Below are 254396 nucleotides of genomic sequence, written 5' to 3' on the forward strand. Positions count from 1 at the left end.
CTACCTCTCTATCTGCCAAGACTAAACTTTGTCATTTTAATAGAAAGAAAACCAAATTCTACTTTAATTAATATTTGGCAGGAAATGAGTAACAAGCTCTTTTAAAAATTTTGTTTATGGATAAGTACATCAAAACTGAGCAAACTTTGCAGAACTTAAAAAAAAAATTTATTTTATTTATTTATTTATACAGAAGGTTCTTATTAGTCATCAATTTTACACACATCAGTGTATACATGTCAATCCCAATTGCCCAATTCATCCCACCCCCACCCCCACCCCCTGCCACTTCCCCCCCTTGGTGTCCATACGTTTGTTCTCTACATCTGTGTCTCAATTTCTGCCCTGCAAACTGGTTCATCTGTACCATTTTTCTAGGTTCCACATATATGCGTTAATATACGATATTTGTTTTTCTCTTTCTGACTTATTCACTCTGTAAGACAGTCTCTAGTTCCATCCACGTCTCAAAAAACAACCCAACTTCATTCCTTTTTATGGCTGAGTAATATTCCACTGTATATATGTACCACATCTTCTTTATCCATTCGTCTGTCAATGGGCATTTAGGTTGCTTCCATGACCTGGCTATTGTAAATAGTGCTGCAATGAACATTGGGGTGCATGTGTCTTTTTGAATTTGGGTACATGCCCAGTAGAGGGATTGCTGGATCATATGGTAATTCTATTTTTAGTTTTTTAAGGAACCTCCATACTGTTCTCCATCGTGGCTGTATCAATTTACATTCCCACCAACAGTGCAAGAGTGTTCCCTTTTCTCCACACCCTCTCCAGTATTTGTTGTTTGTAGATTTTCTGATGATGCCCATTCTTACTGATGTGAGGTGATACCTCATTGTAGTTTTGATTTGCATTTCTCTAATAATCAGTGATGTTGAGCAGCTTTTCATGTGCTTCTTGGCCATCTGTATGTCTTCTTTGGAGAAATGTCTACTTAGGTCTTCTGCCCATTTTTGGATTGGGTTGTTTGCTTTTTTAATATTGAGCTGCATGATCTGTTTATATATTTTGGAGATTAATCCTTTGTCCGTTGATTCGTTTGGAAATATTTTCTCCCATTCTGAGGGTTGTCTTTTCGTCTTGTTTATGGTTTCCTTTGCTGTGCAAAAGTTTTGAAGTTTCATTAGGTCCCATTTGTTTATTTTTGTTTTTGTTTCCATTACTCTAGGAGGTGGATCAAAAAAGATCTTGCTGTGATTTAATGTCAAAGAGTGTTCTTCCTATGTTTTCCTCTAAGAGTTTTATAATGTCCGGTCTTACATTTAGGTCTCTAATCCATTTTGAATTTATTTTTGTGTATGGTGTTAGGGAGTGTTCTAATTTCATTCTTTTACATGTAGCTGTCCAGTTTTCCCAGCACCACTTATTGAAGAGACTGTCTTTTCTCCATTGTATATCCTTGCCTCCTTTGTCATACATTAGTTGACCATAGGTGCATGGTTTTATCTCTGGGCTTTCTATCCTGTTCCATTGATCTATGTTTCTGTTTTTGTGCCAGTACCATATTGTCTTGATTACTGTAGCTTTATAGTATAGTCTGAAGTCAGGGAGTCTGATTCCTCCAGCTCCGTTTTTTTTCCCTCAAGACTCCTTTGGCTATTCGGGGTCTTTTGTGTTTCCATACAAATTTTAAGATTTTTTGTTCTAGTTCCGTAAAAAGTGCCATTGGTAATTTGATAGGGATTGCATTGAATCTGTAGATTGCTTTGGGTAGTATAGTTATTTTCACAATATTGATTCTTCCAATCCAAGAACATAGTATATCTCTCCATCTGTTGGTATCATCTTTAATTTCTTTCATCAGTGTCTTATAGTTTTCTGCATACAGGTCTTTTGTATCCCTAGGTAGGTTTATTCCTAGGTATTTTATTACTTTTTGTTGCAGTGGTAAATGGGAGTGTTTCCTTAATTTATGTTTCAGATTTTTCATCATTATTGTATAGGAATGAAAGAGATTTCTGTGCATTAATTGTGTATCCTGCAACTTTACCAAATTCATTGATTAGCTCTAGTAGTTTTCTGGTGGCATCTTTAGGATTCTCTATGTATAGTATCATGTCATCTGCAAACAGTAACAGTTTTACTTTTTCTTTTCCAATTTGTATTCCTTTTATTTCTTTTTCTTCTCTGATTGTCATGGCTTGGACTTCCAAAACTATGTTGAATAACAGTGGCCAGAGTGGACAACCTTGTCTTGTTCCTGATCTTAGAGGAAATGCTTTCAGTTTTTCACTATGGAGAATGATGTTTGCTGTGAGTTTGTTGTATATGGCCTTTATTATGTTGAGGTAGGTTCCCTCTGTGCCCACTTTCTGGAGAGTTTTTATCATAAATGGGTGTTGAACTTTGTCAAAAGCTTTTTCTGTATCTATTGAGATGATCATATGGTTTTTATTCTTCAGTTTGTTAATATGGTGTATCACATTGATTGATTTGCATAAATTGAAGAATGCTTGCAACCCTGGGATAAATCCCACTTGATCATGGTGTATGATCCTGCTAATGTGTTGTTGGATTCTGTTTGCTAGTATTTTGTTGAGGATTTTTGCATCTATGTTCATCAGTGATATCGGTCTGTAATTTTCTTTTTTTGTAGTATCTTTTTCTGGTTTTGGTATCAGGGTGATGGTGGCCTCACAGAATGAGTTTGGGAGTGTTCCTTCCTCTGCAATTTTTTGGAAGAGTTTCAGAAGGATGGGTGTTAGCTCTTCTCTAAATGTTTGATAGAATTCACCTTTGAAGCCATCTGGTCCTGGACTTTTGTTTGTTGGAAGATTTTTTTGTTTGTTTGTTTGTTTTTGTTTTTTTCAGTACGCGGGCCTCTCACTCTTGTGGCCTCTCCCACTGCGGAGCACAGGCTCTGGATGCACAGGCTCAGCGGCCATGGCTCACGGGCCCAGCCGCTCTGCGGCACATGGGATCTTCCCAGACCAGGGCATGAACTCGTGTCCCCTGCATCAGCAGGCAGACTCCCAACAACTGCGCCACCAGGGAAGCCCATGTTGGAAGATTTTTAATCATAGTTTCAATTTCATTACTTGTGATTGATCTGTTCATATTTTCTATTTCTTCCTGGTTCAGTCTTGGAAGGTTATACCTTTCTAAGAATTTGTCCATTTCTTCCAGGTTGTCCATTTTATTGGCATAGAGTTGTAGTATTCTTTTATGATGCTTTGTATTTCTGCAGTCTCTGTTGTAACTTCTCCTTTTTCATTTCTAATTTTATTGATTTGAGTCCTCTCCCTCTTTTTTTTGATGAGTCTGGCTAATGTTTTATCAATTTTGTTTACCTTCTCAAAGAAGCAGCTTTTAGTTTTATTGATCGTTGTTATTGTTTTCTTTGTTTCTGTTTCATTTATTTCTGCTCTGATCTTTATGATTTCTTTCCTTCTACTAACTTTGGGTTTTGTTTGTTCTTCTTTCTTTAGTTCCTTTAGGTGTAAGGTTAGATTGTTTATTTGCGATTTTTCTTGTTTCTTGAGGTAGGCTTGTATAGCTATAAACTTCCCTCTTAGAACTGATTTTGCTGCATCCCATAGGTTTTGGATCATCGTGTTTTCATTGTCATTTGTCTCTAGGTATTTTTTGATTTCCTCTTTGATTTCTTCAGTGATCTCTTGGTTATTTAGTAATGTATTGTTTAGCCTCCATGTGTTTTTTTTCATGTTTTTTCCCTGTATTTTAAAAAACATATTCATTACTGTTTTTCAGAGTCATTCCTTCTTTTCAGATATTGCAGGCATTAGAAGCCACAGCAAATAAAGTCCACATTCTGCATATCATTTACAATTTTCTATAATCATTTAAGTTTCATCATTAGCTCTCTTTTTACAGTCTCAATCAACCAGGGACATTAGCCCAAAACTATTTGCAATTTCCCTTGATAAATAAAATACAACCCATTACCTTGCATACCTGGTTATATTTCTCTCCCACTATTGCCTCTAGAATCGTGCACCAGTTATTAAGTTACTGTCTTCTAGCTCCAAACCCACTGTTCCATATTTTGCACTGTGACAGTAAAGCTAAGATTCTTCAAACAACGTATCTCTTTGCCAGATGGCTCCATTTTATGCTCTCTCCGTAGACGATGTTAGAGGGAGACTGCAAGGCTAGAGGACTGCGTCCTGTCTGCGTCCTGTCTCCTTGTGGTTCCTATAAGCATCGCCCTGACAGTGCTTCTTCCCTGTGGCAGCAGCAGTTCCTTCTTGTAGCAGCAGTTGAATATAGTTTGCAGTTTTTCCACCAGTGGCCAAATGAACTTTAGTGTGCCTCCAATACCCTTAGAGACACCAGCAGTGACTGATGCCCCCTCAGGACCTATTCTATTCCTCAGAAGTCTAGATTTTAGCATCACGGGAACTTTCCTCTATATTTCTAAGTTATAATCATTCCAACTGCTTCCCTTTGTTGCTTTAGTACTAAGGAAGGGTGTTAGCTGCTTATTGCAAATTGCTACTTCCATGATATGCACAGTCGTCAGTCACTGACAGACCTTGGAAAAAGTGACATCATTCGCTGACCATATTTACATAGTGATTTTTGTGTTAAAACATGAACTGAATCATATTAAACATTTTAAGAGTTTTTTGAGCAAAAACTGATTTGAATCAGGCAGCGTGCAATTTAGCAGGTAAAAAGGAGCTCCGAGGACCTGTATTTGATGAAAGACTTTATAAGCAGAAGGGAGCAGAAGCAAGGAAGTTATACTTGGCAAAAAAGCAAGTTGGTTATGGCAAAGTTGCTTTCCTTTAGAGGATCACAGGGGTCTATCAGGCAGATTACTAACGAGTGCTGACGAGGTAATTCCTAATTAACTAGTTTAAGATTCTATTTCTGGGGTTTTTTAGCATAAGCAACTCCATTTGGGGCCTACTGTCTTGTTTTTTAATAAGACCTATAGCAAAGTTTTTACTTTATGCCATTACTTACAATTAATATACCATGATAATTGAAATTTGAAACATGTTATTGGGGGATTGGTGTTATTTAACTAAATGATGGTGTTATAAGTTGAATGATGATCCTAAAAAATAATTTGAAGTCATAACCCCTTGTATTTTAGAATGTGACCTTATTTGGAAATAAGAGGTTTTGCAGATGTAATTGATTAAGATGAGGTCATACTGGAATTAGTCCAGTATGACTGGTGTTCTTATAAGAAGATGACGTGAAGATAGGAGGGAAGAAAATCATGTGAAGATGGAGGCAGAGGTTGGAGTTATGCAGCTGTAAACAAAGGAACACCTGGGGCTACCAGAAGTGGAAGAGGCAAGGAATGACGGCTCTGCCAACATCAGACTTGTGGCTTCCAGAATAAATTTCTGTTGTTTTAAGCCACCCAGTTTATAGTATTTTGTTACAGCAGCCCTAGGAAACTAATACACATTGTAACTATATTGGAAAACCTACATTTCTCCTCCTGGGTCTTTCTCCTTTACTTTCACACAGAACACGTCATTTCTGACACTTCTGGTCACCAAATGTTTTGGTTTTTGTTTTTTGTTTTTCTTTTTTCCCCACACCAAGCAATTCTGCAACACCAGCTGGGTGTTGTCCTGCATTTTAGCTTAATTCTGACACTATGTCCCTGGAGATAGTATCACATCCCATAGGTTCATCACATAGGCATGATCGATCATTGACTCCGTTTTCAGCCTTTCTGTGTTCTCAAGAGAATGAGGTGGGGTGGGACAGAGCTGACAATTCCAAGCTTCTAATCATGGCTTGGTCTTTCCAGTGACCAGCCCTCACCTGGGAGTCATCACATTAGAAAAAAAGACACTTATTACCCAGGAAATTACAAGGGTTTCAGGAGCCCTGTGCCAGGAACTGGGGGGCAGAGACCAATACATATTTTCTACTCTCTTACAGTAACTAAAATTATAAAATGATACACATGGTAAAATAAAATGTGGTAACTAAAATTCATGCATGTCAGAACTGTGCAAAGTGGGGACTACCTGTAGTCTTAATTATCCATATTGCATATACATTTTAAACAAATTAACTAACTGCTATTTCACAAAGAGATCCAGGAGATAGGATATTGATACTTGTCATATGTAAGCAGTTTAGCACGTCATTGGAGCGTATCTATGATGACCCTCATAACCACATACACACATCACTTAAACACTTTCTTAAGGTTGCAAAAATGAACATTTACAGCTGTTTAATAATGTATAAACATAAGAAGGAAAAGTATATATGAAAATACATGTATACTTTATATATACACACATACTTAATATAATATATATATTTTATATAATGACCAATTTTTAGTATTCTATCATATTTAGAAATTTTCCAGGTAGTCAAAGATGAACCTTTAACTAGCCCATATTAGCATCTTAAAATTAACTAGGGATCTTGGAGATTTTGTTTAAGTTGACATGTTATGGAACATAATTATTATTGATATGAAGAACTTTATTAGAGCTATAATTCAATTTAATTGAATATACAATTTTACATATTTCATAATCTTAAATTCTTATATTATACTCTCTATTGATTAAATCAAGAAGACAGTTTTTTTTTAAACCAAAACTATCAAACTAGTCCCATTTGTCCAAGGATTCACCATAGTTCTGTGAACTTGGATTTTTATATATAAATGCATCTGAGTTAGAAGCTTTCAGTGAGAAGATTTGTTTCTTCTTGAAAGGCCAACACATTTAGAGTCTTAGAAATTCAGGGGTTTTCCCCTGGAATTCTTATGCTCTTCATAGGTTGTAAGATTTTTTTAGTCTCTATAAACCAACAAAATTGGAGCTCCTTTAACTCTAGAGGCTTTATAATCTAATTTGTGAACATATTCCAAAAGTAATATATTACCTTGTACTCATGCAATGGGATGTATATGCTATTTTTAATAACAGTCACAAAGACACACTGAGAGCCTGAAGATTCTCTTCTACAACCTTACCCATGGGCAAAAAGTAAACCCAGAACACAAAAACTCACCAGTCCAGATAGCCAAAGGCAATTCTTCTTTCCAGTGGACACAAAACATTTGCTTAATTCATTTGGATTCACAAATCATCAAATAAGTGAGCAAAATGACGAATAAGCCAAAATTCTCTGCCATATCCCATTAAACAAAGAATAGATTCCCGCCAAATCAATAGAGATCACCAAAGACTCAGATCATAAAACCAGATTTCCAACCCTTGCTGCTACCAATGGGAAACAATTTATCAGCTATGTGCACACCAAAACTGGAACCAAACCTGGCCAAGAACCAAAACTAAAAACAAAACAGAGTCACACAAAAAAGGAGATACAGGAGAGTCAATGAAAGTAAAATTATATTGCTGCCTAGAATTTACTCCAAAGGCCAAAAAGAGAAATGCCTTAAGTATTCCATGTGGTATACTTCCTCAGTTTCACTGGCTCTAGTTGGGTGAGTCCAGGTTGGCATCTAGGTGGAATAACTTCCATAACTGTGAAAGTATAATTTTATTTCTAAAACATTTAAAATGACTCAACCACACATAGAATGACACCATCAACAATTTATTTATTTCATTAATGAGGGGACTAGCAGGATTGTAAAGTTGATTTAAAGGAGAAGTAGAGAAATTAAGGACTATTAAAACCTTCAAGAAAGACATACTGAAAAAAATTTGTTACGTTTGGGACAAAAGTGATTAAAACCCGACTGGTCCATAATACTATAACCTATGATGATATCTTTTTATACAACATTTATTACTTATATATCTGCCACAAAAAAAAATCTGCAAGGTGATATGTACCTCTACAGTCCTAAACCATAGTACTTAATCTTAGAACTAGAGACAACCTGTTAACAGGATGAAGTATAGCATTGAAAGGACATACATTAACCTTTTGCTTTAGTTCCAAGTGTTGGATAAATTTTCTTAACAAGAATGAGAGTAAAGTGTGAAAAAAAATAGTCCAAATTTACTTCTTCTCTAGACTTTCATTTATTTCTTAGTTACTTCTGCCACATTTTTTCATTTTGCTGCGATCCCAAGCCAGGGGGCCCTGCAGGTCACTTAAACTGCTTTCACTGAGAATTTTTCCCTAATTTATTAGCAAAAGCAAGAATTCTAATACCTTTACTTTCCTTTTAAGCAAATAAATGCTAACATTTCTTTAATAGGAACACTTTTAGCTGAATTTCTAAAAATGGAGAAATGGAGTTTGAAGCAGATCAAGTTCTAATATAACTTCCACATTCCAGGCCGCCCCACAAATAATTATGAATAATTTTTTTACATTTATTTATGCCTGTATAATATGCAGAACTTACTTTTGGCTCTTCCACTCAATTACGACTTAGTTATATGTTTTGAAGTATTTATTCTGTGGTCTACTCCAAGACCTTATGTCTGTTGCATAGAACAGGGGTTTAAGAAAGCAGCATAACTCCTTCTATCTTGTGATCTTAGTAAATACATTAACTCTTTTTGCCTCACTTTCTTTATCTGGTTTTATGTTGAAAGGAAATATAAATTCTTTCCCAAGAAGGAATATTTTACTGGTTCTTCACTGCCCCAACCAATTCATCAGTCAAGATTCATTTATCCACCCACCTCTCTATCCATTAGGATTCAATTGATAAGACAAGGCCAACCAGGCAATGGTTCTTATTGTACATAAGACTTACCTAAGAAGCTTGTTAAAATGAAGATTCCTGACCTTGTACTCAGATATTCTGATTCTGTAGAACTGAGATCAGCTCAGGAGTCTGAATTTTTACTCAAGACCTCCCAGGGAATTATTAAGCATAAGGTCCTTAGAACACATTTTGAAAATAGGCTTTGAAAGCTAATTTTCCATACCAACTGATATGGAGGCAAAACCCAAAATACAATTGGTAACTACAGTGTTAGGAGAAATTGGGGTTGACCTAGACCAAGTGGCAACTATTAAGAAAATAAAACGGGTGTAGTGGTCCAGGCACAGCAATCGCAGAAGCTAAAAGAAAAGCAGTGGGTAATTAGACAGTGTAATATGAGTCCTCCCGAAAGATGCCTCACTCCAGATATCAGTGGTTTTAACTTTAGAGCTATGGGATTTGCAAGAAAAATCTGACAACCAGCTTACTAAGAGGTTGCTTAATGTGTACTTCAGAAAAACACTAGACATAACAAAGAATGGTTTAAACCACAATAATAGAATTACAGGCAGTTCTCTGACAAGTTTAAAAGTGAAATATCTGAATATATGTGAGATGAGAAACCCCACAGAAAAGATGATATAACATCACACAGCGGGAGAGGGCAAATAGCAAAACTTTTTGATATTGGTTGTGACCTAACATACCAAGTTCTTAGGACCCAGGACATCACTAATTCCACTTGTCAGAATATGGGCTTAGAGATATGAGAGTTGGCAATGAATTTGTTGCCCAATTGGCTCAGTCAGATTCTGAACTCATTCTTGCTTAAAACATGATGGCTAATTATTTAGTTGGATGATATGACCCATGTTGTGATTGTCAATCATCCTTGGCCTTGTTCTTGCTCCATGGGCCCATGAGCAAAGCAGCAATGGTGGCAGTGAAGGAGGCCATCATGCGTTTATCACCTGGACTTCACTTCACCAAGGCTAATTCATCTGCTAGCATTGCTCAGGCTTTAATTGGCAAGCCACAGTGATCAGTGAACAATTAAGAGGAAAACAGAAGGAGAGCCCATCTATGCTTTAAGGGGAAGCAGTCTACCTGATTATAAGTCAACTTCATCAAGCTCTCCTGACAAGTAGAGGACAATGTCTTGTTCTCACCTAGACTTACTCTGGTTGTGTATTCAGTTCCATAGTTATAGTGACATCATATATAAAGTTATTGGATGCATTATGCATCATTAGGACACTCCATCCACATTGCCTCAGACAGTTCTTCACAGCAAAAGAAATGAGGCTGAAGCCCAGAGTATTTATTGTTATCATACTTTGTTGTGCCCACAAGTTGGCTTTAGAAGAAAGTAGAATATTTTATTGAAAATCCAACCAGGGTATCAAATTGGGAACCTCATTTTGCAAAGTTAGAGTCCTGTCTTGTAGAATGTGATAAATGTTCTGAACCAGTGACCAACAAAGATACTTTCTCTCCTATAATGAAGAATGAATCTAGGAAACAAGCAGTGTACTTGAGAGTGGCACTGCTCATGATGGCATCTAATAATTGTTTCAGAATTTTTGTTTCCTGAACTTGAAACAATGGACTTCTCAGCTCTCAAGCCTCAGTAACCAAGAAGATGGGATGTAGTAATAGTGGAAACAAGTTTGAAGAAGAAGCTACCATCTGGCTAATTCAGGCTCCTTATGACACCAAAGCAAGAGGCAGAAAAGGAGGTAATGACTTTAGCTGGTTGATGGATCATGATTATAAAGGAGAAATGAAGAGTACAGCAAGAATACTAGGGAACTCCTGGGGACATCTCCTCTTACTGTTATCTAGTGGTACCAGAGTACCAGAGACATGCACAGGCAGGATCACAAATGATTCATCGCTCTCAGAATTAAAGCTTTGAATCACTCAACTGTGGGTTGAGTGAGTAGGCGAGGGAGGAGAGGGAAAGGAGGAGTAGAATCCTACAAGCTGAAGTGCTGCCAGAAGGCAAAGCACACACAGTCTAGGTAAAGGGAGAGGTCAGTTACTAAGCGTCAGTACTAGCTAGTGCCTCATGACCAGTTGCAGACATGACAGCTTTAGCCGTAGTCTCTACATCATATTTATTATTATTGCTACTTTGTCTTTTTACTAATTGTAATGGAAATCACAAATTTTCCTTCATTATTCCTTTCTTTGTAACAGAACATTCAGTTTTTATTTAGGTACACGACTACTCAAAATAAAGACTGCTTTTCCTCATCCCTCTTTAAGCTAGGTATGTGCACATGACCCAGTTCTCACCAGTGGAATATAAGGAGAAATGCTGTTTGTGAAAGTCCTTAAGTTGGGGTAGTAGGGACATACCATTTTCACTTCCTTCTTTTTCCTGCTGACTGAAAGGATGTATGTGTGCCGTCTTATTTGAGAATATTCAATTCTTACATTCAGGATAAGACAAATAAATGAGATATTTGAAACTCCTAAGAAGTACTAAGCCTAAACACCAGGTAAGTTAGTAGCCTATGAAATACAGGTGAAACTTGTGGAGGGTGTTAACTACAGATAATGTGTAAGCACGTAGCTTGTGAGACATAGGTAGAATTTATAAAATGTGTTAAATACAGATTTTAAGTAAGTTAGTAACTTGTAAAACATGTTGAAGTTACATATAATAAATGGAGTATAGGGACTTCCCTGGCGGTCCAGTGCTTAAGACTCCACGCTTCCACTGCAGGGGGAGCGGGTTCCATCCCTGGTAGGGGAACTAAGATCCCACATGCCGCATGGTGTGGCCAAAATAAAAAATGGAGTGTATGACAGGACAAACAAGAAGGCTAGTCACAGGTAGAAAGGGGTAAAAAGGTCAAGTCACAAGGTATAGATACATCTCTAGGCTAACAGCTAGGCCATCCTTCAGGTGGCTGCTGTGCTAGGCAGAATTGTAAAATGGCCCCCCAAATTTCTGGCCCCTGGTTATCTACACATCTTCACTTAGTTATTCATTAAACATTGATTTAGGTGTTGTTGTGAAGGGATTTTGCTGACGTATTTGAGATCCTCAATCAGTTGACCTTGAGATAGGGGGACTATCCAGGTGGGCCTGACCTAACTACTAGAGCCCTTTAAACACAGGCCTAGAGATCAGAGACGGAAAGCCAGAGATTCAAAGCAAGAGGACCTGATGCACCATTCCTGCCTTGAAGATGGAAGGGGGACATGTCGCAAAGAATGTCAGCAGCCTGCAGGAGCCAAGAGCAGCCCCCAGCTCACAGCCACTGAGGAAAGGGGACCCCAGTTCTGCAACTTCAGGAACTGAATTCTGTCAACAGGAAGAATGAGCTTGGAAGTGGTTTTGTCCACAGAGCCTCGGACAAGAACTCAGCCCAGCTGAACCTTGACTTCAGCCTTGTGATGCTTTGAGCAGAGAACCTAGTCATGCAGTGCCAGACCTCTAAACTACAGAGCTGTGACTACTAAATGGGTATTGTTTTAAGCTGCCAAATTGGTGGTGATTTGAGACATAGCAATAGGAAAGGAATACAGCTACTCATTAGTGATATTCATGATGGTATCATTCTGGCCTCACATGTGCTCTACCCTACAAACATAGATAGCACGCATAATTGTTCAGCAGGCTAATTAGGGAGCTACACTGGAAGCCAGGCATACTCACCCGTTTCTTGCTGATAGAACACATGAGTGTGTTGGTTCCAGACACCTCCTGTCTGCCAAGCTCCCTTGCTCAAATCCTAGCTCTGCTCGTCAAAATCACACCATCAAAGGGGAAGACTGATGTGGTAGAGAGAAAAAGAGAATATATGAACATTATGTAACCCAGGGTTCAGATAATGTGGTCCTTCCATCCCACTTGCATCCTATCTTAAGTGTGCAAAACTGTTATCCCATTTCATTTTCTTTGTTTCTCATTCTGTTTTAAATTGATTTAATAAACCATATAATTTGAGCATCTTTACTTGGTCTGCAGACCTTTTTGTTTCATGACTTCTGTGATAGCTTTCACGGTAGTGTACTTAGAGTCTACTGTTGCATCAAGGTAATTTCCCACAGGACAAATGTGGACATAATGACTGGCACTCAAGCAGCCATTTTGGTCCCATGAGGCAAAAGGTCCATGCTGAGGATGGTATTGCTGTCAGATACAAGGAGAAACAATTTAGAAGAAGACTGAACTTCTTATATAATGGAGGGCTGTGACAGCCCTGAATTGCCTACCTCTGACTATTTTTTATGTGTGAGAGAAATAAACTTCTATTTTTTAAAAGTCAGTATTATTGATTTTCCCTCACTCACAGCTGAGCCTGCCTTTACTTTATGTAGTAATGTTTCATGTTTCCTCCACTATTTCAAATAATTGGTTTTTTAAATGTGGTCTGGGCTTCCGTGGTGGTCCAGTGGTTAAGACTCTACACTTCCATTGCAGGGGGCATGGGTCTGATCCCTGGTCAGGGAAGTTCCGCATGCCACGAGGTGTGGCAAAAAATAAAAATAAAAATAAAGTGTGGTCCAAGGCCTATCAAAATGATCTGTGCTACTTGTCAAAAAATTTAGTTTCTTAGATGCTTAGGTTCTTAGATTCTAAAGACTATGGCAGAGTCCAAGAATCTGCATAAGTGATGAGTGCAGATTGGGTATTCCTATGCCACCAGTATTTGTAAACCACTGATCAACAGGGAATGTTTGTGGTATTTACATTTAGAATTTAGTCCAAAGACTAAAGAATAGCAAGGAGTAAAACTTGGAGAGGTCCGCAAAGGAATCAGAGGGCTAATATAAAATGCCTGGAGATTTTGAACTGAAGGGGAAAAACCAACTTTGAAAATTACCCCTTGTATAGTTTAGTGTGGCTGCCATAAAAAAATCACCAAAAATTTGGTGGCTTAAAACAAACACACCTTTATTCTCTCATAGTTCTGGGGTTCAGAAGTGCAAAATCAAAGTGTTAGCAGGGTCACACTCCCTCCAGAGGCTCTGGGGGAGACTTGATTCCTTGCCTCATTTTGCTACTCGTGGTTGCCTGCCATTCCTTGGCATTCCTTGGCCCTTGGCCACATCACTCTGAACTCTGCCTCTGTTTTCACATTGCCTTCTCCTCTGTGTGTCTTTCTAATATCCCTCTACCTCTCTCTTATAAGGATACATTTGATTGTATTTCAGGCCCACCCAGATAATACAGGATAAACTCTTCCTTTGAAGACCCTTAACTTAATCACATCTTTTGCCATACATGGTAATATTCATTCTTTGGTCATATAAGGTAGTATTAACAGGTTCTGGGGGTTAGGAAGTAAATACACCTTTTAGGGGAGGGGACATTTTTTCTCCTACTATTCGTCTTAATATCACTTTTTTAAAAAAAATTATTTATTTATTTATTTTTGGCTGTGTTGGGTCTTTGCTGCTGCGTGTGGGTTTTCTCTAGTTTCTCTAGTGGCCAGTGGGGGCCACTCTTCATTGTGGTGCACGGGTTTCTCTTCGCGGTGGCTTCTCTTGTTGTGGAGTGCTGGCTCTAGGTGTGCGGGCTTCAGTAGTTGTAGCATGCTGGCTCAGTAGTTGTGGCTCACAGGCTCTAGAGCGCAGGCTCAGTAGTTGTGGCACACGGGCTTAGTTGCTCCACAGCATCTGGGATCTTCCCAGACCAGGGCTCTAACCTGTGTCCCCTGCACTGGCAGGTGGATTCTTAACCACTGTGCCACCAGGGAAGTCCAATATCACTTTTTGATAGAGCAGTTAAACCTTGTATTAACAAAAATTTGAATACATTTATAGTTTTTCACATAATAGATCATGGAGACATTTCATGCATTACACCCAAAAAGTGAAATATACTGGACATAAAGTCATACTAGCTACCACATCCACTGTCCTCTTTTAACTCAAGCCCTACTCAGGGAAGCCACCTTGAATTGCATTCCAGGATTAATGATTAGATCAGGGTAGGTACATGATTGGAGGGAAGCTAGTTTATAACCTATGAGATACCTGTTAAACATGTGATTGTAAACATCTAAGACAAATACCCTAGCTTCCTCTGTAATTTTGACTAAGGAGTTTGAAATGTGGCGAAGATTACCAGTTAGCAGAGAGATTTGGACTTAATAGTCTAGTGGGGGGCCTGAGATTTTTTTCTCTCTCTTTTTTAAATCAGCTTTCTACTAGTTCCTATGTACTTCATAATTGGAGATCTCAGTTGTAGGATAAGATTATGGTGTATTGAGTGAAGTATTTAAATTTTGTCCCTACCACTTACTAGCTCTGTGGTTGTCACTTAATCTCTCTGATCCCTAATTTCCTCCACTATGAAGGTTATGTCTACCTATCATGGTTGTAAAGACTGCATGACACAAAATATTTAAAATATCTGGCACAGTACTAGGCACACTGGAAACCCTCAGTAAATGGAATATACTAAGGGTTTTATGGCAGTAAAGAAACAGATAAGGTGACTTGGGGCTTCCCTGGTGGCGCAGTGGTTGAGAATCCGCCTGCCAATGCAGGACACACGGGTTCGAGCCCTGGTCTGGGAAGATCCCACATGCCAGGGAGCAGCTGGCCCCGTGAGCCACAATTACTGAGCCTGTACATCTGGAGCCTGTGCTCCACAACAAGGGAGGCCGCGATAGTGAGAGGCCCGCGCACCGCGATGAGGAGTGGCCCCCACTTGCCACAACTGGAGAAAGCCCTTGCACAGAAACGAAGACCCAACACAGCCATAAATAAATAAATAGAAATTAAAAAAAAAAAGAAACAGATAAGGTGACTAAAACTACAAACATGGTCAAGTCACAAATTTTAAGGAATTTGACAAAGTTCTCATGGTCTTTTGCACCTCTCTATATGAAATGTTATCAGGAGCCCACTGGATACCTGTACACCAGATTCAGTCTAGCTTAACATATGTAATTTTGTTAAAATTTCTCTTCTTACCATATGTGATTATATTATGATAATAAGGGATAATTAACTTTTGTTCAGAAATCTCTTTATCTCTGGTTAGAAATTTGCATTTCTGACCATCTGTAGATTGCAGGCCCCATGAGACTCTATCCTGGTCCTACTGGAGCATTTCTTGTTTATATATGGTAATGATGTTATATTTCAACACTAATTGACATTAACAAGACTATTTTCATATAGTGGGAAGGTATATTCACATGAATTTGGCAAAATGGAAGTCTTCAAAGACAGGCAGAGTTCAACATCACTAATTATCAGAGAAATGCAAATCAAAACTACAATGAGTTATAGCCTCATACCTGCTAGAATAGCTATTATCAAAAAGACAAGAAATAGTAAGTGTTGGTGAGGATGTGGAGAAAAGGGAATCTTTATGCACTGTTGCTGGAAATGTGAGTTGGTACAGCCAATATGGAAAACAGTATGGAAATTCCTCAAAAAATTAAAAATAGAACTACCATATGATCCAGCAATTCCACTTCTGGGTATTTATCTGAAGAAAACCAAAACACTTGAAAAGATATATGCACCCCCATGTTCACTGTAGAATTATTTACAATAGCCAAGATATGCAAACAACCTAAGTGTCCATCCACAGATGAACGATAGAGAAAATTTGGTATGTACAAACAATGGAAAATTATTCGGCCATAACAAAGAATGAAATCTAGCTATTTGTGACAACATGAATGGACCTCAAGGGCGTTATGCTAAGTGAAATAAGTCAGACAGAGAAAGACAAATACCATATGATCTCTCCTATATGTAGAAGCTAAAAAACAACAAGAAAATGAAACTTATAGATACAGGGAACAGATTGCTGGGTGCCAGAGACAGGGGGGTGGAGAGGGTGGGCTAAATGGGTGAAGGGAGTCAAAAAGTACAAACTTCCAGTTTAAAAAAAAAAATCGATAATCCCTGCCTCCCTTTTCCTCCTTTTGCCATTTGTTTGCTTAAAAAGCTGGTTTATTTGTCATGTAGAATTTCCCATTTTATAGATTTTGCTAATTTCAAACATGTTCTTCTATTCCTTGTATTTCCTGTAAACTTGTTAAATCTAGAAATTTTATTAGATTAGCGTTCAATATTTTTTGGCAAGCATGTGTCAGAGATGATGCTGTATACTTCATATTGTATTGCATCATGAGTCAAATAATGTCCTTTTTTGTGTGGACAAGACTGGCTTTGAGTTCAGGTATTGTTAGCCTAATTCATTCATCATCAAGTTTCCTAACAATATTTCAGCTAATGCCATAGTTTTCAAATTGTAGTCCATAACCTCTGGGGATCTCTGAAATTCTTCCAGGGAGTCTGAAAGGTCAAAAATATCTCAAAATAATAATAGATATTATTTGCTTTTCCTCTTTATATTCTCACAAGTGTACAGCAGAGTTTTTCAGACACTACATGACATTCTTGTGTTTTAAATTTTTCTCAGTTTTAATTTCTAGTGTAATTAATATTGAGATATATAACTTTCAAAAAGAAAACCTCCTTGTGGTGTCCAAAAATTTTTTAAAGTGTGAGGCATCCCTGAGAAAAAGTTGGAGAACAACTGAGCCTATGAATTTAGTAGCCATTGATGATTATTCCCTGAATTTATTATTTCATTAGAGGTTGTAAAATATTAATATTAAAATGTAAATCTGATCTTCTCCCTCTTCTGCTTAAATAGCTTTCTATTGTTCTTCAGTTAAAGTGAAACATCTGAGAGACATGATAGAGTATCCTATTATAGATTGATGATGTCTATTGGTGATTTTGCACTGAGGAAGTTTCTATTTCTGGACACAAAGCAAGAGATTGATATTCCAGGATTTACCCAGAGAGCCAATACTGGAGAACAGAGAAATTAACAGAGCTTTGTCATAGTTTTTGCCAGAGAAACACAATTGAAGGCATGAGGAGCTAAGATGCCAGTAAGAAGAGAGGAATGGAGAATTGAGGTTGACATGCAGAGTTTCCCCTTGTCGTTTGCTAAATTCTTTTTTTTTAAAATTTTTATCACAATTTTTATGTCTTCAGAAGGATATTGGTTCAAATTATGCTGTATGTATGTTTCTCTGTTATTATTTTTTTTGGGGGGGATGATTCATTTTCTTTTCTTTTTTTTTTTTTTGCTTTATAACAAATTTAATCAGTTATACATATACATATGTTCCCATATCCCCTCCCTTTTGGGTCTCCCTCCCACCCTCCCTATCCCACCCCTCCAGGCGATCACAAAGCACCGAGCTGATCTCCCTGTGCTATGCGGCTGCTTACCACTAGCTTTCTACCTTACGTTTGGTAGTGTATATATGTCCATGCCGCTCTTTCACTTTGTCACAGCTTACCCTTCCCCCTCCCCATATCCTCAAGTCCATTCTCTAGTAGGTCTGTGTCTTTATTCCTGTCTTACCCCTATGTTCTTCATGACATTTTTTTTTCTTAAATTCCATATATAAGTGTCAGCATACAGTATTTGTCTTTCTCTTTCTGACTTACTTCACTCTGTATGACAGGCTCTAGGTCCATCCGCCTCATTACAAATAGCTCAATTTCATTTCTTTTTATGGCTGAGTAATATTCCATTGTATATATGTGCCACATCTTCTTTATCCATTCATCCGATGATGGACACTTAGGTTGTTTCCATCTCCGGGCTATTGTAAATAGGGGTGCTATGAACATTTTGGTACATGTCTCTTTTTGAATTATGGTTTTCTCAGGGTATATGCCTACTAGTGGGATTGCTGGGTCATATGGTAGTTCTATTTGTAGTTTTTTAAGGAACCTCCATACCGTTCTCCATAGTGGCTGTACCAATTCACATTCCCACCAGCAGTGCAAGAGTGTTCCCTTTTTTCCACACCCTCTCCAGCATTTATTGTTTCTAGATTTTTTGATGATGGCCATTCTGACTGGTGTGAGATGATATCTCATTGTAGTTTTGATTTGCATTTCTCTAATGAGTAAAGATGTTGAGCATCCTTTCATGTGTTTGTTGGCAGTCTGTATATCTTCTGTGGAGAAATGTCTATTTAGGTCTTCTGCCCATTTTTGGCTTGGGTTGTTTGTTTTTTTGTTATTGAGCTGCCTGAGCTGCTTATAAATTTTGGAGATTAATCCTTCGTCAGTTGCTTCATTTGCAAATATTTTCTCCCATTCTGAGGGTTGTCTTTTGGTCTTGTTTATGGTTTCCTTTGCTGTGCAAAAGCTTTGAAGTTTCATTAGGTCCCATGTGTTTATTTTTGTTTTTATTTCCATTTCTCTAGGAGGTGGGTCAAAAAGGATCTTGCTGTGATTGATGTCATAGAGTGTTCTGCCTATGTTTTCCTCTAAGAGTTTGATAGTGTCTGGCCTTACATTTAGGTCTTTAATCCATTTTGAGCTTATTTTTGTGTATGGTGTTAGGGAGTGATCTAATCTCATACTTTTACATGTCCCTATCCAGTTTTCCCAGCACCACTTATTGAAGAGACTGTCCTTTCTCCACTGTACATTCCTGCCTCCTTTATCAAAGATAAGGTGACCATATGTCCGTGGGTTTATCTCTGGGCTTTCTATCCTGTTCCATTGATCTATCTTTCTGTTTTTGTGCCAATACCATACTGCCTTGATTACTGTAGCTTTGTAGTATAGTCTGAAGTCAGGGAGCCTGATTCCTCCAGCTCCATTTTTCGTTCTCAAGATTGCTTTGGCTATTCGGGGTCTTTTGTGTTTCCATACAAATTGTGAATTTTTTTGTTCTAGTTCTGTAAAAAATGCCAGTGGTAGTTTGATAGGGATTGCATTGAATCTGTAGATTGCTTTGGGTAGTAGAGTCATTTTCACAATGTAGATTTTTCCAATCCAAGAACATGGTACATCCCTCCATCTATTTGTATCATCTTTAATTTCTTTCATCAGTGTCTTATAATTTTCTGCATACAGGTCTTTTGTCTCCTTAGGTAGGTTTATTCCTAGATATTCTATTCTTTTTGTTGCAATGGTAAATGGGAGTGTTTCCTTGATTTCACTTTCAGATTTTTCATCATTAGTATATAGGAATGCCAGAGATTTCTGTGCATTAATTTTGTATCCTGCAACTTTACCAAATTCATTGATTAGCTCTAGTAGTTTTCTGGTAGCATCTTTAGGATTCTCTATGTATAGTATCATGTCATCTGCAAACAGTGACAGCTTTACTTCTTCTTTTCCGATTTGGATTCCTTTTATTTCCTTTTCTTCTCTGATTGCTGTGGCTAAAACTTCCAAAACTCTGTTGAATAAGAGTGGTGAGAGTGGGCAGCCTTGTCTTGTTCCTGATCTTAGTGGAAATGATTTCAGTTTTTCACCATTGAGGATGATGCTGGCTGTGGGTTTGTCATATATGGCCTTTATTATGTTGAGGAAAGTTCCCTCTATGGCTACTTTCTGCAGGGTTTTTATCACAAATGGGTGTTGAATTTTGTCGAAAGCTTTCTCTGCATCTATTGAGATGATCATATGGTTTTTCTCCTTCAATTTGTTAATATGGTGTATCACGTGGATTGATTTGCGTATATTGAAGAATCCTTGCATTCCTGGAATAAACCCACTTGATCATGGTGTATGATCCTTTTAATGTGCTGTTGGATTCTGTTTGCTAGTATTTTGTTGAGGATTTCTGCATCTATGTTCATCAGTGATATTGGCCTGTAGTTTTCTTTCTTGGTGACATCCTTGTCTGGTTTTGGTATCAAGGTGATGGTGGCCTCGTAGAATGAGTTTGGGAGTGTTCCTCCCTCTGCTGTATTTTGGAAGAGTTTGAGAAGGATAGGTGTTAGCTCTTCTCTAAATGCTTGATAGAATTCGCCTGTGAAGCCATCTGGTCCTGGGCTTTTGTTTGTTGGAAGATTTTTTATCACAGTTTCAGTTTCAGTGTTTGTGATTGGTCTGTTCATATTTTCTATTTCTTCCTGATTCAGTCGTGGCAGGTTGTGCATTTCTAAGAATTTGTCCATTTCTTCCAGGTTGTCCATTTTATTGGCATAGAGTTGCTTATAGTAATCTCTCATGATCTTTTGTATTTCTGCAGTGTCAGTTGTTACTTCTCCTTTTTCATTTCTAATTCTATTGATTTGAGCCTTCTCCCTTTTTTTCTTGATGAGTCTGGCTAATGATTTATCAATTTTGTTTATCTTCTCAAAGAACCAGTTTTTAGTTTTATTGATCTTGGCTATCATTTCCTTCATTTCTTTTTCATTTATTTCTGATCTGATTTTTATGATTTCTTTCCTTCTGCTAACTTTGGGATATTTTTGTTCTTCTTTATCTAATTGCTTTAGGTGCAAGGTTAGGTTGTTTATTCGAGATGTTTCCTGTTTCTTAAGGTGGGATTGTATTGCTATAATCTTCCCTCTTAGAACTGCTTTTGCTGCATCCCATAGGTTTTGGGTCGTCGTGTCTCCATTGTCATTTGTTTCTAGGTATTTTTTAATTTCCTCTTTGATTTCTTCAGTGATCACTTCGTTATTAAGTAGTGTATTGTTTAGCCTCCATGTGTTTGTATTTTTTACAGCTCTTTTCCTGTAATTGATATCTAGTCTCATAGCACTGTGGTCAGAAAAGATACTTGATACAATTTCAATTTTCTTAAATTTACCAAGGCTTGATTTGTGACCCAAGATATGATCTATCCTGGAGAATGTTCCATGAGCACTTGAGAAAAATGTGTATTCTGTTGTTTTTGGATGGAATGTCCTATAAATATCAATTAAGTCCATCTTGTTTAATGTGTCATTTAAAGCTTGTGTTTCCTTATTTATTTTCATTTTGGATGATCTGTCCATTGGTGAAAGTGGGGTGTTAAAGTCCCCTAGTATGATTGTGTTACTGTCGATTTCTCCTTTTATGGCTGTTAGTATTTGCCTTATGTATTGAGGTGCTCCTATGTTGGGTGCATAAATATTTACAATTGTTATATCTTCTTCTTGGATCGATCCCTTGATCATTATGTAGTGTCCTTCTTTGTCTCTTCTAGTAGTCTTTATTTTAAAGTCTATTTTGTCTGATATGAGAATTGCTACTCCAGCTTTCTTTTGGTTTCCATTTGCATGGAATATCTTTGTCCATCCCCTTACTTTCAGTCTGTATGTGTCTCTAGGTCTGAAGTGGGTCTCTTGTAGACAGCATATATATGGGTCTTGTTTTTGTATCCATTCAGCCAATCTGTGTCTTTTGGTGGGAGCATTTAGTCCATTTACATTTAAGGTAATCATCGATATGTATGTTCCTATTCCCATTTTCTTAATTGTTTTGGGTTCGGTATTGTAGGTCTTTTCCTTCTGTTGTGTTTCTCGCCTAGAGAAGTTCCTTTAGCATTTGTTGTAAAGCTGGTTTGGTGGTGCTGAACTCTCTCAGCTTTTGCTTGTCTGTAAACGTCTTAATTTCTCCATCAAATCTGAATGAGATCCTTGCTGGGTAGAGTAATCTTGGTTGCAGGTTTTTCTCCTTCATCACTTTAATTATGTCCTGCCACTCCCTTCTGGCTTGTAGAGTTTCTGCTGAGAGATCAGCTGTTATCCTGATGGGGATTCCCTTGTGTGTTATTTGTTGTTTTTGCCTTGCTGCTTTTTTTTTTTTTTTTTTTGCTGTACGCGGGCCTCTCACTGTTGTGGCCTCTCCTGTTGCGGAGCACAGGCTCCGGACACGCAGGCTCAGCGGCCATGGCTCATGGGCCTAGCCACTCCGCGGCATGTGGGATCTTCCCGGACCGGGGCACGAACCCGTGTCCCCTGCATCGGCAGGCAGACTCTTAACCACTGCGCCACCAGGGAAGCCCAGCCTTGCTGCTTTTAATATGATTTCTTTGTGTTTAATTTTTGACAGTTTGATTAATATGTGTCTTGGCGTATTTTTCCTTGGATTTATTCTGTATGGGACTCTCTGTGCCTCCTGGACTTGATTAACTATTTCCTTTCCCATATTAGGGAAGTTTTCAACTATAATCTCTTCAAATATTTTCTCAGTCCCTTTCTTTTTCTCTTCTTCTTCTGGAACCCCTATAATTCGAATGTTGGTGTGTTTAATGTTATCCCAGAGGTCTCTGAGACTGTCCTCTGTTCTTTTCATTCTTTTTTCTTTATTTTGCTCTGCATCAGTTATTTCCACTATTTTATCTTCCACCTCACATATCCGTTCTTCTGCCTCAGTTATTCTGCTATTGATCCCATCTAGAGTATTTTTTATTTCATTTATTGTGTTTTTAATCGATGCTTGATTCATCTTTAGTTCTTCTAGGTCCTTGTTAGCTGTTTCTTGCATTTTGTCTATTCTATTTCCAAGATTTTGGATCTTGGAAATAGAATCTTGGATCATCTTTACCATCATTATTCTGAATTCTTTTTCAGGTAGACTGCCTATTACCTCTTCATTTGTTAGGTCTGGTGGGTTTTTATCTTGCTCCTTCTCCTGCTGTGTGTTTTTCTGTCTTCTCATTTTGCTTATGTTACTGTGTTTGGGGTCTCCTTTTTGCAGGCTGCAGGTTCGTAGTTCCCATTGTTTTTGGTGTCTGTCCCCAGTGGCTAAGGTTGGTTTAGTGGGTTGTGTAGGCTTCCTGGTGGAGGGGACTAGTGCCTGTGTTCTGGTGGATGAGGCTGGATCTTGTCTTTCTGGTGGGCAGGTCTGGTGCTGTGTTTTGGGGTGTCCGCGGACTTTTTATGATTTTCGGCCACCTCTCTGCTAATGGGTGGCATTGTGTTCCTGTCTTGCTAGTTGTTTGGCATAGGGTGTCCAGCACTGTAGCTTGCTGGTCGTTGAGTGAAGCTGGGTGCTGGTGTTGAGATGGAGATCTCTGGAAGATTTTCGCCGTTTGATATTATGTGGAGCTGGGAGGTCTCTTGTGGACCAGTGTCCTGAAGTTGGCTCTCCCACCTCAGAGGCACAGCACTGACTCCTGGCTCCTCAATTTGGGATGTTTTGTTGTCTATTCATGTATTCCACAGATGCAGGGTACATCAAGTTGATTGTGGAGCTTTAATCCACTGCTTCTGAGGCTGCTGGGAGAGGTTTCCCTTTCTCTTCTTTGTTCTCACAGCTCCTGGGTCTCAGCTTTGGATTTGGCCCCGCCTCTGCATGTAGGTCGCCGGAGGGCGTCTGTTCTTTGCTCAGACAGGACAGGGTTAAAGGAGCAGCCTCTTCGGGGACTCTGGCTCACTCAGGCCGGGCGGGAGGGAGGGGCACGGAGTGCGGGGCGAGCCTTCAGCGGCAGAGGCCGGTGTGATGTTGCACCAGCCCGAGGCGCTCAGTGCGTTCTCCCAGGGAAGCCGCCCCTGGATCCCGGGACCCCGGCAGTGGCGGGCTGCACAGGCTCCCCGAAGGGCGGTGTGGACAGTGACCTGCGCTCTCACACAGCCTTCTTGGCTGTGGCAGCGGCAGCAGCATCCCTAGCATCACACGCCCGTCACTGGGCTCCGCGCTTTCAGCCGCAACTCGCGCCCGTCTCGCTAAATTCTTAAGTTGTACAATTCTTAAGCTAAGAAACAAAGTAGAGTGCTTCCAAAAATTAGAGTGGAGAGTTTTGCAATCTCAAGGTACTAAGGAGGTAAAGATTAGAATTTAGAACTTTCTGGGGAAGGGCTCAGGTTAACATATCGGGCATTTCGTTGAAAGCCCTGGAGAAGTATACCATAAGCACAGGGGAAAAAACAAAGGCAGACAAAAATCCTTACCCAAATGATGGCCCCTTGATTAAAGGAGCACCTATTGTCTTCAAAGAAAAAGGGAGGGTAAATCTTCTCTGAAGGAAACAGTATCATCTGGAGACTTTACAACTTCTATACATGATATCTAGCATCCAGTCAAAAATTACTAGGTATGCCAAGAGACAAGAACATAAAATAGATAAATGAAGACATAATAGAGGACAGAAATAGATCCACAGCTGATCCAGATATTGAAAACAGCAGACAAGTACTTTAATGTGTTCCAGAAAGTCACAGTAGAGATGGACAAAACTGATGAAAGAATGGAGAATTTAATCAGAAAACTGGAATCGATATAAGGGAATCAAATGGAATTTCTAATTCTAAACTGTAAAATCTCACCTCAGTGGTAACTGAACTTAACAACTTAATGGAAGTGTCCCACAGTAGATTAGCACAAAAGAGATCATTAGTGAAATGAAAACAGAAAAATTTTCTGAAGCACAGAAAGAAAAAAAGAATGAAAAATACAGAAAAGAGCATAAGAGAAATGCTAGCACAATGAAAAAGTCTAATATGAATCTACATGGTGTTTCAGAAGGAGAGGAGAAGTGTCTGAAGAAATATTTGAAGAGATAACAGCAGAGAATTTTCCAAAATTCTTCCAGTTGTTCTCTTTTCCTTTACTTCTTCCCACACTCTTGTCTCTTTTTTCTTCTTCTTTTCCCTGTGTTTTAGTTTGGATAATATATATTGATTTTCTTCAAGTTCACTGATCCTTTATCCTACATCCAGTATGCTGTTAAGCCTACAATGAATTCTTAATTTCAATTATTGTATCTTTCAGTTCTAGAATATATACTTGCTTGTTTTTTAGAGATTTATTTTTATTAAGTTCTCTATATTTTAACTGTTTTTTTTTTGTTTTGTTTTGTTTTTTGCGGTACGTGGGTCTCTCACTGTTGTGGCCTCTCCCGCGGATGCACAGGCTCAGCGGCCATGGCTCACGGGCCCAGCCACTCCACAGCATGTGGGATCTTCCCAGACTGGGGTACGAACCTATGTCCCCTGCATCGGCAGGCAGACTCTCAACCACTGTGCCACCAGGGAGGCCCTATTTTAACTGTTTTATATGTCTTTTCCTCTGTTTTCCTTAACACATTCCTAATAGTAATTTAAAAGTTCTTGTTTGCCAATTCCAACATCTGGGTAATCTATGGTTCTGCTTTTAATGGCTATGTTTTCCCTGTTGACAAGTCACATTTTCCTTCATATCTGCATGTCTCATTTCTTTTTTTTATTGTATGCTGAACATTATATATCTAAAAATTTATGGGAACTGAAATATTATTTTGTCCCAGAGACTGCATGTCTTTTCCACTGTCAGGAAGCTAAACCGAGAAACATTACTTTGATCCAATCAGGATTATGCTCTGTTGGATTTAGATTACAAGTTTATTTTGTTTGAGTTTACCTCAGGTTTCAAACATCTTGAGGGTGAAATTTGGAGTTCTCTGTGTGTATAACATATGCATTCCTCTGGCAGGACTTTTAGACTAGGCATTGTGAGACTGGCTACATCTTACCTGGAAGCATAACTCCTGCAATTAACAAATTTATTATTGCTTATGAAAGACAATTTGGAAAATAATTCCAAATAGAAAGACAAAACTCAGTCAAAATGCCATCACTTCAATAAAGCTACATCATTATTTTGATGTATTTTCTTACAGAAATTATCCTCAGGCTAGATAGTTTGTAATTGTTTCATTATTTAATTGAAACTCTAAAAGTAAGTATATACTTTAATTGAGGTGAGGTTACCTAAAAAATATATTTTTTGCCAAATCCTAAAGGAAAATAATATTTATAATGAGACTGCTTGCTTTTAAATTTTGTCAAATTTTCTTTGAGAAGGAGGCATCCACACTTTTGCATTCTTGCAAGATCATTAGGATGGTAAAGTCAATTCATTGTGGCTTCTTAAATTATTATTCTCAGAATTTTTGTTGGGAGTTGTGTGCTGTGCCTATAAATAGTTCTTTTAAACAAATCTTTTAAACTAATACCTGAACCTTCTAATTCTGGAGGTATTAATTTTGGTGACTCTCTTAGATAAATAAGTCTATAACTGTCAGTAGCTTTTCTAAAAGGGTAGATAGGTCATATATTTTCTGAACCTTCGTGTATCAAAGAATAAAATTTGTTACTTTTCTACATGAAAGACAATTTAAACATAATTTCTAATGGCCCATCCTTTCCCTCCTAAAACTCTTACGATATTGCTCAATTAAGTATTTGGTATTTACTTATTTATTTATTTATTTTTATTAGTTTCTGCTTTATAACAAAGTGAATCAGTCATACATATACATCTGTTCCCACATCCCTTCCTTAAGTATTTGGTATTTAATATAACAGAGGAGAAGTCTGATGTCAATTTGATTTTTGTTCTTTGAAATATAGCATATTGTGTCTCCATTTTTCACCCACCCACCACGGCATATACACCCTCTTAAGCCCATACCAAGCTGAAGTGAAGCACTGGCCATTGCTCTCTGAAGGTCATCTTAGTCAAATGTGGTGATGAACAAAGAGGTCATATATTGACCTTGACAAGTTCCAGATGGTCCTCACTCTCCTTCACTTCACCTCCAACTTGTCTTCCTATCTGCCAAACTTGTTGATGAGCAACAGACACTTGGTTTAAACACAGAGGCAATAACTAACTATGCAGAGGCAATAGCTTTTCCTTTGCAGTCCCACTTAGGCAGCTATATATGCTTTACTTTCCTGATTAGTTAGTTGGTGACTCCTTCTCTGTTCCTTCAACTAGCCTTCTCTGGCTGTTACTTCCCAAGCTCCTACTACAGGTGTAGAAGGTTTAAATCCTATAGTAAATCTCTTATTCTATAAGACTTATTAAGATCTCTGCTTCTCTTACTAAACCCAGCTGATATTGTTATTGGTACTGAAAATTGTTCCAGGGGAACAGAAACATGATGATGGGACTTTAGAATTGATTCTCTGATCTACCTAAATTTGGGATTAATGACCCTGTTGCCAGTAATAAAATGGTAGCCTATTGCATGAAGTGGCAAAATAGTTACTTAAATTATAACACATGGTCATGAGAAATCAACTACCTATAGAAATAGCTGATACCATCGATTATCTTAGAGGAAAAACAATAGCATTGGTTGATTGCTTCCAGATGCACTATAGAACTTGAAGAAAGAAAATGATGAGTTCAGAACTTTAAGTTCCCAGTTTTAGATCCAGGTAAGGAACAAGATGGCTTCTATGACTGCCCTAAAATAAACCTTTATTTCTTTTAGCTGCAGAGTGTCAAGGTTTCTGACCAAGCCCAAAGTCTAGTCATGTGGATGGCTAGGTTACAATGAAAATTAAAATTATAACATCAAATGGTCTCTTATATTAATGTTAGACCATTGATTGGAAGGAGTGAGAGAACTGGGGTGGGAACATAGAGGAGACTCCATTTAGGCTAAGAACCCAAATTCTGTCAAGCATCTTTCGCATCAGAAATAGCCTTTTGTATTCTGTCTCTGTAAATTAGTCTCCTTTGTCTGAAGAAACAGTAATGACCTTTCCTGAATTGGTTGCTTTATAGGGTCCAGTGATGCAGGGTATGGACTTGGAAGGTACCCCTTCCAAGATAAAGTACAAGTTGTTTCATCTGGTTCTTCCTACCAGTAAGGATGCCTATTGGGCCTCTCTGGATTTTAGAGACAACATACTCTGATCCACTTACTGGATAACCCAAAAGGCTGCTTGGTTTGGTGTGGATCCTGGAAGAATCTCAGCATCAGATTGAGGCTTCTGCACAATCTGCTCTGTCATTTGGGCCATATAACTCAGCAGATATGATTGTGCTTGTGCTTTCTTTGGTATTGATAGGGATACGTATGAAGCCTTTGGCAGGCTCCTATAAGACTTTGAGACAGAGCTATGCCATCTTCTGCAGATGACTACTGTCCTTTGAGAAATAGCTCTGTCCTGCTATTGGCCCTAATACAGACTGACAGCTTGACCACAAGCCACTAAGTTACCATGTGACCTCAGCTGCCCATCATGAACTGAGTATTGTATGACACATAAAACCATAAAATTAAGTATGCACAGCAGCACTCTATCATCAATCTAGATTGGTCTTGAGAAACTCCTACAGAAAGTAGTAAGTTTTATGAGTCTGGTTCCATCTCCTGCTATATTGCCTCTTCTCTCTCTTGCACCTGTGAATGCATTGAAAATTCCTATAACTAAGAAAAATTTGGGCCAGGTTTAAAGACGGTTCTGAATTATATGCTGGCACCACCTGAAATTGGATGGCTGCAGTCCCACAGCCACACCCTGGGGTGGACCTGAAGAATACTGGTGAAGGAAAAACCTCATTGGGCAGGATTTCAAGTGGTACATTTAGCTGTCTACTGTATCTGGACCAAAGAGTTGGTCAGAAGTATGGATCTACATTCATGGGCATTTGTCGACATCTGGCTGGATGGTCAGGGACAATACAGAATTGGAAGACTGATGACACAGCGTCTGGGGTAGAGGTGTGCGAATGGACCTCTCCAAATGAGCACAGGGTATGGAGATATTTGTGTCCCATGTGAATATCACCAAAGGGCAACCTCAAAAAAGAGGATATTTATAATAAGGTAGAAAAGATGACCCATTCTGCAGATGTCAGGCATCATTTTTCCTCAGACATCCCTGTCCTTGTTAAATGGGCTTTTGCACAAAGTGGTCATGTGGTCAGGGATGGAGGTTATGCATAGACTTAGCAACATGAATTTCCACTGACCAAAACAATTGCAGTGAGCCCGAGCTACAACAGTAGAGATCAACAATGACCCTCCTGCTTTAGAACCATTCCTGGAGGATAAGCCAACCTTGGTAGGAGGATGATTACAGTAGATTAATTTCATCATTCAAAGGGTACACACTGTTCTCATTGAAACAGACTATTTCAGACTAATATAATTTGGAAGGATATTTACCTTCCCTGCCTACAGTACTTCTGCAAAATCACTACAACCTGGGGATTTACAGAATGCCTTCATCATAGTATTCCAAAGAATAGCATTTCCAACCAAGGAACTCATTTTACAGCAAATGAAGTATGGTGATATGCTCATCTCATAGAATTCACTAGTCTTACCACGTCCCCATCACCTAAAACAATTGTCCTAATAGAATGGCAGAATGGCCTTTTGCTTTAAAGACTAAGTTGTCTTTTAGAGTAATTGAAAATATTTTCTTTTACCTTCATTTATTGATTTCTGATACTCTTTTTTTTTTTTTTTTTTTTTTTTTGCAGTACGTGGGTCTCTCACTGTTGTGGCCTCTCCCGTTGCGGAGCACAGGCTCCGGACGCGCAGGCTCAGCGGCCATGGCTCATGGGCCCAGCCGCTCCGCGGCATGTGGGATCTTCCCGGACTGGGGCACGAACCCGTGTCCCCTGCAGCGGCATGCGGACTCTCAACCACTGCGCCACCAAGGAAGCCCCTCTGTTACTCTTTATTGCTTTATGTTGATCCATGTTTCTCACCTATCTAATATTCTTTCTCCCTGAGAACTTCTTTAACACTTCTTTTAGAGTAGTTCTATTGACAGTGAATTCCCTCAGTTCTGATTTGTCTGAGAACATTTTTATTTCCTCTTCATTTTTAGGGATACTTTTGCCAGGTATAGAATTATGGGTTGATTTTTTTTTTCTTTCAGCACTTGAAAGATGTCAATTTATTGTCTTCTTGCTTGCATAGTTTTTGATGAGACATATGTTATAATTCTAAGCCTTGCCCCTCTTTAAGTAATATATCTTTTTCTCTGGATGCCTTCAAGATTTTTGTTTGTCTGGTTTGCAGCTCTTTCAATATGATATGTCTAAGTTGTGGGGTTTTGGTATTTATCCTACTTGGTTCTCTGAGGTTTTTAGATATATGACTTATTGTCTATCATTAATTTTGGAAAAAATGTGCCCATTATTTAGTCAAATATTCTGCCTTGTTCTTTCTTCTCCTTCTGGGATTATAATTATGTATATATCACACCATTTGATACTATCTCACATCTCTTGGATATTCTGTTCTGTTTGTTCATTCATTCTTGTTTTTCTTTTTGCATTTTACTTTTGGTAATTTCTGTTGATTTATCTTCAAGTTTATTGGTTCTTTGCTATCTATGTTGAGTCTAGTGATAAGCTCATTTACGGCATTCTTCACCTCCATTACTGTGGGTTTTTTTAGCTCTCCCAGCCATATTGTACTGTTATTTTAAAAGTCAAATCATTTTAGCATGAGGTGGTGGGGAAGGGTGGGGGATATAATGTGGAGATTAAGTCATAGCTTTAAGCAGGCACTGTCAACTTGGGTCTTGGGGTATGGATTTCATAAGTGTTCTGTGTCTCTTGCAGATATATACTAGGCCTAGCATGTCTTCCTGCTCCTCCTATAGGGGTAGAGCATTCTTTTTTTCCTACAGTTAGTTTTTGTTGCTTTTTTCACTGCAAATTAAGGTTTTTGTTCCACAGAGGAGATAGGAGAGACAGATTTCAGCAGTGGCTGTGTTCCCCTCTCCCAGCTGGCACTGTGAAGCAATCTTTCTCAGGATTCCCCCACTCTTCCTCATGGGAGCCTGGTTGGATTCCTGGAGGAAAAGCCTGAAAGAGTGTGCAATTCCCTGCATTTCTATGTTCCTCAGGATCCTCACACTCATTTTAGCCCATACCTGGTCTTTAGCAATTTGGTAAAAAATTGCTAGCTGCATCTTCTTACTGGCTTAAATGGTATCTGGAAGCATCTGCCAAGGTAAAAAAGTGCTCAGACCTTGTTTTTCTCTGTCTCTCTCCAGATTTCAGGTTAGTTGTTTGCCCTATAACTGCAGTTCTCAAACGGGTTCAAGAAAAGTCATTAATTTGCACAGCTAATTTATTTTGCTGTAAGGGTGACACTCTTTTCAGCTTTCTGAGCTAAATCTGGAAGCCAAGAATGGCCTTTTGAAGGCTTAGTTATGATGTCAACTGGGTGGCAACACTTTGTGGGGCTGAGATAATGTTCAACAGTTTGTGACATATACTCTGATTCAGTGACAAAAGTAGGATTCATGAGTCTCAAAATCAAGGGCTGGATATGCGAGTGCCTCCTTTTGCAATTACACTTAATGTTCCACTAGTGAATTCTTTGCTTCCTATCCCACAACTTTAGGCTCTGCTGATCTGGAGGTATTGGTTCTCAAGTGAAGACTGTTCCACTAGCGAATACATTGATTTTATTAAACTAGAAATTACCTGGTTTGGGGGCAACTCATGCCAGTGAATGATACTGTACTGGTTTGGGGTAATTAATACTATTAAGGAGAAATTAGGTTGTTGCTACATAATGGACATAAAGAGAAGTATGTCTGGAACACAGGAGACACTCTGAGGGTGTCTCTTAGTACACCCATATCCTGTGATAAAATTAATGGGAACACTACAACAAACCAGTAAAATCAGGACCATTAATGGAACAAACCCTTCAGAAACAAAAGTTTGGATCATCACAGGTAGGGAAACAGAACCATTTGAGGGGAATAGCAACATGTAATGAGTAGTAGAAGAATTCAGTTATAAATACCACTTACAACCATGTGATCAGCTGTTATCACTTGCAAGCATGTGACCAATTGTTATCCTATTCTAACACTTATTAGTGATTCTTCTCCCTTCACTGAACCCAGAATGATGTATTTCTCTTACCAGAAGGAGGAGAGATGTCTGTGGACAGACAAAAACAACTACTGTGAACTTTAGGAACTTTCATTAGAAGGGATATGGACTGGCTGGCTTTGTGCTTAATATCTCTAATTCAACCTTACAGTCATACAGATTCAAATTACCACATTAATGCTTAGGTTATTTTACCTTGGAAACTAAATGTTTTTTATTTTAAATTAGGATAATATCTATTATGTATAAGTTGTTATAATTTTAAAAGCACCCAATATAGGGCCCAGCATATAGTATATTATTTTCTTCATTGCTTCCCCTTTCTAAAAATACTTCTTTGGGCTTCCCTGGTGGCACAGTGGTTAAGAATCTGCCTGCCAATGCAGGGTACACGGGTTTGAGCCCTGGTCCAGGAAGATCCCACGTGCCATGGAGCAACTAAGTCCGTGCGCCACAACTACTGAGACTGCGTGCCACAACTACTGAAGCCCACGCGCCTAGAGCCCATGCTCCGCGACAAGAGAAGTCATGGCAATGAGAAGCCCACGCACCGCAACAAAGAGTAGCCCCGCTCCCCACAGCTAGAGAAAGCCTGTGCACAGCAACAAAGACCCAACGCAGACAAAAATAAAATAAAAATTAAAAAAGAAATAAATTAAAAATACTTCCTTGCTGAATATATGTATTACCCTCTTTAACATCCCAAAAAACCTTCTTTTTCCCCCTCTAGTTTCCTTTCTTCTCCAATAAACTTTAAATACAGGTCTTCCTCTTCTTAGAAAAAAATATTAATTTGGGTCTTGTAGACTAGAGCTTCCTAACTGATGTACCAAGGTACAATGATGTGCTAAGGTTCATTGATGTGCCATGTGTGGGTTACAGATGTATAGATGCACTGATCCTCTCAGCTATCAGTACAGTCAGCTTGGGTCTGGGGCAGCTGGAACCCCAGTTATCTTTGTTCTTCACAGATCATAAGCAGCTTCTTTCATTTATCACAGTGTTCCTTCCATACAAAAGCAGTACTGTCATTTTAAAATTTATACTGTGACTGAAAACACTATAATTCTACAAAGGGGGATTACGGAGATTGATTTCCGCAATTAATTTTCTAAAAGTGATTTTATCAGTACAGATTGAATGAGACCTGGGATATGAAAATTAGGGACAAGATGCTTTGATAGTTATTCTATATTCTTCAGCTTAATATAATTAAGCAAGAATACTGCTTAGCATGTATAAAAGGAAAGAACTAGAAAGATTCTGCTTTAAGAAATTCTTCCCACCAAAGGGTAACTGCTGCATATATAATTTACTGCAGTGCTGTCATTTTACTAGTGATTGTAGAAGCTCTATATTTGTTGACAGCTGAACATTTAATAGTTTTATTCTTTTTATCCTATTACCAGATTTATCCTTTTATTTGATGAAGTTATTATTAACATATTCATTTTTATTTTTACCAAATACAGGTCTATAGTTTAAAAAATCAAATACTGTTAAAAGTCTTATAGTAAAAAAAGCACTCTACTATTCCTCCTTTCCCTACTCTAACCCTTTCTCCAAAAACAACCACTTACAATTTTGATGCTCTATTCTTCTGTTTTTTTTGGCCACATGTTTCTAAGTGACATTCATATATCACTATCTCTTTGTTCACCCATTGACTTATAACCTACTGGTATGGTAGATTAGGAGTAACCTCACTTATACCCCATTCCTCCAAACTACCCTTCCCTTTATTCTCTCAATATAGCTAAAGCATTATGAATTGAACATCCAGTATTTACATAATTAAGACCAGGTAAATATTATTTGTTGTTGAACCAAATAGTACCCTATGATTATATATCCTTGTCTAAGTTAATTTTTCTTATGAATAGTAATTGCCCTGCTTTTCATTTGTTTGGTGAGCAGTTTTTTATCAAGGATTATCTTACCCCACCTTTAAACATCCTCTAAAGATAATTTTTCACATGGTTCAATGTATCAGATTATCTAATATTTCCAGTATTTCTCTCTCGAGACCTCTCTCAAGCAGTCTCCTGTCCTGCTCCAATCATGACTTCTTTTCCTTTTTAATTCATCCTCTGAATTTTCTTTGTCTCTCTACTATATTGGGATCTCTTTCCTGGAACCTACTCACTTCTTTTTGGTTAATGTCCTCTTTTTGGTAGATGGCATCCTTGATTAAGATTCCTGTGTAACTGCATATGAGAGGTAAAGTTTTGACATTTTGCATGTCTGAAAATGTCTCTATCCTAGCTTCATATTTGATTGATAGCTTAGTTATAAAATTAAATGTTGAGAAGCAGTTTCACTCAGAAATTTTAAGATAATACTTCAAAATTTTCGCTGGCTTCCAATACAGAAGAAGACTAATGTCACTTTTATTTATTTTAATATGTGGCCTATTATCCTCCTACACACACCCTGACATAAGCTTTTACGATCTTTCCTCTCTTCCCAAGATCTTGACATTTCAAAGTGAAGGGCCTAGGTACATGTTTTATGTTTTGTACTGAATTGCAATGAACACTATGAATTAGGACTCTTGTATCCTTTAGTTCTGGGAAATTCTTTCTTCATATATTTTGAAAATTTCCTCCCCTCTCTTGGATCTTTTCTCTCTTTTTTGAACTATTAGTTAGATGCTGGACCTTCTGGAGCAATCTTTTTTAAAGAATTCTTTTTCTCCTATTTTCCACTGTTTTTCTTTCTTGAACTTGACAACTTATTCCAAAAACACTTTAATTTTTAAAAATTTGGTGATGATATTTATAATATCCAAGATCATGTTTTGTCCTCTGTTCTTTCTTTTTTCTATCATGGGAAAATATACATAACGTAAAATTTACAATTTTAACCATTTTTAAGTATACAATTCAGTGGCACTAAATAAATCCACAATTTTGTGCAACCATCACCACTATCAATTTCCAGAACATTTATCATCATCCCCAAAGAGAAACTCTGACCTCATTAAATAGTAACTCTCCATTCCCCACTTCCCCAAGTCCCTGGTAACCCTTTATTCTACTTTCTATCTCCATGAATTTGCCAAGTTTAGGTACTTCATATAGGTGGAATTATACAGTATTTGTCCTTTGGTGTCTGGCTTATTTGACTTAGCATAAAGTTTTCAAGGCTTACCTATATTGTAGCATGTATCAGAGTTTCCTTCCTTTTTATGGGTGAATACTATTTCACTGTATGTATATACCATGTCTTGTTTACCTGTTAACCTGTTGATGGACACTTTTTTTCCCCACCATTCATCTATTGTGACAAATGCTACTATGAACATGGGTGTACAAACATCTGTTTGATTCCCTCTATCCATTCTTTTGGGTTTATATCCCAGGAATGGAATTGCTGGATCCTATGGTAATTCTACGTTTAACTTTTTGAGGAAATGTCAACTGGTTTTCCACAGAGGATATACTATTTTACATTCCCACCAGCAATGCATGAGAGTTCCAATTTCTTCACATTCTTGTCAACCCTTGTTATTATTATTTGTTTGCTTTTGGTGATAGCCCTCCTAATTGCTATAATGTGGTATGTCACTGTGATTTTAATTTGCATTTTCCTAATGACTAATGGTGTTGAGCATCTTTTCACGTGCTTATTGGCTATTTGTATATCTTTTTGGAGATGTGTCTATTCAAGTCTGTTGCCTATTTTTGAATTGGGTATGGTTGTTGTCATTGTTGTGAGTTATAGGAATTCTTTATAAATTCTAGATTTTCATTCAGATTTTCAAAGATTTTGTCCCATCAGGTGGGTTGTCTTCCTATTCTCTTGATATTGTTCTTTGATGCAAAAAAGTTTTAATTTAAAAACATTGAGAAATAATTGACATATAATATTTTATTAGTTTCAGATATACAACATAATTCAATATTTGTATATCTTGCAAAATGAACACCACAATAAGTCTAGTTAACATCCATCACCACACATAGTTACAAATATCATCTTATGGTGAGAACTTTTAAGATTTCACTATTATCAACTTTCAAATACATAATACAGTGTTTTAAACCATAGTCACAAAGCCGTACACTACATACACATGACTTATTTATAACTGGAAGTTTGTACCTTTTGACCCCTTTCACTCACCTCCTTACCCCATACCTTTGGCAATTACCTGTTTTCTGTATCTATGAGTTTAGTTTCTACTTTGCTTTTTTTTTTTTTTGTGGTACGCGGGCCTCTCACTGTTGTGGCCTCTCCCGTTGCAGAGCACAGGCTCCGGACGCGCAGGCTCAGCGGCCATGGCTCACGGGCCCAGCCACTCCACGGCATGTGGGATCTTCCTGGACCGGGGCACAAACCTGTGTCCCCTGCATCGGCAGGTGGACTCTCAACCACTGCACCACCAGGGAAGCCCTACTTTGCTTTTTTGTTGTTTTTTAGATTCCACATGTAAGCGAGATCATATGGTATTTGTCTTTCTCTGACTTATTTCACTTAGCCAAATGCTCTCAGGATCCATCCATGTTGTTGCAAATGGCAGGATATCATTCTCTTTTTTTTATGGCTGAATAATATTTTGTTCTCTCTATATATACCACATCTTCTTTATTCATTCAGCCATTGATGGGCACTTAGGGTTGCTTCCATGTCTTGGCTATTGTAAATAACGCTATAAGGAACATGGGGGTGCATATATCTTCTTGAGTTAGTATTTGAATTTCCTTTGAATGAATACCTAAAAGTGTAATTTCTGGATCATGTGGTAGTTCTATTTTTAATTTTTTGAGAAATCTCCATACTGTTTTTCATGGTGGCTGCACCAATTTACATTCCCAGCAACAGTGCACAAGGGTTCCCTTTTTCTCCACAACCTCATCAACAATTATTATCTATTGTTGTTTTGGTGATAGTCATTCTAATAAAAGTGAGGTGATATCTCATTGTGGTCTTGCTTTGCATTTCCCTGATGATTAGTGATTTGATCACCTTTTCATGTACCGTTGGCCATTTGTATGTCTTCGTGGAAAAATGTCTATTTAGATATTGTGCCCATTTTTCAATTGGATTTTTTTTTGCTATCGAGTGTATGAATTCTTTATATATTTTGAATATTAGCTCATTATCAATTATGAAATTGCATATATTTTCTCCCATTCTGTTGGCTGCCTTTTCATTTGGTTGATGGTTTCCTTTGCTGTGCAGAAGCTTTTTAGTTTGATATACTCCCACTTATTTATTTTTGCTTTTGTTGCCTTTGCTTTTGGTGCCAAGTCCAAAATAATCATCATTAAGACTAATGTCAATGAGTTAAAAACCTATGTTTTTTTCTAGGAGTTTTATGATTTCAGTTCTTACACTTAAGTTTTTAATCTGAGTTAATTTTTATATATGGTATAAGGCAGTGGTCCAGCTTCATTCCTTTGCATGTGGCTATCCAGATTTCCCAACACCATGTATTGAAGAGACTTTCCTTTCCCCATTGTATATTCCTGGCTCCTTTGTTGTAAATTAATTTACTCTATATTTATGGATTTATTTCTGGGATCTCTATTCTGTTCCACTGACCTATATGTCTGTTTATATGCCAGTTCCATACTATTTTGATTACTATAGCTTTGTAATATAGTTTGAAATCGGGGACGATGATGCTTCCAGATTTGTTCTTTCTCAAGGTTGCTTTGGCTATTCAGGTGTGTGTGTGTGTGTGTGTGTGTGTGTGTGTGTGTGTGTGTGTGTGTGTGTGATTCTTTGTGACTCTTTAGAGTTTTCTGTATATCATATCATGTCATCTACATAAAACTGTCATAATGACAGTTTTACTGTTTTCTTTCTGATCTGTATGACTTTTCTTTCTTTTTGTTGTCTAATTGCTCTGGTTAGGGCTTCCAATACAGTGTTAATAAAAGTGTCCAGAGTGGGCATTCTTGTATTGTTCTTGATCTTAGAGGAAAAGCTTTTAGCTTTTTACCCTTGAGGGTGATAGTAATTGTGGGCTTGTCGTATACGGCCTTTATTATGTTGAGGTATGTTCCCTCTACACCTACTTTGTTGAGAGTTTTTATCATAAATAGATGTTGAATTTTGTCAAACATTTTTTCTGCATCTGTTGAGCTGATCATATGATTTTTATCCTTAATTTTTTAAATGTGGTGTATCACATTGATTGATTTGCAGATGTTGAGCCATCTTTGCATACCTGAAATAAGTTCCACTTTATCATGGTCTATGATTCTTTTAATGTATTGTTTGCTAATTGAATTCAGTTTGTTAATATCTTGTTAAAGATTTTGCATCTATGTTCATCAGGGATATTAGTCTGTTATTTTCTTTGCTGGTGGCATCCTTTTCTGGTTTTGGTATCAGGGTAATGCTGTCCTCCTAAAATGAATTTGAAAGTGTTCCTTCCTCTTCTATTTTTTTGGAAGATTTTGAAGAGAACTGGAATTAGTTTGCCTTTAAATGTTTGGTAGAATTCACCAGTGAAACTATCTGGTCCTGGACTTTTGTTGTTGGAAAATTTTTGATTACTAATTCAACCTCCTTACTAGTTAATTGGTGTGCTCAGATTTTCTATTTCTTCATGCTTCAGTCTTGGTAGGTTGTATGTTTCTAGGAATTTATCCATTTCTTCTAGGTTGTCCAATTTATCGGTGTATAATTGTTCACAGTAGTGTCTTGTGAGCCTTTGTATTTCTAGGGTATCAGTTATAATTTCTCCTCTTTCATTTCTGATTTTACTTGTTTGAGTCTTTTCTCTTGGTGAGTCTAGCTAAAGCTTTGTCAATTTTTTTATCTTTTCAAAAAACCACCTCTTTTTATTTTTTATTTTTTTTGCAGTATGTGGGCCTCTCACTGTTGTGGCCTCTCCCATTGCGGAGCATAGGCTCCGGACGCGCAGGTTCAACGGCCATGGCTCACGGGCCCAGCCGCTCCGTGGCATGTGGGATCTTCCCGGACTGGGGCACAAACCCGTGTCCCCTGCATCGGCAGGCGGACTCTCAACCACTGCGCGACCAGGGAAGCCCAAAACCACCTCTTAGTTTCAGTGATCTTTAAAATTTTTTTTTTTTAGCCTCTATTTTAATTATTTTTGCTCTGATCTCTGTTATTCCCTCCCTTCTACAAACTTTGGGCTTCATTTATTCTTGTTTTTCTAGTTCCTTGTGGTATAAAGTTAGGTTGTATGAAATTTTTCTTGTTTCTTTTTATTTATTTATTTTTAACATATTTATTGGAGTATAATTGCTTTACAATGTTGTGTTAGTTTCTTGTTTCTTGATGTAGGCATTTATAACTATGAATTTACCTCTTAGAAAATCCTTTTGTTGCATTCCATAAGTTTTGGTATGTTGTGTTCCTTTTTCATTTGTCTCAATGTATTTTTTGATTTCTCTTTGAATTCTTTTTTGACCCATTGCTCAGAAATGAAGTATTTTTATGAAAATAGAATTACTTATAATTCTAGAACTCAGAGTAATTTAGTTGCTAATTTAAAAACTGAATATCATGTTTCATTTATGTTCCATCAACATCTACGTGTATGGTATACAAATATAATAATAACATGGATTATTTAATATTAATTTTTTTCCCCAAATGTTAGGAATACTGCAATAAATTCTGAGTATCTACAGAACCACAAACTGGAACATTCAAAAAAGCAAGAAAATGGAGGTTTGACACTATTGGCAAGTGAATTCACTGTGCAAAAATCTATTAAGTCTGAACTAATAGCAGAGAAGCATCTGAGAAGTTAAAGTTTTTTTCTTACCTATCTTGCTGCTCAAATATTTGCATACTCTAAAGCTGTGTGTGTCTCTACTCCCTAACCTTCACAACATTCTGATAGTTTCCTTTTGTTTTTGAGGACATAGAGCAAGAAATGTGGGGAATCATTCCCCTGAGGCCTTGAAAAGTATTAGGAGAGCAGATATTTAAGATCACAGTTCCCCATGTGGTACTGCTGACTGTCATATTCTGAGTGACAAAGGCATTCATATGTTCTTTTAAATGTGTGTGTGTATGTTTATTATATGTAGGGGCCTTCTAAAATATGAGGACCCAAACACAGGTCCCTCTTGCCCAGCTATAATTACAGTACTAATTCTAGCCTTTTTACGAATGCCAGGCAATATCTTTTACTTAGGACCCATTTTATCCATTTAGGTCACCTATCTACCTTCAAAGATTTTAAGGTATCCCTTCCCTTCTTTGATGACTTCCTGTATTAGTTTTCTATTGCCAAGTAACAAATTACCACAAATTCAGTAACTTAAAATAATGGCATTTATTATCTCAGTTTGTGTGGGTCAGGAGTTTGAGTCTGACTTAGATGGATCCTCTGCTCAGAGTCTCATAAGGCTATAATCAAGGTGTTATTTGGGCTGAATTTTCATCTGAGAGCTTGACTGGTAAAGAATCTACTTCCAGGGCTTCCTTGGTGGCGCAGTGGTTGAGAGTCCGCCTGCCGATGCAGGGAACACGGGTTCGTGCCCCGGTCTGGGAAGATCCCACATGCCGCGGAGCGGCTGGGCCTGTGAGCCATGGCCACTGAGCCTGCACGTCCGGAGCCTGTGCTCCGCAACGGGAGAGGCCACAACAGTGAGAGGCCCGTGTACTGCAAAAAAAAAAAAAAAAAAAAAAAAAGAATCTACTTCCAAATTCATTTGGTTTGTTGGTAGAATTCATTTCCTTATGGCTATATGATTGAGAGTCTTGGCTTTTTTGCTCACTGTTGGCTAATGCCCACCCTGAGGTTCTAGAGACTACCCAAAGATTCTATAGGCCACTTGTAGTAACTTTCTATGTGGGCTTCTTCAACATGGCTGCTTACTTCATCAAACCATTAAAGAGAACCTCTCTCCTCAGGGAAGGCCCAGTTCCTTTTTATTTTTATTTGATTTTATTTATTTATTTATTTTGCAGCACATGGGCCTCTCACTGTTGTGGCCTCTCCCGATGCGGAGCACAGGCTCTGGAGGCGCAGGCTCAGCGGCCATGGCTCACGGGCCCAGCCGCTCCGCGGCATGTGGGATCTTCCCGGACCGGGGCATGAACCCATGTCCCTGCATCGGCAGGCAGACTCTCAACCACTGCGCCACCAGGGAAGCCCACCAGTTCCTTTTTAAAGGGCTTTTTCCAGATTAAGTCAGGCCTATCCAAGATAATCTCTCTTTTAGTTATTCATAATCAATTTTTATGAGACCTTAATTACATCTGAAAAATTCATTCACCTTTGCCATATTCTATTGGTTAGAAGTAAGTCATGGGTTCTGTCCACAGTCAAGGGGAGAGGATTATACAGGGTGTGAACGCAAAGGGGTGGAGATCATCTTAGAATTCTTTTTATCACACTTCCTATTCCAGGAAGTTATTTCGTAAGTTTTCCCAGGTTTGCCTACTTAACACCTCAGTAAACTTCTCTGAGAAATGGAGGATAATAATAAGAATTATCAGGTTATGGTTAATTCATATTCTTTCTTAATGGTAGTATAGGATGTACAGAAAGAAACTGCTCAAGCTGATCTATGCCTGTACCATTACTACTCTGACAAGTACTACTAGTACTACTACTACTATTACTACTATGATTACTATTAGCTAACACTTATCAAAGTATTACTATATACCCAGTATTCCTTGTAGTGTTTTACCAGAATTTAATCTTTGTAAAAACCTTACCAGATAAGGGCTATTTTTTTCATGTCCATTTGACATTTCTGGAACCATTTGGTTAGAGAAGTTTAGAACAGGCAGTAATTAAGAAGTAGAGAAAAAATTTTAGTTCAGGTAGTAAATCTTCAGAGTCCATTTTTAAAATCACTAAATTAGACTGTCTCATATTATAGTACTTAGAAACTTCAGTTTTCCTCTTCAGTTGTTCCTTTTTCAAGTTTATACTGTTTTTCAAAAGTTCAGTTTTCCTTGCTCAATTGCTGCTCAATTGCTACAACTGAAATTTATTTAAAAATGTTTATTATTTTAGGGTTTTTTGCTTTTTGTTTTTGGATTTTTTTTTTCTGTGATATTGCTTTACTTCAGCACTTTTTTTCTAGAAGTCTTTTCAGCCTGTATATATACATAAGCCCACAATGGTGGGTAAAATATGGATATCCTTCAGTACTGATTGGTAAGTAGCCACCCTACCCTGAATACCCCTCCTACCAGCCAGTCTGTCTTGGTGCCCAGCTGAAGAACCTCTGGACCTCTCCACAATCCTACAACTAGAGGATTAACATTTGACAAAGTAGGGGGTCTTCCAACCTTCTTGTATTCTAATGGACCAGCGCCTGGTACCACAAGGATTGATAAACATTCTGAATATCATCCCACCTATAAATTGAAGCCACACCTTTTTCTTTTTTCAGTGTCTTTGCATTTCTCTTTTACCTAATTTGAATTCTCCTTTTTTTGTACCTATTCTGACAGCCACTTTAAGTTCTACATTGTAAGTCAGATCAAGCATCACCTGTTCTGTGAAATTTTCCTATATTCCATGAGGAAGTTTTAGGTTCTTTTGTTTTACATTTCTTTTATACTTAGTATATACCTCCATGATAGTAATGATCTCATAATGTGTATCTGTATATATGACTCTTTCCCTACCAGAGGCAGTGTCATTTCCTCTGGGCATCCCCAATGTTTAGAACAGTGTGTGAATAAATAATAAAGGCTGTACTTGTTGAATGAAACAATGAATGATTGGTTGCATTAACCAGCAGGTAGACAGCTAAAGAGACTGTAAACATGTGGTTGAGGATATTTGAGGAGATTCAAACACAATAAAACTGTCTAACTGGAGTTTTAGGGAGGCAAGTCTAGAATATGAGCAAGAAAGAAAATTGATCAATTGGTGAGTTCATGTTCAATTACTTTCCCTTTGCCATTAGCCAAGACAATTGAGAGTGAGCTATTATAAAAATGATTCCTTTCTATTTGCTTATAGAAGACAAAGAGAAACCTAATGAACTCTGTTATTCCTATCCCATTTCTCTTTTTATAGAATGGAACTTTAAATATTGATATTATTTATAATTTGCTGAGCATCTATTTTATAATTGAGCACTAGGTACTAAATAAATTACAATACATAATTTGTTATAACTGAGCCTCTATTTGTAATTTATTGAGCACCCATGTACTATGTTCTGTGCTAAGGACTTTACAAAGCTTAGCAATTAAGCAATGCAAATCTAATTGTGTTATTTCCTAACTTAAAACCTTTTAAGTGATTCCTCATTGTTTTCACAATAAAGTTCAGCTTTTAGGCAAGAAATCTATTAAATCAGTTCTCATGTTAGAGATTACTTCTTCTAGGAAGGCATTACTGATTCTCCAAGTCTAGATTAGGTGATCCTCCCAAAAGCCATGCAGTATTTCAACTAAGTTGAAAGCCCCAAATTATAGAAATAAGTATTAACCACCCTGCACTAATTTCTTATTACTTACAAAATTTCCTGTTTACTTTTCTGTCTCCTTCACTGTAGTAGAGATTTCTTGAGGACAGGCACCTAATATAGGTCTGGAACACCGGCATTGCTAAATAAATATTGAACGAATAGATTAATTTAAGGGAGAGATGATGTTAAAAAACGACACCAAACCTCACCATATATTTGCTAGGCTGCTCTTGCTTTGCAAAACACACTTATATTTATCCTATTATTTAGCCCTCTCAACTGATTTGAATTAGAGCCATTATCACCATTTTAGAGAAGAGAAAACTGAGTAACGCACTTATTTCAAGGAACAGGCACGTAAGCAGGAGTACTTGGACATGAGCCCAGATATCCCAACAAATACAGAGGCACCTTTTTCATTACACTCTGTGGCCTTCATGAAGGGTTGGCTCCCAAAATAAAACTGAATAACAGGGATACAACAGGTGGAAGGGTATGACTGGAAGCGCTTGCTCTGGCACAGGACTGAAAGAAAAGATGTGTTTGCGCCACTCCCTCGTGATTTACACAGTGTGGAGTATATTTTCTGACTTTTTAATATAAACGATAAACAACCTAACATACTTCAGCCTTTTTCGAAAATCTTTCCCTCAGCTCTTTAACTTTCACCTACCTATTTCCTTCCTTCCTTCCTTCCTCCCTTCCTCCCTTCCTTCCTTCCTGAGGCTCATAGAGGGCGCTCACAAAGCGCTACTCACTGGTTGGCCAAGGCTCCACTCAAAAAACACACCTCACTGCAACTGAAAGGCGCAGCGCCACCACCTCAGACTTCCTTCTCTTTTCCACGGCAGGAGGCGGGGCCAATTTTTCTCATTCAAATAAAAAACCAGAAGATTTGCATGGGGAACGGCCAGTCCGTGAGCCCATTGGCTAAAAGCATGGTGGGCGTGACCAATATTACGACCGCCGAGCCCCGCCTACGATAATTTGCATAACGGCCCCGGCGCGTGCAAGGGAGAAGCGGGTTTGTTTTTGAATCTGCGGAGGCGGCGGCGGCGGCGGCAGCGGCGGCGGTGGCGCGGAGACTGAAGCGCGCGAGACTGAGGCTGCAGCGGTGGGGACGGCTGCGCGGGACGGCTCTGTAGGAAGGAACTTGGTTCCGCCTCCCTCATCTCCCACCTCGAAAGGTATATGTGAGTCCCAGGGGCTATTATAACCACATTTTGTTAAATTATTATTGTATTTCTTTAGAGTGAAGACCGCATTATGGCGGCTGCAGGAGCTGTGTTTGCGCCTGCGCGGTTGCGGAGCTGCGGGCGGGCGCTGCATGGGAGCACGTGATCTTGCGGGGTCGGGCTCTAGCTGCAGTTGTGCAGCTGGCGGGGCGGTGGCTGCGCAAGCGCAATATTCATTTTCAAGATCTAATGTTCTTGTTGGACGCCATTCGGGTTCTAGATTTAATTTTACTCATTCTTGAGGGGTTTCGTTTTGTTACGCTCGAATTCCTATATTTTAAAAGGAAAACATTTCTGTTATGTTGTATTCCTGTACCGACCCCAAACTCCTTTCTTGTATTTCTCCGATTCTCTGAGAAGCTGTGGACTTAATTTTGTGTAAAAATGATTGTCCCCTTGTGGTTCTCGATTTTTATTTCACTTTAAGGGTATTGCTGGATTCAAGTTTATATTTAGGGAGCGGAAGATCAGCACCTAGTGGTGTTCTCACGGGAAGTGCAATTATTTGAACTGCATATTTGCAAATACATTTTTAACCCTATCTTTACCAGTTCTTTTATGGAATGTTTTCGAAATAGAAACAATTTGAGTTTTGGAAAAATGAGGGGGAGGGGGCATTGGAAGAATCTGTATAATGTTTAAAAAGAAATCTCAATCTCCTTGGATATTTATTTTTTTTAAAAAATTTGATACTCAGTCGGTGAAGTTTTAATTTAATCAGTGTGTGCCTCTGATCTTGCTTGCATTTGAGTTTTACATTTTTTCTGTCTCTGATCACTTGTCCATTACTGTTTCAGTTAGATTATTTTTGGTACCTTGACTTTTAAAATTAATCATTTCCTTAGCATTTTGTTTGTAATGATATATAAAATATAGTACTTAAACTTGGTAAATTTTTCTGATAAAGAATTCTACAAAGAACTCCCAACTACACTGAGGCCTTTATGAGGAAATTGTGAATCAATGATAAATCAGTTGATTAAAAAAAACAAACTACCATATATACATGTGTGTAAGATACAATTGTGTTAGATTTTTAAAAATTGTATGTTCCTGGTTTTAGTTTCTTAAAGTAGTTATAAGTATGTTACTGATTATTTTACTTTAAAATGGTAGTGTCACTATATTTAAATCTTATATAAACCTCTGGGAGAAGTTTTATACTATTTGATATAATTCTACCATTGTGTAAATTATTTCTTACTGGGCTGAAAACTTGTAAATGGTTGTCATAAATTTCATTTGTGGTTTGTATATACAACAGTTGTTTTCTTGGTTGGTTATGTAACTCTGAGTTTAAGTCAGTCACTTGTCAGATGAAGAAGTGGCTGTTGCTTTATAATCTTGGTTGGTTTAGGGACTTTATTGCCTACAAGAACGGTTAAGTATTAAATAGATGTAATTGAAGGGAATACTTTTGGATGGTGGAGTTTTAAAAAATGACATCACAAAGGAGATAGAATGCAGTGATGGGAATAATTCTTTTTTTCTCAACAGAAAATTTGTTGATATAATTTTTGAACCCCTGAAGTCTTCTACAGAGAAATATATTTAGAGGGCAGTTGTGTAATCTTTTCCCTTTTATGCTTCCAGGGTAATTACCCAGCACACCGCCTCCACCCTCCAGACATTATTTCAGGTGTTTTAGAGTTGGAAATACATTGTATTTTCTGTATCTATGTCTATGTCTGTGTGTATGTGTTAGGTTAAGAAAACAACTTTGATCATAGGGCATGGTTCATTCTGCACTTCCAAAAAAGTGAAATATTTTGGTTTATATATTTAAGCTTATGTTTTCATTTGCATATACAAATGATTGCCTCTTAGGTTAATGTGGAAGATCATAAGAGGCACTTGAAACACTGAAGAACATAATGTACTATGTAAATATGTATTGGCAGGACAGTTTTGCTGTTACATTTATTAGAAAGGCAAATATAGTTCTATAAATTTAAAACTAAGATTAATGAATTGTCTGAACATCTACTGTTTGTTCATTGGTACTCTATCAATAACAAGCATGCTGTGGAATTTCAGTTACTATTAAGACTAGGTTACTGAATGAATACCAAGTTACTGGGAGTCATTTAAAATCTTTTTCACTATAGCACATTTGGAAAGTATTGAAAATTAATTAGAAATAAACACTATTTTTTGGTGATTTTTGTGACGTTTCCATTTATTGATTGATCAATTAGTTTATCATTTGGATCATAATTTCATTCCTGCCCTTTTAACTTAGTATTTTATTGTGGATATTTATCCATTTCATTATTCTTTTGAAATTTTTTTTAATGATTACATAATAGTTATTTTGTGAAAATATCCCAAATTATCAAATGTTCTTGAAATATATTTTTAAATGGCTACGTAATATTGGTGTCTTTAATAAGAATGTACTGTGACTTACTAAATGTTTCTTTCCTTATTGAACATTTTGTTGCCCATTTCTCTATTATAAATAAAGCTGCAGTGAACATCCTTGTACATGAGTCATGATCTACATCACATAATATTTTTTTGAAATTACTGTTACAAAGGGCTTTTAAAGTAATTTACAAAACTGATAAAAACTTAGTTTTATTGAAAAGCATTTCCTATACCACCATCAATTTGGTGGTTAGCATTTTTTCTGATAACTAGTGAAATTGAACTTTTAAATATTTAATATATATGCAACTTTCTCATTTTTTGTGACTTTACTGTTTGAGGTTATTTTATGTATCTTTTTCTGTGGTAAATGTTAATATGTTCCTTATGTATAAGTTATTTATGGATATTAGCCCTTTGCTTTTCATATTTTTTGAAGTTTTTTTTTTTTTTTTTTTTTTTTTTTGCGGTACACGGGCCTCTCACTGTTGTGGCCTCTCCCGTTGTGGAGCACAGGCTCTGGACGCGCAGGCTCAGCGGCCATGGCTCATGGGCCTAGCCGCTCTGCAGCATGTGGGACCTTCCCGGACCGGGGCACGAACCTGTGTCCCCTGCATCGGCAGGCGGACTCTCAACCACTGTGCCACCAGGGAAGCCCTGAAGTTTTTTTTTAGTTAAGATTTTTTTTTTAATTGCTATGGTTTTACATATTTAGAATTGTTACATTTTTATGAAGTCACATGCACTGCTTTTTCATGTGTTATTTCTTCAAGGACTTCTCTGCATAAAAAATACTGTAAGATGAACTAAATGTTCGTCTGTTCTGTTTATTTTTTCTGGATGTTTTAATTACCTTAAAAAATACCTTTTAGCCTATATGCAGTTTATTTTGACATTGCGTAAAGATGGGTTGCTAGTTTCCATCTTTTCCTAATTTTCTTAGAATTTTATGTTGATGATACATTTCTTTTGATCATAACTTACTAAGTTTGAGCTATCAATTCTGCTTCATTTACTAGGGATATTTAACTTCAGGTCCATTGGCCTTTGGGGGTTCTAGAGATACTTAAAAAACTTCTGTGGATTCCATGATATACGCAATTTTGTGTGAGTGTACATATGTGCTTTTTTCTTTCTGGGGAAAGAGTTACAGTTTTATCAGCTTCTCACAGGAATATGTAATGTAAAATCTAAAAGCAGGTTAACAACCCTGGAACTGGGTCTTGTTTATATAGCAGTACTGCATTGTCTTATTTTCTGTAGTGCTATAAACTATATAAATATATGAAGGGGCAGTAGATATCATTCCTTTTCACAATTTTCTAAGCTAATTTTCCCTCCTTTTGTACATACATTTGGCAAAGTTTAAAAACCAACTATTTGAAGTTTTGTTTAGAATTGCATAAAACCTAAATTAGGGTAAGTTTACATCTTTATACTGTTAGGTTTTTTTAAAATTCATGAATATGATGCATTTCCTGTAGATCCCACAAAAATGTATTGTTTTTAGGAACTCAGAAAAATTTTTATTAAGGTGTTATCTTACTGGTTTCCTATAATGGTATAATGTTAATAGGGATGACATGGTAGAGGGTATAGGACAACATTTCCAGTTTTAATCTGCTTTAGAATATAGCATCATGAAAATAGTTCAAGTATGAAGTTAGAAATGAGAAAAATAGGCTACCAAGATAGTATTCTACAGTATTTGAAAACAGAATTTTTCTTCTGTGTTTAATGTAGACCTTTTCTTTTTCAAATTTATTTATTTAATTTATTTTTGGCTGTGTTGGGTCTTCTTTGCTGTGTGTGGCCTTTCTCTAGTTGTGGCGAGTGGGGGTGCAGGCTTTGTGGTGCGCAGACTTCTCATTGTGGTGGCTTCTCTTGTTGCGGAGCATGGGCTCTAGGCGCACGGGCTTCAGTAGCTGTAGCGTGCAGGCTCGGTAGTTGTGGCTTGCTGGCTTTAGAGTGCAGGCTCAGTAGTTGTGGCGCATGGGCTTAGTTGCTCCGTGCAATGTGGGATCTTCCCGGAGCAGGGCTCGAACCCGTGTCCCTTGCATTGGCAGGTGGATTCTTTTTTTTTAACATCTTTATTGGAGTATAATTGCTTTACAATGGTGTGTTGGTTTCTGCTTTATAACAAAGTGAATCAGCTACACATATACATATATCCCCATATCTCCTCCCTCTTGTGTCTCCCTCCCACCCTCCCTATCCCACCCCTCTAGGTGGTCACAAAGCACTGAGTTGATCTCCGTGTGCTATGTGGCTGCTTCCCACTAGCTATCTATTTTACATTTGGTAGTATACATAAGTCCATGCCACTCTCTCACTTCGTCCCAGCTTACCCTTCCCCCTCCCCACGTCCTCAAGTCCATTCTCTATGTCTGCGTCTTTATTCCTGTCCTGCCCCTAGGTTCTTCAGAACCATTTTTTTTTTTAGACTCAATATATGTGTGTTAGCATACGGTATTTGTTTTTCTCATTCTGACTTACTTCACTCTGTATGACAGTCTCTAGGTCCATCCACCCCACTACAAATAACTCAACTGCATTTATTTTGATGGCTGAGTAATATTCCACTGTATATATGTGCCACATTTTCTTTATCCATGCATCTGTCAATGGACACTTAGGTTGATTCCATGTCCTGACAATTGTAAATAGAGCTGCTGAACATTTTGGTACATGACTCTTTTTGAATTATGGTTTTCTCAGGGTATATGCCCAGTAGTGGGATTGCTGGGTCATATGGTAGTTCTATTTTTAGTTTTTTAAGGAACCTCCGTACTGTTCTCCATAGTGGCTGTATCAATTTACATTCCCACCAACAGTGTGCAAGAGGGTCCCCTTTTCTCCACACCCTCTCTAGCGTTTATTGTTTGTAGATTTTTTGATGATGGCCATTCTGACCGGTGTGAGGTGATACCTCATTGTAGTTTTGATTTGCATTTCTCTAATGATTAGTGATGTTGAGCATTCTTTCATGTGTTTGTTGGCAATCTGTATATCTTTGGAGAAATGTCTATTTAGGCCTTCTGGCAGGTGGATTCTTAACCACTGTGCCACTAGGGAAGCCCAACCTTTTTTTTTTTTAAACAGAGAAATTTTGAAAAGTTATCTGATTCATTTTTGGCCAGTGTGGAACCTAATAAATAATATATAATTAAGGTAAAAAATTTTCTTTTTAGTCTCTTTGGTAACATTAAATATTCCTCTCATAAGGATGTTTCCCTAAGTATTAGTATACATTCATTCTCTATTAAATCTATTCTTTGTGCTGATTGCAGTGAAAAGTATAATCTTGATTGATAGTGTATTTCAGTTGTAAACCTACTTTTAAAAAATTATTTTTATATTAGATACAGGAAAGAATGTCAGATTATTGTAAAAATATTTTTGTTGAATATAGTTAAACTTGAAAAATTGGTGGTTGCATGTAAAGGAGAAATCAAGGAAGTTAAAGATAAAAATCAAATGGTAAAATATTATTGGCTTTATAAAAATAAATCTAAGAAATAGGTAGAAATTGTGTTAAGATATTATTGGCTTTTCTTCAGCATTTTCTTTCTAATGAAAAAATTTTGTCTTTGGATATTTTTCAAGCAAATCCACTTATAGAAGTTTGCATATTTTTATTTTTTTGTGTATGACCTTTGCCCTTACCTGAGAACTTTTCATAGTTCTGATGTATTGTGATATTTGTGTTTTCCGACTATAATAGATAATTAGGGACAGGAGAAATGCTACTAGAAAAATGCATATGGATAGGGGCAAGAAGAGATGGCTGGCAACTTGATAGTGAAAAGCGGTCAGATTTCAAGTGTTAGAACAAGAATTTAAAAACTTAGTTTTGAGGTTATTTAATTTGGGAATTGTTATTCTTAAAGACAAATTAGTATTTATAGCGCGTTCGTTATGGTAATAGATGATCTTATTATGATTCTGAATTATAGGAATATTTAATTATGCTGAATTTGTTCAAGAAGACAAAGAGGTGTATGATTTGGTTTAGAAAGATTTCTATTATACTTTTTGTTTTTAAGTTTTGAGGTATATGGAAAATTCATACATTGTCATACCAAGTTTTTCAAAGGAGTCACATGTAGAAAGAAGTTTGAGAGTAAAGTTCTTGCTTTTGAGTTCCTGACAGCTGTAGGGCATTATAAATAAAAATAAGGTGATATTTTAACAGTAGATTACAAAAATATCAAGTAGCTCTGGGGAGCATTGTCCTTGTTAGTTTCCTAGAGTATCTAAAAACTACCTATCCATTAGTGGAGCTTCTTTTTTTAAAATCCTTGCCCATTTGATCTTGTTATGTTCTTTAGAGAGTCCAAGACTAAAAATTACTTCTCAGTGTTCTTAGATTGTCATGCAATCTGCAGAGGAAATCAGTGTTTTTTTTCTGTTATTTTACTTTTTTCAAAACAGAGAAGTGAATTCCACAAAATTAAACTGTTCATATATGCTTCAAGTTGTATGGTGGAATCCATCTTGTATTGGAGACACTATGATTGCTGGGCAGCATTTCCAGTTTTTTAAGTGCTGCAAAGTGAGAAAACCAGGGCGCTAGTGTTTATTTATACAATGTGAACGTTTTCAGTTTTGAATTTTGATCTTTGGGTTTTTGAGTTTTTAAGAGAATGACACGGGCATCTCCTTGGTCACCTTCCAAAAAATGTGGCAGGCCTAAGGGTACAGTTGATATTATCTTCCTGAGAGTCGTTATAATTGGACCTATGTAAACATGAATGTCTGGGAAATGAAGATGACCTTTACCATCAGAAATATTAACTTTACCATCAGAAATATTCACTTATTCATCTCTGCAGTTTTTCATTGTTTAGAATATTATTAAGAATTTTGTGTTATTTTTTGTTATACAGAATAACAGAATTATCAGTTAACAGTTCTGATAACTAGGAACAACTAGATATATTCCCTTTAGTTTGGGAGAGAGACCCCCCCCCTTTTTTCTTTTTTTTTTTTTTTGCGGTACGCGGGCCTCTCATTGTTGTGGCCTCTCCCGTTGCGGAGCACAGGCTCCAGACACGCAGGCTCAGCAGCCATGGCTCACGGGCCCAGCCGCTCCGTGGCATGTGGGATCCTCCCAGACCGGGGCACACACCCGCGTCCCCTGCATCGGCAGGTGGACTCTCAACCACCACGCCACCAGGGAAGCCCCGAGAGACCCCTTTTGACGATGATGATGTGAGGTAGTAGTGTTATTATGTCAAACTGTATAATCCTTTCTCCCTTTCTTTGTTGTTTGTGTAGCCTTGTGCTACTCTGGGAACTATTGTCTTGGTAGGTACCCAGGAATTATGTGTATGGCACTTTTACATTCTAATAAGGAACTTGAATTGTATGTTGGAATAGTGGTTCTCAGAACTGACAGGGCTGTAAAAGGATCTCTCCTTGGGCCAGTAATTGTCCAAGGTGATGTCTTCCATTTTGTGGAAAGGTAAACTTAGAAGGTAGGAAGAGTTTCTGCTGTTTTGAGGACCAGGAGCAAAAGAAAAAGAGATTGGTGAAACAATAATGAATGACTTGACTGCTTCAGCTCATTTTCAACTAAGACTTTCCAGCTTAGGAGTGTACCTGCCCTGTTACCATTATTAGATTAAATGTCTCAAGAAAAGGAAGAAATGGGGAGGAGTATGGAAAAGAGACTGTTTTTGAACTTCTTTTATTTCCTTTTAGGTAGTCAATGTCAGGAGCTGATTGGATTACAGTAAAGGCTAAACTGCTCTGAGACACTGTTACTATTAAGGATGATGTTTATTTCTCTTGTGTAATAATACAGAGGAAAAGTCTTCAGGTTTGTAAGTGGCTTTGGCTTAATGTATGGTTTCCATATGTTGAACATGGTTTCTGGCTTGAACATGGCTGCTTTCACCAGCCAGGGGCAAGGGAGAAAGAACAATGGGAGTACACACTCATTGTTTTGAGAGCCTCATCTGGAAGTAGTACTGTCATTTAGATTCATGTGTTATGGGTGATAATTTAATCACTGGAACATACTTAGCTGGGAAAGGTAGGCTGGGAAATGTAGTATCTGGCTGGACAACCAGCTAAAATTAAAAAATTTTATAAAACAAGGAGAGAAATGGGTATTAGAGAACAGTTAGCCTTTTCTGCTACTAAAGGCAGCTGGAGAAGTGGTCTCTAATTAATTCATAATTTGATATTGAAAACTGGTTTTCTGTTTTAAGAATTAGATCCAGTTGTAACTATATATCTTCCTTTGAAATGGAATTTTGAGAGCTTTGTAGTCATGATTCCTGACAGATTGTAGTTACTATAAATATTTACCTTATTAGGCAGAGTTTTTCCTCTTTCTGCTTGCTTTTGAAAACATTAAATCATGATTAGTTTTGCAAGAATTCAGTGTACTATCTTTGAATCTTGCCAGTTAACTTACTTTAAAAGGATGAAGGACTGTAGGTAAACTCTGACAATTGTTTGAACTGCTTCTTTTAGTTTCAAAGTTGAGTTTGTGATTTCTCAAGATGGAAAATGCGATTTTTGAGGGCCTTGTAATATACACAGGTAAAAAATAACTGTGGTCATAAATTCTTTGCTTACAAGTAAAATTTATCTGATAAGTAAGTAATAAGTAAGTAATTAAAAAAAAGCTCTCTTGTAGATGATAAGTGTAACACAATAGATATCTGTGTAAGACACAGAAAGTGGGACTCTGTTGGGGGGATATCAAGGAAACCTTAGAAGAGTTGTATTTAAAAAAAATTTTTTTTAAAATATTTATTTGGCTGCACCGAGTCTCAGTTGCAGCACGTGGGATCTTTAGTTGTGGCATGCGGGATCTAGTTCCCTGACCAGGGATCGAACATGGACCCCCGGCATTGGGAGCATAGAGTCTTACCACTGGACCACCAGGGAAATCCTAGAAGAGTTGTATTTTAAAAGAAGAATTAGAAGGATATTCTTAGTAAAGAGAATAAAGAGGGTATTCAAAATCTCAGAGGTGGGAAAGAAAGTATTACTTTTAGGAGAACATATTCTGATATAAATCCTTGATTTTTATAAATAAAAAATCATTGATGCCATGGTGCCTACATAATGTACCTAATAAAGGATATTGTTATCCTCAGCTGGAAGTTCTCTAATTTCTCTTTTTACTTTGTATCTCTTTTAAAGGCATTTATTCCTTTCAACTTTTATGTTTATAGTTATTTATGTAGTACTTTATAAGCTTCCTGCGGTTAGGAATTTTATCTTACTGATGTATCTGGCAAATGTCGCATTTTAAAGACAAACCCTTTCTAATTAGGTATAATAAGACTGCTAATAAAAGTATAAAATTGCCTTCCACAATACGTACCTTAATATTCAGTAAATATTTTCTATTGAAAGAATAGAACCCCTTTGTTTTAGGTGCCAAAAAAAAAAGAAAAGAGTAAGATGTTCTAGCTCCTTTCATTTGATGTATGATAATCTACATGTCAGAACTTTTAGTTGTTGTTGTTTTTAAATAACTAACCATGAAGTTTACTTAGCCAAGCATCCACTGGGTAAATTGTCAAAAGATTTGACAGGCACTTTGCATCTGGAAAATTATAAATAGTAAAATAACTTTTGGAAAAAATTCGTCAATCCCATTCATTAAGAAATAGAAAAAAATTAAAAAACACCATTGCTTACCTATTAATAAGTTTCTAAAATACAATTCTGAAGGACATATGTATGAAATTAATAAGGGTTTGATGAAAAGATGGAACGACATAATTATTTTGTGTTGTGTAATTCTCTTCTCCATCAAACATATTTTAAGTGATATAATAGTTGGAAGATTAAAAATATGCAAGCAAATTGACAGAAGAAAAAGAAAGAACAACAGAAAAGACAAAGAATTTTCCTAAAACCAGTTAGTAATATCGTGAAGTGGAAAGTATAGTAATTTTGTATTGGAACCTGGCCAATTTGTGTTTCCCAGCAGTATTTCTTACATATAAAATGGTGATACCACCTACCTGGTAGGCTTATTTTGAGAGATTAATTGAGATTAATTATATAAAATGTTAGCATTTGTTCCTGACACACTTTTCATCTCTGGCTTCAACCAATTGATGAATCTATTAGTAAGACATGAATATTTACTAAGAGGCAGCTACGTGAAGCTTTAGGGAGCCCTGCAGTACAAGGAGATATATGGAAAATGACAGTATTCTTCCTTACTGGAGCTAGAACTTATATACATTTAAAAAGCAACTTAGAAAAGTAGGTTTGATCATGCCCCTTACTAGTAGGAAAAATATGCATTTAGAAACGTAGTTTATTTGCAAAGGTTTGTGAGAGAGTCCAGCTTTAGGACTTATTCATTAAATTAAACCAAAACCAAAACCAAAACACACCACCAGAGTATTTAAAGAATAAAAACCCCTCAAAGATTACTAAATCTCTGAGCCTCATCGTGGTGAAAAAGCAGCCATTTTCTCACATTAATTATTTACCTTCAAGGTTTGTCATAATTCTTCAGACTGTCATTATTGCCAAAGTTAGAGATGAAGTCATTTATTTTGGGAGCTAGATCCACATAGAATTATCCTGTTTTCTTTTTTTAATTTTAGGGTGCAGGGTGATCCCTCACCCCTTATTTACCCTTCAGCTATGGAACTTGCTGGGCATGCTCACTTAAAGTTGAGGCAAAACAAAGTGTCAGTTTTCTTCCATAACCCTTCCTGTGGCCAAGTTTCTGCCCCTTAAGGTACAGATTTGATCATATAAGTTTGTTTAATAATTTTCTGATTCTTTATTTCGATGTTTTGTTTGACTAGTTTATTGAACTAATGACGTATTGATAAGTATAGAAAGACTTCTCTTTGTCTGCTTAACAAAACTGTGTCCATTTGATGTGAGTTAAGAGTTAAGTTCTGTCTAGTTTTATAAAGCATAATAATTTACTTATTTATTTGCTTGATTACAAGATTAGGAACCAAGAGCCATTTAATTTATCTCAATGAGATTTTGCCTGCATTACTTAAAACTGTATGGTATCATGGTTCTCTAAGAGTCCCACATTTGTCAGTGTTCCTTGTCTGTCAGGAAGTGATATTCTTTATTCCTCTTCAAGCTGGGAATCCATAAGTTATGAAAGAGATACTATATTGATATCCTGTGAAGACCTAGAAGGCATCATTTCTACATTTGAAATGCAGTCCTTGTTCCCTGTCATAGCTAATTAAAAGAGATTTGTTTTTAAACGTTGCATTTTTCTGTGGTCATGGTTACAAATTTGATTTATCCATTTTATTCTGAAAGGAAGGAAAACAGATTCTCATTGAAACTATGTAAGTGGGTTCATAAAAAGTAGAGAGACTCAGTTATTATACTTTATACAAGATTTAATCATTCTTCTAAGTAGTTTTTAAGCAAGGCCAATCAATATATTCAGTATTTTTCTATAGAATTGTTCTTAAAATATTCTCATAGTTTATTAACTTAAAACATGTATTAAGGTCTTTCATAGGATATTCTGCCCCCTGGAATTCTGAGGGTATTGGATCAAGATACTATTTAAATGACTATTTATACAAAATATATCTTAAATTGAGGGTTAAAGGTAGATTAAGAAGAAAGTATTTTTCTTATATGACCATTAAAAATAAAATGTTAACCACAATTAAATCATTTCATTTAGTCCTAAATAATTCTTATTCTCCTGATCTAGAGTTAAGTAATCTATTTACACAAAGTTGTATGCCCTGAACTAACAGAATTATGGAAATCATGACTCATTCTCTTGATACAGTTATGACAGAGGTCCATCCATGAAGGTAATTTTATACCAGGATGCCTGTATCCATGAATCACATCCATGTAATAGTAATAGCTGAGATGATTTGGTACAATCCTTTACTAAGGATTTTTTAATGTTTATTTAGAAGACACTTCTTTTCCCCCTCAGGTACAGTGGCAGCAAGGATCGTGACTCATTTTTGTTTCTTGATTTTCATTTTTCCAGGCTAGCCTACTTGCTTTCTATATCTGGTATACCGCTTTCATCCTTAGAATTTTATTCACCATTGTGGGGATTTCTCTCACCCCTCTTCTTCTGTGTAGGACCTTTGTTTTCCATGTGCCATGTCTTTTTATTGACTTATTCTGTCATTAGAGGGAGTGGACCACATTCTCCAGTAGCTTTTTGAGAAAGAATATATAGGAGATATGTTCTTTGAGACTTATGTGTGTCTGAAAATTGTCATTTTATATTTTTAATGCTTGATTGATAGTTTGGCTAGGTATACAAGGCTAGGTTGGAAATCATTTTTCTTTAGAATTTTAAAGGCACTGCTCCATTATCTTTTTGCTTCTGTTACTACTGAGAAATCTGAAGTGGTTCTTATTTTTGATTTTTTCCCTCAATGGAAGCATGTAGAATCTGTTATTAGTTTCCAGGTGTTCTGAAATTTCACTTTAATTCCTTGATATGGATCTATTTATTATTGTTTGCTGGAATTCATCAGGCCCTTTCAATTTAGCAGCTGTTGCCTTTCAGTCCTGGAATTTTTCTTAAATGATTTCATTGGTGATATTTTCTGCCATTCTGTCATTCCAATGTGAATTTTTGAATGGATACTCAAATTTTCTTCTCTCTCTTGTTTACAGTTTTGTCATTTTGCTCAGGTAGATTTCTTATCATCAGGTCCTTTTATTGAGTTTTTCATTTTTTTTCTATCGTTTCTTAATTTCTGTTTTGTAATCCTTGCCTGTAGTATTCTATTCTTGACAAATGAATGCAGCATCTTTTGATATATATAGATATTAATTTATTTTTGAAGTTTTCTCCCTGTGTAGTCTGTTGCTTTGTGTTTTATTGTTTTTTTTTTAATCTCTGTCTTCCATCTTAGACTCTTAGACTTTTCTTAGTTGCCTTTCTCTTCGTTGCCTGACTGTATATAATATGTTGTGGAAGAGTGAAAAGTTGATTAGCATATCTAAATTTGTCAGTTTTGGACTTCATTATAGAGGCTGATCTGGGTGGGCTGTTTTTGGAGAGCTCCCAAGACCTTAAGGCCTTGTGTCTTGTGCTTGTTGACTACCCTCAGAGAGTAGTCTTACATTTTCACACATAGAGAGTAAGGATCGGATTGCCAGCATTCTGGGAGATTAATGGAGGAAGAGGATTGGGTTCTCTTCAGTGAGCACTCAGTCCCTCTTTTTGGTGTGCTACTCTCATTTTTAACTGTGGGTATTGTTTTCAGACCTCTGCTAGGATTGGGGAGAGCAGGCATTCAGTGGAATGGGATGAGGGACATCTAGGGTATCTTACTGCTTCACAAACAGCTTTCACTAGTTTTCTCTTTTTTAGTCATACCATCCTACTATTTGCTCCCTTCACCCCAATTTCCAAAGTGCTTAGTTCTTCTAGTTTCTATGTCTTTTGAAGTTTCTGCCACGTAAATCAAATTGGTTCTTAATTTATCCCCAATGCAGCTTAGAATACAGTGTTTTGGGAACTGCTGACTTCGTTACCAGTGGTTCTGCTTATTTTCCAGCTCCCAAAATCATGTAGCTATTGTCCCTTTTACTTTTCTCTTTGTTCCTGAGGATTTATGCCTTCAAAAAATACCTCCACTGTAGTTTTAATGGGACTTGAGGGAGTGAAGTTAGGTGTTTTCAGTTTATCATCTTAGTAACCTTCTAATGTTCCTTTTCTCTTTTAATATATATATATAATGTTGATAGTAACTTGTGTAATTAAAGTGTATTAACTAAATTAATGAAAAGTATATTTACTTTCTACTTAATACACTGAAACCATTTATTTAGGTTCCATGGAATTTTCAATATTCTGCATGTGCAAAGTTTTTTTTTCCTCTTTTAAAAAAATATTTATTTATTTATTTTTGGCTGCATTGGGTCTTCATTGCTGAGTGCAGGCTTTCTCAAGTTGCACCAAGTGGGGTCTACTCTTTGTTGTGCGCGGACTTCTTACTGTGGTGGTTTCTCTCCTTGCAGAGCGCGAGCTCTAGGGCACGTGGACTTCAGTAGTTGTGGCTTGCGGGCTCTAGAGCACAGGCTCAGAAGTTGTGGTGCAAGGCCTTAGTTGCTCTGTGGCATGTGGGATCTTCCCGGACCAGGGCTCGAACCTATGTCCTCTGCATTGGCAGGCAGATTTTTAACCACTGCGCCACCAGGGAAGCCCCAGAGTTTTCTAATAGTGTGATATATGATATATAGAAAGTGTAGTAGTTGACTAAACTTAATTCTCCTATAGTTCTTTTTCATTACTACTTGTGTGACCCCTGGCAAATGATTACATTCTCTGGTCATGAAAAATTTGAGATTATAGCACTATTATTTTACATGGTCATTGTAAGAGTGAAATGAAAAAATTATATGAAAAGGGCTAGTTTTATTTAGGAAGAGGTAAAACACTGAGTAATCATGGAGATGTTTACCTTACATTAGAAATGCCTTCCATATGTGTTTGCTTTCACAAATAAGCAATGATTGGGTTTATTGACTAACCCTTCCAAAAACAAATTTCCTGTAATCTATGACATTATATAATCAAGCTGTACTCTTTCTTAGTAATGTTAAAAACTTTTTAAAGTAAATAGTATATTTATTTCTATAATTTTTATAGACTTTTTTCAGACTTTATTCTAACACATATTAGCTCCTATGTAGTGCCTCTAAAAACACTTTAAAAACTGAAAAATGCCCTGCAAAAGGTATTTTTTTCCACCTTGGGTTTTGAAGTACAGAGCTGTTTAGGTCAAGACTAAAAACCTAGCTGACTTCTTCTTCTTCCTAGAAAGTAAGAGTTGAGATCCTAAAAATGAAGTTTCCTAAGGATGTAGAATTTTCAGAGATTTTTGTGGTAGAAATGAAAACACAGGGAATTACTTTCAACTCACCATCTATTGAGCACATAAATACTATTTCACACTATGGAAGTGAGTGGAAAGTGAATTAAATTGTTTCTGTCCTTTAAGAACTCATATATAAAGATATAAATAATGAAATATGCTAAGTATAATGATGGTATATATAAAAGACCTTGAGAGAGCAATTACACCTGGTTTGGGGGTTGGGCATAGTCAGGGGAAAGGAGAGCAAGGAAAGGATTGTCAGTGGTAAGATAATTTAGGTGGAATCATGCATAGGGTTTATTGGGTGAACCGGGATAGTCTCTTTGGGATAAAGAGTGAATGAAACATGGGCAGTGACACCACTTACCTGAAGAACAGCCTAACCGTTATTCTTTCCTCAGTTGTTTCCGTGATGCACAGAAACAGAACCAGTGTGGGAAGGGACAGACACAGCTCCAGTAGGCTTGGGCTGAGTGTAGTCTAGGATGCGTCTTAGCTGTTCGCACTTTCGTGAAGTTATTTAATTTCTGAGCATGTTTCCTCAGTCACAAATTGGAGATAAAACCTATCTTGTAGGGTTAATGTGAGAATTGGTTTAAACAATGTAAATAAAACTTATATGAAGGCTTGATTGATATTAATGGACTTCCCTACTCCTTTGTCTTCTAAAGCCCCTTGCATGAAATAGGCAATCATTATATTGATTTGACTTACGTGCCTTGGGATAATAGAGAGGATATAGTCAATTAGTAGTAAAATGTAGTCGCTGAAGGAGGATTGGTATAAGGAGGGGACTTAGATTATGTCTCTTATTTTGAAATCTAAATTGGGTGAAAAGGTAGATCTTATAGCCAATAGCCAGCATCTTAGCTTGCTCGGGAAAGCTTAGACTGAGAAAAAAGTATTTAGTATTTACATTGGAAGGTGCCTGGCGAGACGGGGGAGGCTGAGGGGGGTGTGGGGAGCACCGCATGTTTGAAGGTATATTACATAATTTAAACCTTTGGGAACAGGCTTCCGAAAGAATCTGCTTCTTGAATATCAGCTGCTCTTCATCAGGCAGCTCTAAATGTTTTGGTTGGTTGTCTCTCCGTTAACCTTAGCCACATTCTAGTGCTCCAGTGATGTCTATCCTGTTTGAATCTTTCCCAGCTACCTCTTGCTTTTAACAAATAGATTTGAGCCACCCTCAGAGAATCCATTATATTTTTGAAGAATTAATGTGGCTTAGATCAACTATAAACTTTTTTTCCCCTCATACAGTACTTAAAGCAGTTTACGTTATCTGGTTTACCTCAGGGAGAATAAATAAGGACTTTTTAAAAGCTGAGTATGTTTTAACTTTTATTATGGAAAAATTTCAAATATATACAGAAATAGAATGAAATAATGCGCTCCATGTGCCCATCACTCAGCTTGAACGATCATCAATTTATGGGGCCAATCTCCTTTTTGCTATACCCCTACCACCCCCTTACACCCTTAACGTGTTTTAATAAATACCTACATCTAGTGGTGGATAGAGACAAAATAGCACAAGGCAGCTAAATTTTAGGATGGTAAACCAAGTAAGACAAAAGGAAAAGATGGATTTCCTAGCTGATATGAGCTATCAAGCAAACAGGTTCTTTCTGTGCTTTTGTCCTTCTCTTGATGGTTGGTTACTGTTAAAACAAATTTGTCTTCTTAATACACCCACTTTCAGACTGAATTTTACCCTTCTGTTCTTCCTATTTGTTTTTTTCCCCGGGGGTGTCTACATTCTTTATTTTATTTGCTTTTCACCCATGTCAGAATGTTGGGAGGTCTGAGCCATGGCATGAAATTTAATTTGCCCTGGGACCAACCACTCACCTGGAGATGTCTTTGTGACCATCTGGACTACAGAAGAGAAGAAATTGTTTTTATCTTTATGGCAGATGACTCAAAATAAGCTTTGTTGCCACTGTAGCGCTAATGTCTCTAGTCCTCCCCAGCAGTTATTTAAAATAATTGTCAAGATTCAATAATTTGATTGCAAGCTTTAACCATTCGGCTAGATTTGAGCACTTTGGGGCTTAGATTCTGTGGGAAAAACCTTTAATTAGCCTTCTATAAATGGAAATTGATTATCAGGATTTAAACAACTTAACTTTCTAGAAATTATAAAAATTGGCACTCTTTTCATGTAAAAAGTACTATAAAAGAGTAAAAAAAAAAAGGACCTTGAGCATAGTTTGACTTTTTTTTTTTTTTCTGGACTGAAATGGAGGCTTTCTTTCAAGCAAATTCCCTGATGTTTGCTGTGTGTGATTTGGCTCTATCTCTGTAACTGCTAATATGTGGCATGGACTTCAAGCTGTCTGGGATCAGGATGTGCCCAAACTCTGTATTGCAAGTCGGGATTCACAGGCATTATGTTACAAAACTGGCTTGCTGCCTTCTCTGTTTGCTGTGTTGTGAGTAGCTGCATTGTTTGTTGCAGTATATGCATTAGCTGTTGTCAGTGTTCAGTTTCCTGCAGGCTGACAAAGTGGGAGGGGCTTTGTTTGATACATAGCTGAGTTTCCACTGTGTGAGTTCTTGAGTGCACACTGGAGCCATCTTAATTACACTTTAGTGCAACTGAGACAGTGCAGCTGTTTCAAAATGGCTGCTAACCTAGTCTTTGTAGCTGCTTAGGCAGCCACTATGCCACTGAGGAGACTTGTCACATGCATCAGGACCAGAGGTAAGAACCACATTACTCTTTATCTCTGAACATTTTAATTAAAAACATTTGAATTTTACTAAGTTTATATAGGAAGGCGAGCTTAGAGCTTGCTGGCTAAGAAGTTGAAATGTTTGCTGATAGAACATTGAAGCCTCTGTTATGGAAACAGTACATAGGATGGTGAGGTCAAAGGTTAAATTCCTGTAATTTCTCACCGTCTTATGTGCTGACATTGCCAGAACAATTGATCACCACAGTAGTGCTTTTCTGGCCCTGATTAACTTAATGTTCCTTTTATGTTGGATATTTTAGTTTGCTTGATATTTATTTGTAGAAATTAAAAACAATATATTATCTCATAGATTTTTTTAAAAGAAGCCATAAGTAAGCCGTGTTTTGCATGAAGATTGTGATTTTTCTGGGTTTGTGTGTGTGTGTATGTGTGTGTGTGTGTGTGTGTGTTTTGGAGGTATTGTTTGGTAGCTTTTTGGGAAGAATGTTAATTCTCTGGATGTAAATCACGGTTACAAAAATAAACAGATTTTTAACACTGTTAGATTGTTTTTTTTTTTTCACTATGGGTTTCAGTTCTTTCTCATTATGCTGCCTCTTCCTAGCCATCCAATTCTTTCACATTTTTGATGGGGCTAACTTTTCATCCTAATTATTTTTTGGTTAAATTGGCAGTCAGATTCAGATTCTGAATTTAGAAATAGTTCACATCTTCTAGGTCTGGATACCCTTTTTCTTTGTATCTAACGTATGCTTATACAACAGGGCTGAAGTAAATCTCGGTTTTTTAGTTAAGTGATATTAACTGTTGATGTCCACCTTATCTTAGTTAAAATCTGTGATATATTTAAAAGTAATGACTCAATAATTTTGTAAATTTAGTTTCAAAATTTTCAAAAAGCTTTCTTAACATTGTTCTGAAGTATCAATAGAAAAGTTTATTGAGATATTGTAAGTCCATAGTGACCCAGAAAGTAGGAGAATGAAATTTTTATTCACATATTATTTCAGATAGCAGAACAGTTAGTTATAATTAAAGCACTGATGTTTGAATCGCAGTACTTAATAAAATTTTTTCTAAATGGTATTGTGCATTCCTCTAGCTTTGTCAATAGAGTATTATGAATATATCCCTGACTAATATGACATAGAACAGTAAGTTTTGATCTTTCTAAATACAGAAACTTTTAAAAGACAGCAACTTTTTGCACCTTAAATTCTTATGAAGGACCCCAGTATATTAAAGGGATATATGTATGGTATTTTATTATTGTGTAATTATTTTATAATGTAAATTTATAACATTTACTATTAATTTTCTTAATAAAATGTGAACAGTTAGGCTGTTATGATGAAAATAAAGGTTTGAAAGCAGATCATGTATGACAATTATGATCTTATTATTAGTGTCAGGATCTAGGTCACTTAATTGTAGACATCCAGGCGCTAAGGGACTATGGAATTCAGTTTGAGAAGTATTCTAGAACATATATTCCTCATGTTCTTTTTTGACTTACAAATTTTCATGAAGGTAGTATATAAGTTCTGTATTTACATGATTTAACAGCTTAAAATTGCTGCCTTGCCCTGAAATTGTGTTTTTACTTGTTCTTATTTAAAATTATTTTAAGCAACATTATTGTTTTTCCTAAGTTAATCAGTATTTATTTGTTCGGTGGCCTAAAATGTTTTTGGAATAATTAGCTCAGTTTTATCAACAGCTGTAGTATGCTTCTTTTACTTCCATTAACTTATTATTACTTTGTAACATTGTTAGGACTATTTTGTGTGATATAATGGATCCTCATAATCTGAACATTTCTTTATGTAAATGTATATAGGAGCTTGCTCCTGAAAGGGAAAAAGAATAACAAATCCAATATGTGTGACAAATCCAATATATGTGAGAGGTTCTATCCATCATGCATTTCACTTCAGTAAGGTTGTGCCCTAGAGTGAGTATGACATAGGAAAGTGAATGTGCTGTGACTCTAATCACTATTATTTTTTTTGCCTCTCATAGTATGAACAGCTCACTGGATTTCAAAAATTGCATACCATGTAAACCAGATACTTGGTTTGATATTCTTCATTGCTGGAGAGAAACTGGCCAGGTTGAAATTATTGATCAGTTTATGTTAACCTTCAGAGTAGGACCTCAGGGAAATTTTAATGATCCATTCTTCTTGCCTTCTATCATGGACTGTAATATTTACACCCACCCCCCCTCCACAAGATGAATCCACTGATTATTACTTATACATGGGGAAACACCAACACTCTGTGGTTACTCAGGATGTTATTGCTAATTCTTTCAGTGCCATGTTGCATTTTTGCAACTATAAACATAAACTAGACCTCACTGGGATTATTACTTTTGGGGTTGGTGACAGTTTTCAAATTTTCTATGCTGAATTCTAGATTAGCTATTACGCTGAATAATTGAGGGCATAATAAATCTGGGTGCTGGGTAATTGAGGTGTTATGTTATTATTTTGTCACTTCTTGTCCTCCCCATTTGTTTACCCTTTTTCACAAGCCATTTCACTAGCATAAACCTTTAAGAGAAATGTTGAGGTAGTGGAAAGAACACTGACCAAGAGTTCAAATCAAAATTTGAATTCCAGTTTTGCTACCCTTTTCTTATATCGGCCAACTCATTCCATTTTCTGACTCTCATTTCCTTATGTACAAAATGGAGGAAAAAAAATCCTATTTGGCAAGGATATGTTGAAGATTAGTTTATATAATGTTTCTGAATAGTACCAGGAAATACTCTACAAATATCTGGCACGTTAATTTTCCAGTAGTATTTGAATGCTCTTCAGTTTCTTTGCTTCTCAGATGTCATACACTTTATCAAATGTGATTGGATCAGGGAATATGGTATGTTCAGAAAGAATGGGAAATTTCTCATAGAACTCATGCTCAGAAGCAAGAAGTAGCAAGAAGCAGAGCTGCTTAGAAGCAAGAAGTAATTACCAAGCATCCACTTGGTAATTGATATATTCATGTTTGCACTCCTGGGTTCTACTCTGTTAAATAAATTAGCCATCCTTTGCTGTATGTGGGTAGTGGCAGATGTGTATATTAAGTAAAGCCAATATAGAATGTTGTCATTACAGAATCAGAGTAGGAGAAATGTTTCAGTTCTAGTCTGGCTGAGTAGTCCAAATATGCAGTGAGAAAATAACTTCTCTAAAGAGATGATGTGAATTCAGGGCCTAGAGTTTTATATGTTTCAGTACAAATGAGAATCTTTACAGTATAGTTCTCTTTCAGTGGCCACAAACTGGCAGCCAGCAGACTTCTTTGGTCCTTTAACCACTGACGCATTTCTCTAGTTAACATTTAAAGTTGTCAGATTTTACACAAAAATCTGCATGTCTCATCTTTCAGAAAATAGAATATTGGGCAGTGCTAGAAATGTATTTTTTCTTGAGAAAAATAACCTACAGTTGAGTAGCTACTGTCTCCTTCAGATAGGGCCTACTCCACACAGCTGGTCCTCTTCATTGATTCACATTACCTTCTGGGCCCCTGAGAGCTGTTCCTTTTAAATCCCTACCCTACTTACTTGACAGATTGTTGGCAACCTTTAATGTCTAAAATACAGCTTCTCATCCAGAAGAAAGTAAACATAAGTAAAATCTAACCTACTTCACTTGGTAGGAGAGATAGCATATGTAAAGTCAGCTTACTCTTTAGAAGATATGGCACATTGCTAACGTTTTTCTTGTCCTGATTTTTATATTAGAGTACCATTGGTGGCTGACTGAAGGAGATCCAGTGACATCAGGAAAAACTGACAATTGGTTGAAAGTGAGGCGATTAAAAAAATACAAACTAGAAACATACAAGTTCCTTGAGGTCTTTTAATGTGATAATAAATTCTCTTTTCTTTACACGTTATAACTATTAAAGACATCACTATTTATTGACTTGATGTTCTTAATGATGATATTGAATAAAAAAATGTTAAATTATATTCAAGATGTGCAGTTTCCTGAACAGGTAAATGAAATGAACTTTATAAAAGATTTTTGCCTAAATTGATTGAGCTAAGAAATTTTAGCACTTAAAATGAGTAAGTTCCTAAAAGAAAGTGTTCTTAACTGCACTAGACTAGATAATTTCAGAGACTGTTAGTTTTGTTAAAATTTCACTTCTGTTTACAAAACATTGACCATCTCAACTATGTGAAGACTACCTTGATGATCCGTGAAACGTTGGCGGTGTATAATAATGATCTGATTTAAATTTGAATTCCACATTTTCCAGAGTAAAAGCCAGCTTCTTAGCATTCATGTAATACCATGACATAGGTAACTCTAGGGAAGTGCTAAAAGAAATTTACTCATTTTTGGAAAATGGCTTTCAAATTAGAGAGAAAGCTTTAGCGAAGATTGAAAAACCAGTTAACTTGCACAGGAAACACTGATGGGCTTCCCTGTTTTCCACTTCTTACACTCCCGAAAGAGAAAGTGATTTGGGAGAAAGCTTAAAGTTTATTCAAAGAAGGGATTTCTAATAAATTGCTCAGGTTAGAACTTTGACTAAGTGTTCTCATTAGTAATTTGTAACAGTCTGTTATTGGACATTAATGTGTGAATATGGAAATGATGAAAATAGTGCTTATTGACTCAATGAATCTTTGAGTTTAATGAAGGAGGGAGTTTAACACCAGAGAAAAGAGTTGCTTCTGCATCTTCCTGAGGGCTTCTACCTTCCCTGCTGAAGTAAACCAGGCACTGCTGCCCAGTGGAGTCATCTGACTGGTGTTTCTTTTGCTGACATACAAGTATCATGGCATGCAAAGTGAAAAGTATTAGTATAGAAGTCAGGAAATGATAATTCTGGTGCTGCTAGTGAGTAGTTGTATAGTTTGGATAAATTATTTAAGCTCTTAATGCCATTCTGTGACCATTAAACAAGGGAGGTGGTTAGACTACAGGGAAGAAGACAAACTTTGGAGTCAAGGTGAATTCATGTTCTTCCACTCACTAGTTAGAAGTTTATATGAAAAGTGTATAATAGTGCTCAAAGTATAATGGCTATTTATAGTAAGTGCTCAATAGGTCTTATGCATTATTTTTTATGGGATGAGGCTAGTTGCTTATTTTCAGAACTTTAGTTTTCTTATCTTTAAAATGGGGATAAAGTACCATACAGAGTTGATACTGGGATTTAAATGGGCATAACAAAGTACCTAGTGTATGTGTGATACAAATTAAGTGTGAGTAAGATTGGTTATTTTTTCCTCACAAGGTTTCCTCCAGCACAGATTTTTTTTTTATCTCTGTTTCTTTTTTCAATCATTATGAAATTGGGGGGAAATCTGGGGTACTGGATACTTTAGAAAAGGATCTTTAGGGAAGAGGGGATTGTTAGGGACCTGGCTGATAATACAGTAAAAATGCCCGAGAGCAAGGTGTTTAAATCTCAAATTGAAGACTTTAAAGAACCTAAAGGGGACAAAACAAGAATTCTTATTTGTGCTAGGGCAGCATGATAGAGTGAGAACAAAAATGGACTGTGAATTGATCAATTGATTCAACAAATTTAACAAATATTTATTATGCCCCTGTTATTTGCCAGGCACTGTTTTGATGGCAGGCACACAATATCCCTTGCCCTCAAGGAATTTACATTGGGGCAGGGAAAAAAGGAAGAGAGAAGTAAATACGAGATGCTTAAAATGCTGAGAGATTGAGAATGCCGGGGGTAGGATGGGATAAGTAGTGCCTAGGTGAGCCCTATTCTGAATGTGTTCTGTGGATCAGTTCAAGGTCAGTTCTCATCAGTTCATCTGTTCCTGGTTCTCCATTAGATAACTGAAATTAAGAGTGTCTAGAAAAAAAAAAGTGTCTAGAAATTTTACATCAGTCTAATAAAATAACTTTATATCAGATCAAATAAGAAAAAGGCTTAATTTATATGCCTTTTTTTCCAAATAATTCATTTTCATTGTATTTTACAAGAATATTGGTATGTAATGGATTGGAAATAAAACATTGGGTCTTTACCATTGTTAGTTTGAGAAACACTCAGCTAGTTGGTAACTTCCATTGTTGGCACTTAAGCAGGCTGTAGAGAATTTGAGCTTCTTATGATTAATTCATTGTGAGGGGATTGTGTAACTTATTTGACTTTCAAAAACAGTATCTAAATACTTGTTATTAACATATTTTCTGATGGAGCAAAGGATTTTAGGTCCTTTGCTTTTAAAGTACTTTTATTCAAATAGTGTATGAAGTAGAAAGAGAGAAGAAGGAAGCAAAATTAAAAATGGAAGGAATACAATACTTAGGTGATTTCCAACTCTGAGATTTTATGATCAATTGTTGTTTCGGTATAAGACCTTTCCTCCCACAAAGTGTTGCTTATACAGGGTCTACTATATGAAGTTACACCATCTTATTATGCATTCATCTCTGTCCCGTCATCTGCTGTTGGTGGGGCACAGATCCTAAGAAGAGAGTATAGTTGTTTGAGGAAATCTACTACTGCTTATCAAAGATAATGTGGGTAACATTTAGGATTATCCACATATTAGAAGTCTGCCAATTCCTGTTGATATGTAACTTTATCATTCCCCTACTATTTAGGGCCTTATTATCCTTATTGTGTAATAGGGATAATTTAAGACCTATGTTTTAAGACAGCTGAAAATAAAATTAAAAAATAAGGAACATATTTTGGATAACCCCTAGTTAGCGTATTAAATACTTTTCATTTTATTACCATTTTAGATGTGGCACTAAACTAGTTTCGCATTTATTATTTGAAAGTGAAATTTAATATATTTAAACTCAATAAAGTAGTGGAAATATAGAAGTGGAGGTATAGAACTATTTATTAGTAGGTCATAAAGTAACTATAAAAAAAATTTTAAACAGAGGACTTTCATAGATAATGATTCAACTCTTGCCCAGTCAGATCTGGCCAGTTAAAACAATACACAAATGATTTAGGTTCAAAAAAGAATATGCCACACAAAATATGTTCTTGTGTAGATATTTGTAATATAACATGCCTGAGTTCTGATATTCAGTGCATGCTTTAGTAGTATTAACTAGTGGTAAATATGTTGAATTATTTAAACATCACAAAGTGATACCTGAAGATGTATTGTCTTGTTATGTTTGGTGAAACATAAAGCAATTTGGTTCTAAGAACACATCTATTTAATGATCATTTACTATTTAAGTGATTAGTTAAATTTGAAAGGCAGCTGTAGAGTAGAATGAGGACAGCTTTTAGCTAATATGAATTATAGTTTATATTTTTAATGATTGTTAAAAATAGTGGTCATTGGATTTATGTAATTATATTGGCCCATGCCACAAATAAACTAAGGCTTTTGAATATCTCTGGGGGTTAAAAATATTTTTGGTGGGGTGGAGGTGGGATTTCAGTTATATAAGAACTACAAGTTGATTTTTTCTTATTACCTGGATTTTAATCATATTAGTAAATAGATAACTAGATATATTCTAGAACCAGTCAGGGGAACGAATGGGGGGAGGGTTTACTCAGCAGTATTCTTCTTTAGTTTGGTCATGAAATGAGGACTGCTTTATGTAAATTGTTCTTTCTGGCGCCAGCTAGCTGTAACTGCAGTCTGGCTGTACCAGGGCAGCAAATAATATGTGTCATGGATTTTCTGTTTGGAATGTATAAGAATGCAGCCTTTTGGACTGAAAGAACAGAGTTGATGCATTAGAATAGGAATACTGAGACCTGAACAATTGCCAGTGAATATGTGGAATAGTAAGAAGCTATAAGCCTTTTAAGTTTCTATTCTGCTTTTATAGATTCATGCCTATTGATACTATTGGGTAATATGTGGGAGGTACCTAACTGCACACAGTTGCTGCAGACCTAATAGTTGGCAGCATAGAAAGCCATACAAAAGAATTCTGATTCTAGGCATCTTCACTTGCAACAGTCCTTTGGAAGATGTATGTTGAGTGTTCTGTGAGCTTCATTGACATGCTGTCTGATGTCTTCTGGCTTTTGTGGCTGATGGGATGTTTGCTGCACAAACTACACAACAGATGTGAACCACTGTTTGAAAGGAATTTTAATATGTAGCCAATCTACTGTATTCCTATTATTATTATTTTTTTAAATGAATATGTACCAAACGAGGAATTCAAGCTCAAAAAGGCTGATCTAGAAATCTGCATTAGCTTTTAATGCTTATACAGATGAACTGAGTAGCAGTGATTAACAGAAGAGGAAGTCTTTTTCACAGTATCAAGCTGCCCACAGGTAAGAGATTCAGGTCCTTTTTCTGTGATAACCCTTCTGCCTCCCCTCCTTCCTCAGGCCTTACATCTGTCTCTCACCTTTGGGAAGTTTTTCTTTGTTTGTTTTAGTTTTAGTAATACCAGGATTACTAGATTGTTTAATGTTAATTTTCAGGTGATTCTGAATGTCATATTTGGATTTGATTGTTTAAAAAATATTCTTTTCACCTTCTCTAATTTTCCTCAGGTTCGAATTGAAATTAACAGTGGGTGTCATGTGAACATTACTCATGCATACAGTATATTCACATTACATAGAAATCAGTTTTAGGTCTCTCTTCATTATACTCGTGTTACTGTGTTCTCCGTTGTAGTGACACCAACTGGTACATACGGAGCGATGACATTTTGTAACCTTACTAAACTGTAAAGTTTTAGTTTAAATGTACCCCTTTGACTTCATCAAAATCAGAATGCTTATGTTTTTACAAGGGGCTCATTGGCATACATTAGATAATGTATATTTATACATATATATATATATATATATATATATATATATATATATAAAACATGGTCAAGTTTTCCCTACCACCCTCATCATTTCCATTTCCACATATTTAAATGTATCACCATTTTACAAAGTGAATTTAAGAATTTAAAACTAACATGAGTGTATTAATTAGAAATTCCATTGAATCTAATATTTTATTTCTTAAGGTAGGTGAAAGATACACAGGCATTTGTTATATTATTCTTTTTTTGTATGTCTGAAAAATTGCATACAAAAAAATCTCATTGAAATAAAAATAAAGAACTATATAAAATAAAGAATATATAATCAATACTGTAAAGATATGAAGATTTATGTTTATAAAGAAATGCATACTGATATCAGTATGGCCAATGATAAAATATTACTGATTGATCTAATAATAATTTTAGGGGGATGAGAGTGGGGAGGTGAGGAAGTTGGATGAAATGAAGGATGGTAGTTTAGAGGCTACCACTCTAGTGGTAGTTTAGAGAGGCTAGTTTAGAGAAGTGGAGGAAATGAATTAGATTAGGCAGTTCTCTGCCTTTGCCTTCTTCTCTGGGAGTTAAATAGCAGGTTCTTTCTGCGAACTGAAAGTGTTAGTTTTAGGTGGGACTTCAGTTCTCTAGATTCTGAAAGGTAGCTCGTCATTTGTTACTACTGTGTAGTTGAGTACTTAAAAAAAACTAGAGGCCAGCTGCGATAGAAGGCACACTCATGTTTCAGGGACATGAACTATTTCCTGTTGCCTTTTGACAATATTGCTTGGGATTTTTAAAATGATTGTTTTAATGTATGTTCTGTTGAAGTATAAAAATGTATGTTTGTGGGTGTATTTCCTCTAAGTAAACAAATTCACTAGGATTGGAGAAATGCTGATAGTAGAAATATATCAATTTTGATTAATGTGCTTGAGGTTGGATGGAAGAATGAGGTTGGATGTGTTCTCCTGGTGTGGAGAGCATGGTTGGGAAATATTTTCAGACTTTTCTTGAGCCATTGTTTGGGAGAATATTGGGCTGGGAAGACGGTGGAAATAGACTGACTGGTTTGTATCTATAAGTAAAGAGGCAAGGAGTTGTTAGACCAAAAAACAGAGGAATTTATCGATTGGTATTAGAGTTGGGGGTCATGGAAGAGAAAGATGATGGAAAGTAAGACAGAGGAGTATTCCGTCTATAGCGAAATAAACCTAAAAGGAAGCAGGTAAGACAAAAAAATAACGGCCATGAGCATAAAGATGTGTAATCTTTGAGACTGCTGAGGTTGAGTGTGCGTGATCCAAAAATCTGGGGGATAAAATTTGAATTTTTAGTTTTTGTGTTCCTCTTAGGCAACAAACTTTATTTAGCAAGCAGTGTAGACTTATGAAATCTTCAAAGTGAAATGGACCTAAGTGATCTAGGAGTTCTAACATCACACTTTGCATGGGTGTCTACTGTTTGGTATTTATGACAGGTAATTATCTAGTTTCTGCGTCAATCTTTCTAATGACAGAAGAGAGAGGCTCTAATTTCTTAAGGCAGTTCCTTCTTTGGTTGGACATCTGAAAAAAATTAACATTTGCAGATTTTGAGACAAAATTGGCCTTTCATTGTTTTGTTCCTGCCCTCTACCTTGTGTTTATCTTTTTCTCTGTGTATCTATCTTTTTTACATGACAGATCTGCACTATTTAAAGAAAGCCATTAAAATTCCCTTGTGTTTTCTAGGCTAAATGTCCTCTGTTGTCCAACGTTTCCTCATGCACTACATTGTTCTAGGTCCTTCTTTAGCCTGGTCATCCTCTTGTTTATCCTGCTGTTCTTAAAAGTCTCTCTTTGTCTGTGATGCTCATAAGTAAATATATTACTAAAAAATGTCCCTTTCCTCTGATTGTGTACTTCTGTTCTGCAGTTTAACTTTGCATTGACATTTTTGGCAGCCACCTCCCACTGTTGAATTTTACTGAGTTTGTGGTAAGTTAAAATCCCTCAGTCTTTTTCATGTATTCCATTGATAACATTTAATATACTTAAATATTTGAACCAAGAGTATTACCTTATATTTGTAGTTATATTTTCTTCATGATTTCTAGTATTGTTTATTATGCTTTCTTTAGATTCTCCTTGCTATATTTTTCCCCTTTTAGTAGTCTTTTCAAAGAACTGGATTTTGGTTTCATTGATTGCTTGCTGTTTTATTGAGTTCCCCATGATAATTTTCCATTTTTATTGTAATTACTTGCTTTGGGTTTATAACTTTTACAAGCATTTTTGAATTTGTGCTTTTTTATTAATACATGCATTTAAGGTTTTCTCCAGAGTATCATTTTAGTTGAATTCCCTGGGTTGTATTTTGTTAATACTTTGTCATTTTTATTATTTTTACCACTGATTTCCTCCTTAATCCAAAGTTGTTTTGTTTTTCTTCGTTTTTTTTTTTAATTTATAAGGAGATAACTTTCCCTCTCATTTCATTATTGTTTATCTAAATGTATTATGTTATGGCCAGAGAATGTGGCCTTGTGGGAATTTTTTGGGGAGGGTGGTCTTGGAATTTATGATTTCCTTGTCACCACATGCACAGTCAATATTAATGTATGTTGTTTTTGTTCATAAAAAATTCGTATTCTGGGTTTTTTGGATATACAATTCTATTTATTTTTCTGTTTTTCTAGCATGTTAATTGAGAAATGCATTTTTTTATATTACTTCTGTTTTTATCTGTAGATTTTAGAAAAAGATGTGTCTTTGTGGATTTATTAGTCTTTTCCTGAATTTTTAAAAACGTGTTTTTTCTTTATGTGATTTGAAGCGATATTATTTAGATACATCAAAGATAATGTTTCTAGTGGATTGTACCGTTTATTAATTAGAAATATCTTTTTTGTCCCATTACTTGATTTTCAATTTGAATTTTTTTTTTAATATGTTACATATAGGCTTTATATGTATACTTAACTTTTTTTTTTTGTATTTTTGGTTAGCATTTGCCTCATGTATCATTTTTCACTTCTTAGTTCTCAACCTTTTATGCTATTTTAAGGTATGTCTCTTTTTTATAGCACATATTTGATGATATTTATATTTTACCCAGCTTGAAACCTAAGTTATTTTTAGATGATAGTTTTTTTTTTTTATTTTTGTGCCATATTCCACAATCTCTAAGTCCATTAACTCCCATTTTGTAATTATCTTGGATTTTGATTCCAGAATATTTGTTTTAAAGATGGTGGGTCCTCAGTTATTTCAGTCTGCCCATGAGTTTTACTTGTTTTATGGAGCATTGCTGTTTCCCTTACCTGAGTTTCTTCCTAGGGCCTTTTGCTGTCTTGTGTCTGTAGTATATCTTTATATAATTATGTTAGCAATAATCTGTTTCCTTAGTCTTTGCTCAGAAGTAATACCTTTAGTTTTTCTATCCTTGTTGATTTTCTGGCAATAGGATTCTAGGCTAAAAATAACTTTTCCCCTGAACTTTGAGGATATTGTGGTTTATTTTAGCATTCAGTATTGCTGATGACAAGTCTGATGTCAGTTTAATTCTTATTCCTTTGTAGTTAAAAATGAGTTTTTAAAAAACTCTCTCTAAGATATTAGTATTTACTCATATTGGTTTTCTGAAATCTTAACACAGTATGTCTAAGTGTTAAAAACTTTTTTTTTCTTATTTTAATTTAGTCTGTTTTTGTAATTAGTAGGCCTTTTCTATGGAAAACTTTTTTTGGGGCGGGGTCTGTGAATTTTTTTCTTCTCTCCTTTTTTTCTCAGTTCTTTTTTTCTATAACTCCTCTTTGGTGAAAGTTGTTGCTTCTGGGTGTATCCCCTATGCCTCCTTTCTTTCTGTTTTCCTTTGTATAATCCCTACCCACCCCCCACCCCGAATTTTCAATTGATTTTACTCATTTTTGTGTTTGAGTTTTCCTATTTTATGTTGGGTAGATGCTGACTCGAGTGATTGTGAAGGAGGTGGTACTTGCTGCTCATGGCATATGCTGGGAATTTGTGTTTTGAATGGTAGCCTTCCTTCCCTGTCTCTTCTGGAGCTTAGTGTTTGTGTGGGTCACTACCCTCTCCACATTCATAAATGTCACTGCTGCCCTGGTTTAGCATTAGCATGAAAGAGATTGGGGGAAGTGGAATGACCTTAACTGTTAAGATAAAAATCACATGAATGTGTTTTCATTTTAAAATTGAAACTGATGTAGCAAGTCTAAGTGAAAGTCTATATATTTTACTGTCTTCTCCCTAAGTCAACTGCTGTAACTAGTTTGGCATTTATCCTTCCAGACTTTGAAATATCACTTGAGATATTTCAGAGATTATATATTGAGATATATAAATGTTTAGAAATATATTATTTTGCATTTTAAAACATAATTGCATAAAAACTGGAAACACTTATTGACTACTTATATGTCTGAGAACTTTCTACTTACGTTCTCATTTAATCCCCATAACATTTTTATGAGGACAGGCATTATAATAGTCTCAATTTCGTAGATGAGGGTACTGAGGCAAGGAGAGAATAAGTATCTTGGACAGGTAACTTAACAAGGAAGTGATCATACCAGTATTCAGAGGTATGTCTGGCTTCAGTGTTTGTACTGTTAAGTACTGTGAATTCTGTAGCTGCTTGTACACTTAATATTCATGCCTTTAAAAGAGATCTACCACATTCTTTACTTTTCTTAATGTTCTTTATTCTTTACTGTGGATGCTGAAGTTTTTTTTTTTTTAACTATTAGTGATGGCTGTTAAATTTGATTGTTTGCTAGTACAGTGCAGAAGTAGGTATCCTGATACATTACCTTTTTAAAACATTTATGTATTTAAGATACATCTCAAAGTGTCTTTGGTGTGTCAAAGTGATGCACAGTTCCTGCTTATTTGCCCCTGAAAATAGTTATGACAGTGAAGTCTTCTACCAGCAGTGTATGATGCTACTCATTGCTGTACATTATTGCTAACAATAAGTAGTTGCCAATCTGATGAAAAAAAAAATGTATTTTCTCTTTGTTTTGTCTTTCCCTGATTATTTTGAAGTTGAACATTTTTTCTAACTTTTTTTTAATGAGTTACTTGTTTGATTCTTTTTTTACTTTTCTTTTGAATTTTTTGTCCTTTTTATTCACTAATAGATGTTCTTTTTTATTCTGGGAACTAATTCTATATCACTATGCTTTTTTTTTTTTTTTTTTAACTGGGAGCAGCTCCTCTGCCACTGCGGCTGCGCAGTAGGTCCGCCTCCCAACCCTGGGCCGTGAGCCCCGCCTGTTCGGTGGTGCAGCCCGGAGCTGGCTGCCTGCTGCCCGCCAGCACGTGCGAGGCACCCTGACTGAGTGCAGCGTCCGGTGTGCATGGAAGATCTGAAGATCTGAAGATCAGCAGATCAGCACTCACAGAAGACAGGGCGAGCGGAGGAGGGAAGGAAGGTCCAGCTGGGAAGGGCTGGAGTGCAACCCCACTATGTTTTTTATCTTTCACGTATTTCTCAAAACGTGTGGTTACTTGTAGTACTTTTCTGTGCCTTTGATATTTTTCTACATTGAGTCATATACCCAACATAGTTCTAATATTTCACATATTTTCATAGCTTCGTGAGTCTTTTTCTTATATGCTAATGTTTCTAGATACCTTTTTTTTCTTGCTGTCCTGAATTAAATGTTTTCTTCTTTATATGTTTTTTGTTTGAGCTCTTACTGCTTTGGTCAGGATTTCTAGAACAATAAATGTGTGAATATAGTATTACACTTTTGTTTTTGCCTTTAGTGGAAATGCCTATGGTGTTTTACTACTAAATGTGAAGTTTCCTGTTGGTTTGAAGTAGCCACTATCAGCTAAAGGAGCAATCTTTATGTTCTTAATTTTCATTTTTATCAGTAAATGAGTCTTGAAACATATTCAATGCCTTTTCAGGTTCTGTTGAAAAATGACACTTATTTTTTAGGTTGTTAATACATTTCTGAATATGCTTAATTTTTTAATTATTAGAGGTGTTTAAAATGGATAAACAGTGCAGTTTGGGGTAGAAAATTTCTAATTTAGTATTTTACCAGGCCTACAGGGATAGAGTACTTTGATGAGAATGTATAGTTTTTTGTCTCTGGGCCTTCAAGATCTAGCGTAGGAAGTCCCAGTCATTTTCCTACAGACTGGGGCTATTCTTTGCACAGTATATTATTGAGTCAGTTGTTATGCCATTAACAGTGACGTGGCTAATCACATGTCTTCTGTTCTCCAGTAGAATAGCTTCAGACTCTTTATTCTAACATTTAAAAGATGATAAAAAATTTCCTAGAGAAATATAACAAATATTTGAAAATACCAAAATAAGGTCTTTGATTCTGAATTTGTGAACCCTTGAAAAGAGCTTGGTGGCATGTTGCATTTATCATTGTATTTCTTTGGGCTTTTTTTTTTTTTTTATCCCCCATCCCCTTTTCTTTCCCTTTCTTTCCTTTCTTCTTTTTTAAATTCTGGAGGCTCTAGGCTCAGCTAAATATTTTAATGTGGCAGACAGCCAGATTTCCAGTAGCCCTGAACTCAGCATGTTACTGTTTCTTAGCAACTACTTGTGAAGTCTTGTGGATGTAACTAACTGAATTATAAATAGGGTTATGAGCAGAAGTGCAATTGAAATTGAGATTGGTAAGAAAGGCATACTCTTTTTTTCCCTCCCATTTAAATTTGAGTTATTCTTCATGCAGAGTCAGTTTTTAGAAACCTGGCTCATAAAACTTGGGTGTACTAACCCTATCAGGAAGACAGTAAGGGCTCTGTAGGGGTCTTATTTGTAATCACACATCTGAAAGCCTTTTTTTGATTATTAGGATTAAATAGTCTATGTTGGAGAGATGGCAGTTAATGGAAAATAGAGTACTTCTCCTAAGTTTCATGGTCATTCATGTGGAAAGATTACCACACATAGTATTACTGCCTATATTTTTTCCCCACATTTATGTTAAAATCTACATGTTGTAACACTTAAATTTTGGCTATATTTTTAATACTTTTAATCACATTGTTTCTTTAGTGTCTTAAAAATTGTCCTATAATAGTGACCATGTAGACATTTGATAAATGCATGAATACACCAAGCTATCTTAGCCATTTCTCAGTAGAGCAGTGGATTTTAGAGTTGAATTTATTAAAATTTTATTTAAGAATCAAAATATAAGTATTCTCTCAGGTCTTCTAATTTGTTTTCCATTTATTCCAGGTGGAAAACTTTAGACCTAAAGATTTTAAATGATTTGCCTAACCCAAATATCTCCAATCTGTGTTTTTTCTGCATTATTCTCTTACTGATAACAGATCTAACAGCTTTTTTTGTTTGTTTTTGCATTTATGTTTCATCAGTTTATATGAAGTGGAATTGTATTCTGTAATTTAAATTAGAAACATACAACTGAATTCAGTAACAAGCACAACTAATATGAACAGATTTAGATGAGAGTAGAAGAACATGAGATCTCAGTATGCTTGTGGTTATCAATTGTATGTTCATAGAATGTGTGGAAAACATCAGCTCATTTGGTCTGATGGTTAAGAGGAGAGAGGCTAAGAGAGTTTCCAAAGTATAGTGTTTTTTGGTCAGATCTGCAGATTTTTTTAGGTTCTGAAAGAGGAAACAGTGATAGTCCTTGGTTTTGGGTAAAGGAACTCTGTATTTTCTTAAAATACATCACAAACTTTTGATAGTAGCTTCTGATAGCCCAACCTGTATTAACTCAGCTTTTTAGGAACATTTGCCTGAAGCAAGTAGATTATATTCTCATGCATTGTTTGCCAGAAAGATTTCAGACTGGGAACGTAATTTTTCTTTTTTTGCTCCCGGGAGGGGTGCTGGTCCATTCTGAGATGTATGCCCAGGAGAGATCTTGTTATCAAAAGCATAACTTTTTTTTTCTTAAATTCTAACTGAAGAAAGATACGGATTTGCAGATAAGATCAGCTCAAAAAGTTGTGGTAAATAGAATTTTAGTTAGAACTGCAAAGGGATAACATACTAGCAATATTGCTTTGCTACAGAAGAGAAAAATTATAGGTACAAAGAAGAATTTGAATTTCCTCTGGGATATGAAAGAAGATTAGGTTTCTTCTTTTAGTTTAGTTATATTTGTTATTAAAGTTAGACTTCTGTACCCATAGGCTAGGGCCACAAGAACATCTGGTTCTCAGCTGACATTTTAAATTCCTGTGGGCTGTTGGAGGGGAGGGTCTACAGATGGGGAAGAGAATGGAGAGATGGAGGGTGATGTTTCTGGAACGTATCTAAACTTGTCCAGGGCATTTTAGTTGCAGTACTAATTTTTAACACTAAGATGCCATTGATTATTCAATCCCCCCAAAATTCCTGTTGGTGTGTGATAAAATGTTTACTTTGAATAATATTCTGCAAACCTCATGCTTTTTCTGTTCTCTTGAAATGAAACTGGCTAGTATAAGTAAAACTAAAAAGTATTATAACTGCTTTAAATAATACCTAAGAAAATATGAAGTGCTGAGATGTATATCTAAAGGGATATTTGACTTACATATCTGGAATTATAAAATACTTTTTCCCACTTTTTGTGCCTTGTTATCAAATTTTGACCCACTTGTTATATTCTCCCCCACTAATTGTAACTCATAGGTTAATTCATACTGCTTTCCTTTGTGATGAGGATCATAGTTTATTTGTTCAGATAAGTAAACAAGATCTATGTACATATAATACTTAAGTTATCTTAAAGATACGAATACAGTTGTAGTTAGATCTGTATATCCAAGTCACGTGAATACAACGTTAAGAAAAGTGAAGACAATAAGCTGTTACTTTTCATTCAGACCAATGTTTAAAATAATAGTATTTATGTTTTTAAAGGCGTGGTTAAACTTAATTTTAAAATCTAGCTATCCTTAAATGTCTAGATTAAAAGGATATACTACTCAATAGATTGCTCATTTGATGTTTCTTCATCCTTCACAGGAGCTCTTTTTGTTACTTAAAACTGTTCTGCATTCTTATATGTTTTAGAGACATTGTTTCTAAGGTTTATTAAAATAAGTGTTTTACATGTAATTTTCATAATGAACTTCTTAAGACTTTCCTAGTATCAAATATATGAATTCATTTTTTGACCAAAGAAAACTTTTTAAAGTTAATTTACCACATCACTAAAACATACTGATGGAGGGTTTGATGTAAGAAATGTATAGAACATGAAATTTGATAAATAGCATTTGTTTTAATATGGTTTGATTGTCTAACCAGCCTTGCATTTCAGCAGCTATAATTTAAATTTTTGAAATTAAAAAGCTTTTTGTCCTTTCTTTTTCTCTTTCCTTTCTTTTATTTATTTATTTTAAATTTGGTCATTCCTCAGTAGCCCATAATCTTCATAGTTATTACATTAGACTGCACATTGTTTGCCATCTTTAGGAATTAAAATTTCTCCAGAGTAAATCTGTTATGTACAAGGAAACATGCATACTAAGCATAATTAGGTTGGAAAGTTAGAATGATGAAAAACATTCTTTTATTTGGGTGACAGAATAAGAAAAGTCAAGTGTTGTCAACTTTAATATCCCACATAAGACAAAATTGAAAAGCCAAAGATAGCAGTATTTTACAGATTATATATTTACATGTTTAACTTTTACTTGACATATACAATAAGATGGTTTGTTTTCCTCACTGACAGGAATTGTTTTAGTTTGATTGAGGAAACAATTATTGAATGTCTACCATGTGGAAGACACTACTGTATGTTGGAACAAGTTTGTGTCAAAAATAAGGCATAATCCCCACCGTATCTAGAGATCTGCTTTGATAAATTATTTAATCTTTGTATTTTTAATACACAGTAAATAGTCTTTTACCCTTAAGTAAGATTCTCAAATGATTGCAGGGGAAAAGTGTTAGAAAAAAATACAGTGGTGTTCAGATTTGAGAGATTTTTAGAGGTTTAAAGATGTAAGAACTATGATTAAAGTGCTTAATTTTTCTCCTGAAAAAAGAACACTTAAATATATATGTACATGCACACACATATGTATATAAGTAAAATAATATGGATAATGGCATGTAACTTGAAAGTGGCCCATTAATTTAGCTTCACATTCATTTGTCTTTACTTGTGACTTAGTAAGAAAAAGTTGCAAGTTTAACATTTTAGATGATGAAATGCAAGGTGCATCTTTTTTCCCCAAGAAAGTAAAGTGTTTTTGCTGGTGGTTTTGCTCTTATAGTCACATCTATTCTGGGATTCATACTAGCATATTGTTTCTATTTTTAGGCTGTCGCCAGGCAGATTAAAAATTTCTCCCCTTATGATTGCCCAATTTCTAGCTTTCTGATTGGTTACATGAACCTGCTTTCTTTAGCCAACCACAGTGACTATGCAAATTGTATTTCAGTTTCTGTTGCAGTGAGAGAACTGATAAGATGGCTGCAGGGGTTTTCCTTTGGGGTATGTTTATTATTTTAGAGGATTTTCATCATTATGTAGTAATAAGCAAAAGTAGATTTCTTTCAAAATGGTATTTTAGTTTTTGAAATGTAAAATCAACTATCTAAGCAAGATTTATGAGCCTTGAAAAATGTCTCTCATGTCAGATTAGATTAATTTTAATGGTGCTATGTATTGCACCCTGTCAGAGGCAGCATTTTATGTAAGTAGGCATATGTTACTTTTTGTTAGTAAATAAGCATTCTGACTCCTCAAAGGAAGGTTGACCTCTGTATATAAACCTGCTGTATTTGAACATGCCACATGTTAGTTTGCAATTCTGTCAGAAATATTCTAGATTACTACCTTTGCTTTATAAAGAATAATTTAGTTTTTTCGCTTAAGAATTATTTTTGATTTTAGTTGTATGTATATAGCCTATTATTCTTTAAGTCAGTATTTACTAAGTGTATACTATATGCCAGACACTGTGTAGCTCATAAATATTATTCCAGGTTACTTACTTTATTTTTTGTTCTTTTGTTAAATGACCTCTGAAGTGCGTCATAATGATACCAGCATATTTTAAGATGTTTTCTGACAACGAAGCTTGGGCACTTAAAATGTATTAATCTTATACTAAATACATGATGAGATGTGCCAAAGTGTTTCATTAAACGTAGGTATTTCAGTCAATTTATCAATTTATACTAATTATTTCTTTTTTTAAAAAATTGAAGTATAGTTGACTTACAATTTTATATATTTCAGGTGTAAAACATATGATTCAGTATTATTATATGTTGCACACCAAAGTTATTACAATATTATTGACTATATTCTCTGTGCTGTGACATTACTTCCCTGTGACTTATTTATTTTATAACTTGTAGTTTGTACCTCTTGATCCCTTTCACCTGTTTCACCCATTCCCCCATTACCTCCCCTAATAATTATTTCTAGAAAGATGCATGTAAAGTACTGGTAAATACAGTGGCAAGACACTTCATATTGAATAAATACAGTATTGATAAAATGTGACAAAGCTTTATGTAACTCCAGAAAGTTCAGTAAGTATACCTCATTTATAAATATTATCATTAATTACGTGTAAGTCCTTTTGGCTATAGTGCCAGTTTATAATAAAAGGGAATGTTCCTGCTTCACTTAAGACTTCCTAGTCCTTTTGGTAAAGATGGTTAATTGTATTTTCCATGTGTAGAAGACTTTATTCATATATGTACCTGGAGTGTTCATTTACACCATGCTCAGTACTGTTTTTGTTGATAAAATTTGTTTTGTTCTTTTATCTTATATGAGTATCTCATGCCCATTATTACCATCCTGTGAGATAAACATATCATAGAATTATGTCCCATTTAGGAAAGGGAAAAAAAGTAATTGGCTTATCTAAGATGAACACATGGAGAACAAGATTGCTGTTATTTTCTGTATATTGCCTTTTATCACTAGTATAATTACACGTATACTTGTTGGCCTAGACATGTAAATTCCCTAAAGTAGGAACCGGTACTCAGTTCTTTTGGTATAGTTGTTTTGTCCATCATGAAAGTGTGACTCAGTAAAAGTCATAGGTTAAAAATAAATGAAAAAATACTCAACTCTAGTTTTGCTATTTTTAAAAAAATAACAGGTTTATTGAGATGTAATTCACATACCATACAATTCACCCGTTTAAAGTATATAACTCAGTGGTTTTTGAAATATTCACACAGTTGTGCAACCATCACCACGATTAATTTTAGAACATTTTTTGTTACATTATAAAGAAATCCTGTACGCTTTAGCAGCCATTCCTCATTTCTTCCCCAATCCTCAACCCTAGCCAAGGCTTTGCCTTGAATCAGTAGATCAGTTTCGAGAGTAGTGACATGTTAATATTAAGACTTTTGATTCAAGATGTTAAGTTATCTTTCTGTTTATTTAGGTGTTCTTAATTTCTTCAATGTTTTGTAGTTTTTTAGAGTATTAAGTTTTGTACTTTTTATTAAATTTGTTGTTGATGCTATTGTAAATGGAATTGTTTTCTTAATTTCATTCTTAAATTGTTCATTGCAAGTATATACAAAAACAACAGATTTTTTTAATATCTTGATCTTATATCTTGCAACCTTCTAGACTCATTTACTGGTTCTAATACAATTTTTAGTGGATTCCTTAGGATTTTCTATGTACAGGATTTTATCATCTGCAAGTTGAGGTAGTTTCACTTTTTTGTTTTCAAGGTGCATGACCTTTATTTTGTTTTCTTGCCTAATTGTCCTGGCTAGAACCTCTAGTCAGTGCCAAATAGAAGCGGTAAGAGCAGACACCTTGTCTTGTTTTTGATCCTTGGGTGAAAGCTTTCTGTCTTTCACTATCAAGTGTGATGTTAGCTGTGGGTTTTTCTTAGATGCTCTGTATCAGATTGAGGAAACTCTCTCTGGTTTGTTGAGTGAGTTCTGTTGTTGTTTGCTTGGATGACTTAATGAAAAGTTACTTTTAAAAAGATGCTTGAATGTTTAAGAACCTCATGGTAATACTGCTGGAGCTAATACATGAACCAGTCTGCAGGGTGGTGAAATTGAGTGTGTACTGTCAGAACTCATTTACTGTGTGGATGGGCCTTAGCAATTATATTAAATGACTCTTCCATTTTCAAAGAGATAGAGAAGAAAATTGTGGCAAATACAGTATAGTTTATCGCTTAGCATTTTGAACGCTAGAACACTCCCTGGTTGCAAAATTTAAAGGATGAAATGCATAAGAAAGGTTCATATGCAATGAAGACAACTCCATGCTGAAATTGGGAGTCTGTTGACCTTGCTAAGTTAATTATTATCTGTGTAATGGAATGAATGATAGCAGCATGGTTATTGATGTATTAATTCAGAAGTAAAGTTGAATTTGTATAACTTGTCACTTAAATAAATGGGAAAAGAATATGCCTTGGTTTAGGGCCTGACATATAATTACCCCTTGATAAATGTCAGTTCCTTTTATCCCTTTAAGGTGTGTTGTTTCATTAATGAAAGGGGGAATTTATAATATAGAAAAAGTATAAGGTATGCCTGGGAATAATAAACATCAAATTCAAGATTATGCTTATCTTTGTGTTAAGGAGTTGGGGATGGGGAAGGAGGAGCATGCTATCTGGTAGTGTTATACAGAGGGCTTTGTTTTTAATTTATCTGGATAATGGGTACACATATGTTCATTATATCAGATTTTATATCTTGCATATTCACTGTATTTCATAATGAAAAATTAATTATAAAAGAGCATCAGTATAGCTAGACATTAGTAAAATAATACAAAATTTGAGCTAGAATCAAACTTAACAACCATCTGGTCTAACCTCAGTTTTACAATTGAGCGACATGAAATCTAGAGAGTTTGGGTGATTTATCCTATGACAACTGTTATGGTAATGCTGGAACATGGAGTAGATTCAGTTTTGTTAGTTGAGAAATCTTTGTTGTGCTAAGCTTTTATAATTATGTATTTTTGAGGTGTGGTAGATTATATAGTTCACTGTTATTCTTTTTCTGGTAAGATTATATATCCCTGCCTTTTGCCATGTGACATGAAGTCTTTCCCCATGAGAACTTTTTTCTTCTCTACCCTCTTAATGTCTAACTTGGCTTTAGCCAATGGAATGTGAGTGAAAGTAGTGCGTACTATGTCTAAGAAAAAGCTTTAAAACCATTGTATACTGTATGGTTCTGTCATTGTAGATTTTCTCTCTGCCACAAGACCTGGAATTGCAGGGGGTGGGGGAACAGTTGCTGCTCCTTCAGCCTATGACTTAGAATGAAGAAGAATCTTAGTTATTAGCCAATAAAAAATTTTTTTTCATACTGCATTATCACCTAGTGAAAGCTGACTGACACAGAAAGTAAGCTCTCCCTTCTTTCTCCTTAGGTTAGGTCAATAAGAAAAGTGAAAGCTATTTCCTGGCATGTGAAGGATTTACATCTTTCAACTTGTCCTAAATCATTCTGGGTGTTGTAATTCACCCAGGTAAAGTGTGAAAAATTTTGGACAAGTGGTTCTTAAATTCCTGAGGAAATAAAATACATGGCCTTCTGTAACTTTACTCATTGCTGGTGGAATTTGGTGAGTGGGATAAGCTAGTGGGTAGGGCTCTGATGGATAACTGGCTAATTTTCTAAGGGGGTGTAATTTGGTAAGTGTGTTCTAAAATTGCATTTGTTGGATCAGGTCAATTAATTTGAGTTTGCCTATATAACAGAATGATCCCCAGAATGCACTTGGAGAAGTGATTTTAAGGTATCTTGCATTTTTTCATGTAGACTACCTTAGAATTTCTCAAAAGATCAGTATCAATGAATGCAACAAGTTAGACTATAGTGACCATTCTGGTTTGATGTGCATAACCAATATTGATTTGCTCCTGCTTTGTCCAAGGAATTGTTGGTAAAGCAAACTCCCTGTTTCCTAGGGGATATTCCATTACATATTTTTATATCATTAGCTTGATGACAGGCAGAAGGGGTTATTTGTTGTGTCAAATATTATGAACATTCAATACTTTACTGAATTTGTGAGTATTAGGTAAGGAACAGATTTCACCAATTAATGTTTTTTAAAGTGTGGTAGGACAGCTATTGACAGTGTTTTTATGCATGTGAGAGAAGAACCATAGCATAGTAGAAATGAATTGTGAACTATAAGGGACTCTGGATCCTCAAGTAAATATTGCTAGTGCTTTGTGAGTGGCTGGGAGAGAGAAGTTTGGAAACAAGATGAAAATCATTGTGGGATTTTTAACAGAAGTAGTGATTTTGTTTTACTACAGTTTTAGAAAAATAATTATTGACAGAGATGACAAGATATCCAGTATTTAAGAGAAAAATTTGGCAAGTCTGTATACTAAATTTGAGCAGATAAGTATCAAGAGGATGAATCACTGCACTAGCAGTTTCACCAGTCTTCATTAATGGGCAGTAAACAGTACGCAGATTATTAACATTTACTGTGCAACACACTGATTATTCTTTGTGGTTTTATTGCCAGGACTATTGCAGAATTCTCAAGTAAAATTTAGGAGTGCAAAGTAAAAAATCACACAGTTCTCAACTGACAATGGGATTCTTAAAGAACTCAGTAGCAGAGCCTCTACAGAGGCTAGGAATCCTCAGCATAAAGTGATTCTTTAGGAGTAAGCCATTATTAGTCAAGCCTATTGACTAATATTTATTTAAGCCATTTGACAAACTCAGACCTGAATAAAAATTATTTTCAGCATCCCGTTATTCAGAATAATGTTATACTAATGTCAGTTAACAGCATGAATTTAATTGGAGTAACTGTGTCAAAGATAGAAGTGTCAAGTCCACTTAAGTAGCTTTGCTTAACATTTTGCAAATTTTTGCTAAAGTTTTATTTTTAAATACACGGCATCAAGTATCCATACTTTCAATTAACATAGTGTTTATGTGTGTGCGCGCGTTTTGACCCAACAGTCCTGGTACTTACTATTGTTTTGTTAGTTAAGGCAGTTCTTGGAAAGCAGTAGTATAGATCCATGTTTATTTACTCAGAAAAACCCGACCATAGACCTGTTATTGAAGCAAAGAATTTGGGGGTATATTACGAATATGTGTCAATTTCATCATTCACCTTTAATTTCACACCGTTTGGATTCTTGGTAGAGCACTTGCCCTCATCTGCTTCCCTTGTTGCCGGGCAAGGTACGTGATGCTGATGTCTGATTGGTTTAGGCAACTACGGCTTTGAGCCAATCAGACAGTGAATTTCAGTTCTCTCACAGGACTGAAGCATTCAAGCAGCTGCTGATTTATTTTTCCTATGGGGAGGAGATTATATAAACTAAGAGTATGGCTGCAGCAAGCTACCTCTTGGGTGTGTTTGAAAAATTATAGGGTTTATCTGTAACTGAAGGAGAAAAACATGAGGTTTATTTAAAAAACTTGTTTATTATTAAGACAATTTTTTAGGTAGTAAATTTGACAAAAAATTCTGATGACAGATTTCCTATTTTTATTTTATAATTTTACATTTAAAGGACTGTAGAATGATATAATATAGGAAAAATTTCCCTTTAGTTTACATGAGTATTTACTATGTAATATACACATTTGCTTTATTTCTTCAAAAGGGGAGAGCTCATAATCTTTTTGTAACCTGCTGCCAAGGGCAGTTTAGGAGAAAAGAATGGAGTAATTGTACTTACAACACTTAATACAGGTTCTCAAGAATTACATTTTAATTTCATTAGGTGAATCAAACTAAATCAGTTCAGTGCAGTAGACAACAAAACACTTTATAATGCTATCATCCATAGTAAACCTTTTTAGGGTCCAGAACACAATTAATTTTTGGAATTGGAAATCTGTAACAATAGAGGTAGGTGAGTATGAAAATAATCTTGTTGTTTGGATTTAAGGTTTTGCTGGATTTTTAGTATAAATGTTTTATAAACATTAAGGACTATGGAATTTTAAAAAGAAATTTACATTTGAATTTTGCAGATTCTAACCCATTGTGTAGAAAAGTATGTTCTTGTTATGCATTGTCCATGTTTGACTCATTCCCCAGGTAGGGAATGGATTTATATTTCTGAAAACATTCTTTAAATGAAAATAAATAAGATTTATACCTTTTATCTTATTTTAATTTATTTATATGGTATATTTAATGTATATTATGGACTTAGAATTCTTTGCAATTATGTTCTAGATTACTTTTATCAGACAAAGAGCCTCACTGAAGTGTTGTGAATCCAGGTTTTAACTATGTTTTTCTGACCTTATTGTCTGTCTCCTGTTGCTGGGCAGGAATCAGAATGCTGGCTACTGATTGGCTGAGTTTGTGACCAGCTCTTGAATAGCCACTTAAATTCTTGAGCTTTTTGAGCAGGCAGATTGTAGGCTAAGACATTGCAGCTTTTGGTAATACTTCCCTTTGTTGTTTCATAGCTATAATCTCTTTGCTAGAAAGAAGAGTGTGAAGGGAGTGGGTGGAGGGGGATGAAGCAGAGAAGAAAATAATGGTTTCACTTAAAGAAGAAGAGGCTCATTGGGCTTTACTTAAAAATAATTTACACAAATTTCAAAAAAAAATTCCAAGCCATAGAGACTTATTTGCAGGTAACACACCCTTCTTGGTTATTTAAATATAAATTCCTTAAGTAAAGGTGAAATCCTTGTTAATGCTATAGAAAAAGATTTTTTTTATAGTGATAGTATTTCCCTAGAGTTCTTGAATCTGAATATATAGAGTAAGTACCTAAAAACACTTTTTTCTTACTGTCTTTCTCATGAAAAAATGTTTTCAGTAGAAAGTAGTTCATCACGTTTTACACATTTACTTCTAGATATGGCAGACATTTTCTGCTGTAAAATACAAATGCTTTTTCCTGTGAAAATAAATTACAGTCTTGTGAGAGCTTCATGATTCTAGTGTTGCCACCTAAAAAAGTAGTATTTCTTTTGTCAAATAGTTTTGTGAATGGCGTCTCAGTTCCAGATGATAGTATTTAAAATGATCTTTAGAAATGTTTTGTTCCGGTAATACAGTCATGAAGACTTGTTTTCAGGTAAACACACCCTTCTCTAATGTGTGTCTTTCTTAAATATACATTGCTCATGCAAAATAGATTTTTAAAAACTTAACTGCTGATTGGTTTGCATAGATATGGCTGAACTAGTTTGAACTGGTTGTTCATGCTACGGTTGTTCATGCTACTTCCTTATTGCTTTGTCTGTTATTCATTATACTTAGAACCCATAAAAAATCTTGTAAATGGCTGTAGTGTGCACCCTTGTGGGTATAGATGGTAGTTATTCTGTAATTCTTTGTATAGGTAGTCCTTTAGTGTACTGAATTGAATGGCAGTTTTGTTGATAAAACCAGCTTGCTTCGATAACATTTATTTTTATTAAATGTTACTTGGTGGTGGCTATTAACATTGAACGTGATGTTTGCGTGTTGGATTTTCTAATTCATATACAAAATCCCAGAAGTATTTAAGAGAAATTTGTTTCAGATTCTCTAGTTTATGCCTAAAACCATTCTGAATATACATAGACAATTATGATAATAACATTTATTGAGTGCTTACTACCTTCTAGGTGCTTAATGTATAGAATTTCATTTAATCATTATTACAAACTCTGTGTCAGGTACTGATATTCCCTTTATAAGGTGGCTGAAACTAAACATTGAAATGCCACGTAACTTGCCGTCTGTCACATAGTATATCGGAGAGCTAGAATTCAAATCCATGTTTCTGTTTGCAGAGTTCGTGTTCTTAACGGGATTACTAAAAATTATGAAAATATACTTTTTTTTAAAGAAAGAGGAATGTTTGCTTTTAATGCAACTGGCAATAACTGCCACTTATGCATAATAGTTGAGAAATGTGGCTGTTATGAGGTCAAAGTCCAAAAGAATTGCAGTTCAGTATTTGAAAATATTTAAAGGGTAACCATACTCCTTGTACTGTAAATTTAATCCTTTTGTATGTTTGGAGTCAGCAAGGAAAAGTGACTACAAAATTTGCATTGTATCTTTGCAGAAAATTTTTCAGTTAGTGTGAGTTTCAAATGGATGGTAGGTGGGAAAAAATTTGAAGTTTAAAATTTAGCTGCAGTTAATAACCCTTAAAATAGTGCCTATGATAATTTTGCATTGACGTTTCTTCTCAATTTTAAGGTAATTTCTGTAAATAGTTTCACTCAGCTCCATAATTTAAATTAAAAACGTAGAAAGACCAAGAAATATAAGTAATGGCTTAAAGTAAGAGAATGAATGCAGATTTTATACCAGTCTAGAAGTACTGTGACAACATGGTTGGTTCTCAGGCTTTATTGGCCTCCAGCAAATAGGCTGGGCCTTAGTTTTATGGCTTTCAGCTAGAGGAACAGTGGAACACCAAGAACACACCTGTAATTGAACAATTGGGTTTATTATTTGTTGCAGTGAGAGAGATTGTGCACCATGGGGAAACAGCGAGGCATATCAGTAGGAGGATGTTAGAGAAAAACCTGGTAAAGGATTCAGTTATAGTATAGTTGGGTTTTTTTTGGGGGGGCGGGCGGTTGTGGCATAGAGCCTTACTCTGTATTAGGTGCTGTCAGAAAGCAGGGGCAGTTCTATGCTTGTGTATCTCAGCAACTGTCATCTATAGGGAGGACAAACTACAGTGAGTATAAAGCTGCAATTGATCAAAAAGTGTAGCTATCACTTAGTCAGAGAGGGAGATATTTAGTATTTTACGGGATGCTGGGTTGCACAGGGACCTTGTCTAATATGAATGGTGAGGTCGTTTTATGTCCAACATGATTTAGCTATAAGCATCAAGTCAGTTTATAACAACACTGAGCTTTGAGCCTTAAATAAGTTCCCAGACTTCCGAGGCTGCTTTTTTCCCTTCTCCAACCAAAGCAAGTATATCCTAACATCATTCCTACTGGTAATGGTGATGTTAAGTGAATATCCAATGTAAAATTAATATTCTTGATTCTGTATATCTTAGTCCTTAAAGGACGTTTGTTTTATTCCACTATGGACTGGCAACATTGTCTTTCTCTAGGACCAAATCTTTTGTTTGCCTTACTGCACTGACCAGATGTTAACACAGAAACAATGATAGAGAAGATCCTTATCAGTTCTGATCTTATTTTACCATTAAGTATGATATCTGCAGTTTTCTTTGTAGATAATCTTTATTAGATTTGAGTTGTTTCCTTCTGTTAGATTTCTGAGAGTTTAACTATGCAGTGTTGAATTTTGTCAAATGAATGGATATTCTGTGTCTGTTGAGATGATCTGTTGTTTATTTTCATCCTCTATTCTGTTTTTGTGGTAAATCACACTGCTTGAAAAAAATCTTTTTTCTTAAATAACAGAAATGTATTCTCTTACATTTCTGGAAGTTAGAAGTCTGAAATCAAGGTGTTGACCGGGCCATGCCCCGATTGAGGAAGCTAAGGAAGGGTCTGTTCCACACCTCTCTCCCAGCTGTGGCTTGTGGCTAGCTAACTCCATTTTTCACACAGCATTCTCCTGTGTGTGCGTGTGTGTGTGTGTGTGTGTGTGTGTGTGTCCAGATTTTCCCCTTTTTATAAGGCCACTGATCATACAGAATTAGGGCCCACCCTAAAGACCTTATTTTAACTTGATTACCTCTGTAAAGACCCTATTCAAATGAGGTCACAATTTGAGGAATTAGGGCTTAGGGCTCTAATGTATTTTTATCAAGTGGACATCTTGGTTGGGCCTAAAATAAAGCTATAATGCTTCGTGACTCACTCGTAAATCTACATTGCATGATTTTTTAATATGAAATTGACCTTGTATTTTTTTAATGAGCTTCACATGGTCATAGTGTATTACCTTTTAAAGAAACATACTTTTAAGTAACTCACAGATGAAAGAAGAAATCACAATGGAAATTAGAAAATATTTTAATAGAACAACAATGAAAAATATGACACATTAAAATGTAAGATGCAGCTAAAACAGTGCTTAGAGGGAAATTTATAGCTTTACATGCATACACTTACAAAAAGAGGGAAAGATTAAAAATTAATGATTAATGTTTAGCATGTTGAGGAACTGCCAGACTGTTTTCCCAAAGCAGTTGCACCATTTTACAATCCCATTGCCATTGCAGGAGAGTTTCAGTTTGCCCACATTCTTGCCAACATTCATTATTTTCTTTGATACAGCCAACCTGGTGTGTGTGAGCTGTTATCATTTTGGTTTTGATTTCTATTTCTCTGGTGACTAAATGATGTTGAGCATCTTTTCATGTTTCTTGCTTATTGGCTATTTGTGTATCTTTTAGAGAAATGTCTGTTCAAATCGTTTGCCCATTTTTAAATTGGTTTTTCTGTTGTTATTTTTCAACTGCAACAATATTTTATATTCTATATTTTCCAGATGCAAGTCTCTTATCAGGTACATTATTTGCAAATGTATGATTTGTAAATACAGTTGACCCTTGAAAAATGTGGGGGTTAAGGGGGGCCGGCCCTCCGCACAGTTGAAAATCCTCGTATAACTTTATAGTTGTCCCTTCGCATCCACAGATTAAACCAACTGTGGTTCAGGTAGTACTGTAGTATGTATTTATTGAAAAAATTCCAAGTTTAAGAGGACCCATGAAGTTCAAACCTCTGTTGTTCAAGGGTCGACTGTATTTCCTTCTGTTGTGTCTTTTCACTTTCTTGATAGTAACCTCTTATTAATGTGTTTACAGCTGTTAATTTAGATATTCCTGGTTGCAAATGTAATCTTTCCTTATGTTCCTTAATTCTCCCTTCTTTTTTTCCCCTTATATCTATACCTTTCTCCCATTCCCCTACTGCTTTCATTCTCTTATACTTTTATTTTTCCTTTGACAGCTACTTTTTTATTTCATGTATTTTTTTTAATGCTATCTCCTCCGGACTCTGAGAATCCATTAGCTTACTGAGAATGAAAACTAGAAATTAATCACTTTTTTCCTAATACTGCTTAGTAATTGATCTCCTGTGAACTGTATCTATTATCAATTTTATATTATATAAATTCAATAAATATGAAAATTAACACACAGCAAGGATCATTATGCTTTCTATATGTAATTATTTCAAAATTACATAAAGGGCTGCTTGCTTATAAGATCAGTTTGCAGTAAGTCTGTAATTAGGTGGCTTCGGTTTCAATTGTTAAACTCTGTCTTTCTCTTTCTCTTTTTAAAGATTCAAAATGGATAGTATAGAAGAACCTCAGAGAAAAGTCTTTAAGGCTCGAAAAACAATGCGAGTGAGTGATCGTCAACAACTTGAAGCAGTGTACAAGGTCAAAGAAGAACTGTTGAAAACTGATGTCAAGCTGTTAAATGGCAATCATGAAAATGGAGACTTGGACCCAACCTCACCTTTGGAAAATATGGATTATATTAATGACAAGGAAGAGGTGAATGGCATTGAAGAGCTTTGTTTTGACCCTGAAAAAAGTAAATCAGAATGGAAAGAAACACCCTCTACCTTAAATGTTAATGTAAAAAACAAGCAGGATGATGATTTAAAGTGTGAACCTGTGTCTCCTAATAATATAACTCCTGAACTAGCCTCTAAACTGACTGCTGAACCATCTTCTGCTGATACAGCCTCTGGTGCGCTAGCTGCTAGAGGTCTGGTATCTGGAGATTCTGCCTCTGGAGACTTGGCCTCTGAAGCAGTAACCTCTGGTGATCCCACCTCTGGTGATCCCACCTCTGTTGATCCTGCTTCTGGTGATCCTGTCTCTCGTGATCTTGCCTCCGGTGAACTGGTCTCCAGTGAACCGGTCTCCAGTGAGCCAGTCTCTGATGAACTGGTCTCCAATAAACCAGTCCCCGGTGAATCGGTCTCCACTGAACTGGTCTCCAGTGATTCAGCATCTGATGATCCAGCCTCTGGTGATCATGCTTTTGAATCACTGGCCTCTGATGATCCAGGCTCTGGTGATCTGGCTTCTGGTGATCCAGCTTCGGGTGATTCGGCTTCTGGTCATCCAGCCTCTGATGAACCAATTTCTGATGAACCAACTTCTGAGTCAGTCTTTGATCCCACCTTTGAACCAAGTTCTGTACCAGTTTGTGAACCAGTTCCTGAAACTGATAGTACAGAGCCTAGTAGCAATAAAGGTGATGATTTTCTTGAAAAAAATGGAGATGATGAAAAGTTAGATCAAATTTTCCCATTTGATGAGAAAAATAAAGCTGATAGTAATGTTGATGTTGATGCAGAAGCTCTAGAAATAGATGATACAATTATTTGTTCAGATGTGTCTCCTGAAAAGAAGGTAGAAGAAGATGCTACCACAGAATCTGCTCTTGGAGAGGAAGCTATATCTAGCAGTATTGAGATTGACCAAAGTGAAAAGACTGAAGAAGAAAATTCTGCAGACCTTGCAGAAACCATTAGTGAAAATGTTATAAAAGATGACAAAAATGAGAATGTCTTAGAAAATACAGATTCTATGGAGACAGATGAAATCATTCCTATTTTGGAAAAGCTTGCACCTGCTGAAGATGAACTTACTTGCTTTTCTAAAGCTTCTCTCCTTCCAATTGATGAGACAAATCCAGATTTGGAAGAAAAGATGGAAGGTTCTTTTGGTTCACCATCTAAACAAGAAAGTAGTGAGAGTTTGCCAAAAGAAGCCTTTTTGGTCCTCTCTGATGAAGAGGATATTTTGGGTGAAAAGGATGAGTCTGAAGTTGTATCACAAAATGAGACATGCTCTCCAGGTTAGCATATTATTTAAATTCTAAAGATTTTGATTAGCTTTGATAAACTGCTTAGTAAAACATTCTCTTAAAGTTTAAATTTCTTTTAGTTACAGAGAAAGTTGAGAATGATGGTGACTAGAATGATCTCTTAACTTCATAGGTTCTTAACTTCACAGAATTTAGAATTACAGAGAACCACTCTGAGAGCAGCATTGTGTGAAGTGCTGAGAAGGGAGATAAAATAAGTAGAAAATTTTGCACTTGCCCGTAAGGGACTTATAGACTGGGAATAGAGATAAGATGGACCAGTATAACACCATGATATAACAATTTCCAGTACATAATTGATCAGAATCCTAGCAATTGTTCATGCTATCACTTAGCAGCCAAATAACTTTGAATCTAAAAGCCTACAAGTTTAATTTATTTGCTTCAAGTATAACAAATTCCATTTTACAATTAATTTTCCAGTTGAAATCTGATTCTTTTAATATTCTTTGTCCAGGGAATGGCACCACCATTGCTGGAAGCCAAAAACCTAGAGGTCTAATTATATGTTTGATAAAGACTTTATCCATTTGCTTCCTAAGCCTTCTTGATTCTACTCCCTTCATTTTCTGAATGATCTCTCAATAACTTAAATCTCTTTTATTTGATTGTGTTCCTCTCTTTCATTAGATCACTATTACTGGGTTGGCCAGAAAGTTAGTTTGGTTAGTGAATACACTGTTCAATAAAATTCTTGGTGAAAATGAAAAATTTGTCCTTTATTTTTAGTTAGAATTGAACAAACTTTTTAGCCAACCCAATACTTTTAGGGTAATTTCAAACTCCTTATATAAAAGCTATATAAACTTCATGATTTGGTCAATGCCTGTCTTTTCCATCTCTTTTATTAATTACTAGAGAAAAAAGAGCGATTGAGAAAAATCCTACTTTGCTTTCATGGTCAAACTCAAATATCATTCCTTTGTGAAACTTTCTCAGTTACTTTCGGATTGGTGTGAATACCTTTATGTTCCCATCGTGTCACATTCTCTTAGCCTTAGAGCCCTGTGAGTGGAGTGACCTTGTAATAAGAAAAACAACATCTGGTTTTTAGTTTGTTCAAAGAAAAAAAAGCCTAGAAGACACAGAGGATTACCTCCCACCCCCCACCCCCAATATATCATACCCACTTTTGGAGATAGAAACTTTTTCTTATTAAAAAATGACTTCATTTCCAAAGAGCATTCATTCATTTATTAAACCTGTATATATAGAAAGGCCAAGCTCTTCTTGGCTTGGGGATTTAAAGATAAAGTTTATTACTTGCCCTGAGGATTCTGACAAGAATTAAATTGCAAGCCATTAAATACATGGTTGTGAATACAGTAGTAATGTTAAATTGGTATGCTGGGAGTTTAGAGGAGAGTAACTTTATGAGAATATAGATGTATTCAGGGAAGCACTTTCCTTTCACTCTCTGTGTAACATAGGGTTTTAATGAAGATAATCCCTCTTAATTGCAGCTCCATACTACTTGCTCAGGCCAAAAATCTTGGAGCCATTCTTATTTTTTTCATTCATAGTCCATATCCAATCTCTCAGGAAATCCTGTTGGTGCTACTTTCAGAATAGATCTAGAATGCAGTCTCTTCATACCATCTTCACTGCTATCACCCCTGCTTTGAGCCATCATAATCAGGCCAAAATAATGCTTGGGTCACAGTTAGTGCTCAGTAAATGTTTGTAGAATTAATTAATTGGTAATAGAAGAGTGTTATGGAGGACCTTGCTTACAATGCTAAAACATACTAACACTGGGGAGCCATTGAATGATTTCAAGCAGAGAAGAATGACACGATGCAATTTACATTTTGGAAAGATAATAAATAACAATGTTTAAGGAGAACTTCACTCATTTTTCAGTAAGAATATAGAGAGTAATATTGGGGTAAGTCCTTAAAAAAATCTTTTGGTAGTGTGTATAAGAAAGTCATAGCAAATTGAAGCTTAATTATTTAATGAGTTTATACATTTTACCTTTATGTCAGAATCTTGGAGATTGGAGACCATCCCTCCCACCCAGTGGTTAAATGCAGAAAGATGAATATTAAGCCATCCCTATTGTATACTTTGAAAATTCAGAGTTTGGTTTATTTTTGATTACTTTTAGACTTTTATTTGATTGTATGCTGTTAGAGTAGGTTTAGTGATAGATTTAATTTCTTAGCTGGTAACTGAACTTTTATTTTCTGTCCCCTGACCCAGAGGAGATTTTGTGTATTGTAAGTTGAAGTATGGTTTCTTCATTGGTTCTTAAACTGTTCTCTGTTCTGTTTATATGGTAGTAGAATCTGTTACATGTCATATTTGCTGTTGTTCATCTGTTGAGGTATTACTTTCTTCAGCTTCTTTATTCTTGACTAATTTTTAATGTTTTCAGAACAAAGGATTATAAGTCTGGCTTTTCCCTCTAAGTACTAACATTTATGTGCTGTACTAGTAGGAAAACATAAACCTCTATTATTTCAGACACTTTAGCAAATTTGTTTTAAATATAGCAGTTATGGATATGAGCAGCAGCAAAAAATAATGAAAGATATCTGAAAACAAATGGAAAAGCTATTTCAGGTTTACAAAGATAGATGAAAGACCTAAAAAACTATTGCAGATATTCCTTAGTAGGCCTGAGGACACTGTCATATTGTTGCTTAATACTGTATAATACCTGATACTCATTAAATGTTTACAATCATAGTCTGTTTAAGAAGTCTAGGAAAATAAAGGTTTCTCTTTGGGAACATTCGAACAACACCAGAGGAGGTACACATATTAGCTACCTTCCATGTATTCTCCATACCATATACTCTCCTCTACTACTGTTCCATCTTTCCTCTCTTTCAGTGCCATTCTTCACGTTATGTTAACAAAGCTAGCACAGTTTCATCTCCTCTTGTTTACTCTTTAACTTAATTGAATTGTGATTTCCACGTTCCCAGCCTCTTTCCTAATTGTTCTCAGTTGAGTGACATTGATGCTCATGTTGTTAAATCCAGGGGCATCCTTTATTTGTCTTTATTCTCTCATATTTAGATGACCTCTTAATAACAATTCCTCCCTCTTGAGATTCTCCTTAGCTTTCAGGCTACTGCATTCTCTATTTTCTTCCCTTTTGGCCCTTCTCATTTTGTTTCTTATGTAAAAATGAGAGGGAGAGCTCTTTTCTACTCGGCTTTTTAAATTTTTTAAACATTGTTTTTTCTTAATATTTTTGAGGAGAAAAATCTGTTTAAAAGTAAATAAGATTTTACCCTAAGCTCTGACATAATTTTCTTCCAAATATTATTTCAGATTTAAAAAATATCTTGTTATTTTTCCCTTTCATTGGATCCTTAAGATAAATTAGATGAACATAAATGCTAATGAGGATAATTGCATGGGAATAGAATTTAAGGTTTCTGTCTAATTTTGCTTTAGGTTAATAGTGGTAGAATTGCCATGGTTTAGATAATTAAAATTTATTGATATTTTGTTTTCACTATTTAATGTGTTCAGCTAAAATTCTTTATTATCTCAGCCCATTTATATTCAGCTGTGTCTTACGTACTTGGATTTTCTTTATGGAATCTTGTATTCCTGTACATTGTTGTAGAAGTTGCAGATTTTTCTTTTCAGAGTTGAGGGAGATCAAAGATGAAGCAAGTTTTGGAAAGGGGAGTGTGGGAGGAAGATCAGTTTCAAATGACGATTGTTGCCTGAGTTAGATATGTGTCTGGATTTTAGAGCAGAGGCTTGGACTGTCTAGAAAAAATTAGGCGTAGATACCATATAGACATTAGTCGAAGTTGAGTGACGAGGTGAAATCACCTCAGAGTGAGTATAACTCAGTGAGAGGAGATCCAAGAACTGAGGTCTTTGGCAGTCCCGTATTTAGAGGTTGAAGATATGAGGAAGAACCAGCAAAGGAGACCGAGAAAAAACTTCAGCTAGAAAGAAAATTAGGAGATTTTGTTGTCTTAGAAGTCAAGTAAAGAATGTTTTGAGGAGGAAGGATTAACTCTATTTGTGTATTAAACGCAGCTGTTTGTTCAGTTAAGATGGAAGGGAATATTTAATGACCCGGATATCATTTATGACCTTGACAGGGGGCAGTGCAGTTGAAAGCCTAGTTGATAATTGAGTTTCAGGGAGAAGGGGAGGAGAAGAATTAGAGATAATAAAATGTAACTTACCCCCCAAATTTTGCTTCAAAAGGGAGCACAAAAACTTACTGTGGAAGCTACTATTTAGAGATTTGTATTAGTTAAATAAAGCTTTTAAAAATTTTCTGGAAAAGTCACATTGCCAGTAATGCCACATTTTTCTGGTTCCTCTTGTGAGGCTGCGAATCTTACATTTGTATTCCTTATCTATAAATTGCTTGTTCCTCTTCTTTGCCCATTTTTTCTGATGGATATATTGTCTTCAGTTAGTCTGTAGGAATTTTTTGTTTTAAGTGTTCTCGTAGAGCCATTAATCTAAGACAGGGGATTGGCAAACTGTGACCTATAGGCCTTAACTGTTTTTGGTCAATAAAGGTTTGTTGGAACATAGCCACATCTATTTGTTTACATATTGCATATTGTTTATCATCAATTCCCACCATAAGGACAGAATTGTGTAGTTGTGCCAAGAGACCGTAGAGCCCACAAGATCGAAAATGCTTCGTTTTGGCCATTTACTGAAAATGTTTGCCAACCCCTGATCCAGGGCAAGGGTTTTGTCCGTATTTTCTTGGAATAAAGTTCTATGTAATTCTGAAAATGGGAAACCAACCCCTCAGGTAAATTCTGTCTTCTAATCCTCTACAATACAGTTTTTCCACCTTCATTTAATGAATTTTATTAAAGATAACAGTCATTAGAAAGATATTAAATATCTACTTTGTCTCAGCTCTTCCCCAAAGTTTTTAGGGTTACCAAAATTACAAGGTTTGGTACCTGCTCTTAAGGAGCTTACTGTCTAGTCTGGTTGAAAGGAAAGAATACCACAGATAGAACTGTTTGTGAATGTATGCCAATATATGAGGCTATACTCAATATGGGAGGAATTATAGCAGAAACTGTGAATGAAGACAGCTTCTAAAAAAGACATTCTTAACTCAAGTATTTGGATGAGTTTTAGGAGTCCCAGAAACTACTTGAAATTATATATAACACTGTGTACCTGAGCGTCTGATTATTATTCTGAGTTGATGGAGGTTCACTTAGATTCTCTACAGGCTTTGTGAACAACAACAACAAAAAAAATTAAAGAAATATATAGGGCCTTACTCCCTTCTGTAGACTCTGTTAGTACCATTTTTTTAAATCCCAACTTCTTTATTATATAAAACTCGAGCCTAAATTTTAATTCTGTTTGTCTATTTCAAACTCCTAATGAGTGTTTTAAGTATTGAGAATCCAGTCATATCTTCTAAACATACCTGGAAAATGGGAATTTGATGATAAGAGGAGTTGTTTGAATAAAATGAAGGAATTGGGAGCTAAGCTTGACATGTCTGTGCGGGGAGAGGGAGCTAACATATGCATAAAAGAGGCAGACCAAACCAGGCTAGTTTGCTTTGTTGTTTTCTGATCTGGCTTGAAGTAACCCTAATTGGAGCCAGGGCTAATTTTGTTCTTTGGGTGGAAGGATGGTTTGCTAAATAAAGACTAAGTAAACCTTCATCTTAAGCAACCCAATTACTCTGTGTTTCTGGAAACTAGGAAACTATAGTAGTCCCCATCCTCAGTATTAAAGGCAGGAAAACTTGGAAAAGTATATATAGGAAAAAATGCTATGTAATGAGTGTGCAGTCTACAAGGGAGCAAAACAAACTTTCATTTCATTGAACTGGTGTTGAGGGATGAGATCTTAAAAAAAATTTCTTAATGAGCATAGGGTGGTAAATGGAAAGATAATTTTTTAATATTCATTTATGTTAAAGTTTAAAACTAGTCTCAGTAATCTTTATATGTACTATGTAAACGTCCTTCTTTTGCATTACAGTGTTCACGTTTTACAGCTTTATTGTTTATCTTAGTGTGAAAAACATTGCAATAGGTTCATCAATGATCCTAGTCTCTGCCTATTTCCACCTAAAAATTCTTTTAAGTTTTTTTAACCTTGACTTCTACCATCAGGGCTGTTGACATTAAAACCCTGGTGTTTGGAGCAGAGATGCCATATCAAAATCTTTATATAGTTCTATATACCCATGATTGTTTATTTAATTGTGGTTGTAGAATATGATGAACTACGGCATGCTTTATTGAAGCTGCAGGGGAGCCACTTGCAGGGATGTAAGTGGGAAAAGTAGAAACCGAAACATGTTAGTGACTTGTTCTTCTCCCCCGAATGATTAAGTTAGTTGAGGAGCTATAGACTGATTGACCAAAGGTCATTCCTGGAGCCTCTGGAAGTTTATTTGTTGTAACAAAGCAATTGTATGGCTATTTTTAGCAATACTTTTTGGTAACACTCTTTAGTTGTTAGATTTTATGTGCCTGTTGTGAAAGTTACTTAACCTTTCTGAGCGTTACTTTCCTCATCTATATATATGATGGCAAAAATACTGTTTATAGTGTAGGATTTTTTGGGGGGATATGAACTAATATATGTCAAGCACCGAGCTAAGTTAGCTGTTGGCACTGGTATCAAAGTAGCTATTACTTTTAAGTAAAACTTTTATTATCTTTAGGATAGCTTTTCCCTATCCGTAACCGTTAAAATAACCTAATGATTCAACCTGTCTGGTCAAAATATTAGGTTTTCTGAGTTCGCCAGTAATTTATAATTTTTTTTGTAATTGCCACAACCACTGTTTTAGTTTTAATAATTGAATGTAAAGGAATCTGAATGCTTTATAGTAGTTGTTTTCACATTTTATTAATCTATTGATGACAGTAAATTACTAAGATTCTTTGTTTTAAAATCTATATTATTTAATTTTTTTCCATGTTAAGAGTTTATTATGAACTTGCAGAAACATTTAAAACTAGACTTGTCCACTTATTTCCACCAGTTCATGCCCCCTTTTTATTCCCAATATTTTACATTTTGAAAACCTGATTTCCTAAAATATTATCGACTGGATAATTACGGCAAAAGTATAAATTATAATGAACTGTTACAAATTCTGATGGAAGAAAATTTCCTTTTCTATTTTTGTTACAGAAGAAGTAGAAAGTAATGAAAAGGACAGCAAACCTGAGGAAGAGGAGCAAGTAATACATGAAGATGAAAGACCTTCTGAGAAAAGTAAGCATGTACAAACAAACCTGAAATAGTTTTAAAAATTGTTTCTGCTTTTAAGGCTGTGGAAAATACTTTTCTGTCCATGAGATGCTTGTAAAATTTTTCAGTTTAAGTAAGCCACAGTTAAATCGTTTTGTTGATGGCTAACCCAAGGATCTTTGGAAGTATTAATTATTTCATGTATTTTATTGTTTTATTTATTTATTCTTTCCATTGCTCCATAGAAAGATTTAAGCTTACTGTGTAGTAAGGTGCTATCTGAATGTCTTGAGAGAAATTGTTTTAGATTTGCTTTTAGAGCATTGGACCATAGGAATTTTGTCTGGGATGATATAGGCAAATGGAAGTATGTGTCTCAATCTACTTAAAGTTCTTAAGCTGTATGAGAAGGGGAAACGACGTTACTGAATGTCATTAGGTTGGGTTCTGTACCTCTCCCTGTCATATTGCTCTCCATCTGTGACTATGTAAGTTATTATTTTTTTAAACTTTCAGTAATACTACTACTTAATAATAATAAAAGCAACTGTGTTGATAACACTTACCTATGTATCAGACACAGTTCTAAATTTTTTACATCTTCTTTTTTTTAACTTTTTATTTTATATTGGAGTATTTATTACCAATGTTGTGGTAGTTTCAGGTGTACAGCAAAGTGATTCAGTTATACATGTACATGTATCAATTCTTTTTCAAATTTTTTCCCCATTTAGATAGTTACATAATATTGAGCAGAGTTCCCTGTGTTATACAGTAGGTCCTTGTTGGCTATCCATTTTAATTATAGCAGTGTGTACATGTCAATCCCACACTCCCTAACTATCCCTTCCCTCCACGCTTCCCCCACCCCCCAGTAACAATAAGTTCATTCTCTAAGAATGTGAGTCTGTTTCTGTTTTGTAAATAAGTTCATTTGTGTCATTTCTTTTTAGATTATGTATATAAGTGATATCGTACGATATTTCTCTTTCTCTGTTGTGACTTACTTCACTCAGTATGACCATCTCTAGGTCCACCCATGTTGCTGCAAATGGCATTATTTCATTCTTTTTAATGGCTGAGTAATAGTCCATTGTATATATGTACCGCAGCTTAATTATCCATTCCTCTGTCGATGGAAATTTAGGTTGCTTCCATGTCTTGGCTATCGTAAACAGTGCTGCAATGAACATTGGGGTACATGTATCCTTTGGACTATGTTTTTCTCCAGATATATGCCCAGGAGTGGGATTGCAGGATCCTATGGTAGCCCTATGTTTAGTTTTCTAAGGAACCTCCATACTGTTCTCCATAGTGGCTGTACCAATTTACATTCCCACCAACAGTGTAGCAGGGTTCCCTTCTCTCCACACCCTCTCCAGCATTTGTTGTTTGTGGATTTTTTTGGTGATAGCCATTTTGACTGGTGTGAGGTGATATCTCATTGTAGTTTTGATTTACATTTCTCTAATAATTAGCAATGTTGAACATCTTTTCATGTGCTTCTTGGCCATCTGTATGTCTTTGGAGAAATGTCTATTTAGGTCTCCTGCCCATTTTTTGATTGGGTTGTTTGTTTTGATGATATTAAGCCACATGAGCTGTTTGTATATTTTGGAGACTAATCCCTTGTCAGTTACATCATTTGCAAATATTTCTCCCCTTCTGTGGGTTGTCTTTTCATTGTGTTTATGGTTTCCTTTGCTGTGCAAAAGCTTTTGAGTTTAATTAGGTCCCATTTGTTTATTTTTGGTTTTATTTCCATTACTCTGGGAGACAGATTGAAAAAGATATTGCTATGATTTTCATCAGAGTGTTCTGCCTATGTTCTCCCCTAGGAGTTTTATAGTGTCCGGTCTCCCATTTAGGTCTTTAATCCATTTTGAGCTTAGTTTTGTGTATGGTGTTAAAGAATGTACTAATTTCATATTTTTACATGCAGCTGTCCAGTTTTCCCAGCACTTGAAGAGACTGTCTTTCCTCTGTTGTATAGTCTTACCTCCTTTGTCATAGATTAATTGACCATAGGTGTGTGGGTTTATTTCTGGGCTTTCTATCCTGTTCCATTGATCTATGTTTCTGTTTTTGTGCCAGTACCATACTGTTTTGATTACTATATCTTTGTAGTGGAGTCTGAAGTCAGGGAGCCTGATTCCTCCAGCTCTGTTTTTCTTTCTCAAGATTGCTTTGGCTATTGGGTTCTTTTGGGTCTCCATACAAATTTTAAGATTTTTTTGTTCTAGTTCTGTGAAAAATGCCATTGGTAATTTGATAGGGATTGCACTCAATCTCTAGATTGCCTTGGGTAGGTACTATAGTCATTTTGACAATATTGACTTTTCCAATCCAAGAACACGGTGTATCTTCCCATCTGTTTGTGTCATCTTCGATATCTTTCATCAGTGTCTTACAGTTTTTGGAGTACAGGTCTTTTGTCTCCTTAGATAGGTTTATTCCTAGATATTTTATTCTTTTTGATGTGATGGTAAATGGGATAGTTTCTTGAATTTCTCTTTTTGATCTTTTGTTGTTAGTGTATAGAAATGCAACAGATTTCTGTGTATTAATTTTGTAACCTGCAACTTTACCAAATTCATTGATGAGTTCTAATGGTTTTCTGGTAGCATCTTTGGGATTTTCTATGTATAGTGTCATCTGCAAACAGTGGCAGTTTAACTTCTTCTTTTCCAATTTGGATTCCTTTTATTTCTTTTTCTTCTCTGATTGCTGTGGCTAGGACTTCCAAAACTATGTTGAATAAAAGTGGTGAGAGTGGACATCCTTGTCTTGTTCCTGATCTTAGAGGAAATACTTTTAGCTTTTCACCGTTGGGTGAGATGTTAGCTGTAGGTTTGTCGTATATGGCCTTTATTATGTTGAGGTATATTCCCCCTATGCCCACATTCTGGAGAGTTTTTATCATAAATTGGTGTTGAATTTTGTCAAAAGCTTTTTTGCATCTATTGAGATGATATGGTTTTTATTCTTCAGTTTGTTGATGTGGTGTATCACACTGATTGACTTGCGGATATTGAAAAATCCTTGCATCCTTGGATAAACCCCACTTGATCGTGGTGTATGGTCCTTTTAATGTATTGTTGGATTCTGATTGCTAGTATTTGGTTTAGGATTTTTGCATCTATATTCATCAGTGATATTGACCTGTAGTTTTCTTTTCTTGTGGTATCTTTGTCTGGTTTTGGTATCAGGGTGATGGTGGCCTCATAGAATGAGTTTGGGAGTTCTCTTTGCTCTGCAATTTTTTGGAACATTTTCAGAAGGATAGCAGTTAGCTCTTCTCTAAATGTTTGATAGAATTCGCCTGTGAAGCCATCAGTTCCTGACTTTTGTTTGTTGGGAGTTTTAAAATCACAGTTTCAGTTTCAGTGCTTGTGATTGGCCTGTTCATATTTTCTGTTTCTTCCTGGTTCAGTCTTGGGAGACTGTATCTTTCTAAGAATTTGTGCATTTCTTCCAGGTTGTCCATTTTATTGGCATACAGTTGCTTGTAGTAGTCTCTTATGATCCTTTGTATTCCTGTGGTGTCAGTTGTAACTTCTCCTTTTTCATTTCTAATTTGATTAATTTGAGTGATCTCTCTTTTTTTCTTAATGAGTCTGGCTAAAGGTTTATCAATTTTGTTTATCTTTTCAAAGAACCAGCTTTTAGTTTCATTTATCTTTGCTTGTCTCTATATTTCTGCTCTGATCATTATGATTTCTTTTCTTCTACTAACTTTAGGTTTTGTTTGTTCTTTGTCTGGTTGCTTTAGATGTAGGGTTAGGTTGCTTATTTGAGATTTTTCTTGTTTCCTGAGGTAAGATTATATTTCTGTAAACTTCTCTCTTAGAAATGCCTTTGCCATATTCCACAGGTTTTGGGTGGCTGTGCTTTCATTTTCATTTGTCTCTAGGTACTTCTTGATTTCCTCTCTGATTTCTTCAGTGATCCAGTGGTTGTTTAGTAGCATATTGTTTAGCCTCCACACGTTGGTGTTTTTTAGAGTTTTTTTCTTGTAGTTTATTTCTAATCTCATAGCATTGTCATCAGAAAAGATGCTTGATATGGTTTCAATTTTCTTAAATTTACCGAGGCTCCCTTTGTGGCCCAGCGTGTGGTCAATCCTGGAGAATGTTCCATGTGCACTTGAGAATGTGTATTCTGCTGCTTTGGGATAGAAAGTTCTATAAATATCAGTTGAGTCCATCTGGTCTAATGTGTCATTTAAGGCCTGTGTTTCCTTACTGCTTTTCTGCCCCAATGATCTGTCCATTGATGAAAAGTTAAAGTTTTAGTATTATTGTGCTACTGTTGATTTCTCCCTTTATGGCTGTTAGTATTTGCCTTATATATTGAGGTGCTCCTATGTTGGGTGCATATATATGTACAATTGGTATGTCTTCTTAGATTGATCCCTTGACCATTATGTAGTGTCCTTCTTTGTCTCTTTTAACAGTCTTTGTTTTAAAGTTTGTTTTGTCTGAAATGAGTATTGCTACTCCAGCTTTCTTTCGATTTCCATTTGCATGGAATGCCTTCTTCCATCCTCTTACTTTCAGTCTGTATGTGTCACTAGGTCTGAAGTGGGTCTCTTGCAGACAGCATATATACAGGTCTTGTTTTTGTATCCATTCAGCCAGTCTGTGTCTTTTGGTTGGAGCATTTAATCCATTTACATTTAAGGTAATTCTCAATATGTGTGTTCCTATTACCATTTTCTTAATTGTTTTGGGTTTGTTTTTGTAGGTCTTTTTTCTTCCCTTCCTCTTTTGTTCTTTTCTCTTGTGGTTTGATGACCATCCTTTGTGTTGTGTCTGGGTTGCTTTTTCTTTTTCTTTTTCTTTTTTTTTTTTTTTTTGCGGTACGCGGGCCTCTCACTGTTGTGGCCTCTCCCGTTGCGGAGCACAGGCTCCAGACGTGCAGGCTCAGTGGCCACGGCTCACAGGCCCAGCCGCTCTGCGGCATGTGGGATCTTCCCGGACCGGGGCATGAACCCGTGTCCCCTGCATCGGCAGGCGGACTCTCAACCACTGAGCCACCAGGGAAGCCCACTTTTTCTTTTTTGAGTGCGTACCTATTGTAGTTTTTAGGTTTGCCGTTCCCATGAGGTTTTGATATAGCAGTCTATATATGTAGAAGGTTGTTTTATGTTGCTGGTCTCTTACCCACCTAGAGGAGTTCTCTTAGCTTTTGCTTTTCTGTAAAGCTTTTGATTTCTCTGTCAAATCTGAATGAGAGCCTTGCTGGGTAGAGTATTCTTGATTGTAGATTCTTCCCTTTCATCACTTTAAATATATCATGTCACTCACTTCTGGCCTGCAGGGTTTCTGCTGCAAAATCAGCTGATAACCTTATGGGAGTTCCTTTGTATGTTATTTGTTGTTTTTCCCTTGTTACTTTTAATATTTTTCCTTTGTCTTTAATTTTTTCCAATTCGATTACCACGTGTCTTGGTGTGTTCCTCTTTGGGTTTATCCTGCCTTGGACTCTCTGTGCTTCTTGGACTTGGGTGACTCTTTACCATGTTAGGGGAAGTTTTCAATTATAATCTCTTCAAATATTTTCTCAGGTCCTTTCTGTCTCTCTTCTCCTCCTGGAATCCCTATAATGAGAATGTTGGTGCGTTTAATGTTGTCCTAGAGGTCTCTTAGATTGTCTTCATTTCTCTTTATTCTTTTTTCTTTATTCTGTTCCACGGCAGTGATTTCCACCATTCTGTCTTCCAGGTTACTTATCTGTTCTTCTGCCTCAGTTATTCTGCTGTTGATTCCTTCCAGTGTATTTTTCATTTCAGTTATTGTATTGTTCATCTCTGTTTGTTTCTTCTTTAGTTCTTATAGGTCTTTGTTAAACATTTTTTGCATCTTCTCGATCCTTGCCTCCATTCTCTTCCTTAAGTCCTTGATCATCTTCACTATCATTATTCTGAATTCTTTTTCCAGAAGGTTGCCTATCTCCACTTCAGTTAGTTGTTTTTCTGGGGTTTTATCTTGTTCCTTCATCTGGGACATAATCCTCTGCCGTTTCATTTCATCTACCTTTCTGTGATTGTGGTTTTCATTCCACAGGCTGCAGGACTGTGGTTCTTCTTGCTTCTGCTGTCTGCCCTCTGGTAGATGAGGCTATCTTAGAGGCTTGTGCAGGCTTCCTGATGGGAGGGGCTGGTGGTGGGTAGGGCTGGGTTGTGTCTCTCTGGTGGGCAGAGTTCAGTAAAACTTTAATCTGCTTCTCTGCTGATGGGTGGGGCTGTGTTCCTTTCCTGTTGGTTGTTTGGCCTGAGGTGACCCAGCACTGGAGCCTGCAGGCAGTTTGGTGGGGCTAATGGTGCCTCTGAAAGGGCTCATGCCAATGAGTGCTTCCCAAAACTGCTGTTGCCAGTGTGTTTGTCCCTGCAGTGAGCCACTGCCACTCCCCACCTCTGCAGGAGACCCTCCAGTGCTAGCAGGCAGGTCTGGCCCAGTCTCCTGTGGGATCACTGATCTTTTCTCTTGGGTCCTGATGTGCACAAGACCCTCTGTGTGCCCTCCAAGAGTGGAGTTTCTGGTTCCCCCAGTCCTGTGGAGATCCTGCAATTAAATCCTGCTGGCCTTCAAAGCCAGACCCTTTGGGGCCTCCTCTTCCCGTTGCTAGACCCCCAGGTTGGGAAGCTTGACATGGGGCTCAGAACTTTCACTCCAGTGGGAGAACTGTGGTACGGTTGTTCTCCAGTGTGTGGGTCGTCCACCTGGTGGGTATGGGACTTGATTCTATCACGATTGTGTCCCTTCTATTGTCTCGCCACAGCTTCCCCTTTGTCTTTGGATGTAGGTATCTTTTTTTGGTAGGTTCAAGTGTTTCTTTGTCAATCGTTGCTCTGCAGTTAGTTGTGATTCCAGTGTTCTTGTAAGAAGGGATGAGCATACCTCCTTCTACTCTGCCATCTTGACCTTATCTCTCTGTGACTACATAAGTTATGATACAAGGGAAATCGTAGAATAGAATTGGATTTTAATAATAGGCTCATAGATAGTGTGGAGATTTTAATATTTTAATATTTCCCTGTTTCTATATTGAAAAAGACACCATATAAAATATGTTATGATCTCATGAGTGTTACCAGTATTTGAAACAGAAATTTTCTAAGTGAAGGTCTTTGAACATCTATTCTTTACCAAATTTACCTTTATAATGACATTAATTTTATTATTTTTATATAATTGAAATTTATTAGGATTAAGAATAACTAATACTATTTTTCTAAGGCTGGTGATTAAGGAAGAATTTTTCCTAAACTTACTGAGGAAGAAAATTTACTGAGGATGAAGAATTAAATAATTAAAGCTATGCACAGTTAGTAGAAGCATGTGATGTGAGAATAAATACTGAGAAACCTGTGACTTATGAATGAATACTGTATTTTGTCAGAGAATTCATATACACTAGAGAATTTAGTGAAAGGAATGAATTTGAGATGATTTCTTCTCACCCCATATTGTTAGTTGAGCTTCCATCTTAATACGAAGATTTCAAGGAAAAAATGTTCTTTGTTCATGTTGTTTGTACATTTACTTATTTAGTGTTCAGAGTTTCTTATTTAGCATATTGAAAATCATTTCAAGTTTAAGGTAAAAGCTATCTATTTACTTTTCTGATCACAAAAACAATTCATAAAATAATTTATTGAGAGTGCTATTTTTTTTTTTTTTTTTTGCGGTACGCGGGCCTCTCACTGTTGTGGCCTCTCCCGTTGTGGAGCACAGGCTCCGGACGCACAGGCTCAGCGGCCATGGCTCACGGGTCCAGCTGCTCCACGGCATGTGGGATCTTCCCAGACTGGGGCACGAACCCGTGTCCCCTGCATCAGCAGGCGGACTCTCAACCACTGCGCCACCAGGGAAGCCCGAGAGTGCTATTTTGATAGCTAGAAATAATGTTTTCCTGAGGATGGAGAAGAGGCATTAAGGTCTATCTGTAATAAAAACAGCTGACTGGTCATTATGCTTTTTCTTCTCAGGTGAATTTTTTAGAAGAAAACGTTCTAAGTCAGAGGACATGGACAATGTACAATCCAAACGCCGTCGATATATGGAAGACGAATATGAGGCAGAGTTTCAAGTAAAGATTACAGCCAAAGGAGATATAAACCAGAAGCTACAAAAGGTGTTAGAGATTATAAGTTAAAGCCATATTAAACAAAAAACACCACCATCTTTATTCTTCTAGATTTTTGACGTGACTCTGTATTTTACTGACATATGCAGCTTTTTCATAGAAAGAAAGAACTTGAAGAAATTGGTTAAGCTTATTACCCTTAATAATTTAATTCTAAAATTCCTTATGACTCTTTTGAAGCTAAATATTTTTTTTTGTTTTGTTTTTTTAGATATGGTAGTAATTTTCAAAGTGGGAGAGAAATTATGGTTTCTTTTCTTATTTGCTTTAGTAACAAAACTGAATACCAGTTTTCAGCTTTTATTTTTTTTCTATATTGAACTTTATTCTAGTGGAAACATTAGAGTCTTATATGTTAACATTTTAGTTTTTATACTTTTTATCATAAGCTGGTTTCATGGCTGTAAGTCCCTACGTTCTAAAATCTTTGTTATGTACCTTAGGCTTAGTATTAAAAATGGTATGCACAAGGCTTTCGAATGACTAGGGAAAGGGAATATTTAAAGTACAGACTTTGGAAACTTCCCCCTATATGTGTTAGACTAGAGATAGAAATAATGAAAATATAAAGCATTTAATATATTTTTCAAGATGTGTTCACAAATATTGATGACAAATGCCTTTTTAAGAGAAGAATAGAACACTCAGGTGAAAATTTTTCAAGGTCTTTTAGATTTAATGGTAAAATTATAAATCTAGGCCAGTGTTCCTCTACTCAGATAAAGTATAAATATCCCCATTAGAGAAAGGAACAGAGAGGCAGTACAAAAGTGGTTTTTTTTTTCTCCCAGTGTCTTTTTTCTTTTAACCATATGGTGATAATAATGCTTGTTTAGTCTTTCTTATAGAGCTATTAGAAATATGAAGATAGCTATGAGAAAGCATTTTGAAATATACTTCTGTATATACTGAGGGTTTACTCCTCTAGAGCAGTGTAATTCGGGAATGGTCTGTGGGTTGCACCTTGTGTCCTGTTTGTTATGGGTCCATAATGAGATAAATATGGAAATTGTGAGTAGGCATTTAGAAATGTTTTATAGGCATTTCATAGTGCAATGACATTCTTAGTGTCTCACAAAAATATCATCTGAAACAGATTAGAAAATTTAAAACCTGCTCCTTACCTTCAACTGGTTTCTTTTAAATCACAGTAGAGGGTGTGGGAAGAAAATATTAAAACTTCAATTTCAAAATGTTTTAAAAATTTCACCCTCTGGAAATTTTCTATTTTTAGTACACTTTATTGTGTTATAGTAGATATTATATATGTAGAAGTGGAGGATTTCAGCAGATAGCATTGTGTTATGGATGCCAGTATGTTTTTTTAAATTAATATATTAGTACTATCTTATTAGTACTTCAGAATATTTACTGTTTGCTGCTTGCTTGAAATTCTTTTTTTGCTATAACAAAGGAATATGTATTTTTTTAGGTTGTGCAGTGGTTGCTGGAAGAAAAATTGTGTGCGCTACAGTGTGGTGTATTTGATAAGACGTTGGCAGAATTGAAAACACGAGTGGAAAAGATTGAGTGTAACAAGAGGCATAAAACAGTTTTAACTGAACTACAGGTTTGTACACTGACTTGAATTGCATATCTGTGTGTCATCATTTTTATAACTTACTTTCTGGGATATGTTTTTGAAGTTGGCAATAAAGTATATTTAACTTTTAAGTATTAGAAATAAAAGGAGCCTCTATTAGTTTGCTAGGGCTACCATTAACAAAAAGTACCATAAACTGGATGGCTTTAACAACAGAAACATATTGTCTCATAGTTTTGGAGGCTGAAAGTCCAAGATTAAGCTTTCGTCAGGATTGGCTCTGAGGGCTGTGAGGAAGAATCTGTTCCTTACGTCTACTCTAGCTATAGATGGTTTACTGACAGTCTTTGGCATTCCTTGTCTTGTAGAAGTATCACCCTGATTTCTGGCTTCATCTTCACAAAGTGCTGTATCTGTATGTTTGTTTCCAAATTTTCCCTTTTTACAAGGATACTAGTCATATTGGATTAGGACCCACCCTATTCCAGTATGACCTTATCTTAACTACAGTTGACTCTTGAACAATGTGAAGGTTAGAGGTGCTGTCCCCACCCCCTTCAGTTGAAAATCTGTACACTGGTATCTGCTTCAAAAAATGAAGGAATTGATAAATGACTCACCCAAGGCAGTAGCTGAAACACTTCAGATAGAATCGGAACTCAAGCCCTAGTTCTTTTGATTTCACATCTGGTGATCTCTAATTGAACACAAACTTTTCCCCACACTTAACTTAAAGATCTGTACAGTAAAAATATAGGTACTATATTGATTGAAAAAGAAATCCATGTATAATTGGACCCACCCAGCTCAAATCTGTGTTGTTCAAGAGTCAGCTGTAATTACCTCTGTGATGACCCTCTTTCCAAATAAGGTCATGTTCTGAGATACTTGGGGTTCAGACTTTCATATACTTTTGAGATACATAGTTCAACCCAGCAGAGCAGAGCTTCAGAAATAATCTAACTTAGTGCATCTTAAATATTTCTTCATTCAGTGAAGAAAGGCTGGCGTCATCTAAAATGTCATGAGTACTAAATAGTATTTGCTGTGATTCTTTTTATTTTAATCCACTTCTCCCATGAATCGTATTTTTTAAAGATATTAGCTTGTTAATCTATATTAAAAATTACTACTTTTAATTTTTTATTAAATACATCTGTATGTTAACATGTAGTGCTAGAGCTTCTAATCAGTTGAAATGAGCACACGGGAGCATGCTGCAGTAATTCATTTTACTCCAAGACTAAGAAACTGGAAAATTTTATCAGCACATTCATTCCATATAAGCATAGTCTCAGATGCTGACTTGCAAACCACTTATAGAGCCTTTTTTACAAATGAGGGAGAAGTGGTCCGTGAAAATAGTCGCTTCTTCACAGTTAAAAGCAAATTGCAACCAAATATGACTAGAATTTAGGTATTATATTTGACAGCCTACAAGTTACTTTTTTGGTTTCATATTGTTAGTTTTATTTGCAGTGAGACTTTACTACAAAGACTTTATTATTAATAATTTCATAATGTATCATTGAGGACACGACTAGTCCTGTTTCTTACCTTTATCAGGTCCTTATATAGTGATAGCATTGTCTCATCATTAAACTTTATTTTACTAGTACTGTTAAGAATTTTGAATGAGAACTTGAAAATGTCTGAAGATTTAAGAAAGTAATTTCATTCGTTGTTTGTTATCACTCCCATGGCTGCATCTATGGTTTTGTGTTTCTAGAACCTGAGATTTTGACTCTTATAGTCTTACTTAAGATGCAAGTCTGCAGCTAACATTTAATAAACCTTTGCACTTGGATATTTCTTTATAGCCTCAGAATCTGAATCTTTCCAACATCAAACCAGTCATCTTCTCCACAAATAAGTCCCCCTTCACATTGTTCCTCTTACTCACAGTTCTTGAATTCTTAGAAAAATCTTCACAGAATATCTTCCCGTTGTTCCTGTTATTCACAATTTTTTAGTTCTTGGAAACTGATTCCTCTTTATCACTTCACATATGCACAGTGGGTTGCCAAATTACAACTTTTTTTTGTTTCTTATAAAACTCTATCTTTTGCTTCTTCTATCTGCAAGGCCATCATTACCCAATTTCTTGATTATAGTAACAACCTTTTACATGATAACTTTGGTACTGCCTTTTTTTTTTTTTTTTTTTTTTTTCGGTATGCGGGCCTCTCACTGTTGTGGCCTCCCCCGTTGCGGAGCACAGGCTCCGGACGCGCAGGCTCCGGACGCGCAGGCTCAGCGGCCATGGCTCACGGGCCCAGCCGCTCCGCGGCATATGGGATCCTCCCAGACCGGGGCACGAACCCGTATCCCCTGCATCGGCAGGCGGACTCTCAACCACTTGCGCCACCAGGGAGGCCCGGTACTGCTTTTTAAGTCTTTGCTGGTCCTTCTCAAGCATTGTACACATCTTTCTAAAATACTTCTTGTTCACTCTCTTCTGTATAGTCCAATTTGCTCAACTGTGTACCAGTTTAAATCTGTATTCATTCTTCGATTTGTAATTTGGATCTCCTAGATTTTGATCCACTTATCCTAATACCCACCAGTTGCTTCACTGTCCTACAGAGTATTAATGTCCATAGTATTTTTATTTCAGGCCTCTGACTTCATATTGCTTCTCCCATTCATTTATGATCTGCCCTTACCATGCCATTTATTTAAATTTTACTCGGCCCAATTTAGTTCCCATCTCTTTCTTTGTTTATGGAAGTAAAATTCAGATAGCAATCATTTTAAAGTTTACACTTCAGTGGCATTTAGTACATACACACTGTTGTATGATCATCATCTCTATCTGGTTCCAAAACATTTTCATCAATCCAGGAGAAAACCTTCTACCCATTGAACAGTCACTTCTCATTTCCCCCTCCCCTTGTCCCTCTGGAAGCATGAATCTACTCTCTCTCTCCACTGAGTTACCTGTGCTGCATATTTCATATGAACAGAATTATACAATATGTGACTTTTGGTGTCTGGCCTGTTTTTCTTAGCATAATGGTTTTAAGGTTCATATATGTTGTAGCATGTATCAATACTACATTCCTTTTCATAGCTAAGTAATATTTATATTTCTGTACTATTGAAAATAAGTAGGAATTAATTCAAGATGTTAACTTGTGTGTATACACACACACACACACACACATTTTGTTTGTGTATTCTTTGGCTGATGAACATTTGATGGGCATTTGGGTTGTTTCCACCTTTTGGATATTGTAAATAATGCTGCTATGAACATTCATATACAAGTATTTGTTTGAATACCTGTTTTCAAATCTTTTGGGCATATACCTAGGAATGGAATTGTGGGTCATATGGTAATTCTTTGTTTAATTTACTGAAGAACATTCAACTTTTTCCCAGATCAGCTACTCCATTTTATACTTTACTCCCCACCAGCCATGTGAGGGTTCCATTTCTCCACATCCGTGCCAACACTTGTTACTGTCTGTGTATTTTTAAAATTATTATTATAACATCCTAATGGTGTGAAGTGGTATTTTATTGTGGTTTTGGTTTGCATTTTCCTAATGGCTAATGATGTTGAACATCTTTTCCTGTGTTTGTTGAACATGTGCATATCTTCTTTAGAGAAATATTTATTCAAGTTCTTTTTGTTTTGTTTGTTTTGCCTTTCTGTTGTTGAGCTGTAAGAGTTCTTTACATATTTTGGATACTGAACACTTAGAAATACACGATTTATAACGATTGATATTCTCACCCACTGTGTAAGTTTTCTTTGCACTTTCCTTTTTTGATAATCTCCTTTAATTCAAAAAAGTTTCAAATTTTGGTGAAATCTTGTAGACAGCATAGAGTTGGGTCATGATTTATTACCCAGTTTGCCAGTCTCTGCCTTTTAATTGGAGAGTTTTCGTCTGTTTACACTTAAATTAGTTACAGATAAGGAAAGACTTACTCCTGCCATTTTATTTGTCTTCCACCTTTTCCCCCTTAATTCCTACATTACTGCCTTCTTCTGTGATTGATTTTTTTCTAGTGAACCATTTTGATTCTCTTTGTCTTTCTCTTTCTGTAAATTTCTTAGCTTTTTCCTTAGTGATTACTCTGGGGATTACACTTAACATCTTGAATTAATACCTACTTATCTTCAGTAGTATACAAAACTGTTCCTTTACAGCCCTGTCCTGCTCAGATCTGTTGAAACTCTCTGGTGAATTTCTTAATTTCAGTTATTGTACTTTCAGCTCCAGAATTTATATTTGTTTTCTTTTTATAATGTCTGTCTCTTTATTGATATTCTCTATTTGGTGAGACATTATTTTCCTTTTTTTTTTTAAGTTCTTTTTCTTTTGTGTCCTTTAGCTCTTTGAATACATTTAAAACCATCTGTTTAAAGTCTTTGTCTAGTAAGTCCTATGCCTGACCTATATTTCTGTTAATTCTTTTTTTTTCTGTGAATAAACCATACTTATTTCTTTGTATACCTCCTATTTTTTTTGTTGTTACTGTTGAAAACTGGATACTTTGAATATTGTAATGTGGCAGTTCAGAAAATCAGGTTTTCCCCTCCTGTCCAGGGTTTGTTGTTGCTGCTTGTTGTGGTTTGTTGTTTGCTTGCTTAGTGAGTTTTCTCAACTATTTTTAGAAAGTATGTATTCATTATTATGTGTGACCACTAAAGTCTGTGTTTTATTAGCTTAGTGGTCAGCTTGTGTTTTGACAGTTACCTTAAATGCCTGGAGCCTAAAGAAGGAAAAATATTACCCTCCCAACTCTTTGCAGATTGGCTGTGTTGGAGCACTCCTTCCACACTTAATCTAGGCCATTTACAACCTGCTTTATCAGACTTGCCTTATCCTTTCCTTCCTGCTTGCACAGACTCTGAAAGCCAGTCAGAGGTGAAAGCTTAGGGTCTTTTCAGCCCATTTTTGAGCATGCATTCTGCCCTGGGCATTCAGATATTTTTCTCAATTTCCTGACATGGGTGAGAGCTTTTAAAGCCCCCTTTTGCTGTCTGTCTTTTTTCTGCCCTTTTCCATCCCAGGCTTTTCTTTATATTCTTTGTCCAAATTGTTCTATGCCTCAAGCTGCTGTGCCAATACCAGCACCTTTAAATCTTTTTGGGAAAATCTGTCTGGAATGCTGCCCCAGCCTTGGGAATTACTCAGACTTGGGTGAATCAAAGGCCAGGCTTTGTGCTGGTTCTTGAGGGAGTTACTAGAGAAAATAAGGTGCATATTGCTTCCTGTGGCACTCATAACTTGCTCCAGGTATCCCAGCTGTCATCCTTATAGCTGCTGCTGATCTGGGTGTGGGGAATCATAAAGGACAATTTTAAAAGACCCTACAGTGCTGTCATACTGCAAAGTGCAGCTTTATTATTCCCTAAGTCTTCTCTTAGCTATTGTAAGTTTTTGAGTAGATTCCAAAAGTTGATTCTAACAATGCTTGCAAGCTAATTAGTTGCTTTGGGGAAGAGACAACCCTGAAGTTCCTCACTCAGGCATTTTTGGTGATGTCACTTACTCTTTCAATATTTTAATAATTATTGTTTTCAAGTTCTTCAACTTAAAGCCTACTTTATCATATGCGTCAGCAAATAATTATGTATTTTGTTAAATAATTTACTATTTTTTAGGTAGAGCTGACAGTAAACTATTTGAAAATATTGCAGTGTGTATATAGTACTTCTGTATCTCATATCATAGCAGTAGATGAGTACGTCTTCCTGATATGCATATATATTCATTTATTATACCTGACTTCCTTTGGCAGAATCCAGTATGAGTTTTATAGCATTCAAAGTCAAAACACAATTGAAAGCAAATAATCACCAGTGGCTTAGTAGGTATTTTGCTTTAAGGAATAAATAATTTAATAGTATTAATTTTAGTATTAGTGGCTTTTTTTTAACTCTGCAGTTACAAAAAAGTAGACTTTTAAAGGACTTGTGATCCTTTGCCATAAGTATAAAAATTTACCATACGTTAAAAACTGTGGTAAGAGGATAGAATTGAGTAATGTGGACTTTATCTCTAGAAGGAACTCATGAAGGTCTCTATTCTGCTATAATTTTTAATATATAAATTTCTCTATAGATAAAGGAAGTTAGATTTTTGTGGATTTTCAAATTAGTTGCCATTCTTATGTATTTTTTCAGTGGACTAGTTCTTGATTAAAGGTATTTTTAAGTTTTAAATAATAGTTCACTGTGTGTTATGACTTTTGTCCATAAAGCCTGTTTGTAATTATTAGCTTATTTTCTGTGTACTAAACATATTATATAAGAGCTGAAAAAATTGTCAACATTGGAATATATGGAGAATTCATTATATAATTATTTTCTGTGTTAGTTTAGGGATTGTTGCTTTCTGAATCTTGAAAATGTTTTATGTATTTTCACTTTTTCAGAGATGTCAAATTGTAAGGTAAACCCAAACACTTACGTCCACAAATTTTGTTATTTTTTAAGTAGGAAAATATATAATTTTTAGGTTTATATATCTTTAATGCATTGTCACATTAGAAATGTAGTGATTTCTAAGAACATCTTAAAATGCTAACCACCATCATTTGTTGTGGATTCAGTAGTAACTATGTAATAAAATTAGAAATTATCAACAGATATTTAGCTTTTCTCCTCTCCCAGATGGTACCTTCCCCCAAAACATACTTCCAGATAATTACAAAGAGGAATTTAAAAATGGACATTCTCAACTCTTTAGGTCAGAACTATAATAATACATTACATATTAAAACTTGTAAGTTAAAGCTGATGCAGTATTCAAAGGGAAATTTATTACTAACAAACAGAAAAATAAAAAAGCATTATATGTGCATCTCCTTTGCTAGGGAAAATAGCAATAACAAACTAAAACCCAGAGAAGGAGGAAGGAGTTAATAGAAATAGCAAAAAAGCCGACCCTTTTTGAAGATTGAGCAATAAAGACAAAAGCTTATTGAAAAGCCTTAAAAGTAGATACATTTTTGATCTACAAATAGAAGTACAAATAAACTGTATAAGGATTCAAAAAGGCAAGAAATAAAGATCTAGAGGAGATTCTTTAAGTAAGAGAACATTATTATATACAACCTTATACCTATGAAGTTCATTTTATCTAAGAAGAAAGTAGAAAGCTGAAAATTATGAGGAACTCTGTTAAAATTGTAGTCACTTGTAGTGAAAATCTGTTTCAGAATAAATCATTAGGCCCCAAAAGCCTTGCCAGAAAATTCTGACAAACATTTGAGGAACAGGTAATTCACTCCTCATATAAACACTTCCAGAGTATAGGAAAAGATGAGGACTCATTTTATGAAACACACCCAACTGTGGAATTCTGTGGCATAAGAAAAGAACAAATATAGGCCAGTTTTATTTTCCAGCATTGGTTTCTCATGAATGTAACGCTGGTTCAATATTAACCATTATATTTCACTGTACTAACAGAAGAAGGATGTAAATTGTGTGATCATCTCAGTAGATACCAAACAAGGAGGATTTGCTAAAACTGACCAGCTGTTGGAAAAAATAGGAGGGAAGTACCTTAAATCTCATAAAGATTATCAGAAACCTGTTATAAATATCATATTTAATAGTGGATCTTTGGAAATATTTTCATTAGAGTTGAGAATAGGACAAGGATGCCTTATCTGTGCTGCTATTTAGAACTTTGGTGACAGGGCAATAAAATAAAACAGGAAAAAGGAATGAGGAGTAATAATGGTAAATGATAAACTGTAATGCTTAGCAACTAACTGATAAAAGGAAAACATTCTAGTAGCCTTGCTGTACATCAGCAACAACCAGTGGGAAATTGTAATGAGAAAACAGTTTCACATATGGTAGACATTTAAAAATAAGAAAATACTTAAGAATAAACTGAAAAACAAATTTCAAGACCATTATGAAGAAAACGGACAGAAAAAGAAAACATGAGTCAACAGTGATATACCATGTTCCTGGATAGGAAGACTTGATTCCTCTCAAATCACTATGCAAATTCAGGTTACTCAAAATTTCAACTGGATTTTTTATGGAAAAGCTGTCAACACACTCTGGAATCCACTGTTCCACTGGTTATAATTTATAAAATGCCATTTTAAGTAGTTTTAACTGAAAATAGCTTTTTCAGTTTTTTCTTTCAGTCTCTCCTCCCACTCGCCTCCCTCAATGAGTAAATCTGTGGCTGCCTAATCCAAGAGAGAGTTTTGAATAATGAATACCATGTGTCTGTTTATTCACTAGCTTTTTTGAGTGCTAATATTTGTTATTAGGCAAACGATATAGGATTCCTTTTTTTTTCCCACACAGAATTATTTCCTGAGATATTCCTTGGTACATAACAAAGAAATTCTTGGTTTGCATAGTTTGCTAAACAAGGCCCCAGTGTGTCTGAATCCCAACAATTTATGCAACTTTTATTTAAACAGATACCATTGTGCCATTATACAAGAAATGATAGATATGCCTAAGAAATCAAGAGCAAATGAAATAGTAGTAGTAATCAAAGATATAGTAATAGAATATTACCTTCCTTCACTAAAAAAAGACTTGTTTATAGAGTTTTTAAAAGATCTCACAGAATACTTGCCAGAAAAAGAGACCCAATCTTAGACATATTATGACAGATATTTTGAATTATAATTAAAAAATTGTAGTTTCTCTAGATTAAAACAACACAAAAACTCTGCTCTTTGATTTCTTTTTTATAATATTAAATGGCAGAAGAAAGCATGTCTGTGTCTAAATTTTGTTATGTTTTTCCTCTGCCAGTAGTTTAAATTTTGAAGTGATAAAAAATTTTTTTAAAGAAATATTTGAATACTATAGATGTATATGACATGAAATTGAAGCTCTCTTTACACTGCCTGCCAATCATAGCCTCTAGAGGTAACCACCATTAGCTTTGGTGTTTATTCTTCTAGACCTTTCCCCATATATAACATATACAAAATAATGTTTTAAATTTGTTTTCATTTTTAAGGGCAAATAATAATACTATACATATTATGCAATTTATAGAATACCTACCAGATAGCCTGCCAAAAGAAAAAATGAAAGACATTCTTGTATAAGTTGGAGTACAGAAAACACTTTCTCATATACCTTTCTTGAAAAAATTACTTTAAATATTTTAGTTACAGGAAGGTAAATCCATATTAAGAATTTTAAAAATTGTGCTGTACATGTCCTTGGGTATTAATCATATGCATAAATAATTAAGTCCTGAGGAAAATCTTCGCCTTGGGAGTCATAGGTAATTGATTGCCTAGCCCATATCGGTGGACTTGAATACTTTTTAAGTTTTGAGGTCTCCTTTAGAAGTGACTATTTTGGGAAAAAAGGTTTTAAAAGTAAATAATATTTTCTTTTTATGATATGATTGTATTGGCTAATTGAAATTATCTGGAAGAACACTTCCTTAGGCAGGCCTCATGAATGCACTCAGAAGTTTCAAATTCTTAAAAATATATTTATCATAAAATGACAGCAGCAGCCACAAGGAAAACCAATTGAGTATCATAGCCATGCCTTAGTAAAAGACTTAAAGGAAATAAATACAAAGAAAATATTCATGTGGTGATGGGGTAATTTTTCTATTTTTTTCCTTTCTGCCTCTGGTATTAAATTTTTATGAATATGTATGTGGGCAAAATATGTGATCAGGCAGTGTTTAATAAGCAGTACAAATGATTAATAAAATAATCTCACTGACAAATGTTAACACTAAGAAGGTAACATTTTTGTCAGTTTTTTAAAGATTAACACAATATGAAGTTAAATACTTCAAAGGGTAATATCATGTGAACATTTATATACATTGCTATTGAAAGTGTAAATTAACAAAGCCTGTCTGAAAAGCATTTGGATAGGAGCCTTAAAAATATACTCTGTCTCAGGAATTCCACCTCTGTGAATGTAGCTGAAGTAAGTAATCTGAAAGAACAAAATTATTAATTGCATGTTATTTGACTACAGCAGTTAGTTAAGAAACAATTGAACACATCCAGTAGGAAAGAGACTGTATAACTAATGATTCAATATATTATACATATACTCATATGTACTATCAGTAAGGGATTTATAGTTATGCTTACTATACACTTCTCAGTAAGAAAATTAAGTGTGGTTACAACTGTGTTAAAAAATAACAAATGCAAGCACACATTTTCAGAAATATACTGGTTTGTGAGCAAACATCCACAGTTCAAGGAGGAAAAAAGCCAATCTTACAAAATTAAGAGTGTTTACGTTTTTGTTATGATTTTCTGTATTTTTCACATATATGTTTTACAGTCAGCTTGCCTTATTTTCTTTGCTGTTAGCTATCTTCTGAGGATCCTATTACCTGTGGGTTTCTTGTTATGTATGTATGGGTTCCTTTTTAATACTATAATGCCATTTGATTTCCGTCTCGTTTTTGCTCTTTTTAGGCCAAGATAGCCAGGTTAACCAAACGCTTTGGAGCAGCCAAAGAAGATCTTAAGAAAAGACAAGAAGTAAGAATTTCTATTCTTGCATAATTAATATTTAGCCTTAAGTGGTAATATTAGGAAGTGCTGATTTAGGAGGAAACTCTTTATTACAGGTCTGAAATTTGCTTTCATACTGTGCACTTCCTGCATGTTGTTTCCAGAGCTGCTACTCTAGAACTAATTATTAACTGTTTCTAATCCTCACTGTTTTCATACATCAGTACATATTAATCTATTTATATAAGGCATTCTTGAAATTGTATTTTCTATCCATCTTTAAAATTATGTTTTGGGGATTTGCCTTACCATGTTTCTCTTTTTACATACAGGCATGCCTTGGAGATATTGCAGGTTCAGTTCCAGATCACTGCAGTAAAACGATTATTGCAATAAAGCGAGTCACAAATTTGTAGAACATTTTTTCGTTAAAATAAAAGTTATGTTTACACTACACTATAGTCTATTAAGTGAGCAATGGCATTGTGTCTAAAAAAACAATGTACATACCTAATTAAGAAATACAAAACAAAAAACAATGACAGTAACGTCAAAGATCACTGATCACAGATCACCATAGCAATATAATAATAATATAAAATATTGAAGTATTGCAAGAATTACCAAAAAGTGTGACACAGAGATGCAAAGTGAGGAAATACTGTTGGAAAAATGGTACCTGTAGACTTGCTTGACTCACGTTGCCATAAACCTTCAATTTGTAAAAAATGCAGTATCTGCGAAGTGCAATAAAACAAGGTATGCCTGTACTTGCCAGTGTCCTAGTCTAGACTATTATTTCCTCCAAAATGTTTTAGTATACATTGCCTCAAGTAGCCTGGTTCTCCTCTTCCTTTTTTCCCTCATGTGGTTTAGTCCAAGTGTCATAGCATAGCACACAAACTGTAGTCTGTAGTCACACTTTTGCTTTTGTTGTTTCCTTAGTTATTCAGTAATATGTATTTTTAGTATAGCACTTGTACATTGCAGTATTGTTTTTAGTTGAATTTCTTTTCCTCCTCTTCTTTTTTTTTTTTTTTTTTTAATCATTTGAGCAAGTTACATTTCTTTGTGTCTTGATATCTCCATTGCCTGGGACATAGTAATTGCCAATAATAATTATTTCAGTAGTAGTCATTATTACTGTAGGATTTTTCTGTCTTGAATCATTTTCATATCTTCTTTACTTGACTTTTTAAAACAAAATTTATTTTGAAATAATGATAGATACACAGGAAGTTGCAACAATAATACGTAGACTCCTATGAACCCTTCACTCAGCTTCCCCCAATGGTGAAATCTTCTATAATTGTAGTACAATATCAAAACCAAGAAATTGGTACAGTTCTACTAAATAGTTTTGTAGACCATACCAGTTTCCACCAGTTTTTACATGAATTAATTGTGTGTGTGTGTGTTTCTACGCAGTTTGATCTCATGTATAGATTTATATAACCTGCCACCACTGTCAAGATACAGAACTGTTCCCTCACCATAAAGGGACTCCCTCATGCTGTTCTTTTATAGTTTCAACCTTGCTTTAACCCTACCCTCACTCCCTGTACCCTGGCAACTACTAATCTGTTCTGCATCTCTGTATTCTTTTAACCAAACCTTTTAAGCTCTGATTTCTCTCTTTTCTTGAACAACTGATAGTTTTTATCTTTGTTTACACAGGCTAGTCTCATCAAACCCTCATTTGGCCACAGCCAAAGATTTTTTAATTATGGTCCTCTTCAATGATGTAATTAATTCTCTGATTTTATTTTATTTTATTTTATTTTATTTTATTTTATTTTTTTGCTGTACGCGGGCCTCTCACTGCTGTGGCCTCTCCCGTTGCGGAGCACAGGCTCCGGACACACAGGCTCCGCGGCCATGGCTCGCGGGCCCAGCCGCTCCGCGGCATGTGGGATCTTCCGGGATCGGGGCACGAACCCGTGTCCCCTGCATCGGCAGGCGGACTCTCAACCACTGCGCCACCAGGGAAGCCCTAATTCTCTGATTTTAAACTCCACTTTCTCAGCTTTGTTTTTTTGTCACAGTATAAAAACTAAGCTGTTTTATTTCTTATATTAGAAAATTGGTATAAATCTTTGTTTAACCTTTATTTGCTATGCTTCAGCCAAATATAGGGGTTTGAAATTTTTCCATTGTTTTGTGCAATATGAATTTCCATTTTTTCCTTTCATCCTGTGTCTGAACTAAGCAGTGCTGCCCACCGTGTACTTTTCCAGTGTTTGTGCATATCAAATTTGTTCTCAAAACTACTTTCCAAGTCTTGTTTGTTTAGTTAAAGAAGATAGGCAGAGACCTTAAGGAATAAAAATGAAAATATTACAATCCCTGAAAAGTTTGTCTTGAAGGGCTACAACTGGTATGGAAACAAGGACAAATACTGTGTAATTCCTAAAGATTGGAAAAGATTAATTTGGGCAGTTAGTATGTGTGGCACTTGAAGGAAATTTTAAGGTGTAGTATTCCGTTTTTCAAATTTTGTTTCTTCCTTCTTTAGTTTGTGAATAAGGCCAATTTAAAATTTCAAAACTTGGACATCTTTCTAACTCATTCTTGTTAATGTTTTCTTCTTGTGAGAGAGATTTATAGAAATTTCAAAGATTTTGTGCTTTCATGTTTAATTCCCTTTAATTATGGTATCCACTGTACTTTTACATCTGTGTCTTGCTGTTTTAAAAATAAGACATATAGAAAGAATGTTTAGAACTTTATCCCCCTTATGAAAATAACTAAACAAACAATAACACTTCAGATGCTTTTCTTCTATTTAGATTTGTTCCTTGGTCCTTTGATATTAACCAGTTAATAGTGAATCCCACTGTTCAGGTTTGTCTTAAAACATTTTCTGTTAATTTCTGAAAGAATAGAAAATCCTCATAGACAGTTTGCTATTAAGACTACATGCATAATCTAATCCATTTTACTGCTCTATTAGTGATATCTTTAACTTTCATCCTTTCTAGTTTTTTACTGTAAAATAAATATCAAGATATTTCTCATCCTTTATCTATGAAAATCAATGACATAATTGATTCTCAAACAAATTTTAGATTGAATCTAAATCCTACATTTCAATTTTTTTATTAAAAAATATTTTAAATTCTTTTTACTTTAATTATGATAGAAATAGTTAACATAAAATTTACCATTTTTAACTCTACAACTCTGTAGTGTTACCTGTGTTAACATTGTTGTGTAACAGATCTCTAGAAATTTTTCATCTTGCAAAACTGAAACTGTACCCATAGAACAACTCCCATTTCCCCTCCCCTTTAACCCCTGGAAACTATTGTTCTACTTTGTTTCCATGATTTTGACTACTCTAGATATCTCATAAGTGCAGTCATACAGTATTTGTTGTTTTGTGACTACCTTATTTCACAAAACATTATGTCCTCAAGTTTCATCTGTGTTACAGCATGTGACAGGATTTCCTTTTTTAAGGCTGAATAATACTCCATTGTATGTATATACCACATTTTCTTTATCCATTTATTTATTGATGGATATTTGGGCTGCTTTCAACTCCTGGCTCTTATGAATAATGCTGCAATGAACATTGGTGTGACCTCTTTGAGATCAAAGTCTTGGATATATATACCCAGAAGTGCAATTGCTGGATCATATGGTAATTCTGTGATTATTTTTTTGAGGAGCCTCCAGACTTTTCTTTAGCAGCCACACCATTTTACATTCCCATCAGCAGGACACAAGGGTTCCAATTTCTGTATATTCTTGCCAACACTTGTTTTTTTCTGTTTTGTGTTAGTGACCACCCTAATGGATGTGAGGCTGTATCTCAATGTGGTTTTGATTTGCATTTCTCTCATTAGTGATGCTGAGCATCTTTTCATATGCTTGTTGGTCATTTTGCATATTTTCTTTGGAGAAATGTTTATTCAGGGCCTTCGGCCATTTTAAAATCTGGTTACTTGTATCTTAGTTGTTAAGTTGTAGGAGTTCTTTATATGTTCTGGATATTAACGCCTTACCAGATACATGATTCGCAGTTATTTTGTCCCATTCCATAGGTTTCCTTTTCACTCTGTTGATTGTTTCCTTTCATGTGCAGAAAATTTTGTTTGATGTAATCTCCTTTGTCTTTTTATGCTTTTGTTGCCTTTGCTTTGATCCAAGAAATCATTGCCAAATCCACTGTCATGAAGCTTCCCCCTATGCTTTCTCTTAGGAATTTCATAGTCTTAGGTTTTACATTTAGGTCTTTAATCCATTTGGAATAAATTCTTGTGTATGGTTTAATGGTCTGACTTCATTCTTTTGCATTTGGATATCCAGTTTTCACACCATTTGTTAAAAGACTGTCATTTCCCCATTGTGTAACCTTGGCACCCTTGTAGAACATCATTTGAGTGTATACATAAGAGATTATTTCTGGGATCTCTATTCTGTTTCACAGGTCTATGTGTCTGTCTGTGTTCCAGCACCAAACTGTTTTGATTACTGTAGCTTTTAAAATCAGGAGGTATGAAGCCTTCAGCATTGTTCTTTTTTCAGATTGTTTTGGCAATTCAGGGTTTCTTGATTCCATATGAATTTTAGGATGCTTTTTCCTACTTCTGCAAAAAATGACAGGGATTTTGGTTGGGATTGCATTGAAACCTTGGACCGCTTTGGTTAGGATGGACATTTTAACAATATTAAGTCTTTCAGTCCCCATGAATATGTCTTTCCATTTATTTGTGTCTTTTATTTCTTTCAACAGGGTTTTGTAGTTTTCAGTGTAAAGGTCTTTTACTGTCTTGGTTAAGTTTGCTCCTAAATATTTTATTCTTTCTAGTGATATTGTAATGGGATTATTGTCTTAATTTCTTTCTCAGATTGCTCATTGTTTGTATATAGACGTACATTGGATTTCTTTTTTGTTATTGAGGTATAGTTGATTTACAATATTATATAAATCTCAGGTGTACAACATAGTGATTCACAATTTTTAAAAGTTATACTCCCTTTATAGTTGTTATGAAATATTGGCTATATTCCCTGAGCTGTACAATATATCCTTGTAGCTTATTTATTTTATACATAATAGTTTGTGCCTTTTAATCTCCTATCCCTATCTTGCCCCTCTCCCCTTTCCTCTCCTCACTGGTATCCACTAGTTTGTTCTCTATATCTATGAGTCTGTTTCTTTTTTGTTACATTCACTAGTTTGTCTTAGTTTTTAGATTCCACATGTGATTTTTCATGTTGATTTTCTATCCTGTAGCATTGGTGAATTCATTTATTAGTTCAGACTTTTTCCTGTGTGTGTGGCCTCTTTAGGGTTATCTAAATATAAGATGTTGTCTGTGAACAGTGATACTTTTACTCCTTTCGATTTGGCTGCCTTTTATTTACTTTTCTTGCTTAATTGCTCTTGTGAGGCCCTTCCAGTGCCATGTTGAAGAAATTGGTGAGAGCGGGCCAACTTACCTTGGTCCTTATCTTAGGGGGAAAGCTTTCAGTTATTCACCATTGAGTATGATATTAGCTATGGGCTTTTGACATATGGTCTTTTTAATATTGAGGTAGTTTCCTAACTTGTCGAGTGTTTTTATCATGAGAGGTGTTGAATTTTGTCAAATGCTTTTTCTGCAACAATTGAGAAGATCATGTGGGTTTTTTTTTCCCCTTTATTCTTTTAATGTGGCGTATAACGTTGATTGTTTTTCATATGTTGAGCTATCCTTGTATTCCAGGGATAAATCCTACTTGGCCATGTTGTGTAATTCTTTTTAATGTGCTGATGAATTTTATTTGCTAGCATTTTGTTGAGAATTTTTATATATATATGTTTATCAGGGATATTAGCCTGTAATTTTCTTTCATTTTGGTGTCTTTGGCTTTGGTATCTGGATAATGTGGGCCTCATAAATTGAGTTTGGGAGTGTTCCCTCCACTTCAATTTTTTGGAAGAGTTGAGAAGGCCTGTTGATTTTCTTTAAATGTCTGGTAAATTCTCCAGTGAAGCCATCTGGTACTTGACTTTTTTGGTTGTTAGGATGTTTTTGATTACTGATTCAATCTCTTTACTTGTTTAGGTCTGTTAGGTTAATTTCTTCTTGATTCGGTCTTAGTAGGTTGCATATTTCTAGGAATTTATCCATTTTTTCTAGATTATCCAATTTGTTGCCACAGTAGTGTCTTATGATCCTTCTCTTTCCGTGACATCAGTTATAATGCCTCCTGTTTCATATATGATTTTGTTTATTTATGCCTTCTTTCTTTTTTCTTAGGTGATCTAGATAAGGTTTTACCAATTTTAATTTTTTTTCTATTGATTTTGTATTCTCTGTCATTTATTTCTGCTGTAATCTTTATTGTTTCCTTCCTTCTTATAACTTGGAGTTTAGTTTGTTTTTTTCTTTTCTAGTTCCTTGAGGTTTAAAGTGAGGCCGTTGATTTGAGGGTTGGTTTTTTTTTTTTTTTGTAAGCATTTACCACCACAAACTTTTCTCTTAGTACTACTTTTGCTGCATCAATTTTCCCGTAAATTTAGTATGTTGTGTTTTTGTTTATATATATCTCAGATATCCTCTAGTATCTGTTGTGATTTCTTATTTTACTCACTGGATTTTTAAGTTTTCCACGTATTTGTGACTTTTTTCCATTTCCCTTATGATGTTGATTTCAAGTTTTATTCCATTATGATTCACAAAGATATTTGGTATGGTTTTCATCATTTTAAATGTGTTCAGGCTCGTTTTGTGACCTAATATATGATCTATACTGGAGAAAGTTCTGTGTGTGCTTGAGAAGAATGTGTGTTGGGTGAAAATTTCTACATTTGTCTGTTTGATCTTTAGTCTTGTTCATTTCTAGGGATTCCTTACTGATTTTCTGTCTGGAACATCTATCCATTATATAAAATGATGTACTGAAGATTCCTACTATTATGGTGTTTCTGGTTTTCTGTAAAAAAAAAACAATTTTTACATCCTATATTTGGGGGCATAGATGATATGTCCATATGTATTTACAAATGTTATATCTGGTCAGTTGACTTTTCATTATATAGTGTTCTAGTGTTCTTCTTTGTCTCTTGTAATAGTTTTTGATTTCAAATGCATTTTGTCTTAAATACTTATGGTCACCTCTACTTTGGTTTGCTTATCATTTGAATGGAATATCTTTTTCCTTACTTTTACTTTCAGCCTGTTTGTGTCTTTAGACCTAAAGTGTGCCTCTTGTTGACAGCATATAGCAAGACCTTGTTTTTTTTTTTTGTTTTCGTTTTGTTGTTGTTTTTTTATTGAATCCATTAAGCCAGGGTATATCTTTCTATGGAGAGTTTAATCCATTTGGATTTAAAGTAATTATTGTAGGGACAAACTTATTATTGCCATTTTGTTGAATATTTTCTGTTTGTCTTAGAGCTGTTTTGCCTGTCTTCAGTTTTTGCTTACTTCCTGTGGGTTTTGTTTATTTTTTAAATCAGTAGTGTCGGTGCTTTAATTCATTTCTCATTTTTTTGTGTATCTTCTATAGGTATTTTCTCTGTCATTACCATGGGGATTACATAAAATATCTCAAGTTTATGCCTATTTTAAGCTAGTAACAACTTCAGTCACATCTTTCCTTCCACTACTTTATGTTATTGACACCATACATGATATCTTTTTGTATTGTGTATACTTTAACATAAATTTACAATTATATTTTATACTTAAATTCTGTACCAGAATTATGTGATTTTTGCACCAACTTTACAGTAATGCAGGATTCTGCGTTTGTGTATTTACTCTTAACAGAGAATTTCATAATTTCATGTTGCTGTGTAGTGTCCTTTCATTTCTACTTGAAGGACTCCTTTTAGAGTTTCTTGTATGGTGGATTTAGTGGTGATGAATGCCATCAGCTTTTTATTTACTGGGAAAATCTTAATTTTGCCTTCATTTTTGAATGATAGTTTTGCTGGTTATGGTATTCTTGCTTGGCAGTTTTTTTCTTTCAGCACTTTGAATATGTCATTCCACTCCCTTTTGGCCTGCTAGGTTTCTGCTGAGAAAACCATTGATAATCTTATGGGAGCTGCCTTAAATGTGATGGGTCGTTTTTCTCTTGCTGCTTTTAAAATCTTTGTGACTTTTGACAGCTTGACTATAATGTTTCTTAGTGTAGGTCTCTGAGTTAATTCCAGTTGGAATTTTTTCACCTTCTTGAATTTGACAGTTTTTTTCCTCAAATTTGGGAAGTTTCTGGCCATTATTTAAGTAGGCTTTCTGCCCACTTTCTTTCTTCTCCTTCTTGGTCTTCCAAATTTGTATATTGGTCCATTTGATGGTGTCTAATAAATCCCTTAGTCTGTCTTTACTTTTTTTGTTCTTTTTTCTATTTGGTGGTCTAACTCAATAATTTCAAGTGACTTGTCTTCAGGTTTGCTGATTCTTTATTCTACTTGATACAGTCTGGTGTTTTGTTTTGTTTTGTTTTGTTTTGCAGTATGCGGGCCTCTCACTGTTGTGGCCTCTCCCGTTGTGGAGCACAGGCTCCTGATGCGCAGGCTCAGAGGCCATGGCTCACGGGCCCAGCTGCTCCGCGGCATGTGGGATCTTCCCAGACTGGGGCACAAACCTGTGTCCCCTGCATCGGCAGGTGGACTCTCAACCACTGCGCCACCAGGATAGCCCTTGAATTCTCTTTCTATATTCCCTGTTTTGGGGAGCAGAAAAGGGTTAAATAGTTTGTTCTGAAGGTTAGAATTGGGATAACTTTTTATGAAATTTTAAGTCACATAGTGGCAAGTATTTATTTTTTAAACAAAAATTGTAAAAATAATTTTGATTTGTGACCTAGGATACCACTTAATTGGCAATCGATTACTTCTGGGGAAAAATAAATACTTAACCTTGTTTGTTGAGTTTCTGCTTGTAATCGTGCCTGATCTGCCTGATATATAGTAGGCATTCACTAGATATTTATTGAATGAGTGTCTAATTATTCTTTATTTAGATTCATATTAATGTTTACTGAACTGTTAGAACATATAAGCTATTTTCATATTCTCTATTTTATTTACTCATATCAAAAACTGAGGTTTAAGGGCTTCCCTGGTGGTGCAGTGGTTGAGAGTCCGCCTGCCAATGCAGGGGACACAGGTTCGTGGCCCGGTCTGGGAAGATCCCACATGCCGTGGAGCGGCTAGGCCCGTGAGCCATGGCCGCTGAGCCTGCGCATCCAGAGCCTGTGCTCTGCAACGGGAGAGGCCACAACAGTGAGAGGCCTGTGTACCGCAAAAACAAAAAACAAAAAACAAAAAACAAAAACCCTGAGGTTTAAGAATTATTCTATTCACTTTTCATATGATAAGCAGTTGTGTCAATAGACTAAGTAATTTGTGTAAGGGGCTTAACAAGTGGCAATGCCAAGATTTAAATTTTTTTCTCAGTAAGATTTTCCACTATATTAGAGAAATAACAGATAACATATTAACAAGGCATTTAAAGGTCTTATGTGAATTCGGTTTTATATTACCTTGGTATTTTTCTCCCCCAGAATCCACCAAACCCACCTGTATCACCAGGAAAGTCCGTAGTTGATGGTGGCAGCAATAACAGTGTGCCCTACAGGTGAGAATTGTAAACAGTCTATTTATCAAGTTTTTAATTAAGAGAACAAGGTTCTGATTTTCTTTGCAGAAAAATCTTGGAATGTGATTCTGTGTATTTATGTAGAGATAAGTGTTTGGTATACTGGATTAAGTATATTTGCTTCCTTTTTGCTTTTTATAATTGTTCACCTATGGATATTGATTTTGCTAATTTATTATAAGGCTTTCTTTAACCACTTGTGTTAAATAGTATTATCTTAAGTAACTGAGAAATGCTTTCGTCAGGGGTGATAAAATCTAATGTGTGCAGATATTCGGACCTACATTTGGTTCTCAGGTTAAAGTATTGAGGACATAGAATATAGAAGGAAGACTCTCCCCTAATGCCGTAGACCCCAGCATTCCAAAGTTTTTGTGCCAGCTTTGCTTCACTGCATTCCCTCTCAGTTTAATGCTTTAATATCCAAGTCTAGCCACCCTTTTTTCCAAGGGGCCACTGCTTTCTCTATACATAAATAGATATTCCCTAGAATGGCATATCAAGTGACCATTTGTGTGTATATATATTTCATAGAAATGCAAACACAGTGAGACAGATGTTGGAGTCCAAAAGAAATATAAGTGAGAGCACACCGCCATCCTTTCAAACCCCTGTGAATACAGGTAATATTCTTAACACTGAAATACACTTTCTTAGGAATTGAAGGTTTTGGTTCTGTTTTCTTACGTTCTTTTGAGGTTTGAAATGGACTAAGAAACTGAGCACAGTTATGTAAAACTGAGTGCTAAGCACAAAGTTTATTTAAAAATCAGGATTGCAGATATGCATGAAAATACAGAAATTCAGATCTCTACTGTAGTGGTTCTCAAACCTTTGGGTCTTCACATCCCCTTACAATCTTAAAAATTATTAAGAATCCAAAGAGCTTTGTTTATGTGGGTGTATTAATTGATATTTACTATGGTAAAAATTAAAACAAAATTTTTAAATGTTTATTTATTCACTTTAAAATGATTACAAACCTATATTATGAACCATAAGTAACATGTTTTGATGAAAAGTAGCTCTTTTCCAAGCTTCAAAAAAATTAGCAAAAAGAGTGTTATTGTGTTAAATTTTTATAAATCTCTTTTATACCTCACTTAAAACATGAAGATGGCTGAAGATACCTGGATTCTCATATCTGCATCTGCATTCAGTCTGTTGCAATTTGTTGTTATAGTTGAAATATGTGAAGAAAATTCAGCCTCATACAAATATGTAGTTGGAAAAAGCCTAGAGCCCTTTTAGTGAATTGTGGATATTCTTCTTGATACAGCAAGTAGTAGTTTCTTAAAGGTTAGTTGCAAAGTGAAATCAGAAACCACACCAATAAACTTTTCTAAATTTTTCATTAAAATTCATTTGTCTGTCTTGTACTTGGATGGATCTTTTACTAATATCATTGATCATTTGGAAAACATTCAGTTTTCTGAGTCTTCCAAATGTTGATACATTTCATTAATAAATTTTTTTAAAAATCATATTTATTTATTTCACTATCATTTCTTCTCAGACAAGTCTTTAAAGATTTGGGAAGCTGTCATGCCCTCAGTGGCAGGTAGACGTATTTTCCAAAGTTCTAATTTTTGTCTTTTAAAACTCAAATTTTATTATTGCCAATAAATACTGTTGGTCATTTTCTTTGAAGTGACTGCCGTATTTGGTTTATTTTCAAGAAAATATTTGCCAGGTACCCAAATGTGAATAACCACGATATGCTTGTAATTCTTTCAAGTAAAAGTGGTTTTCCATTAAAAAAGCCTGTTAGCTCAGCTTACAACTCAGGCAGTCTTACAAGCACTTTTCCTTGAGCCAGCCATCCTTATTTGGCATGCAGCAGTAATGCTTTATGTGTACTTCCCATTTCTTCACATAAAATATTAAGACGGACTATACTCAAGAATTGAGATTTAATAGAATTAGTAGTTTTTACTACTTCATAATGAACATTCTTAAATGAAACTGATTTTGTTTGGTTTTTACTGTGCCCATGTGGTGTTAATGCAGTGATGGTTTGGTACGACTACCTTGATTTTTATACTGAGACATCAAAAGTTTTACTCACCATTGCTTTTTGCTCCATCACTGTAAATATCTACACAGTGAAAAAGTCAAATAATGTTTTATTATTGTTATGGAAATAGTTTGGACATTTCAAAGTTCCTGAAAGGGTCTCAGTAATCCCCAGGTGTCTCCCTGGACTGTACCTTGAAAATTGCTGCTCTAGCTTGCCGATGATTTTGGAAAGACTACAAATCATTGAGAAGAAACTTGGTCATTGAGTTTAAACCTGTTCAAATGAGAATAAACACAAATGGTTGAACTAAAATGACTATAAAACTACAGTGACAAGCATTTTGACTTTCTCTGCTCTTTGTTATCTGCTCCTTAATTCAGCTCCCATCTTCACCGCGCTATTTTCCATATCACGTAATGTCAATAGAGTGTTAATAGAGACAGCCTCTCCTCACCAGTTCCTCCCCAGGGAATCCAGTAAAATTTTTGATCCACAGATAGAGGTTTCACATTGTCCAAATGACAAAATACCATCACCAGGTTTACGTGTTATTCATTAATGGTACTCTTTCTAGATTTTCTGTTTGAGTTTATGTATTGCCAGTGTTCTAAGGCATTTATAATATTTTTAATGTACTTTCAAAATTGTCTATACAATTTTACCTAGTTTTCAATGTTTTTTAGTTGTTTTTCCAGCTAGTTACTCTGAAGTAAGTATAATAATTTTCAGAGACTGTTTTTATACAGAGATAGCAGTCCTCTGCCTTAATCATGAAACATGTGCTGTTTTCATAATGTACCAAATACAGATGCAAAAATGCTTTTACAGATAATCTAAGAATTCAAGGATTTAACTCTTGAACTAAAAGTTTAATTATGAGAGACTTTACTGTATATACTGCAATACATCAAATTTATATTATATTATCTTAGCTGGTAAAGATAGCTATTTAAACTGAGACTTCTTTTTTCTTTTTATAGTATCTTCAACCAATCTTGTCACTCCTCCAACAGTTGTCAGTAGTCAACCTAAATTGCAGCCTCCAGTGACTTCGGGTTCTCTGACAGCAACGTCAGTTCTTCCTGCACCCAACACAGCTACAGTAGTTGCTTCTACTCAGGTGCCTAGTGGAAATCCCCAACCTACAATCTCTTTACAGTCTTTACCAGTGATTTTGCATGTACCTGTTGCCGTATCCTCCCAACCTCAGCTCCTACAGAGCCATCCAGGGACTTTAGTGACCAATCAACCATCTGGCAACGTTGAATTCATTTCTGTACAAAGCCCACCTACAATGAGTGGTCTTACCAAAAATCCAGTATCTTTGCCATCCTTGCCAAACCCCACTAAACCAAACAACGTTCCTTCTGTGCCCAGTCCTAGTATTCAAAGGAATTCTCCTGCCAGTGCTGCACCATTAGGAACAACACTTGCTGTACAGGCTGTTCCAACAGCGCACTCTATTGTACAAGCCACCAGGACTTCTTTACCCACAGTAGGCCCATCAGGACTATACAGTCCATCAAATAATCGAGGCCCTATACAGATGAAAATTCCAATTTCTGCTTTTAGTACTTCATCTCCTGCAGAACAGAGCAGCACGGCCACCACAAGAATTGGTAAGTCAGTATGGAGGTTTAATAATAGAAATGCAAACATGTTAATAGTCTATAGGTAATTGAACACACGTGTGTGTGTGTGTGTGTGTGTATGTGTGTGTGTAAGTGACTAGCATAATTGGAAGAACAGAGTAAATAGAATTTTCACAGAGATTATTTTTAGTTAAGTTTTTTGTTACCTAAGAGAAATGATGTTGTTACAGTGGGATTTGAGAGAGAGTTTATTTTGAGTGAGAAGTTAGCATTTGTAATTTATCTTTTACTAGTTTTCCTAATCTGTGTGAATTTTTAATTTAGGCTTTGTAGCAAGCATTATGAATTACTTTTCTAATACATTTTTCAGATATATCTGAATAGAGCAAGTATATTTTAAAGTATCTAATTGACATAATATGTGCTAATAAGAAGAAAATAAAAACCACGTATCTTCCCTACACATTTGGAAAAACCCTCTGTGCATTCATCACTCATATCTTGCAAATCTGAGTGGTTTAAAAGTAGGTCTTCCCTCTTTAATTTACTACAGAATGTTTGCTTGCTTTTTGTTTTCTCTTTTATATATTTTCCTGTATGACATATTACATGATTATGTTTGCATATGTATATATACTTTGAAGTATTGCAAAAAGGAGAACTTGATTGCTCCTGTTTTTAAAATCTGTAAAACTCTATGTCTTCCTTGTTCTTCAAAAGCATACATTTTTTATGCATTCTTGAACTTGCTTATTCTTCATTTCTGATTTCATATTTATCCCCACTGCTTTTGGAAAGACAGGAAAGAGAGCCTAGGCATCATGTATATAATGAAATTGCTAATAGTATCTGTCTTACTGATGTAGGAAGTGACCATGGAATATAAGAAACAGATTATAAAGTACAAAATGACTCTTACAAGTGAGATATACAAGCCTTGTTTTTTTTAATTTCTCATGTAGTCTTCTCAAGTAGTGTACTTGCCCTCTGAGTATATTTTCTCATAAAATAGTGATGGTGTTTCATAGAGTTATTGAGAGAATAAATGAATGGCAGCTAAAAATTAATATTGGACTGAAGCTGAACATCATCCTCATACAATTAACATCTGGGATATAAGAGTAAATCTGAAATTTCAAATAGAATTATTAGTAGTATTGAAAATTAAATATTTGCATGGTACAGTAACCATATTTTTTTAGCATTATCTACTTTCACATCCTTATATGCTAAAGATGCTTACTTTTAATTGAGGCAGTGATGAGCAAGATTTTGGGGGGTTACTTCATATTTCTCTAATTTATTTTTCTTCCAGTCATTACTGTTTTTTAATATGTCAGGTGGAAGATGATTATCATGGACATTCTTTTATGAGATTCTGGAGTTTTTCTTCTTTATGAAATTTTGAGCCTAGTTGACATTGTTTTTAATTCATGGTCACAAGATAAGATATATTCTTAAATATAGAACTTTCCCTGAAAGACCATGGCCTGAAAAGAAATAAATAACTTGAAAGATTATTTTGTTTAATGTTATGAATGCAAGTACCCTAAATACTTCTACAATATCAGAATTGTAATTCAGTTTCATTATCGTGTTAACATTGCATGAACATCTATTGACACAAAAGTTATGTTTTTCCCAAAGTTATCTAGCTTAGTGCGCTTTATTAGTTGTAATGAGTGTTAGTCTGTTTTGTATTTATTTAATTACTTGACTGTCCTTGATTATTTTTGTATATAAAATTAATAGTTTTCCCCATTATTATTAATTAGAACATCACTCTACTTTTGTGATAATATACATTTATACTTATACTTAAATTTTATATTTTAACATATATTTAACACATTTATATGTACTTTAATACATAAATTATGTTAAGGAGATCTTCATTTTGAGTTCTATTTAGAATGCTTACCTACTTTTGAAAGTAAATTATTAGATATTAACCAAAAATGTTAATGATAAGCTTTGTTTTTATGTCATTCATAATGTTAATTAGAATGAGATCCTATGAGATGATATGTTCTTTGATCATGCATAATTTTGGGGTGCCATAAATGGCATTAAAGTAGGCATTTAGCTATTGAGGCTTGCCAAAGCCTAAGCTGAAGCCAAATAGCAAATTTTGGCTAAATATGAAGGTTGAAGCCAAACTTTAATACATCCCTAATGTGATAAAGTAATTAATTAGTTTTAAATCCTATGCTTATGTAGGTTTTATTTACTTAATGAGAACATACACTGTATAACTAGACAGCATGCATTTGTATGTATTTTATATACATATATCCCCATAGAGTAAGTCAATATTTTTTTGTAAAATGTAAAGTAAAAATTGTCCTAAGGACTACTTGGATATTTAGAGACCAAATTATAGCTTATATCATTTATTCATAAAATATCAAATGTCTGTATTGTTCTAAAATCCTGCAGATACACAGAAGTGTACAAAATAGTCCCTATTCTAACCAAGCTCATAATCAAATACGGAACTTGGATATTAAATAATTAATTATCAATGTGATGAGTGTAAAGATATGAAGGTTTCTGTGAGAGGATATGGGAGATCTGGGATGGTATGAGAATGGAGTGAATGGAAAGATGGTGGGAAATAAGGTTTTAAAGGATTTTTACAGAGAGGAAGGAGTGTGACATCCATGAACACTGGCTGCAGTGAGGGCAATGGATTAGAGGGGGAAAAACAGAGTTAGGGAGACCAGTTAGGAGGCTCTTAGAGTGATCTGGATGAGAGATGGTGCTGTAAAAATGATTTAAAGGTCTTGCATTGCATTCATTTTCATACCATTATCCAGCACTTACCAGGGTATACTAATTGGCACTCCTGTAAAACCTTTTTATTATTCTGGTAAAAATGCAGTGTTGGTAAAAAGTGAAAATATCTTTTCAAAATAAAGAGATAGAGATGTTTCCCCTATGACAGAAAGAATTTGAGGTACAATTTTTTTTTTCTTTTTTTTTTGCTGTACACGGGCCTCTCACTGTTGTGGCCTCCCATTGTGGAGCACAGGCTCCGGACGCGCAGGCTCAGCGGCCATGGCTCACGGGCCCAGCCGCTCCGCGGCATGTGGGATCTTCCCGGACCGGGGCACGAACCCGTGTCCCCGCATCAGCAGGCGGACCCTCAACCACTGCGCCACCAGGGATGCCCCACCCTGCCAATTTTATTGCTTGATAGATTGATTTGTAACTTCTTACTTTCAGAATTTATCTAAAGTAGATATTATAGTAAAAGAAAACAAAAGATTCAGTGAGACTATAAAATGATTAAGAATCAAGAAAACAAACAATCTGTAATAAAGGGGTAGGGGAAGTTAAGTGAAAATCTAGAATAAGGAATATTATTACAGCTCTATGAATAATTAACTCTTTGTCCTGAGACAGTTATGTCAAAGAATCACTCTGGATAATAAAACTCTCATAGTTATTAGTATTTGTGTGTGTGTGTGTGTGTGTGTGTGTGTGTGTGTGTGTGTGTAAAGAAGTAAAACATTTTATTAAGCAGTCTAAATCTTCTCTGAATCTTGAGGATAATTGTATGAGGATATTTCAACAGAAAATAAAAATGAAGCTCCCTCACCTACTTTGCTTCTGAATTTACCTTTTATTTTCATTTGAAAATGAAAATGTCTTTTAAATCCAATGAATGTATTCTGACATTGTATATATGTATTAAAAAATTGGTAGTAAATTGCTGATGTTTTGGTAATGTCATAAGTGTAATTTAATACTCAACCACGTAGGATCACTACCCTGGAATTTGTTTTTTATTAAGTAGTATTTCAAGAACTTCACAGTCCAGAACAGAAGCTGATTCATTGTAAATGAAGTAATTTTAAGGTATTAAAGATATGTATATATCTTTTTTAAGTTATACACATCTTAAATTATTTCCCTGCGATATTCCTTAGGTTAGAGATATATATATATATATATATATATATATATATATATATATATTCTTCCTACGAAAGGAACTAAGATAATTCAGATAGGGTAGGGAGAAATTGTAAGGGCCTCCCTTTACTTGCCTAGCCTAGAAAACCCTCTTTTTTAATAGGTAGATATTTATCCTGATTTTTTTGACATACAGATTTATATGTAGAAATACATGGTTCTGTCTCCTGTTTTTGTTTTGTTTTTTTTAATATAAATGGTTTACTTTATATGTGTGTTATGAAGATTTACAGATGAAAGGAGTGCCATATTTTGACCAACTTTTTTTTGACAAAAAGCAAGGATGGGATGTTTCAACATTAGAAAATTCCTATTAATATAATTAACCACATTACCAAAGAGAAAAAACTGATTAATCACCTCAGTAGATGCTCAAGACATTTGATATAATTTAATACCTTCTCTTTAGAAATTGAGGCAGAAAAACCTACTTGGTTTCTTTTCTGTGCTGTTTTTTCATTCAGCTATCTTTTTTACAACTATATAGTTATAGTTCTATACATCCAACTTTCATATGTATGTGTGTGCATGTGTGTGTACGTGCATGCACACACATACATATGCCACAAACTCAACACAAGTTAATTGAAAACTGAATAAAGAAAAATCATCTGTGATTGACCTACTGAGATTATCCATGTATATTTCATCAGAATCACTGTTTGTAACTATTTTTCTAGTGAATTTATTACATTTTTGCCATGTTATTAAATTTTTTTTCTCCAAAGGTATATAGTATGGAAGGATTATATTTTATTTAACCATTCATGTTACAGCATTTAAGTTACACACGTCTTAAATTGTTTCCCTGCAATATTCCTTAGGTTAGAGTTAAAATTTCTGGTTAATGAGTATGTGAAGTGTTTTGATCTCTATTATGAATTTGTCCTTCTGAAAGGTTTTGTAGTGGTGGTCTATGAGAGGATCTATTTACATATGTAACATGTTGACAGACAAAAAAAAAATTGGAGAAAATTAACATGAATTGTTGTATGTAAAGCAACCCATCCTTTTACATTTTGTAGGTGCCTTTAAGAATAGCTCTGAGTTTTGCTTTGTTTTGTTTTTTGACTCCTCAGAAAACCAGACAAACAAAACAATAGATGCTTCTGTTAATAAGAAAGCAGCTGATAGCACATCACAGGTAAGATTTTTCCTACTGTTTCAAAGTAAAATTCTAATTACAGTCCATAAGAGAATGAATTTATATCAATATTCTTTGGTAAAATGAAAATTATTCTAAGTCTGTTTTTTACAACTGTCCAAAAATTTTCAAACAGCGTCTCTGTGTTGTTTGACAAGCATTGGGTTTTTTTGCTTAGTAATTCTCTTAGAAATAATATGTTTATTAACTGCTTGGATTATATATAATCGGCAGTCTAGTTGTTTTTCTTCATATATTGTGAAGTTTTAAGTCTCCATGTGTAATTTCTTCCTGGCCCATCTTTTTAAGAAGGTCTCACTGGTTTACCTCCGCTGCGGGGGTCCCCCACCAATCCTCTGTCCTGCCATTGCCAACACACAGAGACATCATTTTAGTTTCTTCAAAGCTGATCAGAGATAGCTTTTAGGGAAAGAAAATCTTGGTCTTTCTGATAGCTTATTAGCACTTTGCCCGTCCTGGTACTTTTTCATGTTAAATTTAAATCACTCAGGAATGGAGTAACTACTTTTTTCCTGTATTAAATTAACAATGTTCATCATACTTCTTTCACTATATGGCTTTAGGTGTAATAGATTTATAGGGAAGTCATTAGGTTGTTGATAGTCTAATTTTATTTTCTTCCCTTCCTCTTAATCATATCAAGAAATGCATATATTTTTCCTAGAAAAATAAAAAATCTTGAATAAGTCAGGCATGAATAAATTACATGAATTTTAAAACAAGGGCATAATGATCTTTAATTTTGACTGCTTCCCTTTAAAATGATGGATTTTTAACCAAAGGTAGGTGTACACCATGCTTTATAGAAAGTTATTAGAAATATTTTATTTCTTACAAATTTTAGCAGTCTTTTATGATATTAAAGATCAGAGTTTTGATTGCTTCTGAGGATGTCTTGTAGTAGCTATGTTTTTAATTAAAAGTATATGGAGTACTTTCTGGAAGACACATGGTATAGGAAATGTTGATATATTCAGTGACTTTTATGTAACATTTATAGGAAGTCTAGCCTTACTTTATAAAGTAAACCTAAAACTAAACAAAGAAATTACAAACAACTTTATTTCCCTCAGTAATTTTTTTTCTTGTTTGTCTGGACACACTAGGTAATGTTTCAAGACACGAAAATGGATATTGTAATGGCTGTGTTTTTATCTTGTTAAAAATGATGATTCTTCTCAAGTTGTACTGTCTAATGTGGTAGCCACTAATCACATGTTGGCCATTTAAATTAAAATTTAATTTAATTTAGCCTTAAAAAATTTACTTCCTATATCACAGTCCCCCATTTCAAGGCTCAATAGCCAAATATAGCTAGTAACTACCATATTGGAAAACAAAGATATAGAACATTTTCATCATTGCAAAAAGTTATACTAGATGGCTGAAATAAAGTATATGTAATATTGTAAATATCTAGGTGAAATTAAAATTGATATAAAAGTTTGCTATACTTTTAAAATTCTTTACTTAAAAATATCCTTTTTAAATTAAAGAAAAACAACAAAACAAAATAATATAAAATCCAGTCACACCCAGCTGCTTATTATGTTCTAGAAATTCTAAAACATCATGTGTTACTCCCCACTTGACAGGTTTTAGAATCTAAAATGTTTTACTTTACATTGTATTGTATAACTTACATTTTGATGAACCAGCTTGTACCAGTCGATCCAAAAGACGCCTGAAATAGTAAGTGACTGCATCAGGTAGCAAAGAGACAGTGCAACCAAATATTAAGTTCTCAGTGGTTATTTTATTTGGCTTACAGGAAGAGTAATTCAATACCATTGTATGAAAAACACATACAAGTAGCATGACTAGGGAGCTAACCTGCCAAAGTCATGCCTGTTCAAAAAAAGCAAGATCTTCAGCGTTGAATGATTTCAGTTATGGATTTAAATAATAAATATGATACGCAAGTTTTATTATATAATAAGAAACCATTTTGGAAATATATAGGTGCTGCCAGTTATAAATTGATGCTTCACTGGCTCTTTTGGGTTACACATAAAATTTCTGTTGTTGTGCTGAATACCTTGATTAAGGTAACACTTGTTTTTTTGGGTTTTTTAATAAATTTATTCATTTTATTTATTTACTTTTGGCTGCGTTGGGTTTTCGTTGCTGCGCGCAGGCCTTCTCTAGTTGCGGTGAGCGGGGGCTACTCTCCCTTGCATGGACTTCTCATTGCTGTGGCCTCTCCCGTTGCGGAGCACGGGCCCTAGGCGTGCAGGCCTCAGTAGTTGTGGCACACGGGCTCAGTAGTTATGGTGCACGGGCTCAGCCGCTCTGCGGCACGTGGGATCCTCAGGGACCAGAGCTCGAACCCGCGTCCCCTGCATTGGCAGGCGGACTACCAACCACTGCGCCACCAAGGAAGCCCCAACACTATTGTTTTTTGAAGATATATTAAGAAATTATTGTTAGGTTTTTCCCCTGTATGTTGCTTAGTAGCAAGTAGAATCTGGTATGAAACAGGTAGCTTGTGATTCTTTAGACTGTTAACTTTCTAAGTATACTCTACCAACTTCTTTTTTCTCTGCCAAATCTTACTTAGTTGTACTTCTGAACACTTTAAGGCTATTATAAATTAGAAGGAATCTGGACGGCTTGTATGGAAATGATCGTTGTTCAGACATAGCTAATTTGAAAATAATTAAATGTGTAAAATATTCTCTGTAGTCCTTGAATGAAGATTTCTCTAATGTCCTCCAAATAAGTATTTATTAACATATTCCATATAATGAGTTATTACTACATATTTTATTCATAGATCTCATTTCATACAGTACATTACTAATATATTTCATATGGTGAAAAAAATTATTTATTCGAAGTATCATCATATGTTGTAAAACAGTATACAAATATTTTTCTGCCGCATCTGTAGTTTTATATTACTTTTTTGAGGGACTCAAGATCAGCCTCAATTTTGTTGATTTGCTATGAGTACTTATAAGACCTGTGACAGGTTATACTCATGGTTATGGTTTATCACAGCAAAAGGTAGAGAGCAAAAACAGCAGGGAAAAAATATGCATCAAGTGGGATTAAGTGCGGTCAGGCTGAGGCTTCCATGTTCTCTCCTATCCAGCACTGCACAGGATGTGCTGTCTCTCTGGTTATTAACTGCGGGGACATGTGCCAATAGTCTTTGCCCAGAGAAGCCTGACTGAGTATCAGGGTCTGAGCTGACTATACAGCTGCATCTTTCTTTGTAACCAGCCATGGCAGTCAAAACTCAGGACCCCAACAATGAAACCAGGTGTGCATCGTCAGACTTGATGTTTGTGCAAGTCAATCCTGATAAGCCAGTATGACGCTGTTTAAGGTGTACATAAGAAAATTATCATTTATTAATGTAAACTTTCTAAGCGTCACATTCCTGGTAGCCAACCAAGCCTGACTGTTAGTTCCCAGGTCCCCTTGGAGAGGTGTGTGGAGTGAACAACCAGGTCTTCTGTATTTATAACTTCCCTTGCAATTGTTGAAGTGCCCTACTCTAGCCTTTCAAATATGTTCTAGTTATTGCCTTTCAAATATGTCTTGTTATTTGTTTCAGTAAAAAAACAAAACAAAACAAAAAAACCCCCAAAACCCTACAAAGCCAGTATCTTTGCTTTCTTGAAATTTTCTTAGTGTTCACTTAATAAGAGTGGTCTCATTTGGGGGAAGGACACATGATTAAGTGACTTTTTTTTTTGTTGTTTTTTTTGCGGTACGTGGGCCTCTCACCGTTGTGGCCCCTCCCGTTGCGGAGCACAGGCTCCGGACGTGCAGGCTCAGCGGCCATGGCTCACGGGCCCAGCCGCTCCACGGCATGTGGGATCTTCCCGGACCGGGGCACGAACCTGCGTCCCCGGCATCGGCAGGCAGACTCTCAACCACTGCGCCACCAGGGAAGCCCTTTTTTTTCCCTTTCTTTCTTTTTTTTTTTTTTTTTTGTGGTACGCGGTCCTCTCACTGTTGTGGCCTCTCCCGTTGCAGAGCACAGGCTCTGGACGTGCAGGCTCAGTGGCCATGGCTCATGGGCCCAGCCGCACCGTGGCATGTGGGATCCTCCCGGACCAGGGCACGAATCCTGTTCCCTGCATCGGCAGGTGGACTCTCAACCACTGTGCCACCAGGAAAGCCCTAAAGTGTTTTTTAATCGTTTCAGATTGAGTAATTCTGTAATGTGTGTAAATGCAGATACAGGCATGTAATGTCTCTGATTACATAAGTTTTCTCAGAATTGATGGCAGAAAAAATGTGAAGATATATAAATTTGCACATAGTGGCATAGAAATAATAAGCTCTAGAGTCAGACAGTGGCTCCTGTCACTTAATAATGTGTAAGCCTTGAATAAGTTATCTAACACCTTGATTTCTTACTTATAAAATACGGCTAATGCTGGTCTCAACCTCAGGATTATTGTAAAGATTAAATTTGTTAATGAATGTATTGATAAAACACTTAGCACAGAGCCTGATGGGAAAAGTGCCAGCTATCATGACTGTCTTATAATTGCTGTTAATAGTTACTGAAATAATTCAATTTTATTTCTCAAGAAGAAAATATAACCAGGAAACTACCTGTAGTATGTGATAATAGATGAATTTTATCAGTCAGGTTATAAATAAATATAATGTAGACTAGATCATTGATTATAGATCTTCTCTTCCTATTAGATTATACATTATAGAAAAATATGCACCTTATAATAGAGCATATTATAATAATAGAGCATCAAAACGTGAGTGAAAACAATAAAAGAAATAGACAAATTGACTTATCGTTATAAGGTTTACCTCTTTATATGTTGTCTAACATTAGTGTGATTACAACAGTTTTTTTATGCTTGCTTTTTTTAGTGTGTTTGTGTATTTGTATTTAAAGTGAGTATCTAGGAGAAGAAAACTAGTTATTTCTTGATTTCTTGATATATTATTTCATCTGACAATCCCTAATTTTGATAGGAAAAATTTCATTCCATTTAGTTAGTATAGTCGTTGATATGGTTGAATTTAGGTCCGCTGTTCTGTAACTTTAAAAATATGTCATCTATTTTTTTGTTTCTGAGTACTTTTTTCCTACATTTATTTTGTGTTGATTTTTTAATACTCTTAATTTTTCTGTTGTCTTCCTGTTTTTTCATATGTTTGCATGTTTGTGTAATAATTTTTGATGAATTTAAAACTTAATTTTAAAAGTGGACCTTATTTTGAAAAGTGGACCTTATAGATCTGTTGTAGCAAGTGGATTCTGTTATATTCTTCAACTTTTCATTTTGGATTTTTCAGATTTGTGATGTTTGTAAACAAGTCATTTTCTATGAAGTCATTATCAAAGAAAGGTTTATAAGTGTAAGATTTAGAATTACATCACTGTGTTTGGATTTGGCCTGAATATCTAACATCAAAGAATTATTTTCTTTAATTTTGCAAAATTGGAGTTTTATAGATGAAAGCCTTAATCATTTGGAGTTGATATATCATAAAATAATTATGATTAGCATTTATTAAGCAGTTACCATGTATCATGCCTGGTGTTAAGCTCTTTGTATGCATATTTGGATTAATCCTTATAACAGACTTCATATCCAAATTTTGGAAGTTGAGGAAATGTCCTTTTAACATAAATTCACATAGTTTGTATGTGTTGGAACTAAAAGATGCACTCAGTCTTTTTGACTTGAAGATCTTGGCTTGTTAGGTCTGTTTTGTACTGCTTTCCTTTTTTGTTGCTATTATATAGTTAAAAAATTTTTAAATTACACTTCTAATGATTTTGGACAGTGGGTGACTTCAGTCAAATTAGATGGCAGTTGATTATAGCATATCATATCCTATCATACGACAGCATTCTTCAGGGAAAAAATATTTTATGTAACCTAATTCTGGCTTTAAAGTTGCCTTCGGTGTTTTTGTGAATTAACGTTGATAATTTAGTATAGGATTGGTCAACATTTAAATGTTAGAAAATGGATTGTATGGGACTTTACTGACAGTCCAGTGGTTGAGACTTCGCCTTCCAGTGCGGGGGGTGTGGTTCAATCCCTCATCGGGGAGATGGGATCCCACATGCCTCGGGGCCAAAAACCAAGGCGTAAAACAGAGGCAATATTGTAACAGACTCAGCAAAGGCTTTAAAAATGATCCACACCAAAAAATAAAAAAGAGAAAAAGTTAAAAAAAAAGAAAATGAATTGTTTACATTTAATCACTTAACGCACTTGATCGTCACCTTAATAGCTCTATGCAATTGACAGTGTAATTTTTTTAAAAAAAGAATTTATTGTGAAAAGATTTCAAAGTTATTTTTTATGTGGCAGATATTTAGCTCATGAGTATCCTTGGGTCATTTATCTGACACACACTCTTTCTTCAGGTAAAGCCATTTAGGTGTCCAGATTGAACCAGGCTATGCATTATCCTTGTTTCCCCTCAGTATTATTTTATTTTCCTTATGTCTGCCAGAGTTTCCTTTGCAAAATGCAGATGTTTTGTTTTTTCAGAGTGGAAAAGCCACAGGCAACGATTCAGGTGGGGTCATTGATCTGACAATGGATGATGAAGAGAGTGGAGCTTCACAAGGTACTTAACTATAAGTAATCATACTAAGGAATGCTTTGATACCATTTTTCTCTCTTAATCCATTATATTCAGTGAATACAGATCTCTACCCCATTATTTGTGTCCTTTTTAGAAAGAGGGTTTTTAAGATTAGAATTAAAAAATAGAAATCAAATCTTGAATGTATATGAACAAGGAATAAAGGAAAACAGAGCAACTAGGAGCATATTTGACTGTGGAACACCTGTCCTTTCTTATCTGTTACTTCACTTGATCCTTACAATAACCCTATATTGATCATTTTAGAGTTGAGGATAGATTCAGAGTGCAAATTAAACCCAAGTCTTTTGACTTTAAATTAAATGCTTTTTCCGTGTGTGTGTGTATTTTAATGTTGATGTTAAATGAAAGTAATGTTAAAAACCATGCACACCCAGAATTCTCAATATTATTCTGAGTTATAATATTTAGAAATTATATTGGTTAGATATTAATCAATATTCCCAGTTGTTCTTCCACAGTGTTAATAGGTGTTCTGTGAATAAAAGTTCATGGTTAAATATGCTTGGAAAATGCTGAGTTAAAATTATATGGATTTTTTCCTTAATACAGATTTCTCTGAGCCTTTGCTATGCTAATTTACAGTGTAAATCTCCAAGAATGATTCAAGCTATAAAGTATTTCTCAAACTTATTTGAGAATAACTGTTCACAGACATATTTGTAAAACTTTGTGGTGGTAATTATATAATACATGTGGAAAATCTAATAGGATCAGGTGCTAATTATTTTACCTTAAAGACATTAAATTTTTTTAAAAACTAAAGATTTTTAAAAATTACATTTTAGGGAATAAGATAGTTAAGTTGGTTTTAGGAAAACAAAATTAAGTAGCTATACAATTCATTATGTGACATTAAAGTCAATTTTTTTTTTTTGGTATAAAACTGATGTAAAATTGGAAGGTTTGTGCCATCATTTGTCAGGGTTGAATTCATGCCCGTCTGATTATTGTTTAAAAGTTTCAGATTTTCTGTATTGCTTTTACTATTTTTTTAATAGAGAAATCTTAATGGAAGGAATTTTCTAGAGCACAAAAATAAATACAGGTTATTTTTGAGAAGACACAGGTAAGGCTGGTTCTAGATAAAAAAGTAAAGTGAGCAAAGTTTGTTATCAGTGCTCTTGCCAGTTGCCTTTCTATCTCCCCTGCCTCTTGGAGTCTCTTTCCATTGCCCCACCACTGAGTGTTACTTAAATTCTCCCATCTAAAGTGCATTGTTCTTCATCAACATTCAAGTATTAAAGTAGCAGTTGCTAAAGCCTTAAATTTGTTGTATTGAGTTAGAAGTAGGATTCTTTCATTAAAAAAAAAAAAAGTAAAACTGTGTTTTCTTTAAATGTGAATTAGAATCTGTGATGGAGCCAACAGTGAATTGTTTAAGGTCCTGACTTGGTTTTCAAATTGGCAAAAGTACACTTAATTAAAATACAAAGAAATTGTTCTCTTAGGGGTAAATGTGACTGAATGGCAAGGATAAACTTGTATTCCTAATTTTTTTCTATCAATAATCATATTGTCTCGCTTTTAATTAACAGACCCTAAAAAGATAAATCACACTCCTGTGTCAGCCATGAGCTCTTCTCAGCCTATATCTCGACCACTGCAACCCATCCAGCCAGCACCACCTCTTCAGCCATCTGGGGTACCAACAAGTGGACCATCTCAGACAACCATACACTTACTACCTACAGGTAAATGTGCTGAATCACTAAGCTGAAACTTTAGTTTTAAAGCCTGCAGTGAAATATGACTATGAAATTGAGTGGAAAGATTAGACAGAAAATTAGCTCATTTAGGTAAATACCAGTGAGCGTGATTGCTGGATTATACGGGAAGAATATGTTTGGTTTTGTGAGACACTGCCAAAGTGTCTTCCAGAGTGGCTGTACCATTTTGCATTTCTGCCAGCAATGAGTGTGAGGAACTGTTGCTCCACATCCAGCATTTGGTATTGTCAGTGTTTTAGATTTTCACCATTCTAATAGATGTATTGGAATCTCATTGGTATTTCATTTGCATCTCCCTAATGACATGTTATGTTGAGTATCTTTTCGTGTGCTTGTTTGTCATCTGTTATCTTCTTTAGTGAGGTGTCTGTTCAGATTCTTTGTCCACTTTTTAATCGTGTTGTTCATTTTCTTATTGTTGATTTTTAGGAGTTCTTTGTATGTTTTGGATAATAGTCCTTTATCAAATATGTCTTTTGCAGATATTTTGTCCCAGTCTGTGGCTTGTCTTCTCATTCCCTTGGATTTTAACCCTAATTATGTTAGTAATAAGTTATAAAAACTATAAACTATTTTTAAAAAAGATCAGACAGAAAATTAAGAATAGTCATTGTTATTTTGAAGGCAATGTATGTTTTTGAATGCAGTATGACTTAATTTCGTGAACAGTCTTAAGTAGCAGCACTGATACAGAATAGTTATAAAGAAGAGTTCAGTTATATATGTCTTTGTCATCTGCCACTGGAAACAGCAGAAATGAATATAGTTTCTCTGGAAGGGATGAGTGTAATGATTCATTCTGATTATAACCAAGAAGTTATAATTGACTGATCAAACAAGAACTTTTAAATGATTCTTAACTAGAAATAGTTTTAACTGGCCTAACACTACTGTTAGAACCACTAATATTTTACCTGCTACCTCTCAAGAAACTATAAATCAGACATTTTCAAGATGTAGCCTGTATCTCCTAATCTGTTCGGAAGCCAATCAAGACAGGTTGTCTTCTTCAAAAAATAGCCTATTGCTTAAGGGATTTATCTGCAAAATGCTTATATAAGCACTCTTCTCATTAAGGTATATATATTGAGCTCACATGGAATTTGATCCAGTGAAATAAATTAAAATGTCAGTCACCTAATTTAGATAATTTAGAAGGAAATGTCATTATGCAAACCCATGAACAATATAGATAGTAAAATGGGGAATAAGGAGATGAAGAGATAAGTATTCCTCCTCGTATACTTTACTTTTTTCCTCTTTCGAAAGACTCACGTTGAAAGTTAGGATATGTAAAGACTAAGCAATCTCTTTATTATATCCAGTGTTTACCTCCAAATTTATTTTATTATACAGCCCACTTTTCCATATGAAAGTATATTTATTATTGATTTTTATTATATAGTTAATATGTGGTCATTTGTAAAATGTAATTCTAATTCAGAGAGTTATTAACAAGAAACTGTTAACTCCTGAAATCATTACTGTACTTCCATGCTGTCAGTGAACATTTAGGACTCATATTTTGATAAATATGTGTTAATATCACTCAAGGCATTAATGCTCTCTGGAACATACATTAGGGGGAATGCCATAGTAGAGAAGGAAGAAGCCTGTATTTTAGTGGGTGTTTTATTGTTTTGAGTAAGAGATGGTTTGGCTCATCTGAAGAAAATGTCAATTATAATAGCCAGTTTTTTTGAACTGTGGGAACACAGAGTTACTCTCTTGGATTTATACCCATCGGTAGAAGGCCTGGAAGGCCGAAAGTTCCACTCTGCTAAGAATAATTTAACACTGAGGAAGGGAAAATGTACTCTTTTAAATCACTCCTATAAGATCATACTCTCAAGGTCTAAACCCTTTCTTCATCTTCACTTGCTTATTTATCTAGTTATACTAGAGTAGGAAGGGCATTGGACCTGGTTGAGGTACTCTTTTCTTCTGAAGCTTGGATTGTAGTAATATTAATTTTGATTGGCCCTATCATTCTTAGCTTTCACGATTACAAAAGGAGACGCTTGTCTCTATTTCTCTTTATTATAGTAAATCAGATTTTGTATAAAGTTAATTATCATTTAATACTGTTTACTTAGCATAGAATTTACTGCATTTTTAATATATTTTTCTGCTTTTCATTAGCTCCAACCACCGTGAATGTAACGCATCGTCCAGTAACTCAGGTGACCACGAGGCTCCCTGTACCAAGAGCTCCTGCAAACCATCAAGTGGTTTATACAGCTCTCCCCGCACCACCAGCTCAGGCTCCCCTGCGAGGAACTGTTATGCAGGCTCCTGCTGTTCGGCAGGTCAATCCCCAAAATAGTAAGAGACTCTTTTCCTGTATATGGCTCCAAGTTACTTGTAGTTCTTTAGCACTTAGCTGGAGTAGCTTATATTGACATTAGATTTAGCAAAAAGTGCTAAATATCATATTAAAACTATTATTAATTCATTTTTCTTCCCTTAGGGGAGTTAACCAGAAAAATTGGACTTGTATATTATATGATATGTGTTCTGGGTGTTGTCTTCAATTTAATTATTTATGGCCTGTACTATCACAGTACCCTATTTGATGTTGGTCTGTACTCTATTAAGAGACACCTTGCCTAGTTAAAGTGGGAATGATCAATTGTGACTTAGCCCAGATGGAGATAATGGTAAAAGATAGCCTCCAATGAGATAGTCTTAAAGGTATGGGAAGTGGCTGAGAAATAAAAGATGGGAAAATGTTAAAGGTAACTTGTAATTTCCATATGTATATGTATGTGTATATAAATGGAAAAAAAAATATATATATATATATTTAAAATAAATATAAAATAAACTCCCCACCAGCCTAAGAAATAGAGCTTTATCGGTATCCCAAAGTCTACTATATGCCCACCCTTAACTGCATCCCTCTCCCTTTCTATCAGAGGTAACCATCATCCTGACTTACCTTCTGTCTTTCTGTATGGTTTTGCAATCTATATATGTATCACTAAAAATATTTAGTTTTGCAAAATTTAATAGCAAGGGCAAATCCAGCTGTTTAAAGAAACTTCAGTAATGCCATTATTAGGTGATGGCTTCTAGGAGAAAATAAACTAAGCAGAGTCTTTGGTTCACATTCTGGCTTCAGCTTTCTCAAGTTTACAAGACCTTTCTCTGGGGAAATCAGTCAACAGTGTCATGAATGAATTCTGGGAAACTGGGCTCACCCCAGTCAGGGTACATGGCGGTACTGAATATATGGCAGGAATATGGTTGAGGCGTAGGTGGCTTCTAAATTTTCTGCTTTTGTTGCCCTGATGTATGTCAGAAGAGTTTTCTGTTGGATGAAATGAGTATCCTCAGCTGATCAGCAGGGCATGGAAAGAAAGAGGAACCTCAGTAACACAAGGCAAGGATAACTGGCTTGTCCTGGAGGCGGCCGAGATCTTTGTGAAGATAGCTTCAAGGTTTCTCTCTTTAGAGTCACACTGCTCCATTCTGACCTGTTTGCCTTGTACATGTCTACCTCCAGTGTTTCAGCGTTCTAGGATTTTTGGTTATAGTCCTTTTGGTAGGGACTGCATTTATTTCTCTCCTGTGCTGGATCTCCTGTTCACTATGTCTCCTGTTTTCCTCTTTCTTGATTTTCTCTCTCATTTGGGAAGTATATATCCTCCAGTGGCTACTTGAGGAGTTCACGGAGGTAGATTTTATTTTGGTAGCTCGCGTATGTGAGGATTTCTTTATCCTCGTGCTCAGATAATACTTTAGCTGAGTATAGACTTATAGGAAAAATAGAAATATTTTTCCTTTTGAATTTTAAAAACATCACTTTACTGATTTTAAATGTTTAATTCAGTGTTCTACCAAATTTGGAATAGAATTCTGATTTTGTCACTGAATTTTCTTTTATAGGTGTTACAGTTCGAGTGCCTCAAGCAACTACATACGTTGTAAACAATGGATTAACCCTGGGATCAACAGGACCTCAGCTCACAGTGCATCACCGACCACCACAAGTGCATACTGTAAGTGTGGATGCTTGGTTTCACAAAATTCTCACCTGTAAAGCCGTCAAATATCATTGCAGTTGGCACTTTTTTCTTTAAACTGGTTATATCAAAAGGAAATGACAGGTCTTCTGTGTCTCCAGAAGTTTATTGAAGAAAGTAGACCTTAGCATTGTGAGCACATGTTGGTAGGGAATGATGGTTGAGGATGATTGAGTTTGCTTGTGGTGGTGAACAGTGTATAAGAAGGGCCCACATCTGGGGCATGCAAAGTGGAACAGACCATTTTAAACTCATGGTTACATTAAAAAGAGCATTTCTGAGTATTAAAAAGGATATTTTAAAAAGTATCTTTTCATGTTCTAACTTTAGTTTTCATTTAATACCTTTATTATAGGTATGGCAGCTCATGTACAGAGGGGTTGAGTAACCAGCCCAAGGTCATACCTCATACATTTTCGTCATCTGGCCTTAACTTACCTTTCCAAATGTGTATGCTCTTCTTCACATACCCGATATCTAAATAAAAGTTAATACTTGTTTTTGCCCATAAATCCTCTCTCTTGCCTATCCCCATGCCCTTGCTCATGCTTTTACCTACTGGCAGAAAGGTCCATGACTATTTCTACATTTCTAAATTCTATCTTTCACAGTCCAATATAAATGTCACCTTTTTCGTGCTGACCGAGAACAAAGTATACATTCAGCGTTAAATGTGCTTACTTATAAGAATACGCTGCTGTCTTTATATGGAAAAGCAGTTTGAAAATGAAAGTAGAGTTGATACTCAAATTTTACATGATAGACTTCCACACGTTATTTAAAAATGTTATATTAAAGTAAGTATCTGTAGTACAGATCATCAAATCATAAATTATTTTGTTAGAAGTAGATGCTTATTTCAGTTTTTATCAAGATGATGTTCCATCAGCAAGGGCTTTTGTTCCCCAAGGAAAACTCAGGATTTTAGACCTCGAACGTAGAGTGGGAGGAACCTTAGCTCTCATCGTGCGGGGCGTTACTGGTTACAGATCATCAACTAGAACTTGCCAGAAATGGCATGGGGTCTGGTGTCTCCCAGGGTCCTTGGTGTAAGGTGAAGCCCCTCTGAATGTTGTCTAGGATGCTGTGCTCTGCCTTCAGCAGTGGCCCTCTTGGTGGCCCTTATAAACTGGCATGCCTCTTCCTCCTCTAGGAGCCCCCCTCACGCCCTGTGCACCCGGCGCCCTTACCAGAAGCCCCGCAGCCACAGCGCCTGCCCCCAGAGGCCGCCAGCACGTCTCCGCCTCAGAAGCCGCACTTGAAGTTAGCCCGGGTGCAGAGTCAAAACGGCATCGTGCTGTCCTGGAGCGTCCTCGAGGTGGACAGAAGCTGTGCCGCCGTCGACAGCTACCACCTGTATGCCTACCATGAGGAGCCCAGTGCCACTGTGCCCTCCCAGTGGAAGAAGATTGGAGAAGTAAAGGCGCTTCCCTTGCCCATGGCATGCACTCTCACCCAGTTTGTATCTGGAAGCAAATACTACTTTGCAGTACGAGCCAAGGATATTTATGGACGTTTTGGACCTTTCTGTGACCCTCAGTCAACGGATGTGATCTCTTCTTCCCAGAGCAGTTAAACCTTGGAGCCTTTATCTCTTCCTCTTTCTTCAAAAGTTCCACTTTTGGGTCTCGCTTTAATCTTGTGCATGAAACCCATTGTAAGATCCACACTGTGCAAGATTTCTTGGACAGATGTGTATATACATTACATTTGTTTATAATCAGAGTAAACTCAGCCCATAAAGCAGAATCTTTTCCTGAACAATTCAAGCTTCAAGGTTTTGAAATGTAAATGTGCACCTTGCTTTATTTAGTTTTGAGGCTGGGGTATATGTGTGGGTGTTTGTGCTTTTCTGTATGTATATGTTTATTGCAGTGGAATCTCCCATTTTCATTCTCAAATTTACCTCTCTTCCAGTGTGAAGTAAGTAGATCAAAGGATTTGAGGTATGTATCTGGCATGATTCTGCTTCTCAGAGATCTGTAGGTTCATAGATAAGTGATTTAAACTGAATCTAAATGGAACCCAAAGAAAAAATAAAAAGCAAAATGGTTAAATAGTTTAAAATAGGTTAATTTGAACACAGGAAAGGATCTGTTCATCTTTTCTTTTGTCTCTTCTGGGTTGTCAGTTAGATGAAAAAGATCTGCAATGGGCCCTCCCTTTTCTAATCTGGTTTTTCCATTTATTTTGTGCCTTAGAGATTAACGACAAAAGTAAACAGGGCCATTTGTCCGTTATTATTTACTCTTCCCTGACAGCCTTTCACCCTCATTTCTCCTTTATCTCCACCAAACGTAGCACATGTCCCTCAAGTAAATTTTAGACCAAGCCTTTTATAAATAGTCTCATCAGTGACATCACTACATTTAACTCCAAAAATTTGACTTGCTCTTTTCTTCCAAGAATATAAATGCTTTTTATTTTTGGACCACGTTGTATAAGAAAATTTTCCTTCAAATATATTTTGGTATCTGTGTTGCACAAGGTTTTAGAGATGATGAAAGCAATTCTAGTTGTACCTTATCACCCAAAGCATAGTATTCTTTCAAAGGAAGTAAACAGTAAAATTCACAAAATACAGTGAGTAAACTATCAAAGGGAAAGCTCCATTTCTTCTTTATTCTCCTATCATTCTTCCTATCTTAATCTTTTAACTTTGTTTTGATGGTGCTAAGTTTTGTCTGATTTACTGTATGTCAGCTTTGGATAAGATTTTAAAGTATATCCTTTGGAGTCATTTTATGTAACAATTAGATATAACTTCTGTGCATCTCTGTTGTTCTTCAAAGTTTTAATCAAGTTCAGCTGAGGTCATGGATTTTCATTGTGAGTGCCAGCTATACGTGGTATCAGGTACGTGTTTGAGCGTAGATAGCTTAAGACAGGAGAGCTGGTGTAATTTGGGGGGTGAGAGTGTGGTTGGCCATACTTGGAAAGGAATTTGTGGCGTTTGTGAAACAAATTTTCAAGTCATCTTCCCATATCATATTTGAATTCATACTCCTACCTTCTTAAATAAGTTAGTCATTCATTTTTCCTGGAATTATAAAGCGGGAGCTATGGCTTCAATATTATTGCTGCTTTGTTTGCAACTTCGGTGGCTTGTAATAAGGAAGCATTCTAGTTGTAAAGAAACTCTTTAGAGACTTTTACTGGTGAGTGTACTGTCATGTTGGGTGTGAAGTTTGATTGATGCTGAAGAAAGCCTACAGATTGCCAAAAGTAAATCCAAAATCTTCCTTTTGCTTTCAGAAAATGAGACCACAATAAGAATTAAAGTTTCCACTAATCGTATTTGCCAACCAACTATGTAGACGTTACTCATTCTAGGACTAATGATGATGGTAAAGAAGTTGCCAATGTCATGCCAATTAAACTTTAAAGGGAGAAACTGATGATCTTCTAGATGTGTGTGAGCACCTATCGTATATCTGCATGTATATATGTTTTTACCTGCAATGGTTGCAGTGTTGATTCTGTGTTCAAGATCATTCCTGTCTACAGAATAGAAAGCCCACGTTCAAAACTGTTCTTTATTGACCGGTTTTGTGGTCACTTGATAATAATTTGCTTACCTAGCCTAGAAAGGTTCCCTTGGTGAACGTTTTTTATTTATATTCACTAATCCCTTTTTTTTTTTTAAGCTTTCATAGCATTATATAATCAGGTGAAGAAAGCCCAGTAGAATGAAAATATAATTTTAGCCTATATTGTGTCATTTCTGTCAGAGAAAAAAAAATACTTAAATAGTAACCCTAAAAATAGATTTTCTACAGTAAAATAAAACTGTTTATTACAGGTGGTGGAGGGAAGGTACAAAGAGAATTTGTGATTATTTGAGGGAAAAGATATTATAAGATGGTCTCCTTCAGTTAGCCTGCCATGGGATTTATAGGCAACAGCTATATTGGAGTTACTTATGGGTGCTAGGCTAGAACTCTAGGCTTTTATTTGGGGCAGGTTTTAATGTTGAGGAGTGCTTTCTTTTTGTTTGGTTTGTTTCTTTGGGGACAGAGAATGGAGGACTCAACTAGAAATAGCTACTGGTTACAGATTTTTTTAATAGCAGTTCACACTCCATGGTACCTTTTTTTAATTTCACAATATCTTTTCACAGAGTGTTATAAATAAGCTTGATAATCCCATTTTGGGAATGCAAGTTTGCTACCTTTTTAGCCTGACAATACTTGTGTAAGTATTGCCTTATTGGAAATCCTGGAAACTTCTGATACTTCAACCTGAAATACAGGATGTTTATATGACATTTAAAGGTAACTGTGATGTTTGTTACTCTCTACTTTGCACTTTGTCAGAGTAATCTTCACCCTGTTTTAAGTGTAAGCCTCACATTTTAAAATTATGTTCTTGCCAGTAAATTTATAAATTACATACAAAGACATCTGTTGTTAACAGGTAACTTTATGAGGTAACTATATCCCTCTTATTTCTCTGGACTCACTTTTTAAAATATGCAGAAAACTATGTGCTGTTTAACACAGTAGAAGTTTATGAGAGAAGTGAAGCGTAGAGCTTTCTTCCTTGATAAGTGAGTGTTGACTGGGATACCATTTGCCTCACAGAAGAGGTGTTCCCCACTCTCCTGACCCCCATTGCCAGATAGTAAGTGAAAGGTTTAATTGAAAAAAATGACCTAAAGCAAGGAGCTTGGAATCTTAGGACCACCTGTCAGTAGAACTCCTTAGGCGGGCCGCACCATACAGTTCTCTTGCTGTATTGGATTAAGTGTTAACGTAGTTTTTTTTTTTTTGTTTGCTCTTTTGCTTACACTTTCAAAATGATCATTTATGCAGCAAGGTGTTAATACTGCATACACTTTTGTCTTGTTCTGCGAATTTTCCAGTACTGTACAAGATTAACAAAATAATGCCTGTGGTATCCTCCTCTCTTTTATACACTGTGATCTTAGCACAGTAGGTTACGGCAAACACTTCCAAGTGTTCTCCGGGACTTTCCTTCTTGGGCTATTTCAGTATCCTATGATTTATTCATTACTTTAGCTTTATCATTGGCCTGTTTTATTTTAATTTCCAGAAAAACCATGTCCCAGTATTAGATTATTGAAAATAACTCTATCTAAAACCAATGTATGATTCTGCCTGCCTTACTATTTACTGGGCAAATGATGCTCCCTCCCCTTTTTAAAAATTTTGGGACACACACACAAAGAAAGAACAATTCCTATAAGGAGTTTTGTTGGTGCGGCAGGTTTTTCCAATTCCTAAAACTTATTCCCCTTGAGCCAGCCAGTGGGGAGGGACAGGATGATACAAATACATGCTTTGTCTTCTGGTCAAATTATTTTATCATGCTAAAAAAGTTTGTCATTTTTTTTTATTTGTAGGGTCAGTTAATACCCATCATTTATATTTAATTGCCATCTTTTAAAAAAATTTTGTTTGTAAATAAGGTAACTGGGCAATCAAACACCTTTTGGGAAATCCTGGCTTTAGTGTTTTATCAACCATTTCAAACTTAAATATAAAAATAATTCCTTTGTAGTAAACTTGCATCCTGATTTTTCTTTATTGCAGTTGAAAGTGTAAATAATAAGACAATGTAAGACCTTCCTAATGTCTAATAGAAACTGGGCTATAGCAAGTTGCCCTATTTTTATTAGGTTTTGAAGGTTTTTGTGGGGTTTTTCTTTTTTAAATGTACAGTAGAATGTTGTCTGTATAAGTGTTAACTGTAGTGGGATTTTGTTCAGCAAGCCTGAAATTTATACTTTGAAATAAACTACTGGGTTTTTAACATCCTGTGTACTCTGATTCATTCTGATTATTCTCAGCCCTTGTGTTTTTTTTTTTTCTTTTGGGAGTCTTTCACCTTGTTAAGAGTCACTGTTACACTGTTCAGTATGGTTCGTTTAACTTAACTTGACAGTACCATGGTACTCAAACCACATACAGTTCTCCAGCTTTGAAAGAAAAGTTTGTTATGCAGAGTTGCTCCCAGATTAGATATGCTGCTTCTAACTAATGGGAGACAACATTAAAGTTTGCTATATTATGTGCCTATCCTGTGCCAGAAAAAGACTCAGCTGTTGCTTCTTAATGACCAGAAAAAGAACACTATTGGAGTATTCCTACTGGAGGTCCCACCACCCCCTAGGGCTTTGTCATCAAGCACATCCAGCTGGGAGAAGGGGAAAGAGCATGAGCAGTACAGGCTGTTAGGGGCCAGGCCTGGGAAGAATCCACGCGCGAGAACTCTGCCATGTGGCACAGCTGCCCAAGGCAGCCTGGGAGGTGTGGTCTGCGGGGCCAGGCTTAAAAGCAGAGAATGGATTTTGGTGAGCGAGGGAGCAGTTTCTGCCATACTTTCTTGTGTATAAGCTTGTGTGCTAAAACGGTATTGTCATCCATCATATGTAATGTTTTCTTCTACAGTGCTCCACCCTATAGTAAATGCTGGTTTTAAAAAATGACAAAATTGGCAGAAAATGAAAGTGATAGACTGGATTGAATATATTTTATTAAGACTAATTCTGAATGGGAAAACGTAGTTAAAATAGTGCCCTTGATATCTCATCTCCCTCCATTTTATGTCAAGTTACAGAATTGGTCTCATGGTAATAAAATCAAAGTTGTAGGCCTCTGGCATGCCCTCATGGAGAGTTTTGTTGAAACGGCTCCAGTGAAAAACAGGGAGGCCACCTTGTACTGTGGGCCCACTAATGGCATAGGCTGTGTACTTGGATGCCAGGTAGATATCTGCCACCTGCAAAGGGAGAAGAGGGGGGCATTTTAGGAAACCATTGGGAAAAAGCTAGACTACCTACCTGTTGTAGTTGTTGTTCCTGCTCTTTGTCCAAAGTCACAATATTAGCTCCCCTTCAAATAAAATCTTACAAGCTTCCACAATAATGCTCTTCTGTATCCATCTGGCATTCAGATGTGCACCTAGTAGAAGTGTGTTAAATTAACCGCCAAAAGTGTGAGATCGGGAATCAGGTTACTCATTTCGGAATTCTAGCTCCAAAACGTATTTTGACTCCGTTTTCTCATTTGTAAAAAACTCTGCTTCATAGAAGAGTTGTCATGAGGATTAATCAGAGCAAATACTTGAAGCAGTGCCTGGAATAGATTAATTCCTCAGTAAAAGTTGTTATTAATCAGGACACTAACAACTATTAAAGTAGAAGGAACTCGATGAAAAGTGAGGTCCGTGGTTCTTAAAAACACTTGAACGTTGGGTAGCTGCAGATCTTAAGCTCAGAGGGGAAAGCAGGAAATGTCTCATAACTTCTGATTTTCCTCATATTCAAAATGGCTCAAGAGAAATGATATTTTTAAAGTATATGCTTCAACAGAGACTTTCTTGATGAAAAATTGGCAGGCTCTTGTCTCCTGAAGAAAGTAAAATTTGGCAGATGGAAGCTTGGCTTGGGTTCTCCCCAGTTCAAGTAATTCTCTTTGTGTGTTCTGGAATGGATATAACACTTTTCACACACTTTACTGAATGTTTGCAAATGCCATTAAAAAGAAATAAATGCAAAAGCATTCACTGGGGCTTCATGTGTGCCAGGCTCGCTACATCCACTAAATTTTTCTTACACAACATTTTGAGAGTCATTAAGGCTAAAGCTTGGCTCAAACTATTCTAAAGCATCTTCTGTTTAGACATTAAGCTGACAGAAAAAATAATGTATGGGGGGGTTTGGCATTCTTACAGTTACCAGAGCTTCAGATAGAACAGTTAATTCGCTTGTAACAGATTTCTTCTAGAATTTAGGACTGGAGATGCAAATGAAAAGATACATGCCCAAGCCAAAAGTGCAAAAGGATGTGGTAGAATGATTTCCTTCCACCAACCAGATGGCTAACTCACAACCTTGGACATCCCAAATCCAGTAGTGTGCTGGTCAATTTTTAACTAACTAGCTCTCTGAGGGAAAAAGACCCCAATTTATAGTGTTTGCTGATTTCCATGATGTAAATATTCCACCACTTCAAGCTATCAACATGGTGTCAACTATTTTAACAACTGGTTCTCACAAGCCTATATGAGTGGGCTTCGGCCCCACTGCAAACTTTTTATTACCTATATTGTGAGACGTATTACAGCACTTAACAATTCGAGCATAGTGAAAACTCTTTATTGCTTGAGCATCTGGTCCAATACTTGTTCCTTCAGCTACATTCAATTCCTGTGTAACGTGAAATCACACTGCTCTCAATATGTTCTTTGGACTTTGGGCTGGTCTGGTAAACCTTAAAGCCTCACAATATCACCATCATCATCATGATTGTGTACATTTACAAACAACCCACTAAGTACCGTTGTCAACATTGTATAGCTATTAAATGTTGATTCTTCACAACAACTCTTGAGGCAAGTACTCTTATTTCCATTTTTCAGATGAGGAAACAGAAGCATAAAAGATTATGTAATTGGGCTTCCCTGGTGGTGCAGTGGTTGAGAGTCTGCCTGCCGATGCAGGGGACACGGGTTCGTGCCCCGGTCCGGGAAGATCCCACATGCCGCGGAGCGGCTGGGCCCGTGAGCCATGGCCGCTGAGCCTGCACGTCCGGAGCCTGTGCTCCGCAACGGGAGAGGCTGCAACAGTGAGAGGCCCGCGTACCGCAAAAAAAAAAAAAAAAAAAAAAAAAAAAGGATTATGTGGTTTACAGCTGAGTGGCCGAGCAGGAACTAGAAGTTAGGCAATAGGACCTACCACCAGAATCTCTGAAAAAGCTGATTCCTGAATTGAGTTTGTGTTTAGAGACATTATTGTATTTTATACCACAAAAACCTCTGCAGCTCTGCCTTTGAAAAGGCCTAGGTACTGGTGGAAATTAAATTCAAAAACCAATAGCGACTGGATGGCAGGGGAGTTTGGGGGAGAATGGATACACGTTATGTATGGCTGAGTCACTCTGCTGTGCGCCTGAAACTATAGCAACACTGTTAACTGGCTACACTCCAGTGTAAGACAGAAAGTTTAAACAGACACAAAACCACCAATGGCGGGTTACCTTGGTGTCATAGCAACCCCCAGGACTTGGATTCAGTGAGTTCAGGTCCTCACGGCAGCAGATGGTATTGCAGGGATCACCTTTACTGTAAGTGTCGTTCTTGTAATCTAGGAAACAGTGATGGGGAAAAGAGTGAGCGCTGACCATTCTGAGATCCACTTATCCACGGTAAACTGGACCTGTTAAAGCCCAGATGATCAGAGCATATACCCCAGAGACCTCCTCGGCCCAGCCTGCTCCCATATACAGAAGTCACCTCCGACGTGTACAGGGAAGAGGCAACCGCAAGTCCCCTGCTCCAGGCTCAGCCTGGTCTCAAGAACCTTGCACAGTGAAGAACGGACGGAAGAGAGGTAACAGAGGACAAATGTACCTACATTTTTTTTAAACAAAATAAATACAAATCTGACTCGATACTGTTCATCAAAAATAAAGTGTTTATGAATAATTGTGGTTTTAGTAGCTGCTTTTCTCCTTGGAAGGAAATCTGTGTTTGGGATGGTAGGGTAAAAAAAGTACCCTACATGGGTTCTTTCTTCTGTGTTTTACATATAACTCTTTCAGTTAAAAAAGTATGTAGACTCTTCTTCCCTATCATTTTTATAAAAGAGGACAAAATTCTATTTGTTGTGTGTATAATATGTGTAGTATCAACTGAATACTAAATAATTCAATAACTTCTTATAATTCCTTTTAGTACAGAGATGATAAAATTACATGGATTCTTTATCCATGGGGAAGCAAAGGAGTTTTGAAGAATGATTCTTGAGAAATGTGCTACGTACTGTTGTATCGCATGATATATTTCATGGATTCCATATCAGTCACTTTCCCTTGGTCACGCCGGAAGATTTTGGCTCGTGAAGCCAGATCATAAGAGTAGTCCAAACCCAGCTTCTTAACCAACATTGGATAGCCACTCCAGTTGTAGATTTTTTCATGGAAAGGAATGTTGTAGGAGGGCCAGTATCCTAATTTGGAATGGAAGGGAGGGAAGGGTGGGATGGACAGGGAGGAAGACGGAAGAGAGAGGAAACAAAATAAATGTCATTCGTGGTACTTTCTTTTGAAAATTGGCACAGCTGTGTAATTACAAAATGATACTACATAGAAAATAATGACTGTGAACCCTGGCAATCAAACAGATCCTTTGAAATTTACAGACTCGGTGTACCTCTAGATTATTCCATTAGGGGAAGAAGAGCATCAGGATTCTTTGGTTTTTCACCCCAAATTCTTAAAGCAATCTATTAAGCAGAAGATAATCTGAATTCTAGGCTCAGGGTTGAATAACTGGACCTTAGGCAGTTAACCTCATTTCCCCCAACCCCTTTTTTTAGCAGGAGGAGGGAAAGGAAGAGTTCTTAATGTGAGGGTAATGTGAGGGAGATGGTCTTTAAGGTTCCAGTAGGCATTTAACTCCTCTGACGCTAAACATTCATAAAGGCTCAGCTTCATTCAAAGCTTCACAGTGTGCCAACGTCACTAGGCGTCCAACATGTGACACACCTTTAGTAAAATCAACATTTCGGGAACAGCTCAGATTAGTGTCCTAAGGTATTGCCTATAGGACAGTCAGTCAACCTTCCCCATTCAGGGATTAATTCCCACTCCCATATTCTCTTAGCCCTTGTCTGCCTTTTTCCCTTCTTACTGTTTTATAGGATTCCCCGACTCGGGGGTGAAGTTATTAAGAGAAAACAAATGACAAGACATTCAACCTTGTTGATTCTGGGGCACAGAGCCAGCCAGCATCAGGAAGAACTGAGATAAAGACAACATTGAAAGTGCAGGCTAAAAGTCACATTTATTATTGCAGTGTACCTAGGTTATACAACTTGGGAGCTAGACTGCCTGGATCTTAAGCCTGGTCCTGCCATTATTAGGTATGTGACCTTATACGAATTTTTTAACCTCTCTGTGCCTCAGTGTCTTCATCTATAAAATGTGAACAAGGATAGTACTTACCTTATAAGGATCACTGTGAGCGTTAAATGAGTTCAAACAGATGGAGTAGCTTATAACAGGGTCTGGTACTTGGTGAGCACTAGATGAATATTAACTTTTATAATTATAGTTCTCTATGTGAATAGCTCAAATGAATAATAAAAATTGCTGCTTTAGGGCTTCCCTGGTGGCGCAGTGGTTGAGAGTCTGCCTGCCGATGCAGGGGACACGGGTTCGTGCCCCGGTCCGGGAAGATCCCACATGCCGCGGAGCAGCTGGGCCCGTGAGCCATGGCCGCTGAGCCTGAGCGTCCGGAGCCTGTGCTCCGTAGCGGGAGAGGCCACAGCAGTGAGAGGCCCGCGTACCGCAAAAAAAAAAAAAAATTGCTGCTTTATACTTCACATTTTCATAAAGCTTCATGACTAAAAAAGGATTTAAAATAGAGTATCTCATATAATATCACAATACCGGCTGATGTATACATATTACATCCCTCCTTCTAAAGGAAGAAACAGAGGTTCAGAGAGGTCGAATGCCTTCCTTCTGACTAAAAACACCCGGGGCTTCTATCGACGTATCACAGCTGCTTCCAAATACTAGGAGGTTTGCGGGACTTTTTTTTTTTTTTTTAATGGCTATATGATATTGCTTAATTATTTAGGAAAATCACGTTTCTTTCTGAGCCTATCTTCCCTTACAGTAAGATGGTAACAATACTACTTATCTGGAAATATGTTATGAAGGTCAAACAAAAGAATATAAGTAAAAGGTATGTCAAGTATACAGTAGACACTCAGTGAATTTAACTCTGTGTTCTTCTTGCCTCTGGGGGAAAACAAAACACAACAAACTATAGACAGATCAGCATCAACTTATTTTAGTCCCAGGGTAGATTTCTTCATGGGATCTAGGAATGGGATTGCAAAGAACCTGAAGCTACCATCATATAATCAGCGGCTTCCTATTATTATTATTATTAGGACCAAGTCAGACAGCTAGGTTCTTAAGTTTGTTCTCAGTTTTGAACTGCCATGCCAACCAACAAGTAACCACCTAATGATTTGACTTCTCAGGTGGATTTTCCAACAAGAGGAGGAGGTAGGTCCGCTACTTGGTAGCATCTGATCTTCTTGGCAATTGAAGTTTCCACCTTAATTAATTGTTTTATGCACATTATATGCATTTCCTGGAGTGAGGCGGTTCCCTCTGGGTGTCGTTACAAAATGGATTCGAGGACCTGGGAAATGAAGGACCAGCCCTGATCCCCAGGATCCATACCTTATCTTGGTTCTGTTCTTTCTCATCTCTCAGCTGATCTATTTCAACAGTTTCCTAATTCTCCTCCTGTCTTCTCTCTGACCTGTCTGTTCTCCCTTTTCAAAGACTCCAGTTTTCTAAAGGATAAAGGCTAATTTTTCATTTTTTAAGGAACCTCCATACTGTTCTCCATAGTGGCTGCACCAATTTACATTCCCACCAACAGTGCAAGAGGGATCCCTTTTGTCCACACCCTCTCCAGCATTTACTGTTTGTAGATTTTTTGATGTTGGACATTCTGACTGGTGTAATAACCTCATTGTAGTTTTGATTTGCATTTCTCTAATAATTAGTGATGTTCAGCATCTTTTCATGTGCTTTTTTTGGCCATCTGTATGTCTTCTTTGGAGAAATGTCTATTTAGGTCTTCTGCCCATTTTTTGATTGGGTTGTTTGCTTTTTTGACATTGAGCTGCATGAGCTGTTTGTATATTTTAGAAATTAATCCCTTGTCGGTTGCTTCGTTTGCAAATATTTTCTCCCATTCTGAGGCTTGTTTTTCTTATGGCTTCCTTTGCTGTGCAAAAGCTTTTAAGTTTAATTAGATCCCATTTTTAAATTTTTGTTTTTATTTCCATTACTCTAGGAGGTGGGTCAAAAAAGATCTTGCTGCGATTTATGTCATAGAGTGTTCTGCCTATGTTTTCCTCTAAGAGTTTTATAGTGTCCAGTCTTACATTTAGGTCTTTAATCCATTTTGAATTTATTTTTGTGTGTGCTGTTAGGGAGTGTTCTAATTTCATTCTTTTACATGTAGCTGCCCAGTTTTCCCAGCACCACTTATTGAAGAGGCTGTCTTTTCTCCATTTTATATTCTTGCCTCCTTTGTCGTAGATTAGGTGACCATAGGTTCACGGGTTTATCTATCTCTGGACTTTCTATAAAGGCTAAACTGACTGCTCAGCAGGATCCAAAGGCTGTATTTTCCCCTGACCACCTATCTTCCGTGTCACAGCCTTCTCTCTAGCTGTCTTGGGCTAATAGTTTCTCCTTCACACCATGGTCTTCATGCCTCTATTTGTTTGACCTTGTCCCCTTATCAAATTGCTGAGCTCCTTTCTAGCCTGTAAACCTCCACGCAGACATCATCTTCTCTTTCATTTATTTAACAAATATTCAGTGAGGACTTCTTATGTGTGCTGAGCCCTATGTTCAATGCAAGATGTTAGGACTTGCTAAGTGTCGGCAATGTGCTCAAGAATTGACAAAAATTGGGCTTCCCTGGTGGCGCAGTGGTTGAGTCCGCCTGCCGATGCAGGGGACACGGGTTCGTGCCCCGGTCTGGGAAGATCCCACATGCCACGGATCGGCTGGGCCCGTGAGCCATGGCCGCTGAGCCTGCGCGTCTGGAGCCTGTGCTCCGCAACGGGAGAGGCCCGCGTACCGCAAAAAAAAAAAAAAAAAAAAAAAAAGAATCGACAAAAATTATCTCAGTGAATTATCATGACAACCCTGTGAAAATTGCAAAGGTCTACACTCCCACATCGCAAAACTCTTGGAGGCCAGATGTGTTTCAGGATTCAGGGTTTTCCAGATTTTACAACAGCAATGGTGTGTAAATTACAGATGATGTTGCAGTCTCTGTGGGGAGCCCCTCATAGTCAAAGACACTGATAACTCTGTAGCCTGATGTATACATTCTCTTCAGAGGAGAGGAAATAAATAGAGACTATAAATAGTTCAAGTTAGTTTTTGCTACCGAGTGAGTTCAGATCAGGTCATATTTTGCTACCACAAGTGAGCTAGGACAAAAAACAAAGGAACAAAGAACTTTTAGTTTTAGAGTTTTGAGATTTTGTAATTACAAATAAGTGACTAGGGACCTGTACCATTACTGTCAGGTTTTACAGATGAAGAAAGTGAGGCTTGGAGAGAGTGGATAAGATTTTGAGGAACCGATAGTCAAATCAAGGCAATGTGACTCCAAACCCAGTACTTCCAACGTCTGGGCTGTGACCTTGCCCTCCAGAACCGCCTTCTCTCATCCCTCCCACTGACAGCGTCACCACCAGGTTTGCTACACCAGAGCTTATCACTGCTGTTTGCTTTCTGGGTTCTAATAGCTTCTTTAGGTGCCTTGCTTCCCTATCAGACTGTGTGTTGGGGATTCTACATCCACACTTTTCCAGTCCCTGGGCTGGAGTAGCACTCCCATAAATAGTTGCTGAACTAAAAGTTTTACTTGGGAACCCAGGAGAGAAGGTAATATTGGAACCATGAGTAGTCATAAGATTGTGAATGCCTGGCTTTGTCCCAGTCTACGCATAAGGGTAGATTATGCTGTCACGTAAGGGTTTGAGGTACAGGTTTTACAGGTCGTGCTGACCCTGGTCATTCTTTCCCTGTGTGACTAGCAACGGCATTCCCCTCCTTCCTTCCCCACCATATACTCCCCGCATCATACATTCACACAGCACATATTACCCATCACTCACACACACACACACACACACACACACACACACACACACACACACACATATCAGACTTCCAGACTTCTAACATGAAGAAAATACCTGTCCGCAGAACGTCGGTTTGTTCAGAATATTCTACATATGTCGGAATTTGCTCCACAATGTACAGAGTGCCTTTATCAAGGCTGTAGTTCAGATTTACCTTCTTCAGGTCCAGGACCATGTACTGATTGTTATACGTGCCTGAAATATCGGGAGACATGAAGACAGGGCATGGGTATGGCTCTACTGTTTAACTCCAGATCTAAACGTACATACATGCCTAAAAGTTATTCTGCAGGGCCACTTACCAGAGTTGTATTTTGAAAAGACCTCTGCCCACTGCTTGCCTCCGTTTGCCATCATATTGGCCACCCGGACTCTTTGCCAGGCCAGGAGAGACTGGGGTACCACGTGCTGCAGTAGGGTTTTATTATACACGCTGTTTGTGGTCTGCAGCAATGCCAAACCACTGCTGAGAAGGTAAAAGTCATCCAGAGACTCCAAAAACCCTACAGGAAACACGAATATACAAATCAGCATAACACATATGCAAAATATTGAGGCATCAGTGTTAGCACAGAGCTTTGTGTACACAATGCATTTTGCAGTGTCCATTATTATTATCCTCTCCCAGCTTTGGTTCCCCTGTGTGGCAGTTACTCAACTGCCGTTTCTAAAGGTGCCAGGGGACCTCCATCCCTGGATTTGCCATTGAAATTTTTTGATTTTATGATTTGGGATGACAAGAATACATTAAATCAGGACTATTCCAAGCTTCCAAAATGACGAACAGAGTAGATCCTCACTTGCTAGGATTTTCCAGGAGAACTTTTAATTAGGGGGAGATATTAGCAGGATTCATTGTTGAATAGTAAGAATACGGATGCCTTCTTTCTTTCTCCTTTTCTGTATTTTCCAAATTTTATGTAATGAGTCTACATAATTTTTTTAAGTAGAAAAAGTATCTACATTTATAAAAGTGAACATGGTTTTGACACTCTGGGTCAATGTGTTTTACAAATGTTGGAAAATCAGCGGAGCCACAAGTCTTCTTTTTAAATAAATTTATTTGTTTGTTTTTATTTTTGGCTGTGTTGGGTTTTTGTTGCTGTGCACGGGCTTTCTCTAGTTGCGGCGAGCGGGGGCTACTCTTCGTTGTGGTGCGTGGGCTTCTCATTGCAGTGGCTTCTCTTGCTGCGGAGCACGGGCTCTCGGCACGCGGGCTCAGTAGTTGTGGCTCACGGGCTCTAGAGCGCAGGCTCAGTAGTTGTGGTGCACGGGCTTAGTTGCTCCGCGGCATGTGGGATCTTCCCGGACCAGGGCTCAAACCCATGTCCCCTGCATTGGCAGGCGGATTCTTAACCACTGTGCCACCGGGGAAGTCCCTCAATGACTGTTCATTCAGCTCTTGGGCTGAGGTTGTTCTGCAGTGTTTGAACTGTACAGCCATACTTGGCAGCCTTGAGCAAACTCTGGTAGCAAATCTCCACAGGAGAGAACTCTGTACTTCTGGCATGATAAACTTGCTAATTCACTCCTTATTGTAGCAGTCTCTATGGACACAAGAGGGCAGGCGTTCTTTAATATGTGTGAGTGACTAATACTAACATGAAAGGAGTAGTCTTTCATTCAAGAGCAAGGCTGTTTGTTGAAGACAAAAAAAATGTAGGCCACCCAGAATTCTGGAACAAAGAAGATAAATTGTCTTATAGAAAACTTTAGTCAAGGAGTTTAATTCTATAGTTTAGAGTTTAAGATTAAAAAAAGGAAAAGGCCCAGAGAGGGGACAAAGTCCTGAAACACGTGCATTATAAGAGAAACAAATGTTCCTTGACTATGTAAAGTTGTATCTTCTTGCTCTTATCTGTCACGAGTAGCTTTGGAAGGCACACTATTTTAGATCAGGGTAAAGTGAAACACTTCAGTATGAAAGTCAGCCAGCAAATAACATGTCATAGTAAGCTTCTTGTTAAATTTAATCAAGAAATAAGAGAACCCTTACAGTTAATAAAGCATCTTTCAGGACTTAAAAAATACGTAACCACTTGAATCGTAAACATTAACAATGACCACTTTCCTCTGATTCCATTTAGATCTATTGCTTAGTACAACACAGAAAAGTTTACCCTTATTATCCTATCAAATGTATTTAAAATGTGCCCATTTGGAAGAGTGACATCAACGTCATGGGGGGTGGGAGACACTCCCTTTGTCTCTCCCCTTCAATCTACGACCAGTAAAATCAGTAAAACATCCATAACTCAACAAAGGTTCCTCGGCCCAACACAGCAGCGTGCTGGAAAGTTCCACACATCTGTCATCTAAGGGTGGGTGGACTGGAACACATAAAGTAGGTGGAACCAGAGGGACAGGGAAGGCAGTGCCTGCCATCTCTGTGCCCCAGGTGGCATTGTCAGCAACACCGGCAGCAGCAAGGAACCAACAACCCTGGAGACAGAAATAGTGACAAGGAGGGCACCAGGCAATGCCTCTGACACAGACAGTGGAGGGTGGAAAGTGCCAGCTCTCAAAAATAACCAGAGGCAGCGTGGGTAAGAGAAACCAAAAACTTGTGCTATAGCACCACCTACTGGGAAACAAAAGAAAGGCATCTAATTACTAACCTATTGAATAGCTACAATCAAGTGAGGGGAAAAAAAAAAAAAGCTTTACCTAAAGAAGAAACATGTTCACCACTTCAAATGCACTGGCAGAGGAGCACTCATCAAGCCCCATGAAGAACCATGGTAACCCAGTACCACAAAAAGAAAATGACAGTCCTCCAGAAACCAAATTTAAAGTCATGGAATGTTGTGATCTGATAGAGAATTCAAAATAGCTGTCATGAAGATACTCAACTAGCTACAAGAAAACTTTGAAAGGCAGTTCAATGACCTCAGGAGTGAAATTAATGAACAGAAGGAATACTTTACCAAAGAGATTGAAATTTTAAAAAAAAGCACCAAATAGGAATTCTGGAGCTGAAGAACTCAATAAATGAGATGAAGGATGCATTAGAAAGCACTGGAAATAGAGCAGACCACATGGAAGAGAGTATTAGTGAGCTGAAAGATTGAAATCTAGGGATGATACAGGGAGAAGAGGAGAGTGAACTAAGATCTAAAAAGTAAAGAAATCCTATAGAACTATCTGACTCTTTTAGGAAGGGCATCATTAGGGTAATGGGTATCCCAGAAGGAAAAGGGAGAAGGAAGAGTGCAGAGGGTTTATTTAAAGAAATAATAGCTGAGGACTTCCCAAACCTGGGGAGGGAACTGGATGGACAAGTCCACGAAGCCAAGAGAACTTCTAATTACCTCAATACAAAAAGACCTTCTTCAAGACACAGTATATTAAAACTTTCAAAAGTCAATGACAAAGAACGAATATTCTAAAGGCAGCCAGGGAAAAAAGGATGGTAACCTACAAAGGAATCCCCATCAGTCTATCAGCAGACTTCTCAGCAGAAGCTCTGCAGGCCAGGAGAGAGTGGAATGACATACTCGAAATACTGAAAGATAACCATCACCCAAGAATACTCTATTTAGCAAAGTTATCCTTCAGATATGAAGGAGAAATAAAGACGTTCCCAGACGAACAAAAGCTGACTGAGCTCATCAACATTAGATGCGCCTTAAAAGAAACGTTGAAAGAAGCTCTTCTACCTGAAATGAAAAGGGAAAAGTACTGTACACAAAACTTTGAGTAAAATGGTAAATGGACAGACAGAATAAAAAAATTGCAACTTATTCTACATCAGAATAGGTTGTTAAAAACTTAATTACAGAATAAAGATTAAAGGGGAAAAAGCAGTAAAAATAATCTAGCTACTTTAATTTAGTAACAAACAACACAAAAAGGAATAATTTAAGACAACAAAAATGTAAAAAGGGAAGAGGAAAAGGAGCAAAACCCATGTAGGCAAATGAAGATAAGATACTAACAGCAGAAAAAGAACAATTTTATCCATGATAGGTTTCATACAAATCTCATGGTAACCACAAAACATAAATCTAGAGCAGAGAGAGGAAACATAAAAACAAGAGGAAATTGGGAAAAACATCATAGAAAACCACCATACTAAAATGGCAGACAGAAACACAAGGAAAAAGGAACAATGGAGGGAAGCAGCCGCATAGCACAGGGAGATCAGCTCGGTACTTTGTGACCACCTAGAGGGGTGGGATAGGGAGGGTGGGAGGGAGATGCAAGAGGGAGGAGATATGGGGATATATGTATACATATAGCTGATTCACTTTGTTATATAGCAGAAACTAACACACCATTGTAAAGCAATTATACTCCAATAAAGATGTTAAAAGAAAAAAAGGAACAATGGAGATACAGAGCGACCAGAAAATAAAAGATAAAATGGCAGTTCTAAGTCCTCATCTATCAACGATCACTGTCAACGATCACCTTAAATGTGAATGGATTGAATTTACCAATCAAAAGACACAGAATAACTGGATGGATTAGAAAATAAGACCCAACTATATGCTGCCTCCAGGAGACATATCTCAGCTTTAAAGAGAAACACAGGCTCAAAGTGAAGGAATGGAAGTTGACACTCCAAGCAAATGACAGCCAAAAGAAAGTGGGTGTAGCCATTCTCACATGGGAAAAAATAGACTTCAAGGCAAAAATGGTAGCAAGAGACAAAGATGAACATTAAGTAATGGTAAAGAGGACAATTCGTCAAGAAGACGTAACAGTTATTAATATATATTGACCTAACATAGGAGCACCAAAATATATAAAGCAATTATTAACATACCTAAAGGGAGACAACAAAATAATAGTAGGTGATTTTTTTTTTTTTTTTTTTTTTTTTTGCGGTATGCGGGCCTCTCACTGTTGTGGCCTCTCCCCTTGCGGAGCACAGGCTCTGGACATGCAGGCTCAGCGGCCATGGCTCACAGGCCCAGCTGCTCCGTGGCATGTGGGATCTTCCCAGACCGGGGCACGAACCCGTGTCCCCTGCATCGGCAGGCGGACTCTCAACCACTGCGCCACCAGGGAAGCCCTAGTAGGTGATTTTAATACCCCACTTACATCAGTGAATAGATCATCTAGACAGAAAGTCAACAAGGAAACAGCAGCCTTAAATGAACCTTAGACCAGATGGATTTGATAAACATATATAAAACATTCTATCCAAATGCAGCCGAATACACATTATTCTCAAGTGCACATGGAACATTCTCAGGGATAGACCATACGTTGGGACAGAAAACAAGTCTCAATAAATTTAGGAAGATTAAAATCATATCAAGCATCTTTTCTAATCAAAATGGTGTGAAACTAGAGATCAACTACAAGAAGAAAGCCAGAAATATCACAAATATGTGGCAACTAGGCAACATGCTACTGAACAATTATTGGGTCAACAAAGATATCAAAGGAGAAATTTTAAAAAATCAGAGACAAATGAAAATGAAAATATGGCTTACCAAAATCTATGGAATGAAGCAAAAGCAGTATCAAGAGGGAAGATTCTAGTAATACTGTAAATGGCAATATTTCTTTTTTATGTCTGAGTAACATTCCATCATGTGTGTGTGTGTGTGTGTGTGTGTGTATGTCCCACATCTTCTTCTTTATCCACTTATCTGTTTATGGACACTTAGGTTGCTTCCATATCTTGACAATTGTAAATAATGCTGCTATGAACATTGGAGTGCATGTATATTTTCAAGTTAGTGTTTTTGTTTTCTTTGATATATACCCAGGAATGGAATTGCTGGGTCATATAGTAGTTCTAAGTTTTTAAGAAACCTCCATCCTGTTTTCCACAGTGGCTGCACCAATTACATTCCCACCAACAATGTACAAGGGTTCCCTTTCTCCACATCCTCAACAACATTTGTCATTTGTGTTCTTTTTGATGATGCCATTCTGACAGGTGTGAGGTAATATCTCATTGTGGTTTTAATTGCATTTCTCTGATGATTGGTGATTTTGAGCATCTTTTCATCTGTCTGTTGGCCATCTGTATGTCTTGTTGGAAAAACGTCTATTCAAGTCTTCTGCGCATTTTAAATCAAGTTGGGTTTTTTTTTAAATGTTGAGTTATATGAGCTGTTTATATATTTTGGATATTAACCCCTTATCAGTCATATCATTTGCAAATATTTTCTCCCATTCAGTAGGTTGTCTTTTTGTTTTGTCAGTGGTTTCCTTTGCTGTGCAAGTTTAATTCAGTTCCATTTGTTTATTTTTGCTTTTGTTTCCCTTCCCTGAGGAGACAGATCCACAAAATATTGCTACAATTTATGTCAAAGAGTGTCCTGCCCGTTTTTTCTAGTACTTTTATGGTTTCCAGTCTTACATTTAGGTCTTTAATCCATTTTGAGTTTATTTTTCTATATGGTGTTAGAGAATGTTCTAATTTCATTCTTTTGCATGTAGCTGTCAAGTTTTTCCAGCACCACTTATTAAAAAGACTGTCTTTTCTCCATTGTATATTCTTGCCTCCTTTGTTGTGGATTAACTGACCATAAGTGTGTGGGTTTATTTCTGGACTCTCTATTCTGTATCACTGATCCATGTATCTGTTTTTTTGTGTGTGCCAATACCATACTGTTTTGATAACTGTAAATTGTAGTATAGTCCGAAGTCAGGGTGCATGATTCCTCCAGCCCTGTTCTTCTTTCTCAAGATTATTTTGGCTATTCAGGGTCTTCTGTGTTTCCATACAAATTTTTAAATTATTTGTTCTGGTTCTGTGAAAAATACCTTTGGTATTTTGATAGGGATTACATTGAATCTGTAGATTGCCTTGGGTAGTATGGTCATTTCAATATTAATTCTTCCAATCCATGAACATGGTATATCTTTCCATGTGTTTGTGTGGTCTTCAATTTCTTTCATCAGTGTCATAGTTTTCTGAGTACAGGTCTTTTTATCTCCTTAGATAGGTTTATTCCTAGGTATTTTATTCTTTTTGATGCTATTGTACATGGAATTGTTCCCTTAATTTCTCTTTCTAACAGTTTGTTGTTAGTGTATAGAAATGCAACAGATTTCTGTATATGAATTTTGCATCCTGCAACTTTATCAAATTCACTGTTGAGCTCTAGTAGTTTTTTAGTAGCATCTTTAGAATTTTCTATGTATAATATCATGCCATCTGCAAACAGTGACAATTTTACTTCTTCCTTTCCAATTTGGATTCCTTTTATTTCTTTTTCTTGTCTGACTGCTGTGGCTAGGACTTCCAATATTATGTTGAATAAAAGTGGTGAGAGTGGGCATCCTTGTCTTGTTCCTGATCTTAGAGAACATGCTTTCAGCTTTTCACCATTGAATATGATGTTAGCTGTGGGTTTGTCATATATGGCCCTTATTATGTTGAGGTATGTTCCCTCTATGCCCACTTTCTGGAGGGTTTTTATCATAATGGATGTTGAATTTTGTCAAAAGCTTTTTCTGCATCCACTCTTGCCACTCTTATTCAACATAATATTGGAAGTCCTAGCCAGATCAATTAAGCAAGAAAAAGAAATAAAAGGCATCCAAAATGGAAAGGAAGAAGTAAAACTGTCACTGTTTGCAGATGACATGATACTATGTATAGAAAACCCTAAAGACATCACCTAAAAACTATTAGAAATAATAAATGAATACAGTCAAGTTTCAGGGTACTAAATCAGTATACAAAAATCTGTTGTGCAGAAAGAGAAATTAAGAAATCAATTCCATTTATAATTGCATCAAAAAGAATAAAATCCCTAAGAATAAATTCAAGCATGGAGATGAAAGACCTGTACACTGAAAACTATAAGACACTGTTGAAAGAAATTGAAGATGACACAAATGGAAAGATATTCTGTGCGCACTGACTGAAAGAATTAACATTATTAAAATGTCCATATTACTTAAAGTAATCTATGGATTCAGTACAATCCTTATCAAAATTCCAATGACATTTTTCACAGAAATGGAACAAAAATCCTAAAATTTATATGGAACTACAAAAGACCCCAGATAGCCAAAACAATCCTGAGAAAAAAGAACAAAACTGGAGGTGTCACACTCCTTGATTTCAAATGATATTACACAGCTATAGTAATCAAGACAGCATGATATTGGCAGAAAAACAAACACAGAGATCAATGGAAAAGAATTGAGAGCCCAGAAATAAACTCACATATACATGGACAATCAATTTATGACAAAGGAACAAACAACATACAATGGAGAAAGTATAGTCTGTTTAACAAATGGTGTTGGGAAAACTGGACAGCCACATGCAAAAGAATGAAACTAGACCACTATCTTACATTATACACAAAAATCAACTCACAATGGATTAAAGACTTGAATGTAAGATCTGAAACCATAAAACTCCTAGAAGAAAACATAGGCAAGATGCTCTTTGATATTGGTTTTAGCAATATCTTTCTGAATATGTCTCCTCAGGAAAGGGGAACAAAAGCAAAAATAAACACATGGGACCTCATCAAACTAAAAATATTCTTCACAGCAGAAGAAACCATTAACAAATTGAAAAGACACCTACCAAATGAGGGAAGATATTTGCAAATCATATATCAAATGACAGGTTAATGTCCAAAATATATAAAGAACTCATACAATTTAACAACAGAAAAACAAACAACCCAATTTTAAAATGGGCAGAGAAGCTAAAAAGACATTTTTCCAAAGAAGACATACAGATGGCCAACAGGCACATACAAAGAAGTTCAACATCACTTTTATTAGGGAAATGCAAATCAAAGTCACAATGAGATATCACCTCATGCCTGTCAGAATGGCTATCATCAAAAAGGTAGAAAAAACAAGTGATGGAGAGAACGTGGAGAAAAGGGAACCCTCATACACTGTTGGTGGGAAGGTAAAGTGGTGCAGCCACAGTGGAAAACAATATGGAAGTTCCTCAAAAAATTAAGAATAGAACTAACATATGACCCAGCTATTCCACTTCTGGGTATTTATTGAAAGAATATGAAAACACTAATTGGAAAAAGATATATGCAGCCCTATGCTCATTGCAGCATTCTTTACAAATAGCTAACATATGGAAACAACTTAAGTGCCCATAGACACATGAATGGATAAAGAAGACGTGGTGTGTGTGTGTGTGTGTGTGTGTGTGTGTGTGTGTGTGTGATGGAATACTATTAAGCCATAAAAAGATGAAATCTTGCCATTTGTGACAGCATGGATGGACCTTGAATGTCTTATGCTAAGTGAAGTTAAGTCAGATGGAGAAAGACAAATATCATATGATTTCACTCATATGTGGAATACAAAAATAAATGAACAAACCAAACAAAAACACACACATAGATACAGTGAACAGAGTAGCAGTTATCAGAGGGGAAGGGTGGCAGGGGGATGGCAAAATGGATAAAGGGGTCAACTGCATGGTGAGGAATGGAAGCTAAACCTTTGGGAATGAGCATGCTATAGTATATACAGAAGTTGAAACATAATATGTAGGTACACAAAAAACTTATATAATGTTATAAACCATTAAAAAATAAAATAAAAAGTTTAAAATGTGCTTATTTGCATATCACATGCATTAGCTGCTCCAAACCTCTGAAGACCACACACATGCCTTCCTTCCAAAAGAGTAGATTCAGTGTTGACAAAGGACATAAATGACATACAACTCAGGGTCAGGAGTGTGGATCATGATTGTAAAAATAGCTGTGCTGCATTTCCTCACCCCTCCCTCTATCCATACTCAGCAATGGAACTTTGCAACATCTCCCAGAAAGAGGCATTGTCTGTTTCCCCATCTCTTAAATCTGAGCTGGATCCGGAACTCGCTTCGGCTAACAAAATGCGCCAGTTCTGAGTCTAGGCCTCAGGAGACCTTGCATACTTCTTCTCACCTCTTGTAACCCTGTTACAGCAGTGTAAACCAGCCCAGTCTAATTTAGTCTCTGGGATGGGAGACCACGTGCAGGAGGGCCAGCCTCTAGCTGGCCAGTCCCCCAAAGTGCTAGAGAGTTCATCCAAGGTCAGCAGAGCGGCCCACCCAACCCCAGCCCACCTCAGACACACGATGTGCCCAGCGGAGACACCAGAAAGAACCATTTAGCTGACGTGTGAACTCAAAAGCAATAATAATCATGTTTCCAGCACAAAATTTGGAGGTTCAGCAGTAGCTAATATAATAGTAATCCAATTATACAGCATATTTTGTTTTGAAATGTCTTACTGCCATTTGATTTTTAAAAATTTTTTATTTTATTTTGATTTTTTTCTCTCTTTAAAAAAATATTATTTATTTATTTATTTCTGGCTGCGCTGGGTCCTCACTGTTGCCTGTGGGCTTTCTCCAGCTGCAGAGAGCAGGAGCTACTTTTCGTTGCGGTGCACAGTCTTCTCACTGCGGCGGCTTCTCTTGTTGCAGAGCACGGGCTCTAGGTTCACAGGTTCAGTAGTTGTGGCATGCACGCTCCGTAGCTGTGGCTCGCGGGCTCTAGAGCACAGGCTCAGTAGTTGTGGCACATGGGCTTAGTTGCTCCACAGCATGTGAGATCTTCCCGGACCAGGGCTCGAACCATATCTCCTGCATTGGCAGGCAGATTCTTAACCACTGCGCCACCAGGGAAGCCCTGCCATTTGATTTTAACACAGATGGATGTGACACTTTGGGAACTCTTTTCTTTCTTTTTTTAAAAATTTTTTTTAATTTTTAAAATTTATTTATTTATTTATTTATTTATTTAGCAGTACACGGGCCTCTCACTGCTGTGGCCTCTCCCGTTGCGAAGCACAGGCTCCGGATGCACAGGCTCAGCGGCCATGGCTCACGGGCCCAGCCGCTCCGCGGCATGTGGGATCTTCCCGGACTGGGCCACGAACCCGCGTCCCCTGCATCGGCAGGCGGACTCTCAACCACTGTGCCACCAGGAAAGCCCCCAACAATTCTTATTCGGCAATTATCCCTCAATGATTCTGGCAAGGACAACAGGAACACTATTACTGCTATATTAATTCAGCAGTCATTTCTGACGTCTTGTTTTCTTCTTGAAGAGGAATATCAATCTTCCATCCGTATATTGACTAACCATCTGCAAAACTTTATGTGGTTTGAGTTGCCTGGATTGTTGCCTCAGGCTTCTGCATGTTCTGTTGGAAGCCTCTCTTGTCCTCCTCTCGTGGGCCAGACATTTTGTAATTCCAAAATGCAAATCTATTAATGTCACTTCCACTTGTCATTTTAATGGTCTTGCATTGCCCTTCATTCCCTCTCCCTGGCCTTCTCCACACTTTCTCTTGCCTATAGGCCTTTACATGTGCTGCTTGTTCCACATGGAACATTCTATCACCCCATTATCCCCACTGGCCTGGGGAATTTACACTTGCCTTTGTGTCTCAACATAAATTTTACTTTCTCTTAAAAGCTATCTCATCATCCCCAAACTAGGCTTCTCTATTATGACACAAATCACACTTGAGTCATTGCTTTTTTATTTGTGTCTATTTTTCACCAGAATGTAAAGTTTGTTAGAATAGGGGCTGCATTTGTCCTGTTTTTCATCACAAATACTCTGCTTAGCACATTTGAATAGAAAATTGTAGATGAATAAATTATATCATGACTTGATCTATTGGTTCTGACTCAATAACTCTTAATATCCTTGTCCGTATCAGGAAGAGCCTCCAGGTCCTGCCCCTTTGAATACAAAACTGACACCATACTCCTAAGCCACTCAATCTATCATGGTACTCCTGCACCAAAGAAAAACAACAAGTCACCTAGCTTATTTCTGGGATCAGCAGCACATACACATGGCATAAAGTTCATGGTAAAGCTTAGTTTTATATCTATGCGATGAATTCTGTGTGGCTGATCCCATGACTAAACAATCCTTTGTAATATAAATAAAATTCTCCATGTTTTTTCATGTTTGCTGTTGAGAACAAAGCAGTCCAGTTAGAGAAATTATGAATGACACTGCTCCACTGGCTCCTGTAAAAACATCTTGGAGTAAAAAAAAAAAAAAAAAAAAGTCTTTTGTTTTCTCTCAGTTTAATTGCTCTAAATATCTCTATTATCTATATATCTACTTCTAAATCTATCTATTCTGGAAGATATATATGCAAATATGAGCAAGGTCAAAAGTTTCATAGGAAATCCCTCCATGTCCTTCTCCATCACTACCTTTGGGTTCAAGACTATTAAGACTATGGAAGAACACCATTCTGCAGAGATTCAAAGCAAAAATTTCAGGTAAGAGCTGAACTTTGCATTTTATCACAAACAAGAGGAAGAGTACGAATATTTGACTGTCTCAGTATCTTGCTGTCGTTAAATTTCAGTCCAAAGGAACACAGAAGAATCAAAGCACAGTCTCACTTGGAGAAAGGAGTTCTCAGTCCCCCTCAGTACTAAAACAATTCAGCAAACTATGACAAAGATGAAATCAAAGTGGTCTCAAAGGAAGGATCAGGTCACAAGGACAGAAAGACATCACTTTATTCCCCTGGTCAGAATTCCCGATAGGATGGCGTTAATATTTTCAAGAACAACAGTGCCAGAAGGGACAATAATACTCTGACCCAAATACTCTTACAAAGCTAGATATGCCAGGTGGTTGGTATAACCCCCCTGTAAGTTGCATATATGTAATTAAAGGTCAGAAGTGTCCACATCACATCTGCATCGGACACTTAGATGCTTGGTAAGCCTTTGCTCATGATGTTTCCTGAAGAGGTTGCAAACCTGCAGTTGAGGGCAATTCCAGCTAGCAGACACACGTTTTGGGGTTCACACGGTGGGTTTTGTTTTTCAAATCCATATTTCTCTCTTGAGAAGCTGGAGGATATGGAAATACTGATCTCCACATGGCTGGGTGACAGTGGTCAGTGGGAACCGACTGGCTCCCTGTCAATGGACCATGTGTTTGCTACAGTTGTTTCCATTTCTATTTTCTTATACCAGCCCCTTTATTCATTTGCATCATCTTCTGTCTCCTTTAGGCATAGGAGTTTGCAATCCCAACTCTCCAAAGACCATCCTTCCCATCCATCTCTACCTGCTCCAATTCTAGTCATCGCTCATGGTTCATCTCGAATGTCCACCTTTTTCCTTTTCCCAACAATCAGATGTGAGTTGTCCCTATTTTGAATACTCACAACATTTCTTACACTTCTTTTGCAGCCTATACAGTATCCAGTAATAATATTGTTCTTATCTGTAGAGTACTTATCTTGTTTGTGTAAGATCTATAAGCTTGTACATTCATTCATCTATCCATTCAGCAAAAATAATGTACTAGGTGCCACATACTAGGTAAACTGCTGTGGATATTGCAAAGAATAAGAGAAATGGATAAATCAACTACACTCCAATTAAAAAAAAAGAAATCATAAGAAAAGAAAAATGGAGACAGGCTCTCAAGGAGATGCTGAGATCAGGATCTACCTCACTCATCTTTGATTCCACTGCAGAGCCTAGGCAAGTGCCTTGTGCTTAATAAATACTCAATTGGCATTTGTTGAAGTGAATTTCTGTCAACTCTATTAACATAGTTTACGACATTCTATTAAATACAAGTATTAGAGCTATATTTCATAGCACTCTAAAAACCAATTTTGATTAATGTATGCTAATCACTAAACATTTCTTCTTCCATTCCAGTTACTCTAAATCGCTAAGGTTTTATCCTGAAATAGTACTCAGAGTACTCAGATGTCTCTCTAAATTTATTTACCTGGGTAACTGCTGAAAGAGAGGCGACTACTGCTGGTGTCTTTATCACTGATGTTGAAGTCCCAGTGTTTATATATCCTGAGCATGGCAGCATACGTGTACCAGCTTGAGTGAGCAAAAAAGATGTTCTCAAATCCAGGAAGAACCTATAGCCAGAATCATAGTGAAGTATACAGATAACTGACTACAAATGTAGGAAGTGTAGAGGGATTATGTCAATTAAGGCGTTTATTGCTGTTTTTGTTACTGGAAAATTAACCTTTAATGTGCACAAAACAGACAGAGTCTGTCCTACCTTCCAAAATGGAAGATTCTGGATGGTGGGAGTGGCAGGTACACAGAGCATGGGAAAAATGATGGAAGAAACGGGTAACATCACATACATCCAATTCCCTCCATCAGTTCCTTCCAGTTCTTAACTTGTATGACAGAGGAACCCATGAGCTGATATATAACTATAGATGGGAGTGATGAGATGTTACCATACTTGCGTGACATATAGAAAAAGTCCATATGGACCAGAAGAAGGACAAAAAGAAAGGCTATCACATGCCTCACCTTAATAAGAGCAGAGCAATGTCCCATGTCCCATCTCTTAAAAAACTCCAGGCCGAAGTTTTTTGTGGGAGAAAGTGAGGGAATCAGGTCCAGCAGATCTCCAACAGCATTCAGGAACTGAATCTGGAACAGGGTTATGGGCTGGGAAAAGACAGAGACTGCACTTAACATTGATTTCAGACAATCAGATGTCATTTTCTATTGTGAGGGCTCCTGTTGTTAGGTATCCATTACATTATTCCTTTGTGAAGGTTCCCTAATGTAACAGATACACTAGATTTTATTGTAGTTTATAAACTGATTTTTATTACTTTATAGTTTGTGAGACATTTTAGCCTGTTAGCCACAGATTTGGGGAGTGGGTCCTATGAGAGTAAAATAAACAGAGCGCTCTGCTTGCATTCCTCTACAGCAGGTTTCTTCAGTCTTGGCACTAGTGATATTTGGGGCCAAATAAGTCTTTCTTGTTGGGCAGGGGGGCTGGGCATTGTAGGAAGTTTAGCAGCATCCCTGGCCTCTACCCACTAGATATCAGTAGCACCCTCCCAATTTTGACAAACCAAAATGTCTCTAGGCATTGCAAAATGTCCTCTGGTGAGAAGTCATCCTTAGCTGAGAAGCACTGCTTTACAGCAAAAATATTCAACTAAGGTGCTTTTGATTTTGATCGTATGTTTAACACAGAACTAAGAGACTTGACAGCATTAAACCTGAAGCAATTATCAGGCTTGAACATGAACTCTGTGCTAACTAGAGAGCACTGCTCCAGCAACATTCAAACCACCAGAGTCGCCCAGGGCTAGGCATCTACAAACAAATTGGTTTTCGGGCAGAGGTGGTGAGAAGACAAATACACGTGACAATTTTAACAAAAGCAAAAGCAAGAAAAAAAAAAACCTGATTATTTATTTATATAAACATTCTCTTTGTTTTGTTTTTGAATAAGTAATCCATTCATTATTCAATATATTTTTAAATTATTAGATCTATAGTGGAAATTCTCTTCACTCCTATCCTCTGTTCACTCAAGACCCACCCTGTCTCCAGCTTACCACTTTTATTGGTTTCTTGTGTATCTCTAGACTTTTAAAAATGTCTTACAAATACATTTTTTAACATAAACGATAGTGTGTTATATGTACTTCTCTTCACCTTGATATTTTTCTCTTAATATCTTTTCATATCTTGGGGACCTTTCCATATTTGATATAAAAATCTTCCTCATTCTTTTAAACAGTATTTCAATGAATGGATGCATTATAATATTTTTAACCAGTATTTTATTGGTAGACTTTCAGGTGATTTCTAGACTTTTGCTAATATAAATAATGTAACAATAGTCAGACTTGGACACATCATTTTGTACGTGTGTGAGTCTGTGTGTAGGACAGACCTCTAGAAATGATTTTGATTTTAATAGATATTGCCAAATTGTCTTCATAGGGCTTATTTCAATTATACCATTACAGCCTAACAACATATTAAACAATTAGTTTATTTCCAGTTTGATAGGTGAAAAACAGTATCTCACTGTAGTTTATACTGGCATTTCTTCTACTATGAGCACTGCTGAGCATATTTTTAAAAATCTTTGGATTTATTTTTTGTGAACTGTGAATGTGCTTTATCTGTTTTTCTACTAGGTTATTCTTGTTTACCTACTTTTAAGAGTTCTTTAAGTATTAGAGAGATTAGTTCATTGTCTCCGAGATGAACTGCAATATATCTTTCAGTTTGTAATTTGCTTTTAAATATTTTGCCTTTATTTTAAAAATTAAGAATGATACCATACATATGAAAGAATAAAGATGTATATGCACAGTTTAAGGAAAAATAATAAACTCCTATTACCCACCTCACAGTTTTTAAAAAATAGAATATTAGCTGTGCCTTAGAAGTCACCAATCTCATTTCCCTTCCCTTGCCTATCAGTAGTAACCACTCTACTAAATTTCATGTTGTTCATTACTTGCTTTTCTATTATTTTATCATCTATGTATAAATCCTTAAACAAGTATTTTTAAAATTCTTCCTGGTTTTGAATATGTACAAATAGAATCATACTGTGTTCATTCTTTTGCTCAAAATTATTTTTTGACATTTATCAATGTTGATCATGTGGAAATAGTTCATTCATTTTCATTCCTATATGGTATCCCATTACATGAATATATAGTGTCACAATATACTTATGAGAAATATCTGGGGTGTTTCCAGTTCACAGCAAAACAATGGTACTGTGAACTTTTACGTACTTGGGCCCCATGTTCAAGAAAGTATGTAACATCTGAGTGGATCTGCCAGGTTGTAGAATATATGTTATCTTCAAATGTTTCAAGTAATGTCCAATCCTTTTCCAAAGTGGCTGTAATAGTTTACTTACTCCAATAGTGCTTGGGATTTCCCAGTTCTGGTGTGTAATAGGATCTCACTGTGGTTTTACTATGCATTTTCTTGAAATAGAGCATTTCTTCACCTGTTTATTGGCCATGTGTATTTCCTCTTCCATGAAATTCCTCTCGATGTTTTTGCCCACTGCCCATTTTTCTACTGAGTATTTTCTTTTTAACAATTTGTCGATGTTCTTTATGCATTTTAGATACGAATCCTTTGTTAGTTAAATGTATTGCAAATATCTTCTCCTGGTTTACATCTTATCTTTTCACTCTCTATACTGTCTTTTGATAAAAAGAAATTCTTATTTTAATTAGCTGAATTTGTCAATCTTTTTCTTCATGGTTAGTGCTTTTGTGTCTTAAGACATTGTTGCCTACCCTATGTCGTATCCTCCTAGTGAAGACTGAATGATACTGGGTCTAGGCTATTGTCATTACTTCCAGGCTTTTTCAAGGGACAAAGCAAGGAAACGTGTACTTTTTATTATTATTATTTTTTTGCCATGCCATGAGGTTTGCAGGATCTTAGGTTTGCAGGATCTTAGTTCCCCAACCAGGGATTGAACCCAGGCCACAGCAGTGAAAGTGCTGAGTCCCAACCACTGGACCACCATGGAATTCCTGGGAAACGTGTATTTTTTTAAAGTAATGATTTTACTACCTATAGTTCAACTTAAAAACAAAAACAAAAACACAGGATCTTTACTTCATTGATTTTTCTTATGCTGAAAATCTTGTTATCTAACATACTTATTTGCTTTTATCTTACTATATCAAGTGAACTCTACCAAATTTCAAAATAGCAATATCAATAGTTTTACTAAAGTAAGGTTACAATTCAAGGTCATTTGTTTTGGTTTGGGTTTTGGTGATTCTTCTTGTCTGTAGCATCTATTCCACTGAGGATGTACAGCAGTAAATGTGTTTTAAGGTCACTTGAAGTAACTGCTGTCCGTATGGTTATGCCACAAACTTGATGCACAATTAGGTATATTTGTGTCAATTTGTTTTCAGATCTTAGGAAACTGCTTTGCTTTTAAAAATTTTTTTATAAGTATGAACAGCATTTACATGGTTCCAAAGTCAATGTAAAAAGCAAGTTACATTCGGAGAAATGTAGCTTTCATTTCTGTTCCCTCCACTCTCTTTTCTTCCTTCTTCTATAGGTAATCATTTATTTTTTAGTTTTTGGCTTATTCTTTTTTTTTTTTTTTTTTTTTTTTTTTGCGGTATGCGGGCCTCTCACTGTTGTGGCCTCTCCCGTTGCAGAGCACAGGCTCCGGACGCACAGGCTCAGCGGCCATGGCTCACGGGCCCAGCCGCTCCGCGGCATGTGGGATCCTCCTGGACCGGGGCACGAACCCGTGTCCCCTGCATCGGCAGGCGGACTCTCAACCACCGCGCCACCAGGGAAGCCCTTGGCTTATTCTTTCACTGTTGTTTCTCCTTGAAAAAATGAGCAAATCTATCTACCTATTATCTATCTATCTATCATCTATCTATCTATCTATCTATTATCTATCTATCTATCTATCTATCTATCTATCTATCTCAGTTTCTTATGCAAAAGGTAGCACATGATATAGACTGGTCTTTCCATTTTTACACTTAATAACAGATTCTGAAGGTCATTCCATAATAGTACATGGAGATCCACCTTATTCCTGTTTACAGCTACATCATTTATGCAGCCAGTCTTCCATGTATTTGGCTGTTTTCGGTCTTTTATAAATTATCTGTGATGAATAGGCTTGCATTGTTGCCAGTGAACCTTTGTGATAATCCTAGAAATGGGATTACTGGGTCAGAGGGTAAATGAGTGTGTGATTTTGGAACTGGGTGCCAAAATTCCTGTCCATAGCAGATACACCATTTTGTATTCCCCCCAGTCTTCTAGGAAAGTATCTTCCCCCCCCATTTTTCCCCCCATTGCCTTGCCAACACAGTATGCTCTCACACTTTGGAATTTTTGCCAAATTGATAAATGAGAAAGTATTTCTCAGTATGATTTTAATTTGTATTTCTAATTTTATTAGCAAGGCCAAGTTCATATGATTAAGAGTATTTTTTGCATCTATTTTCTATAAACTGTCATTTTATATATTTTGTCCAGTGTGAGTGTGTGTGTGTGTGTGTGTGTGTGTGTGTGTGTGTGTGTGTGTGTGGTATATATATTACCCCCAGGAAATAAAATCTTCCTAATTTTTGGAAGTATATTACACGGTACCTTTCAATCCTCAATGCTTCAGTAAACCTTTCAAAAAAATTATGATGCATGGGCATGTTTGTGTGTGTGTGTGCGTACTGTGGAGGATGAAAGCATAGAACTTGTACAATTTATAAAACCTAGGCATTTTTCTTTAACAAACATATTGTCTAAAACACTTGCTTTATTAGGTTAATTAAATAGCCAGCACATTCATATGGGGCTCTTTAACCTACCCCAGAGTATAGCATGAATGAGACTGAAAGAACACAGAAACAAGCTGGTTTATTTGTGAATTAACCTGACACTGAGTCAGGTGCTAGCAGTGAGATACATAAGACAGTTCTTCTGAGCAAGAAATTTATTCTCTAGTCCTAATTTGATCTTCTCCTTAATTGGAATGTATCAATAATTTTAAAGATAATTTTCAATATTCTTGCCATACCATAAATCCTGAGTAGCTTTTAAAAAATCTTACCTTTGTTCCTTCTACTATAGCCCTCTTCGTTGCTCCTACATATAGCCCATCCATTTGTGCCATAACATAGCCTGTGTGTCTCCAAAATGGGTCATCCTTGTAATTTTTGATGTTATCCCGGGCCCACTGATCTTGCTTCCTGGAAGACAAATTAGATTTGTACTAGAGGTCTCCATGGTTGTTCATCCAAAGCTAAATTAAACTCAGGTATTTAGAGATGATATATTCAGATACTTATGCTAGCTAGTATAATTTAAATTCTGGATCTTATAACATTTCAATCACTTTGAAAGGCTCTCAGAGCAAATCCTAAATGATTTTTTTTTTTTTTTTTTTTTGCGGTACGCGGGCCTCTCACTGCTGTGGCCTCTCCCATTGCAGAGCACAGGCTCCAGACGCGCAGGCTCAGCGGCCATGGCTCACGGGCCCAGCTGCTCCGTGGCATGTGGGATCTTCCTGGACCAGGGCACAAACCCGTGTCCCCGCATTGGCAGGCGGACTCTCAACCACTGCGCCACCAGCGAAGCCCCTAAATGATTTTTAATTTCTCCCAAGGACTATGACTCTTCCATTATAACTTCCCCCATGCTCTATCTAGAACTATCTAGAAACACAGGTGTAATATTTACTTATCTGTGATACTGAGACCTAAGAAAGTTGAGGATAGACTGTTCAAATATATCTTATATAAAATCATGTTTCACTAAATCGGTAAGGACAAGTTGATTAACTTTACTTTGTAGATAGAAGTGATAAACAACAGGAAAAAACAAAAGCTCTTAAGGACAGGGTGGTTTGTATTTGTTTGTATTTCTCTCAGATCATTTTCATAGTTTATGGTTTGCCCTATTCCAGTTGTCGCTAATAACAGCCTCAATGTCTCTGTCCTAGGAAAAAGTCTTTTTTTTTTAATAGTCCTTTCATTCTCTCTTCTCTTTTTGTTGTCTGCACTTTATGCAGGATGAGTTGATATAAATTTGTATACTAAAAGCTATTTCTGATGTGTTCCGGCTATCTCTAGATCAATTAAAAAAATACAGTGTCGCTGCTTCATGGGATCTAGCCCACATGCTCTGTAGGACCTTAGCATCCAACGAAGGGGTCCCTTAGTATACAATTTGGAGGGCCAAACCAAGAGCTCCTTCATCCCCAAATTAGTCTCACAGTCTGTCATCCCACAAATATAGAACAAATTTTCTGAATATTGAGAATTATTAGTCTTCAGAAAACTTTACTAAAATGGGAATATTCTCAGAGGATGTTAAGAATTATAACTTTAGATATGAGCTAACTCCCCAGCTAGGATGAGTCACCAGGTCCATGAAATGGAAGCACCTTTCAGAGGGAGGAGGAAGGATTTCTGCAAGGAGAGGAGACCCCAGGTGGAAGGGATCCGGGGGTTTGACTTTGCCTGTCTCGCACTGGTGAGGTCTTCCTCTAGCTGCGTCAGCAACTGATAATGGGACATTCAACCTGACCTCTGAAAGAGCACAAATTAGAAGGCATTTGTCCACAACCAGTTTTCATGCCATCACCAAAAGGTGCTATACTTAACTACAAGAACTACTCCAGAGTCCTGCCTAAGAGGTGGAAAAGAAATTGGTGAAGGAGAAATTGCTGTTTGAAAAGACAGATTCAAGCCCTGAAGCCTCAACAGCAATGAGAAGAGGAAAGCTATTATACTTACGTTAAAAACTCCTGTACTTTATCCACCACAGAACGTTTATTAATCAGCTGTGGGTAGAGGTTTGTGAAGTGGTCATATATATGTCTGAAAGGAGAGATGAAAATTGTTACATTTCCATTTTTCTTCTTGGATTTTCCCATCACAGTAAATTACCCAGTATTTTGGCTAACTGGGATGTTCCCTATGGCAAACCTTCCCTATCTTGTTTTATAAATCAAATGCACAATTTAAAATTGGGAAATACTGGGACTTCCCTGGTGGCGCAATGGTTAAGAATCCCCCTGCCAATGCAGGGAACAAGGGTTTGATCCCTGGTCCGAGAAGATCCCACAGGCCATGGAGCAACTAAGCCCGTGCGCCACAGCTACTGAGACTGTGCTCTAGAGCCGGGGCTCTGCAATAAGAGAAGCCACCGCAATGATAAGCCCGCACACCACAGCAAAGAGTAGGCCCCGCTTGCGGCAACTAGAGAAAGCCCGCGTGCAGCAACGAAGTCCCAGTGCAGCCAAAAATAAATAAATAAATAAATTAATTAATTAATTAAAAAAAAATAAAATTGGGAAATATTCCCAACATATAGAAAAGCATAGAATATAACAAACACCCAAGTATCCACTACCCAACTATATAAAATCATTATATTTTGCCATATTTGCTTCATATTTTTTTAAAAAGATATAAAATATAAGATAGAGTTCAACCGCTGACACTAATTGTCCTCCCTTCTCCCCAGAGGCAACTGCAGCCTTGAATGAGTGATTTATTGTTCTCATGCACATTTTTATACCATCTCTCTCTATATATATATTTAATCATAAATAATGTATATTATTATTAATGTTTCAGAACAAATACAAATAAGATCATACTATCTACCACCCTAACTTGTTTATTTTTCTCCACATGATTTTTTTTTTTTTTTTTGCGGTACGTGGGCCTCTCACTGTTGTGGCCTCTCCCATTGCAGAGCACAGGCTCCGGAAGCGCAGGCTCAATAGCCATGGCTCACGGGCCCAGCCGCTCTGCGGCATGTGGGATCCTCCCGGACCGGGGCACGAACCTATGTCCCCTGCATCAGCAGGCGAACTCTCAACCACTGCGCCACCAGGGAGGCCCTCCACATGATATTTTAAAAGAACTATCTGTTATCATCTGCAGCTTAAACTTATTCTTTTCATGTGTTGATGGTATTCTATGTTATGACTATATAAAAATTCATTTATGCAGTCCTATGATAGACATTTAACTGGTTTTTAATTTTTCGCTATTACACTGCAACTTCAAACGTTGTTGTAGATGTCTCTTTTTACACTTTTGTTTTTCTAGTATGTATGTGTATATATACATATACATATAGAAGTAGAATTTCTGGGGTGAATATTCTATACACCTATAGCTACTAGATACTGCCAAATTGTTCTCCACAGTGATTGTACCAAATTACGTTCTCCCCAACTACATGTTAGATCTCTCCTTGCTCCTTAGCCTCGCCAACACTTGGCACAGTCAGATTTTCAAATTTTCAACAGTCTGTTGTATCTGAAATGATTCTTTGTATTAATTTCCATTCCCCTCAGCATTATTGGCTATTTGAGATTCTTTAAAACTTATTTTAAAAGTTAAATGTCCCTCATATGCTATACAGTAAACATTTTTGGTGAGCTATAATTGACATACAACATTGTATAATGATTTGATACATTTATATATTGCAATGTGATTATCACCATAGCATCAGCTAACACCTCTACCATGTCACGTAATTGTAATTTCTTTTTGGTGGTGAGAACAATTAAGATCTAATCTCTTAGAAACTCTGAAGTTTATAATACAGTATTGTTGACTATAATCACTATGCTTTGCGTTGGCTCTCCAGGACTTATCTACTAGCTGCAAGTCTGTATCCTTGAACAACATCTCCTCAATTAAACGTTTTTGAATTGATGAAAATAATCCATTTACATCTGTTGTGAGTTTAATATATTTGGATTTATTTCTGCAGTTCCTTCTGTTTTCCATTTACCATCCCTTTCTTTGTCCCTCTTTTATGGTTTCCCTGTTTAAATAACATTTTCATTATCCTTCTTTTTACTTCTGCTAATTTAGAAGCTTTATATAAAATGTACAATTGACTCTTGAACAACATGAGTTTGTACAGCAAGGGTCCACTTATACATGGATTTTTTTCAGCAAATACATAGTCTTTGGATATGGAGGGCCGACCGTAAGTCTACATGAGGATTTTTGACTGTGCAGGGTTGGGGGTGAGGACTCAGCGTCTCTAACCCCAGCATTGTTCAAGGGTCAGCTGCACTTCTATTCCATTAGTGATCATCATTAAAAATTGTGAAAACATTCATTATTATGCATTTTATTATAAAATATAAATGGCTTTTTTGAGGGGGGAAGTACCACGTGGCACGCAGGATCTTAATTCCCCGACCAGGGATCAACCCGTGTCCCCTGCAATGGAAGCATGGAGTCCTACCCACCGGACTGCCAGGGAATTCTTATATAAAATCTAAATGAATTTTCTATTTTTCTCCTCCTCCAAACATACATATTTTAGCAAGCTTTACCTACCCATTGACATCACCCATTATGTTATTGTTCGAAGATTTAGTTTTACCTTTTCTATTAAAAAAATTAAAATAATTTTTATTGTTTAACTTTTACAATCAAATTTTATTAACTTCTTTGTTTTTTGTGTTAACTACTGTTCCTTATATCCCAAATGTTCCCTCTTGTTATTTTTGTTAATGTATGTCCTATGATAGTTTAATAGAAGTCTGTGAATGGTAAAATATTTTAACTTATATATATAAAAATATCCTTATTTTGCTCTTGCTCTTGGATAATTTAAACGGTTTTAAAACTCTAGTTAGTTATTCTTCCTCAGTACTTTAAAAATATCATCCTCATATCTTCTGGGTTTATTGTTGCTAATGAGAGGTATGCTGTCAGTCAAGCTGAGATTCCTTTGTAATCAATGTTTTTCTTTCTGATAGCTTTTAAAATTATTCCCTTTATCCTCAAGTTTCTGTAGTTTCATCCTCTGTGTTGTAGCAATTTAATAGGCTGTGTCTTCCAACTAAGGACTCGTGTCTTTCTCAATTTTGATCAGTTCTCACTATTACCCTGTCAACTATTGCTCATCTGCAATTCCCTCCAGTTTCTTTTTCTGGGACTCCTAACAGACATATGTTGGAGTTTCTCAATCGAACTTCTCTGTTTAATAACAGCTTTCTCATTATTTTTACCCCTTTCTCTTTTTGGGCAGTGTACTGTATAAATCCCTCAGTACTAATGTCTGATTCAGAAATTATTTCTCTGAGTTGGTCTAGTCCAGGGTTTGCCCACTTATTGATATGTTAAAAAATTAATTTCCATAATTTTCATTTATGATATTTCAAGCAGGTTCTTTTAAAATATCTACCTGTCTTATTTCTTCCTTTTTGTTCCATAAATTTTTCAAGTTTTCCTTCATATATGCGTGTGTGTGTGTGTGTGTGTGTACATATATTTTGTTGTTGTTGTTGTGACCTGAAGCTTGAGTGATCCTAGTTCCCCAACCAGGGACTGAACCTGCGCCCTCGGCAGTGAAAGCGCAGAATCCTAACCACTGGACCACCAGGGAATTTCCAAGTTTTCCTTCATTTAAAACTTAGAGTACCTTAAGCATATTTAAAGTCTTTGTTAAACCCATCTACAAAATTAATCTGGAGTGTATTAATGACGTTATTGTTGATTTTGCTTTTTCTTAGCATTCAATTTCTTTGTGCTTTTTTGAACTTGGTATTCAGGCATTTTAAGTTATGTGTTTGTTTACATTCTTAAATTTCCCCCCCCACCCCCTTCCTTTCTCCCTCCCTCTTTCTTGCCTCTCATTTTCTTCTGGGTACTTCCATTGGACTCCCTGAGAACCAGGTCTCATAGCGGCTTTGGGGGACTTCTCTCCTATGGAATGCTGCACGAATATGTGTCCTGGAACCAGCCCCGCCTCCCGTCAAGCTCACGGTTTCTTATAAATCTCTACACCAGAGTGCACATCAGCAGAAGTTATTCTGTGGCCTCTTATTTTCCAAACAGTCCAAAGCAGCAAGGTTACTTCTGCTTCCCAGCCTTGATTCAGCTCCCTCAGGTCACAGAGGCCTTCACCCACCAGCCGGGGTGGCTGTCTCTGCCTCCTGCTTCATGCCAAGGGCCCAGCAGATCCATACCCCATCACTTTTCTGCTTCATTTCTGGTTCAAGAGATCTTTAATCTTGTTTGGGGGGGGGGGCAGCTATATTACCATGATGCTCTCTTTCTATACATTTTATCTACTATTTGCTCTATGTTTGGAGCAAAGTCGGTCAAATTGTGCGCCCCTTGCACCCTCCGGACTGGAAGTTTACCTAAAGTCTGAGTTCTGGTTTTTATCTGATGCTTTTTATTGACCTAGAGGTCAGCACTGTGAGCAGGAGGTGACTCAGCCTCCAAAAATGGGAATTTGGCCCCCAGCACTGTGGAACTTTAGATATCTTTATCTAATAGTTTCCAGAACTGAAACTGATGAGATGAGAATAGAGTTTTAGTGCCAGTGAGGCAAAGAACATTAAAATCCTTTGAAATCTTTTATTTTATGGTCCTTGAATTCAACAAACTTCATGAGTGTTTTTCCTTCAAATTATCTGTAAATATTTTTTAAAAATTGAATTATCATATTTAACTTTTGTTTATATACCTTTTATTCTGCCACACCTATTCTTCTATCAAGTTGGTCCCTTTTCTATCATCTCTAAAACTGAGGGAGAGAACAGCAATAAAGCTAGACAGGTATGTGGGTGACAGGGAAGGGACCCTCTGCCCTGGCCTCATGTTTCAGGTGAATGGAATGCACAAACTCCAGGTGAGTGGGATGACTTGATTTAGTTGCTTAGGGAAGCAAAAGCTCTTCAGTTTTCCCTCTGAGGTTGCACGGGGAAGTAGCGGTGGCTGCCAGGACTGTCTGGGCTCATGAGCCTAATGCACCACCCCTGCACCCCTCCATGAGTTTCAGGGAGCAGCCAAAGGCTTTCCAGTCGGGCCTAGGGTGGAACAAGAGGACATTGGGAGTTGATGGACCTCCTGGGGGCAGAGGACATACTTGGGGTGACCACTGCAACCTCGATGACACTGATTTTGCAACTGGAGACCAGGGAGACCATGGAAGCCTCATCAGATGTCAGGTGGGGAAACACCCCAGCTAAAGACTCAATGAGACTGTTCCACTTCAGTAAATGTGCCAGAGAAGGACACAGGACAACCGCTACTTAAACATCTCCCCTCCCTCCAAGATGCCTCAGTAACACCAATCCATTCTGGACAAAAGTGTTTGGAAGAGGAGTGGCACATTCTGGATTGACTCAGTTTCAATGACATTTTGTTCCTGTTGAAATGACTATGGTAACATTTCCTGCCATGAGGAGGAATGGGCTCTTAAAATTAAAATGATTTAAATGGAAATAAAGTTCTCTGTTTTCGGAAAAAATAATTTGTGGGCTATTGACCTACCAATGCGCACTCAGGTAAAGATAGAAAAATTCATACTTTTTACCTAGAGTCTCCATCACTGCACCCTGCCCAGCTCCACCCAGAGTTCCAGATCCTCTCAATTTTTCAGTCTATTTCAATATAGGGCTGTGTTTCTCAACCGAAGTCATTTTTCCCTCCAAGGGGCATCTGGCAATGTCTGAAGACATATTTTGTTGTCACAATAGGGGGATGGAAGGTGCAACTGGCATCTAGTGGGTAGAGGCCAGGGATGCTGCTAAACTTCCTACAATGCACAACAAAGGATAATTCAATCCCAAATGTCAAAAGTGCTGAGGTTGAGAAACCCTGAAACAGAGGAACATTCATCCTGACTTGGGGGTGGTTGCTGTGGAGGTCCATATAATGGTAAAGACAGATGTAGATAAAGGAGGATAACTAGGCCAGAATTACTAAAATTTTTTCTTTCTTTTTTTGGCGGGGGGAGTGATATTCAGAGCTGGGGAAGAGAAACCTGCACCTTGAGATCAGAAGTGGAGGCTTCACCTGATCCTGCCCCACCCAGGGGCCCTGAGGAACATAATCCACTCACAGTCCCCTGAGAAGGTTGAGGCCCTTCTCTGATCTTTGAGCCTGGGGCCCTATACTTTTGTGTGCTGGAGCAACACAGGACAGCAGATAAGAGCAGAGGCTTTGAATTCTGAACTCAAAGCTTGATCCACTCCTTGTAGGCTCTACGACCATAAGCAGGATTCCCAACTTCTCCATGCTTCCGATTTCTCATCAAACAGAGCCAAGACCAGTCTCCATGTCAAGGACGTGTTAGATTTCGTTTCAGCTCCCGTGGTGTGTAAAGTCAGTAAGTTTCCTCCTAAGTTGGCCGAGACTTTGCCCATCTTTCCATCTCTCACACACGCTTTGTGACAATCACAAAGACATATGGACACCTACTTGTCCCTGAGTCTTTTTGCATTCTGTTAATACCATATCATTTAGTGCTTGTCAGGTGACCTCTCCTACTCTTTCCTAGTTGTTTCAACTTCCTACTTCCTGGGTCTGACACCATATCAGCCTCCTTTAGTACTTCCCATTGTGATTAATCCATTTGTGTGTGTATGTGTGTGCATGTGCACGGACTCCGTAGCTGGACAGCTGGTTTCCAATTCTGGCTGCTGCTTACTAGCTTTGTGACTTTCAGCTACTTACTTTAATTCTCTGTGCCCAAGTTTTCTCATCAGTAATATGGGGATAGTAATAATATATACCTCACAGCGTGGCTGTGGATTAAATAATTTAACATATATAAAATGTTTTGAACAATGCCTGGCATATTTTAAATTATACATATATATGTGTGTGTGTATATATATATAAATATAAGTGCTAGTCATCATCATCATCATCATCATATTTTGTGGTTCAGGTTAAGTCCCAAATAATTACCAGTTGATGGGTCATTTGATAATTTTGAGGGTGTGACTGTGTCTTACGTATCTTTGCTTTGGCTACAGCCTTGACCTGGAGCCATATTCAGTTTCTAATATCAAAAGGAGCAAGTTGGGGGGTATGGAGGAGATTCTTGAAGTATCTCTTGATGGTAAGACAAATGCCCAAAAAGGTTCTGCCTTTGACTAGTCTCTCTACTTGTGCCATAATCTTGCTAGAACCTCTTTTCATCATAGTTTTAGCAACTGCTGTGTCAACACGTTACTTTAAAACGAGTGGAGAGAGTACTCAGGAACTCACTCCCCACTGTCTCTCTATCCCCAGAGCCCGGCACAAGGTAGTATAACGAGGGTGTGTCGCATTGAATTGTGGCACCCAAACTGGCTAGGTAATTCCAGAGGAGGTCATTCCTGCATGTGCCTCAGCAACACAAGAGATCAGCCACTTTGTTAAAAACTAGAGCAAACCAGGTCCTCACACCCCCATCACCATTCTTTCCAGAAAGGTTTCCTGACTTATTTTATTAAAAATCAATGACTATTTATCAGCTTTTACATCATTAGTGAGCCATCAGAGACTCTTAATTTGCAACTGTTAGGGAGCCACCCAGTAGAGTTAAAAAAAATGAAGACAGAAATTCCATTTGGCCAAGGCTGCTAGACAATGCATTACATGGAAATACGTAGCTGACACTTCCGATTCATCTCTCATAAAACTGGAACAACAACAGGATTCAATTAAACTTCATAAGCGTGTAGTTAAGTAACCACTGGGGGGGGAGAAGTGCTGTGCCAGGCGTCTGGGGTATATAAAGATGAATAAGATGGGGACCCTGTCCTCAAGGCACTAACAGGTGGTGGAGGGGAGAGATGGGGCTCCGATCCCGTGGAAATGGAATCAGAAAGAGCTTCATCAAGAAGAGAGCATCATATAACTGATTCACTTCGTTGTACAGCAGAAACTAACACAACAACGTAATGCAATTATACTCCAATAAAGATGTATTAAAAAAAGGTCATTTCTAATAGCTATATGATGTAGCATCATATTGACACACAATACAAAATATTGTAATTTAAAAAAAAAGCATAAAACAAAAAGAAGAGAGCATCTGAGATGGGTCTTGGAGGTTGAGCAGGATTTTGATAGGTGGAGACGGAAGAGGCAGCATCTGGCTCTCAGGAATCACAGTTCTAAGAGATGCTAGGGGCTTCCCTGGTGGCGCAGTGGTTGGGAGTCCGCCTGCCGATGCGGGGGACGCGGGTTCGTGCCCCGGTCCAGGAGGATCCTACGTGCCGCGGAGCGGCTGGGCCCGTGAGCCATGGCCGCTGGGCCTGAGCGTCCGGAGCCTGTGCTCCGCGGCGGGAGAGGCCACAACGGTGAGAGGCCCGCTTACCGCAAAAAAAAAAAAAAGAGATGCTAGGAAGGGGCTGTGCGGGAGGCTGAAGGGGCACCACCCCAAGCCTCAGGGGCCCCTCCGGAATGCACGTCTGCGTGGCGTATCACGCAGTGAGGGGCTCCTCAGGGGCCGGGGGTGGGGCAGTGGAAGAAGAGGGAGAAGAGAGTGTGAAGAAGAGCAAGGCAGCGAGAGAAGCTCCTGAAAATTGTGAACGCCTACCTCAAGCTGTGGCCCTGGTGGACCTGCCGCCGCCGCACACGGTGAGACAACCCTGCAGGAGCCGCGCAGGAACACGGCCAGGAGCTTCCGGATACAGGACAGAGGGCGGGCCCGGGGCAGTGTCGTAAAAGTGTTGTAAAAGCTCAAAGAAGCAACAAATTGCTGCGCGCTTCGAAGGCAGTGATGGAGGATTTGAACGTATGTCTTTGTGTTTTGATTTGGTCTCTCGAGTGCTTCATAGGTTGGAAAAAGCAAATTATATTTTCCGAGGCCGTCAAACCAGCGTCCTTATCTGCCTATCTCAGTCGTTCATCCCACGATGTTCGTCCTTTCACACATCTCCCCCCGAGGTGCGGGAGAATATAAGGCACACCACTCCATTTTAAATGTGGTGATGTGGAAAAACGAGGCAGCGCTGTCCTTCCCACTGCTCTTGGCAGCTGCCTGAGCAGCTCTGCAAGATGAGAGGAAAACAAGGCAGTTCTTTCTTTTGGCCTCTGACACACACTCACCTTCTCTGCCCTGGCTCCAAGGCTGTGTCTTGGTAGGTGGAATTGTCCTTTGCAAAACAGTCCCCAGCAGTATATGTTTTAAACTGATAAAATGATGCCTGTGTATGAAGATGCTATTGCTTCTCATACAACTGTCCCTGTGTAGCTGAAAACAAAAAACTAGCCTATGACTTGTACTTTTTCTCCGCCATTGGTTTGTGGCTACAGTCACAGCTTCCAGAGGGTTGACATTTTAAGCTCTTCTGCTTTGCTTCAGAGAATGCTGGATACCTTTGCTCGGAGGGAGCCCCACGGCCTCTCTGCTCAGTTGGGACAGTGCACGGGGTGCCTATTGCTTCAGTCCTTCCTGAGTGGCGCCTCGGGTCTGAGAGTCTCAATCACGTGAATTCTTCCAGCCTCCCCTCGGCCCTATCTCCCTGCCAGAGCTCTTGTCTCTGTGAGCCCTGATTCTTTACTCCGTTTGGCATTTCTCCTTCCTCCAAATTAAACTCTTGGGCAACAGAATGTGTAGTAAGCCTTCACCTCCTAGACCATATCAGAAGAGGAAGGCAGGAAACTGGTAACCACCTGTCTCTTCCCTCTTCCCCAACCCATTGTCAGGGGTCTGTTTTAAGCTTGCCGGGTCACATCCCACTATTCTGAGCTTTGAGTGAAGCACAGAGCAGAGCCTTTGAATGCATGCTGATTCAGAAATTCCCCTACTTATTGGACTTTTCATCAATGCAGTGAAAATGACAGCCTCTGAAAAGGAGCTTCTGGGAAATGCCCCTCTAAAGATGGTTTTGGTTGTATTTCTTTCTTTTTTTTTTTTTTTTACATAGTAGCATTTATTTATTTATTTAGCTGCACAGCTTGTGGTCATGGATAAAGGAACTCAAGGATAGGTCAGTACTTTATATTATGAATAAGGCAGAAATGATAAAGCTACTTCCCAAAGTGAGATGTTAAAACTTAGGTTTTCCTGAGACATAAGAATAACAGAAGGGTCACTTTTTTTTTTTTTTTTTTTTTTTTTTTTTTGCGGTACGCGGGCCTCTCCCTGCAGTGGCCCCTCCCGCTGTGGAGCACAGGCTCCGGACGCGCAGGCCCAGCGGCCACGGCCCACGGGCCCAGCCGCTCCGCGGCATGCGGGATCCTCCCGGACCGGGGCACGAACCCGCGTCCCCTGCATCGGCAGGCGGACCCCCAACCACTGCACCACCAGGGAAGCCCCAGAAGGGTCACTTTTGTCAGAAGTCTCCTCGGTCAAACTCCCTGAGCTCTCTAGTAGTGATGCCAAAGTCCAAGGAAGACAAGCTTAGGCTCCCAAAATTCAATCTATGTTAGCATCTCTAACATAGATTAGAGATGCTCCACTCAAGTTACATAGCTTCCCTTAATAACTCATATGTATCTTATGCATGACTTCATTGAATATACTTATGTTCACACAACTTCAATCTGAATTATTTCTCCAAACTTGCAACTCAATTTAAAGAATGCAATCAGAAACCAGTGGATCCCGAAATAAAGATTTGTAGGGGAAAAGAAAAAGTTCAGATTTTTACATGTTGAATACAGTTTTAAACATGTTTTTAAAATCGTATTTAGTCTATAAAGTTTTCTACATCTCCAAATTGAGAGTCCCCTATTAAGGGGATTGTATGGTAAGGTAACAAAAATTTGGTATAAAAACAAAACCAGGAATTTTTAGTTTAAATTTTAAAAAAGAGCAGCCACAGTCCAGTAGTCATTCAACATTTGATATAATTGCCAGTACTCAGAAACAGATTAATATCAGCACTGCATTTACTATGACTAAGATGGTCATAGTAAGTGCAAAATAAGGTTTGGTTAAACTGCACTCAACAATCTAGGTCACAGAGCGTAAAAGAAGAAAGCCACGTCCTCAAGACATTTTATATCAAAGGAAGAATGAGGCTTGTTGAAATGAGTTGCAACTTTCCTTTCCTCAAAGATCTGTTCTCTAAAAAGGATGAGTCATGACTGCATTATTCTAAGTACATTTTTTGTTATTTCCATAAGACAAGGGAAGAACACGAGAATTAAATAACAATAGAGCTGGAAAGGACATTCATGTTAGACATTAAAATTTCAGTTTAAAATCTTCCCCCACTTGAAAGTATTGTTCTAAGATGGTTGAAAATAAATGCTCTTACATATTTTTATTTTGAATTAATCTTCTCTGTTTGTGGTCCTGAAAGAGCTACTCCACCTCCATTTGCTTTCAACCCGACAATAACTGACTAGAAAGATGAAATGGCTTAGCAGTCTTTTAAAAGAGTTTCATGAGAGGGAAAGATTTTAAAATGTGTCACAATTGGGGGCTTTGCTCCTTCTAGGCAGGTATGACTACTACAGGTTCAAATGTAATTCTGATAATCTTTCTATCATATGAGAAAGACCATGGCAAAGTTTCAATTCTAGTGACAATGCCAGGAAGAAAAAACCACTGTTGGGCAAAGAAAGGGACAGAGGTTGCCTGGCAGTTCTCCACCACGACTGGGTACTTACGGGGCAGTGAGGTAACCCTCCAAAAAGCCGGCTGCAAACATGACGATCTCATTGCTCAGGGATTGAGAACCGTACCCCGCTCTGATCTCCAGGATGCCCCAGCCTGTGGTTTTCACAGAGTTATTGTAAAAGCCATAGGCATCCCCATTCCTGTCTAGGACATTTTTGACTTGTATTCTCTTCTCAGTAGGCATCCAGTATGCAGTTGCATAGTAGACCCCTGGAAAAAAAGAAAAAGGAATAATGATAGGATGTCATTGAACTGAATTGCTGATACATTTTTTTTTCTATGTAACCAACAATTCCAGCACATTTGCTTTTAAAGAGTTCTGTTCTATTACAACAGAATTGGGAAATCTGCCACACTATAGTTTGTCCTTGTTACAAGTGGGAAAAAACCAGAGCCTTGACCAAGGGGGATGAGCCTAGAGCACAAAGAACCAGGTCAAAGGTAGGGGTGTAGTTGGAGCATCAAAGAGGTGGGTTTAAGTGCTTCATCCTTAGAGATGGGATTCTGGGCAAGGCAGGAGCTGGAGCTCTCATCCACCTTGTCATTCAACCAAGAATAGGGTTCATATCCCTGATCTGCAACCCTTTCCATCCCCCTCAATAGTTGGGCCAAAACATCCATATTCTCTCACTTTCTATCCTATCTCTCCAGCTTAATTCTTTTTTTTTCCTTATCAAAAATATCTTATTTACAAAAAAATTCAATTATACTGTACATCCTATACTGGAAATACATTGAATAATTGCTAGAATAAATATAGGCAATTAATTCAATGTTTTATGAGAATGAGAGAATTTGACATTTGAATGTTATCAAAGCTTAACTTAGAACATAAATAGTCAAAAAGGCAAACTCAAATTTTAGTCTCATTTAATGGCATGGTCTGTTTGTTTCTCACAAGCTCTCCAATCAGTAAGAGTCTAAGTTGTAGAACGTTATGTAACTTTTTGTACTCTGAAGGTAGAATGTGCAGTTTTTTCTTAAGCAGGATGGATGGAATATAGGTGTCTGCATAAAAAGGAAGCAGAAAGGCAAGAAACGCATGGTTGAATACTTCTCCACATTTATGCTTCATCACAATCCTTTTTATGCAACTCTTCATGTGTTCAATTGTGTTTTAAAACACAGGTCTACACAGCACCAGCTACAAGGCAAGATGGGTCATGTCAAAAGTCAAACTGGATAACTGAGACCCCAGAGTAGCTAAATTAACAAGGTTGAGGGTACCTGGCCCATCAATTTTTTATGTGCCAATTCTTGATATAACTATTAAGCCTTGATATCATGTCTACTATGTAAACACATTTATGTAGGCCAGGAACAGAAGAGATGAAGCAATTATCTGTGTAATTCAGAAAAAAATCTTCCCTAGAAAGTTAAAGAGGACATGTGGAGCTTGATTCTGCCAATTTTGAATCTGTATGCCTTAGCCTTATTATAATTTATCCCACCCACCCATATAAACCTCATACTAACATGTAAAGTGAACTGACAAGCTGGAAAAAAAAAAGGTAGGTAAAGTATGTTCAATATATAGACAGGATCCAGTGAATACAGGTCACAGAACAAAATGATGAACTGCTTTGTATTTGTCCAAATTGTACAGATAATTTTTCCCACTTTCCTTTTTACTTAGCCTGGGAAAACACTGTGAGAATCTCCAAAGACTATCTTTAATACCCAGATTTTGTCCACTGCTGGATGCCTAGTGTTTTCTTTTGAGAACTAGCATTCCCTTTTATTTCAATCTTATGAAAAAATTGTACTTTTCTACCCCTTTGGCCTTGATTTTCAGTGACTTCTTTTTTGTACACATAAGTATGAATTTCTCCTCCCAAAGTGTGACAGGTATATTGGCCTTTTCTAAAGAAATGAAAAAAAGTTAAAATATTGAAAGTTTACATACTTTTTAACAGAAACAAACTATTCAATTTTAAAGGGAGAGAGAGAGAGAAACATTTTATTCTTTCTATCATGAACAACATCAGTCAACCAAGCTTCACATTTTGGGTAGAAATTTTTTAAGTATGAATTTTTTCAGAACCTATTTTATTTTAAAAGAAAAGGAAGAACAGGTGTACTTTGGCAGAGAAGTAAAATATAAAATATACAAAATGTTTTAAAATTGGCATACAAAATTTTAAAACAGTACAATTATATAAAAATACAGCACAGACAATGGCCTGTAAAATTTCCTTCGGCCTTTCATTTGGTAGAGTTAAACAGAAAACCCTTTCTTAAAAAAAAATTAGCTATCAACACAGTCCATAAGTTAAGTTGTATATGTTGAAAGAACTTTTCCTTGAGTTTCCAAAATCCTCTTCTTTCATGGTTACCCACATAAAGCACGACTAGTGAGGTATATAGGGCAAAACACTGTTAGGTGGATGTACAATAAGGAAAAAGTGCATAAACAAAGAATTCTTGGGCTTCCCTGGTGGCGCAGTGGTTGAGAGTCTGCCTGCCGATGCAGGGGACATGGGTTCGTGCCCCGGTCCGGGAAGATCCCACATGCCATGGAGCGGCTGGGCCCGTGAGCCATGGCCGCTGGGCCTGCATGTCCGGAGCCTGTGCTCCGCAACGGGAGAGGCCACAACAGTGAGAGGCCCGCGTACCGCAAAAAAAAAAAAAAAAAAAAAAAAAAAAAAAAAATTAGCTATCAACACAGTCCATAAGTTAAGTTGTATATGTTGAAAGAACTTTTCCTTGAGTTTCCAAAATCCTCTTCTTTCATGGTTACCCACATAAAGCACGACTAGTGAGGTATATAGGGCAAAACACTGTTAGGTGGATGTACAATAAGGAAAAAGTGCATAAACAAAGAATTCTTGGGCTTCCCTGGTGGCAGTGGTTGAGAGTCTGCCTGCCGATGCAGGGGACACGGGTTCGAGCCCTGGTCCAGGAAGATCCCACATGCCGTGGAGCGGCTGGGCCCATGAGCCATGGCCACTGGGCCTGCGCGTCCGGAGCCTGGGCTCCGCAACGGGAGAGGCCACAACAGTGAGAGGCCCGCCTACCACAAAAAAACAAAAACAAAAACAACAAAAAACACAAAGAATTCTTCCCATTTTCATAGAAGTATCAGATTAAATGTGAGTTCTTCTTCTTCATGTATCATTTTACTTTGGCAGAATTAAAATAAACCCATACAAATGTCTTTGTTCAAGTCCCAGCAGCAGTGATGTGTCTCCTTTGGTGGCGTTATCTGATGCCACAACTGTACAGTCCCTAGAGGAACTAAGGTTTTGTGTGTGTCTGCATCTTAACTACAAACATCAAATGTAAGATCACACATCAAGCACCATGTCATACTGTTGTCCCTTCATCCGCCTGCCACAGTTTTTGATGAGAACCACAGACAGTGTCAAAAACATGACCCAATAGCATGCATGGAGCAATGTTCCCACAATTAAAACTGTCTGTTTGGATTCTGAGAATGGCTTTTTAGATTCCTTATAAATGGTGAAAATCACACCACCCAGGAGGATTGTATACCAAACTTATACTGGAATGAGTCCTATGAAATTAACAATCCTTCCAGATGGGCCCCACCCAGCTTTGCTTATCCTTGCAACTGCAAACATCTTGGTGGGAAGTAAACTTGACGTGTATAACATTGAGTAGAGAGACATGAAGACCATGATGATATTTCCTCTAAGGCAGCTGGCAGAAGATGATTTTATGAGACCCACTAACTGGCCAGTTAACAAGAAAAGGAGGATGTTCCAAATTTTACTCCTGTAGAAGAGCCGGATTACTGTGGCAATGAGAAAGAAAGGGAAGAACCCAGTGATGACTGCTTCATAGGTCATCTGCTAGTGATGTTTATGAAACCACATTGCATTGTACAGACACTCTCGGACGCAGGACTTGCTCCAACAGGTCTGCTGGTTTAACCATCTGAGATCTCCCTTAGGTGTTTCAGTAAGGCATTTGGATCAAGCTGTGTATTTTGTTGCATAGCCCAGGCTCAGCACTCGGTTTGTTAGATGCCTGTCATCTTCAAAACTACAATGGCTGCCCATAAATTTTTTAAAAAAATATTTGTTTATTATTTATTTTTGGCTCACGCCATGTCTTTAGTTGCGGCATGTGGGATCCTTAGTTGCAGATACATGTGGGATCTAGTTCCCCAACCAGAGACAGAACCCGGGCCCCGTGCACTGGGAGCACAGAGTCCTACCCACTGGACCACTGGGAAGTCCCCTGCCCATAAATTTTTGATTGTACCAGTCTTCCACAAATTCATGCAGTAAGGAGTTTCTGTGCATTCCCAGAGGTCCACTGATGCAGTGGACACATCCAAAATAAGACTGACAGGCCCTTTCTATGTTAAAAGCCATCCAGTATCTCACACTGCTGAGGAAGGAGATCCAGGAATCATACCTGTTTAAAATCTGGACATCTCCCCCGACACCTCCAACCATGGGATCTTCTTCTAAAACTTTTACTATCTCCACTGATGAGGCAGGGTCAAGCATGGTGTCTGAATCACAAACCTGTACATAATCCACACTTCGTCCCAGTGCTCTGAAAGCCGTGTACATGACTCCTCTTTTTCCACCCCATTTTTGCATGATGCAAATACTCTTGTTGGATAAGACCAACTGGGTGACATGTTGTGAGCTTTCTGTATGTGATTCATCTGTCTCACCAGGACCCTTCATGTGGAAGTTGTTCTTCCAGATATAAGTGGCTGATTTGTCCCTGCCCATGACAGCACTGAAGATGTCCATCATGTAAAGGTCATCTTCTGAATTTCCATCTATGACCATGACAACTTTAATTCCAGGGTAGGTTGGCCTTTTCACAGATTGCAAACATTTCCATAAGTAGTCTGGATCTTCTTGATATACAGCAATGCAAAGAGCAACAGTTTTGTTCAACTTAATGGGGGCTTCTAGAGATTTTTTCATTTTTCGGTGCTCCAAAAAGGCAAACAGGCTTTGGATGAGGAGGTGTGATGCTAAAAAGGCACCATATATTCCAAAAGAGAAATAGTAATTATCTGTTTGGATAAATTGGTAGCCAAAAATATAAGTAGTTGTGATTCCAAGGAGGAGAGAAACTCCAAAAAGTGTGGTTCCAATTATTCTCAGGATACATAGAAACCTCTTACAATACATCTTGTTCAGCTCTTGGTCAAAAAGTTGTGTTCAGCCTGTCTGTGTTGCCCCAGAGTGTCAGTGGCGGGCAGTTTCCAAAGCTGAGGTAATAGGAGATCAGATGAATTTGAGACAACTGGCCAAAAAAAAATTTTTTTTAAGGATGGGGGAGTCTTAAATATTTAGGTCTCCTCCACTTAAAAAAAATCACTAGTATTTTTTAATATTTCCATTGCACTTCAACTACTAACTCTTAAAAGAAAATGTTATCTGTGCTTTGAAAATAAATTAACTTAATTTTATGCTCTAGTTCCCCTCCTCTAATATCGGAAAGTCTCTTCTCTTTTTTTTTTTTTTTTTTTTTTTGTGGTACACGGGCCTCTCACTGTTGTGGCCTCTCCCGTTGCAAAGCACAGGCTCCAGACGCGCAGGCCCAGCGGCCATGGCTCACGGGCCGAGCCGCTCCGTGGCATGTGGGATCTTCCCAGACCAGGGCACGAACCCGTGTCCCCTGCATCGGCAGGCGGACTCTCAACCACTGCGCCACCAGGGAAGCCCTCTTCTCTTTTTTGTATGAAAACAAACAAACAAACAAAGGCCTGGTGAAAACTTAGCAGAACCCAGGAAGCGTAGAATTGGGAGAAAGTCTTTGGCTGGGGCTTGTTCAAGTCCCTGGTTCCATGGGCTGCTGGAAGCCAGGACTGGGTAATTCTTCCCAGATGGCTTGACTTCTCCTTCTTCATGGTTGTTGCCTTTCTGCCTCCTCCAACTTAAGGGGGGTCTTTTGCTTACTTCTTCACAAATGACATTAGATTCTTATTTTGCAGAAAAGATAGACACTATCACCTGTGAATTCCTCAAATTCTTGATAATTTGGGGAACTGATCCTCACAACTCCTGTGTCCATCTCTCCCTTCTTGGTCTCCTCAATCCCTCTAGCCGTGCTCTGGATCCCACCACTTTCCTTAGGTGGATCTCTCACTTTCATTAGGAACTTTGTTCCATCCTCTATCTTCTTGCTCCTGTACCCTAAAACTCTCTCTCTGCAGTGGCTCATTCCCCTTTAGGATATTAACGTGCTCCATCATCTTGCAGCTCAAAGCAAACCAACCACAGCAGCCCTCTCTGCATCACAAATGGAATCCTTTAATCCTAATGTCACGTGAATTTCTGAAAGCATTTGACCTTGGTGCCCACTTATTCTTAAAGCTCTTTCCTCCCATGGCCTCTGGAACAATCTCTCCTGAATCACCTCCTCCTTTGCTTGCCTTTTCCTATTTCTCCCATGGGTTCCTCTTTATCTTTACACCCAACAGCACAACGGATAACACCTTCCGGATGATTCCATCAGCACTAGAAATTAAAAATATCCAAAACAAAATTCATATTCTCTCCCAATCCATCCTCCATCCTCTGCTTTCTAGCTCTGTGATCTTTCAGCCTGAAACCCAAGTCCATCCAGGTTTCCTCTCTCCTGAATAACTCATGTTTAATCAAAACCTCCTAAATATCTCTACCACTAGTAAGTGCCTCTTTAGCTCTACATTTCTATGCTAGTTTTGGTAACACAACTAGTCTGAACTATGAAGGGGCTTTTTTTCCAGGTCTCTCTGACCTTTAATCCATTCTTCATACTTTGCCAGAGTGACCTTTCTAAAATGCAAAACTGATTTGTTTACTTAATTACCCCAAATCTTCAATGGCTTCTACTTCCTAGAATTAAAATTCTTTGACTTACCCTCTTGACATTCATGACCTGGTTTCTGCCTACCTATCTAGTTTCATCCACCACTCCATGCACTTTGTGATCTTGAAAGCATTGCACACACAGCTCTCCAACCTGTCATGAGCTGGTCCAGCACCTCTGACTTTGCATATGCTGTTTCCTATGTCTGACATTTTCTCCCTTGTTAAATGCCTAGCAATCTCAAAATTGCTATTTAAGACTCAGGAAGCAACACCCCCTTTGTAGGGACTGGCTTGCTCTACAAGCTCCATGTACCTTGAAAGCAGGTCTTCTTCCAGTTTTATCACATTGTAATGTAATTTATGTCTGCCCCTGCTTCTAGCCTATGAACTCGAGGCCAGAGATTGTTTCCTCAGCACTTGATATGGTGTCTGACCCACAACAGGTGCTCAATAAACATCTATGAAAGGAAGGAAGACTTACGAAGAGAGAGAAAAGAAAAAAGAAGAAATGAAGAAAAGAAATGGTATGTAGTGCATTTATTTCTCTGCCTAAGAAACCACTGTACAGCTGCTCAGGTTAAAGACAAACTTATTAAGGTCATCAAAGAGGTGGGAGGAGGCCAGAATGACTCAGATTCTAGGCTGTAACTCAGTGGATGGTTGTTGTATCATCACTGAGAGAGGGAGCAGATGGGAAACAGGTCTGGGAGGGACTATGAGTTTAGTTTTGGACACACGACGTTTTTAGTGGTTAAGATACTATAAAGCTCAGATTAAATATTTATATATGGCTATCTATTTTCCACATTCAAAACTGACTCAGTATTTTATCTTTTTTGATGCAAAGATTGTCTATGAAAGTGAGCACTAAAATTAGAAACTTAATACTAGAGCATCGTGGCACCTTGGCCCAAGAGGTTGATACACTGGGACTTGGTCAAGCTATGCTAATCAGCTAATGCTGATTATGACCCTTAAAGAATGATCTTGAGCAGGAAAGTCAATTTATTCTGAACTGAGTCATGACCATATTGGTGGGCTTTCTTTAAAAACGGTAACATGGAAGTAATGGCATTGATAAACATAGGCAGGCGCAGAATACTTGTCAACAGGCTTCTGGTGATGAATAAGTCTAATTGTTACTAAGTCAATTGACCACAGTTGGACAATTGTGGGCACCATCCATAGATATGTCCTTTCTTCTCCGCCCAAATATAATAAGTATGTTTTCCAAACTGATTTTGGGACACAAATGCCGCAGCCTCAGCCCCTCCCCAGCTTTTCTCATGCATTCTCTCCCACCCTCACCTCCAGTGAGCTTTGTAGGAAATGAAAAAGGGTGGCTGTTTCACTGTTACTGGTACTACCTACTTTTCTGACCACAAATAATAAACTTCTGTAAATCTGTGCTTTTTGACACTCATGTGCCCCCATGCATGGAAAAAAAAAACTTTTACCCAGTCCTCAAGAGAATTCAATGAGAAAAATTTACTGCTAACACACTGACCAATTTAGGAAATGCTTTGAGAATTAAGCCAAAATCTGAGTTTCTCCTGCTACCCCTAATTGATGTCCTCCATTCCTCAATGCTTTCTCCATGTATCAACTCTTCCTGGTTGCCCAGTCCCATGCTTTTTTCTGATTTTCTTAAATCCTCGAATAATTTAAGCCTTATGCTTTTCTATTTAAAAAAAAAAAAATCTCCATGTTGTGAGGCGAATGGTGTGGAAAGGGTAATAGCAAAAAGGTAGAAAAATATCACATAATTCTAATCTCAGTCTAGCTCGATACACGCTCTGTGAAGGCAGGGGCCACTTCTGCTTATGACCCTCTGTCCTGGGAGTGCTGTAGCTGGCACAGTAATGTTTCTTTGATGAATCTAGTTTAATTGTGTGTGTTCTTGACCCAAAAGTGAAATTTATCTGAACATTCACAGAAGTTAATCTAAAATAACTCAAGTCATGTGTCTTCAAGCTTGGCTAAGGAGCCTAGAGGACGTTCAGATGCCCAAGGGGCAAGGGCCACGTGTTGACATTTTCTCTAGAGTCATGAAAATGAGATTTAAACTTTTTTTTTTTTTGGCTGCGTTGGGCCTTCATTGCTGTGTGCGCGCTTTCTCTAGTTGTGGCGAGCGGGAGCTACTCTTCGCTGCGGTGCAAAAGCTTCTTATTGTGGTGGCTTCTCTTGTTGCGGAGCACGGGCTCCAGAGTGCAGGCTCAGTAGTTGTGGTGCACGGGCTTAGCTGCTCCGTGGCATGTGGGATCTTCCCGGACCAGGGATCAAACCTGTGTCCCCTGCATTGGCAGGAGGATTCTTAACCACTGTGCCATCAGGGAAGTCCCAGATTTAAACATTTTTAACATCAACATCCTTAGAATCAATGCACTTGATAAATATTTGTTGAATGAATGGGAATATTACTTTCTAAAAACAGAGTATTTTTCTTCTGTAAATAAAGATGAAAGAGGTCCCATCATTTTCCTATTTCTCTCTAAAAACCAAAACACCCAAATTGAATTTCTTTTATTTACCTGTTTATTCTAATATTTTCTGAGTTTTCAGTTGAAAAATAATTCCTAACCCTGTCTTAGAATTTGTAAAATAATCATAAGTGGCCTAAATCACTCTTTTCCATATTTGGAACCTAAGTTTGCTAGCACCTCATTTATGAAAGAGGAAGTAGTTTTCAACCCTGAGCAATACAATTTTTGCCTGATATAGTCAGTCAGTTAGAGAAAAAAAGAAACATGAGAAAGCAGAGGCAGAATATGTCAGAGAAAAATATAAAAACAATAAAATTGCAACTTAATCTAACCAGATTGGTTTTAGCTAATAGTTTACTGACTGTGATTCTTGAATTGCGTTTCTCTTTTATGCTCAATGAGCATGGTCATTCAGGATCCCTCTGTGTACCTTGGCTTTGCACCTTTCCTTCTTCGAAAGGGCTTTCAGTAAATTGATACCTGGTTTTTAGATTTGCTTTGTCTCTTCATCAGAGTCATTAAGAATATAACTGATTCATGAATAATCAACCTCTAGGCAGCAATCATGAATAATCAACCTCTAGGCAGCAAAACTGTAAGTAGGTATTTTAGCTCTCACTCCCTCCAGAAATCAGAGCCTGGGATTGTTGATGAAAGGAGAATTCTTTGGGGAAGTGCTCCCAGAGAACAGGAGTAGGGGGCCAGGAGAGTGAAACAGGGAGGGAGGGAAAGCAAGAGGGTGCATTTTGAGATGGTCCAAGGAGGTGTGCAGAATAAGCCTCTGAAGATCCCATCCCAGGGATGGAAGAGGGAGCATTTATCCAACTGCTCCCATCCTACATAGGTCAAAGGGAGTGTTAAATGAGGTGTTAAATCCTTCACTCTCAGGTTTGCACATGCTCCAGTGCTAAACAGTTATGATTTTGGAGAAGCTCTGAGGTAGAAGGCAGGGGGCTCCTGCAGTCTGGCTGAGGTGAGGTGCCTCAGCTTATATACGAGAAACTAGAATAAAAGGCAGGTGAGAAGATGTGAGGTGGGATGAATAATGTGCCTGATACACAAGGCAGGTTGAAAGGGATTAGTTTAAAAAAAAAAAAAAGAGCTTCAAGGAAACAAAATACTAATACATAAAAATGCTGGAGATTTGCTTGGCTCTGGAATGATCTCTTTCCTTCATCTCCTAAAAATGTACCTATTCTTCATTGCTGGCTTAACTCAGAGTTCTTGCCAAAAGTCTTATCAACAGAAAGTCAACTTTGCCCCATTCTGATTCAGCACTCAGCTCACCGCTCATCTAGATCACTCTTTAGTTATATGTATTTGGTCCAATAAATTTCATTACAAACTTCTTAAGAATGAGGGGTAGCATCTTAAATCTCATTGTATTGGCTCCTTTGGGCTTAACACAATGCTTTATTATATGGCCACCTAAATCCCCAACTTTCACACTGGCTGGAGGGTCACCACTGGAGACAGATTCACATCACATCTACAGTATATTAATTCTTAATTTCTAATTGCACATTAGAATTTTGATATCTTAGGTCTGGTTTGAGTAACTCGACACTACCTTATGTTGGAATTGTAGCTGTGTGTGCAAGACTGAAGGACAAATTTCAGAGCAAGACTGTCTCTCTCAATCAAGAGACTTTCACAATTTTCCCCAAGAAGATGATAACATATCTGTTGTCTATACAGACAGAGAGTTTCAAATTTTAGACTCAAGTTTCCTCATAATTTCACTACCTCTATTAGTTTCATTTTTTAACCACATTAAGTAAATTCCTGTTTCACAGTAGTACAAAAAAACCTACATAATAACATTATTAATACATTTTCTAGCCACATCTTAAAGCCAAATTATCAAAAGATTGTGAAATATAAGTTGTAGGAGCAACTGGAATCTTCTCTATTAAAAAAAAAAAGGTGGTGGGCTTCCCTGGGGGCGCAGTGGTTGAGAGTCCGCCTGCCGATGCAGGGGACACAGGTTCGTGCCCCGGTCCAGGAAGATCTCACATGCAGCAGAGCGGCTGGGCCCGTGAGCCGTGGCCACTGAGCCTGCGCATCCGGAGCCTGTGCTCCGCAACGGGAAAGGCCACAACAGTGAGAGGCCCGCGTACCGCAAAAAAAAAAAATGGATTAAAGACCTAAATGTGAGACCAAACACTATAAAACTCCTCGAGGAAAACATAGGCAGAACACTCTGTGACATAAATTGCAGCAATAGCTTTTTCGATCCATCTCCCAGAGTAATGGGAATAAAAACAAGAATAAACAAATGAGACCTAATTAAACTCAAAAGCTTTTGCACAGCAAAGAAAACCATAAACACTGTGAAAATACAACCTACAGAATGGGAGAAAATATTTGCAAATGACGTGACCGACAAGGGATTAGTCTCCAAAATATACAAACAGCTCATGTGGCTTAATATCATCAAAACAAACAACCCAATCAAAAAATGGGCAGAAGACCTAAATAGACATTTCTTCAAAGAAGACATACAGATGGCCAAGAGGCACATGAACAGATGTTCAACATCGCGAATTTTTAGAGAAATGCAAATCAAAACGACAGTGAGATATCACCTCACACCAGTCAAAATGCCTATTATCAAAAAGTCCACAAACAATAAATGCTGGAGAGGGTGTGGAGAGAAGGGAACCCTCCTGCACTGTTGGTGGGAATGTAAATTGGTACAGCCGCTATGGAGGTTTCTTAAAAAACTAAAAATAAAGCTACCATATAACCCTGCAATCCCACTCCTGGGCATATATCCAGAGAAAAACATGGTTCGAAAGTATACACGCACTCCAATGTTCATTGCAGCACTGTTTACAATAGCCAAGATATGGAAGCAACCTAACTGTCCATCAACAGAGGAATGGATAAAGAAGATGTGGTACATACATACAATGGAATATTACTCAGCCATTAAAAAGAATGAAATAATGCCATTTGCAGCAACATGGATGGACCTAGAGATTGTCTTACTGAGTGAAGTAAGTCACACAGAGAAAGAGAAATATTGTATGATATCGCTTATATGCAGAATGTAAAAAGAAATGATACAACTGAATTTATTTACAGAGCAGAAACAAACTCACAGACTTAGAGAATGAAGTTATGGTTACCAGGGGGTAAGGGTAGAGGGAAGGGATAGTGAGGGTGTTTGGGATTGACATATACACACAGCTATATTTAAAACCAGTAACCAGCCAGGACCTACCGTATAGCACAGGGAACTCTGCTCAATGTTATGTGGCAGCCCGGATTGGGGGGTGGGTAGTTAGGGGGAGAGTGGATACGTGTATGGTTGAGTCACTTTGCTGTGCATCTGAAACTATCACAACATTGTTAATCAGCTATACTCCAATGTAAAATAAAAAGTTCAAAAAAAAAAGATACCACATTAAAAAAAAAACTAGTATAGAAAGAGCACAAGAAAATGTTTGAGTTCACACAGAGCGCTGTCTTCTTTTGGGTCTAAAACACTAAGACAATGGGGATGAGCTGTAGGAAGACTTAGTGAGTCTCAGAAAGACAGAAAAGTGTTGGGAAATTCTAAAGCAGCCATGGTTAATAAAAATTGCACTGTGGCAAAAATAATCAAGATGATTTCAGACAGTTATAACCCAGGAAAGTGTTTTCTGAAACAGCTGCTTAATGTGCTGGTATGGACCCCAACTCCCTGAAATGTTAGGCCATGATTAAGAAAAAATTCTGTTTTCATAACAATCCTTTTGCAATCCTTTTGCCTTATCAAGAGATCCACGATGCCTTTTCAGAGAAAAGCAACTCCAATGGCTGGTCAATTATATAGCCCCTACTATGTGCCAGGCACTGTTCCTCACAACAAACTTATGATATAGATATTATTATAATACCCATTTTACAGATGAGGAAGTTGAGGCATGGAGAGGTTAGATAATTGACCGAAGGTCATGTGGTTAGTAAGTATTGGAGCCAGGATTCAAACATAGGCAGTCTGGCTCTACAGCTTCTGTCTTGGAATTCCATCATCTCTCTCTAATACTTGACTTCCAAGAATGAAGACCTGCCATAGAAAGAGTGAACATATGGAGCAACTTCCTCAGGGAATCTGGAAATAAGAAAGTTCTCAGAGATAAAGGATCAATCGAGATTGGCCTCAGCCATGGGTCTGCTATATCAGTTAAGGAGACTGAACAACTCCCAGGACTCTAAACTCCTCGACAGCCACATAAAGGGATTAGCCTCTTTAGAGAGGCAATCTGTTAGTCTCATGTGGCACTGGTGAGTCATGGGAGAGTGGAAAAGGAGTTGGTGACCAGGTTTTTGGGCAAGCAGTGTCTGGTAAGGGGGACCCATGGGCTAACTGAAGTGTCCAGTCCTAGTGAGATGCAGATGAATCAGGTCCCCAGCCTAAGAATCCCTGATCTTCTTTTATCCTGTGTAGTTTGATTGCAGTGAGGATGTGCCTGGAGCAGGCTACACAAATAACCAGTCTGATAAAAATGAACAACAATTAGTATTCTGATGAACAGACGTGTGTTTATCCGGACAAATCAGCTTCCTTGTATCTGATCAGCTCTGGAGAACTGGAAAGAATGAATTCCTGGAGTCTAGCCCTGCAAGTCCCAGGGCCAGATCTGGAACCAGTTTTACCAAGGCACATGCCACCTTACGAGTCTCTTGGCAACCAACCCATCTCTTTCCCTGGTGACAACCTGACTGCACTATACATACGACTTAGAAAAACTGGTAATTCCCTGGTGGTCCAGTGGTTAGAACTCCAAGCTTTCACTGCCAAGGGCTCAAGTTCAATCCCTGGTAGGAGCTGCAAGCTATGCGGCAAAAAAAAAAAAAAAAGAAAGAAAAAAAAAGAAAAGAAAAATTATACAAGACATCCTAAAAACACATGTGGGGCTTGAAAGTCTGGAAATATAAAGGCAATGCGATTATATGTCTGAAGTCTAATAGTTTGAAATATATGGCTAGGATGAATTGGTAGTTGTTTGCCGATTTCTAGAATAATGAAACTACAACGTAACTTTCAAAAATTAAAGAAGTTGGTTTTGGATAAAGAGGTGTATGTTAGCAGATATAAAATTCATCCCAGGGGGTTGAAAATACAATCCCTTTAGTGTTTATCGGGCACTCGTTAAATGCTGAGTACTGAGCTGGGCATTTCAGAGAGAACATGGAAAGCAAGGGGTAGCAAAGGCCCCATTTTCTGCCCAAAAGTTGTTGGCAGTCCAGCAGTTGAGGGTAAGACAAAGACCCCAAAAGCTGCACTAGAAAACAGGTTCATATGGGTGGAACAAAGGAAACAGAGACCGCATCTTTTGAGACAGTCGGGGTGGGCATCACCAGTCATTCCTCAATGCCATGATAAGACGTCTTTCTGGATTGCTGGGCACAGTGCCATCAGGATCAGTTGCAGCAGAAGTGCCCTCACTCTTTGCCTTGACTCCCTCCACCTGGCATGGCTTCAGCTTCTTATTTGGGGAACTCAGTTTAAGAAGTTGTTTCTTGTCGGCTGGTATTTTCTTGAATAAACAGTGCCCCATCTTCAGAAAAACAATGTCTCCACCTCACTCCTCAGGCTGCCCCCTCACATCTACAGAAACATTTAAAACAATCCCAAGGGCTTCCCTGGTGGCGCAGTGGTTGGGATTCCGCCTGCTGATGCAGGGGACACGGGTTCCTGCCCCGGTCTGGGAGGATCCCACGTGCCGCGGAGTGGCTGGGCCCGTGAGCCATGGCCACTGAGCCTGCGCGTCCGGAGCCTGTGCTCTGCAACGGGAGAGGCCACAACAGTGACAGGCCCGCGTACCGCACAAAAACAAAAACAAACAAAAACAAAAACAAAAAAACAATTCCAATAATCCAAAAGAAGAACAGAAAAGGGAGAGAAGATTCCGCCAGCACTCCAGACACAGAAGCCATTTCCATTTCCAGGGCGCTCCCTAGCCTGTCCCAGGTGTGTCCTAATGAGCAGTCTCAATGGGCTAAGGGGTGGCACGGGGACTTCACCACTTCCAGAATGTGCAGGCAAATCATGGGTCAGGAGCCTGGGATGGGTCACTTCTGAGCTCAGAAGCCCAGGCAGCTTCAAAGACTGGAAAGATTTAAGAATGGTAAGTGGGCAAGTTGCGAAAGCAAAGGCCTTGAAATCTGGTGACTTCACACACTTGTTGATGGAAGGTGGAGGAACAAGAACCAGTAGGTGCTTTTAGGAAGGGGTTGCTCTCCCGAACCCCACCCTAGTCTTGCACAAGGTCAGCACAGAAAAGGGATTAGGAAATAAAATGAAATGAATCCTCTCTTAATATTACTTTTCAAGTCTTTCAGGTTTTTTCTTACGTAATCTTGGTTTTACTCATTGGGAGTGAAAGTGACAAAGCCCAAACTTTTTTTTTTTTTTTTTTTTTTTTTAGGCAAAGGGTCAGTGTCAATACCTGTAGGAATCAAATCGTTTTAAAACCTGTTTTACTAAGAGGGGAGTAGTCAAGTAAATGGCCTTTTGCATTTCAGCTCTGCCTTCATTGGCTGTGTATCTTTATGCAAATTACTGAAACCTCTCAGTCTCAAACTTTCTCATCTGTATTATGGGGATAATAAGCCTATTTAGGATTGTAGTGAGCATTATATGAAAGAACACAAATCCTTCCGCACGCTGCCTGGCACATATCAAACTGACAATACCAGGCTGCACTTCTCATCATTTTAAACCAAAGTCATTGTCAATTAAGGCAAAAAAAAAAAAAAAAAAAAAAAGAAAGTGGCATTCCTGGATCATACCTCTCTATGGTGCGAATAAATATATTCAGATGTCCTTTGGCTGACGCTTTTAGGACCAGCCAAGGCTTAGCAAAGCCAAGAGTCGTGCAGGAGCGAACCTATTTGCCAAGAATTCTGGCCAGCGCTTCTAAAGTTCGCAGAAGCACACACCCTATGCCCTCGTCTGGGGCCATACCCGAGCTCCAGCAGGGCGGAGCAACCCCGGCAGAAGCGCGTTCCTTGGCGTCCACCCAGAAGCCAGACGGACACACCCGCGGGAAGTAAACTTGACCGGACTCTGGAGCTCACCGAGCGGCGCGGGCGCAGCGGGGAGCGCGCGGGCGTCCAGGGCCCCTCCCGGCGCCCCCCGACCGGGCTGCCCGCGGGACGCGCTGCTCACCTGCCAGGCCCGGCGGCACCACGGCGGCCAGAAGCAGCAGCAGCAGCAGGGCCGGCGGCGAGAGCAGCCCGAGGCTCCCGTCCGGGCTGCGGCGGGACATCGCTCGGCGGCCGCGATCTCCGCTCGGCTGGACCAGGCGGCTGTTGGCAGAGCGGTTCTGCGGCCGGTACCGGGGCGCAGCGATGCAGAGGTTGGGGCGTCCTTAACTTTCCTCTCTCATGAGCCCGGCCTGTTTGGGGCTTTTAGAGGCGAGGAAGGCTCACGTGGCCTTGAGGACAACCTTCTCCCTGTTGGGCCCCAGTCGGGGAAGGGCGGGTCCTTTCTGACCCTCTAGCGCCCTGTGGGCAGGGCTGGGACAGTTCCCCTCCTAAACTTCTGGGACCTGCCGAGGCTACGCGCTGCTTTCTCCTCACTCGTCGGGCGGTTTGGCGGCCCAGGGCTGGAACAAATCAGTTCATGTCCACACGGCTAGCCTCTAGGGCCGGCCACTCGTCTGCAGCAGCTGGGAGGAGACCCCCTGGCCGTGGAGAAATGCATACCCCTGCCTACACGCAGCTCCGATTCTTCGCCATTCTGGAGAGGTCTTCACTGGTCCTTCTAACTCCAGGATTAGTGTCCTTCCATCTCAGGCTGTTTAACCTAAATCCATTGGCTGTTGCTCAATACTTTGGATCGTTTGCTTTTCTCTTCATTGGCTGGATCCACCACTGGCGAGTGATTCAGACGGGTCTGAAACCAGATATATCCCCAAACCCTCTGTGAAGTCCCCATTTCTGTGCAGGATCAGTTGAAAGTGACATTGTGAAGTAGGCAAAACTATGCCTTGGGTAGCATTGTGAAGTTGGCAGAGGGTGCCCTAGGTGACATTGTGAAGTAGGCAAAAGGCATTTTATTTATTCAGTAAGCATCTGTTGAGCCCACCTTTTGTGTCAGGTACCAGTGACATAAAGACCATTAACAGCATGTCTATGACAGGCAAGTAGGGATAAAACTGTATAAATAAACAGGTACTAGAATCTGGCGTTACTGCCGCAATAGAGCTCTGCTTAAGGGTCTGTGAGGGAACCCAGCTGGGGGCCTAGATACCCCCTTCTTCTCCATCTTTCTTCCAAGCTTAACTGAAGTGTTAATGGGAAGGGAGGAAAAGAGGCACATTTCCTAGAAGGGGAAACACATTTGTAATCGCTAGAAAAGATACAGAACAATTACATCAAATCTCTGTGCAAAATGTTAAACACGAGTCCTAAGTCATAATTTTGTTTGGTGACAACACCTATCACAGTACTTGGATGATAATATCATGTAATGAATAGACATGAATGAAGGAACTGAGGACACTGTAGAAATTGCAATGTCCATTTTTCTTCAAGTTAGAAAATAAAAGTGAAGGAAAATTATGCACATTGTGATTGTGCCATGTCGGGAAGAGAGCTACATTAGGACATTCAAGGAAGTCAGAAAGTAAGTCAGAAAGAGGAAAACAAATATCGTATATTAACACATACATGTGGAATCTAGAAAAACGCAAGGCAGAAATAGAGACACAGTTGTAGAGAATAAACATATGGACACCAAGGGGGGAAAGCGGGGTGGTGGTGGTGGGATGAACTGGGAGATTGGGATTGACATATACACACTAATATGTATAAAATAGATAATAAAAATTTTTTTTTTTTTTTTTCTTTTTGCGGTATGTGGGCCTCTCACTGTTGTGGCCTCTCCCGTTGCGGAGCACAGGCTCCGGATGCGCAGGCCCAGCGGCCATGGCTCACGGGCCCAGCCGCTCCGCGGCATATGGGATCCTCCCAGACCGGGGCACGAACCCGTATCCCCTGCATCGGCAGGAGGACTCTTAACCACTGCGCCACCAGGGAGGCCCAATAAAAATTTTTTTAAAGGAAGTTGTGCCACCCCAAATATTTCAGTCATGCTACCCTCCACCACCCTCCTTCACTTTATAACCCTTCCAATCCAAGAAGCAAGTGGTTGGATGCGATCATGTGTAAGATGCCTGATGCATGAGAGACACTCATTCATCTATTATTTAGTCATCAAATATTTGCTGACTTCCACGTTCCAGGCACAGAACAGTAAACAAGACAAAGTCCCTGCCCTCACAGAGCTTGCCTTCTAGTGCAGGAAGCAAGTTATACATGTAAACAAATTAAGTGGATCAGGGTTTATCAGCCTCAGTGCCGTGACTTTTTGGGCCATGCAATTCTTTGTTGTGGGTGTGGTTCTATGCATCCTCTGGTCTTTACCCACTGGAACCTCCCTCTAAGTTGTGACTATCAGAAACATCTTCAGACATTGCCACACATTCCCCTAGGGAACAAAATTGCCCTCAGTTGAGAATCACTGAATTCGAGGATGATAAATCTTGCCTTCTTTAAATTGTCAGTTTACATATCCAGGAGGGAGATGAGCAGCTAAACTCAGCAAAGCTGAGGGGAGGGGGACCAAAGAAGATGTTGACTGTGCAATGTTTTCATCACTTTGGTAGTAGATAGACACGTGTGGTTTGGGCTACTTACCACTCATTACCCAATTCCTATTACTAATTTTTCATGAATCTGGACCCTATTGGTTTTGAAGCTTCAGTGAGCAAGGGAGGAGATATGTTTCTACCAAGAGACACAATAACTGTTTCACTGAATTGGAATTTTAAATTTCTGCCTGGCCTTTATTGGGCTCCTGTGAAAGAAACGGGCAAGAATAGGATTATAGTGCTGGTCAGAGTGACTGAGCCCGACAATTGAATGAATATAGCACTGCTACTCAGCAGGAGGGGGCAGTAGAAGGAGCTCAGGAGAGTCCCTTGTTCCACCATGTCCTCCTGAAAAGGTTAACTAAAGTGCTCTCACCTCGCTTAGGCTGCCCCACCAGTGACTCAGGCCCCTCACTCCGATGGGCAAAGAACGCCAACCAGCTGGGATGCTGGCCCAAAGCAAAGGGAACAGGAAAAGAGAAGTCATGAATAACTAGAGCTGGGGGACCAGTTGTAGAAACAGAGACAGTGGCCTGTGTCTATGTTTCTTCCCTTGCTGTAACATATATGTGGTGGATTCAAAATTTTACAGTTCCAGAATAAAATGTACATCATGTAAATTTGGTTTTTGTCCAAAAGGTATGATTAACTTAGCATTCAAACACTTATCCATCGATGGTAGAAATTTGAGAATACCAAACTTAAGGTTACTCAGTCTCATTTGGGCTAAATTCTAAGCAAACATCACCTCCTCCTTATTCTTTCCCCCTTTCCTGAGGTTGATTGTCATTTCAGGGGCTTATGTATTGACTGGGCATTGAATAGGAGGCATCTATTCTGTGAGTCATCTTCTTGGCTTGGTGGCCTCCAGTGAGATGAAGTTCATCTCTTCCGCCCTCCTTGTGGTACAACAGTGGCAGGAATCCACTGTTGACATCTGAGGCTCTTGGCCTCAGGTCTGGATTCCTATGTGCTCTGTGTATTAGTTAGGTAATGACAAATAAACTCCCAAAGTTCAATGGAGTAATACAACCAAAATGTATTTCTGACTCATATTCCAGACCAATGTGGGAGTTGCTTAGTTGCTGGCTTTCTTTCATGTAGAAATGTAAGAATCCAGTGTCCTTTCACCTGCGGTTCCACCATTCTCTAAGGCAGATGTTCTAATCTTTCCTTGCTCATATAGTGCCCCGAGCATCTCAATAATACATTCTTGGGGCTGCAGGCCCAAAGAAATATCTAACAGTTTCTTTTATTGATTAGTTAGGGCCAAACAATTTAGAAGTAGTAATTTACTCGGTGTCCCAGATGGTACTATGTTTTCCTCAAAGATTTATAATATCTCAAGTGCCCCTTTTAGTTCATTGTGGTACGTCCTACTGATAATATTATTTCCTGTGAATATTTAGTGTATCCTAGGTACCCCTTGTGAATTCATTGTGGTGGTCAAACTGTACGCAGGAACAATCACTCGGGGTCTTGGAATGTTTTCTTCCAGCCAGAGAAGGGGAAAGAATATGGGAAAGTTCTCTGCTTCATTCCACTGGCAATGACTAGACATACTGCCATACCTAGATGCTAAAGGGGCTGGGAAATGCAGCCTCCAGCTGGGATGTCACCTCTCAGTACGGAAATAAAACACACATTTTTTTGGAAGTCAGCCAGCTGTTTTTGGTACTCTTGGCAACCTCTCCAACCAGACTTGGATTCTGCTGGGTCCTCTGGCTCATTATCAGACCCCTCTGAGCCCTGTGGGGCAGTGTGTGGAGTAGGGAGTCAAAGATACTCCAACTTGGTGTGTGTCAGTCAGCCTCCCCAGATGCCACCTTCGGTCATTGCTTGTCTACAACTCAGATGTCACGTAGGAGACATAACTCCTTGCAAGTTCATGAGCTACGTTCTGGAAAGTTTACACATAACCTCCTCTGCTCTGGTAACTCTAGACCTCACTGGAGTTTCTATTACCAAATGTTTCCACATCCTACCCCATCCATCAAATAGGCAACTCAACCGCTAGAGGAAGGATGGTGCTGGTCCTTGTATCAAACTACTGTGTATTTCTCTTAACCACTCTTCAAACTTTTTAGTTGCTTGGATAAGAGTTATTATACATCCTTATAAATTATTACCTTACAAACATTTATTATCTACTAAATACCTTATTATATGTCCTTATTCCAATTTATTGTTCTTGAATATACTTTATGGCCTTTTATTTCAACTGTGTCTTTTAAGTGTCCAAGCCAAGCTTTTGAATATTTCTAAACATTTTTCTTTCTCAGGGGCACAAACCTTACATTTTAATGGCTTTGAAGATTATGGTTTGTGTCTATGCAAGACCACAAATTTTACTCTTTGATCTTTTTGTTTTCTTCTTCCTTGAGCAATAAGCCTCAGCCTCTTAGAATTAACATAGTAGTGCAAAATTTACTAAGTTAAACATGAATTTCTCAGAAGAAAAATGTGTAGGGTAATATTTTAGACTACTATTCAACTTCTCTTCTGTATATTTACTTCTGTAGTTAATTTTCCCTTTCTTTTTTGTTCTTTTCCTCCATTATTTTTGTGTGTAGGTTGTTTTGGTAGTTAAACTGATCATTTGGTACTTGGGGATCAGAATATTGAGTTCAAATTGCTGCAGAACCAAAGAAAAAATGGACATTCCTCAGAAATCCTGGGCTCAAGCCTGACGCCTGCAGAGCTTGTTTTGATGACTTTTTTTTTTATTAATTAATTAATTTATTTTTGGCTGTGTTGGGTCTTCTTTGCTGCACACAGGCTTTCTCTAGTTGCGGCGAGCGGGGTCTGCTGTTTGTTGCCGTGCGTGGGCTTCTCATTGCGGTGGCTTCTCTTTGTTTCGGAGCACAGGCTCTAAGCGCATGGGCTTTAGTAGTTGTAGCACGTGGGCTCAGTAGTTGTTGCTCACGGGCTTTAGAGTGCAGGTTCAGTAGTTGTGGTGCACGGGCTTAGCTGCTCCACGGCATGTGGGATCTTCCCAGACCAGGGATCAGATCCATGTCCCCTGCATTGGCAGGAGGATTCTTAACAACTGCGCCACCAGGGAAGTCCCTTGATGACTTATAATACAATTCTGTACTGTCTGCCTATCCTCTCTTCAACTCATTTGCTCATGCTTTATAAAAGCTGCAATCCATTATAATTTCCAGACTGCAGGTGTCTTGTAAATTGGGTACAGAAAAGTGGGGCTGCCATTGGTCAGTGACTGTAAGTCCAGTAGCATGTCTTGGCTTTGGGACAATGGTATAGGGGTGAGATGTGAATCAAGCATGGGCTGACTGAAGCAGAAGGAGCAAAGGTTAAGAGAGAAGTTTCTGTACAAGTTGAATACTAATTAGATGGTTTATTATTATTATTATTTTTTCTACAGATGACAACTATACACTTTTTACCCTGCTAATAGGCATCTTGGTCTCCATCTTTACTTCCAAAGAGGCTGAGAAAGGCACTCCTGAATACTTTTGGGGCCAAGAACATTTTCTGCATTGTTTAAGGGATGTAATCTTTTTTTGCCTGACAGCTATTTTTTTTCATAATTTCTCTTTTTCTACCTCTTTTCTAAATTAAATGGCTATATCCTGGAGTAGCTGCCACCAAGTTCCTCAATTTACTTTTCTTCTCCCACTCTTAACATCTTAGCATTTTCTCCTCATTCTACAGACAGAAGTACAAATGCCAAATAAAAACAACTAGCAAAACACAACCCTTTCTTAGTGGTGTTTAACCTTGACTACGGATGCAAAATATTCCCGTGTTAAATGTCCCTGATCTTCTTTCAGGTTATAAGGAAGGATTTAAGCCTGAATGGGGTGTAACAATGGATAAATGAAAAGTGCTTGATCAATATTTGGTGAGTCGAGTTTGCTACTGATAATTTTCAAATGAAGACAGTAAGAACACAAATCATATGCAGTTAATTCTTGGCAAGTGGCTACAAATTAACATGTAAATATAACCCGGGGTCAAAACTCAAGATAATGCTACTTGGAAAAGATCCTAATTCAGTCTAGCTGAGTAAATTAGATGAACATCTCCTGGATACAGGGAATTTTGTTATAAGCTGTGCATATCAATCTTTCAGAAAACTGCAGTTTGAGAAGGGAGTTCTGAGGAGTGTTGCCAAGAGAAATTTGAAAACTGTCTCTGTTGAGAAACACACACTGTCTGCTAGCTCTTTCAATTTAAAGATTTCAACTTAAATCAGAAACAAGCACCAGCACAACATGGAGTTTGAAAAATATTGCAGACCGAGGGGAAAGGAACATCATCCTGAAAGCTCAGATTTCTAAAAGCTACCAATTTTAGGAACCCAAAGGAATTTTAGGGAAAAAATTTAGCATATTCTATAGGATATGTGAAAATAGCCCCTCTTTACCAAGAGAAGAATGTTTATAAAGAAAAACAGGTTGAGAAGAAGATGCATGAGATGAAAGGGGAGATGGATAGGATAAGAAAAGGTTGATGGAAAACTAAAAATTTCATAGTAGAATTGATATTTCCATTGGAGGCTAATAGTAAAGAGCAGAAATTGACACTGTTGAAAACTGAGTCAGTAATTTGAAGGAAAAATAGATGAGGCCCTCCAAAAATTAGAAGGAAAAGATGAAAAGGGATGTCAAGGTGAGAGACACAAAAGAATTTAAAGTCCAGCCTAAGAATGATATTCTTAATGAAGATTAAATCAAATTAAATATTGAATAGAATAGAAGCACTGATCAAAACACTATCAAGAAAACTTTCCTGAACTGAATAAACAAACCTTAGTGTTTTTTCCTGATACGATGTGATGGGAGGTGCACAACATCACCTACGTAGTAGTCTTGGCAAAAATGTTTCACCCTAAATCAAATCATGAGGATCACATTTGGCTGGGGCTAGCTTCATGGGCACATGACGTATTCAGTTAAATATACCCCATCTCTCAAGCCTAAACCCGTCAGTCTATGGGCCCCGGTCCTGGAGGTTAAACCTTTAGTTTTAGGCTTATCAAAACCTTTGCTCAACAAAGGTAAGTCTCTCCCTAGGGGTAACTGCATACCAACTATTAAAAAAATAGTAGTCTCTGAATTGGTACATAAGGGGGGAAAAAAAAAGGAACTGTGAACGTTCCAGTGAAGGGAAAATGGAAAATGTTACCTGCAAAATAGTAAAAATCAGATTGACGTGGCCGTTGAAGAATCATCTGCAGACCTTGTTGAGAGAAAAGGTTGTGACCATGAAATTTTATACTGAGTTAATTTTAGTTCATGTGTTATGGTAACAAATGTTTAAGGACTCAGAAAATAGAACTTCTATGAATCATTTTTGAAAGAATTACTTTGATAGACTCCAACAGACTGAATGACAGGTCAAAATTAAGAAGAATAGGGAAGCCATAATGTAAAAATTTAGAGAAGAATCTTTCAGTCAGTTTAATAACTTCAGCACCCCACATTTAGGAATTGAGTGGGTTCTGTATTCTCAGGTGGATTCTTCAACCTAGGCAGCAGCTTGCCCTTGCTAATGATTCCATTAGCAAGACTGTGTTTTTTTCTGCTTCCTCTTCTTGCCCAGTGACACAAGGTGTATTTCTCAAGCTGCATTCTTCACAGTACAACCCAGATTGAGTCCTTGCTGTGGTTGATAACTTGTAGGTGCTTTCCTGTTCAGCACTTGCTACCAAGTAATTTTGTTGAAACAGTATTTCAACAAGAATTACATAACAGAAGCAAAGTTGCATAAAAACCATAATGGCCATTTTCATCGCCAAATAAACTGAGCAATGATTTTCTACATCCTGACAACTCCTCTTGAATGGTGCATCATGTTTTTAAAAATTGGCTATGAAAAGCCAATGACTCAGGGGCAATCTATCAGCAGTCATGGAGCTCATTCTCTTACTGTTCTTCTTCTAGGGAATGATCAATATTTTTAATTATGCTTAGGTAGTGTGGGTCCTTTGGCTGAGCTAAGCTAGGATTCATGTTTGGATGTGTCTGGTGAATGCATGAGTCCACATGTATCCATCTACCTGAATCGGGTCGTACTGAGGAAGGAAACTGGAAAAGTAGGTTTGTGTGTGGGCACCTGGGGGAAAGCAGAGCAGGTGGGGAGAAGGATGAGGGGATGGAGAGAAAAGCATGGTGTCTCTTCCATAATTTGCCTGCTTTGTTAACTTGGTTTCAGCTTTTGAAAGAGAAAGGGGTTTCAGGCAGAAGCAGAAGAAACAGACTTCAAGGAGTTTTTGATACTTGGGGCCATTAGAGCTTTGTTCTGATGCCGGATGACAGCATGGGCCATGAAGTGGAGAAAAAAAGCGCGGCTTCCACTAAGTAAAAACTGCATGGGGAGCCAAACTGCACTGACACTGTTAAGATAAAGTGGATATATATGGAAACCCTACGGTAATGCTATGAAAAGAGTCACACAATGAAATAGTTTAATATCACAGACAGACACCCGTTTGCAAGGTTAATGAAATGAATAATGGTGACTGGGGGGAGGAAGGGAATCAATTGCCAATTGTATCATAACCAAGTTTGTTTTACTGTATGCATATTTATATATACATTGTTATATACCCAAATGGATATTATTTTTAAATGGGGTTGGGGAAGCGAAGCTGGCTAAGCAAAGGAAAGAAGAGGGAGGGGTATGGGGACCTGTGTATGCATATGGCTGTTTGACTTCGCTGTGCAACAGAAACTAACACAGCATTGTGAAGTAACTATACTCCAATAAAGATGTATAAAAAAAATTATGTGAGCATATTTTTTTTTTTTTTTTTTGGCGGAACGCGGGCCTCTCACTGTTGTGGCCTCTCCCGTTGCGGAGCACAGGCTCCGGATGCGCAGGCTCAGCGGCCATGGCTCACGTGCCTAGCCGCTCCATGGCATGTGGGATCTTCCCAGACCGGGGCACGAACCCATGTCCCCTGCATCGGCAGGCGGATTCTCAACCACTGTGCCACCAGAGAAGCCCATGTGTGAGCATATTATAATGGATGTCTCTGTATGGTGGGCTTGGGGGTGATTTTCCCCCCACCTGTCAGTATTTTCCCAAAATTCAATGACAAGAATATGGCAGCTTTCTCATCTAAAATTTTAATTTTGCAATATCCATAGGAAATATCATTTTATATTAAAAAGTATTTGAAGGTGTCTTGACTGAACAAATCCTCTTACTAGATTCTAACTAGAATCAGGAGTTTTCAATTGGCTATTGTACACTTTGAAACATAAGGTATATTTCAGATCAAGCCTTTTCACTTTGAATAAACGCTTTAACAGTTCCATTCATATAATTTTCGTAGTAGTTGTTATGCTTTTTTTTCAAAGCCTTTCAATTGCCAGAAGCATAAGTTGGGTGTATGAATCATCTAGGAAGCATTTTCAGAATAATCATGGTTGCTTAATGTCCTGCTATCAACCTGATCTTCTCTGGGCTGGGATTTCAAAAGCCTCAGAAGACTTGAACTTCCCCTAGCCTATGTTGTTGAAAGTTACCAGCCCATATGAGAAAGTTGAAATTTCATAACTTAGCCTTAGCAATATGACTCTGTATGCCTTTCTATCTCATTTTATCTTTCCTGGGTGAACCCCCTCCTGCTTGACCACTGGATCTGAAATATCTTGCCCTTTCTTTCCATTTTTGATGAGATTGTTCTCCTAGCTTATCCCTTTCCTCTCTTCCTTTCCAAACAATCTATCATTTAAGGGTCAGCTCTAGGCCCAAATCAGACACCTTCAAATAAGCATTTTGGAACCCCTGGTAAAAAGTAAGTTTATGCTAGATACTGTAAGAGTCCCGGTTAGAAAGTTTGTGGCTACTGTCTTGGATTAAGAACTCACTATCTTGTAGTGGGATTTAGGTAAGAACACAAATCACTACAATGCAAGACAGAATAATACTAAGTGCCATGCAAGTAGGAGTTCTATGAGTTTCAGAGAGGGAGGAATGAGCTCTACTCTGAAGCTGCTTTCATCCATGTTGACCTTTACCTTCCCTGAACTATCATTGCACTTATTATTTATACCACTAATTTTGGCCCTTATTCTTTATTTCATGTGTGTTTTATGTGTTTGTACTTTCCTTAAACACCTTGAAATCAAGGGAAAGTCATAAGTGAATTTTGTTTGCCCCCAGAGTAGCCCAAAACAGTAGGGTACCTGGGTTGTATGGAACTGAATTCCAGCTTAGGTGGATTACATAACAGTGTGGATGACAGTCATGCAATCATTCCACTGGAGTAATGACTTTAAATGTCCCAATCTTTAAAAAAGAGACCCCACAAAGTCTCTCCAAATAAACAATAAGCTAGGTAAAAGCAATGAGCTTGCTCTTTGATCTCCAAGATTGGTCCCTGGCTCTTCCTCTCAACCACATTTTGCTTCACTAGCTTCACATATGTATTTACATTCTGAAGCTCTTAAGAGAATGACACTCTGCCTTTTGAGCCATTCTGTTTTCCATCAAGCAACTCTTGTTGACACCAGGATCTGATGGCCTAGGGAAGGACTTGTTTTTGCTTCCCTTCTTATCCTTCTAACCTCCCTTATTCTTTTTTTCTTCTTTTGGCTGCGCCACATGACATACAAGATCTTAGTTCCCCGACCAGAGATCGAACCTGTGCCCCATGCAGTGGAAGTGCAGAGTCTTAACCACTGGACTGCCAGGGAAGTCCCACTTTATATATTTTAGATATAGGACTTTTACTAGATATTAGATCTGCAAATGTTATCTTGCTTGTCTTCATTCTTTTAACAGTGCCTTTGAAAGAGCAGAAAGGCTTAATTTTGGTGAAGCCCAATGTTTTCATCTAGAAGTTTTATACATTTAGGTTTTACATTTAGATCCATAAGGTTTATTCTGAATTAACTCTTGTACACTATGCAAAATTTGGTGAATGTGTTTCTTTTCTTCCTCCTTCCCTCCTTTTTCCCCTCCCCAATCCCTGCTCCCCTGCCTTGTTTGTTCATTTTCTTCCTTGCCAGCTCCTTCATCGTGGTTATGCCATTAAATTGTAATACATCTAAGTTCCTTTATCACTGTTGTCATTACAGCTTTAGTCTGTCCTCCCTCCATAATCCTGGTTTATAAATTATATATATTTTCTGAGTAGATGAAACCTTAACGTGGTTCTAAAGGTCAGGACATAGAACGTTATACTCAGAGAACTGTCACGCCTCCCCTCCCCTCCCTTTTATCTTGCTCCAATTCCCACATGTTTTTTTACACTCCATCCCCATCTACCCCCTGTATATAACCAGTATTATTAGGTTTTGGTTTATCCTTCCTGTTTCTTTTTTTATAAATAAGCTGATATACCCATATTTTCCTTTTTTCTTACTGAAAGATATCATACTAAATACTCTTTTACACTTTGCTTATTTCACTTAAAAATATATCCATGAGATATGGGAACATATGTATATGTATAACTGATTCACTTTGTTAATAAGCAGAATCTAACACACCATTGTAAAGCAATTATACTCCAATAAAGGTGTTAAAAAAAAGAAATGCAAATCAAAAACTACAATGAGATATCATCTCACACCGGTCAGAATGGCCATCATCAAAAAAATCTAGAAACAATAAATGCTGGAGAGGGTGTGGAGAAAAGGGAACACTCTCGTACTGTTAGTGGGAATGTAAATTGATTCAGCCACTATGGAGAACGGTATGGAAGTTCCTTAAAAAGCTAAAAGTAAAATTACCATGTGACCCAGCAATCCCACTACTGGGCATATACCCAGAGAAAACCATATTTCAAAAAGATACATGCACCCCAGTGTTCACTGCAGCATTATTTACAATAGCCAGGTCACGGAAACAACCTAAACGTCCAACGACAGATGAATGGATAAAGATGTGGTACATATATACAATGGAATATTACTCAGCCATAAAAAGGAACAAAATTGGGTCATTTGTAGAGATGTGGATGGACCCAGAGACTGGCATATAAAGTGAAGTAAGTCAGAAAGAGATAAACAAATATTGTATATTAGTGCGTATTTGTGGACTCTAGAAAAATGGTACAATTGAACAGGTTTGCAAGGCAGAAACAGAGACACAGATGTAGAGAACAAACATATGGATACCAAGGGGGGAGAGGGGGGTGGGTGGGATGAACTGGGAGATTGGGACTAACATATATACACTAATATGTATAAAATAGATAACTAATGAGAACCTACTGTATAGCACAGGGAACTCCACCTCGCTGTGCAGTAGAAACTAACACAACATTGTAAAACAACTATACCACAATAAAAAAATAAATATATAAAACAAAGTAAAAAATAAAAAGAAGAAAGAGGAGGCAGACAAGGGAAAGGTTTTGAAGTTCCTCTGTCCACACAGTTTAACTCAAAAGCACGAGAATTCCATGCTTTATTTAGTTGAAAAAATTGTACTACTAAAAAGTTATTTGAAATTCATTGGCCTATCATTCAAATGATATGTAAAGAATAAGGTATTAAGTGATAATACAAGGATGAGGCAAAATTTTTGTTTCGTTGGGAGTGGAATTTAGCAGGAATTGCAGTAGACAGAGTGACACAAGGTATCTCAAGGAACCTCCTGGCTGGGAGCCCAGATAGGCTACTACCAATGATGAAATTGCCTAAGTGATGTCACATGGTCCTCAGCTTTGATGGTGCAGGAAGTTGATTGTCAGCTAATAACAGATGACCAATCTCTTGAGGACTGCTTCAATTTAAAAATAGGAGATGAGGGATTTCCCTGGTGGCGCAGTGGTTAGGAGTCCTCCTGCCAATGCAGGGGACTCGGGTTCGATCCCTCGTCCGGGAAGATCCCACACGCCACGAGCAAATAAGCCCGTGCGCCACAACTACTGAGCCTGCGCTCTAGAGCCCGGGGTCCACAACAAGAGAAGCCACCGCAATGAGAAGCCCGTGCACCGCAACGAAGAGTAGCCCCCGCTTGGCGCAACTAGAGAAAGCCCATGCGCAGCAGTGAAGACCCAACGCAGCCAAAAATAAATTAAAAAATAATTAATAAATAAATAAAATAAAAAGAGGAGATGAAAGTAAAAGCTACAATGCATTCATTTATAATAAGAAATAGGAAATTCGTGCAAACTGAAATACCCATGTTGTCGTGACTGGTACGTATGCTCCATATAGGCAGGCTAAGCAGTTGTCTTGAGATCCTGAAGTCAGAACAAAAAGAATTAGCTAGAGTGGGCAGCTGCCTGGTTCAGAACATGGACTCAATTTCCTGTTCTGATTCTTCAAAACCTCAATCTGTGTGATTTCTTAGGTTTAAAAATTCTCATGATTGCAGTTATTTGAAAGATGAGATCTCGGGAAACAGGGGTAGGTCTTAGGCAGATAAGCATCTAACCAGAATGTATTTTGGAATAGACACAAATACCACCTGCTGAGGCAGCGTCATAAGCAGAGGTGGTGTTGAGACATCAGGGGAAAGAAATTAGCAAGGGAACATACACCTGCCAAATTATTAGTGCCACGTTGGCTGTGAAAGTGGGATATCTCTGAACCTTTGAGAGCTAGATAAATCATATTAATATAAATTCAGAGTACTATGCATAGTATCCATTTACATAAAATAATTAAGTGTGGATGCCTAAGTATGGATGTGTATATAAAATATTAGGAGTGGTTTTCCTATATAAAGAAACCTATGTGAAAACATGGGTGTTCTTTATTTTCTTTTTGCTTTATCTGTGATTTCAAAATTTTCTAGAATAAAAATGTGCTACTCATGCAATAAAGAAATAGAAAGTTAGAAAAAAGTAGCATGAGAGAAAAAAGACTGAATGTCTCCCACATTCACTGGAACAGCTAATAGTAGTATAGCTTGGATGGTGTTGGATGTGAACAGGTTAAGACCATAGGGAACACTAAGAAGGGTAGTGGAAAGGGGTGTGTTTAAAAGCATGTAGAAAGGGCCATGCTGCTGCACAGAAAGGAATTTCTTTTCGGTTTGGACTGAAAAACAGGAAGGGACTATTTTTAGGAGGAGTTTTAAATGCCCCTCCTGTTGGCAGAGCCAGCAACAAAAATATTTATCTTGCGTAAAGAATGCACACATTATTTTTCGAGCACACTAGAGTCATTTATGGAAATCGATCATGTTCTAGGCTATCAAGCAAGTATCCACAACTTACAAAGAATTAGTAGATCACAATAAAATTAAATCAGAATCAATAACACAAAGGTAACAAAAACCTCCCTCAAACATTAAAAAAATTTTAAAATACACATTTAAATAATTCATGGATGACAGAAGAAATCATAAGGGAACTTTGACAATACTTAGAACTCCGTGATACTGAAAATGCTACTTCTCACAACTTGTGGGATGCGGGCTTTTATAACGCATGTTTCTCTCAGCAAAGTTGTGGGGTGGAGCTTCCAATGTGTACTAAGGCATTTAAAGTAGGCCCATCGATTTCATTTTCTATATTATTTATATTTATGTGTGGAATGGAACCTAGTATATATTGCTTTGCCAAATTAAAAATGACTTTTAGGGATGTCCCTGAAGGTGGTTAAGACTCCGCGCTTCCACTGCAGGGGTCACAGGTGCTATCCCTGGTAGGGGAACTAAGATCCTGCATGCCATGGGGCGTGGCCAAAAAAGAAAAAAGGATTTTAATATAAGGATCAATTTACAGACGTTAGTTTGATTTCAATTAGAAGTTATATGACAATTAAGTGACTGTTGAAGTTTTCCACCGGGAGCCAGGGTCGGGGTGAGTGTTCTCTTAGAACTCAGTTCTAAGGAGTGTAGAAGCCTAACAAGGGTGAGTGAGTATGGTTGTATCCCAGATATCTTCCAGACTTTTTCAACAGGATTCCTTGAGAAAATCTAGCCCTAAAGGGCCAAAGACGTCCTTTGTATGTAATGAGTTAACCTGTCTCATGCATCTAGAATGGAGTTAGTTATGTACCATCTTTGGGGGAATTAAGGAAATAGTCACTCAAATAATTTTCTGCATCCTGTGATTTAGACGATGAACCCAAGTCGAAAAGGGCTGTGTGACAGTGGAGTAAATCCTGCTCTGGCCCTTCTGGGCCTTCATACATCGGGTTAGCCCAGAGGATCCTCATCCTGGTTATGAGGCAGGTGACTGGGTAGTCAAGGGGAGCTAGGTGAAAGGGCTAGACCCTGGGCTCATGGCATGCATGCTTGAGAGACGCATCTTTGAGCTCATACCTAAGGTTTTTCCCTTGTCCTCAGGGCCACCCTGTGTCCTCCTTCAAAATCCTCTTCTTGGCTTTGGAGCCAAGTTAAAATAATCCAGTTCCTTGTATAAAAAAATAAAATAAAATAAAAGAGAACTCTACAGGACATAGGAAAGAATGATCACTGTCTAAGATTGAAATTGTAGCAAGAAAACAGAAACTTGGACACAACTCTCAGGGCATCACTTTTTAAAAAATAATAAACATTAGGAAAGTTCTGATTATATCACAAATACCAGTTCTAACAACCACCAGCATCACAATCACCTGAGATCCTTATCAAAAATACAGAGTCCTGGTCTCTATGACATCAGAGTTTCTACAGTGAGGCTTGAGAATCTAATTAAAGGCGAAGAACCACTGACTTAAGTAGATTTGTTAGGCATGTAGCAAAAGCCTTTACCCACAATCCTTGTTAGATCTTAATCAGGAGGCTCCAGAGTGGTTTCCTTTGATATACAGAAGACCTCTGCCATTTGTGGATTCGGTAACCATAGTTTAAATGATCAAAGACAGGTCCCAAATATCCATGACATGTAGTCATTAGGGGTTTCTCTGAGGCACAAAGTCTAGATCAAATGGGAGGAAGTCAGCAGACGGTCCCAAAGACCCAGCATTGCAGCACGACTTTGTAATTCTCTTTGTCAGCATGCATTCTGTAGGAGGAATTATTTGCTAAAATTTAAATTATGATTTTAAGGATACACCAAGGTCCCAGGGCAGGCAGGAGTCTTTTCTGATCTGATAGTGAGGCCTTCACCCATTCTCCAGAAACTTCTTGAAGTTCACAAGTGTATTACTAATTGCCATACCATTGATTTTTTAATTTAAATCTGGATTCTATTTGCCCTCTGCAGTGTTTGGCTCAGGTGACAGGTCCCTATTTTCAAACATCCTCCTTTTTTGGTGTTTATGAGGCCACCTCTTATTTTCTGTCACTCATTTTCATTGACCTTCTGCTTCCTGCCTCTATAGGCAGGGGACCTCAAGTTTCTGTTCTCGTCCTTCATTTTCCACAGAGGTTTCATCTATCTTAGTGACCTTGTTTTGTGCTGGTCTCAGCCTATCAGTAACCAATGTTATTGTTGTGGTTCTTATTATGATCTCAAGATGCCCTTCAGCAATAACCATCAGGAAACTCTGAAAAAAAAATAAAGGCTCACTGCTTACAGGACCTAGAAATTACACAGCACACCTGAGGCTGCACAGTGTGATCACAGGTAGAGAAAGAGAGTTGAGAGCCTGGCATCCTGTTTTTACTGGGGTCTAGGGTAGGGGTCCTAGGGCTTTGCAGGCTCACTATTTATCAGTCACTTTAAAACATAAGAGCAGGAATTTGAAGTGTGGGAAGAGAAAAAACAAGTGGTTCCAATGGTCAGCTACTGAAATCAGTCAAGACCTCTAAGACAAAGGAGCCTCAGTGCAGGGAGGTGTCTGGCTCTTATCCAGTCATGTGGCTGGCGTGTGTTTATTCGGGATATCTGCCTTTGAAATGGTTGCCTCAGCAATCAAAGCGTAAGTCAGGCACTTGCAGTACAAAGAAGAAAAAAAGAAACATCTGTCAGGGTTTACACTACAGACCTCAACTAATACTTTGCAAATATCTTTCTAAGTTTACAGTAAGTGTCTTGTTATCATTTCCATTCTAGCATTAAGTTCCAATCTGTTCCATCATCTCCTAATTTGTTTATTCAATCATTTAAAAATATCTAACAAATAGTTTTGGCTTCCTATCATGCGCTTGGGATGTATTTGGGCGAATAAAACAAGGTCACCACCCTGCAAAAGCTCAAAAGCCATACGCAACATCACGTCTCCGGAGGTAACAGAACTTCTGTGTTCAACCAGGAATGTAGTATCTTCCACTCATACTGGCGCAAAAACTTGGAGTTCCATTTGACTTTTCCCATTTCCTCATCCCCCAGTTCTAATCAGTCACTAAATCCTGTCGATTCTCTATTTGGATTTTCAAATTCTCATTGCTCTCATACCAGGTACATGACTCTGGTAACAATCTGCCCACAGATGCTAAAAATGAAAGAGGCTTTTTGTTCTCTGCCATTTTATTGCATCTTCCTTGATGTAGACTTATCTTCCTTTGCGTCATTCTCTGATCGCCCATTACTTTACAAAAACCAGGCCAAAGCCATGAATGTAAAGTTCAAGGCCCTCTGTGATTTGACCCCATCTTCTTTTCACTCTCAAGCACTGCTACCACCTCTTACTGATTCCTTCAAACTGCTCCTCCCTCAGTCCTCCTCAGCTTAGGAAAGGGCCACTCCTTTCCTACGGTTCCTCAGGACAAATACCTTCAGTTGATTGACCTTCACTCTTTTATCTCCACTTCTAAACTGTCAGCCAATCCTGCTGGATCTGCCTTCAGAATACACCCAGGATCTGACTACTTCTCATCCTCAATGCTGCCATACTAGGCAGATTGGATCTGGAGAACAGAAAGAAGATATCCAGCCCAGATAAATACAGAAGAAACTTATCTCTCTAAACTTCTGTATCTGCGTGACAGAAGAGTGAAGGAGGTGTAAGACAAAGGTCCTGCCTGCGAGAAACTTTTAGACCAATCAATGATGACTGTATATATATATATATCTCCAATATGACTAAAGAATAAATACAAGTGCCAAATGAGTAGTACTGAGAAGAGAGAGCGAATAATAACCCCAAAGTTTCAATTCCGTCATTGGTTTTGGTATCTGGGCAACCTATGTCCCAATACTGGCCTGTGCTTTCAGTACTTGTGTAATGTTAGGCAAATTGCTCATCTTTATTGCTACAGAGTCTGTAAAGCAAGGATAATGGTTACTTAAGAGGTTGTAGTGGATTAAATTAAAGGATATCCCTAGTACCTATGTTTAACAAACATAGGAAAACTGAAGAAAGCTGGGGTTGCAGACAGAAATGGATGAGTTGGGAAAAGGCCTTTCTTTTTTTTTTTAAATAAGTGAATGATCTTTATTTATTTATTTATTTTTGGCTGCATTGGGTCTTTCCTTTCTCTAGTTGCAGCGTGCGGGGGCTACTCTTCGTCGCAGTGGCTTCTCTTGTTGTGGAGTACAGGCTCTAGGCGCGCGGGCTCAGTAGCTGTGGCTTGGGGGCTCTAGAGCGCAGGCTCAGTAGTTGTGGTGTGCAGTCTCCGTACCTGTGGCTTGCGGGCTCTAGAGTGCAGGCTCAGTAGTTATGGTGCATGGGCTTAGTTGCTCTGCAGCATGTGGGATCTTCCCAGACCAGGGATCGAACCTGTGTCCCCTGCATTGGCAGGCAAATTCTTAACCACTGCACCACCAGGGAAGTCCTGGAAAAGGCCTTTCTAATTTTGTAAGATCTCTGGAAAAAGGGAAATGGTTATCCCACAGTTTTAGATATCTTGTGGTTATTAGGAGGTTTTCCCCTTACAACTCCACAGATGGCTACTTCTGCTGAGTATCACCATTCTTCACAGAATGCTATTCAATTTCCCTGCTGGGCTTGACAGATTTAGAGACTTTGCAGACAGGCAGCCTTGGTTTCAAGCCCTGTCTCCACCAATTAGTAGTGGCAAGTTGTTGCTTTAAGTCCCCGGAGCCATAGTTTTCTCAGTTACAAAATGCAGTATTGCCGTGAAGCTTCATGAGATAGTGTTGATAAAGTGCCAGAGAGGCGTTCAAATTTCTATCTGATCTGCCATTCTTATCAGTGGAGCTGGACTTCGGAATCTCAATTTCTTTTACCCTTCTCACCTAAAGCCTAATCGTTTCCTATCTCCAGCAGCCAGCACTGTGGTACTTTTCAATGGATTTTACCCTTGTCCCCTGGGCCTCCCTGGTCACAGAAGTCTGGAGCAAGAGAGTCAAGAGGAGGAAGAAAAGAACAAGGATCTGCATTCATGTCTCCTGCAGGGATGCTCTGGTTCCACACTGGCTTTCATCCAGACTTGTGTCTAAATTTCTCTGCCTTGAGAATGAATAAAGTAAAAGGGGAAGGCTTGTGCCCCCCTTTTGAAATTATATGAGTAGCGCAGGATGTATCTATAGTAGGTCAAATCATGGCCCCCAAGATATGTCCATGTTCTGGGAATGTGACCTTATTTGGCAAAAGAATCTTTGCAGATGTAATTAAATTAAAGATCTTGAGAGGAGGTCATTCTGAGCTATCTGGATGGGCCCTAAATTCAATGACAAGTGTCCTTTTAAGAGAAAAGAGACAACGAGGATAGACTTGGAGAGAAGAGAAGGTCAGGTAAGAACAGAGGCAGAGATTATTCCACCAGAAGCTAGAAGAGATGAGGAACCGTCTCCCTCAGAGACTTCAGAGGAAGCACGACCCCCAGACACCTTAATTTCAGACTCCGGTATCTAGAACTGTGAGAGAATAAATTTCTGTTGTTTTAAGCCACCAAGTTTATGGTTTTGTTACAAGCAGCCCTAGGAATCAGTGCAGTATCCAGTCAACATTAATCATAAATAATGAGTATAAGTACTACCGCTACTACTATCTTCCATCTGTTGAGCATCATATTTAAGATAGCAGTTTCTGGGAGCTGCAGGTTAGCTCCTAATTCTATTCCCAAGATGTCCACCCTCAGCAAGCCTGACAGTGATATAATTTAAAAAGACTATTTGGTCTTTGTCCCCTGTTCCTGGCACAGAGCTCCTAAACCCTGAGAATTTCCTGAGCAGTAAGAGTATCTTTTGTATGCTAATGAGATGATCCAAGGCTGGGGGCCCCTAGATAGCTTCAGGATGAGGGCTGGTCACCAGAAAAACCAACCAGGGGATTAGAGGGTTAGAACTTTCAGACTTGCCCCTCCACCTCTGGGGAGAGGAGAGGGACTGGAGATTGAGTCTGGCTGCCATCTGGGTAGTAACCTGGGAGAACCTGGTACAGTCCCTTCTAAGGAGATTCAAGAGTGGTCTCTGTTCTTAGTGATTCTAAATTAGAAGGGTGGGAGAAAGTTGGAAAACATTAGTTTGGAAAGTTGTAGCCAGATGTTTGAGGAAACTAGAAGAATTCAGGATGCAGTCCAGTTTACAGGGAGAAAACAAAACCATTAAAGACTAAAATCTGATATCTAAAAAGGCGCAAAAATAATTTTTTTCTACACTTGCCCCCATTTTTAATCAAAGATAATCAAAATAAAACTAATTTATTTGCATTAAACCTCATCTGATTATTTACATGAGTGCAGCAAGACTAGTGCTTGACCATATAAGCTTTTTAAAGACTGCTTTGCTAGGACTTTTTATAAGGAATAATAGATTGAACTCTTAAAAAATCTCTCCTGGTCAAGTAGCCAATCCAAAGTTCAAGCAGTTCCTTAAAGCTGTCTGGTCATATCTGAGTCTATGCATATCTCTCTCAAATTTGATACTCCAGTCAAAGCCTTGTTGATACAGTCAATATTTCCAACTGTGTTCTGTTACAAGGAGAACAGATTCTTACTGAATTTAGCAAATAACTAACTCTTTTGCCATGAAAAGAATACTTAACAAGTTTCCAAATTCTAGAGGGATTAGGTAGGAAGAAAAGGTAAATGTTTCATCTTTGTTTCCAAAGGCATATCTTACTAAATTCTTGATAGCTTTAAGAGAAAAGAGAGAAAGGTTTCCTTAAATCTGGAAAAGCAAAACGTAAAAGAACGAGCAAAATTCATAAAAATTATAATCATCTTCATCATTTCATTTAGCCCCATGTTATTAATTCTTATTCTGCTTGAATTGTGTTTCCATTAATTCTAGAAATTTTTACCCAGTTCAGTTTTATGATCTTAAAGTGATCAGAAACCTATATTCTACAGTACCTGTCAGAGTACTTTCTATGAATTTTTCTAAAGCTCAAATACCTTTGTAGGAACACTTTTGCAAAATTGTTATAGTAAACAATAATTGCCTGTAAATGACAAAAGGCTTAAAATGCCCATTGTTAAAGATCTGATGAAAGTTCATTATAATGGAATTGACAAGAAAATTTGGTTATTTCTGTGACACAACATTTCAAGATAACTAGATTTATGACAGATAACGTTATGGCAGGACATATTTGAATTTTAGGAATTTTATACAATGTCTAGAACGCTTATATTAGTAACATTCACCCACATAATATAACCTAAGGTTGATCATCACTTATTTAACAATTCTTCTCATGTACTTTAATATGCCAGATAAGTCTAATTAGTGTAACATCTCTCTTTCTATAAGGAGAAAGAATGAATCTTTTCAGATGTTCTAACTTGGGTTTTTCTAAGTTGGAAAAACCCAAATTAGTTCAAGGTCAAAAAGACATTATTTAGAATTTGAATTTTGGAAAGTTTGTCAAAAATGTTTTAAAACACTTGGTCAAATATAAGATCATAGGTCACTGTGAAACTATACTCAGTTATCTACTTAACCAAAGTGACAAAGACTTCAGAGGCAAATAAAGAAAATTATACACTTCTGAGTAAAATTTATCTCTTTTCAATATTGAGAAGATAGGTTTACTTAAGTAATCAAAGATCCAATGATAAAGGTAACATGAAGCACAGGAAATTATTTTGATAAAAGACAAAATCTTTGTTTTCTGGGTACGTAACTTAAAAGATAAAGAAAAATCTTTTACAATCTGTTATTATCAAAAGCAGACCAAAAGTCCAAGAAAACTTTGTAAAAAAGAGAGAGAAGACCAAATTATAATGTTGAACCAGCTTAATTTTGATATGAAAGCTCATTTACTTAACTAAATTTATTTTAATTCATAGACTGTCCTGACTACACCTAAAATTTTTTCGAGTATTCCTTTTCCACAAACTTCCAAATTTTCTTTTTGCATACATACATTTTAGATTCATTTTTGTCCTATTTTTTCCCTTATTCCCAGCCAGGACAAAATTACTTTCTTTTCCTTTAACAAAATGCATTTCCATTCCTTATACCTAGTTTACTGAAAACACATATCTTTTCTTGTATATGGAAATGTTTTCCTTATTATTTTTAGTAGCTTCAATCACATATATTAGAATTATCTTTAATCCTTAGAAGCCCTTAATTTTTAGTGAAAGCTAAGAAGTAAGCAATTGTAAATTGTCCTTTATATTAGCATTCTGTGGCCTGGCAAATTTATACTTTTTGTAATTTCTGGAGGCATGCTTTTTTATAGTAAATTTCTCAGCTTGGCACAAAAAACGTGTTTACTAATAGATCCAAATATGTCTAATTCCTCTATAAAAAAGGAAACAAAAAGTGAATAAACTTATGTCAGTAATTAATATTTCAGTCTTTTATTTAGAAATGATCTAAATATTCAATGAATTTCCCTCATTTAATTTAACTTAGCAAAGTTCTAAGGTTTTAGGTTATCAGAAAGATTTGGAAAAAATGGCTTAGAAAGTTTACCTAGAAACTCTTATCTATTTAATTTACTTGTTCTCAACATTTAGGTTAAGCTACCCACAAGAACTTCATGGGACATTAGACAGAGTCATCCATCATCCAAAGTTATTTTTCTGGCAGACAAATTTTGTAACAGAGATAATAGGACCTTATTTGATTAGTAAACCCAGGGAGAATAAAAATTTTACATTTAACATTGATAACCCTAAAGCCATGCTTGCTTTAATTAAACCAGCAAACTTAAACTAGCCTTAATACTGAATATTTTCCCAGATAATGTGAACCTGAAAAACATTTCGGTTAGTCGTTATTATATTTATAAGAATTTTTATGAATACTAAATTTATATAAGCACTTAAGCCAATAGAGCTCTTTTACAAACTATTAATTTTAGTAATACCATCCAGAGGTAGTAAATGCCACACATCTACAACACATAAACACAGCCAAACACAAAGAGACCTAATAGTTTTCATTTTACTAGTTATTGAAGAAGTTGGATCTAAGTTGTTGGTTTTTTTTTTTTTTTCTTGATCCTAAGTTTCAAATGATCTTCCCCCCTTTCATTTTACTTATGATAAGAATTACATCCCTGAAGTTTGTGCTTCAACATTTACATCTCAGAGACAGAGGGAAACAATGTAAGTTACAAGCCTTTTAAGATAAAGAGGGGAGGTTTGGGGATTGATAAAAAGGAACAGTGAACTTTTGAATTGCCTCTAGAGCTGTCTTCCTAGTTTTGTAAAGATTTGACAGTTGCTCTCAATTCCATAAGAAATTGGGTTGAGGCTTAAATGATATTATGGATTGATCTACTCATCCAACTGCATTATCTTTAATTTCTTTAGGGGAGAAGCCTTTAAAAAAATTCCTATCAGGATCTGAATATCAGCTTCCAATCTCTGAGCAACTTTTGACCACAGAGCTACTTAAAAATTCTTTTAACTGTCTTGTCAGTTTTCAGCCAGGACAAACTACATATTTCTAGCAAAATTAAACAACTTCATGGACCCAAAGGCATCCTCAAAGAGGGTGAAAACGGTACTGCCTTCTCAAGATCCAGAGTCACTCCCAAAGAGAGCCAAAAGAAAGAACCAACAGCCTGCATGTCCCAGGGAGGCAGAAAGTGAGGCCAAGCTCTTTGAAAGGTAACTGTTTAATAGTCTTTTCAGCATAGAAAGGCAATTCAGACAGAGGATTGCTAGAATAAGTTCTCGAATAAACGAGGATAGAGAGGAGCAGTAGGAATTACATCAGTCCTAACAGTCTTTTGTTTTAGGTGCCTTTTATGTCCTTACTTTTTTCATTTTAGCCTTTTGCAATGAATCTTTTAATGGGCTAGTTTGGAATTTTGAAACATTTTGGAGGCTTCTTCATACCAATTAAAATATGTATCCCTTGTGTTTAAATGCACTTCTTAAATGATATTATCCAACTAAAACATTCCTCATAGTGGCCCCTGTGATTTCCCTGAGGGCTGGCAGCAGTTTGGTAGGACCCTTACCAAATGGTGTTCAACCCACATTTCTGACGAGCCATATCTAGCCACACATGGGGTGCAACCCACATTTCTGTCTGGCCATATTTTGGGGCCCCCAACCTGATGGTTACCAAGGCAAGTTCTCAGGACACAAAATTCTAGATTGTCTTTAGCGAGATTTTGACCATTTTTGGTAGATATTTATAGCTTCTTGGACCATGTTCTTAAGCAGGTATGTAGGAAGGTGGCATGCTTAACTCTTTGGGTTTTAAGGATTCCCCCTTTTTTCTTCTTTAAAGAGAAAGTTTTGGGTCTTTCAGAGTCAAAATAATACATAAAAGGGACGTGCTGCTGGGTTGGGGATTGTGTGGTGTTTTGCAGGGTACCTCCACAGCACAGAAATTTTCTTGAGGTTGGCAGGTGACCTAGTGTTGATCTAACCCATCCTGTGACCAACTTGTCCTAACACCAGAGTCTTTGGGTTAGGTGGTGAATATTCTAACAGCTTCTATTAAATGCTCTTCCCATGCTCACCAATTTTGTGATTTTTTTTTTAACTTCTGAGATTCCCATTAGCTATAGCCTTTACTTAAAATTTTATTCACTCAAGGCCTCACACTGAACCCAGTCTCATTTAAATCAGATCTAGTCTGAATCCAGATCTAGTCCGGTTTTTAAGTCAGACCCAGCCCAACTCTGGCCAATAACCCTGCAGTTCCCGATGTGGAACTGGGGATCTGGGGACAAAACCAAGGGCTGGGGTTTCCAACCAAATAAGTAACTATGGAAAAAGCCAATTAGATTAGGAGCTCCGTGCAAAGAGGGCAGAGCTGAGAACCAAGAAAGGACTTACCTGTGGGCCTTGGAAACGGTGAGAAAGACAGTGAACTCAAACAGGTCACAGGGTACCACTCCTGTGTTTTTCCTTGTCTTTGAAGCTGTCGAAAGTCTCCCTCAGTCCCACTGCTGCCATCAAACTATTAAAGAACAAAAACACAACTAAGTAAATTTAAGGATCAAAGTGGCTTTATTAAACAATTAATGAATCAGGCAGTATCCCATCTAGCAAATAGAAGGGAGTTCTGCTAAGCTGTACAAAAGGAAAGATTCTTAAAGGCAGAAAGGGGGAAAATTATTAGCAAAGAATGCATTATTTCAGGCAAGGTCACCTCCTAAAGGGAATGGAAGAGCCTATAGGGAGGACTACCTCACTTAGGGCTGACTAGGTAATTCCAGGTCCACTAGTTGAAGTTTCCTGAGGGGTTGGGACTATAGTTCCAATAGGTTAGGTATTAAGTCTTACTTTGGTGACATGGGCTTAGCACAGATGACTCCATTTGGTGCCTGTTGTTTCTTTTTTACAATAAACTGGTAAACATAAAGTGTTTTCTCAAGTTCTGTGAATTGTCCTAGCAAATTATGGACCCTGAGGAGGGGGTCATGGGAACCTCTGGATTACAGCTTCAGTCAGAATATGGGTGGCCTTCTGGGACTTGTGACAGGCAACTGCTGTGGAGACAGTCTTGTAAGACCAAGCCCTTAACCTGTGGAGTCGGTGCTAAGTTGGTAGCTACTGTCAGAAAAGAATTGAATTGTTGGTCAACCAGTTGGTGTCAGAGAATTGGCTGTTGGTGTTGAGAAGAAAAAACTCACATATTAACTTTTGGGTTTTTTTTCTTAATTACTCTTTTTTACAGAAGAACTGCATCAGTTTTTCCAATGTATAGATAAATTCTAGGTCAGTTTTGTTGGCCTCTCCTAATTAACTACAGGAGCATGCATTCCTTCTTCACTTTAGCTGAGCTATGGGTCTGGACTCCTCTCTCAGCAATTTGTCCCTAGAGGGATATACTACTGTGTGCACGTCCCTGGAAAGCCTGGGGGGCAGCTGTGTCACTCTAGGTTATTGCTTCTGTGTTTTGGTTTTTTAATACTGAGGAGGATGGGCCCTAGTTAAAAACTTACCTGTGAATGTTTTCAGGCCTGACCGTAGGCAGTTCCATAGGCTCTTCCTGGCAGGCCTCACAGGGAACGTTGCCTGCCAAAGGATAGTTAAAAAATCAAATCAATTTAAATCACAGGCCTGGTGCACAGGCCATGCACTGCTATCTCTGGAGGGAGGTGAAGTCACGGACTCAGGCCCTCAGGCCAGTCGTACTGTTTGCACATTTGCATTCCTGGCCTGGTGCCTTCATTCCTAGGTCTCTTTATCTGAAGCCTTGGCTAGAGAATCCCCCCAGGTGTTTCTGGGGAGGCCTCCTTATCAGGAGGAGGAAGAGGAAAACTTGAAGAAACTTTACCCCATTTTGACCCAGGACCCAGTACTTTTCCACTCCTAGCCCTGCTCCCTTGCCCGCTCTTGACCCCAGAGTCAGTAAGACAGCCAGAGCCTTTTGTTGGAGGCTCCCTCAACAGTGAGATGATGTCATCCGTGCTGGTCCCCCAACCCTTAACAGGTGTGCTGTTCCATGGGGGAAATGCAACAGGGGGAGGTGGTGTTTCCTCTGGCCTCAGACTCTTGCTTATACCATCTCAGTAAATGATTAGAGGCTTCGCTCTCTTTGTTGGCTTGCTGCTTTAATCAGCTACACAGACGAGGAGCGGCTCAGATCTTTCTCCCAAGCCTAGCGAGCTCCTGACAAATCTCAGGCCCAGCTGACCTTAAGCCAAAGGATAGTTTAAAAATCAAATCAATTTAAATCACAGTTGCATTTCAATAAGCACATGTGAAGTGCCTACTGTACTCCAGGCACTGTGCTAGGCTCTGTGGCTATAGATGTATGAACCATAGCCCCTGCCTTTGAGGAGTTCATGGTCTGAAGGGGCCTAGAAGGTCAGCAGTTCACTTCACAGTGTGGTAAGTGCTGTGATAGAGGTAAGCACAGGGCGCTCTGGGGGGCACAGAGGATGGGCACTGAGCATGGAGGGGATGCATGGGGGTCATAGAAGTCCTGCAAGAGGAGATGATACCTGAGAGGAATCTCAAAGCACAAGTGAAGAATGTGGGAGAGATTTCTAGGCAGTGGAATCAGCATAAGCAAAGTCATGATCAATATCAGCAGTGAAATCATCAACCTGTGTTATTGATTACCTCCTATATGTAATGCTACAGGATAGGTTTTTGTTTGAGTTTTTTTTTTTTTTTTTTTTTTTTTTTTTTTTTTTTGCAGTACACAGGCCTCTCACTGTTGTGGCCTCTCCCGTTCCGGAGCACAGGCTCCAGACGCACAGGCTCAGCGGCCATGGCTCACGGGCCTAGCCGCTCCGCGGCGTGTGGGATCTTCCCGGACCGGGGCACAAACCCATGTCCCCTGCATCGGCAGGCGGACTCTCAACCACTGTGCCACCAGGGAAGCCCTTGCTTTGTTTTTGTTTTGGGTGTTTTTTTTTTTTTCTTTAAGGACTACATGGCTTCCTTCTCACTGGTTGAGACAGGTTGGTGGTGGCATATGGCATGTGCATATGAAAATGGAGCAACTCATCCTGGAAAACTTAGAGCAATAAGAGAGGTGGCCGTGTTTGGGGAGGTGGTATTTTCAGCATGCATATGGAAGAAGCATCTGGTCCTTTGGGGCAAATGTAGTGGGTTTCTGGATTACAGTTCTTAACGGTGCTGGGGAGCAGGATCCTGTGGTGTTTCGCTGAAACAGTTCTCTGTTGTGACAATCCAGGTTTCATTTTTGCAGACTCCTGGTTTTGTGACCTCTAAGTCCACTTCTCCTGCTCTTCCAGAGACTGGGGGAGCTACCGATGATCTCCTTACTTTTAAACTAGCTGGAGTAGACTCTTTTCCCTGTAGCTGAGAAACAGGGCCTTCTCACTGGGGAAGAAGTTTACAAGCAACAAGGCAGGACACTGTTCCTCTGGAGAAAAAGTCTTCATGGAGGGGACTGGGTGGTGGGCGGTAGGGCTTCTTGCTCCCATGGTAATGCTGAGTCCCGTGCCCAACTTGCTGGTCAGGATTCACAAAAGTTCTCTTCCAAGTGGAGCCTGTAAGTGTCCAAGAGCAGCCTTTGTTCGGATGTCTTCTTATCAGTCAACCCAGGGAGCCAAGGGGGAGGAGGCAGAACGGGCCAGGCACTATCTGCTCTATGCCCAGTTCCTAGAAACCCCTTGGCATTACACTGTATCCACACACTGTCCACCCTTCTTGCTTTATGTAAACAAATGCATCAATAAACAGAATCATTAAAGTTCAAAGTACTATACAGATCACCTCCTTCAGTTCTCTTTGAGTCAGATTGAAACTGAGGTCCAGAGAAGTTCAGAATAATAGCTAAGATGAATATAGTTCTCCTCTCTTTACAAAGCTTTCATCTATAAAAACTCCTTTGGTCTTCGCAGCAGCCCTGAGGGTTAAGCAACTGGCCCAGAAGCTCTTGGTTTAGCTTGTGGCAAGCTGAGACTGAAATCTACATTTCTGAATGTATGGTCCTCTCTACTAGGGGCTCTGCAGACCGGTCCTGGTTTGCAGTGGCAGATGGACATTGCCATAACATCTAAGCGTGTGTTTCTGTGTTTTATAAAAGTATCATTCTCTGGTCAATTTGAAATGAAAAAGGATCCTTGATCACAGAATCACAGAGTGAGAAATACTGCTCTATATAACGTTTGTTTCAAAGCTGAATGAGTGACTGAGTAATTTACGATCTCTTTAGAACTTGCAGAAGGTTCTTGTGCAATTCCCACTCTTACCATCTGCCCCATCACAAACCACAAGATTTGATTATTTATTTCAAAAGAAATATGGAACTGGAAGTGATAACTCATGTCTTTTGTAACAAATGTGAGTTTTGAGTCATAAGTCTGACCAAATATTAGGACATAAACCAGGAGTGTGTCACTGGTTTCTCTGCTGTGAGCTCTATTTACACTGCAGTCAGGTTAATACATTAAACAATTTGATGGAATAATCTACACAATGTTAAGCTGCAATTATTTAAAGGTGCTAGATAAGATGTGTTTTAACTGGGACTGCACTGTATGATATATGGGTATATGTAAGCACATACACAAAGTTTTATATTCTATAAAAAGACAGAAAAGAAGATAATGGCATTTTTAGCAAACATGAAAACAATGTGCTATTACTGCAAATACAAAGTCTCCATGAGAATTCTAGGCTGGAAAGTCTTCTGTTTCTATAATGGTTAACTTATCACCACTTAATAAAACAAGGTCATTTTCAGAACATATTATCCAACATCTGGTCTACCATCTGCTGGCTGAATAAAAATTCATGTGACTCAAGCACAAAAGGAGCAATTTCCCACATCATTTCTGTTGTTGTTTTTTTCTCATTTACAAAAACAAAGGCTATGTGATCACTTAAAAGATGCTCTCAGAAAGACACGTGTACTTCACTTGTGCAATAGGTAGGTTTCTGAAAAATATTTGCACGAATTATTTTTTCCTTGTTTTATTAAATCTCATTTTCTATGCATGGGGAACATCTAATTTTTAAACAAATTTTATTCTGAGTCTTTTTTTTTTTTTTTTTTTTTTTGCGGTACACGGGCCTCTCACTGTTGTGGCCTCTCCTGTTGCGGAGCACAGGCTCTGGATGCGCAGGCTCAGCGCCCATAGCTCACAGGCCCAGCCGCTCCGCGGCATGTGGGATCCTCCCGGACTGGGGCACAAACCCGTGTCCCCTGCATCGGCAGGTGGACTCTCAACCACCGCGCCACCAGGGAAGCCCTTATTCTGAGTCTTTCAAAAACATAGTAGTCCCAATTTTTATGGAATACTATCTGTTATTTATTTATTTTATTTTTATAGTCAATGTATAACATTATATAAGTTATAGGTGTACAATATAGTGATTCACCATATTTAAAGGTTCTACTCCATTTATAGTTACTGTAAAATATTTGCTATATTCCCTGTGTTGTACAATATAGCTTATTTTATACCTAATAATTTGTATCTCTTAATTCCCTACCCCTATATTGCCCCCCCCATTATTTAATTTTTTAAATAATCTAAGCAATTAATGCACATAGTTTAAAGAATACGAATATAATCAGTGTTTATAACGAGAAGCAATGTCTCTGAGGTTGTCCCTTTTTACTATTTCTGTTTTTAGGTCTTCTGAAGGTGTCAGCATCAATCAAGTGAATATACCTATACTATTGTTTCTCGTTTTATCAATCCGACATTATCTGACTTCCTGCTAGGATAAACGAAGAGTTGGCTCACCTACAATACTCTCTACCTTGTTCTCCACCTCCTTCCATTATCAATGGTATCAGCGCCTCTATTGCTATAAACTTCCCTCTTAGAACTGCTTTTGCTGCATCCCATAGGTTTTGGGTTGTCGTGTTCTTGTTGTCATGTGTTTCTAGGTATTTTTTGATTTCCTCTTTGATTTCTTCAGTGATCTCTTGGTTCTTCAGTAGCGTATTGTTTAGCCTCCATGTGTTTGTGTTTTTTACAGTTTTTTTTCCTGTAATTGATTTCTAGTCTCACAGCATTGTGGTCGGAAAAGATGCTCGGTGCGATTTCAATCTTCTTAAATTTACCGAGGCTTGATTTGTGACCCAAGATGTGATCTATCCTGGAGAATGTTCTGTGTATACTTCAGAAGAAAGTGTATTCTGCTGCTTTTGGATGGAATATCCTATAAAAATCAAGTAAGTCTATCTGGTCTAATGTGTCATTTAAGGTTTGAGTTTCCTTATTAATTTTCTGTCTGGATGATATATCCATTGGTGTAAGTGGAGGGTGAAAGTCTCCCACTATTACTGTGTTACTGTCGATTTCCCTTTTTATGGCTGTTAGCATCCGCCTTATGTATTGAGGTGCTCCTATGTTGTGTGCATAAATATTTACAATTGTTATATCTTCTTCTTGGATTGACCCCTTGATAATTATGTAGTGTCCTTCCTTGTCTTTTGTGACAGTCTTTATTTTAAAGTCTATTTTGTCTGATATGAGTATTGCTACTCCAGCTTTCTTTTGATTTCCATTTGCATGGAATATCTTTTTCCATCCCCATCAGTACCTCTACTGATCATCTCTGTAACTTCAAACATTTTTCATTTCCAAGTCCTTCAACCTAGGATAGAATCTCCTAAGCTAATTCTCATAGGGCCTATTTCCTCCAACTTTATTCCTAGAACTGGTCAAGTATTTTGTAGAATGTTCCTCAATTTGATTTTGCCTGATGTTTTCTCATGATGAGACTGAGGTTATGCATATTAAGGAAAAATATCACATAGGTGAAGAGACCCTCTCAAGACATTGTATGAGGGGGTACAGGATGTTGTTAATATGTCTTGTTACTGGTGAAGTTAGGTTTAATTATCTGGTTAAGGTGGTGTCGGAGGCTTTTCCACTTTAAATGACTACTTTCCCTTTGTAATAATAAACATTCGAGGGGAGATACTTTGAAACTATACAAACATCCTGTTTGTCCTTAAACTGTCACCCACTAATTTTAGCATTAATTGATGGATCTTGTCTGTAAAAATTATTACTCTGGTGTTCTCATAGCCATTTTCTTTTTCCTGCATTTTTCTACACTTCTTAATTGGATTATCCTATAAGGATAGGATAATCCTTATATAATCCTATATAACACCTCCTGTAAGGAGGTGTTATCTCATCTCCCTCATTTATTTGTATATTTAATCACATTTATTTTGGTATGGAATCATGGATATCTACTTTATTCTTTAAGTTTCATTATTTATTTTATTGCTAAATTTCTTCCAGCTTTAACCATTTGGGAGTTCTTTCAGGTTGGCTTCTGTGTCATTTTGACATGCCCCCAACTTTTTTTTGTTTGTTTTTGAGCACTTCATTACCTTCTGTCAACACAAGGTGCTCCAGGTTTATTTTGTATTTTTCCTGCCCTAGTCTTTTTTTTTTTTAAGGGTATTTTTGTTTCTTGGCTGTGCCACATGGCTTGTGGCATCTCAGTTTGCCAACTAGGGACTGAATCCAGGCCACAGCAGTGAAAGCCTGGAATCCTAGCCACTAAGCCACCAGGGAACTCCCTCCTGCCCTAGTCTTAAAATGAATCACATCTGCAAGGAGCCCTCATTCCTTTTGGCAATGGTATTTAGAAGCAACAATCTGGACACTAGTTGTGTTCATTGCTATTTGGGTGTCATGACTTCTAGGTCCTACCAGTGGGTTAGTATATAGAACACATGTACATTTATCTATATCTATCTATCTATCTATCTATCTATCTATCTATCTATCTATCTATCTATTTTGTTTTAAAGTCTACTTTGATAAGAGTATTGGTATCCCAACTTCCTTTTCATTTCTATTTGTATGGAATATGTTTTTTAATTCCCTCAATTTCAGTCTGTGTTTATCTTTAGCTCTGAAGTGAGTCTCCTGTAGGCAGCATATAGACGGGTCTAATTTTTTAACCCAATCAACCACCCTATGTCCTTTGATTGGAGCATATAGTCTGTCAACATTTAAAGTAATGTCTGATAGGTATGTACTTATTGCCATTTTGTTACTTGTTTTCTCATTGTTTTTGTAGTTCTCCTCTGTTCTTTCCTTCTTTTAGTCTCTTCCTTTGTGGTTTGGTGACTCCTTTTGTGTTATCTTTTTGTGTTCTTTTCTCTCTGGTTTTTGTGTATCTATTATAGGTTTTTGATTTGTGGTTCCCGTGGACTTCATATACATTAAACTATATCTACTAGTTTTAAAATGGTAGTCATTTACGTTCGTACACATTCTAATAGATCTACATTTTTTACTCTCTTCTCTTGTTTTGTGTTTTTGATATCATATTTTACATTTTCATGTTTATCCCTTAACTATTTATTGTAGTTATAGTTGATTTTTGTCTTTTAACCTTCATACTAGCTTATTTAAGTGGTTGATCCACAGCCTCTACTATATATTTGCCTTTACCAGTGGAATTTTTCCTTTCCTATGATTTATTTTTTGTTGTAGCCTTTTCTTTTTTCACTTAAAGAAGACCCTTTAACACTTCTTTTAAGGTTGGGTTAGTACTGATGAACTCTTAGTTTTTGCTTTTCTGAGAAGCTCTTTATCTTTCCAATTCTGAATGATAACCTTGAAGGTATAGTATCTTAAGTTGTAGGTTTTCCCTTTTAAAACTTTAAATATGTCATGCCACTCCCTTCTGGCCTGCAAAGTTTCTGCAGAAAAATCAGTGGTTAGCCTTATGGGGGTTACCTTATATGTGACTCTTTTTCTCTTGCTGCCTTTAAAATTCTCTTTAGCTTTTGTCATTTTAATTATGAGATGTCATATATGGGTCTCTTTGGATTCATCTTGCTTGATGACTCTCTGTGCTTCCTGTACCTGGAAATCTATTTCTTTCCTCAGGTTCAGAGTTTTCGGCCACAATTTCATTAAATACATCTTCTACCCCTTGCTCTCTCTCCTCTCCTCTGGGACTGCTATAATGCTAATGTTAGTATGATTGATGTTGTCCCAGAAGTCCCTTAAGCTATCCTTATGTATCCTCATTTTGTAAATTTGTTTTTCTTATTGTATTCTGATTGGGTGATTTCCATTCTATCTTCTAGGTCACTTATGTGTTCTTCTGTATCAACTAATCTGTCGTTAATTCCTTCTAGTATATTTTTCATTTTAGTTATTGTATTCTTCAGTGATGACTGGTTCTTTTTTATATTTTCTAGTTCCTTGTCAAAATTTACACTGTGTTCATCTATTCTTTTCCCGAGTTCAGTTAGCATTCTTATTACTAATGCTTTGAACTCTTTATCTGGTAAATTATTTCTCTCTGCTTCATTTAGGTTTTTTTCTTTCTTGTTCTTTCATTTTAAACAAATTCCTTTGTCTTCTCAACTTGTTTAACTTTCTCTGTCCCCATGAAATTAGTGAAACAGTTACTTATTGTGGTCTTGAAGGGGTGTCCTTGAATGGAGCATCCTGTACAGTCTCTGGTACCCAGTGGCTTTGGTGGGAGACATGGATCTGAAATGAGCATGTCTTCCCACAGGTGTGCTGGCAGCCCCACCTTGGTAGGAGGTAGGGTTGGAGCTGGAGCAGCTAGAGCCAGAGGCAGGTGCAAGCTGGAGCTTCTCCTATGCTCAGTGGCTGTTATCACCCTGTCGGGAGTGGAATTGGGACCCAAGGGGCTGAAGCAGGAGCCCTGAGGGAGTTGGGTTTCTCCCAGATGTGGTGGTAGTCTCTACCTTGGTTTGCATCATAGCCAGGGCCTGAGGGTTTGGGGCTGCACTTTTGTGCTGGCTTCACTTTTTCCCTGGTATGTGTGACTTGGTTAGAGGCTGGGTCAGGGCCAGTGGGGCTGTTGCCACTCTACTCAGCTGGTTTCACTGGTCTCCTACCTGGAGCTAGTTCCCCTCCTCCCAAGTGTGGACAGGAATGTGCGTGCTGGCAATGGCTGCCTCAGCCTTGGTCAGAGGCAGAGCCAGGCCAGGGTTTGAGCTGGCTCCATTCCCCCTAAGTCTGTGTACTCTCATGGGCAATGGTAGACTCCACCCTAGTGTTGATTAACACTAAGATTCTCTCTTGCCCCTTTATCTGCTCCTTCTGAGCTTGGAGCTCCCCCAGAACCCTTCCTACCTTTTCCATCAGTCCTCTTCTACAACTGCTTTGGGCTACTATTCTCTCTTTTAGTCTGATCCCATCTGTTTTCTGTCTTTCAGAATTGCCTCATAATTTCTGGTTCACCGAGGATATTCTTTCCTGTTTCCCAATTCTTTATAGAAGTAATTTTCTGTCATTCTGGAGGTTTGAGGTGGGAGTGGGTGATTAAAACTAATGCCAAGTGTGGCATTATAATCTAGTCTCATTACTGATCACTGGAGCTGGAATCTCAGTGTATTATTCTCCACATCTAAATTCTCCTTTGGGAGACTGGCTACATAAATTATCTTGGGCAAATATTAAACCTGACTCTAATTATCTTCTGGGTCTAACTACCAAATTCCAGGAAATATGGAAAATATAAGAACAAATTAAACATAACCATGAATATTCAATCAGCTAAATTCATTGAGGAACTATGTAGGAAAAATGACTCAATTTCTTCCACAAATAAATGTCATAGAAAAAAAGTGTGTATGGGTGAAACAGTATAGGTTAAAAGAGACTAGAGTGATGTTTCAGGCATGTGTAAACATATGGACATTTATGGATCCCGACTTGAAAAAACTAATGTAAAATATTTTTTTGAAACAGCTAGGGAGATTTTTAATAAAATGAACCTGTTATTAGTTGATATTAAGGACTTTTTGTTAATTTCATTTGCTATGATAATGGTATTTTAGTTATGATTTTAAAAAAATCCTTATCTGCTAGAGCAGGGGTAAGCAAACAATAGCTGCAAATAAAAATAAACTTTTATTGGAACACATCCTGCCCATGGCCTTTCATACTGTCTATGGCGACTTTCATGCTACAACAGCAGAGGTGAGTAGTTGCAACAGAGAGAGGGTTGCCTACCAAGTGTGAACTATTTACTGTCTGGCCCTTTACATAAACTGTTTGTCAACTGGTTAAGGGGGGAGAGGGATAAGTTAAGAGTTTGGGATTAACAGATACACACTACTATATATAAAATAGATAAACGACAAGGACCTATAGCACAGGGAACTATATTTAATATCTTGTAATAACCTATAATGGAAAAGATCTGAAAAAGAATATATATATATGTTTATATATATATATGTACATATAAAACTGAATCACTTTGCTGTATACCTGAAACACATTTTCTATCAACTATACTTCAATAAAAAAATTTAAAAAAAGATGTATTGAGGTATTTATAGGTGAAAGAAAGGATATTTGGAAGTTCTTTTAAAACAATCTGGTAAAACAAAGTTGGTAGAAGATAGATGAAACAAGATTGGGAAAATATTGGTAATTCTTGAAACTGATGGTGACTCGATGGGGATTCATAAGCTATTCTCTCTACTTTTGTGTACATTTGAAAAATTCTATAATCAATTCTTGAAAAAAATCATCTTAAGTATGCTTATTGCACATGAAAGTCCTGTGTTTGAAATGCTTTAGTTTTGACTAATTAAACAAGTAGAGAGAGGGGGGGAAAATTGAAGGTAGAGGTTATATGTTGAAAATCTACTATATGAACCACTGTGCTAGGTTCTTGACAAATTTCTTTAAAAAAATCATTATAACAACACCTTGAGGTGGATATTATGATTAATGATTTATTAATGAAACAGAGGCTTGGAGACATTAATTAATTTACAGCTAGAAAAGAGCAGAGAAGGAATTTGACTGGTACCATTCTTAGTCACTGTCATCACTGGTGTTATACATACACACTGTTAAGTGGACAAGCCGAGGCCACACATCTGTTTAAAGGTCAAGAAATACTTCACAGGGCCTCCCTGGTGGCGCAAGTGGTTGAGAGTCCGCCTGCCGATGCAGGGGATACGGGTTCGTGCCCCGGTCTGGGAGGATCCCATATGCCGCGGAGCGGCTGGGCCCGTGAGCCATGGCCGCTGAGCCTGCGCGTCCGGAGCCTGCGCGTCCGGAGCCTGTGCTCCGCAACGGGGGAGGCCACAACAGTGAGAGGCCCGCATACTGCAAAAAAAAAAAAAAAAAAAAAAAAGAAATACTTCACAACCATGTAGTCTATAATAGAATACAAACACTGGAGCCTTCAACTGAGAAGTTTTTCATCAATGCCCTGTGAGCATTAAAAACAATTTTCTGGTCGACCTTAGAGTTGCTAAGTTTGCCTGTTGTCAAGGATGCTGCTTGGTCCCCACACCCACTTATCTCTTTCCATTTCTCTCTCTCCTATAAGATTCAAGGTTTGGCAGAGACTGTATGTCTCTACCGCCTACATTAAGCCCAGTCCCTGGAATAAAAGGAGAAGGTCAAATATGTTTCCTGAATGAATGAATGACCAAGAACTTCCATGCCACGACCTCATCCCTGTGTAT

General features: G+C 37.4%; 2 protein-coding genes and 1 pseudogene across 3 annotated transcripts; 1 reads left to right on the plus strand and 2 right to left on the minus strand.

Moving 5' to 3' along the window:
- The first annotated feature begins 44324 nt into the window (after positions 1-44324).
- Positions 44325-158887, plus strand: ATF7IP (activating transcription factor 7 interacting protein). Of its 2 annotated transcripts, none has more exons than XM_060112474.1 (15): positions 44325-44543; positions 93455-94989; positions 102154-102237; positions 110207-110352; positions 111797-111934; positions 122330-122395; positions 131882-131955; positions 132511-132599; positions 134977-135615; positions 140649-140713; positions 147235-147313; positions 148891-149046; positions 151225-151407; positions 152974-153086; positions 154264-158887. In XM_060112474.1, the coding sequence occupies exons 2-15, from the start codon at positions 93462-93464 to the stop codon at positions 154684-154686; spliced, it is 3783 nt and encodes a 1260-aa protein (XP_059968457.1). In that variant the 5' UTR covers positions 44325-44543; positions 93455-93461; the 3' UTR covers positions 154687-158887. The 2 variants fall into 2 exon arrangements, with proteins under 2 accessions (XP_059968457.1, XP_059968456.1); XM_060112473.1 differs by lacking the exon at positions 44325-44543 and adding an exon at positions 62271-62516.
- A 715-nt stretch (positions 158888-159602) lies between these two features.
- PLBD1 (phospholipase B domain containing 1) lies at positions 159603-217318 on the minus strand. The gene is made up of 11 exons (XM_060112891.1): positions 216916-217318; positions 200464-200683; positions 188860-188943; positions 187173-187311; positions 182093-182233; positions 181536-181680; positions 168141-168341; positions 167893-168033; positions 162898-163083; positions 162113-162219; positions 159603-159854 (listed from the first exon to the last, which is right to left on the minus strand). The coding sequence occupies exons 1-11, from the start codon at positions 217013-217015 to the stop codon at positions 159687-159689; spliced, it is 1632 nt and encodes a 543-aa protein (XP_059968874.1). The 5' UTR covers positions 217016-217318; the 3' UTR covers positions 159603-159686.
- On the minus strand, positions 203761-205599 carry LOC132498925 (hyaluronan synthase 2-like; annotated as a pseudogene).
- Positions 217319-254396: the final 37078 nt, after the last annotated feature.

Source organism: Mesoplodon densirostris, chromosome 11, assembly GCF_025265405.1.
Source record: "Mesoplodon densirostris isolate mMesDen1 chromosome 11, mMesDen1 primary haplotype, whole genome shotgun sequence".
In the NCBI taxonomy this organism is placed as follows: Eukaryota; Metazoa; Chordata; class Mammalia; order Artiodactyla; family Ziphiidae; genus Mesoplodon; species Mesoplodon densirostris.

Excerpts from the sequence above, each read along its gene's own strand:
- ATF7IP (XM_060112473.1), top strand. Across the intron at positions 122,396-131,881 it reads ATCTTAAGAAAAGACAAGAA|AATCCACCAAACCCACCTGT; the intron begins GTAAGAATTTCT and ends TTTCTCCCCCAG. Across the intron at positions 151,408-152,973 it reads GCAGGTCAATCCCCAAAATA|GTGTTACAGTTCGAGTGCCT; the intron begins GTAAGAGACTCT and ends TTTCTTTTATAG.
- PLBD1 (XM_060112891.1), bottom strand. The coding sequence starts at position 217,015 with ATGTCCCGCCGCAGCCCGGACGGGAGCCTCGGGCTGCTCTCGCCGCCG. Across the intron at positions 188,944-200,463 it reads GAGGGTTACCTCACTGCCCC|ACATATATATGACCACTTCA; the intron begins GTAAGTACCCAG and ends CTCTCCTTTCAG. Across the intron at positions 159,855-162,112 it reads GGGGTTGCTATGACACCAAG|GTGGCAGATATCTACCTGGC; the intron begins GTAACCCGCCAT and ends CTCCCTTTGCAG.